Source organism: Ranitomeya imitator, chromosome 7 (genome assembly GCF_032444005.1).
Source record: "Ranitomeya imitator isolate aRanImi1 chromosome 7, aRanImi1.pri, whole genome shotgun sequence".
Classification (NCBI taxonomy): domain Eukaryota; kingdom Metazoa; phylum Chordata; class Amphibia; order Anura; family Dendrobatidae; genus Ranitomeya; species Ranitomeya imitator.
The window spans coordinates 55664371-55905091 of record NC_091288.1 but is presented as its reverse complement, the minus strand read 5'-3'; the positions used below and the strand labels follow the sequence as shown (position 1 = coordinate 55905091).

Sequence of the window (240721 nt, the reverse complement as noted above, 5' to 3'; positions counted from 1 at the left end):
TTCCACCTCCCAGGCAGGCCATATAGCCACTTGAATCTATATATTGTCCCAGTAAACGGTATGTAAAACTCCACCACTGTACTACCACTGTGCCACGACATAGGTCACTCTCTTATACCACTAGTATCCACCCACCATCATTTTCGCCATAGTCATATGCATAGGATGTTGCATATGTTGTATATACTTTGGTTATTTTTGTTCACAGTTTTATTTATGTTTTCCCAATTATGGTTTTTAATTATGCTGTACTGTATGTACATACTTATTTCAGTTACTGATGAAGGTCCAGTTGTGTGACCGAAACGTTTTCTGATTTGGGATAATAAATCTTTCGTTTCTTCACACCACAAAGTTGAGTGCCGGGTTTTGTATTATTTGCTGATTACGGTTTGGGAACCTACCCGTGCACCTCATACGGTTGTGCACACGTGTTTCTAACTACATTGCTAAAGAAGCTGTCTGCTCACAGAGTGCTGTATCCAAGATTATTAATGGAAAGTTGAGTGGAAGGAAAAAGTGTGGTAGAAAAAGGTGCACAAGCAACCGGGATAACCGCAGCCTTGAAAGAATTGTTAAGAAAAGGTCATTCAAAAATTTGGTTGAGATTCACAAGGAGTGAACTGCTGCTGGAGTCATTGCTTCAAGAGCCACCACACACAGACATATCCAGGACATGGGCTACAAGTGTCACTTTTCTTGTGTCAAGCCACTCATGATCAATAGACAATACCAGAAGTGTCTTACCTGGGCCAAGGAGGATAAGAACTGGACTGTGGTCCAAGGTATTGTTTCCAGGTGAAAGTAAATTTTGCATTTCATTTGGAAATCAAAGTCCCAGAGTCTGGAGGAAGAGTGGAGATGCCACAATCCAAGCTGCTGGAGGTCTGGGGTGAAGTTTCCACAATCAGTGATGGTTTGGGGAGCCATGTCATCTGCTGGTGTAGGTCCACTGTGTTTTATCAAGACCAAACTCAGCGCAGCCGTCTACCAGGAAATTTTAGAGCACTTCATGCTTCCCTCTGCCGACAAGCTTTCTGGAGATGGAAATTTCATTCTCTAGCAGGACTTGGCCCCTGTCCACACTGCCACAAGTACCAATACCGGTTTATAAATAACAGTATCACTGTGCTTGATTGGGCCTGAAGGCTGCTATCAAACCACCCTGGGCTTCCATAACCCCTCAGCAGTGCCACAGACTGATCGCCTCCATGCCACGCCGCATTGATGCAGTAATTGATGCAAAAGGAGCCCCGACCAAGTACTGAGTGCATTTACTGAACATACATTTCAGTAGACCAATATTTCAGATTTTAAAATCATTTTTCAAGCTGGTGTTATAAAGTATTCTAATTTACTAAGATAATGACTTTTGGGTTTTCATTGGCTGTAAGCCATAATCATCAACATTAACAGAAATAAACACTTGAAATAGATCACTCTGTAATGACTCTATATAGTATACGAGTTACACTTTTTGTATTGAAGAACTGAAATAAAATAACTTTTTGATGATATTCTAATTTTGTGAGAAGCACCTGTGTGTGTGTGTATATATAATCTTCTTTCTCCTCCTGGACTGATCATTCGTTATCAAATTTCTCAATTCACGGGTAAAACTCTGTATTCAGTGAATACTTTCCCATTAGATGGATAATGACAGTTGGTGCTCATAAGCTTCTATGGAACCTGCAGTGGAATGTCTGTGTCGGCCTTTAGCTCCTGCTCCCTCCATTGAATTCTGTGAGCACCACCTGCCATCTCCTATCAGTAATGGGAAGATCTATCTTCACTAAATGCAGATTTTACAGACTTTACCCTTAAATTGGGAGAGAAAGTTCAGTCCAGGTGGAGAAAGAAGCCGACTTCTCTGATAAGATCTATTGCAATGCTACTATTGATTTAGAAAATAGAAAATAATAGGGCGGTTACTCTTTAAAATATTGAAAATGAAAACAAAAAAGAAGCATGGGCTACTCGGTGACTAAGGCTTCTTTCACACTTCAGTTGTGTGGCGTCAGTTAGGTCCGACATCGTTGCGACCGTTTTTACATCCGTTGTAACCGTTTTTTGACGGATCCGTTTTTTAAAAGGGGAGAATTTCAATGTGATTGGCTACTGGAAAACTATATATAGCGTGTATTTACACCACATCTTTGAAAGGTTGTAGAGAAAGTGGCAGAAATGGAAGGAGTCCTGGCGAACATTGCAAAGATCTATGCGGATTTTACTTTTGAGGCAAATCAGTTGGCAGTCAGCGTTCGAGAGAGGGAGGAACAAAGACTGCGCATCCTACGGCAGCGGCGGAAGAGAAGGCTGTGGATCCATCCCATCACAGCACAACGTATGACCCGTGGTGTTTATTCCACGCTTTACATGGAACTAAGGGAAAACCCTCAAAAGTTCTTCAATTATGTGAGGATGAGAGCTGAAAATTTCGAGTTTTTATTGGGCTATGTGGAAGACTGTATACGGAGACGAGACACCCAGATGCGATTCTCAATATCACCAGCAGAGCGTCTCATGGTGACTATTCGGTAAGTAATTTTTTTTTTAAATGATTCTCATTCATCAGACTTATAACTGTAATGTTTTTTGAATTTTTTTATTAATTATTGTCTTTTCGTTTTGTTAACAGATTCCTTGCAACTGGAGAGTCGTTCTCATCCCTCCATTTCCAATTTTGACTTGGGATATCCACCATCTCGGGGATCATCAGAGATACCTGCCGGGCATTGTGGGAGTGCCTACAAGTGGAATACATTCCAGAGCCATCACAGGAGAGGTGGCTGGAGATCGCCCAAAATTTTCATCAAATTTGCCAGTTTCCAAATTGTGTTGGAGCAGTTGATGGAAAGCACATACGGATCGTCAAACCTTCAGGCTCTGGATCACAGTTTTATAACTATAAGAAGTACTTCTCTATTGTGTTGATGGCTATAGCCGATGCACAATGCAAGTTCATCGCTGTTGATATCGGTGCGTATGGACGCGCAAATGATTCACAAATCTTTAAAAATTCACCAATGGGGCGCCGTTTATATGGAGAGACATTTGATTTTCCGCCCCCTAGACCTCTCCCTGGAACCACTGGTCCACCATTACCATTTGTTTGTGTTGGAGATGATGCCTTCCAGCTTTCCCCACACTTGCTGAAACCCTTTGGAAGTAGTGGACTGACCCAGAGGAAAAAAATTTACAATTACCGCTTAACCAGAGCACGAAGAGTAGTGGAATGTGCTTTTGGCATCTTAACTGCCAAATGGAGAGTCCTGCTAACTGCAATTAAACTGCAGACTGAAACTGTCGATGATGTGGTCAAAGCGTGCGTTGTCCTGCACAATTTTGTTTTATCAAAAGAACAAGTTTCCCTGGAGGATAATGTGTCAGAAAGCACCTTACGGGATTACCACAACCCCACTTTTCGCAGTCCAGTAGCAGTCTCCAGAATGCGGGACAGTTTTGCAGACTACTTCATGTCTCCTGCAGGATCAGTTGACTGGCAGTATGAAATGGTGTAAAAATTTTTTTCTTTTTACACTTGTAAAAATACCATTTTTTGTTTGCTTACAAAATCTTTGTACTTTAATGCAGCATTGTATGTTTTGCAACGGTACCCTTTAAACACTGTTATTGTTACTATTGCCATAACCTTGGTGACTTAAAAACTTACAAAAAAAAAAAAAAGAAAGACAATAAAATTATTTTTAAACCAAAAAACTGTTTATTTATTGACTTTTACAGATTCTCATAGTTTGGGGTGGAGATAGTAGCGGAGGGGCTGACAGGGCGGACCGAGAGTGGGGGACAGGACATCACGGGGAGGAACAGAAGTGGAATGGGTGGTGAAAACATGAGGTTGTGTAGAGAGTTGAGGTGCAGATGTGGTGTGTGGGAGGTATGAAGGTGTTGGTGGGATTGGGAATGGAGAAGTTAAAGGGGAAGAATGGAAGGGGACGGTAAAAACTGGGAAAGACTAAGGGGGGAAGGAACAAATGACGAAGGAGTAGAATGGACGGGAGGAGGACGGACGGGAGGAGGACGGACGGGAGGATAGACGGTGGATTGAGAGGGGAAAGGTGTTGACACATGAAGGGTAGGTGGAGGGGCATGGGACATCGCCTGCGCTAGAGCAGTGTGGCAGCCTTGCATCACATGCATCTGCAGGTCAGGAGTTAGATTTTCCATGTGCCTGAGGACCGACTGAAAAAAACAGTGCCTTGGTGACTGGTTTGCATCTGATTGCATCCTATCAAGACGACTGCTGAGTTCAAGTATGCTTTTGTTAAGCATATTGTACCCAGCAGACGTTTGCTCACTCAAAAGCTTGATGGCACTGTGAAAGGATGCATTCAGCTGCAAAAAGTCAGGCGCATAGCTCCTTTCCTGACCTCTCTGGCGCTGCCGTCCTGACCACAAAGTTGGTCTAGATGTTGCGGCAGTGGCAGAGGGGTGGGGTAAAGGGAACTCTAACTCATCACCTGCAGCTTCAAGTGACGAAGTCCGCCCTGCTGCTCCAGCGCTGGTGGATGAGGCTGAGGGATCAAACGAAAGGGAAGGTGCAGAAACAGAGGGGTCGACGTGGTCCCCGGTGGCGGACTCTTGAGGGATCGCTCCAGAGGGGTGCAACTCTGATGCAGGCTCCCGAGTGCTGCAGAAAGTGCTGTTAAAGAAGAAAAAAAAAATTAGTATCTGGATATTACAATTGCCCTTGCTGCAAAAAAAATTGAAGGTTACACATTTTTACAGTTTGACTGAAAATATGTGGTGTTGAATATTTACCTTGTGCTCAGCAGCGTCGACCGGAGGAACGACAGGGCTCTGGCATGTTTGTATCTGCTCCTGCGTCCTCTAGATCCACTCGGGGCCTGCATCTCCTTATTGAATTCCCTCTTGAAGCGATCCCTGAGTGACCGCCACCGCACGATAATCCTGTTACCTGGAAAGAGAAAGCAAAAATTGGTTACTATACACCACATTAAATCATGCTAACATAAGGTTATGAAGTGTGAATACTTACGCGCTAGATCCTGGGCCCCAGCATCGAGTTCCTCCCAGTTATCCATAACAGCACTGCACACTTCCTCCCATAGCCGTCGGGTGATTAACTGGTCAGCATGGCGGCGGTCCGACATGTTCCACAGCGGCTCCTGACTTTGTACTGCTTCGATGAGGGTGTTCACATCGATGCCCTCCTCTTCATCATCTTGTTCGGGAGCACGCTGTGAAGCCTAACAAAAAGATAAGAATAAAAAGGGAAAGATTACAACACATGAATTTTACATTTTACTAAACACCAAACCAAAAAGGAACTTACTCTTCGGCGACCGCCGCGATTATCATTCCGACGACTATGGGAGGTGCTTTGAGGAACTCTACGTCGAGCCCCGGATTGTGAAGACTAATTTAAAAAAAATAATAAAATTAATAATGTTCTTTGATCGAGGCATATGTATTGTGTGCTGTGCTGAATGTTTGTGTTGGGTGTAGTGCATTGTATGTGAGGATCGGTCTGTTCAAAACTTACACTATGCGCTCCCGCTCCTTGTATTTCTCCACCCTGTCCGTCTCCTTCTGTTAGCCCCTCTGCTTCATATTCCTGTGAATACAGAATAAACACATAAAGGCTTAAAATACAATTGCCATTGTTGCACCAAAATAAAAAATTTATGAAGAAAAAAAATTAACACCTCAGTTTGCTGATGATGTGCTGGGGGGCTCTCAGAAGAAGACATTATGATCTTGCGTCTATCTTGGGTTGGTCGGTCCCTTGCTTGGGTCCACTTGGTCCCTAGAATCTGTAAGCATAAAGGGAGTTCTAAGCTACTATACAAAAGGATAGATAGATAGATGCAGCTTTCAGGACTTTACACTTACATCTGTTTCCAAAACTTGGGGCTTGCGTATAGCTTGGGTCGGTCGGTCCCTTGCTTGGGTCCTCTTGGTCCCTAGAATCTGCAAGTATAAAGAGAGTTCTAAGCTACTATACAAAAGGATAGATGCAGCTGTAGGGACTTTACACTTACAACTTTTTAAAAAAATTGGGGAGCCTGCTTGTGTACGTCTTGGGTCAGTACCTACAGTGCCAACTTATTTTTGATTTCCCCCACCACAAAAGAAAAAAAAAATTCTTAACCGTCAAACTTGATATGCACAAGCTGCCAAACCCTCTACCTCCTGTTTCCCCACAAAGAAAAAACCCCCAAAAAATCCCTTTAAAGCAACACCAAAACTACTTAGAACTTGATATGCGCAATGTGCATGCTGGTAAAACCCACCTAAACAAAGTTTAACCTTATAAAAAATGTTCCTCATTCGAAATTAAAATACCAATCCCCAAAATTGTTAATTATGATTACCCTACAGTTTGTATTTTCTAAAACCAGATAACATATTCTATAGCAAAGATTTGCATTACACATTTATATATATAACCTTTACTGCATGTTTACCCAATATTACATTTATCTTGAAATGAGACTACTGACAGTTTTGTGAAATTTTTATTACTATATTTTTTAAAATTTTCTTTTTTTTAGGGTACAGTAGGAGCTACACTGCTCTTTATTTGAAATACAAGTACATTATGGAAAACAACAAAGATGCAGAACACATCACACATCATTTATACACACACACAAAACACATTTTACACCACAGCTATTCAAAATACCAGCATAGTATGAAAAACATATAAACAGGGCAGGCAGGCACACGCACGCACGCACACACAGCCACCTTCTGTCTGTCCCTCGGCGCTCTGCTTCTCTGCCCTGTGTAAGCACAGCGGCCGGAAAGCAGAGTGGTGACGTCACCGCTGTACTCTGCTTTACGGCTGGATGGCGCTCACAATGCAGAGAAGCACAGCACGGGGACAGACAGCGGAATTTACCTTTTTTTTTTACTTTTACACTGGTAACCAGGGTAAACATCGGGTTACTAAGCGCGGCTCTGCAGTTAGTTACCCGATGTTTACCCTGGTTACCGGCATCGTTGGTCGCTGGAGAGCGGTCTGTGTAACAGCTCTCCAGCAACCAAACAGCGACGCTGCAGTGATCCGAATCGTTGTCGGTATCGCTGCAGCGTGTGACGGTACCTTTAGTAAATACATCAAAAATCAACATTAACCAATATGGCATTGACAAATGCACATGCAACCAACAAGATGCAAACAAACATACCTGCAAGCAGAGTCATAACGCAAGCATAACACATGAAAAGGCATAATATTGACGAAGGCATAATAAGGTGCAGGCACGTAAAAACACATACATACAAAAGCACACAGCAGTACAAAAATACACACACACACACACGGCCATCAGTCCTCCAGCTGGAGCTTGATATATTCACAGTGGCAGGCCTCGGGGTGGATCTGGACTGTAGCAGGGCACTGGCTGTTGCAGGACGACGGCAGGCCTCAGGTTGGATTCAGGTTTTAAAAGCTCTTGTTGTACTCAGTACGTCATACACAAATGCACACACACGCACGCACGCACGCACGCTGGATGGCAGTACTCACATGCCTGTCTCAGGCAGGGTCTGGCTGGCACAGCCTCTCTGGCTGGCTGGCAGGGCCTCTCTGGCTGGCTGGCACGGCCTCTCTGGCTGGCTGGCAGGGCCTCTCTGGCTGGCTGGCAGGGCCTGGCTGGCAAGGTCTTGCTTGCAGGGTCTGGCAGTGTGTCTCTGGCTGGCAGGGCCTCTCTGGCTGGCTGGCAGGGCCTCTCTGGCTGGCTGGCAGGGCCTGGCTGGCAAGGTCTTGCTTGCAGGGTCTGGCAGTGTGTCTCTGGCTGGCAGGGCCTCTCTGGCTAGCTGGCAGGGCCTCTCTGGCTGGCTGGCAAGGTCTTGCTGGCAGGGTCTGGCTGGGTCTCTCTTGCATTGAAGGGTCTCTCTTGCTGGCTGGTACATTTGGGAATGACCTGTCCTCTTCATATAGTTTTTGGGTTGTCTGGGCAAAGTATCCACTTTTTGGAGCATGCTCAATCAAAAAAAGCGGATTGAGGCGACGGATCCGCCAAAAAGCGGATCGCGACGGATCCGTCGCCCATAGGCGCCCATTCTAAAAAAAGGCGGACACGACGGATCCGCCGCGGTCCGCCTTTTCGGCGGCGCCAAAAAACGTTACAAAGTCCGTCAATGTCTAGACAACGTCCGCCAAATATCGATGGATCCGTCGCATGGCGGATGGAACGGACGACCATCCGCCACAATCCGTCTCTAATGCAAGTCAATGGGAAAATAGCGGATCCGCCAAAAAAAAATGGCGGATCCGCCATTTCACGAAAATGGCGGTTTTTGACTGACGCCGAAAGACTGTAGTGTGAAAGAGGCCTAACAGGTGATTGTGAATATATCGTTACAATTACTCAATAATTACTCATAGGAGGGAAAATAATCAGCCAGCAGCTTTGTAACTATTGGAGAATTTCCAACCATGTGAGAATGACCATGAAAAAGGAAAAGCTGCAGCAAAGCTGCTAAGGCTATGTGCACACGTTGCGGATTCTCTGCGGATCGGCAGTGTTTTTTGTGGTGCAGAAACGCTGCAGATCCGCAATTGATTTACAGTACAATGTAAATCAATGAGAAAAAAAAATGCTGTGCACACTTTGCGGAAAATCCGCTGCGGAAACGCTGCGGTTTAAAAGAAGTAGCATGTCACTTCTTTTTTGTGAATCTGCAGCATTTTTGTACCCATTCCATTATAGAAAACCGCAGGGGTAAAAACCGCAGCAAAGCCGCAAGAAAACCGCAGCAAAAACGCACAAAAAACGCTGCGGAACCGCAGGTGCGTTTTCTGCCAGCAGAGGCAGAATCCGCACCAGAAATTCCTACGCCTAACCCGCAACGTGTGCACATTGCCTCAGGCTATGTGCACACGTAGAATGGGCCACTGCTGATTTTTCCGCTGCGGTTTTTAATGCGCATTTATGGCGGATTCTACTGCAGATTCCGCTGCGGTTTTCCATCTGCAGTTTTCTATTGGAGCAGATGGAAAACTGCTGCGGATTCCGCACAAAGAATTGACATACTGCGGAAAATAATCCGCTGCGTTTCCGCGCGGCTTTTTCTGCAGCATGGGCACAGCGTTTTTGGTTTCCCATAAGTTTACATTGTACTGTAAACTCATGGGAAATTGCTGCGGATCCACGGCTGCGGAAACGCTGCAGATCCGCTGCAAAATCCGCATCGTGTGCACATAGCCTTAGTGTGAGCTGGACCAAATGACTTTCTGCAGCAAAGTGCACATCTATAGATGCACCAAAGCTGCCAGCAGGGGGCGCTCCTGTATTGTGTCTGCCAGCAATGTTCCTCTTGTTGCTGCAGGCTTCACTTTTCTGGATTGAGGGTTGTACAGAGCAACCAATGGGACTTAGTGACAGAAGACCCAATGGCAGGCGGTGTAGAATATATAACAGCAATTTGTGCCCACAGACAGAAGCTGACACTGCAGGGATACTGGGCAGCTGTGCTACCCCCTAATCCTCCGCTGCTTCTAGGGGACTGAACACCCATGTGATGCACTCACTTGGAGATGAAATCAAAGGTTTCTCCAAAAACAGACTCAAGAAGCAATGTACGAGAGTGACAACCTTATCCGGGAAGAGAATTATAGAGACTTGGAAAGGTTCTCTAGTGCAAGTGGTGGATGATCCGGATCAGCAGGATGGACCGGCCTGTGGATATGTGCAGGACCTCAGCCTCGACCTGCAGATTGGGCTCATCAAGCCATGGCTTTTACTTGGTGAGTGGACGCACTGTGACTTGTTGTAATATGTTCTCCTTACTGTGTGTTATACAGGGCACAGCACTTCTAGGTGGCTGACAATGTTCTTAATAGTGGAGTGCCGCAATCTTCTGCAGTAATTAGGATAAGGCTGGAGTCACACGACCATAAATTCTCCCATCGGGTTGATTGTGCTAATGACACTCTGATCATAGTTTGATCCGATTCTTTCAGATGAGGAGAAGATGGAAAAAAAATGTCTCCATATTCTCCATTGTATCAGTGAGCGAAAATCAGACTGCACTCAGAGGTCATCCAAGTGCAGTCCGATGTTTTCCACGCACTCGTTGACTTGCATGGCCAAGTGTGAATATCAGATCCAACTCGGACATCCTACAGTTTTTTTTTGTTTTGTTTTTCCCTACGGACTGGCTCAGGACATGTGCACAGACAGCCCCATAGAATAACATTGGTCTGAGTGCGATCGGATGTTTTGTCAGATTACACTCGGACCGATAATATGATGGTGTGAGCGAACCCTAACATACACTGCTACTGAAGATCATCTTTTTAAAGGGGCTTTCTAGTTTTGGAAAACTGTTCTGTGGCTGCAGTTTGTTTGAGTTTCCTGCTGTCTGTTATCGTCTACAGCGCTGACGTCACATCGACAGCACTGCCGCCATTTAGTGAGATGAGCTGCTCTTGATGTCAGCTTGGTCAGAGCCGCTGAGCTCAGTTATTGTTTATAGTGATGTCGGCAGTACTGCAAGCAATCACCCACCGGGAGTAGTTGTGGTGACTTAATGCTGGACCTGGGGAGGGCGAGTGAGGAGAAATTCATTATGTGTTGGGTTTTTAATTAAAACAAATGGCAGCCAGGGACCATTTTTTTCCTGAAACTGCAAAACCTCTTTAAATGGAGAACAAGCACTTGAGGTCAGTTTTTTAGTGGTCGGCACAGGAGAAGATACTTGTTACAAACTTCAAACCCACCACATAAGAGGGAGGAGCAGCACCATGTTTAGCAGAATTTCTGTCTGTATATTCATCATAGAGAAAGCGGCTTTCTTTCTTCATTTGTGGCCAAGGTTTGGTCTACTACTATAGCTCTGACTACTGTAAATGCCTTGGCCAAAATGAAGGGACTTGTTGGTGTCCTTCCCTTGGACAAAATAATACTGCTTGTTGGTGTCCTTCCCTTTGCAAAAATAAAGGGACTTGTTGGCGTCCTTCCAGGTGGACAAAATAAAGGGGCTTGTTGGCATCCTTCCCTTGGCCAAAATAAAAGGTCTTGTTGGTGTCCTTCTCTTGGCCAAACTAAGGAGCTTGTTCGCGTCTCTCCTTTGGCCAAAAAAAAGGAGCTTGTTGGCATCTTTCCCTTGGCCAAAATACAGGATCTTGTTGGTGTTCTTCCCTTGGCCAAAATAAAAGGTCTTGTTGGTGTCCTTCTCTTGGCCAAAATAAAGGGGCTTGTTGGCGTCTTTTCCTTGGCCAAAATAAAGGAGCTTGTTGGCATCTTTCCTTTGGCCAAAATACAGGATCTTGTTGGCGTTCTTCCCTTGGCCAAAATAAAGGGGCTTGTTGGCGTCCTTCCCGTGGACAAAATAAAGTTTCTTGCTGGTGTCCTTCCCATGACCAAAATAAAGGAGCTTGTTGGCATCCTTCCCATGTACAAAATAAATGGGCTTGTTGGTGTCCTTCCCTTGACCAAAATAAAGGAGCTTGTTGGTGTCCTTCCCGTGGACAAAATAAAGGGACTTGTTCGTGTCCTTTCATTGGTCAAAATAAAGGGGCTTGTTAGCGCCCTTTTAGGGGCATGCTCAGTTCCTAACCGAGTGTCTTCAGCGTGCTCAGATAATATGTTCAAGTCCCCTTGCCTAACAATCCCTGCATGTGTAACAGCAGCGAGACATGCAGCCGCGGGGACTCAAACATATTTTTTCAGCACGCCAAAGACACTCGGTTAATAATTCTACCTGTTTAATAGAATCATCCACATGGTAGTGATCATTCAGTAGACACTACGCTACATGGTGTAGTATCGAAATGGCACAAGACCATATTTCCTTCTGTTGCTTTATCAGACAGAAACAGACATATTCAAAGATATGTAGGTGAAACTATATAATCCATCAGTGCTCTATTACTGAATATTGGGTCATGCATGAACAGAGTTGTAGCCAAAAGTTTTCCGACTGACATAGATTTTGTTTTTTGCATTTTTCTGCTTGAGTGATTTAAATCTTATAGACAGATGTTTCTATGGTTACTGAAGTACAATTAAAATAATGTCATAAGTTTTGAAACGTTTATTGACAAACTAGATGGCAGCCCGATTCTAAAGAATCGGGAGTCTAGAATCCATATATACTTTATTTATTCAAATGTAAGAATAATACAATTAATAAATAATAGTAAGAAAGAACAAAAATAATAGGCAGTATATGGAGAAAACACCAAACAAAAGTTCAAAATTGGTGTGAAAATGTCACTGAACCACTTCACAACTAAATATATATAGTTTTGGTAAATGGTATTATCATTTTTTTGACGAAATTCGGCAGGAGCTTGAAGAGCAACGTCACTGGGCCCGCCTCCACGCAGTAGAAACTTGCTGTGAGGTAAAAATTCAAAAATCACACCAAAATGGCGGGCGGAGTGTGTCACAGTATGGCACGTTTCTGATTGGTCGCTCGCAGCAGGCGGCAACCAATCAGACACTGGACACTGTTGACGTCACTTATCTCCGGACATTAGCTCCGGACATTAGCTCCGGACATTAGCTCCGGACATTAGCTCCGGACAAAGCCACGGAAGTTGGCACAAATTGCAGGAAGTAGTATTCTAGGCAATTATATATTAGATACACTAACGAGCAAGGTCTGTCAGTTCTGGCGTGAAAAACACGGCAGTGGAGATGGCTCATATGCATCTTAATAGTGAGATCTCAGACGTCAATACAAGTACCGATACAATCTGGTTCATAGCCATTTTAAGAGATCAACCCCGTTGGGAACTTGGCTTGACCGTAAGACATGTGGGTTTTTTAGATGCGGAGGCTGTGTTAATTGTCGATTTATGAGACCAGGAAAATTTATCCTCAGCTCTTCAACTGGAAAAAAGTTTTACATTCGTGATTTCGCTAATTGTAAAACCAGTGGACTAATCTATATAGCTACATGCAGCTGCCCAAAAGACTATGTGGGTAAAACTTGGAGAGAGTTTAGGAGACGTGTAGGGGAACACATGGGGGATATTAAGCACAGGCGTGATACCCCTATAGTCAGACATATGAATGATTTCCATGGTGGCAGTGTTAACATATCCTTCAGCATCATTGAGGTATATACGCAGAATCCAAGGGGAGGTGATTTTGATAGACTCCTCCTACAGAAGGAGTGCGCATGGATCTATCGCATTAATTGCATAGCCCTACGAGGCCTCAATGAAAACGTCTCCTATGCATGCTTCTTGTAATTATATATATATATATATATATATATATATATATATATATATATATTTGTAATTTTCCACTTGTATTACTTTAAGGTTGGGGTCCCGTGAGATGGGCTTAGTTTGATTTGCGGTTGCCGGCTATGGAAATCTGTTGCTAACCATGCTACTATTTTATCCTCTATATGTTAAGGGGAAACACAGTATTAGCTGTGGCTATCTGAGACATCAACTTTTGTTTATATCAATAAGGTTCTAAGAATATTCTATACTGCACTATATACATGTGATCAGCCTACATGCTATGCTAATAGGTTTATAATAATATGTAATACTAGATGGCAGCCCGATTCTAAAGAATCGGGAGTCTAGAATCCATATATACTTTATTTATTCAAATGTAAGAATAATACAATTAATAAATAATAGTAAGAAAGAACAAAAAATGGCTGCACTCACCAGCTCTTGACAATTCTTGTTATTTAAGGTACAGTTACACAGGATCCATGAACATGCTTATGAGGGGAGGGATGAAAGACATCAGACGACAACTTTGCGTGTTGTGGCAAATGCCACAACAACGGTTCTTTGCTTAAGAACAATAATGTAAATAATAAATAATATGTATCAATAACTATGTATATTGGTATGTTCTATGACATTTTAAAATATTTCATTATTATGTGGAAAGGCTCTTAGTACCCATACTGGCGCATACTTGTGTGCCCATCAGGTATTAAATAGGCAGTTTATATTGCAGAGAAATTGCTGGGCAATAATGGACAATGTCCTTATGTGGCAAATAATAGAGCAATATACCCAATGTGGCAAAGAAGAGGTTAATAAACGGCAGTCTCTCAGTATAACAGTCAGTGAATAATAGGCAGTATATGGAGAAAACACCAAACAAAAGTTCAAAATTGGTGTGAAAATGTCACTGAACCACTTCACAACTAAATATATATAGTTTTGGTAAATGGTATTATCATTTTTTTGACGAAATTCGGCAGGAGCTTGAAGAGCAACGTCACTGGGCCCGCCTCCACGCAGTAGAAACTTGCTGTGAGGTAAAAATTCAAAAATCACACCAAAATGGCGGGCGGAGTGTGTCACAGTACGGCACGTTTCTGATTGGTCGCTCGCAGCAGGCGGCAACCAATCAGACACTGGACACTGTTGACGTCACTTATCTCCGGACATTAGCTCCGGACATTAGCTCCGGACATTAGCTCCGGACATTAGCTCCGGACAGGAAGTTGGCACAAATTGCAGGAAGTAGTATTCTAGGCAATTATATATTAGATATATTTATTGTGGTTCCTAGCCAAATCTGGTATAATGAATCGTATAGTTATCATGGCCCACGGTAAATTTTATTCATTGATTTGTTAGTATATCACCAAACATATTAGTTTCTTTCCGTATCAAATACTGCTATAACTGATAACCTATAAATTATCTTAATGAGGGCGCACGCTCCCTTCTGTAGTCACACCACTTTTGTTTCCTGCGCTGGTATAGGCACCAATTAGTACTACGCTGTATCTAGGTTAGCAGCATAGTTTGCGCAAGCGCAGTGTTGTGCGGTTCAGCTGACACGCATATCGATATCATCTCTTGTAGCGACTGTGCGCACTGTGACATCCGGACATGCGCAGATCCTGTGTGGTTCAGGTTTCACGAACACTGTATCTAGGTTAGCAGCATAGTTTGCGCAAGCGCAGTGTGGTGCGGTTCAGCTGACACGCATATCGATGTCATCTCCTGTAGAGGCTGTGCGTACTGTTACATCCGGACATGCGCAGATTCTGTGCGGTTCAGATGACACGCACGCCGAGAGAACACGCATGCGCAAAACTCGCCATGCGCAAAACTTGCTGCACACAACTTGCTACACTAACCTGTCACATTCAACTCGACACACAAAAAGTTGCTACACACATGTCGCCACACAAAACTCATCTCACAAAAGTCGCTACATGCATGTCGCCACACGCAACTCAACACACACAACTTGACACACGAAACTCGCCCTAAAACACACACAAGTCTGGTATTATCCCTCAAAAATAAAAATCTGATTAATAAGCAGACAAACTACAAGAGCAACAAATGTACCATATAGGACATACGCCAGCTGTCAGTCACGACCTGTCTATTATGTGTATGTGTGAGCTAATATATACTGCCAGGGGGGAGGGCTTCCTGTTGGCTCGGGATTTATCAGGCTGCCAATTTAGCTTACAAATACTGAGGTAAAAATACTGACCAAATAACGTGTGAACGAGGTCTAATACAGGAGGAGATGACATACAGATATATACTATGTACAGGGGAGATAACACACAGGTATATACTATATACAGGAGAGATGACACACAGGTATATACTATATAGAGGAGGAGATGACATACAGGTACATACTATATACAGGAAAAGATGACATACAGGTATATACTATAAACAGGAGGAGATGACACACAGGTATATACTATATACAGGAGCAGATGACCTACAGGTATATACTATATACAGGAGGAGATGACATACAGGTATATGCTATATTGTTGTGAAAGGTAATTCAGTACCACAATGGACATAGAGGTCAGCGCACATACAGTGACCTGGCAATAACCCAAAAAACAAGAACGAGCTCTGAGACGTGGGAACTCTGTTGACCGCAATCCCTAATCCTCTCCAACCACACTAAAGGCAGCCGTGGATTGCGCCTAACGCTGCCTATGCAACTCGGCACGGCCTGAGAAACTAGCTAGCCTGAAGATAGAAAATAAGCCTACCTTGCCTCAGAGAAATACCCCAAAGGAAAAGGCAGCCCCCACATATAATGACTGTGAGTTAAGATGAAAAGACAAACGTAGAGATGAAATAGATTTAGCAAAGTGAGGCCCAACTTTCTGAACAGAGCGAGGATAGGAAAGGTAACTTTGCGGTCAACACAAAACCCTACAAAAACCACGCAAAGGGGGCAAAAAGACCCTTCGTACCGAACTAACGGCACGGAGGTACACCCTCTGCGTCCCAGAGCTTCCAGCAAGCAGAAAAAAACAAATAGACAAGCTGGACAGAAAAAAACAGCAAACAAATAGCAAAGAGGAACTTAGCTATGCAGAGCAGCAGGCCACAGGAACGATCCAGGAGGAAACAGGTCCAATACTAGAACATTGACTGGAAGCCAGGATCAAAGCACTAGGTGGCGTTAAATAGAGAAGCACCTAACGACTTCACCACATCACCTGAGGAAGGAAACTCAGAAGCCGCAGTACCACTTTCCTCCACCAACAGAAGCTCACAGAGAGAACCAGCCGAAGTACCACTTGTGACCACAGGAGGGAGCTCTGCCACAGAATTCACAACACTATATATAGGAGGAGATGACATACAGGTATATACTATATACAGGAGGAGATGACACACAGATATATACTATATACAGGGGAGATGACATATAGGTATATACTATATACATGAGATGACATACAGGTGTATACTATCTATAAGGGAGATGACAAACATGTATATACTGAGGTGAAAATGAGAGGTGTGAGTGCAAAATGAGAGGAGTGAGGGAAAATAGTGGAGTGATCGGAAAATGACAGATGTGAGGTCGAAATGACAAGTGTTAGGGGGGAATGAGAGGAGTGAGGGAAAATAGTGATCGGAAAATGACAGATGTGAGGTCGAAATGACAAGTGTTAGGGGGGAATGAGAGGAGTGAGGGGGAAAATAAGAGGAGTGAGAGGGAAAATGAGAGGTGTGAGGGAGAAAATGAGAGATGTGAGAGGGAAAATGAAAGATGTGATGGGGAAAATGAGAGGCGTGATGGGAAAATAAGAGAAGTGAGGTGCTATAACTAACCACAGATATTTACTATGCCCAGGCAACGCCGGACTCTTCAGCTAGTTATGTATAAAAATATTCTATCCTGTCCTGTACATTGATGTTTTACTCTTCTTTTGCCAGGGTCGCAAGATGTTGCCCAGGACCATGATACACTGAAAAAGTACCAGGTAAAACAAATGTCCCCGATAGCAAGGTGAATGGTGAAGAAACGTAATGGGCATGGGGAATGAAACTTCATCTACAGCCTTCTATCTACACGTTTGGTGCTCTCATTTATTATTTAGGATGTCCTGTAGATAGATAATCTGCACTTTTTAAATGGTGAAGGATACAATTCAGGTAGTTTTACTTCAACCAGACAATCACGTTTCATTCTTGCAACAAAATTTTTCCTGGGTTTAGTAAAAGGGAAAATTATCCCAAATAAATGGAGGCTTATTATTATAAGGAACTGGCAAGGCTACTGATATCAGATACCAATATTCTGTCATAAATGTAGCCTGCAGCACAAGTGGGATCAGATTTTCCATGTAGATTTATACACATACACAGATGTTGACATAGATGTGTCATAAGCAGGAAAAATGAGCAGACATAGATCTGAGAAGGGCTAGATTGCGATGGCTGGATAACTGGGTCAGAGCATCTCCAAAACAGCAGGTCTTGTAGAGCGTTACCAGTATCCAGTAGCTAGCACATTCCAGAAGTGGTCCAAGAATGGACGACTGCGATCTGACATCATGGTCACAGGGGCCTAAATCTCATTAATGTGGGAAACAAAGGCTAGTCTTCTGGTCTGGTCCCATAGATGAGTTTGTCTGAGCTCCTTTGATGTGATTTATGACCAAGATCACATCAAAGTTGAGTTAAACTTTGATGTTATCATAAATCGGATTCAAAGTGGTAAGAAAAAGATAGGTAAAGCTAGTAAAAACTGTCCCATCAGAATAAAGCCAAACGGTGGAACATTTTTAATATATACCGTATAAAGTTGTCTGTATCTAAAGTTCATCAAAAAGTTTGTAGGACCCCGGTCCAGTGGCCACGTCAGTGGTTTATCTTCAGTGACGTTATGGCCAGACTACTAATCGGAAGAAGTGCCGAAAATGCTGAAAGGTAGGGGAGGTTTGCAAGGCTCCGGTCCGCTGGTATCAACATGGCGGCTCGACAAGGGTCCTGTGAATCTTTCTGCTCAACTTTATCCTTTCATTTCAGAGCTTAGTTCCATGTGGTCTTTTCTGTCTAGGTCACACATATCTTGAATGTCGCATATGGAGTAGAAAATGTTTTTCCAGATGAATTCACCTATAAGAAACTTTCCATCCTTGATCTGCCAGAGACGGACCTATCTTCTCATTTCCCGGAATGCTTTGCTTTCATAGAGGAGGCAAGGCTGCAGGTAGTCATTTTATTACGTTCCATATCCTAGTACTTTTTAACATGATGTCTGTTTTTTCCATCACAGATAGGAAAGCATGATCACACACAAGACTGCTCTGATGTAAAGAGAATTTGTTACTTAGGATGGGTTCACATTTATACAGTGGAGCACTACATCGGGGTTTTGGATGTGCTTAATAAAGAGCATTGTATAAATGTGAACCCAGACTAAGTCATATCTCTTTATGTTAGGACTAGTGGCGAATGTGCTTGGATTAGGTGTTATCCGAGCATTGTTAGGTGCTAAGGCTAGCTTCAGATTGCGTTAGTGCAATCCGTTTAGCACCTAGCGCTAGCGGATTGCGCTAACGCAATGTGATATAAAGGGGTCGCATTAAACGTCCCCGCTCTCGCAGATCTCCGATCTGCGAGAGCGGGGAACGGACCGCGGGCGCGCCTCGGACGCTGCAAGCAGCGTCCGCGGCGCGCCACAAAACACCGGCACGTCGCTAGCGATGCGCGTCCCCATTGCTGTTAATGGGCGCGCTAACGGACGCGTTGCACAGCGTTAATTTTGCCGTGCAACGCTGTCCGTTAGCGCGGTCCCATTAACGCAATGGGAACCTAGCCTCTTCGGCTTGCTCAAATAATGCGTTTGAGTCCCCGCGGCTGCATGTCTCGTGGCTGTTCGACAGATGCAACACATGCAGCCACGAGACATGCAGCTGCACGCCGAATAATACATGCTCAGATAACACCTTATCCCAGCACGTTCACTCATCACTACGTAGGACAGCTATCGTGAACATTTGGGCACCATACCACCCCCAGAATGACCCAAGGGCTATCAGTAAATGCACCTTGCATGTAAAACTGTTTACCATCATGCTACCTTCACAGTTCTTTTCATCAAAAATGTATTATAGCGCAAGTCTGCAAATCGGCTGTGGGTGATGCTGTTTTCTATACAGTGCGTACACGTGTTTGATCCATTCACTGGGTCTAGACAGAGACATAACTTGAAGCTCCTAGATCTGTAACCGGTCTCCTTAATCTAGCATGTGCAGCTTATAGTAATGGTGTCCTAAACTTCCTTTGGGCATCACAGCCTGTATGCAACTGCTATCTATGCCCCTGCTACACATATGCCCTAGGGCTTAGAATAATTTGATCGATGACCTAAAGGCAGCAATAGTCATTAGATAAATGTAGGCTGAACCTGATTATTTTGTCAAGTCCGCCAACCATCTCATTTGTATGGAAGTGCCCCAACTCTTCCGTCACCGAAGCTGGGTGTTATTGTTCTCACCTGAGTTGAGCTGGCATCAGAAAACGCGTTTCATTAATTGACAAAAATGCAGGTAAGGGCTTGTACAGACGACCGTAATTATTGGATGAGTGCTCTCTGTCGTTTTGATGGAAAGCACTCGTCTTTTTTTTATTATACGGAGCCATGCACGTCTGTCTTTTTTTTTTTTCACGGACAGAGTTGATCCGAGGACAAAATCGCAGCTCGTCCAAGTTGATCCAATATTTGGATTTCACTGGGCCGTGCATGACAGTCTGAAAGACTGTACTCGGATGACATCTGAGTGCTGTGCGATTTCTGCAGCCTCACACAATGGAGAAGATGGACATTTTTTTGTCTCCATCTTCTCCTCAGTGTGCTCCAATACTCTCATTCGAGAACATCGGATCACACTGTGATCACATTCTGATTAGAGTGCAATTTACATAATCTTCCCGATTCTCTAGGGTGAGAGAAACTACTGCCATTTGCACCTAGCCGAACCCAAACTTTTTTCAACCCAACAACATAAGAAAATGGAGGAAATTATTTTAAAGGATTATAATCTATGTACGGTAAATTATACTTAAAGGATTTTTCCTCAGACTAAATTATGTTGTTAGAGGGGAACCTATCAGGTGACTTATGCTGCTTTAACCACGGGTTGAATCTTTATATATAGTATTCTCTGATGTGCTCCAGCATTTCAGAGGAAATATAATTGAGGATCCAGTAGGAAACTATAGGCACAGACAAGACGAATCTGACTCTGCCCTGGCCGGCTCCTACCAGAGCTGCAGCAGGTGATTGACACTTTTGTTCCTCTGTACACGCAAGGGAGAGACCTGTCAATCATCTGGAGCGGCTCTCAAAAGTGCCAGCTGGGGGCGGTACTGGACTACGCTCATCGCCGGCTATAGTCCCCGTATCTTCTAACTATAATTTCTCTGAAATGCTGGAACTTTTTATAGAAAAATATACTTTTCTGCAGTCATGCAGCCAGGCTGCCTTCGACTAATGCTGCCTGTGGTTTGGGCAGCATGGATCATCTGACATGTTGACATGTGACTGGACCCCCATAGTTCTTCACCCCTCTAGCCTGAACCACCCACATAATTCATGTTCCTTCCCCCCCGAGTGAAGTCTAGATCAATACAAATTAATTCACGAATTAACCTGACAGGCGGCCGGTGCCTTCCACATGCAGCAGTGATCTCTGTGTCCCCCCCTTTTATTCTTCGCAGGGGCTCAATCTTATTCACTACAGTCTGTCAAGACATCCCTGCTGAAAGGGGGTTGGAGGAAGCCATAAAGAAACGGAGCTGGTCTATTTTGAGGGCATTGTAGCCTTTCCCGACTCCAAAACTTGTATAGTCTATGTACGAGTGACCTCTGGTCTTTTGTCCCCACCATTTTTTCAAAAAAAACAGTCCTACTGTGGACAGGTAGAGATGTGAGTGACCACAATCATGTGGCATATGTTGGTGCCATATAATGAGTGGAATATTAATGTATTAATTTACTGTTATGATGCTCAAGGGACTAGAGGTTGGGAGTATGGCTGACACTTGTGTATTCTTTCAGCTTCTAACCCTCCAAAGACCTCTGAGTAATTCCAGGTATTCATTACCAAACATTATGGGTTCCCGGCTTTTTATTGGATTAACTTCTCATCAGATCTAATGTGGATTATTTATCATAGATTACCATCTTGGGAGATTAGATTGCACTGCTCTTTGTTATGTGCGGTGTTCTCTTTCCCTGTGAAGAATACTTTACAGGACATCTGAATCCCACTTTGCATAACGACCTCACTCGGGTTACATACCATCGCTGACACGTAGAAGTTTTCCGTTTTGTATACATGTGTGGACACACCGAAAAGCCTTCAGTGATTCCATCACTCAGTACGGTGTGAAAGGGAACTTTCCAATTACAAAAGCCGTTATACAATTTTGTGAAGTGTAGAAAGAATGAATATTTAATCAGCTATTATCCAATTAACTCATGAATTTGTTACATAATGCATGAAAAACTATTGCCTTAAGATCCCCACAAACATGACTTTAATAACTAAATTACTTATTATTTTCAAATTCCAAACGAATATGCATTAAGTATGTAATCGGCGGGCGTCCAACTGCTGAGAATTCCTCTAATCCTTGGTGTGTGTGTGTGTGTGTGTGTGTGTGTGTGTGTGTGTGTGTGTGTGTGTGTGTGTGTGTGTGTGTGGTTTTAGGAATTCCATTAGTCATCAATGCACAATTTGGAAAAAAACTTTTAGGCTGTGTGCACACGTTCAGGATTTTTTGTGTTTTTTCGACGGTTTGCTGCTATAAAAACGCAATAAAAGCGAAAAAAAACGCATACATTAAGCATCCTATTATTAGAATGCAATCTGCACTTTTTGTGCACATGTTGCGTTTTTTTCTGCGGCGGAATCGCATTCCGGAAAAAAAACGCAGCATGTTCATTCTTTGTGCGGAATCGTGGGGATTCCGCACACGTAGGAATGCATTGATTGGCTTACTTTCCGCATGTGGCTATGCCCAACATGCGGGAAGTAAGCAGATCATGTGCGGTTGGTACCCAGGGTGGAGGAGAGGAGACTCTGCTCCAGGCCCTGGGAACCATATACTTGTAGAAAAAAAAAGAATTAAAAATCGTGATATTCTCACCTTCCGGCGGCCCCGGCAGCCTTCCCGCTCCTCGCAATGCTCCAGTTCCCAGTAATACCTCATGGCAATGACCTGTGGTGACGTAAGGTCTCGCGTGATGCTACGTCATCTGGGGTCATTGCCATGAGGCATTACTGGGAACGGGACCATTGCGAGGAGCGGGAAGGCTGCAGGGGCCGCCGGAAGGTGAGAATATCACGATTTTTTATTTTTAACATTAGATATTTTACTATTGATGCTACATAGGCAGCATCAATAGTAAAAAGTTGGTCACACTTGTCAAACACTATGTTTGACAAGTGTGACCAACCTGTCAATCAGTTTTCCAAGCGATGCTACAGATTGCTTGTAAAATGCTAGCATTCTGCAAGCTAATTACGCTTGCAAAAAGTTAGTGTTTAGCAGGAAAACGCATGCCAATTCCGCATGCATCTTACCCGCGGTAGGAGTTGCGGAATTGCCGTGGAAATTTTTGCGGCAATTCCGGATGTGTGCACATAGCCTAAAAAGTGAAGATTTGATTAGTATTTTGTGCCCCCTCCCCCCAAAAAAAACTCTCCAATGGTGCCAACTCCACAGTCACGTGCAGGGAACTAGAAATTTGTCAGTATTCCAAAAAAGAACTACAGTGGCTGCCTAATCATAACTAGTACTAATAGTTCATGCCAAGACTTTCATGGCCCTTCACTCACCCAACCATCGTTCAATCACTGTATACAATTAGCATAGTTTACATATGGGGCCTAGTCAGGTATAGGCCGGGTTTAAATCGCTGTGTTTCATGGTCTGTATACGGATCCAAATACCAAACTGATTTGCGCTATTTAAATGGTGCTGTCAGAGATTGACAGTGGCATTTACATAGTTAAACAGTGATGGCAGCTAGCGCAGATCACTTCTGTTACATGCAGATGCCAGCTATGAATTACAGCCAGCCTCTGCCAAGTATGGAGAGGGCACAGCGCCTGAGCCCATTCCATACATACACGGGTGCACGATGGGGTGAAGAGTCTGACGAGACTCCACAACACAATTAAATGTAAGGTGTAGAAAAAAAAGAACTAATGCTTACTGTCCCCTGTACGGTTCTGGCCTCCTGCATGGAGTGAACTGCAAAAAAAGTCAATGATTCTCAGGGTGATCTGCTGTGAAGACACTGAGCTTGAACTGCGGTGACCTCATCATTGGCATTTTCCCACGGTCCTGAGGTCACCGCAGTTCAGCCCGGCTGGGAACCTCGATGATGTCACCGCTGGTCAATGATGCTGCGCTCACACACGGTCCGTGGAAACACACTGACATGTACCCATTCATTTGAATTGGTCTACCTGTGTAAGTGTCTCTGGTACGTGTGAAAACTGTCACCACGTGTACCGGACACACTGACGTGTGAAAGAGCCCTATAGAGGGACCTGCTTCATGGAGGCACCATCAAGAAGAACACAGAGCCATGCATGTGTCTGTAATATGATCGTTGGCAACATGCATTTTGTGATACAGGCTCCTTGTACTCGTAGATGTGGACATACATGTACCAATCATTGTTTTCATGCAACTTTTTTTTTTTTTTTACAGAATGGAGTGGTGCTAGTCCACTGCAATGCAGGAGTGTCCCGCGCACCAGCAATAGTCATTGGTTATTTGATGTACACGGAGAAGCTTAATTTTGCCAGAGCATTTTCAGTTGTAAAAAATGCAAGACCAGCGGTGTGTCCAAATCCTGGATTTATGGAACAGCTCCACAAGTATCAAGACTACAGTAAAAAACTAACAGATACTATCCATGAAAAAACAGATTGACTGGACTTTAACTTCCTCTTTGTGTTTGTGTCCTAATTGTTGTGTTGTTGTTGTTTTTTTTAAAATAAAGACGTGTGTTCTACAGGTTTTTTTGGAAAACCAGAGATCATGGTTTTTCTTTACCCAAAATAAGTGAATTACACAAACATATACGGTACATTTTTCCCAAAAGTGATGCTAAAGCAGAAGCAGGACCTGCAATGGCCTTTTACCTCCTCACCCCCACACTAAACAAAAAAATCATTGGTTAAGAAATCCACACACAAATGCAATGTCAAATTGTTATGTTAAAAATTAAATTGGGCATCATTATTGGCTGTGTACATACAGTATCTCACAAAAGTTAGTACACCTCTCGCATTTTTGTAAATATTTTATTATATCTGTTCATGGGACACTTTGATACAATGTAAAGTAGTCCGTGGACAACTTGTACAACAGTGTAAATTTGGTGTGCCCACATGCTCGCTGTGCCCCCTTATTTTTTGCTCCCTGAGCTGACATTTTTACTGATACCATTTTGGGACAGATGCGATGTTTTAATCTCATCTTATTGCATTTTATTCCAACGTTGTGCCGGCATTTCTGGCATTTTGCTATTTTTTCTCGTTACGCTGTTTACCAATCGGATTAATTTATTTTATATTTTGATAGATTGGACTTTTCTGAATGCAGCGATACCTAAATATGTGTATTTTTTTTTTAATTGTTTTCATTTTAATGTAAAAAAAAATGGGATGATTTGAATTTTTATTTATTTTTATATTTTTAAAAACTTTCTGTCTTACTTTAGACTCACTTCAATAGTCCCCTGAGGAGACTTAATTGATCGTCGGATCACCTGTGCTATACATAACGGTGCTTCAGTATCAGGTGCGGGGAAAGATGTGGGTTTGGCGTGTGGACCACATCAAAGGCAGGAACGCTACCTTTGGCGGAAATATACGTCAAAGGTCATGAAGGGGTTAAAGTCTTTACTGGTAGCCAAGCAGTGGAACCTTCGATTCTGCGATGGAGCAATGTCCTGTATAAAAATCATGGTTCTCTTGAAAAATGCAGACTTTCCTCTTCCAGTGATTGAAGAAAGTGTCTGCTAAAACTGGCAGGAGGTTTGGGAGTTGACTTTGTGTCCATCTTCAATTTAAAATGGTCCAACTAGCTCATAGCAGTACCCCATCTCCATCGTGCTGGCATCTCAGTCGAAGTGGAGGTCTTTGCCCATTGAACCAGCCACATGCCCATCCATCTATGATGAGTCACACTTATCTCTTCAGTTCTTAAAACCTTAGAAAGTCTGTCTTCGGATATTTCTTGGCCCAGTCTTGTGTGTTTCCAGTTCTGTGTCTTATTCAGTGGTGGTCGGGGTTCAGCCTCCTTACCTTGGCCGTGTCTCTGAGCACTGAACACCTTGTACTTTGCCCTCCATAGAGGCTGCAGTTCTGGAATACGACAGTACTGGAGGATAATAGCATTTTGGTTGCTTCACGTTTTATTTCTTTCAAATCTTTGGCAGATAATGTGAGTTTTTTGAGACCCTGTTTACTATTTGCAACAAAACTTGAGATGGTTCTGTAATTGCCCTAATAACTTCGCAATCTCAAGAATGTTGCCTCCTTCTGTGACACTTGTAACAATCTTCAACATTTTTTATGTCAGTTAATTCTTTTTTTGGTCAATTTTTCCTGAGGAAAACAAGATGCCTAATAATTCTGCATTTTGACATTTTGATAAAGGGTGTTGTGTCCTGAGGCTATGTGCACACGTGGCGGATTTGGCTGCTGATCCGCTGCGGATTCGCAGCAGTTTTCCATGCGTTGTACAGTAGCATGTAAGCCTATGATAACCAAATCCACAGTGCCCATGCTGCGGAAAATACAGCGCAGAAACGCTGCGGTTTATTTTCCGCAGCATGTCAATTCTTTGTGCAGATTCCGCAGTGTTTTACACCTGATCCATAATTGGAATCCGCAGGTGTGAAAACGCAAGTGAAAGCCGCACATAAACCGCGGTAAATCTGCAGGTAAAACGCCCTGCATTTTACCTGCGGATTTTTAAGATTCCGAGCGGAAAAATACGCACACGAATCCGTAACATGTGCACATACCCTTAAGGCCCCTTCACATTAAGCGACGCTGCAGCGATACCGACAACGATCCGGATCGCTGCAGCGTCGCTGTTTGGTCGCTGGAGAGCTGTCACACAGACCGCTCTCCAGCGACCAACGATGCCGGTAACCAGGGTAAACATCGGGTAACTAAGCGCAGGGCCGCGCTTAGTAACCCGATGTTTACCCTGGTTACCATGCTAAAAGTAAAAAAAAACAAACACTACATACTTACCTAACGCTGTCTGTCCTCCAGCGCTGCGCTCTGCTTCTCTGGTCTCCTCTTGTACTGTCTGGGAGCCAGAAAGCAGAGCGGTGACGTCACCGCTCTGCTTTCCGGCTCACAGCCAGTACAGGAGGAGTGCAGAGCGCAGCGCTGGAGGACAGACAGCGTTAGGTAAGTATGTAGTGTTTGTTTTTTTTTACTTTTAGCATGGTAACCAGGGTAAACATCGGGTTACTAAGCGCGGCCCTGCGCTTAGTTACCCGATGTTTACCCTGGTTACCAGTGAAGACATCGCTGGATCGGTGTCACACACGCCGATCCAGCGATGTCAGCAGGAGTCCAGCGACGAAATAAAGTTCTGGACTTTATTCAGCGACCAACGATCTCCCAGCAGGGGCCTGATCGTTGGTCGCTGTCACACATAACGATTTCATTAACGATATCGTTGCTACGTCACAAATAGCAACGATATCGTTAACAATATCGTTATGTGTGAAGGTACCTTTAGACCTCTCCACTGTCTAAACACAAATACACATCACCTGACTGCTTCATTATTATTATTTATTTATATAGCACCATTAACCCCTTAATTCCATATGACGTACTATCCCGTCAAGGTGACCTGGGACTTAATTCCCAGTGATGGGATAGTACGTCATAGCGATCGGCCGCGCTCACTGGAGCGCGGCCAGGTGTCAGCTGACTATCGCACTATGTGCCAGGAGCTGTCACGGACCGCTCCCGGCACATTAACACCCGGCACACTGCGATCAAACATGATCGCAGTGTTCCGGCGGTACAGGGAAGCATCGCGCAGGGAGGGGGCTCCCTGCGTGCTTCCCTGAGACGATCGGTACAAGGCGATGTGCTCACCTTGTACCGAGCGTCTCCTCCCTGCCCCGGATCCAAAATGGCCACGCGGCTACTTCCGGGTCCTGCAGGGAGGTGGCTTACCAAGTGCCTGCTCAGAGCAGGCGCCGGGAAGCCTCACTGCTGTGCACGTCAGATCGCTGATCTGACACTTTGCAGAGCACTGTGATGCCCCCCTGGGACAAAGTAAAAAAGTTAAAAAAAAAATTTTAAATGTGTAAAAAAAAAAAAAATAAATGAAGAAAAAAAAATATTGTTCCCATAAATACATTTCTTTAAATAATAATAAAAAACAATAAAGTACACATATTTAGTATCGCCGCGTCCGTAACGACCCGACCTATAAAACTGGCCCACTAGTTAACCCCTTCAGTGAACACTGTAAAAAAAAAAACGAGGCAAAAAACAATGCTTTATTATCATACCGCCGAACAAAAAGTGGAATAACACGCGATCAAAAAGATGGATATAAATAACCATGGTACCCCTGAAAACATCATCTTGTCCCGCAAAAAACGAGCCTCCATACAGCATCATCAGCAAAAAAATAAAAAAGTTATAGCTCTCAGAAAAAAGCGATGCAAAAACAATTATTTTTTCTCTAAAATAGTTTTTATCGTATAAAAGCGCCAAAACATTAAAAAATAATCTAAATGAGGTATCGCTGTAATCGTACTGACCCGAAGAATAAAACTGCTTTATCCATTTTACCAAACGTGGAACGGTATAAACGCCCCCCCAAAAAGAAATTCATGAATAGCTGGTTTTTGGTCATTCTGCCTCACAAAAATCGGAATAAAAAGCGATCAAAAAATGTCACATGCCCAAAAATGGTACCAATAAAAACGTCAACTCGTCCCGCAAAAAACAAGACCTAACATGATTATGTGGACCAAAAGATGGAAAAATTATAGGTCTCAAAATGTGGTAACGCAAAAAAAATATTTTTTGCAATAAAAAGCGTCTTTCAGTGTGTGATGGCTGCCAAACAAAAAATCCGCTAAAAAACCTGCTATAAAAGTAAATCAAACCCCTCTTCATCACCCCCTTAGCTAGGGAAACATAAAAAAATAAAAATGTATTTCCATTTTCCCATTAGGGCTAGGGTTGGGGCTAGGGTTAGGGTTGGGGCAAGGGTTAGGGCTACAGTTAGGGTTAGGGCTAAAGTTAGGGCTGGGGCTAAAGTTAGGGTTGGGGCTAAAGTTACGGTTAGGGTTGGGGCTAAAGTTAGGGTTTGGATTACATTTACGGTTGGGATTAGGGTTAGGGGTGTGGTTAGGGTTATGGTTGGGATTAGGGTTAGGGGTGTGTTTGGGATAGGATTTCAGTTAGAATTGGGGGGTTTCCACTGTTTAGGCACATCAGGGCTCTCCAAACGAGACATGGCGTCCGATCTCAATTCCAGCCAATTCTGCGTTGAAAAAGTAAAACAGTGCTCCTTCCCTTCCGAGCTCTCCCGTGCGCCAAAACAGGGGTTTACCCCAACATATGGGGTATCAGCATACTCAGGACAAATTGGACAACAACTATTGGGGTCCAATTTCTCTTGTTACCCTTGGGAAAATAAAAATTTGGGGGGCTAAAAAAACATTTTTGTGGGAAAAAAATTAATTTTTATTTTCACGACGCTGCGTTCAAAGTTCTCACAACACATCTAGATAACTTCCTTGAGGGGTCTAGTTTCCAATATGGGGTCACTTGTGGGGGATTTCTACTGTTTAGGTGCATCAGGGGCTCTGCAAATGCAACGTGACGCCTGCAGACAAATCCATCTAAGTCTACATTCCAAATGGTGCTCCTTCCCTTCCGAGCTCTGCCGTGCACCCAAACAGTGGTTCCCCCCACATATGGGGTATCAGCGTACTCAGGACAAATTGGACAACAACTTTTGGGGTCCAATTTCTCCTGTTACCCTTGGAAAAATACAAAACAGGCTAAAGTATAATTTTTGTGGAAAAAAATGATGTTTTTATTTTCACGGCTCTGCGTTATAAACTGTAGTGAAACACTCGGGGGTTCAAAGTTCTCACAACACATCTAGATAAGTTCCTTGGGGGGTCTAGTTTCCAAAATGGTGTCACTTGTAGGGGGTTTCTACTGTTTAGGTGCATCAGGGGCTCTGCAAATGCAAGGTGATGCCTGCAGATCAATCCATCTAAGTCTACATTCCAAATGGCGCTCCTTCCCTTCCGAGCTCTGCCGTGCACCCAAAAGGTGGTTCCCCCCACATATGGGGTAACAGCGGACTCAGGACAAATTGGACAACAACTTTTGGAGTCCAATTTCTCCTGTTACCCTTGGGAAAATACAAAACTGGGGGCTAAAGAATTGTTGTGGAAAAATTTTTTTTTTATTTTCACGGCTCTGCGTTATAAACTGTAGTGAAACACTTGGTGGTTCAAAGCTGTCAAAACACATCTAGATATGTTCCTTAGGGGGTCTACTTTCCAAAATGATGTCACTTTTGAGGGGTTTCAATGTTTAGGCACATCAGGGGCTCTCCAAACGTGACATGGTGTCCCATCTCAATTCCAGTCAATTTTGCATTGAAAAGTCAAATGGCGCTCCTTCCCTTCCTAGCTCTGCCATGCACCCAAACAGTGGTTTACCCCCACATATGGGGTATCGGCGTACTCAGGACAAATGGCACAAAAACTTTTGGAGTCCAATTTCTTCTCTTACCATTGGGAGAATAAAAAATTGGGGGCGAAAAGATCATATTTGTGAAAAAATATTATTTTTTATTTTGACACCTCTGCATTATAAACTTCTGTGAAGCACTTGGTGGGGTCGAGTTAGGGGTCGAGTTCCCGCCTCTGCACAGGGGGAATCTCGGGCCATCTCCGCTGCAGTCTCCCATTCTTCTCCTGCCGCAGTGGAGCCTGCTCAGCGGAGACGTCGGTCCCAGAGTCTCGCTCAGTCTGACTCTGTACAAAGAGTTACTGCTGCTTTTCCTGCTTCTGCCATTGAAGCCAGTGCTGGGCAGCGGTGAGCAGACGCTTCTAGGACTAAGTCCTGCTTTTCTCGTTCTGAGCATGCCCAGAGTAAGATCTCTCAGTGGAGATCGAGGGTCACATGTTCAGATACTGCAGCTAAATCCATTGGTCCTCCAGGAAGGTCCTGTAGGTGCTCAGGCTCTGTAGCAGCCTCTCAGTGGTCCTTCTAGGAAGGTCCTGTACGTGCTGCAACTATTTAAGGTTTGCATGGCCGCACGGCCATGCACTAGTAGCTTTCTAAGTTATGTGCTTTCCGCCAGTGTGGTCATGTAAGTTTGTGTTTAGGGACCCGGCTGAAATAAGCCCCTAGAATGCTGGCACCTCCGGCGAGGAGATTGTGTGTTTGTATGTATTCAGGGACCTGGCTGAAATAAGCCCCTAGAATGCTGGCACCTCCGGCGAGGAGTTTTGTGTGCATGCATGACCACTGACTGACTGCTCTCTGTTGGGCAGTTAGCCTGTGCCTCTGTGAAGTCTAACAGGGCACAGTGCATTGCTTTCACAGCTACTCTGTGAAATAACAGAGCTAGTTCATACCGCCATATAGTGCCGCCATTGCTAGCAGCAGGTTCTCCTGCACGGTGGACCCTGGGCTGCGAACGCATCAATTATAATAAAACATCTATATTTACTCGGTGCGTTCCGCTAGCCCTAACAGAATACTAGCGCCAGGGTCTGGCTAGTAAATGGCAGACATTCAGCAATCCTTGCGGTATATCCAGCAGCTGGAGGGTAGGTTGGCGGCTCTCGAGAGCACAACCTCAGCTGTGGATGTTACTGCAGTTGCTATACAGGCTGCTAGCGTGGCTGCAGCAACCTTGTCTGTTATGATCTGGTGGTTTAGGAGCAACATGGGACGAGCTCTGAAGGAAGTGGTACCTGTACTGACCGCAGTCCCTAAGCTCAACACAACACTAGAAGTAGCCGTGGGATGCTCCTGACACTCCCTAGGCACCTCGTCACAGCCTGAGAACTAACTACCCCTAAAGATAGAAACAGGAAAACTATCTTGCCTCAGAGAAAATCCCCAAAGGATAGATAGCCCCCACAAGTAATGACTGTGAGTGGAGAGGGAAAAGACATACACAGAATGAAACCAGGATGAGCACAGGAGGCCAGTCTAGCTAGATAGATAGGACCGAATGGAATACTGTGCGGTCAGTATAAAACACTACAAAAAATCCACACAGAGTTTACAAAAATCTCCACACCTGACTAAAGGTGTGGAGGGTAAATCTGCTTCCCAGAGCTTCCAGCTACACAGAATTAATTCATACTGACAAGCTGGATAAACATAGAAAGCACAGAACGGATAAGTCCACAACCTGTGGACAGAAAAGAGCAAGCAAGGACTTAGCTTTGCTGAACTGGTCAGGATAACAGGGAAATCCAAAGAGATGTGAATCCAACCAGGAACCATTGACAAGTGGCACAAGCTGAAGGAAAGAGCCAGGCTAAATAGCCGAGCAGAAGAGACAATCAGTGGAAGCAGCTGCTGACTGCTAAATCCAAGGAGCAGCAATTTCACTTAAAACCACCGGAGGGAGCCCAAGAGCAGAACTCACAAAAGTGCCACTTACAACCACCGGAGGGAGCCCAAGAGTGGAATTCACAACAGTACCCCCCCCTTGAGGAGGGGTCACCAAACCCTCACCAGAGCCCCCAGGCCGATCAGGACGAGCCAAGTGAAAAGCACGAACCAAATCGGTGGCATGGACATCGGAGGCAACAACCCAAGAATTATCCTCCTGGCCATAACCCTTCCACTTGACAAGATACTGAAGCCTCCGCCTCGAAACACGAGAATCCAAAATTTTCTCAACCTCATATTCCAACTCTCCCTCAACCAACACCGGGGCAGGAGGATCAACTGAGGGAACAACGGGCACCACATATCTCCGCAACAAAGATCTATGGAAAACATTATGAATGGCAAAAGAGGCTGGAAGAGCCAAACGAAAAGACACCGGATTGATAATTTCAGAAATCTTATAAGGACCAATAAACCGAGGCTTAAACTTAGGGGAAGAAACCTACATAGGAACATGACGAGAAGACAACCAAACCAAATCCCCCACAAGAAGCCGGGGACCAACACACCGACGGCGGTTAGCAAAAGGTTGAGCCCTTTCCTGAGACAACGTCAAATTGTCCACCACATGAGTCCAAATCTGCTGCAGCCTGTCCACCACAGAATCAACACCAGGACAATCAGAAGGCTCAACCTGCCCAGAAGAAAAACGAGGATGAAAACCAAAATTACAAAAAAAAGGCTAAACCAAAGTAGCCGAACTAGCCTGATTATTAAGGGCAAACTCGGCCAATGGCAAAAAAGCCACCCAATCATCCTGATCAGCAGACACAAAGCATCTCAAATAGGTCTCCAAGGTCTGATTAGTTCGCTCAGTCTGGCCATTTGTCTGAGGATGAAATGCAGAAGAAAAAGACAAATCAATGCCCAGCTTGGCACAAAAGGCCCGCCAAAACCTAGAAACAAACTGGGAACCTCTGTCGGACACAATATTCTCCGGAATACCATGCAAACGTACCACATGCTGAAAAAACAACAGAACCAAATCAGAAGAAGAAGGCAATTTAGGCAAAGGCACCAAATGAACCATCTTAGAAAATCGGTCACAGACAACCCAGATAACCGACATTCTTTGGGAAACAGGAAGATCGGAAATAAAATCCATAGAAATATGTGTCCAGGGCCTCTCGGGGACCGGTAATGGCAAAAGCAACCCACTAGCGCGGGAACAGCAAGGCTTAGCCCGCGCACAAATCCCACAGGACTGCACAAAAGAACGCACATCCCGCGACAAAGAAGGCCACCAAAAGGACCTACCAACTAAATCTCTGGTACCAAAAATCCCAGGATGGCCAGCAAACACAGAACAATGAACCTCAGAAATCACTTTACTAGTCCATCTATCAGGAACAAACAGTTTCCCCACTGGACAGCGGTCATCTTTATTAGCCTGAAATTCCTGAAGAACGCGTCGTAAATCAGGGGAGATGGCAGAAAGAATCACCCCTTCCTTCAGAATGCCGACCGGCTCAAGAACCCCAGGGGAATCAGGAAAAAACTCCTAGAGAGGGCATCGGGAGAAAAACAGGGACCATCGAGCCTGTCTAGGATTCAGCCGTTTGGCAGACTCGAGGTAAATCAGATTCTTATGATCGGTCAGGACCACAATACGGTGCTTGGCCCCCTCAAGCCAATGTCGCCACTCCTCAAATGCCCACTTCATAGCCAACAATTCCCGATTGCCGACATCATAATTGCGTTCCGCAGGCGAAAACTTCCGAGAAAAGAAGGCACACAGTTTCATCAAAGAACCATCAGAATTCCTCTGAGACAAAACGGCCCCTGCCCCAATCTCAGACGCGTCAACCTCAACCTGAAATGGAAGAGAAACATCTGGCTGACGCAACACAGGGGCAGAAGTAAATCGGCGTTTAAGCTCCTGAAAGGCAGAAACAGCCGCGGAGGACCAATTCGTCACATCAGCGCCTTTCTTTGTCAAATCGGTCAGAGGTTTAACCACACTGGAGAAGTTGGCAATGAAACAACGATAAAAATTAGCAAAGCCCAAGAATTTCTGAAGGCTCTTCACAGATGTGGGCTGAATCCAATCATGAATGGCCTGAACCTTAACCGGATCAATTTCTATAGATGAGGGAGAAAAAATGAAACCCAAAATAGAAACCTTCTGCACTCCAAAGAGGCACTTTGACACTTTCACAAATAAAGCATTATTACGGAGGATCTGAAATACCATCCTGACCTGTTTCACATGAGACTCCCAATCATTGGAAAAAATCAAAATATCATCCAAATATACAACCATGAATTTATCAAGATAACTCCGAAAGATATCATGCATGAAGGACTGGAACACAGATGGAGCATTAGAGAGTCCGAATGGCATCACAAGGTATTCAAAATGGCCTTCGGGCGTATTAAATGCAGTTTTCCATTCGTCACCCTGCTTAATACGAATAAGATTATATGCCCCTTGAAGGTCAATCTTAGTAAACCAGCTAGCCCCCTTAATCCTAGCAAACAAATCAGTAAGCAAAGGCAAAGGGTATTGAAATTTGACTGTGATCTTATTCAAGAGGCGATAATCAATACAGGGTCTCAAGGAGCCATCCTTCTTGGCAACAAAAAAGAACCCCGCTCCCAACGGTGAAGAAGATGGCCGAATATGCCCCTTCTCCAAAGACTCCTTAATATAGCTCCGCATGGCGGAATATTCTGGCACAGACAGGTTGAAAAGTCGGCCCTTAGGGAACTTACAACCTGGAATCAAGTCAATAGCACAATCACAGTCCCTATGCGGTGGAAGGGAACTGGATTTGGGCTCATCGAATACATCCTGGAAGTCTGACAAAAACTCAGGAATTTCAGAAGAGGGGGAAGAGGAAATTGACATCAAAGGAACATGATCATGAACCCCTTGACAACCCCAACTAGTCACAGACATGGATTTCAAATCTAACACCGGATTATGTAGCTGCAACCATGGAAAACCGAGCACAATATCATCATGCAAATTATGCAACACCAGAAAACGACAATCTTCCTGATGGGCTGGCGCCATGCGCATGGTCAGCTGTGTCCAAAACTGAGGTTTATTTTTAGCCAACGGTGTAGCATCAATGCCCCTCAAAGGAATAGGGTTCTGCAAAGGCTGCAAGGGGAAACCACAACGTCTGGCAAATTCTAAGTCCATTAAGTTCAGAGCGGTGCCTGAATCCACAAATGCCATGACAGAAAATGATGATAATGAGCAGATCAAGGTCACAGATAACAGAAATTTAGGTTGTATAGTACTGATGGTAACAGAACTAGCGATTCTCTTTGTACGCTTAAGGCAATCAGAAATAACATGAGCAGAATCACCGCAGTAAAAACACAACCTATTCTGACGCCTGAATCTTTGACGTTCAGCTCTAGACAAAATCCTATCACACTGCATAGGCTCAGGGCTCCGCTCAGAGGACAACGCCACAGTGTGCACAACTCTGCGCTCGCGCAAGCACCGATCAATCTGAATGGCCAGAGACATAGAATCACTCAGACCAGCAGGCGTGGGGAACCAGACCATAACATCTTTAACGGACTCAGAAAGACCCTTTCTGAAAATTGCCGCCAAGGCATCCTCATTCCATTTAGTCAGTACAGACCATTTTCTAAATTTCTGGCAATACGATTCTGCCGCTTCTTGACCTTGACACAGGGCCAACAAGATTTTCTCAGCCTGATCCACAGAATTAGGCTCATCATACAACAACCCCAATGCCTGAAAGAAAGAATCAACATCAAGCAAAGCAGGATTGCCAGTTTCCAGGGAAAATGCCCAATCCTGTGGGTCTCCACGCAGCAGAGATATGATGATTTTAACCTGCTGAATAGGATCACCAGAAGACCGGGGTCTTAATGCAAAAAACAGTTTACAGTTATTTTTGAAACTCAAAAATTTGGATCTGTCACCAAAGAATAAATCAGGAGTGGGAATCTTAGGTTCTAAGGCAGGAGTCTGAACAATATAATCTGAAATACCCTGTACCCTAACAGCAAGCTGATCCACCCGAGAAACTAACTCCTGAACATTCATGTTAATACTAGATTCCGTAGCCACCCAGAGATTAAGAGGGAGGAACAGGCTAAGGAAAAAAAATGGCTCAAAATCTTCCCTCCCTTCTTCTGAGATACAATTAACTCATTGTTGGCCAGTTGTACTGTTATGATCTGGTGGCCTAGGAGCAGCATGAGACAGACTCTGGAGAAGGTGATCCCTGTACTGACCGCAAACCCTGAACCTAGCAGCGCAACTAGAAGTAGCCGTGGGGGGTACCTAACACTCCCTAGACCCCTCGACACAGCCCAAGATCTAACTTCCCCTAAAGACAGAAACAGGAAACCTATCTTGCCTCAGAGAAAATCCCCAAAGGATAGATAGCCCCCCACAAATATTGACTGTGAGAGGAGAGGGAAATAACATACGCTGATATGAAATCAGATTTTAGCATAGGAGGCCATACTAGCTAAAAAGAAAGCATAGAACAGAGTACTATGCGGTCAGTATTAAAACACTAGAAAATATCCACCACAGAAAATACAAATCACCACATCTGACTAAAGACATGGAGGGTATATCTGCATCTCCAGAGACATAGCTTGGCTGCAAAAAATCCTTCACAGACAAAGCTGGACAAGACAAAACATGAAAAATGCACAGAACTATAAGGTCCACAGCAGGTGGACAGCAAAAACAAAGCCAGGACTTATCTTTGTAGAAAAGCACAGCAAACTGGAGAGACCAGCAGGGAAGTGAATCCTCCAAAAACAATGGACAACTGGCAGGGACTAAAGAGTCCTGCAAAGCTATATACCCCAGTCAGTTTTGCAATTAGTAGATACACCTGTCCAATCCTGCAGTCCAGGCACAACTGCATTACCACCTACAACCACCGGAGGGAGCCCAAAAGCTGAATTCACAACACTTAAGCCCGTATACATGTCCCGGTTTTCTGAGTCATCTGCCGGGACATTGGGTTCGTCTACGGACGATTACGAGGTGAACGCTATTTTGGGGTGCAAGGTGGTACGTGGCAAAAAAATTTATTTGGTGGACTGGAAGGGTTATGGTCCTGAGGACAGGTCCTGGGAGCCTGCTGAGCACATTCAGGCTCCGCAGCTCATTGCTGCCTTCGAGTGTAGAGAGGCCCAAGGAGGGGGGGCTTAGGACGGGGGGTGATGTTAGGGGTCGAGTTCCCGCCTCTGCACAGGGGGAATCTCGGCCATCTCCGCTGCGGTCTCCCATTATTCTCCTGCTGCAGTGGAGCCTGCTCAGTGGAGGCGTCAGTCCCAGCGTCTTGCTCAGTCTGACTCTGTACAAAGAGTTACTGCTGCTTTTCCTGCTTCTGCCATTGAAGCCAGTGCTGGGCAGCGGCGAGCAGACGCTTCTAGGACTAAGTCCTGCTTTTCTCGTTCTGAGTAAGATCTCTCAGTGGAGATCGAGGGTCACATGTTCAGACACTGCAGCTAAATCCATTGGTCCTCCAGGAAGGTCCTGTAGGTGCTCAGGCTCTGTAGCAGCCTCTCATTGGTCCTTCTAGGAAGGTCCTGTACGTGCTGCAACTATTTAAGGCTCGCATGGCCGCACAGCCATGCGCTAGTATCTTTCTAAGTTATGTGCTTTGCGCCAGTGTGGTCATGTAAGTTTGTGTTCAGGGACCCGGCTGAAATAAGCCCCTAGAATGCTGGCACCTCCGGCGAGGAGATTGTGTGTTTGTATGTATTCAGGGACCTGGCTGAAATAAGCCCCTAGAATGCTGGCACCTCCGGCGAGGAGTTGTGTGTGCATGCATGACCACTGACTGACTGCTCTCTGTTGGGCAGTTAGCCTGTGCCTCTGTGAAGTCTAACAGGGCGCAGTGCTTTGCTTTCACAGCTACTCTGTGAAATAACAGAGCTAGTTCATACCGCCATATAGTGCCGCCATTGCTAGCAGCATGTTCTCCTGCACGGTGGACCCCGGGCTGCGAACGCATCAATTATAATAAAACATCTATATTTACTCGGTGCTTTCCGCTAGCCCTAACAGTGGGTCAAAGTGCTCACCACACATCTAGATAAGTTCCTTAGGGGGTCTACTTTCCAAAATGGTGTCACTTGTTGGGGGTTTCAATGTTTAGGCACATCAGGGGCTCTCCAAACGCAACATGGCGTCCCATCTCAATTCCAGTCAATTTTGCATTGAAAAGTCAAATGGCGCTCCTTCACTTCCGAGCTCTGCCATGCGCCCAAACAGTGGTTTACCCTCACATATGGGGTATCGGCGTACTCAGAACAAATGGCACAACAACTTTTGGGGTCCAATTTCTTCTCTTACCCTTGGGAAAATAAAAAATTGGGGGCGAAAAGATCATATTTGTGAAAAAATATGATTTTTTATTTTGACGGCTCTGCATTATAAACTTCTGTGAAGCACTAGGTGGGTCAAAGTGCTCACCACACATCTAGATAAGTTCCTTAGGGGGTCTACTTTCCAAAATGTTGTCACTTGTTGGGGGTTTCAATGTTTAGGCACATCAGGGGCTCTCCAAACGCAACATGGCGTCCCATCTCAATTCCAGTCAATTTTGCATTGAAAAGTCAAACGGCGCTCCTTCCCTTCCGAGCTCTGCCATGCACCCAGTGGTTTACCCCCACATATGGGGTATCAGCATACTCAGAACAAATTGTACAACAACTTTTGGGGTCCATTTTCTCCTGTTACCCTTGCTAAAATAAAACAAATTGGAGCTGAAGTAAATTTTTTGTGAAAAAAAGTTAAATGTTCATTTTTTTTAAACATTCCAAAAATTCCTGTAAAACACCTGAAGGGTTAATAAACTTCTTGAATGTGGTTTTGAGCACCTTGAGGGGTGCAGTTTTTAGAATGGTGTCACACTTGGTTATTTTCTATCATATAGACCCCTGAAAATGACTTCAAATGTGATGTGGTCCCTAAAAAATATTGGTGTTGTAAAAATGAGAAATTGCTGATCAACTTTTAACCCTTATCACTCTCTAACAAAAAAAAATTTTGGTTCCAAAATTGTGCTGATATAAAGTAGAGATGTGGGAGATGTTACTTATTCATTATTTTGTGTGACATATCTCTGTGATTTAAGGGCTGAAAAATTCAAAGTTGGAAAATTGCAAAATTTTCGCCAAATTTCCATTTTTTCACAAATAAACGCACATTATATCTAAGAAATTTTACCACTATCATGAAGTACAATATGTCACGAGAAAATAGTGTCAGAATCGCCAAGATCCGTTGAAGTGTTCCAGAGCTATAACCTCATAAAGGGACAGTGGTCAGAATTGTAAAAATTGGCCCGGTCATTAACGTGCAAACCACCCTTGGGGCTTAAGGGGTTAATTCAATGGTGCTGTGCATGAGAAGGGGTTTGTCACGCCGCTGCTTCTCTCACTGTCCCCCCCCTCGACTCCCGCTATACTCACCATTCCGCGGCGTCCCTGTGCGCTCCTGCTCGTCCCCCGGCGTCTGCTGCTCTGCTCGCGCGGCTGGCTTCTACTCCCCGTCGGATGCGCGTACACTGGCTTCAGCGGCGCACGCGCACACTTCCCGTCCTGATCTCGGCCGCTCCTTCCTGCTTCCTCTATGCTCCTGGAGGACCCCGACCTGGAAGGTACTTCGCTGCACTGTTTATCTGCCCGCCTCTTCCTCCTGACAGTGCCTGACTGTCATTTGTATTTTTCAAGTGATTTTGGCTCCACGTCTCTCTGCGGTCTCTTTGCTCAACTTGTCGGCTCTGCCCTTTGACCCATGCTACTCTGCCCATTGTCCTTAACATTGTCCTTCTCTTTGCTCTCTTTTAGTGCCTTCCTGTGTCTCCAGCCTGTCCGTGTTCTCGTTACCCTGTCGTTCCAGCCTGTCAGTGTCTCCTACAGTACTTCTCCGTGTCCCAGCCATAACTGTCTGCCTCGCAATCTTCTCCGTTTTCCCATGCTCATTCCGTGTCATTCTACCCTCCTGTCTTTCCTTGCTTCCGCTCTCATTCCGGCTCCCTGTCCCTGGGTACCAGCTGCCGTGGCAGTAGTCTCCCCTGGGCCTGTCCCTAATGCTCCCTGTATAGGGGGTGGTCCAGAAGGTCTACTCGCCCTAGGGAGGTTCGCTGTGGCAGTCCAGTGGGTTCACCTGTGGAGTTCCTCCAGCCCTTACAGGGTTACATCGCAATACAAATATCACTTACAGTAAACAAAACTAACAATGACAGACTGGTAGAGAGGGAATAGGACCCTGCCCTTGCGGGCTTACATTCTACAGGATTATGAGGAAGGAGACAGTAGGTCGGGGGTCGCAGTAGCTCCGATGGTGTTGAGGTGGCCTTGTCATTACAGGTTGTAAGCTTTCTTGTAGAGGTGGGTTTTCAGCTTCCGTTTGAAAGATCCAAATAAGTCTTCAAGTTTATACAGCATGGAATTGGAAAATCTGCATAAAAATTATGATAGTCATGGTGGAATATGTTGGCACCCTTGAAATTGTTCCAGAAAATGAAGTATTTCTCCCAGAAAATTATTGCAATTTCACATGTTTTGCTACACATGTTTTTCCTTTCGTGTGTTGTATCAAAACAAAAAAAAAACAGAGATAAAAAGGCAGATTGGACATAATTTCACACAAACCCCCCAAAATGAGCTGGGTAACGTTGTTAGCACGCTCAACTTAATATTTGGCTGCACACCCTTTGGAATAAATAACTGCAATCAATCGCATCCTATAACCATCAACAAGCCTCTTACATCTCTCAGTTCGAATTTTGGACCACTCTTTACCAAACTGCTCCAGGTCTCTCATATTTGAAGGCACCTTCTCACAATAGCAATTTTAAGATCTCTCCACAGGTGTTCAATGGGATTTAGATCCGGACTCATTGCTGGCCACTACACACTTTGTTTCGATCCATTTTTGGGTGGTTCTTGAAGCATGTTTGGGGTCATTGTCCTGCTAAAAGACCCATGACCTAGGATGCAAACCCACCTTTCTGACATTGGGCACTACATTGACACTAAAAATCCTTTGGTAATCTATAGATTTCATGATGCCTTGCAAACAGTCAAGGCACCCAGTGCCAGAGGCAGCAAAACAACCCCAAAACATCTTTGAATCTCCACCATATTTGACTGTAGGTACTAGTTCTTTTCTTTGTAGGCCTCATTCTTTTTTTGATAAACAGTAAAATTATGTTTTTTTACTAAATCATGATGTACAATAACAAATTATATTGTGGTACCCTGTTAGCCTGATTTCCTTGACTATCTTTGGAGGCATCACACCTCCCACCTCAAGAACAAATGTCCTACTGTAGTATCCCTGAAATGTTGTGTTTTTTTTTATTAATCTATTTGTAATATTGCCCGAAGAAGGAGCCACTGTGCTCTGAAAGCTTGCAAACATATATTATTTTCTGGTTAGCCAATAAAGGTATCACTCCGAGAATACTTTTGTCATCATTGGGCAGAAAAGTATTCACATCGTTTTTTACTAAATAGGTCTATCTTGGTCTTATCCGTTCACAAGACGCTTTCGCGTGCATTTTGGCAAACTGCAGCCTAGCTTTTTTATGTCTCTGTGTCAGCAGTGGGGTCCTCCTGGGTCTCCTGCCATAGCATTTTGTTTCATTCAAATGTCGACGGATAGTTCACACAGACACTGGTGCACCCTGAGCCTGCAGGACAGCTTGAATTTCTTTGGAACTTGATTAGGGCTACTTATTCACTGTCCGGACTACCCTGTGCTGCAAACTTTCATCATTTTTTCTCTGCTGACCACATCCAGGAAGATAAGCTACAATGCCATGGGTTGTAAACTTTCTTGATTATGTTGGGCACCATGGACAAAGGCATATCAAGATCTATAGAGATGGACTTGTGACCTTGAGATTGTGGATATTTTTTAACAATTTTGGTTAAGTCCCCAGCCTTGATGAAGACAGTTGTCTTCTCGTCTTTCTGTTCTCTATGCTTAGTATGGCACGCAGACACACAATGCAAAGGTTGAGTCAACTGCTCCTCTTTTTACTTGTTTTCAGGTGTGATTTTCATGTTGCCCACACCTGTTACTTGCCACAAATGAGTTTGTATGAGAATCACATGCTTGAAACGATGTTGTTCACTCACAATTTTGGAAATATGCCAACAATTTTGTCCAGCCCATTTTGGGGATTTTGTGTGAAATGTCCAATTTGCCTTTCTTTCTAAATTCTTTTTGTTGTTCCAATACACACGCAGGAAATAAAGTGTATTTATCAGCCTGTGGCACCGCTGAGGTGTTATGGAAACCCAGATCGCTTCCATGCCATGCCGTATTGCTGCAGTAATTGATGCAAAAGGAGCCCCGACCAAGTATTGAGTGCATTTACTGAACATACATTAAAGTAGGCCAACATTTCGGATTTTAAAATCATTTTTCAAGCTGGTGTTATAAAGTATTCTAATTTACTGAGATAAAGACTTTTGGGTTTTCATTGGCTGTAAGCCATAATCATCAACATTAACAGAAATAAACAATTGAAATAGATCAATTTATTTGTAATGACTCTATCTAATATACGAGTTTCACTTTTTGTATTGAAGAACAGAAATAAATTAACCTTTTGATGATATTCTAGTTTTGTGAGAGACATCTGTATATAATTGTAGGAAATAGACATGATAATTTATGATGTCCTCCCCAAAATCTAGGTTATATGCATGTGAATATTCCCCAGTAAACTACCAGCACAATCAATGATACAAAAAAAAGCATCTGTAAGAAAAAGATACCATACTGGAAAATCCAGAGAATGAATATAGGACAGTAGGGGTGATCCTCCATGCGTATCGCCGATACCAATGCGGTTTTATCAGTGGCAGGTGTAGCAGTGTTGTATACAGCTTATGCACCTTATATATCAATAGGCACTATCTGGTATAAAAATAAGCTGAGGGCGGCCGTCCCCAACCTCATGCACACATGGTGCTCGATCAAATCACGTGCCCGAAAATGGAAGATGCCAATCTGCACATATGCTGCCTCCAGCAGCCCACGGCTTCAGGTAATTGGCCACCGGGAAAGCCATGCACTGTGATCTGCCTCACCGCCGACACCGGGCCCGCAGCATCGTGCCACTTTTGCTGCCGCCGGCTGAGGTCCCCACCCCTGATACTGGAGGAAACTAATTCAAGGCCCATGACCCTAATCCAGTAGCGTAGCTACCGGGGCGGGGGCAGAGGGTGCGGGCGCCCCAGGCCCGGTGCTCTGAGGGGGCCTATCCGGAGCTACGCGTAGTGCACCGATACAGTTACATTCTGCGGCAGAGCAGGGAGAATCGATCTCCCTGCTCTGCCGCTATGGGGCCCTTGAGCAGGCAGGAGGGGGGCCCGGTGCCAGCAGTGGGCCCCCCGCCGTCATCGGAAGATCAGCTGTACCGGCATTAAGCCGATACAGCTGACCGCAATGATGAGGGAAGGAGCGCTGCGCTCCTTCTCCCGTCATCCCCCTGTCAGTGTCGGCGTCTGACGTCACCGACACTGACAGCGGGCGCAATGACGTCACTGCCTGGCGCCCGCTGTCAGGATATCAGTGGGAGCAGCACAGGAACCAGGAAGAAGAGAGGTGATTATTTTTTATGGGTGCTGCTGCCTTATTACAGGGTCTGACTATGGGGGTGCTGCCTTATTACAGGGTCTGACTATGGGGGTGCTGCCTTATTACAGGGTCTGACTATGGGTGCTGCCTTATTACAGGGTCTGACTATGGGGGCTGCCTCATTACAGGGTCTGCCTATGGGGGTGCTGCCTTATTACAGGGTCTGACTATGGGGGCTGCCTCATTACAGGGTCTGCCTATGGGGGTGCTGCCTTATTACAGGGTCTGACTATGGGGGCTGCCTCATTACAGGGTCTGACTATGGGGGTGCTGCCTTATTACAGGGTCTTCCTATGGGGGTGCTGCCTTATTACAGGGTCTGACTATGGGGGCTGCCTTAATACAGGGTCTGACTATGGGGGCTGCCTCACTACAGGGTCTGACTATGGGGGTGCTGCCTTATTACAGGGTCTGACTATAGGGGTGCTGCCTTATTACAGGGTCTGACTATGAGGGTGCTGCCTTATTATAGGGTCTGACTGTAGGGGTGCTGCCTTATTACAGGGTCTGACTATGGGGGTGCTGCCTTATTACAGGGTCTGACTATGGGGGCTGCCTTATTACAGGCTCTGCCTATAGGGGTGCTGCCTTATTACAGGGTCTGACTATGGGGGGGCTGCCTTATTACAGGGTCTGACTATGGGGGCTGCCTCATTACAGGGTCTGACTATAGGAGTGCTGCCTTATTACAGGGTCTGCCTATAATAATAATAATAATTTTTATTTATATAGCGCCAACAAATTCCGCAGCACTTTACAATTAAGCGGGGACATGTACAGACAATAAATTCAGTACAAGTTAAGACAATTTAAACAGTGACATTAGGAGTGAGGTCCCTGCTCGCAAGCTTACAATCTACAAGGAAATGGGGGGGACACAATAGGTGAAAAGTGCTTGTTATTTCAGGTCTGGCAATTATAATAAATAGGGATTTTCATATAAAGCTGCATGATCCGGTCATCAGCCCGTGTGTTTAAGTGCAATAGTCAAGTATCAAGTGCAGTTACCGTGTGCATGGAGGGTGTGGAGACAGATGAATAGTAGGGTGCAGATTCACATGCAGATAATATTTGGAAGGAGGGAACAGGACAAAGTTAGTTTACTGAGTAGTTGATTTGGTAGGCTTGTTTGAAGAGATGGGTTTTTAAAGCGCGCTTGAATGGGTCGGGGCTAGGTATCAGTCTGATCGTCTGGGGAAGTGCATTCCAGAGAGCTGTCGCAGCACGAGAGAAGTCTTGAAGACGGAGGTGCGAGGTTCGGATTACGGGGGATGTTAGGGTACCGTCACACAGTGGCATTTTGATCGCTACGACGGCACGATCCGTGACGCTCCAGCATCGTAACAATATCGCTCCAGCGTCGTAGACTGCTGTCACACTTTGCAATGTACGACGCTGGAGCGATAAATTTCATGACGTATGTGCGATGTAGAAGCCGTTGGTTACTATGCGCACATCGTATACAATATCGTGCACACCTTTGTTACACCATGCGATCATGCCGCCACAGCGGGACACTAGACGACGAAAGAAAGTTTCAAACGATCTGCTATGACGTACGATTCTCAGCGGGGTCCCTGATCGCAGGAGTGTGTCAGACACAGCGAGATCGCTGGAACGTCACGGATATATCGCTGGAACGTCACAAATCGTGCCGTCGTAGCGATCAAAATGCCACTGTGTGACGGTACCCTAAGTCTTAGGTCATTTGTAGAACGGAGGGCACGTGTAGGGTGATAGACAGAGATGAGAGAGGAGATATAAGGCGGTGCAGAACTGTGGAGAGCTTTGTGGGTGAGAGAGATGAGTTTATACTGGACCCTGTAGTGAATGGGTAGCCAGTGTAATGACTGGCACAAGATGGAGGCATCAGTGAAGCGGCTGGACAGAAATATGACCCTGGCTGCCGCATTTAAGATGGATTGGAGAGGAGAAAGTTTGGAAAGAGGGAGACCGACCAGAAGAGAGTTGCAGTAGTCCAGACGAGAATGAATAAGAGCGACAGTAAGAGTCTTAGCAGTTTCAAAGGTGAGAAAACGTCGGATTCTGGAGATGTTTTAAAGATGCAGGTGACAGGAGCGAGTGAGTGATCGGATATAGGGAGTAAAGGAAAGTTCGGTGTCGAATATGACCCCAATACAGCAGGCATGCTGCTTGGGAGTTATGGTTGAACCCTCCAGGGTAATTTCGATGTTGGGTAGAGTGAGGTTAGTAGAAGGGAGAAACACAAGTAGTTCAGTTTTGGAGAGATTTAGTTTCAGATAGAGGGAGGACATGATGTTAGAGACAGCAGACAGACAATCCTTGGTATTTTGAATTAGGGTAGGGGTGATGTCGGGGGAAGAAGTGTATAATTGGGTGTCGTCAGCATAGAGATGGTACTGGAACCTAAATCTGCTGATTGTCCAATAGGGGCAGTGTATAGAGAGAAGAGGAGGGGGCCTAGGACCGAGCCCTGCGGAACCCCGATAGTAAGGGGACCAGGAGAGGAAGAGGAGCCGGCAAAAGATACAGTGAAGGAGCGGTCAGAGAGGTAGGAGGGGAACCAGGAGAGGGCTGTGTCCTTGAGGCCTATAGAGCGGAGCATAGTGAGGAGGAGCTGGTGATCCACAGTGTCAAATGCGGCAGATAGATCCAGGAGAATCAGCAGAGAGCAATGACCTTTGGATTTAGCTGTTATTAGATCATCAGAGACTTTAGTGAGGGCAGTTTCAGTGGAGTGTAAAGAGCGGAAACCAGATTGTAAGGGGTCAAGAAGAGAGTTATCCGAGAGATAGCGGATTAGACGGGAGTGGACCAAGCGTTCCAGGAGTTTAGAGATGAAGGAAAGGTTAGAGACAGGTCTGTAGTTAGCAGTGCAGTTCTGGTACAGGCATGGCTTTTTAAGTAAAGGGGTAATGATGGCATGTTTAAATGAGGAGGGAAAGATACCTGAAGAGAGAGAGGTTAAATATTTTAGTCAGGTGAGTGGTGACCACTGGTGAGAGAGACTGCAGGAGAGGTGAAGGAATGGGGTCACTGTTGCAGGTTGTAGGCCGAGCAGAAGTGAGGAGCTTGGAAACTTCTTCTGAAACAGGCTCAAAGATGTCTAGTGAGCTTGAGGTGCGGCAGGGAAAGGGATCCAGGCACTGAGGAGATTGGGTTAAGATACCCTGATGGATGTGGTTGATTTTTTTCTAGGAAATAAGTGGCCAGATCCTCACCACTGAGATTGGAGATGGGGGCCTGTACTTTAGGTTTCAGGAGGGAGTTTAAGGTTTCAAAAAGTTGTTTTGGGTTGTTGGATAGTGAGGTGATGAGGGTGGTGAAGTAGGATTGTTTGGCCAGAGAAAGGGCAGAGTTATAGGTTTTGAGCATGAACTTATAGTGGATGAAGTCTTCTGCTAAGAGAGATTTTCTCCACTGCCGCTCTGCACACCTTGAGCAACGCTGAAGAAAGCATGTTTGCATAGTGTGCTAGGTCTGCCGTTGTCTGTGTCGGGTCTTTCTGCGTGTAGAAGGTGCTGCTTCATCCAGGGCATTCTTCAGTGTAATATTGAAGTGTGACAATGCTAAGTCTGGACAGGAGAGGGAGGAGATGGGGGCTAAAGATGTGTGAAGGTTGTCCATAAGCTGCTGGGTATTAATGGTACGTGTATTCCGATAAGTGTGGTAAGTGGGGGTATCCCGGGTGAGGAGACAATTCTTGACAGAGAAGGAAAGAAGGTTGTGGTCCGAGAGCGGGAGAGGGGACAGGTGAGCGGTGGGTCTAGGACAGACAAGGGGGGATCTAGGACAGGTGAGCGGTGGGCCTAGGACAGATGAGGGGCGGGTCTAGGACAGATGAGGGGCGGGTCTAGGACAGGTGAGGCGCGGGTCTAGGACAGATGAGGGGCGGGTCTAGGACAGGTGAGGCGCGGGTCTAGGACAGGTGAGGCGCGGGTCTAGGACAGATGAGGGGTGTGTCTAGGACAGGTGAGGCGCGGGTCTAGGACAGATGAGGGGTGTGTCTAGGACAGGTGAGGCGCGGGTCTAGGACAGATGAGGGGCGGGTCTAGGACAGGTGAGGCGCGGGTCTAGGACAGGTGAGGCGCGGGTCTAGGACAAATGAGGGGTGTGTCTAGGACAGGTGAGGCGCGGGTCTAGGACAGATGAGGGGCGGGTCTAGGACAGATGAGCAGCGGGTCTAGAATAGATTGGGAAGGAGCTAGGACAGGGGAGGGTCAGGTGTAAGGCTACTTTCACACTGGCGTTTTTTGCAATACGTCGCAATGCGTCATTTAGGGGAAAAAACGCATCCTGCAAAGTGTTTTGCAGGATGCGTTTTTGCCCCATAGATTAACATTATCGACGCATTGCGACGCATTGACACACGTTGCAACCATCGTGCGATGGTTGCGCCGTGTTGTGGCGGACCGCCGGGAGCAAAAAACTTTACATGTAACGACGCTAGTGTGAAAGTAGCCTAAGACAGGTGCATCTGCTTTATATTTTAACCCCTTCCCAGCCCTCTAATTATGCTTTGTGGTCTGGAGAAAACTAAAATCCAATCTGCCACAGATTTGAGGAAATCTGTCAGAAATCATTTCAGGAGATTGGCTCAGCTTTAGTTCTCTGGACTGATAAGTACAATTGTGGCTACTGCATTGCAGGGAGCTCTCAGGAGCACTATCTATTTCGACAGCATTAGCTATCACTACAGAACTATCTATATATCCTGGCAGCACTATCTATATATCTTGGCAGCACTATGCATCTCGGCAGCGCTATCTATTTATCTTGGCACCACTATGTATTTCAGCAGCACTATCTATATATCTTGGCAGCACTATGTATTTCGGCAGCATTATCTATATATCTTGGCAGCACTATGCATCTCGGCAGCACTATCTATATATCTTGGCAGCACTATGTATTTCGGCAGCACTATCTATATATCTTGGCAGCACTATGTATTTCAGCAGCACTATCTATATATCTTGGCACCACTATGTATTTCGGCAGCACTATCTATATATCTTGGCAGGACTATGTATTTCGGCAGCACTATCTATATATCTTGGCAGCACTATGTATTTCGGCAGCATTATCTATATATCGTGGCAGGACTATGTATTTCGGCAGCACTATCTATATATCTTGGCAGCACTATGTATTTCGGCAGCACTATCTACATATCTTGGCAGCACTGTGTATTTCGGCAGCACTATCTATATATCGTGGCAGGACTATGTATTTCGGCAGCACTATCTATATATCTTGGCAGCACTATGTATTTCGGCAGCACTATCTATATATCTTGGCAGAACTATGTATTTCGGCAGCACTATCTATATATCGTGGCAGGACTATGTATTTCGGCAGCACTATCTATATATCTTGGCAGCACTATGTATTTCGGCAGCACTATCTATATATCGTGGCAGCACTATGTATTTTGGCAGCACTATATATATATATCTTGGCAGCACTATGTATTTCGGCAGCACTATCTATATATCGTGGCAGGACTATGTATTTCGGCAGCACTATCTATATATCTTGGCAGCACTATGTATTTCGGCAGCTTTATCTATATATCTTGGCAGCACTATGCATCTCGGCAGCACTATCTATATATCTTGGCAGCACTATGTATTTCGGCAGCACTATCTATATATCTTGGCAGCACTATGTATTTCAGCAGCACTATCTATATATCTTGGTACCACTATGTATTTCGGCAGCACTATCTATATATCTTGGCAGGACTATGTATTTCGGCAGCACTATATATATATCGTGGCAGGACTATGTATTTCGGCAGCACTATCTATATATCTCGGCAGCACTATATATTTCGGCAGCACTATGTATATATCTTGGCAGCACTATGTATTTCGGCAGCACTATCTATATATCGTGGCAGGACTATGTATTTCGGCAGCACTATCTATATATCTTGGCAGCACTATGTATTTCGGCAGCATTATCTATATATCTTGGCAGCACTATGCATCTCGGCAGCACTATCTATATATCTTGGCAGCACTATGTATTTCGGCAGCACTATCTATATATCTTGGCAGCACTATGTATTTCAGCAGCACTATCTATATATCTTGGCACCACTATGTATTTCGGCAGCACTATCTATATATCTTGGCAGGACTATGTATTTCGGCAGCACTATCTATATATCTTGGCAGCACTATGTATTTCGGCAGCATTATCTATATATCGTGGCAGGACTATGTATTTCGGCAGCACTATCTACATATCTTGGCAGCACTGTGTATTTCGGCAGCACTATCTATATATCGTGGCAGGACTATGTATTTCGGCAGCACTATCTATATATCTTGGCAGCACTATGTATTTCGGCAGCACTATCTATATATCTTGGCAGCACTATGTATTTCGGCAGCACTATCTATATATCGTGGCAGGACTATGTATTTCGGCAGCACTATCTATATGTCTTGGCAGCACTATGTATTTCGGCAGCACTATCTACAGGTCCTTCTAAAAAAATTAGCATATAGTGTTAAATTTCATTATTTACCATAATGTAATGATTACAATTAAACTTTCATATATTATAGATTCATTATCCACCAACTGAAATTTGTCAGGTCTTTTATTGTTTTAATACTGATGATTTTGGCATACAACTCCTGATAACCCAAAAAACCTGTCTCAATAAATTAGCATATTTCACCCATCCAATCAAATAAAAGTGTTTTTTAATAACAAACAAAAAAACCATCAAATAATAATGTTCAGTTATGCACTCAATACTTGGTCGGGAATCCTTTGGCAGAAATGACTGCTTCAATGCGGCGTGGCATGGAGGCAATCAGCCTGTGACACTGCTGAGATGTTATGGAGGCCCAGGATGCTTCAATAGCGGCCTTAAGCTCATCCAGAGTGTTGGGTCTTGCGTCTCTCAACTTTCTCTTCACAATATCCCACAGATTCTCTATGGGGTTCAGGTCAGGAGAGTTGGCAGGCCAATTGAGCACAGTAATACCATGGTCAGTAAACCATTTACCAGTGGTTTTGGCACTGTGAGCAGGTGCCAGGTCGTGCTGAAAAATGAAATCTTCATCTCCATAAAGCATTTCAGCCGATGGAAGCATGAAGTGCTCCAAAATCTCCTGATAGCTAGCTGCATTGACCCTGCCCTTGATGAAACACAGTGGACCAACACCAGCAGCTGACATGGCACCCCACACCATCACTGACTGTGGGTACTTGACACTGGACTTCAGGCATTTTGGCATTTCCTTCTCCCCAGTCTTCCTCCAGACTCTGGCACCTTGATTTCCGAATGACATGCAAAATTTGCTTTCATCAGAAAAAAGTACTTGGGACCACTTAGCAACAGTCCAGTGCTGCTTCTCTGTAGCCCAGGTCAGGCGCCTCTGCCGCTGTTTATGGTTCAAAAGTGGCTTTACCTGGGGAATGCGGCACCTGTAGCCCATTTCCTGCACACGCCTGTGCACGGTGGCTCTGGATGTTTCCACACCAGACTCAGTCCACTGCTTCTTCAGGTTCCCCAAGGTCTGGAATCGGTCCTTCTCCACAATCTTCCTCAGGGTCCGGTCTCCTCTTCTCGTTGTACAGCGTTTTCTGCCACATTGTTTCCTTCCAACAGACTTACCATTGAGGTGCCTTGATACAGCACTCTGGGAACAGCCTATTTGTTGAGAAATTTCTTTCTGGGTCTTACCCTCTTGCTTGAGGGTGTCAATGATGGCCTTCTTGACATCTGTCAGGTCGCTAGTCTTACCCATGATGGGGGTTTTGAGTAATGAACCAGGCAGGGAGTTTATAAAAGCCTCAGGTATCTTTTGCATGTGTTTAGAGTTAATTAGTTGATTCAGAAGATTAGGGTAATAGGTCGTTTAGAGAACCTTTTCTTGATATGCTAATTTATTGAGACAGGTTTTTTGGGTTATCAGGAGTTGTATGCCAAAATCATCAGTATTAAAACAATAAAAGACCTGACAAATTTCAGTTGGTGGATAATGAATCTATAATATATGAAAGTTTAATTGTAATCATTACATTATGGTAAATAATGAAATTTAACACTATATGCTAATTTTTTGAGAAGGACCTGTATATATCTTGGCAGCACTATCTATATATCGTGGCAGGACTATGTATATATCTTGGCAGCACTATGCATCTCGGCAGCGCTATCTATTTATCTTGGCACCACTATGTATTTCAGCAGCACTATCTATATATCTTGGCAGCACTATGTATTTCGGCAGCATTATCTATATATCTTGGCAGCACTATGCATCTCGGCAGCACTATCTATATATCTTGGCAGCACTATGTATTTCGGCAGCACTATCTATATATCTTGGCAGCACTATGTATTTCAGCAGCACTATCTATATATCTTGGCACCACTATGTATTTCGGCAGCACTATCTATATATCTTGGCAGGACTATGTATTTCGGCAGCACTATCTATATATCTTGGCAGCACTATGTATTTCGGCAGCATTATCTATATATCGTGGCAGGACTATGTATTTCGGCAGCACTATCTATATATCTTGGCAGCACTATGTATTTCGGCAGCACTATCTACATATCTTGGCAGCACTGTGTATTTCGGCAGCACTATCTATATATCGTGGCAGGACTATGTATTTCGGCAGCACTATCTATATATCTTGGCAGCACTATGTATTTCGGCAGCACTATCTATATATCTTGGCAGAACTATGTATTTCGGCAGCACTATCTATATATCGTGGCAGGACTATGTATTTCGGCAGCACTATCTATATATCTTGGCAGCACTATGTATTTCGGCAGCACTATCTATATATCGTGGCAGCACTATGTATTTTGGCAGCACTATATATATATATCTTGGCAGCACTATGTATTTCGGCAGCACTATCTATATATCGTGGCAGGACTATGTATTTCGGCAGCACTATCTATATATCTTGGCAGCACTATGTATTTCGGCAGCTTTATCTATATATCTTGGCAGCACTATGCATCTCGGCAGCACTATCTATATATCTTGGCAGCACTATGTATTTCGGCAGCACTATCTATATATCTTGGCAGCACTATGTATTTCAGCAGCACTATCTATATATCTTGGTACCACTATGTATTTCGGCAGCACTATCTATATATCTTGGCAGGACTATGTATTTCGGCAGCACTATATATATATCGTGGCAGGACTATGTATTTCGGCAGCACTATCTATATATCTCGGCAGCACTATATATTTCGGCAGCACTATGTATATATCTTGGCAGCACTATGTATTTCGGCAGCACTATCTATATATCGTGGCAGGACTATGTATTTCGGCAGCACTATCTATATATCTTGGCAGCACTATGTATTTCGGCAGCATTATCTATATATCTTGGCAGCACTATGCATCTCGGCAGCACTATCTATATATCTTGGCAGCACTATGTATTTCGGCAGCACTATCTATATATCTTGGCAGCACTATGTATTTCAGCAGCACTATCTATATATCTTGGCACCACTATGTATTTCGGCAGCACTATCTATATATCTTGGCAGGACTATGTATTTCGGCAGCACTATCTATATATCTTGGCAGCACTATGTATTTCGGCAGCATTATCTATATATCGTGGCAGGACTATGTATTTCGGCAGCACTATCTACATATCTTGGCAGCACTGTGTATTTCGGCAGCACTATCTATATATCGTGGCAGGACTATGTATTTCGGCAGCACTATCTATATATCTTGGCAGCACTATGTATTTCGGCAGCACTATCTATATATCTTGGCAGCACTATGTATTTCGGCAGCACTATCTATATATCGTGGCAGGACTATGTATTTCGGCAGCACTATCTATATGTCTTGGCAGCACTATGTATTTCGGCAGCACTATCTACAGGTCCTTCTAAAAAAATTAGCATATAGTGTTAAATTTCATTATTTACCATAATGTAATGATTACAATTAAACTTTCATATATTATAGATTCATTATCCACCAACTGAAATTTGTCAGGTCTTTTATTGTTTTAATACTGATGATTTTGGCATACAACTCCTGATAACCCAAAAAACCTGTCTCAATAAATTAGCATATTTCACCCATCCAATCAAATAAAAGTGTTTTTTAATAACAAACAAAAAAACCATCAAATAATAATGTTCAGTTATGCACTCAATACTTGGTCGGGAATCCTTTGGCAGAAATGACTGCTTCAATGCGGCGTGGCATGGAGGCAATCAGCCTGTGACACTGCTGAGATGTTATGGAGGCCCAGGATGCTTCAATAGCGGCCTTAAGCTCATCCAGAGTGTTGGGTCTTGCGTCTCTCAACTTTCTCTTCACAATATCCCACAGATTCTCTATGGGGTTCAGGTCAGGAGAGTTGGCAGGCCAATTGAGCACAGTAATACCATGGTCAGTAAACCATTTACCAGTGGTTTTGGCACTGTGAGCAGGTGCCAGGTCGTGCTGAAAAAATGAAATCTTCATCTCCATAAAGCATTTCAGCCGATGGAAGCATGAAGTGCTCCAAAATCTCCTGATAGCTAGCTGCATTGACCCTGCCCTTGATGAAACACAGTGGACCAACACCAGCAGCTGACATGGCACCCCACACCATCACTGACTGTGGGTACTTGACACTGGACTTCAGGCATTTTGGCATTTCCTTCTCCCCAGTCTTCCTCCAGACTCTGGCACCTTGATTTCCGAATGACATGCAAAATTTGCTTTCATCAGAAAAAAGTACTTGGGACCACTTAGCAACAGTCCAGTGCTGCTTCTCTGTAGCCCAGGTCAGGCGCCTCTGCCGCTGTTTATGGTTCAAAAGTGGCTTTACCTGGGGAATGCGGCACCTGTAGCCCATTTCCTGCACACGCCTGTGCACGGTGGCTCTGGATGTTTCCACACCAGACTCAGTCCACTGCTTCCTCAGGTTCCCCAAGGTCTGGAATCGGTCCTTCTCCACAATCTTCCTCAGGGTCCGGTCTCCTCTTCTCGTTGTACAGCGTTTTCTGCCACATTGTTTCCTTCCAACAGACTTACCATTGAGGTGCCTTGATACAGCACTCTGGGAACAGCCTATTTGTTGAGAAATTTCTTTCTGGGTCTTACCCTCTTGCTTGAGGGTGTCAATGATGGCCTTCTTGACATCTGTCAGGTCGCTAGTCTTACCCATGATGGGGGTTTTGAGTAATGAACCAGGCAGGGAGTTTATAAAAGCCTCAGGTATCTTTTGCATGTGTTTAGAGTTAATTAGTTGATTCAGAAGATTAGGGTAATAGGTCGTTTAGAGAACCTTTTCTTGATATGCTAATTTATTGAGACAGGTTTTTTGGGTTATCAGGAGTTGTATGCCAAAATCATCAGTATTAAAACAATAAAAGACCTGACAAATTTCAGTTGGTGGATAATGAATCTATAATATATGAAAGTTTAATTGTAATCATTACATTATGGTAAATAATGAAATTTAACACTATATGCTAATTTTTTGAGAAGGACCTGTATATATCTTGGCAGCACTATCTATATATCGTGGCAGGACTATGTATTTCGGCAGCACTATCTATATATCTTGGCAGCACTATGTATTTCGGCAGCTTTATCTATATATCTTGGCAGCACTATGCATCTCGGCAGCTTTATCTATATATCTTGGCAGCACTATGTATTTCGGCAGCTTTATCTATATATCTTGGCAGCACTATGTATTTCAGCAGCACTATCTATATATCTTGGCAGCACTATGTATTTCGGCAGCACTATCTATATATCTTGGCACCACTATGTATTTCGGCAGCACTATCTATATATCTTGGCAGGACTATGTATTTCGGCAGCACTATATATATATCGTGGCAGGACTATGTATTTCGGCAGCACTATCTATATATCTCGGCAGCACTATGTATTTCGGCAGCACTATGTATATATCTTGGCAGCACTATGTATTTCGGCAGCACTATCTATATATCGTGGCAGGACTATGTATTTCGGCAGCACTATCTATATATCTTGGCAGCACTATGTATTTCGGCAGCACTATCTATATATGTCGTGGCAGCAATATGTATTTTGGCGGCACTATATATATATATCTTGGCAGCACTATGTATTTCTGCAGCACTATCTATATATCTTGGCAGCACTATGTATTTCGGCAGCACTATCTATATATCGTGGCAGCACTATGTATTTCGGCAGCACTATCTATATATCTTGGCAGCACTATGTATCTTGGCAGCACTATCTATATAGCGTGGCAGCACTATGTATTTCGACAGCACTATCTCTATATCTTGGCAGCACTATGTATTTTGACAGCACTATCTCTATAGCTTGGCACCACTATGTATTTCGGCAGCACTATCTATATATCTTGGCAGCACTATGTATTTCGGCAGCACTATGCACATATCTTGGCAGCACTATATATCTCGGCAGCACTATCTACTTATCTTGGCAGCACTATATATCTCGGCAGCACTATCTACTTATCTTGGCAGCACTATATATCTCGGCAGCACTATCTACTTATCTTGGCAGCACTATATATCTCGGCAGCACTATCTACTTATCTTGGCAGCACTATATATCTTGGCAGCACTATGTATTTCGGCAGCACTATGTACATATCTTGGCAGCACTATGTATTTCGGCCTGGCAGCACTATGTATTTCGGCAGCACTATGCACATGTCTTGGCAGCACTATGTATCTCGGCAGCACTACCTACTTATCTTGGCAGCACTATATATCTCGGCAGCACTATGTATTTCGGCAGCACTATCTATATATCTTGGCAGCACTATGTATTTCGGCAGCACTATGCACATATCTTGGCAGCACTATATATCTCGGCAGCACTATCTACTTATCTTGGCAGCACTATATATCTCAGCAGCACTATCTACTTATCTTGGCAGCACTATATATTTCGGCAGCACTATCTATATATCTCGGCAGCACTATGTATTTCGGCAGTACTATCTATATATCTTGGCAGCACTATGTATTTCGGCAGCACTATGCACATATCTTGGCAGCACTATATATCTCGGCAGCACTATCTACTTATCTCGGCAGCACTATATATCTCGGCAGCACTATCTACTTATCTTGGCAGCACTATATATCTCGGCAGCACTATCTACTTATCTCGGCAGCACTATGTATGCATCTCGTCAGCACAGTACACAGCGGACGTAGCAATTCGTAGCCAGTACAGCCGCAGACTCAGTGGCAGAGACGCGCATGCGCAGGATCCCGATTCCTTCTCCATGGGTGATGTGACAGGGGCGTGGCTCTGGTTGGTGCCGCCCACATTCGGCAGGAAGGGTGGTGCTGGACGGCGGCTGCCAGGCAGGCGTGTCATCGCGGTAACCTGCGGGGCATGGGATGTGTGTGAGGGTCCCCCCTCCATAACAACAGCCCCCCCGCCTATCGGCCCTGAAGAACGACAGCGCCGCTTCTCCCTCCGTGCGAGGCCTGGGACCGCTCCGGTGCTAGGAGGAGCGAGGCAGCATGTCGCGGTCCGTGCTGCAGCCCAGTCAGCAGAAGCTGGCCGAGAAGCTGACCATCCTCAATGACCGGGGCATCGGCATGCTCACCCGGCTCTACAACATCAAGAAGGTAAAAGGAGGAGGCGGAGTGCGGGCGGTACGTGCGGCCTGCGGCTCCCCGCACACCGGGCTGCGCCAGGGCCGGACACCGGGGGTCCCGCACAGAGCAGGGGGCGATGGCCGGTGCGAGGAGGATGGGGTCAGCCCTGTACTGATGTGTGGGGGTGAGGAGGAGGACAGGGCGGTGCAGGATGAGGGATCCCAGCTGCAGGGAGGAGGAGGAGGAAATCCTCCATGATTGCAGGAAGAAATCTGTGCGGACATTCCCGTGTAATGTGTGATCACACTCCTGTGTCACCGGGAGAGAAGGACCAGCATCCGTGTGCGATCTACACGGAGATCCCTGCTGTGTGTGCGCGATCTATAGGGAGATCCCTGCTGTGTGATCGTATAGATCCCTGCTGTGTGTACTCTATACGGAGATCCCTGCTGTGTGTGCGCGATCTATACGGAGATCTCTGCTGTGTGTGCGATCTACACAGAGATCCCTGCTGTGTGTGCGCGATCTACACGGAGATCCCTGCCGTGTGCGATCTACACGGAGATCCCTGCCGTGTGCGATCTACACGGAGATCCCTGCCGTGTGCGATCTACACGGAGATCCCTGCCGTGTGCGATCTACACGGAGATCCCTGCCGTGTGCGATCTACGCGGAGATCCCTGCCGTGTGCGATCTACGCGGAGATCCCTGCCGTGTGCGATCTACGCGGAGATCCCTGCCGTGTGCGATCTACGCGGAGATCCCTGCCGTGTGCGATCTACGCGGAGATCCCTGCCGTGTGCGATCTACGCGGAGATCCCTGCCGTGTGCGATCTACGCGGAGATCCCTGCCGTGTGCGATCTACGCGGAGATCCCTGCCGTGTGCGATCTACGCGGAGATCCCTGCCGTGTGCGATCTACGCGGAGATCCCTGCCGTGTGCGATCTACGCGGAGATCCCTGCCGTGTGCGATCTACGCGGAGATCCCTGCCGTGTGCGATCTACGCGGAGATCCCTGCCGTGTGCGATCTACGCGGAGATCCCTGCCGTGTGCGATCTACGCGGAGATCCCTGCCGTGTGCGATCTACGCGGAGATCCCTGCCGTGTGCGATCTACGCGGAGATCCCTGCCGTGTGCGATCTACGCGGAGATCCCTGCCGTGTGCGATCTACGCGGAGATCCCTGCCGTGTGCGATCTACGCGGAGATCCCTGCCGTGTGCGATCTACGCGGAGATCCCTGCCGTGTGCGCGCGATCTACGCGGAGATCCCTGCCGTGTGCGCGCGATCTACGCGGAGATCCCTGCCGTGTGCGCGCGATCTACGCGGAGATCCCTGCCGTGTGCGCGCGATCTACGCGGAGATCCCTGCCGTGTGCGCGCGATCTACGCGGAGATCCCTGCCGTGTGCGCGCGATCTACGCGGAGATCCCTGCCGTGTGCGCGCGATCTACGCGGAGATCCCTGCCGTGTGCGCGCGATCTACGCGGAGATCCCTGCCGTGTGCGCGCGATCTACGCGGAGATCCCTGCCGTGTGCGCGCGATCTACGCGGAGATCCCTGCCGTGTGCGCGCGATCTACGCGGAGATCCCTGCCGTGTGCGCGCGATCTACGCGGAGATCCCTGCCGTGTGCGCGCGATCTACGCGGAGATCCCTGCCGTGTGCGCGCGATCTACGCGGAGATCCCTGCCGTGTGCGCGCGATCTACGCGGAGATCCCTGCCGTGTGCGCGCGATCTACGCGGAGATCCCTGCCGTGTGCGCGCGATCTACGCGGAGATCCCTGCCGTGTGCGCGCGATCTACGCGGAGATCCCTGCCGTGTGCGCGCGATCTACGCGGAGATCCCTGCCGTGTGCGCGCGATCTACGCGGAGATCCCTGCCGTGTGCGCGCGATCTACGCGGAGATCCCTGCCGTGTGCGCGCGATCTACGCGGAGATCCCTGCCGTGTGCGCGCGATCTACGCGGAGATCCCTGCCGTGTGCGCGCGATCTACGCGGAGATCCCTGCCGTGTGCGCGCGATCTACGCGGAGATCCCTGCCGTGTGCGCGCGATCTACGCGGAGATCCCTGCCGTGTGCGCGCGATCTACGCGGAGATCCCTGCCGTGTGCGCGCGATCTACGCGGAGATCCCTGCCGTGTGCGCGCGATCTACGCGGAGATCCCTGCCGTGTGCGCGCGATCTACGCGGAGATCCCTGCCGTGTGCGCGCGATCTGTGCGGAGATCCCTGCCGTGTGCGCATTATGTGTGGTAGGAGGTCAGAGTTGCGCCCACATGGAGGGTATACAGCAGTGTAGCACCGAACAGAGGGTGCAGTAAGCGGCATTATTCCATCCTGTGGCGTCCTGACTAATAACAATCTTTTACTGATGCACATGATTTGTGATATTATTCTGTGGGGGGCGGCGTCCCCCATTACTCCGGCCTTTATCGCTTACATTGACAATGTTTGCCTGGTGTATACTATAATTGGGGACAGAGACCTGAACACGGACTTGTTATTTCCTGATTGTTTATATCGTACTATGACATCCCCGATTTTAGGCCTCCGTACACATTAATGACCTCCGATCCTTCTGAGTGTCCCGGGATCGGTCGTCTATCTAATGTGTATGTGGGGGGCCTTCTGATGATCCCTGACATATGATGTGGGGGGACGACTTGGGGATCGGGTGAGTATATATTATTTACTTTTATTTTTTTTAACTGTATTGCTGCCTGGTTTCTGCCATCTTGGAGCACCTCTGGTTTCTAGGATAAAAGGCCTCTGTAGTGGGCTCGGACCCCTCTGGCACTGCTCGGAGATTTGTTATGATAAATCCAGCACTGTCTCAGCAGACTATTGATTTGAATGGTCGCACGCTGGGAATGCTCTTTACGGTTTAGTAGCAGAAATCTCGGTGGTAACGTCCCCTTTCTTTCTGGAAACAGGAACTGGTGCTGGACATGACCGATATCATCGTCACATGTATCTGTTATACCATAAATTGAAGTGAAGGACGGCATCCAATCCAGGTGAAAGAAAGTATTCTTTATTGTGCCAAATGCGACGTTTCGACCATTAAGGTCTAAGACCTTAAATGCGACGTTTCGACCATTGGCACAATAAAGAATACTTTCTTTCACCTGGATTGGATGCCGTCCTTCACTTCAATTTCTGGTATGTACTCCTCCACTTGGGTCCAGTGGAATTAGGACGGGCATCCTCTTGCCAGTTGTGCTGTCATCTAACCTCTTATTTTTGGAATGTATCTGTTATACATCAGATAATATGACCAAGGTGAGGGGCCAGATGTGCTCACATGTCCAAACATACTTTTATTCAGTCTCATCCTTGGGGTCCAGTGTGGTAGAGGGGCTTCCATGTTTTGGACACTGGGTAGATCTGTGAACACTTATGAATGAGGGACATACAGTGAGGAAACTGCGGTTTTCTATAGGAGCAGCTGTAAAACCGCTGTGGAATCCGCAGAAAGTGACATGCTGCAGAATGTAAACGGCTGCGTTTCCGCACATTTTTTTTCTGCAGCATGTGCACAGCGTTTTTTGTTTCCCATAGGTTTACATTGTGATGTAAACTCATGGGAAACTGCTGCGGATCCGCAGCTGAGGTTCCGCAACGTTTTCCGCATCGTGTGCACATACCCTGAGAGACAGAATCTAAAAATAAAAACCAGAAAATCACATTTTATGATTTTTAAATGATTAAACTGACTTTTATTGCATGAAATAAGTATTTGATCATCTACCAACCGGCAGGGATTCTGGCTCTCACAGACCTCTTAGTTTTTCTTTAACCCCTTCCCGACCTGTGACACAGCGTATGCGTCATGAAAGTCGGTGCCAATCCGACCTGTGACGCATATGCTGTGTCACAGAAAGATCGCGTCCCTGCAGGCCGGGTGAAAGGGTTAACTCCCATTTCACCCGATCTGCAGGGACAGGGGGAGTGGTAGTTTAGCCCAGGGGGGGTGGCTTCACCCCCTCGTGGCTACGATCGCTCTGATTGGCTGTTGAAAGTGAAACTGCCAATCAGAGCGATTTGTAATATTTCACCTAAAAAAATGGTGAAATATTACAATCCAGCCATGGCCGATGCTGCAATATCATCGGCCATGGCTGGAAATACTAATGTGCCCCCACCCCACCCCTCCGATCGCCCCCCCAGCCCCCCGATCTGTGGCCCGCTCCCCTCCGTCCTGTGCTCCGCTCCGCCGTCCTCCTGCCCGCTCCCCCCGTGCTCCAATCACACCCCCCCGTGCTCCAATCAAACCCCCCCGCACTCCGATCCCCCCCCGTGCTCCGAACCACCCCCCCTGCACACCGATCCACCCCCCCTGCACACCGATCCACCCGCCCGCACACCGATCACTCTCCCCCATGCTCCGATCCCTCCCCCCCCGTGCTCCGACGCCCCCCCGTGCCCTGATCTCCCCCCCCTGTGCCCTGATCTCCCCCCCTTATACTTACCGATCCTGGCGGGGTCCCGTCCGTCTTCTTCCCCGAGCGCCGCCATGTTCCAAAATGGCGGGCGCATGCGCAGTGCGCCCGCCGAATCTGCCGGCCGGCAGATTCGTTCCAATGTGAATTTTGATCACTGTGATATAATCTATCACAGTGGTCAAAATAAAAAAACAGTAAATGACCCCCCCCATTTGTCCCCCATAGATAGGGACAATAATAAAATAAAGAATTTTTTTTTTTTTTCACTAAGGTTGGAGTTAGAACTAGGGGTAGGGTTAGGGGTAGGGTTAGGGGTAGGGTTAGGGGTAGGGTTAGGGTTAGGGTTAGGGGTAGGGGTAGGGGTAGGGGTAGGGGTAGGGGTAGGGTTTCGGTATGTGCACACGTATTCTGGTCCTCTGCGGATTTTTCCGCAGCGGATTTGATAAATCCGCAGTGCTAAACCGCTGCGGATTTATGGCAGATTTACCGCGGTTTTTCTGCGCATTTCACTGCGGTTTTACAACTGCGATTTTCTATTGGAGCAGTTGTAAAACCGCTGTGGAATCCGCAGAAAGAAGCGACATGCTGCGGAATGTAAACCGCTGCGTTTCCGTGCAGTTTTTCCGCAGCATGTGTACAGCGATTTTTGTTTCCCATAGGTTTACATTGAAATGTAAACTCATGGGAAACTGCTGCGGATCCGCAGCGTGTGCACATACCTTTAGAATTAGGCTATGTGCACACGGTGCGGATTTGGCTGCGGATCCGCAGCGGATTGGCCGCTGCGGATCCGCAGCAGTGTTCCATCAGGTTTACAGTACCATGTAAACCTATGGAAAACCAAATCCGCTGTGCCCATGGTGCGGAAAATACCGCACGGAAACGCTGCGTTGTATTTTCCGCAGCATGTCAATTCTTTGTGCGGATTCCGCAGCGTTTTACACCTATTCCTCAATAGGAATCCGCAGGTGAAATCCGCAGTAAATCCGCAGGTAAAACGCAGTGCCTTTTACCCGCGGATTTTTCAAAAATGGTGCGGAAAAATCTCACACGAATCCGCAACGTGGGTACATAGCCTTAGGGTTAGGGTTGGGTTGGAATTAGGGTTGTGGTTAGGGTTAGGGGTGTGTTGGGGTTAGGGTTGTGGTTAGGGGTGTGTTGCGGTTAGGGTTGTGGTTAGGGTTACGGCTACAGTTGGGATAAGGGTTAGGGGTGTGTTGGCGTTAGAATTGAGGGGTTTCCACTGTTTAGGCACATCAGGGGTCTCCAAACGCAACATGGCGCCACCATTGATTCCAGCCAATCTTTCATTCAAAAAGTCAAATGGTGCTCCTTCCCTTCCGAGCCCCGACGTGTGCCCAAACAGTGGTTTACCCCCACATATGGGGTATCAGTGTACTCAGGACAAACTGGGCAACAATTACTGGGGTCCAATTTCTCCTGTTACCCTTGAGAAAATAAAAAATTGCTTGCTAAAACATCATTTTTGAGGAAAGTAAAATGATTTTTTATTTTCACGGCTCTGCGTTGTAAACGTCTGTGAAGCACTTGGGGGTTCAAAGTGCTCACCACATATCTAGATAAGTTCCTTGGGGGGTCTAGTTTCCAAAATGGGGTCACTTGTGGGGGGTTTCTACTGTTTAGGCACACCAGGGGCTCTGCAAACGCAACGTGACGCCCGCAGACCATTCCATCAAAGTCTGCATTTCAAAAGTCACTACTTCCCTTCTGAGCCCCGACGTGTGCCCAAACAGTGGTTTACCCCCACATATGGGGTATCAGCGTACTCAGGAGAAACTGGACAACAACTTTTGGGGTCCAATTTCTCCTGTAACCCTTGGGAAAATAAAAAATTCTGGGCTAAAAAATTATTTTTGAGGAAAGAAAACGTATTTATTATTTTCACTGCTCTGTGTTATAAACTTCTGTGAAGCACTTGGGGGTTCAAAGTGCTCACCTCACATCTAGATAAGTTCCTTTCGGGGTCTAGTTTCTAAAATGGGGTCACTTGTGGGGGGTTTCTACTGTTTAGCCACATCAGGGGCTCTGCAAACGCAACGTAACGCCCGCAGAGCATTCCATCAAAGTCTGCATTTCAAAATGTCACTACTTGACTTCCGAGCCCCGACATGTGCCCAAACTGTGGTTTACCCCCACATATGGGGTATCAGCGTACTCAGGAGAAACTGTACAACAACTTTTGGGGTCAAATTTCTCCTTTTACCCTTGGGAAAATAATAAATTGCAGGCTAAAAAATCATTTTAGAGAAAATAAAATTTTTATTTTATTTTCATGGCTCTGCGTTATAAACTTCTGTGAAGCACTTGGAAGTTCAAAGTCCTCACCACACATCTAGATTAGTTCCTTTAGGGGTCTAGTTTCCAAAATGGGGTCATATGTGGGGGATCTCCAATGTTTAGGCACACAGGGGCTCTCCAAACGTGACATGGTGTCCGCTAATGATTGGAGCTAATTTTCCATTTAAAAAGCCAATTGGCGTGCCTTCCCTTCCGAGCCCTGCCGTGCGCCCAAACAGTGGTTTACCCCCACATATGGGGTATCAGCGTACTCAGGACAAACTGGACAACAACATTTGCGGTCCAATTTCTCCTATTACCCTTGGCAAAATAGGAAATTCCAGGCTAAAAATCATTTTTGAGGAAAGAAAAATTATTTTTTATTTTCATGGCTCTGCATTATAAACTTCTGTGAAGCACCTGGGGGTTTAAAGTGCTCAATATGCATCTAGATAAGTTCCTTGGGGGGTCTAGTTTCCAAAATGGGGTCACTTGTGGGGGAGCTCCAATGCATAGGCACACAGGGGCTCTCTAAACGCGACATGGTGTCCGCTAACAATTGGAGCTAATTTTCCATTCAAAAAGTCAAATGGCGCGCCTTCCCTTCCGAGCCCTGCCGTGTGCCCAAACAGTGGTTTACCCCCACATATGAGGTATCGGCGTACTCGGGAGAAATTGCCCAACAAATTTTAGGATTCATTTTATCCTATTGCCCATGTGAAAATGAAAAACTGAGGCGAAAAGAATTTTTTTGTGAAAAAAAAGTACTTTTTCATTTTTACAGATCAATTTGTGAAGCACCTGAGGGTTTAAAGTGCTCAATATGCATCTAGATAAGTTCCTTGGGGGGTCTAGTTTCCAAAATGGGGTCATTTGTGGGGGAGCTCCAATGTTTAGGCACACGGGGGCTCTCCAAACACGACATGGTGTCCGCTAACGATGGAGATAATTTTTCATTCAAAAAGTCAAATGGCGCTCCTTCCCTTCCGAACCTTACCATGTGCCCAAACAGTGGTTTACCCCCACATGTGAGGTATCGGCGTACTCATGAGAAATTGCCCAACAAATTTTAGGATCCATTTTATCCTGTTACCCATGTGCAAATGAAAAAAATTGAGGCTAAAAGAATTTTTTTGTGAAAAAAAAGTACTTTTTCATTTTTACGGATCAATTTGTGAAGCCCCCGGGGGTTCAAAGTTCTCACTATGCATCTAGATAAGTTCCTTGGGGCGTCTAGTTTCCAAAATGGGGTCACGTGTGGGGGAGCTCCAATTTTTAGGCACACGGGGGCTCTCCAAACGTGACATGGTGTCCGCTAAAGAGTGGAGCCAATTTTTCATTCAAAAAGTCAAATGGCGCTCCTTCCCTTCCAAGCCCTGCCGTGCGCCCAAACAGTGGTTTACCACCACATATGAGGTATCAGCGTACTCAGGACAAATTGGACAAGAACTTTCGTGGTTCAGTTTCTCCTTGTACCATTGGGAAAATAAAAAAAATGTTGCTAAAAGATAATTTTTGTGACTAAAAAGTTAAATGTTCATTTTTTCCTTCCATGTTGCTTCTGCTGCTGTGAAGCACCTGAAGGGTTAAAAAACTTCTTGAATGTGGTTTTGTGCACCTTGAGGGGTGCATTTTTTAGAATGGTGTCACTTTTGGGTATTTTCAGCCATATAGACCCCTCAAACTGACTTCAAATGTGAGGTGGTCCCTAAAAAAAATGGTTTTGTAAATTTCGTTGTAAAAATGAGAAATCGCTGGTCAAATTTTAACTCTTATAACTTCCTAGCAAAAAAAAATTTTGTTTCCAAAATTGTGCTGGTGTAAAGTAGACATGTGGGAAATGTTATTTATTAACTATTTTGTGTCACATAACTCTCTGGTTTAACAGAATAAAAATTCAAAATGTGAAAATTGCGAAATTTTCAAAATTTTCGCCAAATTTCCGTTTTTATCACAAATAAACGCAGAATTTATTGACCTAAATTTACCACTAACATGAAGCCCAATATGTCACGAAAAAACAATCTCAGAACCGCTAGGATCCGTTGAAGCGTTCCTGAGTTATTACCTCATAAAGGGACACTGGTCAGAATTGCAAAAAACGGCCAGGTCATTAAGGTCAAAATAGGCTGGGTCATGAAGGGGTTAAGAAGTCTCCTACTCTGCACTCATTACCTGTACTAATTTCACCTGTTTGAACTCATTACCTGTATAATAGACACCTGTCCACACTCTCAATCAATCACGCTCCAACCTCTCCACCATGGCCAAGACCAATGAGCTACAAGGACACCATGGCAAAATTGTAGACCTGCACAAGGCTGGGATGGGCTACAGGACAGTAGGCAAGCAGCTTGGTGAGAAGGCAACAACTGTTGGCACAATTATTAGAAAATCCAAGGATCACAAGATTACTGTCAATCTTCCTCGGTCCATGCAAGATCTCATATTGTGGGATAATGATCGGTCTGAGAAGGGTTAAGATTCAGCCCAGAACTTCACGAGAAAACCTGTTCAATGACCTGAAGAGAGCTGGAACCACAGTCTCAAGCATTACCGTAACACACTACGCCGTCATGGATTAACATCCTGCAGGGCACGCAAAGTCCCCCTGCTCACGCCAGAATGTGTCCAGGCCCATTTGAATTTCACCAATGACCATTTGGATAATCCAGAGGAGGCATGGGAGAAGGTCATTGGTATCATCTGGTCACAAATAGAGCTTTTTGATAACCACTTCATTCGCCGTATTTGGAGGAAGAAGATGAGTACAACCTCAAGAACACCATCCCAACCATGAAGCATGGTGGAGGAATAATCACTTCCAGCAATGCAGTGACCCGAAACACACAGCCAGGGTCATTAAGGAGTAGCTCTGTAAGAAGCATTTCAAGTTCCTGCAGTGGCCTAGAGCAGGGGTCCCCAACTCCAGTCCTCAATGCCCACCAACAGGTCATGTTTTCAGGATTTCCTTAGTATTGCCCAGGTGATAATTGCATTACCTGTGCAAAACAAAGGAAAACCTGAAAACATGATCTGTTGGTGGGCCTTGAGGACTGGAGTTGGGGAACACTGGCCTAGAGGGTACTGAAACTCAATGTTGCCCAGCGACAGCCCCGAAATGGAGAAGATCTGTATGGAGGAGTGGGCCAAAATCTCTGGTGCAGTGTGTGCGCAAACTTGGTCAAGAGCTTCAGGAAATGTCTGACCTCTGTAATTGCAAACAAAGGTTTCTGTACCAAAGATTAAGTTCTGTTTTTCTACTGTTTCAAATACTTATTTCATGCAATAAAAGGCAAATTAATTGTGTGATTTTTACACAATGTGATTTTCTGGTTTTTATATTTAGATTCTGTCCTTCCCAGTTGAAGTGTACCTACAATAAACATGCAGTTCTTATTTCACTGTTAAAATCACTGACACTACAAATAACCTAGACAGACCCCATCATAAGTCTTTGGGGTCCTTTCTGCTCAGTTGACGTCTTTCAGGGGATGATCCAGCCCGCTGTAATTTTTAAGTTTTCTGCACAGAACAGTAAACCAGATGTGACTGAACCGGAAACGTTGCTGGTGCATGTGAAAATTCACATGGTGGAAGTACTGTAATTCTTTTTTTTGTTTGTTTTTTTTTTATTTGGGAAAATTGGTTTGAAGAGAACCTGACATAACGATTGAAGCCGTTAAAGTAAAGGTATGGCCAAAATGGTGCTGTTATACTGATTTAATGGATGCCTGTAGTGAAAAAATCCATACCCTGGTTCTTGTTTAATTCACCTTTTAGAAGTTTTGGTGCAATAGCCTCTTTGAGGATCGGGGCGAGACTGTGGTTAAGGTCTTCAGCCCCTCAGTGTTTGTGTAAGCCTACTTTTTCAAATTTCATATTGACCTTTGCCTTGCGCACATTTGTGTCCCAGTGTTTTCCAGCAAAATGTTACCGGAGGCGACGCATGCTCAGATTATCCTCCTGTGGTCTCCAGCAAATTGGCGCCGGTGGTTGCGCATGCGCCAATTGGGATCTTGGCTCAATGACGAGCCGAGATCTCTATCTGAGCATGCAGCGCCATTTTGCTGGAGACGGTAACGTTAATTTGACCATGCGCCGCCTCTGGCACCGTTTTGGTGAAGAGTGCTGGAACATGAATGTGCAAAAGCACTGCTGGTGGTAAGGGCAGTGCTAGCGTGAAATTTAAGGAGGCTCCTACAAATGCAGATGTGCCACGGCAGAGCCGCAGTCGCACCCCGATGCATAAAGAGGCTATCACACCAAAACTTCTAAGGTGAATGAAACGAACCAGGCTATGGATATTTTCACTAGAGCTTTGTTAGAACAGGGCCATTATGGCCATACCTTTACAGGTTACGGTAAATCATGATGACAGGTTCAATTTAAAAAAGTTAAAAAAAAAGAATTATGGCCTTAATAGAAGTCAAATACATCTGTCAGGGTTCTTGTAATACTTGAATCAGTGATATAGGTGTGAATGGAGCCTTCAGGCTTCTGCACAGGTGATTTTACCGTTTGTCATGCTCTGAGGTGTATGAAGCTATCGCATGGCAGCCATATTAGTTTCTGCTCACTTTGGTAACTATGTATGGAGATTTTATGTGGGATTTATGCTCGATAGGAGAGAATACACTGTTCTGTTCCATGACATATGTCTTCCGTATTCGTAAGCCAAAAGGAGAATGAATGGCTCCCAGAACCGAGGCTCCAAGGAAACATTCACAAAGAAACCTGTGTGGTCATGATGCAGAGACCTCATCTTGGCTGATGCCGGTCATTCCTGGTGGGTGGAAGCTCTACATCGGTGTGTACAGACTGGCCCATCATGGCTGCCCACTGTGCGTGGCCACAAATGGACTTAAAACGCCGTTTTGTCCCTGGCAACCAGTAGAAAGCTAGTTGTCTCTTACTAGTAAAGATTAGTAACTGGAAGCCATGCTCTGCTGTGTTGCTGTGGTAACGAGGCCTAGACACATGCAGAGACCCAGGTAGTCAGCGAGGCGGTCATCAGCCGGGATGTTTTCTGTCATAATTGCACAAAATTAATGGACCATCCCTCGTCGTAATTCTCTTCATGTCCTAAATGGCTGCTGTAGAGGCGTGGAAAGTCTGAACTTCGCCTCTGTGCATTTCCATTGGTGCGGGACGGACCAGTGCCAGTAATAATGTGTCCACGTTAGGGCCTGGGTCTGACTTTGCACTGCGGCCATTTTGGACATGAGGAGAATGGAGCACCAGTTGCAGCGGGGGAGGCCATTATGTATGATGACTATGGGAGTGGACGGTCACATTAATACACCATACATGCCGCTATTTCCAAATTTTGCTTAGTAGCCGGACTGTATTGCTCGGAGCTTTAAGTAAATGCAGGACATGCTGACGTAAAATGCCATGTTGTTTACCTGTGTTGCTTCATTAGCGTTTTACCCCAATGTGCTCTAGTTTATTTTCTACTTTATAATAATATATTGAACCAACAAAAAGATTCCTGTCCTTAAGAACTTGCAATCCAAACAGAACTGCCATGTGTTTAGAGCTGTGGTGATTGTAGAAGGGCCCGACTGTAATATTATGAGCTGCCACTTTCTCTTGGAGGTGTTGTTTTTGTCATTATTGGTCAAATGTATTTATTTATTTTTTTGCATTATAAGGCCGTCCAGAATGAAAATTGCTGCTGTTATATGCATATCTACAGCTTAAATGGAACCTGTCACATCCATGAATGCTATTGACCTGAGATATAGGGGATATCTACACGTAAATGTCATTTACATCCTGTGCATCTGACTTTCTGGAGTTGCGGCTACAGGGAGAAAATGAAGTTTTATACTCCCTGTCCGCTCTCTTCCAGTCATAGGAGCGGTTACCATCACCACTCGTTATACAGTGAGCTGTATTCACTCCCCGACACATTGATTGCTCTTCAGCGGATGTATGGGAGCGATTGCAGGTAGAATAAAATATTGTTTTCTCCCTTAACCTGCTCCAGTAAGCTGGATACATAGAAGGACTGTCAACTGTAATTCCTGGACATTCCGTAAAAATAAGGCGTTTTTTTACCCTGTGCGTAAAAAATCAATTTGTGTCCCATGATTATTTTTTTTTTTTTTGAAGTTCGAGAAACATCTAAAGCTTGTTGTGGCTGTAGTTATTATTATTTTCCAGTTCCCAGTGAATGTAGTTTAGTGTTTTAATCTACATTATGGAGTGTAGACATACATAATTTATAATAATGGTTTACCATAGTTTTACAATGTGTACGTAAAACAAATATTGACTGTCATTTTTTGCTTAGCTGTCCAGAAATGGTAAAAGATCAAGTCTGCGTATCTTCTACACAAGATTTAAGCACCATTTTCCTGCAGATTACACCTATGTCTAAATAGGTAAATAGCATTTCAGGATGGGACAGATTGTCCTTTTAAGATTGGTTTCCAAATGATCCCCATGTCCACCTTATTAGTCCACAGCTCGTTAGACCCAGTGGATGCTAAATGCACGGTCTTGAGACATCAGCTGGCCATATATATGTTTATATACCTCTTGTAAAAGGAAAATATCACTCTACTGCACAAAATAAAATGTATGCCATGCAGTATTATTATTATTATTTATTGTTATAGCGCCATTTATTCCATGGCGCTTTACATGTGAGGAGGGGTATACATAATAAAAACAAGTACAATAATCTTAAACAATACAACTCATAACTGGTACAGGAGGAGAGAGGACCCTGCCCACGAAGGCTCACAATCTACAAGGGATGGGTGAGAATACAGTAGGTGAGGGTAGAGCTGGTCATGCAGCGGTTTGGTCGATCGGTGGTTACTGCAAGTTGTAGGCTTGTCGGAAGAGGTGGGTCTTCAGGTTCTTTTTGAAGGTTTCGATGGTAGGCGAGAGTCTGATGTGTTGTGGTAGAGGGTTCCAGAGTATGGGGTGATACGCGAGAGAAATCTTGTATACGATTGTGGGAAGAGGAGATAAGAGGGGAGTAGAGAAGGAGATCTTGTGAGGATCAGAGGTTGCGTGTAGGTAAGTACCGGGAGACGAGGTCACAGATGTATGGAGGAGACAGGTTGTGGATGGCTTTGTACGTCATGGTTAGGGTTTTGTATTGGAGTCTCTGGGCAATGGGGAGCCAGTGAAGGGATTGACAGAGGGGAGAAGCCGGGGAATAGTGGGGGGACAGGTGAATTAGTTGGGCAGCAGAGTTTAGAATAGATTGGAGGGGTGCGAGAGTGTTATAGGGGAGGCCACAGAGCAGGAGGTTGCAGTATTCAAGGCGAGAGATGATGAGGGCATGGACTAGGGTTTTTACAGATTCTTGGTTGAGGAATGAATGGATTCGTGAAATATTTTTGAGTTGAAGTGGGCAGGAAGTGGAAAAGGCTTGGATATGTGGTTTGAAGGAGAGATCGGCGTCAAGGATTACCCCAAGGCAGCGAGCTTGTGGGACTGGGGAGAGTGGGCAGCCATTTACTGTAATGGATAGGTTCGTTGGGGGGGTCACGTGAGATGGGAGAAAGATGATGAATTCTGTTTTGTCCATGTTAAGTTTCAGAAATCTAGCGGAGAAGAAGGATGAAATAGTGGACAGACATTGAGGGATTCTGGTTAGTAGGGAGGTGATATCTGGTCCAGAGATGTAGATCTGTGTGTCGTCAGCATAGAGATGATACTGAAAGCCGTGAGATTCTATGAGCTGTCCCAGGCCAAAGGTGTAAATGGAGAAGAGCAGGGGTCCTAGGACTGAATCTTGTGGGACTCCGACAGATAGGGGGTGAGGTGAGGAGGTAGTGTGTGAATGGGAGACGCTGAGTATGAGTATGGGGCTTCTATTACGATGGTGCCAATGGATGATGTGCACCACAATATGGATCCTGAATCTTCAGAAGACATGTAAGGCTATGTGCCCACATTGTAGAATTGAAGCAGAATTTTCTGCTTCGAATCCGCACACCCTTGGCAGGAAAAAATATGTTTTTTTTATGTGACTTATACGCATTATTGATGTGTTTTTCTTGCGTTTTCCATGTGTTTTTCATATACATGTCTATGGATGCGGAATTGCCGCCATTCCGCAAAAAAGAATGTATTTCCGCGGCGGAAAAAAACGCAGCATGGGCACAGCAATTGCAGAATTCAATTGAAGTGAAGGGGATGCGTTTTGTAAGCGGTTTTTAAGAGTTTCCGCCGTGGAAAAAATGCAATGTGGGCACATAGCCTAAGTACCCAGCAGTGCGCAGGATTTCTGTATTGCTACAATCACGGATCCTATCCGGGAACCTGTAAACTATATGATAGTTATTCATATTCTCAGATTTTTTTTTTTATAGGTTCTATGATGGGATTTGTGGTTCGTGCAATGTAGAAATCCTGTGCACTGCTGCGTCCTCACAGCACTTACTGAAGAAGATTCAGGCTTGCTCGGGTGCTTTCTTGGAAGCTACGTATAAAATTTTGCTTTACTTTGCGGGTGTTCTGGATCCTGGGAATAGACCGCACAGATGCAGTGGTGTGTGTGTGTGTGTGGGGGGGGGGGTTCTTTTTTGAAGGCAATTGTTTGATCATGCTCCACAAGGTGAGCCGTAATTACTGTGCTTCTACGAAACCAGGTCTGAGGAATGACACCAGGAAGCTCTATTTCTTCTTCTTTTAGTAGCACAGTATGGCACACAAGGCATAAATTAGGGCTCATTGTTTTCCCCCTCGGTCTATGCGCAGAACATCGCCCCCACCATGATGTGATCAGAGGCTGAAATCAGAGAGAAGTGGCTGCCAGACACATCTTGAGTAAAAACGTATAAAAAGCACACGACAAGGTGAAGTATAGAAATACATGTACTGCGTACAGGGTATATGTATTTCACTCATTGCTGTCTATTGTTCTCCTTTTTATCCCTCATAGATTATATATCTGCAATTTCATTTACTACATTGATCTTATAATTTGTCCAGACTGATGAGTTTTTTGATCTTCATTTGATCTATTAAGACGGTTGTCTTACGGTAAATTTGTATTTTATGGACTGAGAGAAAAACAGGAATGTCTTTTTGGTTAAATCTGGAGATGGACATTACAAGAACCATTAAAGGGGTTGTCCAGAGTTGAGGCTCCAATCTGCAATCACTGTAACCTCAGACTTGTGAATCCTCACAGTGCGCACGGTCAGGAGTCGCCAGGAGCGGGCGATCATACAACTGCAAGTATGCAATGTGCATTCTCCCGGCCACAGCCTGACTAGACTTGTATTAAGCAAGGCCTCGCACGTCTAGTTGGCAAGTGACCGCATGTATGCAAGTCTCATACTTGTTGTCACGCTCTCATCCGCTCTTGGTGTCGACTTTGGGATTACTGACACACACTGCGCACAGCTATGACTGCTATGCACAATGGCTTCGGTTTTCTTTTTCTGTAGTTTTTACTCTTGACATCAAGATCTGCCATGGACTCTCTTCATAGCTTTTAGTTACTACTTCTCCAAGTGCCAGTGCCAATTACAAGATGGACTTTGTGGCCCCTTTCAAATTGTGTGATTTTTACAGGTATTCGCTTTGATTTACCGCCTAACCGTGCACTATATTGTAGATGATGTAACCTAATGGCAGTACACCACTATTTCTCAATGTCTGTGCGTTATTCTGAGACCTGCACAGTCGCACACGAATAACGCGGTTCTCGATGGCAGCCACATGGGTTTTATAAATGACCATAAGGTGCTTTCTCTGACGGGAGCACATTACGCCATGTAACGCTTGGTTTACTAAAACTGTTCTGGTGTCAGGGTCAGAGGCCTCATGACTTGTTGCCACGAGCCTTTATTTATGTGTGATTATTAGTCACCATGTAGAGCACTGACTTATCAGCTGTCTGTTTTCTTGGTCTACCAGCAATCAGATGCTAGCAACTTCCTCTACTGAAGGCAATGCAAAACTACTGATCTGAACCATTGTGGTTTTGTGGTCAGATTCCACTTTGCACTCTGGTTAAAGCAATGGGAAATTGATATGTACAGTGACTTAACACAAGTTTCAGCTACAAAAATAAATAAATATTTAAAAAAAAATCCTTTAAAAGAGTGGTTACAGTCTTTCCCACTACTTGGATAGACATTAATATTAAGGCTGAAAATTGACAATCAACATTCACTTTACATCCTGCAATCACTGTGAATGTGCAAACTGCATTGGGGTGAACAATTGTTACCTCCTTTTTTTCTTCCACTTTTCAGTTTGCTTTATCGTCATCTGTTTACACATAATGATGTACCCCAATAGTTTGGCGCACCGTCTGACCTAACTCTGCTATTCTCGCCTGCCCCTAATCCAGTGCTGCCTCTCCTCTGCTGCGCTGTTCCTTTTTGACAGGTTGCAAAGGCGACATCATGACTGCAACCCTCGTGATTGGCTGCAGTGGTCTTGTGCCCTGTAGTTATGCGATCACTGCTGCAACCTGTCGACAAAGGCCAGAGAAGGAGTTGGCGAGTTATTTTTCTAGAGCTTGAACTTTTTGGAATAAGATCAATTTACCCCGGACAACCCCTTTAATGAAATCTGTGAACTTGATAATTGGTTCCTTATAGAAGCTGCTTTCACCTGGGGTTCTTTACTGCAAAAATAATTTGCACTTTGTACAAACTACATAGTTTTTGCTGTAACTTCACTAAAATCAATGCAAAATCCAGTGTTTCCAATCAGTGGCCACTGTTTGACTGCAGCTTTCACATTTCCATTCTATAAGAAGACACATTATAGAATTGACATGCCATGGAGTGAAAGGGAACCTGTCGGGCAATCCGTACTGCCCAAACGCTCTGGGGTTTCAGGGAAAAATCTACTTTGAAGTTGGCCGACTCTTCCCAGTGCTGCTGCAGATGATTTGCCATCATTGTCGGCAGCACAGCTGCCTGTGTAAACATAATCTGCGCTGCCGAGAGCAGTGGCGGCCTGTGAACACAGAACAATATAGCGCAGATCGTGCAGGGTAAGTGAACCCGAACACTGGTGATTTTCTGAATGACAAGCCTCTGAAAACCTGATTACATTCATCGTCAGCAAGCAGAGTTCTGAGAACATGGAGGAAATGGGAAACAATATATTACGGTACATAAGACAACATGTCTCCTTTAAAGCTATGTGCACACGTTCAGGAATTCATGCAGAAAATTCCTGTGGAAATCTGGACATTTCTGCCAGATTTCCGCATGAAATCCGCATGCGTTTTTTTGCGCGTTTTTTCCCAGACATTTCCCAATGCATTAGACAGTGGGAAATCCGCAAAAAAATAATGAACAGGTTCATTATTTTTCCGCAATGCGTTTTTCATGCGGAAAAACGCACGTCATGTGCACAGAAATTGCGGATTCCATTATAAATGATGGGATGCTTAATGTATGCCGATTATTTGCGGTTTTATAGCGTTTTTATAGCGCAAAAATGCTAAAAAAACGCAAATAATCTGCAACGTGTGCACATAGCCTAAAAGTCTTTTCCCCAAATTTAAGTCCCTTTTTGTTCTTTACCCCAGAGGGGTCTGAATAGTCAGATTTTTAGTGGATTGCGTTTCTTGACATATCAATTAAAACTCTGCTGAGCCGCCTCTGAGCAATCCAGGGTTGTGTAGGAGGGAAACAGTGCGGCTGACATTCATCATGGCTGCTGAATAGCTATGTCGTGTATACAGATCATTTTTCCAGCAAGTCGTGAATTTGCAGAAACCCTTAAAAATGAAATGATGACATTGAGCACAGAATTCAGATGTTCCAAAAACAAAAAAAAGTCAGTCATGCTTACCGACACCAGGTCACAATACTAATGTCCTGCAGGATGCAGCAGCCCCCCGGTGATGAAGACGGGGGAAGCATTGATGCAAAATACTGATTTAAACAACCACTCGCACACCGACCATTCATGGAGGGGGCGGCTGCATTTTTAATGCACATGGATGAGGCTTGTGTAGGGCGCCACTCACACAGATGTAATGCACAGTGTCCGTTACAGACTATTAATGACGCCCATACTGCTAGATCAGTGGAGCTGCCCCCACCGCAGTGACGGCACCGAAAGCCGGCCTGTTACACCCTGCAAAAGATAAAATGTACAAAAAAAGATTTCAGCCACCTTAGAAATTTGGTGTTGATGTGAGAAGAGGAACTGAAATTTGGTTTCCCATTGAAGATTTATTTTAAAGGGATATTTCCATCTAACACTTACAGAATCTCTAAGATTTGCTGTCCTTTCACATAATATTTCTCAAATGGTCTTGCTGACTTTATCCCCAACAGCAAATTAAAATTGCTTTCAGTGCACATACTAGTCTGATTTATTCCAATTCTCAGGCTATGTATCTTGCCTTTCACTCTTTTGTAGTAGGTAGGTTTTCAGCAGCATTCTGCTAGTACAATAGGAGCTGGAACTCTCATTGCCCTCGCTTCTGAGCTTTCATTGCGCCTGTCTCCGATCTAAAAGTCTGCATCAAAGGCAGGAGCGGAGGCCTACAGACCTGCCCCACTTACTGTAATGCATCTCTACAGATAATACTTGACAGCAGGCAGCTGGTCAGACAGAAGTAAGCACTTAGTGGCCGCCACTTTGTAGTGCTTTTTCAGGATCAGTAAAACTTTTTTTTTTTATTTTAAAGCAAATAATTTGGAAATCACTTTCTCATTATAATATTTATCTATACAACCCCAATTCCAAAAAAGTTGGGACATTTGGTAAAGTGTAAAGAAACCAAGGAGGCAATGATTTAGAAATCCATTATTGCCATATTTTGTTCACGGCAGAACATGGAACTAAGAAAAAAATGAGCTAATTTAGAAACTGATGGCTGCAACACATCTCAAAAAAGTTGGGACAGGACCGTGTCTTCCATTGTGTAGCATCATCTCTACTTTTTCGAACTGGGAAGTGATAAGACCCAATTGCTGGAGTATTGAGAGAGGAACGTTCTCCTATTCTTTTCTGTAGGGTTCTCGCTGCTCCACAGTCCGGGGTCTTTGATGGATTTTTCGTTTCATAATGTGACAAATGTTTAATTTTAACGAATGGTCCTAGACTGCAGGCGGCCGATTCATCCCCTAAACCCTTCATTTGTGAAGCTGTGCTGCTGTGATGGGTGCAGTACCTCCCCTGAAACAGGCGCTGTCTGGATGGGAGCATATGTTGTCCTGAAACCTCTATATAATGCTCTTCACTGATCGCGTCTTTCAAGATGTGTAAGCTGCTCCGGCCATAGGCAGTAATGCAGCCCCTACCGTCAGAGATGCAGGAACTGGGCGCTGATAACAAGCTGGAGGGTCGGCAAACTGTGCTTAGGCAATGATTTCTGGAAGTATTCCTGAGCCCATGCGGTGCCACCTGAGGGCCCGTAGACCGTGAGCATCCATAATTGACTCATGATTTTTCTGATATTATGTACAATAGATGGCGGGAGATTCAAAACCTTTGCAATTTTACCTTGAACATTTTTCTGAAATTGTTCCATCATTTTTAGACGGCAGTTCAAATTGGTGAACATCTGACCTTGTTTGCTTCTGAGAGACTCTGCCTCTCTAATATGCTTATTATACACAGTTCTGTGACTTAGTTGAAATTTGACCCTCCAGCTGTTTTTTTTTCATTAATATATCACTTACTTTTCCTGCCTTTTCTAAACCTTGTCTCCAGTTTTTGTTTGTTTTTTTTAGATGTTTTGCTGCCACCTATTTTCTAAATGAGTTAATTTTGTTCAAATCAAATGGGAAAAGTGCCCGGCTGTCTATCAGCAAGACATCGGCAGTCATGCCCCCTCAACAGAGCGGAGCAGAAGAGAACCCGCACCTCTGTCGATGTGACATCCCCCAAATGTGACTGCAGAGATCGGCGCTGGGCACAACAGTCAGTAGGTAGCAACTACTTGCTTGTTAGTTGTCAGGCCCATATTAAAGAATATAAAATCCTGGATAATCCCTTTACCTTGGTAGAAACCTTTTAAGTGAAGATGTATTCAATTAAGGAAATGGATTCAGCAAAGATTCCTACTATGAAGCTGATCATTCCTTTCACTTACAGAAAAGAGTGACCCTTTCTTATGGTCATCCGCTGGCCCCCGCAGAGGTCTCTGCTGGGACAGAAAGCAATGACGCCCAGTTCTGTTGGCTGCAGCGGTCAGGTGATTGGAACGGGACACCGTCTGAGGCATATCCGGGTGACTGGCTGCAGCGGTCAAGTGACTGGAACGTGCAATCAGAGTTGAGTGACCAAAAAACAGGATAAATATATATACAAGAAGGGGTGCACTAATTTGGAAAAATGAATGAAAAGAAGGGGGGGGTGCTCTACCTAGTCTATACATGACAAATACGGTACATAAACAAGAGAAAAAGATAGACCAATTGGGGTGGGCACAACCACAAGTATGTAAATATCAAGAAAATCCTTTATTATCACCTCACAAAATTACATAAAAACATTTAAAATGCATGACAAAGCAAGAGATCACACCCACTCATGGGTTAAAGTCAAACCCTGAGCCCAAAAACAATTGGCATAACGATGTAAATGAATAAAAGAGAGAAAATAGCATATGGACAGCACTGCCCCAACTAAATCCATAATCTTCAGGAAAGCCGGTACTAAAAAGCTATATCATGTCAGCAACAGCCATGGCAAAAAAGATATCGGGTGCAAAACCATGAAATAACATACGTGTCCCAGGTAGCAACAGAAAAAAAGCAGGATGCACTCACCAATCTTCAAAGTAGCAAATTTTATTGAGTCTTCACAATTAAAACTTCATGGCCGGGGGAGAAGAAAAGGAGCTCATGCGAGCAGGGGAGACGACGGCCGTTTCGCGCGGTCCTTGCGCTTCAACGGGTCTACATGTTTTTTTTCTTTTGCTACCTGTAACGCTGTAAATAACATGAACAATATTGTATATGCAGTTACATACTAGACCCCATGTGCACCATGGGTCCCTCACACCCCCCCTCTTTCCAGGGCTATCATACCCGGCTTTCCCCTTTGGGAACTTTATTTTCTTGAGCCTTATATTGGGCCGTTTCGGTGCACGCCTATGGATTGTTTGGCTCATTCAGTGGCCATAAGTACACGGGACTCTGGACCATGATTTTGCTATCCGGCAACATTCAGGTTGTATTCTGCTGGACCATATTGTTGAGTCTTTGCTATCTACTCCACAGGTCCTTCTCAAAAAATTAGCATATAGTGTTAAATTTCATTATTTACCATAATGTAATGATTACAATTAAACTTTCATATATTATAGATTCATTATCCACCAACTGAAATTTGTCAGGTCTTTTATTGTTTTAATACTGATGATTTTGGCATACAACTCCTGATAACCCAAAAAACCTGTCTCAATAAATTAGCATATCAAGAAAAGGTTCTCTAAACGACCTATTACCCTAATCTTCTGAATCAACTAATTAACTCTAAACACATGCAAAAGCTACCTGAGGCTTTTATAAACTCCCTACCTGGTTCATTACTCAAAACCCCCATCATGGGTAAGACTAGCGACCTGACAGATGTCAAGAAGGCCATCATTGACACCCTCAAGCAAGAGGGTAAGACCCAGAAAGAAATTTCTCAACAAATAGGCTGTTCCCAGAGTGCTGTATCAAGGCACCTCAATGGTAAGTCTGTTGGAAGGAAACAATGTGGCAGAAAACGCTGTACAACGAGAAGAGGAGACCGGACCCTGAGGAAGATTGTGGAGAAGGACCAATTCCAGACCTTGGGGAACCTGAGGAAGCAGTGGACTGAGTCTGGTGTGGAAACATCCAGAGCCACCGTGCACAGGCGTGTGCAGGAAATGGGCTACAGGTGCCGCATTCCCCAGGTAAAGCCACTTTTGAGCTACAGAGAAGCAGCACTGGACTGTTGCTAAGTGGTCCCAAGTACTTTTTTCTGATGAAAGCAAATTTTGCATGTCATTCGGAAATCAAGGTGCCAGAGTCTGGAGGAAGACTGGGGAGAAGGAAATGCCAAAATGCCTGAAGTCCAGTGTCAAGTACCCACAGTCAGTGATGGTGTGGGGTGCCATGTCAGCTGCTGGTGTTGGTCCACTGTGTTTCATCAAGGGCAGGGTCAATGCAGCTATCAGGAGATTTTGGAGCACTTCATGCTTCCATCGGCTGAAATGCTTTATGGAGATGAAGATTTCATTTTTCAGCACGACCTGGCACCTGCTCACAGTGCCAAAACCACTGGTAAATGGTTTACTGACCATGGTATTACTGTGCTCAATTGGCCTGCCAACTCTCCTGACCTGAACCCCATAGAGAATCTGTGGGATATTGTGAAGAGAAAGTTGAGAGATGCAAGACCCAACACTCTGGATGAGCTTAAGGCCGCTATTGAAGCATCCTGGGCCTCCATAACATCTCAGCAGTGTCACAGGCTGATTGCCTCCATGCCACGCCGCATTGAAGCAGTCATTTCTGCCAAAGGATTCCCGACCAAGTATTGAGTGCATAACTGAACATTATTATTTGTTGGTTTTTTTGTTTTATTAAAAAACACTTTTATTTGATTGGATGGGTGAAATATGCTAATTTATTGAGACAGGTTTTTTGGGTTATCAGGAGTTGTATGCCAAAATCATCAGTATTAAAACAATAAAAGACCTGACAAATTTCAGTTGGTGGATAATGAATCTATAATATATGAAAGTTTAATTGTAATCATTACATTATGGTAAATAATGAAATTTAACACTATATGCTAATTTTTTGAGAAGGACCTGTATATCATATTTTTGATATGTCCAGAGTGCCCCCCCCCTCTTCTTAATAAGTAGGGTTATTCAATTTCTATGGGCCGCTGACATATAAGCCTCTGCCTGGGCAGAATATTGACATTATTTGGATTGATATGTTGATTCACATGGCGTCTAGTATGTAACTGCATATACAATATTGTTCATGTTATTTATATCGTTACTCCGTTTTTGGGCTATCTTTTTCTCTTGTTTATATACCAATAAACAGGACATCATTGCTTCCTTCCCTGTGGTGCTCAGGTCCTGGATCCACAAGGGTTAAGTGGAGGAAGATTACCCGGACAAATATTTTAAGCCGTAACGTAGCGCATTATTCGGATGCTACATTCGTAATTTAGTTATGTTTATCACCTCGGAGGAACATGATTCCAGTTTTACCGGGTGCTGTGTGGGCCGATGTCAGACTCGGGGGAAGGGAGTGTCTGTATTTCTACAGGAGAAGCAGTTCCTCGGCATTGATGGGTGTTACATGAAATATCTGATGCATGGACTATTGGATGTGAGCGCAGAGCAGGAAATGTTGTCATCGACACAGCTGCTCTGTGGGTCAGTACAGTAACATGTTTCCTAACCTGTCTAGTTGGAGAAAGGTCACTTGTCCCTGCCGATGATAACATTGATGTCTCCTCGATATACATTAACCAGCCGCTGCACCAAGGAATTCTCCATAGGTCATCTATCTACATATAGCTATTCTTTCTTTCTTGCTATGGTCAATATCTCCACAGTCCAGAAATATTGGGCCTAAAATTATCAGCCTGTCAGACAAAAAGCTATCCCGCCGTCATAGCAGTCAGTCACATGGCTGGTTCATTTTTTGGAATTGCATCGTAAAATGACCACTGGATTCTGATTCTCTGCCAAAATCAGCATTCCCGATAAATAGCTTTGGGCAGACTGTGCATACCAAGCTAGTGAAGGGTTCTTTGAACAATCCCAATTCTTTAGAAGGGTACATTGAGAATAAGTTAATCACAAGCTGTCTCCATCCTGCCAGCTACAATGATCAGCTGTAATCGGTGGGAAAACTGCCAAAAAGTCTTCAGTTTTTTCCTACTGCAGAACCTCAAGCGAAATGAAATACTGCCGTGTGAACATGGCCTTAGTGGTTTATTAAGTTGGGTTCTCAAAAGTGGACAACCCCTTTGATTTAAAAAATCTGCCACAGATTTCCCTCCATGTTACGGGGAAGACTCATAAAGCAGTTCTGCAGTGTGAGGATATCAGCCTTATGGTGGCCATACACATTAGATGGCAGTGTGAGAATATCAGCCTTATGGTGGCCATACACATTAGATGGCAGTGTGAGGATATTAGCCTTATGGTGGCCATACACATTAGATGGCAGTGTGAGGATATCAGCCTTATGGAGGCCATACACATTAGATGGTAGTGTGAGGATATCAGCCCTATGGTGGCCATACATATTAGATGGCAGTGTGAGGATATCAGTCTTATGGTGGCCATACATATTAGATGGCAGAGTGAGGATATCAGCCTTATGGTGGCCATACACATTAGATGGCTATTCAGCTGAAGGCCATCTTGGCTGTCTCTCCCATACATAGGAGTGCTCGTTCCTCCGAGCACTCCTGTACTCTGTGAGATTGTCAAGTTGGCCGACGTCTTATCTCACAGAGAACAATGCGATCAGCAATCAGACATGCCCAATTGACCTCACTCCTGACCATCACTGGTCGGCTCTCGCACACATTGAACCATTGGCCAAACCAGTCGTGATCTGCAGGCTTGGTGGACATAGGCCATATGTGTACGGCCGGCTTTACAGCTAAGCTTCCCAGACCGTTGTGTGTATGACGTTGCGATGGGGGTGGTTGTTGGAGATGATTGTGGTCAGGCCTGAGACTTTAGGATTTATTTTTAGGCTTTGTGTGTATTTTGGTATACAGGTGAGAATCCGCTTGGGCAGTGGGTGGGGAAGATATATATTTTTCTCATCTACATGTAAGGCTATAATACCTTTATTAAGTATTTGATGAACCTGCTGTAGATACTGTACATGTATTATGTTATTTCTAATACCCCTCGTATTTTCAGGAAATAATGACACACAGGGTGCAGGAGATGACACTTGTAGGACTCATTATGTCTGCTTGTTATGTTTATTGTGTAGTTTTTGACTACCGTAACTTGATTGTATTATTTTTGTGTTGTGGGAGGGAATTGTATTAGAAAACTGTTTTGTTCCTATTTCTGCTGTAGTGTATCCACCATAAAGGCACTCTAACCCAGATATGCAGTAATCATCCTGATAATATTCTGTGTATTTTGTAACTGGTGATTTATAACCTGACTTTCTGCACTGTCTCTTCTTTTTGTTCTTTTCTGTCAACATCACAAGTACATTGAGACCTCCAAAATTAGGACTGGGCTAATACAATTCCCCGGAATATTCTGCTGGCATCGGACCTCAGCAGATCGTCACTGATGGCCTTTGTGGAACGCGTCTGCGTGCCTGGTGACTAATGTGCACACTATTCACAAGTACACTGAATACAATCGGATGGGGGAATGAAAAAATGGATGTTATGTACTGTGAAGAGTAGAGGTTCCATCGGACCAGGATTTTTTTTCCCAAGCCTTTTTCCTCGATTTGTTAATCACTGCCTTTATCAAATGCCTGGATGTTTACTGGGGGATCCGCTGCCTAAATCCAAGGCTGACCCTCTGAGCCATGCTGCGGCTGTGCCGTGGATCTGCATGCAGATTAGCCCCATTGTCATTCAGTGCGGCTAATACACAGCTTTTTCATGAAAACAGTCATCATCCTCATGGGGGCAACGTCTTGCATAGCAGTTCATCTGTGGCCATAAACATGGTCGCCACGCTGTTTGGTGCGTTTTTCAATATTTTGGTTGGTAGTTTTGATTTATGCTGTATCCACACATCCATAGTACACATCCTAGTGCTGTCCCTTTTTTTTTTTTCTCTGGCGCAATGACTGTAGAGCTTCATTGATCCATATACACATCCGTGTCATGAGATTCAGAGCGTGTCCTGTTCTCTACAGATGAGCGGTTCAGGTTGTGGGACTCCAGATCAGTGTCCAGTGACGTAGTCCCTGGCAGATAGGCGTGAGTCCGTGGACATTTTCACCTCCCCATCATGGCTGTTGGTTAGCCGGGACTAGTGCAACTCATCTATGTGTCACATTGCACTAATTAGACCTCTTTCACACTTGCGTCGTTTGGCATCCGTCGTTTTGGGAAAAAAGCGGATCCTGCAAATGTGCCCGCAGAATTCGTTTTTTTTCCCATAGACTTGTATTGCCGACGGACGGCCACACGCCACGTCCGTCGTGCACTGGATCCGTCGTGTTTTGGCGGACCGTTGCCACAAAAAAGTTCAATGTAACGTTTCGTCGCATCCGCCATTTCCTACCGCGCACGTGCGGCCGGAACGCCGCCCCCTCCGCCCCGGGACTTTACAATGGGCAGTGGATGCGTTGAAAAACTGCATCCGCTGCCCATGTCGTGCATTATTTTCACAACGTGCGTCGGTACGTGGCGCGGACGCATTACGACGACCCCGTACCGACGCAAGTGTGAAAGTAGCCTTACGTTGCTTCAGTCCAAATCAAATTATGTCCCGGGAACATTGGAAGGTAAGAGATGTGCAGGACTGCTGTCTAGCTACCAGGTACCAGTGACCTGGATGCCGGATAAGTCATGCGTACCGATCCACTCAGCTATACTGTATTCATCTGTTTTGTGGATCTTACTCTGCCATTAAAGGCTATGAGGAGTTGTATAAAGGTTCATACAGACAAACAACGTATAAATCGGATGTGAGCTGTCCGACTGATCAGATATCACACGGACAACGCACTGACCCATGTTATTAGTTTCTTCTGAGTATCTGATGGGAATAGCCCATTCAAGTCTATGGGTGTGTGTGTGTGTTTTTTTTTTGTTTTTTGTTTTTTTTTTCCCATGCAGAATATCCGAGTGGCATCTTGATCATGTTCACTTTTTATGTACATCCATGGAAACGGACTTTAGATATGTTCACACCGATCACCGACGAAACGTAAGAAATAGACACACAGATCACACACGTAACGTAAGAAATGGACGCACAGATCACACACGTAACGTAAGAAATGGACGCACAGATCACACACGTAACGTAAGAAATGGACGCACGGATGGTACACACATGAAAATCGTCAAGAGTTTTCTGGCTGAAACTCGGATGATCTTTCATACTCTCGTCTGCAGCCCACCTAAAACAAATGAAATGGCAACATGTTATATACTTCAGTGCTTGCTCCATCTGTGTTATCCACTCTGTCAATGGATAAAAAAAAAAGGTTAGTCCAAAAACGAGAAAAAGGTGGCATTCACCATCCGGTATACATTCTTTTATTTAGTGTCCATGACAGCGGGAGAGGAGCGTATACCTTCTGTGGATGATGGCCGTTTCGTGCTAGCTGTGCTTCCACGGTTCCTATGCTGTCTTCCACAGAAGGTATCCACTCCTCTCCCGCTGTTCCCGTGTCATTGACTAAATAAAGGCATGTTTACCGGATGGTGAGTGCCACCTTTTTCTCTGTTTTTGGACTATAAGGGATTTTTTTTTTTTGGTGTGCACCCGGATTCCCTCAGTTGTCTGGTGTCCAGCCTTCACCCAGGTAGATAACCACAGAAGTAAGTGCTGGCAATACACCTCTTTTTAAACAAAAAAAAAGTTCAGTTTACCTACTTCAGTATTTTATAAATGGATGGGTGAAAGAAAATCTTTTACGTGGGTGTAAAAATGAATATGGATTTATGATAGTCGTATTAAACTTGTATTTACCCCCCAAAACATGTAACAAATCACGAGTAGACCTTTAATGGCCATTCATCATCTATAATGGCTTGAAAACTGCGCCATGCAGCACGTCGGTGTGGATTGTGTCCGTGTCTTGGCCACAGCCAATATGTGGGGCTATAACCTCTCTCGCACAAAAATCCACTCTGATTTTTTTTTCCCGCAGCTCGTGATTTGGGTTGATTACACCCCTCCATGGGAGGTAGATGTGATGGATTCCCTGTGGAAATCGGTCATGTTGTAAACTTGGTGATCCATCTCTGGTTGTGCCAAGACCCTGCTGCACTATTCTTTTTTCCTCCTCTGTACTGGCCATGTGGATGGTTGCATTGTCAGGGTTAGAGTGCCTTTATGTGATGTTTTCTGTGTGCTCCTCGTTGTTCCGATATTGCATGTTTCGCTTGCTATACAATGTCTCTATGTAATTCTCTCTCTCTTTATTTAAATGCTTTCCCAGCAAGGACAAGTTTGGAAGGTTTGCATTGCTTTTCACCTTCCCTTTGCCTTTTTTAGAAACAGTTTCTTACACCTTGACTTTTCTTTCTGTAATCTTTACAGCATGGCCCAAAAGATCAATGAGAAAAATAGTTACGGTATTAGCATTTCTTCCTAGGACGGCTGCCCTGTGCCACGGAGCATGCAGAGACCGGTGGCATATACTGTAGCGCCTCTTTATAGCGTTTTTTTTTTTATTAGTGATGCCTGTAGACCAGATATTTTGCAACCCTTGTTCCTCACTTTTCAGATATACGTGATGAACTTTCCCAGCATGCCTAAACACAATTCTACCGTTTTGGTGCATATGAATACCGTAATATGCGCTAATCTGCACAGTCCCTTCCCCTGCTACCTCCCACACTTCCTTGCTTACCGTTCCCCCAATTACGGAAGTGCCTTTTTGGAATACTGTTCCCCATGCTGCTAAGACCTCCAGATAAAGAGACCCTAGTCTTGTGACGATTTAGACCGTTGTGTCGGGCCACTCATGGTGAGTTCCAGTGGTACTAGGACCGTGGTTTTGGTGGCCTGTAGCTAAACTTGAAAAATTCAGGTAAGGGAATAAGGAAAAAAAGAGGAAGATGATCCATTTCTCAAATGACAATATTACGGTACCTTTTAGGATGTACTGCTTTACCTCTAAAAAACGTCATTAATAAAACCTAACCCTAGTTTATAATGAGATGACTATTTCTGCTGCCTTATCGGAAGTGTAGCCATAAAAGGATCGGTCGACTGGTATAGATATAGCAGTGTGAATTCATTATCACAAAGCATTACAGTAGCCTACAGCTTTAAAGGGAGCCTGTCGCCCCAAAACTCAAATTTAGACATTCACATCAGGGACTTGGCTCTATAAAAATCATACTTGTGTTGTAGATTTTAGTAATTTTGTACTGTATAAAAAAGCTGAAGGGAAATTGAAGGGGCTTTAGTTCACCTTTGTCGTAACCCATGGCTTAGTACACCATTCCGCTCCCTCAATTACCATTCTCTGTTCTTCTTATGGTGATTAATGTCACTCACATGTCATCACTGCCTGATCTAAATACTCAGCCGGGCGCACACTGACACTGCAGGGATCGAGAACGCACACTGTCGGTGAGTTCAGACGCACTCTAATCTCTTCTGTGTATAGCGGCCGATTGCTGCACACAGGAGCACAAAGCAGTAGGTGGCCGTTGGTGACAGGAGAGGGCAATGAGACCTTTCTGACTTGCAGGGAGCGAGCACTTGCACACAGTGTCAGCGTGCGTGCGTGCACTTTCTCATCTCCCTTTCCTGTCGGCATCAGCCGCCCGCCGCTTAGTGATCATGTGTGTAGCTACTGGCTGCCCCACACTATGGGGATGAGAACGCACCTGCACACACAACGACACTGTGTATGAGCTCTTGCCTCCTTCGGAGTCAGTATGTTGAAGACTGGGGATTTATATCTGGCAAATCTCCAAAGTGACCGCAGTCAATCACCATGATAGGAGATGCAGAGGATGGTAATTGAGGGGATGAAATGATGCACCAAAGCCTCCTCATTTACATATCTCATAAAACTATTTCTATAAAGCAAAATGAGTAAAATGTAGAGTACAAGAATTTATATAGGGGCAGAGTCCTTGATATGAATGTCTGGGGTGACAGCTCTGTTCAGTTCCTTTCACACTAGCGTCGGTACGGGGCCGTCGCCATGCGTCGGCCCGACGTACCGACGCAAAATGCGAAAAAAACCAACGTGGGCAGCGGATGCAGTTTTACAACGCATCCGCTGCCCCATTGTAAGGTCCGGGGAGGAGAGGGCGGAGTTCCGGCAGCGCATGCACGGTCGGAAATGGCGGACTTGACGCACCAAAAAACATTACATGGAATGTTTTTTTGTGCCTACGGTCCGCCAAAACACGACGCATCCGTCGTATGACGGATGCGACGTGTGGCCATACGTCGCAATGCGTCGCTAATGAAAGTCTATGGAGAAAAAACACATCCTGCGGGCAAATTTGCAGGATGCGTTTTTACTCTAAAACGACGCATTGCGACGGACGTCAAAAAACGCTAGTGTGAAAGTAGCCTTTAAGGCCTCCGTTATATGGACGGATTTCCACATATACCAGTTTTGCCCACAAAAGGACCACATTCTGCTAGTCAGGAAGAGGGATAATTGTTCAATAAATAGAACAGTGGGTCTGGTTCTCTGAACATATGAGAGTATAATGGTGGAATATACTTCTAATCGAGCCTGCGTAGCCCAGGCAGGCCTACATTTGGTTCCTTGATTCTTACACATTGATTAAAAAGCCTCCCCCTCCGCACCGTACATGTCTATAATGTATGGGCCGGGGTTACACCGAGCAGTTGACTAGCTGCCTCGCGCCTTCTAGTCCTGTAGTGATAACGCTGATATTATTGAAACGGCACACAGTTTAGTAAGTGACACCCCCCCTTCCTGTAATCAGGCTCTCTGCCCCCACATCATGCAGCTTTCAGATTACATGGCAAAAGCCTCCTGACAGATTCTTTATAAAAATCCAGCTAGAAGTGCTAGGCGGTCATCTTGTACGTTGCTTATGTTTGCTGCAAGTCTGCATGTAAAAACAACAAAAAACAATTGTCAAGTGTACAGATCTGTTACTGCTTGTCTTTCCCATTATGCATGGGGCAAAAAGTGGCAGAAGAGCTGCATGGAACAGTTAGTGATGAGCGAACGTGCTCCGATAAGGAGTTATCCGGGTGCTCGAAAATTGTTGACTCCCCGCGCCTCCATGTCTCACCGCTGTTTGACGGCTGCAACACAGGCAGGGATTGCCTAACAAACAGGTAATCAATCCCTGCATGTGAGGCGGCTGTCAGACAGCGGTGAGACATGGAGGCGTGGGGACTCAAATATATTATCTGAGCACGCCGAAGACCCTCTGTTAGCACCCGAGCATGCCCAGATAACGCCTCATCCAGCACGTTCACTCATCACTAGCTGTTATGCAATTTTCTCAAAACATTTCGATTAACATTAAATGATTCGATTGATTTCATTCAGTTGTATAAATTTAGTTGCTACAGGAGAATGCAATAAATAAGCCCCCCCGGGGGGATAAGATACAATAAGTCTCATGAGGGGAAAAACAAAAATCACTCCAAACGTAAAATTTCATGGTAATTTACCAACAACATGGAAATCCAAAAACTAGAAGAAAGGAAAGCATCCAAATCCTGTCTCATGTAAAATAACCCATAGCTCTAAACTTTTGGGCTAAAAAGTTCTAACTTCTAACCTGAGAGGATGTCCTTATCAATATGGCTACGCGTCTTAAGACGGATCTTCATACAGATTATTATCCAGTATATTTATACAAAGTATTGCCCCCAAACAACTCTCAAACTCTAAACTTTCTCCATGATGTAACCCATCCATCATTAGGTAGGTTAATATTTTGAGACCCCAATTTAGGAGCCAAATTTCTTCCCTATCATTAAGAATCACCCCCAAAAAGTTAGTCATCAGTAACCAGTATTGACCCACGTGGATTTTAGCCCTTGATATCTAAGGAAGTTCTTCTTGAGGTCCTCCTGGTCTCAAGGATTTTTCCACCATTGATGGTGTTTCACGACTCTTTGGAGAACCAAGCCATCTTTTGATCAATAAGGATTTTTTTTCCAGAGTTCTTTTTATTGAAACCTTGGAGAACTTAATATTTAATATTTCTGTATTCACAATGCTTTGAGGAACTTTTTTCTTAACTTGCATGTCAAAAAGATGAGAGGCGAGGCCGGTGACTCCTCCGGATGAGTAGCTTGGCCCAGTGGCTGGAGTTCTTCTTTAAGGCAGCAGAAATGGATATTTTCATCTCTTATTATAACCTAAGTGATCGGTGACAAACATCTCGGCATCTTCATGTCTTGTGCATCATGCAATCGTCCATGTTTGTTTTTTGTTTGTTTTTTTTCCTTTAGATTATTACATACTGTTGATAAAAACTTTTGCCTTAGTTTTTATTACAGTCTTCTGATAACACAATCATTGCCAGAGAAGTTTAGTTAATTTCTAGCAAAGCAAACCATTCTTTTCTCCTTTTATCACCCATCGACCAGTTTTGTTATAGCTGTTGATCTCTCTACCTCAATATTTTTTTTCTTTTCTTATTTTGTAGATCTATATTTTAATTTGCTTTTTAGGTTTTGAGCTTTCCACGCCGCTTTAAACATTCCATACATTTGTACCTTATTCTTTTCTTTAGGAGTTTTTTTTTTATTATTTCTTTTTTACTTTTGTTCATTCTTGTTTCCAGCTCTGACAACTTTTTTTTTTTTCTCATTTCACTCTGAAACAAAAAAACTTTCCGAAAATCATGCAGTTTAATGAAAGGGGAAAAAAAACAAACATTTTTCTAATTTGTTTTTAATTAATTTTTCGCTAGGCATGTGGCGATCCCAAAGCAAAGCCTTCATACCTGATCGACAAAAACTTAGAATCTGCCGTCAAGTTTATTGTTCGGAAGTTTCCTGCAGTTGAAACCCGCAATAACAATGTAAGTAAATTTGACTCTAATACGTTTTGCAATGCATTCACAAAGTTCTATTTACCAAGTAATTCTGTCTGGAAATATTATTGGTGGGGGTCCCGAGAACTTGGTGATCAAATCCAGTTTTCAGTTTTGGGAAAAATGAAGAACACACTCTGCTTCCACACGATCCATTGTCTATGTGACTGCTGGAGAAAGACGAGTACAACGCTCGACTATTTCTCACCGTGCCGTAGACGATGAATGAAGCGGAGGTCTAGCATGCGCATCTCCACTCTGTGGATCCGTTCTTGGAGTTCCTCAGCCCAATTCTCTGTGTCGTTGGTGGTCCCAATGGTCAGACCTCCAGCGATCAGCAAGTTATTCCCTATCCTCAGGACTTGTTAGTTTTCTGGAAAAAAAAAAACCCTTTAAGAACTGGTAGTTTATAAACTCCCAGCACTGGGGCGTTAATTTGAGGTGAGTTTCCCTCTTTAGCATAGTGAAAGCTTTAGAATGCATACATCACAACCTAGACGTGCAGAATGGGTGCCTTCTGGTTATAGGGGTCTTCAAGAGTACCGGTCAGCAGATTTCACATTCCATAATACATAGATTTCCTAGGTCTTATTATTGAAATAAATATTAAAATGGCAGAATACTCCTTTTTTAATGTTTGTTCATCTGATATTAAAATTTAGCATTTTCTAAGACCAATTCGAGCTGCCCCCCTACTAGTCATTCTGCCTCGCTTTCTCAAAGTCAGTTCAACTGTCTCATCAGGTCTAAGAAATCTAATAATGTGTAATTTGTATTGTGAGATCTGGTCTTTTTTTTTTGTGGCAAAGGCTGAGATTACATCACTTTAAAAACCTGAATTTAGCCTTTACCCCAGGAAAAGTTCTTGGCACATATATGCCAGATATAGTTATAAAACCCGACAGGCCAAAACCTTGTCCTTTTGACCTCTGAGTCCGGTATATGACTATATGCTTTTATACATTTGTCTTATTTAGTCTTTTTTTCTCTTTTCTTTTCCACCTGTTTAGGGTTTTTCTTTATAAACTGTATGAAATAACTAAAACTGAAAAAAAAAGCCCAGTGAAGAAAAGAAGAATATAAATTGGCCTCCTTTAGGGAGGACCTATTACCAGGTCAAAGCTAACCAGTTTTAGCTGTTCCCGCTGCTCCCCTGAGTATTCCACCTTGGTTTTTTAGTATCCGCTGTCCGGTTCCAGAGATGTGAGCACGTGTTATGTAGTGGCGACTTTTATGGTCTTTAAGCGGGGGCGGTGCTACTGGATTCTTTGGGGGCGTGTCAATCCCATTATGCATAATTACCCTGTGAGACACGCCCTCTTGCCAAAGACCATAAAAGGTCTATATTCTCCAAATCCATTCGATTGATTTAAAGTAAATGTAAAAAGTGTGGGAGCAGCAGGGCTAAAATAAGTGGCCCATTTTTGACCCGCTCACAGTTCCTCTTTATAACAAGTGTTTTTAGAAGCCATATTTTTAATTAGTGCCTGGTTTGCTGAAATGATCCCGTTGTATTAGATGAACTTTCCTATGTAAGTGCCGAGTCCTTCACACATCATTCCTAGGATAGCCCGACAAGATCGTACAAGTCTTGCCTAAGAAAGGAAGGTAGATCTGCCAGCATGGATGACTCTTCATGAATTGTATCCCACCGGAGACTGCTCAGACTCTTTCATAGGTTCTTATTTGGACAGAGAAATTGGGACGACTTATTGCATTCTAGTCCTTTCATGCCACACCGCAGCGTTCTTACCTATGGTAGCCATTCAGTGCAGATTAATGGCCCAACACACAGGGATGAGTCACAGGCTGAGGATTACGGGAGCCGCACAGCTGGTTAGACCTGTTATTTGGGGCCATACCTGCCCAGGTACGTTAATGTAAGACTGCTATCCAGGAAGCGGCCGGCTACGCGCTGCCGCAGTGCACACTCGGGTGTGGTGTTTGCCTTACTTATCAGGAGGCTTGTTGAGCAGCGGACACGTGAAATCTGCATTGTGTGCGCCCATGTTATGTGCAGGCCTCGTCCTATGATGAGCACTACGTCTGGAGCTGGATAGAAGGAAGTGTATTTTATGGATCAAAGGTGGACGCTGTTCCGGCAGAAATATTCTAAATACTCTTAGAATCTCAACGCTCTCCACCGGTCTGTTTTAAGAATTAGTCCCAAAGAAATGAAAATTCTGAGATTTGTTTTTGTACCCTTCCTTCTATAATGTATACCTAAATTGACAACTGGGAGTTCCCATCCTCCCCTTGTGCCCTTACAGTTTAGTACTGCCAGCCCTGATTGGACAATGTCAGACTGTGCAGGGGCACACCCAAGACTGGTAACACCCAGTTGTCAGTTTATTCATACATTTCTAATGTGGGAAAACAGAGGACTAGAAGAACCCAAAGTTGTAAGAAAAGATACCTTTTTCTTGACTAACTGAAAAAAAACTGTATCAGCCATGAAGTACAGTAGCTCAAGTTTTATTATTTTTTACGTCCTCTTTAAGGCATTTTTTTCCCCAGTTCATAAATTGGGACTTATTCTTTGAATTGCTCAGATTTTCCGATGCGTTTCTTCTACCATAATCTATTTCCATTTCTCACCATTCTCTTTGGGGTTCATAAAAAAATTAGGTGACAGGGGCCCAAAAATGGGGATTATCTAATGTTGGCGCTGCGCTAAATGACTTCTATTTGTAGTCTGTTACCATGTATAGAGTTCAGCAAATTGATTTCCAGGGGCCGTTTCTGCCGGACGAGAACATTGAGCGTCCCACGATCTGTGACATCCCTGGTGCCTTTTCTGATTGGTTGGATATGTTTAACGTAGGGTTTTTGCAAAGTTGCTTAATTTTTTTTAAGCTTGGGTTGATTAACACAGCGAACGATTTAAGTCAAGCATTCAATGACCATAAATTGATTCTCGTTACTCAGTTTACTAGCCTAAAGGATGATTTCATCTCTGCAAATGATCACCAATCTGTATCGTAGATAATAACTTGCTGAGCATCATCAGGGGCCCCCCATCTCCTGATGTGCCCAGGATTGATGGCCGTCCATGCGTGCAAATATATTCTATGGGACTGATTCCTTTGAATTGGCACATTTATAATGCTTCCTTCTTTTTCTTATGCCTATGTGCCTTGAAACTAGATTTACAGATGGCCAAACTTGTATCTGAGGCTGGCATCTGAATGAGGAGATGACTATTGCCCCATTCATTGCCGCCTGTCCCAGCGGTCGGCCGGTGACTAGCGATGAGGAGCGGCTCCAGCCTTGCCTGACAATACTTCTGTGTTTTAGTTCAGTTACTATCGAGCGCCGGGGGATTTTGCCTAATTACACAGCTCACTTAAGAAACAGATAGCACATATATTAGATGTCTGGGTCTTTTGGAATATAGAACCCCAAGAACATGAAAATGAAACAATTGGTAAATCTTAAGTAGGATTGTAGCTGCTCGACAGTCTTGGGTCGTCTTTGGTAGATTTTTTTCTTTTCAGCGGTGACCTAATGTTGACAGTGTACATCATGGCTGCAGCTAATCATTGATCACAGTAGTTTGTGCTATCTACCACCTCCAAGCCGCAAACCTTTTATTGATTGGCTGCAGCGTTGATGTGAGCTGTCAGTGACATCACTGCTGCAGCCAAAACACTGACTTTAGCAGAGTAGCATTCAGCCCGCGCTAGACAGGTAACAGGTTTTCTAGTCCTCTAGTGATGACCTCCTGCTGATAAAACAGTTATTCTATGCACACTGCCCAGTAAGTGACACATGGCTGGAATAAGGGGCTCTGCCCCCTCATCTTGATTAGGTGGCAAAAAACACGTGACAGATTCCTTTCAAAGGCTACGTTCAGATTAGTGTTGCGCGCCGCTGCGTCGGCGACGCAACGCACGACGCACGAAAAAACGCATGCAAACGCACGCAAAAGCGCTGCGTTTTGCGACGCGTGCGTCGTTTTTTAAACGAAATCGGACGCAAGAAAAATGCAACTTGTTGCATTTTCTTGCGTCCGACGCTAGCGTCAAAAACGACGCACGTGTCGGAAAACGCAACAAGAAAAACGCATGCGTCCCCCATGTAAAACATAGGGGCGCATGACGCGTGCGTCGCCGCTGCGTTTCCCGACGCAGCGTCGGGAAACGCTAATCTGAACGTAGCCAAAGAGAGGAATTCTTTCCTACAGATGATGTAAGTTTATGGTCTATTTCCCACCAGTGCTAACATTGCATACAATCCAGATCCGCTCCATCCATTACTTTCATGAAGAATCTTCCTGCTTTGCTTTACTGTCCATGGCCTCATTGTGTGTTCACATTTCCTGTGTAGATGAATCTTAACTCTCTAATATCTCTCTATGCTTTTCTCATTATTCTCTCGTGTCTAACAAGTGTTTTGCTTTTTTTTTTTTTCTCTTGATTTTTGTTGCTTTTGTCATATTGTGATGATCTAGTTCTAGATCCTTTTACTGTATTTTATGTTTGTATCTGCATTTATTTTGCATGCGTAACGTGGCTTTGCCTGGATATTCTGTTTGGTAAGTTCAGAATTTTACGTGTCTTTTGCTTCTACCTCTCAGGATGCTTTGCTCTATCTCTCTAGTGACTCAGCTTTGTCCTTTTTAAGACCGTTCCTTTTTTTTGTTTCTTCCATTCTCTGCATTGAACACACTACCTAACAGTCTCTAATTAAACATATAAGCCTTGTATGTCCCTAGTTGGTTGGTGAGTATGGTATCGGACTTCTAGGGTTTACCAAGCTGCGAGTCGGAGGCTGTCTGATTAGGATGTCTCATTGTGATGTCATGCCGCGAATATCAGATATAGACTGAATATTTGTATTCCGAATTTTACAGCAACAGCTTGCACAACTCCAAAAAGAGAAGTCTGAGATTCTGAAAAATTTGGCACTTTACTACTTCACTTTTGTGGATGTTATGGAATTTAAGGTAAGTGTCGCCTTCGTCTCCTACTTAATAGCAGTGTCTCTTGTTATGGATCCTATTATCAGATGTGGGGTAATCTAGTTCCCTGAATCAAAGGAAATTTGCCACCAGAAAGTGACCTATTGTTCAACCCAAAAGCGACCCAAAGCTGTACATTTACAGCACTTGATCCTGGGCTTTAGCCCCATCCCATTGTAAATTTACAGAATAGAGTTTATAGGGAATCTGTAAGCAGGTTTTTGCTATGTAATCTGAAGACAGCAGGAGATAGAGGCTAAAACACAGAATTCAGGGATGTGTCACTTGTCAAAGTGTGTGCTGTTGTTTACTAACTGTGAAGGATTTATCACTAAGAGGTTAATATTGCCGGACTACGCACCATCCTGTGATAAGCACCTCCTTGTCTATGGATTTTGTACACAGCCTTGTGTGGGTGGGGTTAACTTTCTCATCTACGCCCCATCCTGTGATAAGCAGCTCACTGTCTATGCACTATGTACATAGAGCCTGCTGTGGGCGGGGTTAGCTTTCTCAGCTACGCCCCATCCTGTGATAAGCAGCTCACTGTCTATGCACTATGTACACAGAGTGCCTGGTGTGGGCGGGGTTAGCTTTCTCAGCTACACCCTATCCTGTGATAAGCACCTCACTGTCTATATACTATGTACACAGAGAGCCTGGTGTGGGCGGGGGTTAGCTTTTTCAGCTATGCCCCATCCTGTGATAAGCACCTTACTGTCTATGCACTATGTACATAGAGCCTGATGTGGGCGGGGTTAGCTTTCTCAGCTACGCCCCATCCTATGATAAGCAGCTTACTGTCTATGCACTATGTACATAGAGAGCCTGGTGTGGGTTGTGTTATCTTTCTCAGCTCTGCTTTATTCTAAATCTAAAAGCTGTGATTGTGTCAGAACGGCTGCACCCAGTAATCTAAGCGATACGTCCTTGGATACAGTTCCTCTTTGCCTACATTACGCTGCTCTCAGATGAGAAGGCAAAAACCTGCTGACAGATTCCCTTTAAACTCCTGCATCATTACAGGAGTAGGTCCGTACTCAGCTGGGGACCACCAAGGAGAAGATAGAAGTGTTTTGTTTTTTTTTGTTTTATTTTGTACTTTCTCTTTTGCCGGCCACGAAGCGCTCTGCAAATGCTGTCCAACAAACAGCTTTGCATGGCTGATGCTTCTGAAAGAACCTGGCGATCATATGATTGCCAGCCAGGTCTCTGCTTGGCATGAGGGTATGTTCACACGTAGAAAGATCCTCTGTGGATTTTTCCGCAGCGGATTTGATAAATCCGCAGTACAAAACCGCTGTGGTTTTTCCTGCGGATTTATCGCGTTTTCTATTGCGGATTCCGCTGCGGTTTTACATCTGCAGTTTTCTATTAAAGCAGGTGTAAAAAACGCTGCGGATTCTTCTCAAAGAATTGACATGCTGCGGAAAATAAAACGTTGCGTTTCCGCGCGTTTTTTTCCGCAGCATGGGCACAGCGTTTTTTGTTTCCCATAGGTTTACATTGTACTGTAAATTCATGGGGAACTGCTGCGAATCCGCAGCTGCGGAAACTCTGCGGATCCGCAGCAAAATCCGCAACGTGTGCACATACCCTAACAGACCTGCTGGGTAATAGAAAGCCCAGATCTCCACTGACTTCTCTCATCTGTACTGAGCTGTTCTCCATGGATGCTCATATTATATTTGAAAAAGTGAGCAATAAATAGTAAACCTTTTTCCAGAGAATTTTTTATGATCTTTTATGAGAAATACAAATTAAAAAAATCTTTTGAAGAGGGTATGCAGTACTGTGCAAAAGTTGTAGGCTGGTGTGAAAAAAATGGTGCAAAGTAAAAATGCTTTAAAAAAATAGAAGTGTTAATAGTTTATTTTGAGCAATTAACAAAATGCAAAATGAATGAACCAAAGAGAAATCAGATCAATATTCATCCTTTGAGTGAAAAACAACATAATTTCTTCTAATTAACACTCGCTCACAGTTTTTGAAGGAACTCTGAAGGGAGGTTGTTCCAAACATCTTGGCGCACTAACCACATATCTTCTGTGCATGTCACTTATGCAAATCCTTCTGCTTGTTCATGTAATCCCCCACAGACTCAATGATGCTGATATCGGGGCTCTGTGGGCGCCATATCATCACTTCCAGGACTCTTTTTGTTCTACTTTATTCTGAAGATAGTTCTTACTAATATTGGCTGCATGTTTGAGGTTGTTGTTTTGCTGCAAATTTGGAGCAAATGATATGCCCCTCTGATAGTATTGTATGATAGATAAGTATCTACCTGCAGTTCTCAGCAGTGAGGACTCCATTTATTCTTAACCAAATCCCCAATTCCTTTTGCTTAAATGCAGTCCCAAACTTGCAAGTAACCTCCACCATGCTTCACTGTTGCCTGCAGACTCTCATTACTGTACTGCTGTCCAAATCCTTGGCTAATATATTGCCTTCTGTTACAGCCACATTTGAAATTTTGACTGATCAGTAGTAATGAGCGAGTGCACTCGTTGCTCGGGTTTTCCCAAACACGCTTGGGGGGTCTCCGAGTATTTGTCAGTGCTCAGAGATTTAGTTTTTGTTGAGGCAGCTTAATGATTTACGGCTGCTTAGCAGCCTGAGTACATGTGGGGGTTGCTAGGGAATCCCCACATGTATTCAAGCTGTCTAACAGCCTCAAATCATGCAGCGGCAACGAAAACTAAATCTCAGCGCACTCACAAATACTTGGAGATCACCCGAGCGTGCTCGGGGAAAAACCGAGCAACGAGTACACTCGCTCATCACTACTGATCAGTTGAGCAGAGCATCTTGAAACCCCAGTCTGCTTTCAAAATCTTTGCCTGGTAGAGACCTTGCTGATGCAGTATAACTACCTTGTGTCTTGTTGCTTTGCTCAGCCTTGCCATGATGTAACACCTGTGACATGACTGTCTTCCACAACCTCACCTTTGCAGCAGAGTTTGGCTGTTCCTCACACTTTTTTAAAGGGAGCCTGTCAGTTCAAACCAGGCACAGGTGCTCTGAAAACCCTTTGCTTGGTCAAACATTAAAATGCAGCTTTTCACCTACTTGTTTTTTGGCTGTCTCCACTTCTTCCCCCTCCCTTAACCCTTGTCTTTCTTGATTGACAGTTTTGGGTTTATAGAGCCAGAGAAGGGTGAAGATAGATGGAAAACAAGCAGGTGGGAAGTTGCAGTTAAAGGGACTCTGTCAGCACAGGATGACTGTTCAACTACTTCCCGCCACTCGGTGCTTCATGGCGGGGCCAATCATGTATACACACCTTCCCATCTGCTTGGGTTTCCCCTCTTTCCACCCTCTTCTTTGATTGACAGTTCTGGTTTCATAGGGCTGGAGAAGGGTGAAGGTAGAGGGAAAACAAGCAGGTGGGACGTTGTATGTAAATGATTGGCCCCGCCATGGTGCACCAAGCTCCTGTGCGTTGTTTGAACAGTCATTCTGTGCTGACACTCCCTTTAAATGTTTGGATGATTGCCTTTACTTGGCTTGAACATATCTTTTGCTGCTAACAGACTTCCTTTTCGCCTTTTACACCTCTGAATGCTTCAGTTATTGACTGTTTCACCCTATATATGAAATTGATGATTATTGCCTGTTTGGTCTAATTGGTTACTCATACATCTAACTATATAATCCTTTTTAAAAGTAAATTATTAACACTTCTACGGCTGAAAGCATTCCTACTTTGCATCATTTTATATATACTTTATAATAAACTGTACATTATATGCATTTTGCTGATTCCTACTGGTAAGGTGATATGTTGGGATATGCCTTTTTGTAGCTAATCGACATACTTATTTCTTAATTGAGCATTACAATTAATAGTGAGAACCTTTATCTTCAGCCTGTTGGTTCTGTCCTCCACAACAGTCACAGCCGCTCATGTGACCCTTGGGAAAATAAATTTCCCACCCCTGGTCTAATGCATCCAAAAGTGAAATAACAGAAGAAAATGCGCCTTAATTGGTCTGAAATCTGTGTACAAACCCAGCAGTAAAGCTCAGTATGGTATGGTTGCTGTATGTCTTCGAGCAGCCAGCTCCTGAATAGTCCGCCTCATTTACCTTTTAATCCTTAAAGAAACAATCCTCCCATCAAAGTTTTTATCCTCTTAATTGCTCATTTTGCCTTTCTACCCAGATAATTCTTCCCTTTTTTTCTGTTCTATATAGAAACTGAAATCTCTTGTCTCTGCATTTATCATCCCCATTAACTCCTGACCCAGCTGCTCCCTCCTCCTCCTCCTGCCAAGGACTTTTGCAGTGACTCATGACTCACACAGGGAAAATTGACCTCTTGTTTCTACATAGAGCTTTTGAAAGTTGCACCTAGTCAGTTATTAATCACGTGATGTCATAGACCTAATGGAAAAGAGAGTAATTATCTGGGTAGAAAGGCAAAATGAGCAATTGTAAGTACACAGTGCTATATAATATGATGACGGCGATATATTAAGAGGATAACAACTGATGGGAGGAGGAGAAGGGCTTCGGTAACATGTTGTTTAGTCACTTGTTGCTGTAATTTAGTTGTGTCCGTTTCTGTAGTAGTGATGATTCCAGGTTTCCTACATTTACTGTGGATTGGACTGTAAATGTGTATTGTTAATTTTCAGGATCACGTGTGTGAGCTGCTTAACACTATTGACGTGTGTCAAGTTTTCTTTGATATTGTAAGTATAAATGTTTTTAGATGTTGTGCTACACTGTATGAGCAAGCCTTGCACTCTGTTATTAGCAGAGCTTTGGTGACTTTAAAGCACTACGCACCTTGATAGTGACCCTGCTTTGTAACTTTGTGATCTCCTCTTTGTGATTGTGACTGTGGTTCACTCAATTCTTCCACAATGGTGGAATATTTAGGAGGGAAGAAATGTCCTGAGCTGTGGCAGGACCACACTGGCATCAGTGAGCAAAATAGTTTAACTCCTCAGTGGAGCCATTAGCTTTAGGTGCATGGATTTATCATTACAAACTGAGGCTATGTTCACATGTCGCATTTTTGCTGCATTTTTTTTTTTTTTTTTTTACAATAGTTTTTACTGCAAAAAATGCAGCGCTTTGCTGTCCCAGCAAAGTGATTGGGATTTCTGAAATCTCACGCACATGTTGCAGATTTGAAGCAGTTTCATGTTGTTGTCTTTTTTTGCGTTTTTGCCGCTTTTTCACCCATTCTAATGAATGGGAAAAAGTGGCAAAAACTGATGTGTTTTATGCAGCTTTTTTTCCTGCTATCACATTTGCACCTGATTTCTCTGCAACAAATCCTGAACGTGTGAACATAGCCTAAGATTAGATTTCTCCTGCCTATGTTACTAGGGGTGTATCCGTGTAGTGGATACCCTGCAGTATTCGCCCCCCAGACACCAGGGAACGTTCACACTTATGCATCATGGAGCCCCTCTTTTAGTTTATCTTGGGGTTCATATGGATACTAACTGCTTATATTCCATTTTGCAGACTGTCAACTTTGATTTAACCAAGAACTACTTAGATTTGATCATAACCTACACTACACTAATGATAATGCTGTCTCGGATTGAAGAAAGGAAAGCAATTATAGGACTGTACAACTACTCTCACGAAATGACTCACGGAGCCAGGTAGGTGTGTCTGAGAAGGCCTTTCTTAAGATGTTCTGTATGCTTTGCCCTGTGTATTTAGGGACAAAGTGGAGTCTGTTCTATTTTAAAGGGAACCTGTCACCCCCAAAATCGATGGTGAGGTAAGCTCACAGTCATCGGGCTTATCTACAGCATTCTGTAATGCTGTAGATAAGACGCCGATGTATCCTGAAAGATGAGAAAAAGACGTTAGTTTATACTCACCCAGGGGAGGTCCCGCTCCGATGGGCATCGTGGTCCGGGTCCAGAGCCTTCCATCTTCATTCCATGACGTCCTCTTCTGGTCTTCACGCCGCGGCTCCGGCACAGGCGTACTTTGTCTGACTTGTTGAGGGCAGAGCAAAGTACTGCAGTGCGCAGGCGGAAAGGTCAGAGAGGCCCTGCGCACTGCAGTACTTTGCTCTACCCTCAACAGGACAGACAAAGTACGCCTGCGCCGGAGCTTCGGCGTGAAGACCAGAAGAGGACGTCAGGGAATGAAGATAGGAGGCGCATGAGCGGACCTGAGACACCCATTTAACCAGACCGCAGCGGGACCGCCCCAGGGTGAGTATAATCTAACCTCTATTTCTTCTCTTTCAGGTAACATCGGGGGCTTATCTACAGCATTACAGAATGCTGTAGCTAAGCCCCTGATCACGGTGGGCTTACCTCACCATCGATTTTGGGGGTGACAGGTTCCCTTTAACATTTAATAGGAGCTCTGGTTATAGTTTTTAATGCAGCCATATTTGAGATATCACGCTATATTCTTTTCCGTGTCATCCTTTTTTAGTGATCGAGAATATCCACGACTTGGACAGATGATCGTAGATTATGAAAATCCTCTAAAAAAGATGATGGAAGAATTTGTACCCCACAGTAAGGTTAGTACAATTTGGTTAAACGCTGAATCTTGGCTCTGTGCATTAAAATGTTCTCGTATGCCTGTTAATGCATGTTGCCCATGAACGAATGCCTATCGATAAGGATCGGTGGAACCCCGGCGCAGTCCTGAGACGTGAGGATCATAACTACAGGACAGCGTGGTCTCTACATATTTGAGTAATGTCAGCCGAACCTTGCCATAGCCTAATGTGTATGGGGGCGCCGGCCGACTAATAATTGGGTGAGATTTCAATTAATCATGTCCGATTTCAGATTGCCGATCACATTGTTCTCACGGGTCGAAGCCGCCAGCTGAGATGTCATTTGGTATCTTTCTATTAGAGAGTACCGAGGTGCTCGGTTGAACTAGCGCTCCTGTGTATGGAATAGGTGACGGAGATGGCTCTCGCCTGAAGGATTGGCCGAAGTATCGTTCAGACAACAGCTATCTAATGTGTACGGTCAGCCAAGGAACAAAATGGCAAATGTCACTGGCAAACTGGGAGTGAGACTGTGGTAAAAGACATTAAATGGAATATTTTACCTACAAAAATGTTATTTACCTGCAGGGATTGGGGTAATCTGCAGATAAATAGTATTGAAATCCTATTTAGCCAGCTTACTGGAGCAGCCGCTACAGGGAGAATATGAAGTCTTTTGCTCTCTTCCAGATGTCCGGCAAGCGGCTATAGTCTCCGTTTACTACACAGTGAGTACGCAGTCATTGATTGACAGCTATCTGTGTACATAACGCTGCGCACACATTATATAGAGCTGTCGTGGTGGGGTGTAATCACAGCCCCACTCATTGTAGGGGAAGTAGTGACTGTAACCACTCCCTGCATCACCCCGGTGACTGAAAGCGAGTGGCTGTAGTGAAAACGCAACTTTATTTCTCCCTGTAGCTGCTGCTTAAATTTTCCATTCAAACAGGATGTAAACGCAATGCAACTTCAGATTACCACAATATCTACAGGTATTTCCCAACATTACAGGTTCCCTTTAAACGCATGTTAAAAGCAGTGTCAAGAGGTCTGGGTCCGAGATTCAGACAAGACTGTGAAAACACTGCAAGCTTCTATCTAAGGCGGATGGCAGCGTAATTCCTCCTTGCTTCCTCTGTGAAGCTCCGCCTATTGCCGGCTGCGTCCTGCGTTTCCCTGCGTACCTATGTTTAACATTGGGTACGCAGGGACATGCGTTGTATGCGGATGTGTCCGCATGTGGCGATTTGAGGTGCAAATTTAGCGTTTCCGTGCTGGCGCCGCACACCTCATATCGCCGCATGCGGACACATCCGAATACAACACATGTCCCTGCGTACCCAATGTTAAACATAGGTACGCAGTGAAACGCAGCCGGCAATAGACGGAGCTGCAAGGAGGAAGTACGCTGCCATCCGCAGCGCACAGGAACGCAAGTCTGAAAACCAGCAAGGACTGAGTTGTGACTTATCCACAAGCTGGCATTGAAAATAGGCTCACGTGTACACGCATGCTCACTAAACGTGATTATAGGCCACCATGCACCCAGTTTACAATAAGATTCTATTTTTGGCATATAATGTGCCAGTATTCATTAATACACCATTACTTTAATGCATAGGAAATCTTAGTTTACAACCCTTTCTTGTGCAGAGAGGCAAAATAAAGAAATGTGAACCATGCATCCTTTTTCTCCTTCCTTCCCTTTTCTCCTTCCCTCCTTTTCTCCTTCCTTCCTTTTTTTCTCTTCCTTCCCTTTTTTCCTTCCTTCCATTTTTCCTTTTTTCCTTCCTTCCTCTTTCTCTTTCCTTCCTTTTTCGCTTCCTTTTTTTCCGTTTTCACTTTCCTTCCTTTTTCACCTTCCTTTTTCACCTTCCTTCCTCTTTCTCCTTCCTTCCATTTTTTTCTTCCTTCCATTTTCCTTCCTTTTTTCATTTTTTTTCTTTCCTTCCTTTTTCTTTTTTTTCTTTCTCCTTTTTTCCAATTTTTTTCCTTCCATCCTTTTTCTCTTTCCTTCCTTTTTCTTCCTTCCTTTTCTCCTACCTTCCTCCTTTCTCTTTTCACCTTCCTTCCTCTTTCCCCTTCCTACCTTCCTTCCATTCTTTTTCACCTTCCTTCCTTCCTTCCTCTTTCACCTTCCTTTCTTCCTTTTTCATCTTCCTTCATTCCTTCCTTTTTCTCCTTGCTTCCTTCCTTCCTTTTTCTCCTTGCTTCCTTCCTTCCTTTTTCACCTTCCTTCCTTTCTTTCTTTCACCTTTTTTTCACCTTCTTTCCTTCCTTCCTTTTTCATCTTCCTTTATTCCTTCCTTTTTCACCTTCCTTCATTTTTCACCTTCCTTCCTTTTTCACCTTCCTTCCTCTTTCACCTTCCTTCCTTCTTTTTTCACCTTCCTTCCTTCCTTTTTCACCTTCCTTCCTTCCTTTCTTTTTCACCTTCCTTCCTTCCTTCCTTCCTTCCTTCCTTTTTCACCTTCCTTCCTTTTTCACCTTCCTTCATTTTTCACCTTCCTTCCTTTTTCACCTTCCTTCATTTTTCACCTTCCTTCCTTTTTCACCTTCCTTCCTTTTTCACCTTCCTTCCTTTCACCTTCCTTCCTTTCACCTTCCTTCCTTTTTCACCTTCCTTCCTTTTTCACCTTCCTTCCTCTTTCACCTTCCTTCCTTCCTTTTTCACCTTCCTTCCTTTTTCACCTTCCTTCCTCTTTCACCTTCCTTCCTTCTTTTTTCACCTTCCTTCCTTTTTCACCTTCCTTCCTTCCTTTTCACCTTCCTTCCTTCCTTTTTCACCTTCCTTCCTTCCTTTTCACCGTCCTTCCTTTTTCACCGTCCTTCCTTTTTCACCGTCCTTCCTTTTTCACCGTCCTTCCTTTTTCACCTTCCTTCCTTTTTCACCTTCCTTCCTTCCTTTTTACCCTTCTTTCCTTCCTTCCCTTTTCACCTTCCTTCCTTTTTCACCTTCCTTCCTTCCTTTCTTTTTCACCTTCCTTCCTTTTTCACCTTCCTTCCTTCCTTTCTTTTTCACCTTCCTTCCTTTTTCACCTTCCTTCCCTTTTCACCTTCCTTCCTTTTTCACCTTCCTTCCTTCCTTCCTTCCTTTCTTTTTCACCTTCCTTCCTTTCTTTTTCACCTTCCTTCCTTTTTCACCTTCCTTCCTTCCTTCCTTTTTCACCTTCCTTCCTTCCTTTTTCACCTTCCTTCCTTCCTTCCTTCCTTCCTTTTTCACCTTCCTTCCTTCCTTCCTTTTTCACCTTCCTTCCTTTCTTTTTCACCTTCCTTCCTTCCTTCCTTCATTTTTCACCTTCCTTCTTCCTTCCTTCCTTCATTTTTCACCTTCCTTCTTCCTTCCTTCCTTCCTTCCTTCCCTTTTCACCTTCCTTCATTCATTCCTTCCTTCCTTCCTTTTTCACCTTCCTTCATTCATTCCTTTTTCATTCACCTTCCTTCCTTCCTTCCTTTTTCATTCACCCTCCTTCCTTCCTTTTTCATTCACCTTCCTTCCTTCCTTCCTTTTTCATTCACCTTCCATCCTTCCTTTTTCACCTTCCATCCTTCCTTTTTCACCTTCCTTCCTTCCTTTTTCACCTTCCTTCCTTTTTTTCACCTTCCTTCCTTTTTTTTCACCTTCCTTCCTTTTTCACCTTCCTTCCTTCCTTGCTTTTTCACCTTCCTTCCTTCCTTTTTCACCTTCCTTCCTTCCTTCCTTCCTTCCTTTTTCACCTTCCTTTTTCACCTTCCTTCCTCTTTCACCTTCCTTCCTTCCTCTTTCACCTTCCTTCCTCTGTCACCTTCCTTCCTCTTTCACCTTCCTTCCTTCTTTTCTTTCTTATATTTAAAGAATACAAAAGTAGTCCATGGCTAGCTTTTTGCTATGCCCCTGTACACGCAAAAAAAAGTGAATAAATTATTGAAAGAAAAAAATAAAGGCTAGGGGTCATTATGACCCATTCCGCAATTCTGGTGTTAAAATGCACTGATGCTATATTTGCCCTAATGGGTTTTATTTCATAGTTTTTGATGCCCTTTTCTTGCCAAGAAATGTCCTTGTTTCTTCCATTCTTTTATATTTTGATACATTTCCATCTTGAATATACTTTTGCCTGCAATGAGAAATGCAAAATGAAACTTCATTATGCTCCTTGGATTCCACATCCTTTCTGAAAGGCCGTCACTTCTGCTGTTGATGAGCTTCCTCCTCGCAGATAGTGCAGATCATAATGTAACCGTGGATTTTTTTTTTCTCAGCAGATCAGCTTCTCATTAGCTTTGCAGTACAGCGAACAATTTAACAGCTTCCAAAATGCCGATCTTGGCGCTGTCGGTCCGTTATTAGATGCCATTATTATAATGGAGCCTATTTATCAGCGCTATTATTGCCGAATGATTAATTCGGTCATTGTTCTGTAATGCAGAGATTTACATTTTCTTGTTTTTTTTTTCCCCTCAGTCTTTGTCAGATGCTCTAATTTCACTTCAGATGGTTTACCCCCGAAGAAACCTTTCAGCCGAACAGTGGAGGAATGCTCAACTTCTCAGCCTCATCAGTGCCCCGAGTACAATGCTGAACCCCGCACAGTCCGATACGGTACACAACCTTGTGTCTTTTATTCGAGCTCCAATCTTCTGAATATCTCCCGTTTCTTACATGGCGCCAACATGGCTGACTTGGACAGTCCAACTATTTGGGATCCACAGGGCTGATAAGGTTCAATATGGAGGAATGTAAAGTTAGGCACCTGGGCAGCAATAATATGTGGGCACCATATGTTCTAGGTGGAGTAAGGCTAGGAGAGTCACTTAAAGAGAAGGATCTCGGTGTACATGGAGATCATAGACTAAATAACAGCATCCATGTCAGTCTTGGGCTTCTAAGGCCATGTATTAAAAGAAGTATGAGCTCAGGACAGGGACACAATGCTACTACTTTACAGTTGAGTTCTGGGCACCAGTTCAGAGAAAGGTTATTCTGGAGTTCGAAAAAAAAAAAGGTACAAAGAAGAGACACACAACTGCTGACACATGGAGGATCTTGGTTATGGGGAGAAAATAAAATAAAATTAAAGCACCACTCCAGCATATTTTTTTTTATTGCAGCGCTGGAGTGGGGCAACTAATCGAAGTTCCCTGCCCCTAGTCTTACACTTACCAGCCGCGCCGCACTGGTTGGTCTTCTGCCGGTCGTGATTTGCTGGGTGATCCGGAAGTCACTACTCAGCGTAAATCTATGAAAGCCAGAACAAGACAAGAACACTGTTCTCATAGACTTACACTGAGAGCTTGTGTCCATTCCCTCTGACTTCCCATGAGGCAGAACTTGGTGTCACAATATGGCAGGTGCGGAACCAGAGCGACGCCAGGAAGAGCTGAAGACGGCGGCTGGGGAGTATAATACTAGAAGTAAGGAGTGTGCAGAGGCTTTTTAACCCCAAAATAACAAATTATCCACTATCTGGGGCCCCCAGCTATCTTGAGAACAAACCAGTGAATGGGTCAGTGGTCGAACATGCGCAACTCTGATCCATTTTAGAAGGGCTGTCAGAACCCCGGTGTTGAGATCTCTGGTGGTCCGAGCAATCTAACCCCAAGAAATCAACAAGGTATTCCCTATCCCATAGTTGGGAAATGGCTATATTGTTATTTTAGGAATAATCTTTTCAGAGAGTCATCACTTCCATCAGTTATATACTTTGTATAGTAATCTAATTTCTGACATTATTACAGCTAAGGCGACCAGGCCTCCTTTGAGCACTTTTAGTGAATTTTCCATAGCCTCTTCCTCTGGCAGATCATTTCTCTGGACATAAAGGGTGCCTCCTTGTTATACGTGCAGTCCTGGATATAAATAATTATGTGAGGCATCTCCAACCTTCAATATATTTCATTAGATCTTAGATCCACACTCGGCTGTGTTTTTTCCAAATTATGTCACTTTACTATGAAGTGACAACTTACTTGACTGCACAAGTGAAAATAGATTACAGGGGTTGTCCACTACTCGGACAACCTCTTCTCAATCCGTGTGTTTGCCCCCCGTAAAATAATACCGCTTATACTCGCTTCTAGCGCCGTTCCAGTGGTGTCATCACTGACCCGGTATTCGCTTGTGATTATTACATCACGTAATCCCTGTGGCCCTTCAGCCGCTTCTTCTCTCTACCCGCCTTCAGACAAACCGCGCACATCCAGAAGAAGTGAGAACTTTTGCGCTCTCATCCTTCTGATGTATGTGATGTGTCCGAAGGAGAGCAGAGTGGAGCGCCCACAGATTGACCCCACGGATCGCATGACATAACAAATGTCAAGCGATCACTGGGAGAGTCAGTGCTGACACCAGAGGGGAGTAGAAGTGTTATTTCACTGGGGGGGCAAACGTATGTATTGAGACTGAATAGTGGATAACCCCTTTTAATGGATAAAACTGTTTTAGTTGGCCCTCATATATTTCTATTACAATTAGTTTCTTCTCCTTGCAGATGCCCTGTGAATATCTTTCACTCGATGCAATGGAAAAATGGATAATTTGTAAGTACATAACTTTTTCTTGCGGTTTCTTGATTATAGGACTCTGCTCTGTAATGTATTTTATATGCCAACTGGCTTTCTACATCGCCACATTTTAATAATATAATAATAATAATCTATATTTTTATATAGCGCTAACATATTCTGCAGCGCTTTACAGTTTTGCACACGTTTTATCATCGCTGTCCCCGATGGGGCTCACAGTCTAAATTCCCTATCAGTATGTCGTGGCTGGAATCCAGAGTACCCGGAAGAAACCCAAACAAACGCGGGGAGAACATACAAACTCCTTGCAGATGTTGTCCTTGGTGGGATTTGAACCCAGGACCCCAGCGCTGCAAGGCTGCTGCGCTATCCACTGAGACGCCATGCTGCACTATACATATTACAGTGCTAACCACTGAGCCACCATGCTGCACTATACATACTACAGTGCTAACCACTGAGCCACCATGCTGCACTTTACATACTACAGTGCTAACCACTGAGCCGCCATGCTGCACTATACATACTACAGTGCTATCCACTGAGCCGCCATGCTGCACTATACATACTACAGTGCTAACCACTGAGCCACCATGCTGCACTATACATACTACAGTGCTAACCACTGAGCCGCCATGCTGCACTATACATACTGCAGTGCTAACCACTGAGCCGCCATGCTGCACTATACATACTACAGTGCTAACCACTGAGCCGCCATGCTGCACTATACATACTACAGTGCTAACCACTGAGCCGCCATGCTGCACTATACATACTACAGTGCTAACCACTGAGCCGCCATGCTGCACTATACATACTACAGTGCTAACCACTGAGCCGCCATGCTGCACTATACATACTACAGTGCTAACCACTGAGCCGCCATGCTGCACTATACATACTACAGTGCTAACCACTGAGCCGCCATGCTGCACTATACATACTACAGTGCTAACCACTGAGCCGCCATGCTGCACTATACATACTACAGTGCTAACCACTGAGCCGCCATGCTGCACTATACATACTACAGTGCTAACCACTGAGCCGCCATGCTGCACTATACATACTACAGTGCTAACCACTGAGCCGCCATGCTGCACTATACATACTACAGTGCTATCCACTGAGCCGCCATGCTGCACTATACATACTACAGTGCTAACCACTGAGCCGCCATGCTGCACTATACATACTACAGTGCTAACCACTGAGCCGCCATGCTGCACTATACATACTACAGTGCTAACCACTGAGCCGCCATGCTGCACTATACATACTACAGTGCTATCCACTGAGCCGCCATGCTGCACTATACATACTACAGTGCTATCCACTGAGCCGCCATTCTGCACTATACATACTACAGTGCTAACCACTGAGCCGCCATGCTGCACTATACATACTACAGTGCTAACCACTGAGCCGCCATGCTGCACTATACATACTACAGTGCTATCCACTGAGCCGCCATGCTGCACTATGCATACTACAGTGCTAACCACTGAGCCGCCATGCTGCACTATACATACTACAGTGCTATCCACTGAGCCGCCATTCTGCACTATACATACTACAGTGCTAACCACTGAGCCGCCATGCTGCACTATACATACTACAGTGCTATCCACTGAGCCACCATGCTGCTCCATTTTCCAGTCATATAGAAACGTTTAATGCATAGTGAATCTGTGTTCATATTCTTCTGCAGCATAGTATGACGACTGGTGTTTTCCATTATTAGCAAAAAGAACTAAGCCTTTTGGGCTGGTAGAGCCACTATTTTCAAGACTGAGGATATCCCCCCTTATGGCTTATGGATGACCTTTATGTGCATGTATACTTGATGTCTAGTAAATGGGGTTTTCTCCGGTGCAAAAGTGGGTAAAATTGCTAAGTTCTTGTCAAAAAAACAAGTTTGAAAAATTGTAAATCCTATAGTTTAGTGCCGGTTGTCAAGACTACCCGCCACCTTATAAATGGCCGGTTTCCTAGGCAAGGAGCGAGCAGCTGTTTGCAGTACAGCTGGCCAGATTACTGTAGTCCCGCTGCGCTCCTCCAGTGCTGCAGAAGCCGAGCGGCCTCCTCCAGCAGCATCTGAGCGCGCGCTGTTCCAACATGCTGCTAGTCCGAGCTCACACTCATCAGGATCACACCGCCCCTGGCATGTCAGGAGGCAGAGGAGCAGGGACATCCTGAAGATTGAACCTCATTACTCATTGCTTAAAGGGGCTGGATAACACTCCATTCATGTATACATCCTAATGTTCTTAACTAGTGATGAGCAAACATGGTTGGATAAGGTGTTATCTGAGCATGCTCAGGTGCTAACAAGTATCTTCGGCGCCCTTGAAAAGTATGTTTGAGTCCCAATGGCTGTTCGACAGTCGAAGTACATGCAGGGATTGTCTAACAAATAGGCATTCTTCATGTGTTGTGGTTGTTGAACAGCTGTGAGATATGCAGCCGAGGGGACGGGAACATCTTATTAGAGCACACCGAAGTCACTCAGTTAGCACCAGAGCATGCTCAGATAACACCTTATCCAACTACATTCGCTCATCACTATTCTTAACCCAAACGGCATAACAAAGTGATGGTGCCTGTTTGGTGAACAGTAGAATGGACCTGTCCTTGCCCTGCACTGTCCTGCTTTAATCTGGCATCAGCGATGTGTGACAAGTGCTACATTATAATTGAGGACTAGGTAAATGAATGGGCTAATGGAATGATATCCATTTCTCCTTCGCCTCATTGGGGGACACAGCATGGTCCGGTGTCCCCCAACGACTGGCTCGGAGAAAAGGATTTTACGGTGAGTACACAAAAATCCCTGTTTCTGCATGTGGTCTGTAAAGGCCTTGTGGTCTCTTGCTTTCACTGTGATCGGCAAAATTGTGCTCTCACATTGATGTCCTCATCCTGCACTGTTATAGGGAACTGAAATGGTAACTAAAAAATCTGCACACCGTTCTTTTATTAAATACGATGGTCCCGAATGCAGAAGTACACTACTTCTTTCCTTAAGGGATCAGGACCCCCGTGATGTCCATAAAGGCCTTATGTACATGTAGAGAAGGGGTGATATGTATATTACAGACATACACAGAATATACAGATCACCAGTACACTGATTTAAAGGGAATCTGTCACCAGGTTTTTATCTCATTTGAGAGCAGCATAATGTGGGGACAGAGACCCTGATTTCAGCAATGTATCACTTGTCTGTTTGCTGCCGTTTTGAAAAAAAAATCCTTTTTATCTGCTGCGGATCTACAGTATGAGTTCTCGGAATGCTGAGCTCTGTATAACCCCGCCGCTGATTGTGCATAGGCAGAAAGCTGCCAATCAGTGGCGGGGATGGGGTTATACAGAGCTCATGAATATGGAGAATGTCATAGCTTCAGGTTTTAGTCCTCTAGTGATAATTTTCTACTGATGAAACTGATTTTATAATAAACTACTGCAAGTGGCCCAATAAGTGACACATCGCTGGAATCCGAGTCTCTGCCATAATATAATGCTGCTCACAGATTAGGTGGCAAAAACCTGGTAACATTTCCCTTTAATGCTCTGTCATATATGATGACGGCATAGTCAGGCGCTTAGGCCTTAAAGGGGCAGTCTGGCTTCACTTCCACATTGTGATGTGAGCGGTGCTGGTGACATCACGTCTACAGATGTCTGTATGTGTGAATGCCGCATTACCCTTTAATACATTGCTGTCACACAATGTACGTTACCCCTGAAATAAAATGAGTGCCCCGGTCCATGAATTTTAGCATGTTCTTCCCCAACCTTTCGGCATTTGCTCGTCACCTAGAGCGCCCCGTTCCTGGATGATTTTTATCCATGTATAGAGGCCGTGTCTAGAGAGAGGGAAATCCTTTTACAACTAAAATCTGGTATTCTGCGTGGTATATTAACGTCATTCATTTAAAAAAAAAAATGTCCACATCTCACATTGATAAGCAGAAGAAAATCAGAGGATGAATTTCTGGGGTAAATAATAATCTTTGAGTAAACAGAACATGAAAATTTCACCTCTAGAATTTAGCATAGCAAAAAAGTGTAACGTGACTCTGGGTGAAAGCGCCTAAGATACCCGCTGTCATGAAAGAGTTAAGTGGAATGTAATAAGTTCATTTTCATTGTGTTTTGGGTTTTATTTTTTTGCACTTTTTTTCCTCCCTCAGTTGGCTTTATACTGTGCCATGGAATACTGAATACGGATGCGACGGCACTGAATCTGTGGAAGCTCGCCCTGCAGAGCAGCTCTTGTCTGTCACTTTACCGAGATGAAGTTTTCCATATCCATAAGGCAGCCGAAGACCTTTTTGTCAACATCAGAGGGTTTGTCCACGACTTAAAAGATTTGCTTCACCCTAAATACGCGTCACCAATATCATGCGCGGGCAAATGTTAGATCCTGATTGGTGATAAGCGAACGTGCTGGGGTAAGGTGTTATCTAAGCATGCTCGGGTGCTAACTGAAAGTCTCCTGCGTGCTGGAATAATGTTTGAGTCCCCGCTGTTGCCTGTCTCTTGGCTGTTCGACAGCCACAACACATGCAGGGATTACCTGTTTTGTTCGCTGTCAAACAGCCGCGAGACCTGTAGCCGCAGGGTCTCGAACATATTATTCGAACACGCCTAAGACACTCTTAGCACCCGAGCATGCTTAGATAACACCTGATGATCTGGTAGTATTCGGAGTTCAGCGGAGTAGATCCTGATGTTGGATCACTTTGCTCCTTGCTGCAATAAAGGATGGAGAAAGCTGCCTCCTCATGGGTCCTGTAGCCTCTGCTAGTGAAAGCACTGGGTAATTAATAAGCATCTGGAAAAAGAGCGAATGGCACATTTGACGCTGTGTCCTGTGCACACAGAAGTGCCTGCTTTTGTGGTAGATCACGTGACTGTACTTACTATCAGTGCAGCCTCCATCGGTCTCTTCATTTTTGCTCTAGACATTACACTACATATTACCCCGAGCTGTGCTAGGGAAGGAAGAGAAGAACAATTTAGTTTTGTCTGAATCCACTTTGTCTGCAGTACTCGGCAGCAGCTGATTCCTGTACAGCGGTTTTGCTTTGTTTTTCTTTTCCCCAAAAATTATTTTATGTTTACAGGAAAAGATTTTGTTGTCTTTAAAAAGAATCTGTCAGTAAGATCAGCCCCAAATCACCTAGAATTGGAATGCATTTATATCTTCTATCTGTTGCTGCATCTAAAAGTAAATAGCTTTATAATTTGAATAACAATTAATCCTTAAGTGCTCTGGGAGTGTTGGAGCACTTCCTGAACCTTTGCCTCCTGACCTTGTTTCCTTTCCCATCGCCAGCCTCTTCATTGCCTGGCTTCCTTGCCTTAGGTCACACAGATGGGGAGCTATCAATCAAGCTGGGCAAGGAAACCTGGGATGGCAGTGGCTTGGTAAATGCTCTGGGCGTGACAAAGCGCAACGATCACATTATTTTCATATGATTTCTCGGGAACACATTGAAATTTAAGTCCATCGATACCTTTATTATGCTTTGCTTGTATAGTGCCATTATAATGTGCAGCACTTTCCAGGCATTATCATCACTGTCCCCATTGGGGCTCACAATGTAGATTCCCTATCAGTATGTCGAGTGTGGGAGGAAACTGGAGACCCCGGAAGAAACCCACGCAAACACTGTGCAGATGTTGTCCTTGGTGGGATTTGCTGTAAAGCAATAGTGCTAACCACTGAGCCACCGTGCTGTCCGTCTTTGCTCCTAAGACCGGCCTGTCCATTTATGCGGGTTGAGAAGGGGTTGACCTTACTGACAAATTCCCTTTTAACGAGCATTTATATTTTTTCAAGGGGTTTCAAGAATTCTATTAACATATTTGTGTTTCCACTTCTTAGGTACAATAAGAGAATTAATGACATCAGAGAATGCAAGGAGGCTGCAATATCTCATGCGTAAGTATTGGTTAATATGAAACCAGCTCTGCTATTCTATAAACCAGCTCTTTTAAAGGGCATCTGTCAGAAGGTTTTTGCTGCCCCATCTGAGAGCAGCAAGATCTATGGACAGAGAGCCTGATTCCAGCGATGGGTCACTTACTGGGCTGCTTGCTGCAGTTGTGATGGAATTCCTGTTTTCACTGCTGTGCTCAGAATGCAGAGTTCTGTAACTCCGCCCACACACCTGATTGGCAGCTTCCTGTGTACGTTGTCAACAAGCTGCTAATCAGTGGTGGGGGCGGGGTTACTCAGTTTAGCTGGACTCTGGCACAGGACACCTAGTCCTACAGTGATAATATCCTGCTGATAAAACACTGATTGCATTGAAACTACAGCACACAGCCTAGTAAGTGACACGTCCCTGGAATCAGGCTCTCTGCCCCAACATTATGCTGCTCTCCGATAAAATGCATTCCGCTACTGACACATTTTTTCTCGTAATATTGTTGTACCCTTCATTTGCTATTCCTCCTGAATATTTCTAAATAAATTGAAAACTATTTTAGTATGTTCTCTGTAACAGGGGTGTATTCATTCAGTCAGATAGCGCCTGCATTGATTGGGGTAGCTTTAGATTCTGTAGAGATGACCCCCAACTGGTAACGCCAGTACATTTCTAAGAGGAATAACACAGGAATGGCAGACTTTTGTTTTTTGAGAAAAAAGGAACTCAAGAAAAGCTTATGTCAGCACTGGCTACTTGGTGATACCTGGCAGTTCTTATTTTTATTAATTCCTAACGGCTTTTTTTCATTAGCCGGAGCCAGTGGAAGATAATAACTGCTGATTTGCTGACTGTGATCCACTCCCCATTACATCCGTGACATGTTATGGGGAGAAAGTGACACTTTTCAAGCTATTTATTCAGTAAGGAAATGTCAGATGCCTTACAACTCTTAATAAAATATACAAGGTCAAGCTTCCACGGGTCAAGTAAAAATGTTTCACGGTTTGACTAATGTACACTGTGTTCCAGATTATTGTGCACAAAGAGTTTAGGAGTGATAAGGTTTGAATTTTTTTGTTTGTCATTTAAACTCATTGATGGTGATCTGTGTCGGGGCTCTTTATATCACTGAAAGCAATTGCAGATACCTGTGCAAATTAGTTTGGCCGGTGTGTCCAAATAAAGGCAAGACTACTTAAGAAGGCTGTTCCACATTATTAAGCAGCCTACATTTTGGGCCAAAATGGGAAAGAAAAAGGATGTCGGCTGCTGAGAAGCAACAAATTGTGGAGTGTTTAGGTCAAGGCATGACTACAATCAACATTGCCAAGACACTTCATCATGATCATCACACAATCAAGAAGTATGTGGCTGATTCCCAGCACGCGTGTGCGTGCTAAGGAAAAATTGAGGACTCTTTCCAACAGGCAATTGTGTAAGGTTAAAAGAGCAGCTGCAAAAATGCCTTGTCATAGCAGCAGACAAGTTTTTGAAGCTGCTGGTGCCTCCAACGTCCCCAGAACAACAAGATGCAGGGTCCTTCAGAGGTTTGCAGCTGTGCGTAAGCCATCCTGTCGACCACCTCTATCCACTGCACACAAGCAGAAACGACTCCAGTGGGCCAAACGATACGTGAAGACTGACTTCCAAACTGTTTTTTTCACCGATGAGTGCCGTGCAACGCTCGATGGTCCAGATGGATGGAGTGGAGGATGGCTGGTTGATGGACACCCCATGAAAACATGGCTAAGGCGCCGACAAGGAGAAGGTGGAGTAATGTTTTGGGTTGGAATCATGGGGAGAGAGATTGTCGGCACCTTTATGATCCCTTAATTGGGTAAAGATGAACTCCATAATCTATGTGGAGTTTCCAGAACAACACTTCCTGCCATGGTTCAAGAGGAAGAACCGTGCTTTCCGCAGCAAGATCATTTTCATGCATGATAATGCACCGTCTCATGCTGCAAAAAACACATCTGGATCTCTGGCTGCTATGGGCATAAAAGAGGACAAACTTATGGTGCGGCCACCATCTTCCCCTGACCTCAACCCCATTGAGAACCTCTGGAACATCATCAAAAGGAGTGTCTATAATGGCGGGAGTCAGTTCACATCTAAGCAACAGCTCTGGGAAGGTATTCTGTCCACATGCCAAACAATTGAAGCAGAAACCATCCAAAAACTGACAAATTCAATGGACGAGAGAGTTCAGAAGCTTCTTTCGAACAAGGGGTCCTATGTGCAAATGTAACATCACCTACAATAAAGATTTCACTTGAAAACTGTTTGATTTCATTTTGTAATAAGCTGATAATGCTTATAACTTCACAATTGACCATTTTTATGTTCAAAATTAAAAATAAAAAAGGTTGAAAACTCTGTTGTGCATAATAATATGGAACATGCATTTTGAGTGTTTATTTTTTTTAAAAAAAAGATACTGTTTTCATAGGCAGTTTGTTCCAAAACATTGCAATTATACTAGAATAGTAGATGACTGGAAAATAACAATGACTGCAATTCAGATAGGTAATTTAGAGAAAATATGAGGAAATATTATTTGCATAATAATTTGGAACACAGTGTATATGTGAAATCTCATAATGTCCACTTATAAATGTTTATTATAGTGATGCTTTGCTTCTTATTTAGCGGTGCAACACACCGAGAAAGGCGCAAATTCTTAAGGTCTGCACTCAAGGAACTGGCCACTGTCCTTTCCGACCAGCCTGGTTTATTGGGGCCAAAGGTACGTGAATAGCTTTTCATATTGAATCTGACTAAGTAGCATAGCCCAACTGGGGCTTTTACAACAAAACTGGCCATGTTGCCCTTAAAGGTTATGGACACCTTTGCATTTTATTTTCTTAAGCGGATATGTTTTATGTGGAATTAAACTTATGTGCTATTTGTGATTACTGCTGTTTTTGTTGTGTAGCATGCATATATTATAATACACCGCAAGCTGCTCATTTCCATTCACTCTCCTCTTGAAAACTGATTCCTTGTCTCCAGCTTCCTTTGTCAATGGGGATTTAAGCTTTAAGGGAACCTGTCAGCAGGATTGTGCACAGTATCTTACATACAGTTTCAGGTCGACGCTGTTATACTGATTAAAAATCACCGGCCTGATCCCTGTTGAGGGCAGACAAAGTACTGCAGTGCGCAGGCGCCGGAAAGGTCAGAGGCCCGGCGCCTGCGCACTGCAGTACTTTGTCTGCCCTCAGCAGGGCAGAGCAAAGTACGCCTGCGCCGGAGCCGTGGCTGAAGATCAGAAGAGGACGTCTTGTAATGAAGATGGGAGGCGCCGCAGCGGACCGGAGACGCCCATCCGACCTGACCAGCAGCGGGACCGCCCCTGGGTGAGTATAATATAACGTCTTTTTCTCCTCTTTCAGGTAACATCGGGGGCTTTTCTTTATCGCCTCTCATTGGGGGACACAGGAACCATGGGTGTATGCTGCTGCCACTAGGAGGCTGACACTATGCAAATAAAAAAATTAGCTCCTCCTCTGCAGTGTACACCCCACCGACTGGCATTAAACTCTTCAGTTTAGCTTAGTGTCAGTAGGAGGTGGACACGGGTCTTTCATTAGACCCTTATCTACCTCAATGTGCGTCGTTTCTTTTCAGGTTTTCTTCCAGAGGGATACAGGGTGAGCAGTCACGCCTGTAGTCCCACAATACGGACTATGAGTACGGCGTGTACTGCCACCCCGTATCCTCATAGATCCCTCTCCAGGACCAAGATCCTAGCACAGAAGCGTGCTCAGAAGTCCGGTCCTGGCTCCGTCCCCCACCCACTCGCCTACCAGAGCCTGTCGGTCGGAGGAGACGAGGACGTCCATCACAGCTCCGTGGACGTCTCATTCCCCTCAGGTTAGTAACGGCGTGGGATGTTTAGGTGAGTATTTCCCCCTGGCGGGCTCTCCATTCCCCCGGGATCTTTTCTCCAGATGTCCCCCGGTCCTCCCTCATGGCGTTTGTTTTGGGGGGATCCCAGGGACAGCCACGGGGGCTGTGGCTCATTTTCCTCCGGGGCTCTCCTTCATTGGCGGCCGCACAGCCACGGTGTCTCCCTTGTGGAGTCTCGGCCTGGCGGGCTGCCGCGCCGCTCCCCCTTGCGGTCTCGCTTCTCGGCGGCCGCGGTGTGTCCTGTGTCTGCACGGCGTCCTTGGCAGGGTGCCGTGCCGCTTGCTTTCTGCGGCGCTCCGACGCCGCCACTCTCCAGCGGCGCTCCGGCGCCGCTATTCTCAGGCGGCGCTCCGGCGCCGCGATCCTCTGGCGACGCTCCGGCGCCGCGATTTTCCGGCGGCGCCGGCCTCTAGTTTGGGTCCCGGCTTCTGCCGGGGCCTGCCTCTGGCGCCGCGGCCCCGCCGGTTCCGTTCGGGCAGCCTTGGCGGACTGCCGCTCTTCTCGGACTCTGCGGCGCGCTGCTCCGGCACCGCGGTTCCCTTCTCCGGCGGCGCCGGTCTCTAATTTAGGTCCCGGCTTACGCCGGGGCCTACTTCCGGTTTCTCGGCTCCTCACTTCCGATTCTGCGGGCGGGCTTCTTTCCCGCCCGACATACTGCGCCCTGCCCACCGGCGCCTCTGCGTCTGGCTCCACCCCCTTCCTCGTGGGTCCCTCGGCCGGTGTGCACCGCTTCTCACAGCAGCAGCACTCGCATCTTCTGTGGCTCAGCATCGCAGAATCAGCACCTCAGGGAAGTTCTCCGCCGAGGACAAGTGGGACATCTTCCAGGACCGGGTCCGTGAGTAGCTGCACTGCAGACTGACACCCCCCTCTGCCCACTGTCCCCTAACCCACTGGCATCTTCAGGGTCCCTAAAAATGTCTACCTCTAAAGGGGGCCGCTCTCGTCCCCCTACCTCTTCATCTTCTGCCTTAGTCACGTACTTTGCATGTTCGTCCTGTAACAGCAAACTTCCCTCAGGTCAGTCCTCCCCGCTGTGTCAGTCCTGCAGCAACCCGATTGTTCCCACCGCCCAGGATCCCCCGACTGTTCCGCCCGAGAGTGATCCCCCCATCCCAGGCTGGGCCGCTTCTCTGTCACAATCGGTGGCCGATTTAACACGGGTGTCTCAAACCCTGGTGTCCGCGCTGGATCGGTTACCCCTGCAGACCCCTGCAGTGGCCAGCGGGTCGCAGGAACCGCCGCCCGAGCCCTCCTTGATTAGCCACAAAAGGTCCAGACAGCAACGTCGGTCTGAGTCCTCTTCGCGTTCCATCTCGCCGCACGGCCCTCCCCCGCGGTTGGTGTCGCACCGTTCCTCCTCCCCTGAGTCAGGCGAGGCTTTATCTGATGCGCCCTCAGAGGAGATGTCGGAGTTGGATCCTAGCCAAATCGCCACCATGAGTGAGTCGGTCCAGAACCTCATTCGGGCTATAAACCAAACCTGCGGCATTAAGGATCCCTCTACGGAACCCGCAGATCAGGCGGTTTCGTTTAGACGGGCCAAACCACCTTCAAGATTTTTTGCCCCTCATCCTGAATTCGAGGAAATCCTGACCAGAGAGAGAGAGAATCCGACCAGACGTTTTCAGAGGGGAAAACGCCTGGGGGTGTTATATCCTTTTTCACCAGATCTTACCGCCAATTGGACGGTCTCTCCCTCGGTGGATCCACCTGTGTCCAGGCTGTCCACCAACACGGTGCTCCCACTGTCCGGCGGAGCGTCTCTGAAGGACTCTAACGACAGAGTTATAGAATCCTTCGCAAAATCTGCCTTCGAAGCGGCTTCAGCAGCGCTATGCCCGGCCTTTGCTTCCACTTGGGCCTCAAAATCCATCTCAAAATGGGCCAAGGATCTGCGGCGAGGTATCCTGGACGGGGCTCCTCCCGCGCAATTAGCGGAACTTGCCAACCAGATTTCCCACGCTGGTGAATACCTGGTTTCCGCCTCCCTGGATGTCGCGTCTTGTGCGGCTCAGGCTTCCAGCAATGCCGTTGCCATCCGCCGGACCGTTTGGCTCAAGGCCTGGCAGGCGGACTTGTCCTCCAAAAAGTCCCTCACTAGTCTGCCCTTCCAGGGCTCTCGTCTCTTTGGTTCCCAGCTGGACCAGATCATTAAGGACGCCACTGGGGGCACAAGTTCCCTTCTCCCCCAGGCTAAACCTCGTCGCCCTCCTCCTAGACGGCAGTTTCGCTCGTTCCGGCCTTTTCGTCGCTTCGCTGCGTCAAACTCCTTTTCCCAGCAGCAACAGAGGCCACAGGCACGTCAAGAGAAGAAGGCGGTGTCCTTCAGGCCCACTCCGTCCTGGCGTCCTCGCTATTCCCAGGGTAGATCGTCCAGGCCCAGGACTGGAAGATCCACTTCCGCATGACTCTCGGCAAGACTCCAGCCCAACTCCCAGGTTGGGGGGCCGTCTTCTCCGTTTCAGGGACGTCTGGATTTCCGCAGTAGAGGATGCATGGGTCAGGGAAGTTGTGTCTTCGGGATACAAAATAGAGTTCGCCTCCCGACCCAGAGATCGTTTCTTCCAATCTCGTCCTCCAAAAGATCCCGCTTTGGTTCCGGGCTTCTTCGCAGCCATCGCTTCTCTGCTCAAATCCGGGGTAATCGTTCCCGTCCCAGAAAAGGAACGGTACACGGGTTTCTACTCGAACCTCTTTGTGGTACCGAAAAAAGACGGCAAGGTTCGTCCCATTCTGGACCTCAAATTGTTGAACAGGAGGGTTCGCCTGAGACACTTCAGGATGGAATCCCTTCGTTCAGTAATTGCTTCCATGGAGGCTCAGGAATTTCTATGCTCTATAGATATCCAGGACGCCTACCTACATCTTCCAATATTTCCCGGACATCACCGTTTCCTGCGCTTCGCAGTGCAACAAGATCATTTTCAGTTCGTCGCCCTGCCGTTCGGTCTCGCAACCGCGCCAAGGGTGTTCACGAAAATCATGGCGGCGCTGATGGCCATTTTGAGAGTCAGAGGCTTGGTTCTGTTTCCATACCTCGACGACATCCTCATCAAGGCTCCGTCCTTTGCTCAGGCCCACGAAAGCTTGTCCATTGTTCTCGACACCTTATCCCGTTTCGGATGGCTGGTCAACCGGAAGAAGTCCTGCCTTATTCCTTCTCAGCGCATCATCTTTCTGGGCATGCTCTTCGACACTCGTCAGTCCAGAGTCTTCCTTCCCAAGGACAAGAGATCCACCCTTTGTCGGGACATTCTCTTGCTCCAGGGTCCTCGGCCTCCCTCCCTCCGATCGGCCATGAAGGTTCTGGGGAGGATGGTAGCTACCTTGGAAGCGATTCCCTTCGCCCAATTCCATTCTCGACCCCTTCAGCAAGCCATTCTGTCTCAGTGGGACAGGTCGGTCTTCTCCCTGGATCGGCCGATCAGACTCTCCTTTCGGGTCAAGCGGTCTCTCAACTGGTGGCTGACGTCTCCTCTCATCTCCCAGGGCAGGTCCTTCCTTCCGGTTCACTGGCAGGTGGTGACAACGGATGCCAGCCTGATCGGCTGGGGTGCGGTTTTTCGCCACCTGACGGTTCAGGGCCGTTGGTCGCTACAGGAGTCCGCGCTGCCGATCAACGTCCTCGAAATTCGGGCCATCTTTCTGTCCCTCCGCCATTGGGAAAGGATTCTCAGGGGCCTTCCAGTCCGGATCCAGACGGACAATGCCACGGCTGTGGCATATGTCAACCATCAGGGGGGGACTCGGAGCTCCTTGGCCCTTGCCGAGGTGTCCAAGATCCTCCTTTGGGCAGAGGCAACGGTTCCGGTGATATCCGCGGTGCATATCCCCGGCGTAGAAAACTGGGCCGCCGACTTCCTCAGCCGCGAGGGTCTCGCGGCGGGGGAATGGTCCCTGCATCCGGAGGTCTTCCATCAGATTTGTCTTCGATGGGGAACTCCGGATGTGGATCTCACGGCGTCTCGGATCAACAGGAAGGTTCCACAATTCGTCTCCAGGTCACGCGATCCTCTCGCAGTGGGCGTCGATGCTCTGGCCATTCCTTGGTCACAGTTCGAGATGCCCTATCTGTTCCCACCCCTTCCATTACTTCCCAAACTGTTGAAGAAGATCAAAGCGGAAGGGGTGCCGGTCATCCTGATCGCCCCGGATTGGCCCAGGAGAGCTTGGTTCGCGGAGCTCGTCAACCTTCTCGCGGACGCTCCCTGGCGCCTTCCAGACAGGCCCGATCTGCTGTCCCAGGGTCCTATCTGCCACCCGAATTCTCGGTCGCTCAGTTTAACGGCGTGGCTGTTGAGACCGCGGTTCTAAGAGCGTCCGGCCTTTCGGACCGGGTCATTCACACCATGATTCAGGCTCGGAAGCCTTCGTCTTCCAGGATCTACTACCGCACCTGGAAGGCCTACTTCCGTTGGTGCGAGTCCAACCGCGTGCCGCCTATGGTTTTTTCCCTGCCTTCTCTTTTGGCCTTCCTTCAGGCAGGACTGGATTCGGGCCTGGCTCTTAGTTCCCTGAAGGGTCAGGTCTCTGCGCTTTCCATCCTCTTTCAGAAGACCTTGGCCTCTCGGCCACAGGTTAAGACCTTCTTTCAGGGGGTAGCCCACGCCGTCCCGCCGTACAGGGCCCCTGTGGAGGCATGGGACCTAAACCTGGTACTGGACGTTCTGAAGGTTTCTCCCTTTGAACCTCTTAGGGAGATTCCTCTATCAGTTTTATCTTGGAAGGTGGCCTTTCTTGTGGCCATCACGTCCATTCGCCGCGTTTCCGAGCTGGCGGCACTGTCTTGCCGCCCTCCGTTTTTGGTCATTCACCAGGACAAGGTGGTCTTCCGACCTCCACCTTCTTTTCTTCCTAAGGTGGTTTCCACCTTCCACCTCAACGAGGACATCGTTCTACCTTCCTTTTGTCCAGCTCCGACTCATCCTCTGGAGCGATCGTTGAACAAGCTGGACCTAGTCAGGGCAGTGAGGATTTATCTGGATAGAACATCCTCTTTCCGGAAGACGGATTCATTTTTCGTCATTCCTGATGGCACGCGCAGAGGCCAGCCGGCTTCTAAAGCGACTATTGCTCGCTGGATCAGAACGGCAATTTTGGAGGCTTACCGGGTCAAGAACAGAGTGCCCCCTCCTGGGATTAAGGCTCACTCTACCCGGGCAGTCGGCGCCTCCTGGGCGGTGCACCACAGGGCTTCCGCCCTACAGCTTTGCAAAGCGGCAACTTGGTCTTCCATCCACACGTTCGCCAAATTTTACAAGGTCCATACCTACGCATCGGCGGACGCCAGCCTAGGCAGAAGGATCCTGCAGGCGGCAGTGGTGAGTCCTCTGACCTGATGGAAGTCTGTTTTCCCGCCCTTGGGACTGCTTTGGGACGTCCCATGGTTCCTGTGTCCCCCAATGAGAGGCGATAAAGAAAACAGGATTTTTGGTTGCTTACCGTAAAATCTGTTTCTTGGAGCCTCCATTGGGGGACACAGCACCCTCCCAATGTTTTTGTTATATGTTCTCTGACTGTTCTCACGTTTACAGTTCTCAAGTTTGTGGTTATGGTTTTTCAACCTTGTTCTTTCTCCTACTGCTTTCTCACTAACTGAAGAGTTTAATGCCAGTCGGTGGGGTGTACACTGCAGAGGAGGAGCTAATTTTTTTATTTGCATAGTGTCAGCCTCCTAGTGGCAGCAGCATACACCCATGGTTCCTGTGTCCCCCAATGGAGGCTCCAAGAAACAGATTTTACGGTAAGCAACCAAAAATCCTGTTATCTACAGCATTACAGAATGCTGCAGATAAGCCCCTGATGCCGGTGGTCTTACCTCACCCGCGATTTTCGGGGTGACAGGTTCCCTTTAATTTTTTTTATTCGATGGAATGCATGAATTCATTTTAAAAAGTCTGTCTCAAATTGGCGCCGTGTGTGTAGTAGCAGCGATCCGATCGCTGCGGCTGCGCCATCTTGCTAGAGAAGAAAAAATGGCCTCCTCCAAGATCGCCGATAGATGCTACTTCGCAGACACGGCCGGCGCCATCTTTTTTTTTTTTTTCTCAAGCAAGATGGCGACGCCTACCCAGTAGCATCTATCGGCTATCGGTTAGCTGCCAATGCACAGGCGAGGCCGGCATCGTTTTGAGACTTTTTTTTTTTTCATGAATTTATGTATACCATCAAATAGAATAATTAAATACACATTGTAGATGTGATCAGGCTGCAGTGCATGATCCTTTATAGGGAACCTGTCACCCCCTGGACGCTTTTAAGTTATTACTATGGGCATACAGGGGAAAGAATTGCTTAAATGGTCCCACCTGTATGCCTCATAGCTGAGGTCTTGTTGCTGAGAAATAGACTTTTAATCTTTTATGTTAATTAGTTCTTCCAGGCTCCGGGGTGTGCGGTGCCTGGGAGAAAACTCTGCCTCCGGTGTTAATTTCTGCACTACCCCCTCGCATGCACGTAGCAGTGACATGCAGCTGCAGCACCGGAACCCTGGGCCTTGCACTCGCGCGATTATGTGTATCTTTTCCTCTTTTCTTTGGGCATTGGCTTCATTGGTCTTCTGTGTTCTTCTTATGTTAAAAAATTAACATAAGAGATTAAACGTCTATTTCTCAGCAACAAGACCGCAGCTATGAGGCATACAGGTAAAACTACCGTATTTTAACCCTCCGTCACATACAATATTCGGACTAACGAGTTCACATACAATGTGCCTGTCAGGCGCCTGCAGGAAAAATACCTATAATATCTAATGTTTGCAATTTCAGTGCTCTAAAAGTGATCAGTGACTTTCATAGGGATGTAATAAGAGACTACACATAATCAGTTGCAAAAAAAAACATTTACTTAACATAAAACTAATAACTATGAAATACAAACTTTTCAAAACTCCCGCCAAATAGTCCCCAGTTCGACTCTCTCAAAAAAATGTACAAAGAAAATTTTTGAACACAAACTTAATTTTAAGGTACCTTAAGTACTATTAAAAACATATTCAATCAGAAGTAGATGCTGAGGTTTCCCCAGAAAAGTCACACTTGCAGAGCAAATAGCAAGAATTACACACCATTTTTGCATGTGTCAGGCAAATTGCTTTATGACATTTGAGACATTCATAATTTGAAAGCCTTCTGGTTCCGCTTTCCGTTTGGCAGGTGGTGCATCTCCTTCTTTTGTGAGGTGGTGCAGATGGTGACTTTTCACCATCATCTTCTGGGCGGAACCTTTTGAGCTGAACTTGAAGGCGAGAGGGGATACCGATTGTTTTCACGCTTCTCCTGCGTAGCTCTCCAAGTACTAGTTCATGGGCCAATTTTTTCAGATACAATCGTCTACGGAGTGGTTCAAGCTTGTTTTCAAGATAAATTACTTGTGAATTTATACCACCCAAATTCAACATAGCAAAAAATATGACCATTGGCCAGCGTTTGATGTTTCTGCTGACGTTGAAAGTGGAGCACATCTGATCTGCTGTATCCACACCCCCTTTGGTGGCATTGTAAAATGTAATTATCTCCGTGTTTTTTTCTGCCCCAGTCCCAGGATCGATGGCAGCATCATCATGAAGTGTTGATAGAAGAAGTACGTTTTTTCTGGAATGGCTTCTTGTTCCATTTAGTATTTTTATCTTTTCCAATATAATATGATCCAACTTCTTCATCCTCACCACTGTCACCATCTTGCTCTGTTTCAGAATCCAGGACACATTCTTCCACCTCATCATGAGAATCAATCTCACTTTCCTCTCCTAAATCCTCATTCAGTGTGAGGTCTCTATCATCTAACAGCATGTTTGTTACTTCCTCAACATCAAGTTGTTTGGATAAATTGTACATTTTCCTCTCCATTTCAGCAGATAATCTGAAGCAAGAGAAGGAATATGTTAGGGAACTACTGTATATGCCTGAGCAGCACACTTTCTTTTATAAAATCTCCCTTATTTCTATGAAATATCCTCACATTTTGTGCTATACATTCATAAAACAAGCTAAATAAACTATTGTGATGAATAAAAACATAAAATACCAACCTTACTGAATGTGACGTATTCACATACAATGAGCCTGAGAGATCTGTGCAGCTATATCCTCTCCCCTGAAGCTCTGAAATCCAACTGTGATATCAGGTTTCACAGACCTTCAAGAGACAGGAGACTACCTGGAGGGAGGGGGTTTCCTCACAATCTGGTGAGGAAGGATAAATGAAAGTAAAAGAGAAGCGCCTGTCAGATCAGTTGTATGTGACGGAGGGTTAACAGTTCTATCACCTGTATGCCCATAGTAGTAGGTTACATACGTCCTGGGGGTGACAGATTCCCTTTAAATGTTTTTTTTTATTAGAGCTTTGATTAGCATTTAGTGGAGAAGAGATCAGGCCTAGAAACGAACCTGTTAAGGAGCGGTCTGCTGAAACTGAATGGCATCGAGCTTCTTGCAGTGTGCTGTAATACATGGAATCTGCAAAAGGAAAATGATAGAAAATTTAGAATTAAAACTGATTGCCGGAATGTTTTAATCCAGATAGCACCAGATATGCTAATACACGGTGACAGTATTTTTTAAGTGGAGACTAGTACAGTACATTTTTCTTGTCCTGATGGCCTGTTGCTTGTATGTACAATCGGAGCAATGCAAATAAACTGTAGTATCAGTTGCCATCTAGTATTTCAGAGTATAGCCTGAGCAACCAGAGTAGAAAGTCTGAAGACCGCAGAGCTGAGCCAACAAGTATCTGTGACCTGGTCAGGTTGCAGATGTGCCAGCCTCATTTACAATGGGAAGTCACATGTAGAGCATTAAAGGGAATCTGTCAGCAGGTTTTTCTACCTAATCTCAGAACATCATAATGTAGGGTAGAGACCTTGATTCCTGCAGTGTTTCGCTCACTTGGCTGCTCGTGGCAGTTTTTACAAAATAATCCGTGCTTTTTTTTTTTTGTTTTGTTTTTTTTTTTTTTAGCAGGAGTTTATAACCAGAGGACTAGTAGTCCAACTCCGCTCACACCACTGAGTGTACGTGGAAATCTGCCAGTGTTGTGGGCGGGGTTATACAGAGCTCAGCATTAGAGAACTGCTAGATCTGTAGCATAGATGACAGTCTGTATGTGGTGTGTGTATGTATGTATATATATATATATATATGTGTGTGTGTGTGTGTGTGTGTATATATATATATATATATATATATATATATATATATATATATATATATATATATATATATATATATATATATAGTTAGGTCCATATATATTTGGACAGAAACAACATTTTTCTAATTTTGGTTATAGACATTACCACAATTAATTTTAAACAAAGCACTACAGATGCAGTTGAGGTTCAGACCTTCAGCTTTCATTTGAGGGTATCCACATTAAAATTGGATGAAGGGTTTAGGAGTTTCAGCTCCTTAACATGTGCCTCCCTGTTTTTAAAGGGACCCAAAGTAATTGGACAGATTCAATAATTTTATATAAAATGTTCATTTTTAGTACTTGATTGAAAACCCTTTGTTGACAATGACTGCCTGAAGTCTTGAGCTCATGGACATCACCAGACGCTGTGTTTCCTCCTTTTTGATGCTCTGCCAGGCCTTCACTGTGGAGGTTTTCAGTTGCTGTTTGTTTGTGGGCCTTTCAGTCTGAAGTTTAGTCTTTAACAAGTGAAATGCTGCTCAATTGGGTTGAGATCAGGTGACTGACTTGGCTATTCAAGAATATTCCACTGCTTTGCTTTAATAAACTCCTGGGTTGCTTTGGCTTTATGTTTTGGGTCATTGTCCATCTGTAGTATGAAACGACGACCAATCAGTTTGGCTGCATTTGGCTGGATCTGAGCACACAGTATGGCTCTGAATACCTCAGAATTCATTCGGCTGCTTCTGTCCTGTGTCACATCATCAATAAACACTAGTGACCCAGTGCCACTGGCAGCCATGCATGCCCAAGCCATCACACTGCCTCCGCCGTGTTTTCTTTATCGCCTCTCATTGGGGGACACAGGAACCATGGGTGTATGCTGCTGCCACTAGGAGGCTGACACTATGCAAATAAAAAAGTTAGCTCCTCCTCTGCAGTGTACACCCCACCGACTGGCATTAAACTCTTCAGTTTAGCTTAGTGTCAGTAGGAGGTGGACACGGGTCTTTCTTTAGACCCTTATCTACCTCAATGTGCGTCGTTTCTTTTCAGGTTTTTTCCGGATGGGATACAGGGTGAGCTGTCACACCTGTAGTCCCTCAAGCGGACTATGAGTACGGCGTGTACTGCCACCCCGTATCCTCATAGATCCCTCAGCAGGACCAAGAGCCTGGCACACAAGCGTGCTCAGAAGTCCGGTCCTGGCCCGTCCCCCACCCACTCGCCCACCAGAGCCTGTCGGTCGGAGGAGACGAGGACGTCCATCAGCAGCTCCTATGGACGTCTGATACCTTCTCAAGGTTAGTAGCAGACGACGGGGGATTTTACTAGGTGAGTATTTCTAAAGGGGTTCCCAGGACTCAGCGCAGGTCATCGCTGCATTTGCAGCACTTTCCCCGTTCCCTGCGCGGTGGCTACCTTTCCATGCCCCACCGCGTTCCTCCAGCGGTCGCCGTTCTTCCTTCAGGCCCTGGCCTCCCGGGGCCTGCTTGCGGCACGCTCCTGCCTGCAGTTTTTCCTTCAGCGGTCGCTGGCTCCTAATTTAGGCCCCGGCCTTTTCCGGGGCCTACTTGCGGCGTACCAGCTTCCCTCAGCGTTCTATGCGGCGGCCTCTCCGGCGGCGCTCACCTCCACAGCCAGCTGGGGCCTACTCCGGCGATTCTTCACCGGCGGCAGCGCTCCCTCTCTTATATGCGGCGGCTGCCGCGCCGCTCTGCCGGGCAGCGTCTGCGCCGCGGGGATCTTCTCTCCGGTCACCGGCTCCTAATTTAGGCCCCGGCTTTTCCGGGGCCTACTCCGGCGACTCTTTTCCGGCGGCAGCGCGCTCTCTCTTTCATGCGGCGGCTTCAGCGCCGCTCTGCGGGGCAGTGTCTGCGCCGCGGGGGTTCTTCTCAGCGGGCACCGGCTTCTAATTTAGGCCCCGCTGTGTCAGTCCTGCAGCAACCCGATTGTTCCCACCGCCCAGGATCCCCCGGCTGTTCCGCCCGAGAGTGATCCCCCCATCCCAGGATGGGCCGCCTCTCTGTCACAATCGGTGGCCGATTTAACACGGGTATCTCAAACCCTGGTGTCCGCGCTGGATCGGTTACCCCTGCAGACCCCGGCCGTAGCCAGCGGGTCACAGGAACCGCCGCCAGAGCTCTCCTTGATAAGCCACAAAAGGTCCAGACAGGAACGTCGGTCTGAGTCCTCTTCGCGCTCCATCTCGCCGCTCGGCCCTCCCCCGCGGTTGGTGTCCCACCGATCCTCCTCCCCTGAGTCAGGCGAGGCATTATCTGACGCGCCTTCGGAGGATACTTCGGAGCTGGATCCTAACCAAATCGCCACCATGAGTGAGACAGTCCAGAACCTCATTGGGGCAATAAACCAAACATGTGGCATCAAGGATCCCTCTACGGAACCCGCAGATCAGGCGGTTTCGTTTAGACGGGCCAAACCACCTTCAAAATTTTTCGCTCTTCATCCTGAATTCGAGGAAATCATGTCCAGAGAGAGAGAGAGAGAACCCCACTAGGCGTTTTCAGAGGGGAAAACGCCTGGGTGTGTTATATCCTTTTCCTCCAGAACTTACCGCCAATTGGACGGCCTCTCCCTCGGTGGACCCCCCTGTTTCCAGGCTGTCCACCAACACGGTGCTTCCTCTGTCCGGCGGAGCATCTCTGAAGGATTCTAACGATAGAGTTATAGAATCCTTCGCGAAATCTGCTTTTGAAGCGGCTTCAGCGGCTCTATGTCCAGCTTTTGCGTCCACTTGGGCTTCAAAATCCATCTCAAAATGGGCCAAGGATCTTCGGCGAGGTATCCTGGATGGGGCGCCTCCCGCGCAATTAGCGGAACTTGCCAACCAGATTTCCCACGCTGGTGAATACCTGGTTTCCGCCTCCCTGGATGTCACGTCTTGTTCGGCTCAAGCTTCCAGCAATGCCGTTGCCATCCGCCGGACCGTTTGGCTCAAGGCCTGGCAGGCGGACTTGTCCTCCAAAAAGTCCCTCACTAGTCTGCCCTTCCAGGGCTCTCGCCTCTTTGGTTCCCAGCTGGACCAAATAATTAAGGACGCCACCGGGGGTACAAGTTCTCTTCTCCCCCAGGCTAAGCCTCGTCGCCCTCCTCCTAGACGACAGTTTCGTTCTTTTCGGCCTTTTCGTCGCTTCGCTGCGTCACACTCCTTTTTCCCAGCAGCAACAGAGGCCACAGACACGTCAAGAGAAGAAGGCGGTGTCCTTTAGGCCCACTCCGTCCTGGCGTCCTCGTTTCTCCCAGGGTAGATCCTCCAGGCCCAGGACTGGAAGATCCGCCTCGGCATGACTCTCGGCAAGACTCCAGCCCAACTCCTAGATTGGGCGGCCGTCTTCTCCTTTTCAGGGACGTCTGGTTTTCCGCAGTAGAGGATGCATGGGTCAGGGAAGTTGTATCCTCGGGATACAAAATAGAATTCGCTTCCCGACCTCGGGATCGTTTCTTCCAATTCCGTCCTCCAAGAGACCCCGCTCTAGTTCCGGGCTTCTTCTCAGCCATCGCTTCTCTGCTCAAATCCGGGGTAATTGTTCCCGTCCCAGAAAAAGAACGCTTCACGGGTTTCTACTCGAATCTTTTTGTGGTACCGAAAAAAGATGGCAAAGTTCGCCCCATTCTGGACCTCAAATTGCTGAACAGGAGAGTTCGCCTGAGACACTTCAGGATGGAATCCCTTCGTTCAGTAATTGCTTCCATGGAGGCTCAGGAGTTTCTATGCTCAATAGATATCCAGGACGCCTACCTCCATGTCCCGATATTTCCCGGACATCACTGTTTCCTGCGCTTCGCAGTGCAACGAGATCATTCTCAGTTCGTCGCTCTGCCGTTCGGTCTCGCAACCGCGCCAAGAGTGTTCACAAAGATCATGGCGGCGCTGATGGCCATCTTGAGAGTCAGAGGCTTGGTCCTATTTCCATATCTCGACGACATCCTCATCAAGGCTCCGTCCTTCGCTCAGGCCCACGAAAGCCTGTCCATTGTTCTCGACACCTTAGCCCGTTTCGGGTGGCTGGTAAACCGGAAGAAGTCCTGCCTTATTCCTTCTCAGCGCATCATCTTTCTGGGCATGCTTTTCGATACTCGTCAGAGCAGAGGCTTCCTTCCCACAGACAAGAGATCCACTCTCTGTCGGGACATACGCTTGCTCCAGGGTCCTCGACCTCCCTCCCTCCGTTCGGCCATGAAGGTTCTGGGGAGGATGGTAGCTACATTGGAAGCGATTCCCTTCGCCCAATTCCATTCGCGACCCCTTCAGCAAGCCATTCTGTCTCAGTGGGACAGGTCGGTCTTCTCCCTGGATCGACCGATCAAACTCTCCTTTCGGGTCAGGCGGTCTCTCAACTGGTGGCTGACGTCACCTCTCATCTCCCAGGGCAGGTCCTTCCTTCCAGTTCACTGGCAGGTGGTGACAACGGACGCCAGCCTGCTCGGCTGGGGTGCGGTTTTTCGCCACCTGACGGTCCAGGGCCGCTGGTCGCTGCAGGAGTCATCTCTGCCGATCAACGTCCTCGAAATTCGGGCCATCTTCCTGTCCCTCCGCCACTGGGAAAGGATCCTCAGGGGCCTTCCAGTCCGGATCCAGACGGACAACGCCACGGCTGTGGCATATGTCAACCATCAGGGGGGGACTCGGAGCTCCTTGGCCCTTGCCGAGGTATCCAAGATCCTCCTTTGGGCAGAGGCAACGGTTCCGGTGATATCCGCGGTGCATATCCCCGGCGTGGAAAACTGGGCCGCCGACTTCCTCAGCCGCGAGGGCCTCGCGGCAGGGGAATGGTCCTTGCATCCGGAGGTCTTCCATCAGATTTGTCTTCGATGGGGAACTCCGGATGTGGATCTCACGGCGTCCCGAGTCAACAGGAAGGTTCCGCAGTTCGTCTCCAGGTCCCGCGATCCTCTCGCAGTGGGCGTCGATGCTCTGGCCATTCCTTGGTCACAGTTCGAGCTGCCCTACCTGTTCCCACCCCTTCCATTACTTCCCAAACTGTTGAAGAAGATCAAAGCGGAAGGGGTGCCGGTCATCCTGATCGCCCCGGATTGGCCCAGGAGAGCTTGGTTCGCGGAGCTCGTCAACCTTCTCGCGGACGCTCCCTGGCGCCTTCCAGACAGGCCCGATCTGCTGTCCCAGGGTCCGATCTGCCACCCGAATTCTCGGTAGCTCAGTTTAACGGCGTGGCTGTTGAGACCGCGGTTCTGAGAGCGTCTGGCCTTTCGGACCGGGTGATTCACACCATGATTCAGGCTCGGAAGCCTTCGTCTTCCAGGATCTACTACCGCACCTGGAAGGCCTACTTCCGGTGGTGCGAGTCCAACCGCGTTCCGCCTATGGTTTTTTCCCTGCCTTCTCTTTTGGCCTTCCTTCAGGCAGGACTGGATTCGGGCCTGGCTCTTAATTCCCTGAAGGGTCAGGTCTCTGCGCTTTCCATCCTCTTTCAGAAGACCTTGGCCTCTCGGCCACAGGTTAAGACCTTCTTTCAGGGGGTAGCCCACGCCGTCCCGCCGTACAGGGCCCCTGTGGAGGCATGGGACCTAAACCTGGTACTGGACGTTCTGAAGGTTTCTCCCTTTGAACCTCTTAGGGAGATTCCTCTATCAGTTTTATCATGGAAGGTAGCCTTTCTTGTGGCCATCGCGTCCATTCGCCGCGTTTCCGAGCTGGCGGCCCTGTCTTGCCGTCCTCCGTTTTTGGTCATTCACCAGGACAAGGTGGTCTTCCGGCCCCCACCTTCTTTTCTTCCTAAGGTGGTTTCCACCTTCCACCTCAACGAGGACATCGTTCTACCATCCTTTTGTCCAGCTCCGACTCATCCTCTGGAGCGATCATTGAACAAGCTGGACCTTGTCAGGGCTGTGAGGATCTATCTGGACAGAACGTCCACTTTCCGGAAGACGGATTCCTTTTTCGTCATTCCTGATGGCACGCGCAGAGGCCAGCCGGCTTCTAAAGCGACTATTGCTCGATGGATCAGAATGGCAATCTTGGAGGCTTACCGGGTCAAGAACAGAGTGCCCCCTCCTGGGATTAAGGCTCACTCTACCCGGGCAGTCGGCGCCTCCTGGGCGGTGCACCACAGGGCTTCCGCCCTACAGCTGTGCAAAGCGGCAACTTGGTCTTCCATCCACACGTTCGCCAAATTTTACAAGGTCTATACCTACGCATCGGCGGACGCCAGCCTAGGCAGAAGGATCCTGCAGGCGGCAGTGGTGAGTCCTCTGACCTGATGGAAGTCTGTTTTTCCCGCCCTTGGGACTGCTTTGGGACGTACCATGGTTCCTGTGTCCCCCAATGAGAGGCGATAAAGAAAACAGGATTTTTGGTTGCTTACCGTAAAATCTGTTTCTTGGAGCCTCCATTGGGGGACACAGCTCCCTCCCAATGTTTTTGTTATATGTTCTCTGACTGTTCTCACGTTTACAGTTCTCAAGTTTGTGGTTATGGTTTTTCAACCTTGTTCTTTCTCCTACTGCTTTCTCACTAACTGAAGAGTTTAATGCCAGTCGGTGCGGTGTACACTGCAGAGGAGGAGCTAACTTTTTTATTTGCATAGTGTCAGCCTCCTAGTGGCAGCAGCATACACCCATGGTTCCTGTGTCCCCCAATGGAGGCTTCAAGAAACAGATTTTACGGTAAGCAACCAAAAATCCTGTTTTACAGATGATGTGGTTTCCTTTGGATCATGAGCTGTACCACGCCTTCACCATACTTTTCTCTTTCCATCATTCTGGTAGAGGTTGATCTTGGTTTCATCTGTCCAAAGAATGTTCTTCCAGAACTGTGCTGGCTTTTTTAGATGTTTTTTTAGCAAAGTCCAGTCTAGCCTTTTTATTCTTGATGCTCATGAGTGGCTTGCACCATGCAGTGAACCCTCTGTATTTACTTTCATGCAGTCTTCTCTTTATGGTAGATTTGGATATTGATATGCCGACCTCCTGGAGAGGGTTGTTCACTTGGTTGGCTGTTGTGAAAGGGTTTCTCTTCACCATGGGGATTATTCTGCGATCATCCACCACTGTTGTCTTCCGTGGGCGCCCAGGTCTTTTTGCATTGATGAGTTCACCAGTGCTTTCTTTCTTTCTCAGGATGTACCAAACTGTAGATTTTGCCACTCCTAATATTGTAGCAATTTCTCGGATGGGTTTTTTCTGTTTTCGCAGCTTAAGGATGGCTTGTTTCACCTGCATGGAGAGCTCCTTTGACCGCATGTTTACTTCAGAGCAAAACCTTCCAAATGCAAACACCACACCTCAAATCAACTCCAGGCCTTTTATCTGCTTTATTGAGAATGACATAACAAAGGGATTGCCCACACCTGTCCATGAAATAGCCTTAGAGTCAATTGTCCAATTACTTTTGGTCCCTTTAAAAACAGGGTGGCACATGTTAAGGAGCTGAAACTCCTAAACCCTTCATCCAATTTTAATGTTAATACCCTCAAATGAAAGCTGAAAATCTGAACTTCAACTGCATCTGAATTGTTTTGTTTAAAATTCATCGTGGTAATGTCTATAACCAAAATTAGAAAAATATTGTCTCTGTCCAAATATATATGGACCTAACTGTATATACATACTTTTTTTTTTTTTTTTTTTTTTACTTTAAGGCAAATAAAAGCTATTAGGAAGAGTGCATTGCTGTAGCAGAGGGTGGGCTTCCCATCCTGCACTTTGACCCCATGCATATAAAGTCAGAAGGTTTGCAAAGGGAAAGATACATTTAATTGTGTTTTTATTTCAAGAATACATATTTTGTAAATAGTAAAAAAAATAAAATCCCTTGTTCCTGTTCTATGTCTTCATGTCTCAACACCTCTGTAATAAATGCTCCAGTAATGACGCAGTGATCTCGCCGCCTGCAGTGTAACCTAATGCATGCTCTTTCTTTTTCTGAAGGCTCTTTTTGTATTTATGGCTTTGTCATTTGCACGAGATGAAATCATTTGGCTGCTTCGACATGCGGATAATATTCCAAAGAAGGTGGCAGACGATTTTATGGATAAGTGAGTCACTTTTATGTTTTCCAGTCCGTTTGCGGCCGCATACACAATAAAGTGGAATGGGGATTTGTTTTTCAGACTGTTGTGGAAACTCATTGTTAGGAAAAAATCAATCACAGCTTAAGTGACTGAAAGAAAAGTGAAATAGCTTTACTGGTAATGAAATGGACATGTCTTTTCCACGTGAAAAGAAGAACAATATTCCTTAGAACCGAGTATGATAGTAAGGAGGGAGAGCGGTTGGGGGGCTTCCGGAGTCCCCAATACAGGGGGTATATCACTAAAGAGAGAGATGATATACCCACGTGATATGACGTCCGTGTCTGATTGATAGGGGGATATACACAGTCACAAGGATGGAGACCCTACTCAGCACTTGGTAGGGAGTAGTGCTGCTTCGGACGCTGGGACTGGGGCAGTGATTTAACACCTGAACCCTTTCGCTCCAGCATATCCGTAGGAGACCCAGTCATCAGGCCATAAAGCCAATCCCAATGTTCTGTTGCTTCTCATAGAAAAATCCATTTTAGTAAAACCTCGTGTTGACCCATATGAAGCGGTGCAAGTGGAAATGAGCGAATCTATTCTCAGGAGCACAGTACCACGGCCACACGGAAGACCTGCGAGCCTCTTCCAACTTCCTGGCATCCCCGAAGGCTCTGCTGGTTGTTACTGCCAGTACCGTGTATTATTAGGCCGGGCCTAGAATTCGTATATAATATCTCACTAGACCCGGCTGAAATATCTAAAGAGGAGCATAGAATTCTGGCAAGTAAGAGACCACTCACAGGGCTCCCATCTTGGTGGTCTGTGTACCAGGGTCCTGCAAAAATGGCTCATCTCTAGGCTAGTTATATTAAGCAGCAAGCTAAAAGTCCGTTCTTGAAGATGATGATTTAGGATATGTTCATACTGCAGCTTTTGTCCAGTAGTCAAAAACTTCTGTTCTAAAGCAGAAGACTCTTCAGGAATCGCCCCTTTTCTCTGAAGATTTGTAATCCTGAAAAGTCTAGCATTTTGGTCATGTCGCCTTTGCTTTGACCTTTTTTTCACTAAGGTTTCTTAGGCATGTGTTTTTTGTTTGTTTTTTTTGGTTTGTATTTTGATGTAGTTTTCCAGACTCTTTTTTTAATGGCAAAAACACATATACAGTGGGGCAAAAAAGTATTTAGTCAGTCAGCAATAGTGCAAGTTCCACCATTTAAAAAGATGAGAGGCGTCTGTAATTTACATCATAGGTAGACCTCAACTATGGGAGACAAACTGAGAAAAAAAATCCAGAAAATCACATTGTCTGTTTTTTTTTAACAATTTATTTGCATATTATGGTGGAAAATAAGTATTTGGTCAGAAACAAACAATCAAGATTTCTGGCTCTCACAGACCTGTAACTTCTTCTTTAAGAGTCTCCTCTTTCCTCCACTCATTACCTGTAGTAATGGCACCTGTTTAAACTTGTTATCAGTATAAAAAGACACCTGTGCACACCCTCAAACAGTCTGACTCCAAACTCCACTATGGGGAAGACCAAAGAGCTGTCAAAGGACACCAGAAACAAAATTGTAGCCCTGCACCAGGCTGGGAAGACTGAATCTGCAATAGCGAACCAGCTTGGAGTGAAGAAATCAACAGTGGGAGCAATAATTAGAAAATGGAAGACATACAAGACCACTGATAATCTCCCTCGATCTGGGGCTCCACGCAAAATCCCACCCCGTGGGGTCAGAATGATCACAAGAACGGTGAGCAAAAATCCCAGAACCACGCGGGGGGACCTAGTGAATGAACTGCAGAGAGCTGGGACCAATGTAACAAGGCCTACCATAAGTAACACACTATGCCACCATGGACTCAGATCCTGCAGTGCCAGACTTGTCCCACTGCTTAAGCCAGTACATGTCCGGGCCAGTCTGAAGTTTGCTAGAGAGCATTTGGATGATCCAGAGGAGTTTTGGGAGAATGTCCTATGGTCTGATGAAACCAAACTGGAACTGTTTGGTAGAAACACAACTTGTCGTGTTTGGAGGAAAAAGAATACTGAGTTGCATCCATCAAACACCATACCTACTGTAAAGCATGGTGGTGGAAACATCATGCTTTGGGGCTGTTTCTCTGCAAAGGTGCCAGGACGACTGATCTGGGTACATGAAAGAATGAATGGGGCCATGTATCGTGAGATTTTGAGTGCAAACCTCCTTCCATCAGCAAGGGCATTGAAGATGAAACGTGGCTGGGTCTTTCAACATGACAATGATCCAAAGCACACCGCCAGGGCAACGAAGGAGTGGCTTCGTAAGAAGCATTTCAAGGTCCTGGAGTGGCCTAGCCAGTCTCCAGATCTCAACCCTATAGAAAACCTTTGGAGGGAGTTGAAAGTCCGTGTTGCCAAGCGAAAAGCCAAAAACATCACTGCTCTAGAGGAGATCTGCATGGAGGAATGGGCCAACATACAAACAACAGTGTGTGGCAACCTTGTGAAGACTTACAGAAAACGTTTGACCTCTGTCATTGCCAACAAAGGATATATTACAAAGTATTGAGATGAAATTTTGTTTCTGACCAAATACTTATTTTCCACCATAATATGCAAATAAAATGTTAAAAAAACAGACAATGTGATTTTCTGGATTTTTTTTTCTCAGTTTGTCTCCCATAGTTGAGGTCTACCTATGATGTAAATTACAGACGCCTCTCATCTTTTTAAGTGGTGGAACTTGCACTATTGCTGACTGACTAAATACTTTTTTGCCCCACTGTAAATGAAAAATTCACCTAAGTGTCTTCCATATGTCTTTTTTGCCCATCTGTTGTAAAGAATTGAGCATCTACATAGTAAGAAAATGTTAGAAGAATGGTCAGGTCACCTTTATTATACACATTATTTCACAATAACTATGGAAAAAGACGTAGTGCGAACATACACCTCGGATCTGAACAGCTTGGAGAAGGGCCACATTTTCATAGCTAGATGACGTCCTTAGAGCCTCTCCAAAAGTACAGGTCATGAGGGCTGAAGCCAATATGTAGGGGTTAGTATCTATCAAAGGTGTCCTAAGGAAGAACCAGCGGTGAACAAGTGATGGGTCACATTGATGTAACGAGGGAGTGAAGGCTAGCTTGTCTGTTCCCATTCCAGGGAAGAGTTACTATGGCACAAATTGCTGAAAACTGTAAAACTACCCATGATGGGAAGGTGTCCGAGCCTGCAGGAGACCACTGCTCCTTCTGTATGGGATTGTGTAGCCTCACACTGGCCAGAGAACCCATGACTGATTATTCCCAATCTATTTGACCCTCTGGATGTGGTGGAAGACATCCACTTCATGGAGATTCCACCTTAGAGGACGTTAAAGATCTTCTGCTAGGCCTTGTTGATCGATGCCAGAGGGCACATTCATAGGCATCGTGGCGCCCTACCCTTGATGAGTCGGAGCTGTTGTGGGGACTCTTGGGGCACCTACACAATATTGTTTTAATATTTTGGCTTTTTAGTGTACGTACTTCATGGGTTATATGTAGATCACATTTTTATATGGACACATATAGTAAGAAAAAGTGAGTAGCTGATGTTTTCTTTTATTTTTTTGCTGGAGAATCAATTTAGCACCAATCCACTGGGTAGGTGATGACATTTTGATTGGTGTTGTCCAACCACTGGGATCAGCACTGAACAGGGAACTTTAAACCCCGCTAGTATGGAGTGGCGGTGCGCTCCATTCGTACCCTATAGGGCTGTTTTAGCATTGCACTCTGCTTTTTCCAGGGAATCAATGGAGCAGCTTTCTGGCGTCCGACCTATTACTCCATTTTGTAACGGGAATACAGATTCCCTGTTCTACAAATTAGTGCTGGTCCGAGGAGTCTGATACCCGCTAATCAGAATGTTATCACCTATTCACGGTGTAGATGATAACTTATTGTACCTGGACAACCTTATTAAGGGAAATTACAGGAACCTCTCAGTCATATCCTCTTTTATGAAGGTATTGATCTATAAATAAGTGATTGATCACGTATCACATTAACCTTTGCCAATCTCCATATTAAACTCTTATTCATGCAGGCACATAGCAGAACTCATCTTTTATATGGAAGAACTGCGAGCACATGTCAGGAAGTATGGGCCAGTGATGCAGAGGTATTATGTGCAGTACCTGTCTGGATTTGATGCAGTGGTCCTGAATGAGCTGGTACAGGTAAGGGACCCTAAATAATGGCCGCCATTTCTTCCGGTAAATGATGTACAGTAGTTGTAAGCCAGGAAATCTCGAGACGCTAGGCTGGGACTTAAGTGTTGTTGTTTTTTTTAATCATTATGAAGCTGCAGATTTATTTTTTTTTTAAAGGTATAGATTGATTTATCTTTGTAACAGCCGCCTGATCAGATGAACCTCCTAATCTGACAGCGGATTCCCTTTAAGAAACTGGGAATTGTAAGGCTAGGTTCACATTACGTTAGTGCAATCCGTTTAGCAGATAAGCTAATGGATTGCGCTAACGCAATGTCCAAAAAGGGATTGCGTTCGGCAATCCCGCTAGCGCAGATGCCCGATCTGCGCTAGCGAGGAACGGACCCTGAACGCTGCAAGCAGTGTTCGAGGTCCGTCCAAAACTAACGGCATATCGCAGACGCATGCCAAAAATGGCATACGTTAGGGATCCGTTGGCACATTGCAGTCAATGGGTGCGCTAACGGATCCGTTACATAGCATTAATTGCGACAATTGCGCCATGTAACGGAGTCCGTTAGCGGACACCCATTAACGCAATGTGAACCTAGCCTAAAACATAAAAATCATTAATAACATAGAAGAATACTTACAAATGCTGGTTTTCTCGTGAGAAGACATTAGGGGGAATTTCTCATGAACCATTTTTTTTTTTTTGTTACCATGTAATCTTTATCTTGAGCCAAATTTATCAACGTCCTGCACAAGTTTCATAAAGTTTTGTCCATCTTTAGATATCACACTTCAGTCGAAGGCCAATTTTCTCTTTCCAGCCCCTTACTGTGAGAGATTTGTGATTTGATTTTTTTTTTTGCTGTTTTCGGAAAAAAAAGTCTCGGCTCCTAAATCTGCCTATGTAGATAGATACCCATGCACACTTTTCTGCAAACATTTCTAGAGTGGCGCAAAAGTAGCAAATGTTTCAACATTTTGACACCAGAAAACTCCCACAAAAGATAAATCCCCTTGTCCACAGCTCATAATGAGACCTGCCAGCACACAGCCTATCTACATCTTGACAATTTCCTTTGCTAACATTTTTTTATTTCAGAATTTAATTGCTTTACAAAATCAAATAAGGTAAAATGCAGAGCGACTTTGTGAATATTCTCGATTTAAACTCCCACCGTTTTGCTGGTTCCACGCCGCCATGGTTAGGCTACAAGGAAATCGCAAAAAGTTTACTTTGTGGTCTGTAAGAAGTGAAAATGCCCAGCATCAAAAACTTAACCTAGGGCTATGTGCACATGTCTTTAACCTAGGGCTATGTGCACATGTCTTTAACCTAGGGCTATGTGCACATGTTTTCATCAGAGCGACTCCACCCAAAGAAGCATGGCAAAAGGGAAGGATAAAATGACCATAATGCACAGCAATGTCAAAACGACCTTGCTGTGCAAGCGAGCCGTCTTATATAGCCCCTTTCAGGGTTCGGCACCCCTGAAGTGTGTAAAAGAAGGGACATGCTCATTCATCACACTATAGGCGCTGGTGGCTGCTAACACCGCGGAAAACTGCTTCAGGAAATTGACCGCTGGCAGTATCCTGAAGCAGCCTTGCATGGGAATAATTGGTGGGCTGTGCTGACATCAAAAAGTTACCGTGTGCACATACCCGTACTCTGGAAAGCCTCCGTTTAATGTCAGAGCTCGATACGCAGAACAGTTTAATTATTTTATTGCAATTTTCTCCAGATTTTATTTTATGCATTCTAAGAATTGAGAACTAGTTTTATTTTCCCTTAAACTGATATCAGACTTCAAGTCTTATGTATGTGTGTGTGTATATATATATATATATATATATATATATATATATATATATATATATATATATATATATATATATATATATATACATATATATATATATATATATATATATATATATATATATATATATGTATGTGTGTATATATATATATATACGAAACGTTGCCCAGACATGTGGGTCTGATTAAACCCTGCACAGTTATTAGGAAAATGGAGTGCTGCCTGCTTTTTTTAACTATATATATATATATCTATATCTATATCGGGTATTCTAGAATATGTATGCGTAGTGTATAGCACAGCCCACGTAGTATATTGCGCAGCCCACGTATTATATTGTGCAGCCCACGTAGTACATTGTGCAGCCCACGTAGTACATTGTGCAGCCCACGTAGTTCATTGTGCAGCCCACGTAGTTCATTGTGCAGCCCACGTAGTTCATTGTGCAGCCCACGTAGTTCATTGTGCAGCCCACGTAGTTCATTGTGCAGCCCACGTAGTTCATTGCGCAGCCCACGTAGTACATTGCGCAGCCCACGTAGTACATTGCGCAGCCCACGTAGTACATTGCGCAGCCCACGTAGTACATTGCGCAGCCCACGTAGTACATTGCGCAGCCCACGTAGTACATTGCGCAGTCCACGTAGTACAATGCGCAGTCCACGTAGTACATTGCGCAGCCCACGCAGTACATTGCGCTGCCCACGTATTATATTGCGCAGCCCACGTAGTACATTGCGCAGCCCACGTAGTACATTGCGCAGCCCACGTAGTACATTGCCGAGCCCACGTAGTACATTGCCGAGCCCACGTAGTACATTGCCGAGCCCACGTAGTACATTGCGCAGTCCACGTAGTACATTGCGCAGCCCACGTAGTACATTGCGCAGCCCACGTAGTACATTGCCCAGCCCACGTAGTACATTGCCCAGCCCACGTAGTACATTGCGCAGTCCACGTAGTACATTGCGCAGCCCACGTAGTACATTGCGCAGTCCACGTAGTATATTGCCCAGCCCACGTAGTACATTGCCCAGCCCACGTAGTACATTGCGCAGCCCACGTAGTACATTGCGCAGCCCACGTAGTACATTGCCCAGCCCACGTAGTACATTGCCCAGCCCACGTAGTACATTGCGCAGTCCACGTAGTATATTGCCCAGCCCACGTAGTACATTGCCCAGCCCACGTAGTACATTGCCCAGCCCACGTAGTACATTGCCCAGCCCACGTAGTACATTGCCCAGCCCACGTAGTACATTGCCCAGCCCACGTAGTACATTGCGCAGTCCACGTAGTACATTGCGCAGTCCACGTAGTACATTGCGCAGCCCACGTAGTACATTGCGCAGTCCACGTAGTACATTGCGCAGTCCACGTAGTACATTGCGCAGCCCACGTAGTACATTGCGCAGTCCACGTAGTACATTGCGCAGTCCACGTAGTACATTGCGCAGTCCACGTAGTACATTGCGCAGTCCACGTAGTACATTGCGCAGCCCACGTAGTACATTGCGCAGTCCACGTAGTACATTGCGCAGTCCACGTAGTACATTGCGCAGCCCACGTAGTATATTGCCCCGCCCACGCAGTCTATAGCAATGTGGGCACCATATCCCTGTTTAAAAAAAAAAAAAAAAAAAGATTTAAAATAAAAAATAGTTACATACTCATCCTCCGTTGGCCCACGGATCGAATTGGTTACCGACGCTTCTCGCGCGCTCCGGTCTGGGGAGTGCATTGCTGTCTCGCGAGGTGATGACGTAGCGGTCTCGCGAGACCGCACGTCGTCATCTCGCGAGACCGCAATGCATGGAGCGGTCACCGGAGCATCGTGAGGAGCGGGGGGCCACCGGAGGGTGAGTATATAACTATTTATTTTTTTTATTATTATTTTTAACATTAGATCTTTTTACTATTCATGCTGCATAGGCAGCATGAATAGTAAAAACTTGGTCACACAGGGTTAATAGCAGCGTTAACCGAGTGCGTTACACCGCGGTCAACGCTGCCATTAACCCTGTGTGAGCGCTGACTGGAGGGGAGTACGGAGCGGGCACTGACTGCGGGGAGGAAGGAGCGGCCATTTTCTTCCGGCCTGTGCCCGTTGCTGATTGGTCGTGGCTGTTTTGCCGCAACCAATCAGCGACTTGGATTTCCATGACAGACAGAGGCCGCGACCAATGAATATCCGTGACAGACAGACGGAAGTGACCCTTAGACAATTATATAGTGTATATATATATCTATAGATATAGATATATATATATATTATATATTTTGTATTGACAATAGATTTTTTTTTTATTCTATTTTAAAAAATAATTTCAGACAGTGTAATAATTATACATCTGGATCATGTGGTGCCATAATCTGCTCCATAATTCATGTTTCCAGGCTCTTTAATGGCTCAGACATTGCGTTACATGGTAGCCCCCTCCAGGTGGCAGTAATGAGCCAGTCGTGCACACTGGTGACTGCGTCTCTAGAAAATAGAATGATTTTTGCGTTCGGCCACTGGATGGCGCTCTTCCACAAGCTAATAATCTCTACACACTGACTTGCACCCTTATTGCGGTGAGCGCGGCCTCCGCAGCTAGTAATGTCCAGGTTGGAGACACTTTAGATGCTTGTTGTCGCTGCGCTTAGTCTGACGTGTGTGTTCTTCTTGCTGTAGAATCTCTCTGTGTGTCCGGAGGATGAATCCATCATCATGTCCTCCTTTGTAAACACGATGACATCCCTAAATGTGAAACAAGGTAAGATATAGTCATGAGAGCTGTCATAAAGGTATATACAAAAAATAGGTTATTCATACATAGACATCAAATATGAACACAAGAAAATCACTAAGATGCATAAGTATTCTATAGGTAGAATTAAATGCGAAGGGCACAGGACAAAAAATGTGGACACACATTCAGCTGAAGTGTTTTGTGGCGCACAGAACTGTTCGGGTACATGCGTGGCAAAACACACTGCCAGCCAATCAGAGGCCAGCAGCTGGCATCCGCATGTGCATGGCCGGGGGCGCATACAAGTGACACCATGCGCTCCCGTCGCTTGTACGCTGTGATCAGTCGCTGGCTCCAGAAGAGAACGCCGCGCAGTGGGGTGGACAGGAAAGGGGAAGTATACATTTTTATTTTTTTTCTATGCATTATAGAATAATAGCAGAACAGGGAACGTATACCAGGATGGGGTTCAGGATGGGGGATATATAAACAAGGATGAGGCCAGGGTGGGGGATAATATATACACGGATGGGGATAATATATACCAGGATGGGGGATAATATATCCCAGGATGAGGCCAGGATGGGGGATAATATATACACGGATGGGGGATAATATATACCCGGATGGGGGATAATATATACACGGATGGGGGATAATATATACCCGGATGGGGGATAATATATACACGGATGGGGATAATATATACCAGGATGGGGGATAATATATCCCAGGATGAGGCCAGGATGGGGGATAATATATACACGGATGGCGGATAATATATACACGGATGGGGGATAATATATACCCGGATGGGGGATAATATATACCCGGATGGCGGATAATATATACACGGATGGGGGATAATATATACACGGATGGGGGATAATATATACACGGATGGGGGATAATATATACACGGATGGGGGATAATATATACACGGATGGGGGATAATATATACACGGATGGGGGATAATATATACACGGATGGGGGATAATATATACACGGATGGGGGATAATATATACCCGGATGGGGGATGATATATACACGGATGGGGGATGATATATACACGGATGGGGGATGATATATACCAGGATGGGGGATATATAAACCAGGATGGGGGATAATATATACCAGGATGGGGGATAATATATACCCGGATGGGGGATGATATATACCCGGATGGGGGATGATATATACCCGGATGGGGGATAATATATACCAGGATGGGCGATAATATATACCAGGGTGGGGGATAATATATACCAGGGTGGGGGATAATATAAACCAGGATGGGGGATAATATATACCAGGGTGGGGGATAATATATACCAGGATGGGGGATAATATATACCAGGGTGGGGCATAATATATACCAGGATGGGGGATATATAAACCAGGATGGCGGATAATATATACACGGATGGGGGATAATATATACACGGATGGGGGATAATATATACACGGATGGGGGATAATATATACCCGGATGGGGGATGATATATACCCGGATGGGGGATGATATATACCCGGATGGGGGATGATATATACCCGGATGGGGGATGATATATACCCGGATGGGGGATGATATATACCCGGATGGGGGATGATATATACACGGATGGGGGATGATATATACACGGATGGGGGATGATATATACACGGATGGGGATATATAAACCAGGATGGGGGATAATATATACCAGGGTAGGGGATAATATATACCAGGATGGGGGATAATATATACCAGGGTGGGGGATAATATAAACCAGGATGGGGGATAATATATACCAGGGTGGGGGATAATATATACCAGGGTGGGGGATAATATATACCAGGGTGGGGCATAATATATACCAGGATGGGGGATATATAAACCAGGATGGGGGATAATATATACCAGGATGGGGGATAATATATACCAGGATGGGGGATAATATATACCAGGATGGGGGATAATATATACCAGGATGGGGGATAATATATATCAGGGTGGGGCATAATATATACCAGGGTGGGGCATAATATATACCAGGATGGGGGATAATATATACCAGGATGGGGGATAATATATACCAGGATGGGGGATAATATATACCAGGATGGGGGATAATATAAACCAGGATGGGGGATATATAAACCAGGATGAGGCCAGGATGGGGGTTAATATATACACGGATGGGGGATAATATATACCAGGGTGGGGCATAATATATACCAGGATGGGGGATAATATATACCAGGATGGGGGATATATAAACCAGGATGAGGCCAGGGTGGGGGTTAATATATACCAGGATGGGGGAAATATATCAGGATGGGGGATAATATATACATGAGGACCACAATAAGGGCGATATATACCAGGATGGGGGATATATTTATTATTATTATACATTTATATAGCGCCATTTATTCCATGGCGCTTTACATGTGAAAAAAGGGGCATACATAGAGAAGTACAATAAACATGAGCAATACAAGGCATACACAAGTACAGGAGGAGGGAGTACACTGCCCGCGAGGGCACAGTCTACAGGATTTATATATATATACACACCAGAATGGGGGTCATTGAGGGACATGTATTCCATGATGGAGGAAAATATTTGTATGTATGTATCTGTATTTATTTGTATATATGTCTGAATATTTTGTATGTATGTAGGCCCAGGCCAAATCTTGCACCAGGGCCCATCAGACTCCAGTCTGACCCCATGAGCGCACACCTTCCCCTGCAGCCCCTGCCCATATGCAGTAGATGTATATGAGCGGGGTGCGTCATCTTTTCTATAAGTGTAAACCTTTTCCTCTGCACGTTCACTCAATGACGTAATATCCTTGTATGTGGATTGAGTTTGAAGCTTTTAATCTATTTTTGTCTCTAGTTGAAGATGGAGAGGTTTTTGACTTCAGAGGGATGAGACTGGATTGGTTCAGATTACAGGTAATTCATGTTGTTTTTTCAGTGACCACTTCCATTGCTTTCTAGCTTCTGTGTAAAAGGGATTGCACTATCCGTGTTACTCACCTGCTGACAGTAGAATATTAAATATATTCTTGCGGTGGGTTTGGCTGCTGAGACCTCACCGATCCTCAAAACAATGCATTGTATACAGTAGGTTGGGAGAACCATACTGGCTTGTTGCAGGTTTGTACCCTGATTTTGCATCAAAGTGTGTAATCACAAATCTCATGCACACATTGTTATTTTTTATCCCCTTTCCCTTACTGAATTGGAAAACTGCTGCCATTTTTTAAAATCTGCAGCTTGTCACTTCTTTTTCATCAGCATTTCTTCACCATAGAAAGCAATGAGGAAGTGCAAAAACACTACAAAAACCACAACCACAACAGCCTTTTTAGTGAATAAAATTAACTTTATTAAACATGTAGTATAGACAAATGATGCATATATTCCGCATCATAAAACACAGCAAAATTACATTTAAAAAAAGCTGCAACAACGCAGCAAAACCTTCTATTGGTAAGCAGGTGCTTTTTGGCAAAGCCGCTTTCTTGCAATGGCATGTTATATTGAAAAGCAGTTTTAAGCCAAAGCATTTAGCATGTGGGACAGGCTCAGGTTGACATTGTGGGCAATATTTAATGTCTCTTTTCTGGCTAATGTATTAGTCAGATTAATGCTTTGCTGGAAAGGGCACGGTTCATTTATATTAGAAGCGTAACAGCAGGGGACTGTTCTGCAGAGCCGCCATCAATTGCCCTTCTGAGCCGCCTCTAAATGATTTGTGGCACAGGAAACCACTTTCCCATAAATTGTGTATAACGTACCATCTGACAATGTGCTTGGTAATGTTTGAGTAATTCATCAGATTTTTTAATGTTGTTTTTGCAAATAAAAATTTCCATTATTAGTGTAAAGATTTTATTTTATTTTTTAAGAAAAAATTTTTTTTCTAGTTTTTCAATCAGGTAAATTAGCTCAAGATCTTTACATTGCTAGACGTATAGTCTACAGCAACATTTTGTCTGTTGCAACAATTGGGGTCTGTGGGCATCACACGCCAGTGTATGGTGTGTGTTGGGAATGTGTCAGGTTACTACATTGGACATAAATGCCAAATGCAAAGGATAAATGTAAATGTGGTCATTAATTTAGACTTTAACCAAGTTAAGGTAAAACACTGCAGTGCTAATGTTCTAATGATTATAAGCCAAATACTGGATAACAAGAGCTTATAAATATATTGGATATAAAAGATCTTGCAGGATTTTTATTGTTTTTTAATGCTCATCTGAAAATGTCCTTTTTAAGGCATCACTCTACTCAAGCTTGTGCTTTGTAATTTAAAGGTGTCATATTTAAAAGTAGGCTGTGGAGTCGGAGTCAGTAGAAACAAAAGACCGACTCCTAAAATATAGAATAAATTGGGTACTGTAGTACAGTGCAGGATGTGCTGTAAATGTTTTCATATTTGGGAACGTTATGAAATGTCCTATAAATGTTCTGTTCTGTTCCTGACCTAAGGAACTGGGCTTTTATTTGAGATGAATCTGTGCTGCACTTTATGTACATGCTCAGTAGTGACCAGTGCTGTGGAGCCATAGTAGAGATGAATCTGTGCTGCACTTTATGTACATGCTCAGTAGTGACCAGTGCTGTGGAGCCATAGTAGAGATGAATCTGTGCTGCACTTTATGTACATGCTCAGTAGTGACCAGTGCTGTGGAGCCATAGTAGAGATGAATCTGTGCTGCACTTTATGTACATGCTCAGTAGTGACCAGTGCTGTGGAGCCATAGTAGAGATGAATCTGTGCTGCACTTTATGTACATGCTCAGTAGTGACCAGTGCTGTGGAGACGTAGTGGAGATGACTCTGTGCTGCACTTTATGTACATGCTCAGTAGTGATCAATGCTGTGGAGCCATAGTGGAGATGAATCTGTGCTGCACTTTTTGTACATGCTCAGTAGTGACCAGTGCTGTGGAGCCATAGTGGAGATGAATCTGTGCTGCACTTTATGTACATGCTCAGTAGTGACCAGTGCTGTGGAGTTGTTGTAGAGATGACTCTGTGCTGCACTTTATGTACATGCTCAGTAGTGACCAGTGCTGTGGAGCCATAGTGGAGATGAATCTGTGCTGCACTTTATGTACATGCTCAGTAGTGACCAGTGCTGTGGAGTTGTTGTAGAGATGACTCTGTGCTGCACTTTATGTACATGCTCAGTAGTGACCAGTGCTGTGGAGCCATAGTGGAGATGAATCTGTGCTGCACTTTATGTACATGCTCAGTAGTGACCAGTGCTGTGGAGTTGTTGTAGAGATGACTCTGTGCTGCACTTTATGTACATGCTCAGTAGTGACCAGTGCTGTGGAGCCATAGTGGAGATGAATCTGTGCTGCACTTTATGTACATGCTCAGTAGTGACCAGTGCTGTGGAGTTGTTGTAGAGATGACTCTGTGCTGCACTTTATGTACATGCTCAGTAGTAATCAGTGCTGTGGAGCCATAGTGGAGATGAATCTGTGCTGCACTTTATGTACATGCTCAGTAGTGACCAGTGCTGTGGAGTTGTTGTAGAGATGAATCTGTGCTGCACTTTATGTACATGCTCAGTAGTGACCAGTGCTGTTGGGTCGTAGTGGAGATGAATCTGTGCTGCACTTTATGTACATGCTCAGTAGTGACCAGTGCTGTGGAGCCATAGTGGAGATGAATCTGTGCTGCACTTTATGTACATGCTCAGTAGTGACCAGTGCTGTGGGGTCGTAGTGGAGATGAATCTGTGCTGCACTTTATGTACATGCTCAGTAGTGACCAGTGCTGTTGGGTCGTAGTGGAGATGAATCTGTGCTGCACTTTATGTACATGCTCAGTAGTGACTGGTGCTGTGGAGCCATAGTGGAGATGAATCTGTGCTGCACTTTATGTACATGCTCAGTAGTGACCAGTGCTGTGGAATCGAAGTCAGGGAGATTGAGGAGTCGGAGGTTTGACTCACCGACTACAGAGTCCTGGTCTGAACAGCACAGCTCTGTTCAATCTGAAGTTATTGGCCGTTGCCAGAAAAGTGCAGCTCTGATCTTATTCCATTCGATACTGCTTCCATCAAACTACAGCTGGAAACACCTGGTCGTGAGGGTGTCGGACCCCATAATCTATTCTTAGAAAGAAAAAACCCTCATGAGTTCCCGATCGGTGGGGGTCCGACACACCAACTAATCAGTGATTTTTGTCTACAGTCTGATGAAAACTGTATTTAGTTAAACAGGAGCTGAGCTGCACTTTCTGACAGTATCATTTATTTATATAGCACCATTGATTCCATGGTGCTGTACATGAGTACCCCCTAACTTCTCAGTGAATGGACCTGTGCTGTCCTGACTCTGTTCACTGTAGCCTACAAACAGCTGATTGGTGGAGGTGTCGGGTGTGGTGTCGGACCCCCATACATCAGATATTGATTAATTATCCTAAGAGTACGTCATCAGTATTATAAGCCTGGGAATTGTTTTATACTTTTTTTTTTTTATCAAAATCCGTAGAGGCCCCACAGGATTAAGAAGAATAGTTTTGTCTTTTTTTTTTTTCTCCATATTCAATTTTCAATATGGCAAAAAGATTACTGCATCAAAATAAAGTGCAAATGATTAGTTTGCACTACTCCTAAAATCAGTATCATTTATCGAAAATGTGGCCGCGGTTTTTGCTCTTTTTAGGTCCGTTCAGTATGTGTATTGATGTATGAATTAGACTTTATTTCTCTATCGCTTCATTGGGGGACACAGGAACCATGGGTCGTAACACTATTACATCTAGCAAAAATACAGCAAAACTGTATTTAAACAGTGGGCTGGATCCATTTTTCATTAGTTTTTGGTCCATGTGGCATGTTTGTGTGTGGTTTGTTTTTTGTTTTTCTTTTTTTATATTGTATGCCAACAATTTGGTTTGAGGTCTCCCAAACTCCTCCACGGAAAGCACATGGTCGCCTTTTTGGTGAATAGCCCCATAATGTTTCAGTGTCCGATCTGTAGAAATAACTGCACACGGGTGACAAGCGCTGTCGTGTAAATAGGTGGTATGCTTTTTTTTTCCCTACTCTTTATCCTGGGGGCAAAAAAGACTCATTGTTAAGATAAAATATCCCTTCACACTTGATATTGCTATCAATTCAACACATTAATTCACAAAGCCCTTTAAAAAAAAACAAAAAAAAAAACTTGATTACCGCATAGTGATGTAACGATGCCCCTTTTGATGGCCGCATAGCGATGTAACGATGCCCCTTTTGATGGCCGCATAGCGATGTAACGATGCCCCTTTTGATGGCCGCATAGCGATGTAACGATGCCCCTTTTGATGGCCGCATAGCGATGTAACGATCCCCCTTTTGATGGCCGCATAGCGATGTAACGATCCCCCTTTTGATGGCCGCATAGCGATGTAACGATGCCCCTTTTGATGGCCGCATAGCGATGTAACGATGCCCCTTTTGATGGCCGCATAGCGATGTAACGATGCCCCTTTTGATGGCCGCATAGTCATGTAACGATGCCCCTTTTGATGGCCACATAGTCATGTAACGATGCCCCTTTTGATGGGTGCATAGTCATGTAACGATGCCCCTTTTGATGGGTGCATAGCGATGTAACAATGTCCCTTTTGATGGCCACATAGCGATGTAACGATGCCCCTTTTGGTGGCCGCATAGTCATGTAACGATGCCCCTTTTGATGGCCACATAGTCATGTAACGATGCCCCTTTTGATGGGTGCATAGTCATGTAACGATGCCCCTTTTGATGGCCGCATAGCGATGTAACGATGCCCCTTTTGATGGCCGCATAGCGATGTAACGATGCCCCTTTTGATGGCCGCATAGCGATGTAACGATGCCCCTTTTGATGGCCGCATAGTCATGTAACGATGCCCCTTTTGATGGCCACATAGTCATGTAACGATGCCCCTTTTGATGGGTGCATAGTCATGTAACGATGCCCCTTTTGATGGGTGCATAGCGATGTAACAATGTCCCTTTTGATGGCCACATAGCGATGTAACGATGCCCCTTTTGGTGGCCGCATAGTCATGTAACGATGCCCCTTTTGATGGCCACATAGTCATGTAACGATGCCCCTTTTGATGGGTGCATAGTCATGTAACGATGCCCCTTTTGATGGCCGCATAGCGATGTAACGATGCCCCTTTTGATGGCCGCATAGTCATGTAACGATGCTCCTTTTGATGGCCACATAGTCATGTAACGATGCCCCTTTTGATGGGTGCATAGTCATGTAACGATGCCCCTTTTGATGGCCGCATAGCGATGTAACGATGCCCCTTTTGATGGCCACATAGCGATGTAACGATGCCCCTTTTGATGGCCACATAGCGATGTAACGATGCCCCTTTTTAATTCAAGTTATAGCAAATAAAAGTAAATTATAGACCTCGATTTGACACACTTCAACGTCTGAACAAAGCATCACATTTTTTATAATGTCAGACATTGTTTTACAAGTAAGACATTAAAGTGACCGTCAGATTTGGAGCCAAAGATGTGTTGGCTGAAGAGTGAATGTAAGAAGCGCACAAACATCTGTGCAACAGTAGCTGAATAGCACTTTGTCTCGTCTGACCTGAGAACGCTTTGATGATTGCAGAATGCCTTCCGCTTGTATTATTTTTGGCCTAGAAGCCAGGAGGCTGTGCATCAAAATGCAGAATGGTTTCTACAAAAACAGGCTGCCCTTTTCTCAGTCGCCTTTCAAGGAGGGAAAAAAAAAGAAAGAAACCACTTTAAAGTCAAGCTATCTGGGCATTTTGTCTTTGTATTGAGATAATGGTGAAACCATGCTTCAAAAGATGTGCTGACAAACCCTAACATCCCACTTTGAGTCATGGAAATCCAGAGAGAGCGTTTTAACAGATTCATAGCAGCTCGAAATGAAATACAGAGGAACTTAGAGCGGAGGAATTTTCATCAGAAGTGTCTGCCAAACTTCTCTTTAAGCTGCTTTGAAAGAAAAAAAAGTATCACAAAATCTGAGCTTTATCCTTTCAACAATGGCACGTTAATCCTCCAGAATACGAACCCTAAGGCTTTTATACAGTGTGCTGGTGGCCGGTTCTGAAAATCTGGAGAGACCCACAGCGGAGGTAGATCAGGTACACTTGTTGATATGGGGCGTCGGTGCCATAGTTAATATGGTCATAAACATATGAGCAAAGCATTTTTTTTTTTTTATGAAAAATGGGTGATTTATATCCTCTCCCATTTCTTTGCCATCAGACCATCAATTGCTAGGGTGGATATTTTCCCTAGCTGCATATGTCTAGGTCTCTCTACTGGATAATTCATATTATTTTTCATTAGCAAAAAAGCCTTGGCAAATAAAATATGCTATTTACCGGTATGTTATATTCCACCATTGCAGCTTTAGAGGTGATTGATAGTATTTGTAAAACCAACCCTCTTCTGTTGCAGTAGACCACTTATAAAGGACCTATCACCTCCTCAGAAACCTCAGAAACTAAAAGAAAGACCAAATATAAATCTTTCCCAAATATATATTATTGGGGAAAATTTAAGAAAAAAAAACTTACTAATTTACTGATGAAAGTTCTGACCCTTTAAGAAAAGGAGACTGAAGTTGGCTCGTGTTGGGACTCTCCATTAACTCAATATTTTGATAGCTGTGTGAGGCCTCTGAACAGGGAGGTTTGTGTGTGCGGGGGTGGCCTGGGATAGTGCAGCGTCTTAACTATATATATATATATATATATATATATATATATATATATATATATATATATATATATATATATATATATATATATATACATACATATATATATATATTTAAAAAAAATTCTGAAAGAATGATATATGTACGGTATATTGCTGAGGAGGATAGAAGCTGCAGTACTTGTAAATGCTAAATCCTTCTCTGTGTGATTTTTGGCTGCTGCTGTCTCTATATAGTATGTAATAAGATACTCAGATTAGTCCTTTATATGCAGCTGTGTTCTCTTTTGAGCAGCTTAACCTTTTAGAAGCAGCTATGTCCTCTTACTTTAGGTGGTCTGTAGAGTACTCAGAGACCTATTTATTATTTTTGTCTGATCTGCATTTCACTGATTCTCTTCTTATTTAGAATGCATTAGTGAAATGATTTTAGATGTTTGTTAATCCATTTAGGTAATTTCATGAGAAGAATAGGTTGATTTATCCTCCCATTGGATTCTATGGGGTTGTGATTTGATAAAACAGGCGAATTGATGCTTCCATCCAAGGCATTCCACATACTATTCGAATTTTATGTAGGATCAGCTTATCCTTTCCAGTTGGTACATTTCAGAAAATGGAGCTTTTGTAAAGTGTGAATCTCTATAATACTGCGAGAAATGTAAAGTGGGTCTGTCAGGGGTCACCTCACAGCACTTAAATGGCTACCACAGACTTGGCATACTGCACTATGTTTACCAGATCCCAGGGGTTGCTATGAGCATCGCTCTTTAACCCCTGTAAAGGGATCTTGAGTGGGTCCACAGAGTCGGCTGCTGGACGGTGGTGCAGGCTGGCAGACAGAATTGTCCACGGCTAGGTTAGAACCAGGAGGTCAGTGCATATATAAAATTCAAAGGCAGGACAGTAGTCAAAAAATGATCTGAGGTCAAAATCGAGAATGTCCACTGGGAATACAAGCACACACCAGTTCAATGAAGCTACCCCAGTTATAACTGGTAGTGGACTGAAGGATTTCACCTGTCACCATGCAGTATTTTATGGTTGGGCCTGCTGCAGATGGCTAGAGTTGATCTACCCTCAAGCAACACGTCTCCTTTTTACCGTTATTTCTGTTGGGGTTCGCTGGTGTGAAATGTTGAGGAATTAACAAAAAATAAAATGTTTCTAAAAAAGGCATTTACTTTTATAAATTATATTTGTTATTGGTATTACGGGGATTGATGACTTTACCAGTTGTGATCTGATTGTGTGAGATCCACTGGCCTCGGGGATTTTGCTCTTGATCTCAATCGGACTGGTTGATTTTCGGTCATGCTAGCATACGCTGCTTAGGATGAGAGTTGTTACTTATGTGCTATTTCTGTGCAATAGTTTTGAAATGCTAGTCTTATTAATGTCCTGTTATCTCCACGTCTCATCCCTTGAAGGCCTACACCAGTGTTTCTAAAGCATCGTTGAGTCTCGGTGACCACAGGGAGCTTGGAAAGATGATGAACACTATAATATTCCATACGAAGATGGTGGATTCCTTAGTTGAAATGCTGGTGGAAACCTCTGATCTCTCCATATTTTGGTAAGCGCCCTTCTGGAAGTTTATATTGAATATTGAAGTATTGTCAGTTCCAAAGCTGGAATAATTCTAAGTTAGTATAAGCAAATCTTAGAAGAATTTGTAATAAATCTTATTGGAAAAATCGTCTTCTTACTCCACTTAGGAGCCACTTCATCCCAACTTCCTGAACTAATTATTCATTCTGTTGCAATCCATCTTGGTCAAAATGATCCTGCCAAAAGGGCTCACATTACAGCAATCTATTGAAGTCTATAAAGAACGAAGTTTGAAGAATCAGAGAGATCATTCTGCAGATTTCTAGCAAGTGTCTTCTCATCCTGGAGCTGAATTCACAGCTAGACTGCTCAGTACTGCTGTAATATGTCCTCCATGCTGCTGCTGCTTTTGAGCCTATGGTGCATAGAGACCGGAGAGCAGGAATCACTCATGTCTGTGTGTACTGTGTGTGGGAGACATCATAGCCGTTAGTCTCCACTCACTAGCTCAGAGACAACTGAAAATTACATATGGATCTTTCAGAAGGCAAAACTAATGATGTAAGATACAATATAAGATATAAGATACAATAGAACAATATAATGGCCAGAAACAGTGTTATTCCTTGAGTACATGCACAACAGGTTTTTCTGAACAGTTGTGAAACTGGTATTTTTGAGATTTCCTTGCATTAATTCCACAAATGTATGTACCGCGTTGTTACACTTGGATAAAAGAAACAGATTTTTTTCCTCCCTCCGCATCCATTTGTATACTGCTCATAAAAATGTAAAAATGATGTTAAAATGAGCCCCAGCCTCTCTAGTGCCCGTGTTTTCAGCACAGAAGGTGCTGACGGTCACATTCCAATTGCAACGTCTGTGCTTATTTTTCCTTTGTATTTTAGCTTTTACAGTCGAGCATTTGAGAAGATGTTTCAGCAGTGTCTGGAGCTGCCATCACAATCAAGATACTCAATCTCATTCCCCCTCATCTGCACTCATTTTATGAGCTGCACTCATGAACTTTGCCCTGAAGAGGTAAGAATGTGTAGGCTTTTTGCTTTTTCTGTATTATTATATTTGCACCATTGATATATATATGTATGATAAATACAAGGTTAATTGTGCTGGTTAATGAGTAAGTCATTTTATTTATTGAGAAATTAAAAGTACATGTGAGAATAAGAACATTTAAGTTACAGTCTAATCTGAGAAATCTGCTTTTCTCTCCTCATTCATTCTCAAAATGTTCAATTCACATGTAAAATTTGTTTTCACTGAATACAGATCTTCCCATTACTGAGATAGGAGATGCCAGTTGGTGCTCATGAAGTTCTATGGAGAATTGTAACTGTTGTTTCTGGAGACCTGGCAGCAGAATGTCTGTCTGCCTCTAGCTCATCCCTCACCTTTTCTCCTCCATAGAATTGTATAAGCACAAACTGTCATCTAATCTCTGTAATGGGAAGTCTGTCTTCACCGAATAGAGAATGAATGGTCAGTCACATATATATATCTACTGTATAATTGTCTAAGGGTCACATCCGTCTTTCTGTCTGTCCTTCTGTCATGTGACCGCGACGTCATCACAGGGCCTGCGTGAGAAGGACCTGCCATGACGTCGCGGTCATGTGACCGAACTACAAGGGGCCCTCGGAAGGTAAGTATATGTTTATTTTTTAACCTGTGACATACGAGGCTGGGCAATATACTATGTAGCTGGGCAATATACTACGTGGCTCTGTGCTGTATTCTACATCGCTGTGCAATATACTACGTGGCTCTGTGCTGTATACTAAATCACTGGGCAATATACTACGTGGACATGCATATTCTAGAATACCCGATGCGTTAGAATCGGGCCACCATCTAGTGTATGTATATGTGTATATATATATGTATGTATATCTGTACACAGTACAGAACAAAAGTTTGGACACACCTTCTCATTGAAAGATTTTTCTGTATTTTCATGACTATGAAAATTGTACATTGACACTGAAGGCATCAAAACTATGAATTAACACATGTGGAATTATATACTTAACAAAAAAGTGTGAAACAACTGAAAATATGTCTTATATTCTAGGTTCTTCAAAGTAGCCACCTTTTGCTTTGATGACTGCTTTGCACACTCTTGGCATTCTCTTGATGAGCGTCAAGAGGTAGTCACCGGAAATGGTCTTCCAACAATCTTGAAGGAGTTCTTAGAGATGCTTAGCACTTGTTCGCCATTTTGCTTTCACTTTGCGGTCCAGCTCACTCCAGACCATCTCGATTGGGTTCAGGTCGGTGACTGTGGAGGCCAGGGCATCTGGCGTAGCACCTCATCACTCTCCTTCTTGGAAAAAATAGCCCTTACACAGCCTGTAGGTGTGTTTGGGGTCATTGTCCTGTTGAAAAATAAATGATGGTCCAACTAAACGCAAACCGGATGGAATAGCATGCTGCTGCAAGATGCTGTGGTAGCCATGCTGGTTCAGTATGCCTTCAAATTTGAATAAATCCCCAACCGTGTCACCAGCAAAGCACTCCCACACCATCACACCTCCTCCTCCATGCTTCACGGTGGGAACCAGGCATGTAGAGTCCATCCGTTCACCTTTTCTACGTCGCACAAAGACACGGTGGTTGGAACCAAAGATCTCAAATTTGGACTCATCAGACCAAAGCACAGATTTCCACTGGTCTAATGTCCATTCCTTGTGTTCTTTAGCCCAAACAAGTCTCTTCTGCTTGTTTCCTGTCCTTAGCAGTAGTTTCCTAGCAGCTATTTTACCATGAAGGCCTGCTGCACAAAGTCTCCTCTTAACAGTTGTTGTAGAGATATGTCTGCTGCTAGAACTCTGTGTGGCATTGACCTGGTCTCTAATCTGAGCTGCTGTTAACCTGCGATTTCTGAGGCTGGTGACTCGGATAAACTTATCCTCAGAAGCAGAGGTGACTCTTGGTCTTCCTTTCCTGGGGCGGTCCTCATGTGAGCCAGTTTCTTTGTAGAGCTTGATGGTTTTTGCAACTGCACTTGGGGACATTTTCAAAGTTTTCCCAATTTTTCAGACTGACTGACCGTCATTTCTTAAAGTAATGATGGCACTCATTTTTCTTTACTTAGCTGCTTTTTTCTTGCCATAATACAAATTCTAACAGTCTATTCAGTAGGACTATCAGCTGTGTATCCACCAGACTTCAGCACAACACAACTGATGGTCCCAACGCCATTTATAAGGCAAGAAATCCCACTTATTAAACCTGACAGGGCACACCTGTGAAGTGAAAACCATTCCCGGTGACTACCTCTTGAAGCTCATCAAGAGAATGCCAAGAGTGTGCAATGCAGTCATCAAAGCAAAAGGTGGCTACTTTGAAGAACCTAGAATATAAGACATAATTTCAGTTGTTTCACACTTTTTTGTTAAGTATATAATTCCACGTGTTAATTCATAGTTTTGATGCCTTCAGTGTGAATGTATGATTTTCGTAGTCCTGAAAATACAGAAAAATCTTTAAATGAGGTGTGTCCAAACTTTTGGTCTGTACTGTCTGTCTGTGTGTGTGTATGTATATATATATATATATATATATATATATATATATATATATATATATATATATACATATATATATACATATATATATATATTATAATCTTTTTCTGGTTTCTGCAAGTTTTCCCACCTACAAAGAATGTAGTGATCTGTCATTTTTATAGTACGTAAACTTCAACTCTGAGGGATACTTAAAGTCCCAAAAATCACATTGTACAATTTTTACATAATTAAATTTAATTTTATTGCTTGAAATAAGTACTTGATCACCTACTTGCCGGTAACAGTTCTGGTTCTCACAGACCTGTTGGTTGTTCTTTAGGAAGCCCCCCCTATTCTGCATTCATTACCTGTATTCATTGCACCTGTTTGAACTCGTTAAAATACACCTCTCTACACAATCAATCACACTCCAACCTCTCCACCATGGCCAAGACCAAAGAGCTGTCTAAGCACACCAGGGACAAAATTGCAGATTTGTACAAGGCTGGGATGGGCTACAGGACAATAGGCAAGCAGCTTGGTGAGAAGGCAACAACTGCTGGCACAATTATTAGAGAAGGGAAGAAACACAAGATGACTGACAATCTTCCTCGATCTGGGGCTTCATGCAAGATCTCACCTCGTGGGGTAAGGATGATTCTGAGAAAGGTCAGGAATCATCCCCAAACTACACCTGGTCAATGACCTGAAGAGACCTGGGACCACTTTCTCAAACATTACCTTTAGTAACACTACATCAACATGGATTAAAATTTGACAGGGCATACAAGGTCCCCCTGCTCACACCAGCACATATCCAGGCCCGTTTGATGTTTGCCAGTGATTATCTGAATGATCCAAAGGAGGCATGGGAGAAGGTCATGTTTTCAGATGAGACCAAAATAGAACTTTTTGGTATCAGTTCCACTCGCTGTGTTTGGAGGAAGAAGGATGAGTACAACCCCAAGAACATCGTCCCAACTATGAAGCATGGTGGGGGAAACATGAAACTTTGGGGATCGTTTTCTGCAAAGGGGACAGGATGACTGCCCCGTATTGAAGGGAGGATGGATGGGATCCTGTATCGTGAGATTTTCGCCAACAACCTCCTAGTCTCAGTAAGAGCATTGAAGATGGGTCGTGGCTGGGTCTTCTAGCATGACAATTACCAGAAACACACAGCCGAGGCAACGAAGGAGTAATTCCTTAAGAAGGATTTCAAGGTCCTGCAGTCTCCAAGCCTGAACCCAATAGCAAATCTTTGGAAGGAGCTAAAACTCAATGTTGCCCTGCAACCTAAAAGCTGCTGGGAAGATCTGTATGGAGGAGGGGGCCAAAATCCCTGCTGCAGTGTGTGCAAACTTAGTGAAGAACTACAGGAAACGTCTGACCTCTGTAATTGCAAGCAAAGGTTTCTGTACCGAATATTAAGTTCTGTTTTTCTATTGTATAAAATACTTATTCCATGCAATAAAATGCAAATTATTTATGTAAAAATCACACAATGTGATTTTATGTTTTTTATGTTTAGATTCTGTCTCTCACAGTTGAAGTGTACCTATGATAAAAATTACAGATCTCTCCATTCTTTGTAGGGGGGAAACTAGAAAAATCGGCAGTGTATCAAATACTTATTTCCCCCACTGTATGTGGGTTGTGAAGTCCTAACATAGAATTATGAGCACAATTATTCAATCTTTTGCTTGCGCGTGGTCAGCTGTGAGTAGTATCAGAAAATCTGCAAAATTAAGGTTAATAAAAGCATCCAAATGGTATGTTGGGTTCAGTTATTCCGAATAAAAAGCAAAATGCTCCTGACATTTCTGGGTTGGTTCAGCACAGTGGTTCAATGTATTTTTTTTTTTTGGAGAGCCATTTGCAGTCATTCTTCCTTTTTGAGGCATTATAGATATAAGCTGTACAGAGCAGGGTAAAGAATAATCTTTTGGAAGCTTTTACATATATACTTTAATAAGATTAATTGCACATTTATTTTATGCATGTATAGGTGTTTTTACTATAGTAGATAAGACGGCCCATATAAAGTCTGGACCCATTTACCACATTGTTCGGCTGTTTCTGTGCTCCATAGGCGATGGATTGGCGGCAGCACATGTGCCCACCATTACAACCTTCAGTTTCACCGCAGTTTTGTGGTGGGGGCTGAGGTCTCACGTTTCGGCTGATTCGTGCAGCCCCTGTGATTAAATTTTACATATTTATCCCTGTGGATAGATGATAAATGTTGTTTCTGGGAAAACCCCTTTAAGTGACAACAATGGATTTTCTTTGTCTTCTGTCAGTAATAATTTCTTAATTCAATGCAGATGGCAGCTAACCGTGTCCTGTCACATTTCAGAGACATCACATTGGAGATCGGAGTCTGTCTCTATGTAATATGTTCTTGGATGAAATGGCGAAACAAGCCCGGAATCTCATCACAGACATCTGCACAGAACAGTGCACCCTGAGTGATCAGGTAATAAACTTTTTTCTTTTTTTTTTGTATTCTTAATCATTTTTATAATTCTGAGGGTGCTGCAAGTGCGGCCATGAACGAATAAGCTATTTTGCCACTAATTGTCGAAGTATTTGCCTTCAGTCCACAAAGACATTATTATTTAAAGATGACTTTACACTAATTTTTTAGTGTTGAACACATGATATAATAGTGGCAGCAGAGTAGAATAAATTAAAGTATTTGGCACCTGAAGTCCTAACTGGGCATTACCAGGAAGATTTCACTGGGGGCGTGTACTTCTTCTTCTCTTTGGAGCTGACCAATCATAAGCAGGTAGCAGCACACTGGGGAAAGAACATGCTGCCACAATAGCTAAAGCAGGCTCAGTGTGAGACATGTACTGACAGTCTGCTCTCCTCACTGCAGAGTGATGAAATGTGCTGGAGCACAGCAGACCTGGGTGTGCGTGACTGGCAGCTTTCATCTCTTCTGACAGTGTGGGCTCATGACCAATTTATTTACTTATTTTAGTTATTAATTTTATTCACTTATCTAAGGCCATAATTCCACAGTGCTTTACAGACATTATAATCACTGTCCCCATTAGGGCTCACAATATAAATTCCCTATCAGTATGTCTTTGGAATGTAGGAGGAAACCCACACAAGAACGGGGAGAACATTCAAACTCCTTGTAGATGTTGTGCTTGGTGGGATTTGAACCCTAGTACTGCAAGGCTGCAGTGCTAACCACTGAGCCACCATGAAACAAATTTCCAAGTTCTCTTTTCAACACTTAATTTAAAAGAACTTTACAAGTTTTGTATCGCTGTAATCATACCGAACTGGAGAATTATGTTACTAAGTCAATTTCACCCCACTGTGAACATTTTTAAAAATATGGCAGAGTTGGGTGTGTGTGTTTTATTTTACAATTTCACTGCACTTCAAACTTTTTGCCCATTTTCCAGTACATTGTATGGGTAAATTAATAGTGTCATTTAAAATCTATGACTCTTACTACAAAAAGAAAGCCCTTTATAATCTAAATGTTTCTCAACTTTCCATTAATATGGTTGCATTCAGCACTCTGAACAGCCAGCTTCTTTAGCAATGACCTTTTGTAACTTACCCTTCTTGTGGATTGTGTCAATGACTGCCTTCTGGACATCTGTCAAGACAGCAGTCTTCCCCATGATTGTGGAGCTACTGAAACAGACTAAGGGACCTTATTAAATGCTTAGGAAGCCTTTGCAGGTGTTTTTTGTTAATTATTCTAATTTTCTGGGATAATGACTTTTGGGTTTTCATTTGCTGTAAGCCGTAATCATCAACATTAACAGAAATAAACACTTGAAATAGATCACCCTTTTTGTAATGACTCTATATAATATGACTTTCACTTTTTGTATTGAAGAACTGGAATAAATTAACTTTTTGATGATTTTCTAATTTACTGAGAAGCACTTGTACATCCATCTCTCACTTGCCCACTTTGTTTCAGGATTTTATCTTGCTACTTGTTTCTCTTACGACCTAGAAAGGCGAATGTTGGAATAGAATTACCCAACTTGGTAGAAGCTATTATGAACTGCTTGGCTTTCAAGAATTTTTTTTTTTTTTCTTCCTCACTCTCTTTAGCTACTGCCAAAACACTGTGCCAAAACAATCAGTCAAGCAGTGAACAAAAAGTCAAAAAAGCAGACCGGAAAGAAAGGAGAACCCGAGCGAGAAAAACCCGGGGTTGAAAGCATGAGAAAAAATAGACTTGTGGTTACAAAGTAAGAGTTTATTTGTGGTTTTTTTTTTGCAATTAAAGGTTTTGACTTTCTTAATTAATTTCCATTATGAGAAGAATAACGACATAAATGAGTTTTTCAATCAATGTTAAAAAAAATAAATATTTTTTTTTTTTTACATATATTAGGCCTTAAAACCAAGCAATTTTCAGCTACTTTTTTTTTTTGTTACTTGTGATAAAACGGTATAGTTGCTTTTGTATTTGTTTGTTTTTAATTCCATTTTGATTGTAAATTAAGGTACCGTATATACTCGAGTATAAGCTGACCCGAGTATAAGCCGACCACCCTAATTTTACAACAAAAAACTGGGAAAACTTATTGACTCGAGTATAAGCCTAGGGTGGAAAATGCAGCAGCTACTGGTAAATTTCAAAAATAAAAATAGATACCAATAAAAGTAAAATTAATTGAGACATCAGTAGGTTAAGTGTTTTTGAATATCCATATTGAATCAGGAGCCCCATATAATGCTCCATACAGTTCATGATGGGCCCCATATAATGCTCCATACAAAATACGCCCTTTCTAATGCTCCATACAGTTTGATGGGCCCCATAAGATGCTCCATATTAAAATATGCCCCATATAATGCTGCACAAATGCTGATTATGGCCCCATAAGATGCTCCATATAAAAATGTGCCACATATAATGTTTCATACAGTTCATTATGGCCCATAAGATGCTCCATATAACAATGTGCACATGTAATGCTCCATACAGTTCATTATGGCCCCATAAGATGCTCCATATAAAAATGTGCCACATATAATGCTCCATACAGTTCATTATGGCCCCATAAGATGCTCCATATAACAATGTGCCACATGTAATGCTCCATACAGTTCATTATGGCCCCATAAGATGCTCCATATAACAATGTGCCACATGTAATGCTCCATACAGTTCATTATGGCCCCATAAGATGCTCCATATAACAATGTGCCACATGTAATGCTCCATACAGTTCATTATGGCCCCATAGATGCTCCATATAACAATGTGCCACATGTAATGCTCCATACAGTTCATTATGGCCCCATAGATGCTCCATATAACAATGTGCCACATGTAATGCTCCATACAGTTCATTAAGGCCCTATAAGATGCTCCATATAACAATGTGCCCCATATAATGCTGCTGCAATAAAAAAAAAAAACATACCTCTCGTCGCTGCCCGCTGCTCCTCAGCGTCCCGTCTCTCCGCACTGACTGTTCAGGCAGAGGGCGGCGCGCGCACTAATACGTCATCGCGCCCTCTGACCTGAACAGTCAGTGCAGAAGACACGGAAGACGGGGCGGCGGTGGAACGAGGACAGGTGAATATGAAATACTCACCTGCTCCCGGCGCGGTCGCTGGCAGCTTCTCCTGGACAGATGGTCTCCGCCACCGGCAGCTTCTTCCTCTGTTCAGCGGTTACTGGTACCACTCATTACAGTAATGAATATGCAGCTCCACCTCTATGGGAGTGGAGTCCATATTCATTACTTTAATGAGCGGTACCACATGACCGCTGAACAGAGGAAGAAGCTGCCGGCACCGGAGACCATGGGATATGCAGGGACCACGTCAGGAGCGCCAGGAGCAGGTGTGTATGTGACTGTCGTCACTCCCCCTCACCCGCCGACCATGACTCGAGTATAAGCTGAGAGGGGGCACTTTCAGCTCATTTGTTTAGGCTGAAAATCTCGGCTTATACTCGAGTATATACGGTAATTTATTTTTATTTTTTTAGAGCTTTTTCATATTTACACAAGTAAAATAGTGAATTTTTCAGTATTAATGTTTTCATTTATATTAACGTTTATTTTGATATTTAACATGATCTAGTAGGTAGAATTGTCGGGACTAGTATTTTTCTCAGTTTACGCTATATATAACTAGACTGTGTGCTGATATAGAAAATATGGCTATGAATAAATCACATTTTTTACATAATCGTAATTATTTAATGCTTTCATGTTTTTCCCTTCCAGTTTAGATAAGCTACATACTGCACTTTCAGAACTCTGCTTCTCTATTAACTATGCCCCTAATATGGCTGTTTGGGAGCACACGTTCACTCCGAGAGAATATCTGACCTCACACTTGGAAATTCGTTTCACCAAGTAAGTGTCGGACACCTGGTATGCTGTTCAATTTTTTTTTTTTTTTAATAACTACTCAAAAAGTAGATTTGCAGATCCATCAGATGTGTCACTTTCTCAAAAATATGAAATGTGGAGTTCAGCGGCCGTCTCCTGTCTGTTCTATATGGAGCAGAGAGATGCTTGAGGCTGAGAATGGAATGTGAGCAGAAGGCGAAGGAAAAAGCCGCCATTAAACAGCAAGAAAACACAAACTGTTCTTGCACTAATGAAATGCAGTGTCTTATTGTTTTTTTCACAAGAATTCTGCATCACCCATCAATGTGCAAATATGGAGAGAGAGCCTACAAATATAAGTCTTATTTTCACCTTTTTGGAAAGTAATTGTGTATCATGTATTGTCAATCAGGCTTCATTAACTGTGCATAAAGAGAATATAGCGTTAAAAAATGACCTGATTAAAATCAGATAATTTTTATTAACAATATTCAAATTGACAACTACACACAATTGTCAGCAAAGGAGAATAAACAGGTTTACAAACATTTTGAAACAATTCCCCACCCTCCCTCCCTCCTCCCTTAAAGCCTTTATAAACAAGAATAGGACAATAGCATACATTGCTTATATAATAATACAACATCCCACTGGAATCTGTTCCTCTCCATCCAAGGTTTCCAAAGTGTTTCAAAAGTTTTCATACTTTTCCTTAGTTCATAAATACCCTTTTCCATATTAATAACCATATCAGACTGTCTATAAAATTCCTGCAGAGTCGGCGGTACCTCACTCAACCAGTGCCTGGCAATTAGCTTTCGCGGAACATACAATAATCTCATTATGGCCACTTTATGATGATTTGGAACTCTGATCTCTTCCACATATCCCAAAATACTGTGTTCCAAATTATTATGCAAATTGGATTTAAGTGTCATAAAGATTTGTTTTGTTTTTCAAATAAACTCATGGATGGTATTGTGTCTCAGGACTCAATAGATAACTGAAATCAATCTTAAGGTACCGTCACACTCAGCGACGCTGCAGTGATATAGACAACGAGCCGATTGCTGGAGCGTCACTGTTTAGGTTGCTGTAGAGACGTCAAACACAATAACTCCAGAACGATGCAGGAGCGATCCAGTGACGTCATGGCGACTCACTTATCGTTCTCGCTGGTTGTTGGCATCGTTGCTTTTTATGTCAAACATGACGATACACGCCAACCTGACGACGAAATAAAGTTCTGGACTTCTATCTCCGACCAGCGATGGCACAGCGGGATCCTGATCACTGCTGCGTGTCAAACACAACGAGATCGCTATCCAGGACGCTGCAACATCACGGATCGTTGTCGTTCTCGCTGCAAAGTTGCTGAGTGTGAAGGTACCTTCAAACACGTGATAATTAGTTTTCCGGGTGATTCTAATTAAAGGAAAACTACTTAAAAATGATGATCCACATTATTAAGCAGGCCAAAGGTTTCAAGCAATATGAGAAATTAAAAGGATCTCTCTGCTGCTGAAAAGCGTTAAATAGTGCAATGCCTTGGACAAGGTATGAAAAAATTAGATGCTTCACAAAAACTTTGATCATCATGCTGTGAAGAGATTTGTCACTGAAACATAGCCCAGACAGATAAAGGCATAATGAGGAAGGTTTCTGCCAGACAAATTCATGGGATTAAGAGAGCAGATGCCAAAATACCATTACAAAGCAGCAAACAGTTATTTGAAGCTGCTGGTGCCTCTGGAGTCCCTCGAACTTCAAGGTGTATGATCCTTCAAAGGCTTGCTTTGGTTCATAGACCTACTATTCGGCCACCCCTAAACAGTGTTCATGAGCAGAAACGGTTGCAGCGGGCCCAGACATACATGAAGACTAATTTTCAAACAGTCTTGTTTACTGATGAGTGTCGAGCAACCCTGGATGGTCCAGATGGATGGAGTAGTGGATGGTTGGTGGATGGCCACCATGTCGCAACAAGGCTGCGACTTCAGTAAGGAGGTGGACAAATCATGTTTTGGGCTGGAATCATGGGGAAACAGCTGGTAAGGCCCTTTAAGGTTCCTGAAGGTGTGAAAATGACCTCTGTAAAGTAAATAGCGTTTCTGACTAACAACTTTCGTCCATGGTCTATAAGCAGAAACGTGCCTTCAGGAGCAAAATTATCTTCATGCTGACAATGCACCATCTCATGCTGCAAATAATACCTCTGAGTCATTGGCTGCTATGGGCATAAAAGGAGATAAACTCATGGTGTGGCCACCATCTTCCCTTCACCTCAACCCTATAGAGAACCTTTGGAGTATCATCCAGCACAAGATCTATGAGGGTGGGAGGCAGTTCACATCAACACAACAGCTCTGGGAGTCTATTCTGACTTCATGTAAAGAAATACAAGCAGAAACTCTCCAAAAACTCAAGAATGCAAGAATTGTGAAGGTGATATCAAAGAAGGGTTCCTATGTTAACATGTAACTTGGCCTGTTAGGAGCTTTTTTTGTTCAGTGAATGTGACCTCCTAATGCTGCAAATTCCACAAATGAGCATTTTCAGTTCTTTAAAACATATCAAATGTTTAGAAATTCTACTGTGCCTAATAAATTGGAACAGTGCATTTTGAGTTTTTATTCATTTTGGAGATTATACTGTTATCATTGGGAGGTTTCTTCAATAAAATTCGATGTATACTCTAACAGGTGATGACTTTTATTAGACTGACTGTCATTTGCACCGACCATTTAGGAAAATCCGAGAAAAATGTCATCTACACCATAATTTGGAACACAGTGTATATATCACAGGATCACTTGCGATTGTACATCCATACGATTTCCCAATTGCTTCTCCCACCTCCAACCAATATGAATTCAATCTCGTATATTGCCATAACATGTGTAGAATCCCTGCCCCCTCGGGCTGGCACCTAGGACACTTGGAAGTCTGTCTCAGCCATGCCTTATACAGCCTATCTGGAGTTCTATATACTCTGTGAAGCACATATATTTACGAAAGTCTACCCGGCTCACTTAATTATAATTGGGGAATATATTCCATGATATCCTCCCATTTATCTTCCTCCCATTTCTCTTTTGCCTTAATAGGGAATCTATTAAGAAAGGTATATAACAAATCCGTATAAATATCCGAGACTACCCCTTTCATTTCTCCCGTCGCACATACATAGTCTACCAGAATGTCTCTATAAATTCACATATCCATCGTTTTACTCTGCGCAAGAAAGGCATGTCTCAGCTGTCCATCTTGAAACCTACAGGTCTCCTGCAACCCGTAACTCTCCTGCAGTGCCTCAAAGGATAACAGTCCTTGTGCGTCCTGAATCTAAACCATATATTGAATACCCAATGCTTTCCACCATTTTTTTAATTCCCCCATATTAATAAATTCAGGTAATATTTTATTATGCCATATTGGGGAGAGATTTGTTAAAAGTCCCACTTCTCTTGTCTTTTTAATTGCCTCCCAGACTTTTGAACCAGTATCAAAGTAGGATAGGTTGTTCCAAACCTCCCAAATCCCCCTGTCTCCAATCCCTGAACCAATGGGTCCTTTCCCACCAACCAAACCAAAATCTGCCTAACCGAGCCCAGTCCATTCACCTCTCTCCAGCCTCTCATCTACTCACCCTGCGCTGCCAAAAAGTAGATCCAGGGATTCGGAAGGGCCAGCCTTCCCCCCCCTTCCTTCATCTTTAGGCCTCTAAAGCAATTCCAGCCTAATTCTTGGCTGTTTATTCCCCCAAACAAGGTCTCGAAATAAAGAGTTAATGATATGAAACCACTTTTGGGGCAACCAAACGGGGGAATTATGCAATGTATACAATAATTGGGGCATAGGAATCATTTTAATTAAGTTTATCCTTCCCACCACTGAGAGATATAACTTGCACCACGCCCCTATTTTCCTAAATATTCCTAAACCTGTCCAACAATGGGGACAAATTCAGGTCCACATAGCTCGAGAGAGGAAAAGACACTTGAACACCTAAATATCTGAACTGAGAAACCACTGTCAGCTTACTACCTTCCCCTGATATTGGGATGTCAACGCCCCCTTTATCCACTATCAAGATATTTGACTTCACCCAATTGATTTCAAGACCCGATATATCACCAAATGGCCTAAGAATATGCACCAAGGCCTCTCCAGAATTTTCTAAAAAGAGTAACATGTCATCTGCATTCAATGAGACTACAACTCTATTACCCTCGTTATCCGACGGCAGCAGCAAGTTCAGGAATAATCTACGTAAGTTTATAGCTGTAGACCTATTCGGCATAAAACCAGATTGATCAGAATGGGACCAGATTCTGGACCACACTTGCCAACCGGTTTGCCACTACTTTAGCCAAAATCTTAACATCCGCCGTCAGCAACGAAATTGGCCTATAGGATTCCGCCAATTCCGGGTCCTTACCTTTCTTTAAAATAACTACAACTGTCGCCTCTCATATGGACGCCGGTAGCTCTCCCTCCCTTAGCGCCTCATCAAAAACCATCTTTAATTTAGCCACTGAAATATCCAATAAATTCTTATATATCTCAACCGAGAGTCCATCAGCTCCAGGGGCCTTGTTGTTAGTCACTGACATGACAGCAAGTCTAATCTCCTCCTCCGTTATAGGTACATCCAACCTCTTCCTATCACAATCCCCAATACTAGGAAGTTTTGCCTCACCCAGGAAGTTTACAATGTCCCCCAATGTAGCCCTCAACACAGATGAATACAACTGTTCATAAAAATTTCTAAACTCACCCAAAATATCCACTACATCTGTCAACACATTCCCTTCATCTGTCCTTAGTTTGTACACATACGATGATTCTTTCTGTGCCGCTGTTGCCACCGAGAGCAAGTGCCCCACTCTTTTTCTCCTTCCTCAAAAAACTGATTTCTGAAAAGCTCTTCTTCTCTCCGCTTTTTTCATATACAACTTATCAACCGCTTCCTGGGCTTCCCTTAGTCTACATTGAGATATCTCTGATGGGTCCGACACCATATCCCTTTCTGCTCTTTCTAATTTCTCAATGATATCTTTATCTTCCATCCTAGTCTTGGATTTACATCTAGAAATCTCCCTAAAAAGAAGGCCCCTCAGAAAAGCTTTCATTGCGTCCCAAACTACCCGCGCTATCTTCATTAAACTGCCAGTACTCTGTGATCTCCTTCTTAATGTTGTCCATATTATGTTCAAGCCACAAGGGGTGAAATTTCCACTCACCTCCCCGTCCAGTCCTCCCACCTGTCCGTCTAATCAAGAGCTATAGGCTTGTGGTCCGAAATCACTCTCGGGAGATATTCTATCCCACAGACCATGCACGTCATTAAATCATTTCCCAGTGCTAGGTCAATCCTGGAAAGGGAACCGTGGGTTGCAGAATAACAGGAGTAACAGACTACATTCTCATTCCTCACTCTCCAGAGGTTCGCCATCCTCAATTCTGTCATATAATTCCCGAATGTCGACCGTTTTTCAGTGCCTTTGCGTAAACCTTTCTTATCTGTCCCACCCTTCATCCATCACAATATTGATATCCCCAATAATTAACATTGGTAATCCCATACCCCGTTTATACAATTCAAATATTTCTTGTACCTTTTTCCCAGAATATGGGGTGGGAAGTAAATAGCCGCTAGACATAATGGTTGACCATAAATTTTGCAGAATAACAGAACATATTGCCCATCTCTATCTACATGGCTCTCAATTTCTTCAAAAGGCGTGGACGCCCCAATCAGTACCAAGACCCCCCTAGCATATGAAGAATACGTAGAGTGATAAGACCTCCCTGTCCACCTCCTTTTTAACACTTCTACCTTTTCTGCAAGTAAATGTGTCTTCTGGAGACAAATGACATCCGGGCCCTGTTTTCTCACATATTCCATAATTGCCGTAACCCCTTGAAATAGGATGCTGCTCCCAGTAAGCTATAAGTCCCAATTTCCAGCAATGGTTCTCACCCCTCCTCCATCCCCAATATTCATTAACACAATAACCCATAACTAATCTGCTGTTGTTTTCACCTCTCTTACCAGAGAGTAGGTAGTCCAGCGTCTAGCTACCCTTCTCTCAGTACCTGTAATCCGCTGTAACTAGAACACCTCCCCGACGCCTCCGCATATAAAACAACATTATGACAATAAATCCTCTGAAAACCGCAATAAATTATTAAACCAAAGTCCGGAGATAACAGTAAGGCAGCATCATCCTCATCTCCAGAATCTTCTTTTCACTTCCCTCCTTCTTTGTTAGCTGTGAGCTTCTGCTTATTTAAGTCCAGGCACTTAGTGGCTTCTTCTGGTGTTGGGGAAAAAAGTGAACTGCTCCCAGGGCTACAACCCTTAATTTCGCCGGATAGAGAGTAGAATAAATCAATTTCAAGTCTCTCAATCTCCTTTTAACTGCTCCATAACTCATCCTCTGTTTTTGCACCTCAGCCGAGTAGTCAGGGTAAATTGAGATCTTCTGGCCATTAATGCACATGTCCTCAGCTGCACGAGCACTCGTCAATATGGCATCTCGGTCCCTATAGTTCAGAATCCTAGCAAGGATAGTACGAGGGGGGGACGCTGGCGGGAGAGGTTGCATAGAAACGCAGTGCGCCCTTTCCACCGCAAATTCCTTAGACAGGTTATCCGCGCCTATCTTGTCCTGGATCCATTTTTCAATAAATTTTGTAGGGTCATTTCCTTCAGTCTTCTCAGTGGTACCCACTAGTCTCACATTATTCCTCCGTGAGAGATTCTCCTGATCATCATTCTTATTAATCAAAGCAGCACATTTTTGCAGACACGGAGTGTGGGACCTCTGCATTTTAGAGAGTTGATTTTCCAGCACACTTAGGCTACTTTCACACTAGCGTTTTCTGCAATCCGTCACAATGCGTCATTTTGCAGAAAAACCGCATCCTGCAAAAGTGCTTGCAGGATGCGTTTTTTTCCCCATAGACTTGTATTGACGACGCATTTGCGACGGATTGCCACACGTCGCATCCGTCGAGCGACGGATGCGTCGTGCTTTGGCGGACTGTCGGGAGCAAAAAAACGCTACATGTAACGTTTTTTGCTCCTGACGGACCGCTTTTTCCGACCGCGCATGCGCGGCCGGAACTCCGCCCCCACCTCCCCGCACCTTACAATGGGGCAGCGGATGTGCCGGAGAAATGCATCCGCTGCCTCCATTGTGCAGTACGTTAAACGCTAGCGTCGGAATCTCTCCCTGACACATTGCGACGGGGAGATTCCGACGCTAGTGTGAAAGAAGCCTAACTCTCTCCTCCACCTCACCCACTCTCTCTTATCCATTTTAGTCATGGCTGCCTTTATTGTGTTAACTTCTGCTATAGTCCCATCCACTCTGTGAGTGAGAGTTATCACAGTTTTGCATGATCTGATCAGATCATAAATGTCTCGCAAAGTGGGTTCCCATATTATAAGCTCCACCACAGCTTCTTGCTCCACACCATCATTTTCCTGCCTTCCTTCCTCCCCCTCAGGCCCCCCCTGTACCGTGTCATCCTCTGAAACTTTTCCTTGCACTTTCATCTTCTCCTCCAGTCTGTTCCTCCTCCTCTTCAGCCAGCTCTTTCCCTGCTCAGTCCACCCTGGCATACTTTTCAAGCTTAGCAGCCACTTCTAGCCTCTTTGCATATGAGGCATTTGCAGAGTCTGCTCTCTCAGCTCTCTCCACACTGTCGGCACCATCTTGGTTCCGGGTCACTGCTCCTGCCTTGGCGTTCTGCTGCCTTTCCCCGGACCATATCTGCAGCTCTACACAGCTTCACACATCGGGGCTGACCTCCGGTGACCTCCCTCAGCCACACAACGAGTTAGGCTACTTTCATACTTGCGTTTTCTGGTTTCCGTTGTCATGCAGTGAAATGACGTATCAACGAACGTAGTGAAAAATGTGTGCGACGGATCCTGTGAAATGACGGATGTGTTGCTTGTAGAGAGAGAGACAGAGACAGACTTCTTCCTGGGCTTGAAAAATCCTTCCGGGCATGCTCAGAAGGGAAAAACTGGATCCGTCGCTGGATTCCTGTGTGTGACGGTCAGCGATGGATCCTGCGTCCATAGGCTTCCATTGTAGCCGACGACAGGCAGCGCAGGATGCGTCGCTGACCGATTTTCCGACATGCAAAAAAAACGTTCCTATGAACGTTTTCTCTGCACGACGGACCGCTATTTTACGATGGATGAAACGGATGGCCATCCGTCACAATCTGTCGCTAATACAAGTCTGTGGGAAAATGCAGGATCCTGCAAATGTTTTTGCAGGATCCTGCATTCACAAAAAACGACGGATTGTGACAGATTCAAAAAACCGCAAGTGTGAAAGTAGCCTTATCAGCTCCCAGACAGATCTTATCTTCAGGATAAATGCAGGGTCACAGCGGAGGAGCTCCAGAAGCCGACCGCTCACATCAGGTGCTAGGCCACGCCCCTCAAAAAAATGAACTGATTAAATCAGGCTTTTATGATATATATATATATATATATATATATATATATATATATATATATATATATATATATATATATATAGGGTTTATTTCTGCATTTTTCAAGTCACTTTTTGTATTAAGCAAAAAATAAAATAAATCCTGAAATCTTGCCGTTTTCACTCTGACCAGTGGCACAGCTCACCTCTTCCCCTCCCTGCACAATGACCTCTGCACAGTTCACAGAGCTTGCACTCTCCACTGTTCCATTGGAAGTCAGTGGGAGAGATTAATTAAAGAGGATTTCCCACAAAGTTAATTACTCCATTTACATGGGGCTCTTCAGAACCCCGGTTCTCTGGATCGGTGGAGTCCTCTGCTGTAGGATTCTCAGCTATCAGGAAGTCATACCCTGTCCTATGGTTAGAGAATAATGTTAAAACTTGTTACAACCACAAGAGACATTTTTGTGCTTACATCTTGACATTCCTCCTGCAGAGATTTAGCTAATATTTTTGTATCCTTACAGGTCTATTGTTGGCATGACCATGTACAATCAGGCCACACAAGAGATTGCGAAGCCCTCGGAGTTATTAACTAGTGTAAGGGCCTACATGACCGTGCTCCAGTCAATAGAAAACTATGTGCAGATTGACATCACGAGGGTTTTCAACAATGTCCTGCTTCAACAAACACAACATCTTGACAGCCATGGAGAGCCAACAATCACCAGTCTGTACACGAATTGGTAAGTTCTTATGAAATAACAGTAAGGCGGATATGAAGAGAATCTGTCATCTTGTCACATGTAACTTAAATGGGTCTGTGCATTGAGAAAGGCCAGGGGTAGCGATGGCCTTACTATCGATGGAAATCGGGTCTCCATTTATCCAGACTACTCTGCTGTAGTACAAAAACTCAGAATGCAGTTTGGGGAGGTCAAGAAGCGACTGAGAGAACTGGACCTGAGATACTCCATGATCTACCCAGCTAAAGTTAGGGTGGTGGCCTTGGACCGGGTGCATTTCTTTCAAAATCCGGAGTAGGCCATGAAGTGGTTAGACCTTAATGCTAAACGTATTCGAGCTGAGCGGACCCGGTGAAGAGGGTTGGGAGGGTCTCCAGAATTGATGGGTGTTCCTGAAGTATTTTCACATTTTTCTATGGTGGTCAAGTCTGATCTGCTATATTTAACATTTCTTGTGTTCGGCGGTGCTAATGTTCAGCTCATGTTGACTCACGTGGGAGGGATGGAGATAGGAGGAAACTGGTTATAGTTTATAGTTCTAGGCTGTAAAAGAGAGCTCTCTGGTCTCGAATAGAGAAAGTTAGTTTGACTTATTTCTACAGGGATTCATATAGTTCCTATTGGGGTGGGGGTGAGTTACTAGTGGGTTATTTTGGTTGGGATTAATGGGATGGGTAGAGTTTGGCTGTTACAGGGGAGGGGGAGGGGGGGGGAGAAGGCAAAATTAGTGACCTGGGGGAGCCTGATGGTATTTTCAGATATTTAAGTCATTCTGGGGGATAATGTTAACATTTTAAGTTGGAATGTCAGGGGTTTCGCAAATGCAACCAAGCGTGCAGCGATATTTCAATATGTTCTGAAACAGAGGCCTTCGGTGATATGCCTACAGGAAACTCACCTACTGGAGGATAAAGTTGCTCTGTTACAAAAGAGATGGGTGAGGAAGGCGTATCATTCGACGTTCTCAACTTATGCTAGAGGAGTGTCCGTATTGATTCATACTAGTACCCCGTTCGAAGAGATTGAGGTCAAAACTGATGGGGAAGGACAATTTGTGTTTTTAATATGTAAGATTTTTAATAGATTACTTTGTATTGTTTCATTATATATTCCACCACCCTATTCCGGGAAAACGATTCGGGAGATTCTGGAGCTCATGGGTAATTGGGAAGGGGTCCCTTTTCTAGTTGTGGGAGATGTAAATAACATATTTAATGATCACTGGGATACGAGTAAGCATGCATTGTTGAGAAGGGATGATAATTCTACTTCCTTTGGTAACTACCTAGGATAGTTAGGATGGATAGACTTATGGTGGGTACGTAATGTTGATAAATATTCTTATTCATGTTATTCGACGACATATGGCTCTGTCTCGCATTGACGTCGCTTTAGGTAATGAAGGAATGAATAACTTAATACACGAGGTTGAATATAGACCCAGAGTATTATCAGATCACTGCCCGGTTTTGGTTTCCCTTAACCCCTTAGTGACAGAGCCAATTTGGTACTTAATGACCGGGCCAATTTTTGCAATTCTGACCACTGTCACTTTATGAGGTTATAACTCTGGAACGCTTCAATGGATCCCGCTGATTCTGAGATTGTTTTTTCGTGACATATTGTACTTCATGTTAGTGGTAACATTTCTTCGATATTACTTGCGATTATTTATGAAAAAAACGGAAATATGGCGAAAATTTTTAAAATTTTGCAATTTTCAAACTTTGTATTTTTATGCCCTTAAATCAGAGAGATATGTCACGAAAAATAGTTAATAAATAACATTTCCCACATGTCTACTTTACATCAGCACAATTTTGGAAACAAAATTTTTTTTTGTTAGGGAGTTATAAGGGTTAAAAGTTGACCAGCAATTTCTCATTTTTACAACACCATTTTTTTTTAGGGACCACATCACATTTGAAGTCATTTTGAGGGGTCTATATGATAGAAAATAACGAAGTGTGACACCATTCTAAAAACTACACCCCTCAAGGTTCTCAAAACCACATTCAAGAAGTTTATTAACCCTTTACGTGCTTCACAGGAACTGAAACAATGTGGAAGGAAAAAATGAACATTTAACTTTTTTTTGCAAACATCTTAATTCAGAACCATTTTTTTTATTTTCACAAGTGTAAAAACAGAAATGTAACCATAAATTTTGTTATGCAATTTCTCCTGAATACGCCAATACCCCATATGTGGGGGTAAACCACTTTTTGGGCGCACCGCAGAACTTAGAAGTGAAGGAGCGCCGTTTGACTTTTTCAATGCAGAATTGGCTGGAATTGAGATCGGACACCATGTCACGTTTAGAGAGCCCCTGATGTGCCTAAACAGTGGAAACCCCCCACAAGTGACACCATTTTGGAAACTAGACCCCTTAAGGAACTTATCTAGATGTGTGGTGAGCACTTTGAACCCCCAAGTGCTTCACAGAAGTTTATAACGTAGAGCCGTGAAAATAAAAAATCACTTTTGTTTACACAAAAATGATCTTTTTGCCCACAAATTTTTATTTTCACAAGGGTAACAGTAGAAATTAGACCACAAAAGTTGTTGTGCAATTTCTCCTGAGTACGCTGATACCCAATATGTGGGGGTAAACCACTGTTTGGGCGCACCGCAGAGCTTGGAAGAGGAGGAGTGCCGTTTTACTTTTTCAATGTAGAATTGGCTGGAATTGAGATTGGACGCCATGTTGCGTTTGGAGAGCCCCTGATGTGCCTAAACAGTAGAAATCCCCCACAAGTGACCCCATTTTGGAAACTAGACCCCTTAAGGAACTTAATTAGATGTGTGGTGAGCACTTTGAACCCCCATGTGCTTCACAGAAGTTTATAATGTAGAGCCGTGAAAAAAAAAATCGCATTTTTTCTACAAAAATGATCTTTTTGCCCACAAATTTTTATTTTCACAAGGGTAACAGGAGAAATTAGACCACAAAAGTTGTTGTGCAATTTCTCCTGAGTACGCTGATACGCAATATGTTGGGGTAAACCACTGTTTGGGTGCACCGCAGAGCTTGGAAGAGAAGGAGTGCCGTTTTACTTTTTCAATGTAGAATTGGCTGGAATTGAGATTGGACGCCATGTCGCGTTTGGAGAGCCCCTGATGTGCCTAAACAGTAGAAATCCCCCACAAGTGACCCCATTTTGGAAACTAGACCCCCCATGGAACTTATCTAGATGTGTGGTGAGAACTTTGAATGCCCAAGTGCTTCACAGAAGTTTATAATGCAGAGTCGTGAAAATAAAAAATATTATTTTTTTCCACAAAAAAGATTTTAAAGCCCCCAAGTTTTTATTTTCACAAGGGTAACAGGAGAAACTGGACCACTAAAGTTGTTGTCCAATTTATCCTGAGTATGCTGATGCCCCATATGTGGGGGTAAACCACTGTTGGGGCGCACGGCAGAGCTCGGAAGGGAAGGAGCGCCGTTTTGGAATGCAGACTTACGGTAGATAGAATGGTCTGTGGGTGTTATGTTGCGTTTGCAGAGCCCCTGATGTACCTAAACAGTAGTAACCCCCCACAAGTGACCCTGTTTTGGAAACTAGACCCCCCAAGGAACTTATATAGATGTGTGGTGAGAACTTTGAATGCCCAAGTGCTTCACAGAAGTTTATAATGCAGAGTCATAAAAAAAATATATATTTTTCCACAAAAAGGATTTTGTAGCCCCCAAGTTTTTATTTTCACAAGGGTAACAAGAGAAATTGGACCCCAGAAGTTGTTGTCCAATTTATCCCGAGTATGCTGATGCCAAATATGTGGGGGTAACCCACTGTTTGGGCGCACGGCAGAGCTCAGAAGGGAGGGAGCACCATTTGACTTTTTGAGCGCAAAATTGGCTGTCGTGTTTGGAGACCCCCTGATGTACCTAAACAGTGGAAACCCCCCAATTCTAGCTCCAACCCAACTCCAACACACCCCTAACCCTAATCCCAACCCGATCCATAATCCTAATCACTAACCCTAACGATAATCCCAACCCTCACCCCAAAACAACCCTAATGTCAACCCTAACCATAACCCTAATCAAAACCCTAAATCCAACACACCCCTAATCCTAATCTCAACCCTAACCTCAAACCTAACCCTAATCCCAATATACCCCTAATCACAACCCTAAATTTAACCCTAATCCCAAACCTAACCCTAATCCCAAGCGTAACCCTAATGCCAACCCTAATCCATACCCTAACCCTAATCCCAACTCTAACCCTAACTTTAGCCCCAACCCTAGCCCTAACTTTAGCCCCAACCCTAACCCTAGCCCTAAGACTACTTTCACACTTGCGTCGTTTGGCATCCGTCGCAATCCGTCATTTTGGACAAGAAACGGATCCTGCAAATGTGCCCGCAGGATGCGTTTTTTGCCCATAGACTTGTATTGCCGACGGATCGTGACGGATGGCCACACGTCGCGTCCGTAGTGCACTGGATCAGTGTTTTGGCGGACCGTCAGCACAAAAAAAGTTCAATGTAATGTTTTTTTGTACGTCGCATCCGCCATTTCTGACCGCGCATGCGTGGCCGTAACTCCGCCCCCTCCTCCCCAGGACATAGATTGGGCAGCGGATGCGTTGAAAAACTACATCCGCTGCCCACGTTGTGCACAATTTTCACAACGTGCGTCGGTATGTCGGGCCGATGCATTGCGACGGCCCCGTACCGACGTAAGTGTGAAAGAAGCCTAACCCTAAATTTAGCGCCAACCCCAACTCTAAATTTAGCCCCAACCCTAACCCTAAATTTAGCCCTAACCCTAGCCCTACCCCTAACCCTACCCCTAACTCTAACCCTAGCCCTAACTCTAACCCTAACCCTAGCCCTAACCCTACCCCTAACCCTACCCCTAGCCCTAACCCTACCCCTAACCCTACCCCTAACCCTAATTTTAGCCCCAACAGCTGTTCTCCTGCCGGCCGGCAGATGGAGACAGATGGCGGGCGCACTGCACATGCGCTCGCCATTTTCTTTTGCCCAGAAGATGCCGGCGGCCAGGAGGAGCAGCAGGAGGATCCAGGGACACAGGTGAGTATTGTAGGGTCCCCGAATCCCCCTATTTCTCTGTCCTCTGATGTGCGATCACATCAGAGGACAGAGAATTACACTTTGCTTTTTTTTTTTTTGCGGTCGCCGGTAAACAGTTAATTACCGGCGATCGCAAAACAGGGGTCGCTAAAACCGACCCCCGATCATGCTCTTTGGGGTCTCGGCTACCCCCGGCAGCCGAGACCCCAAAGATTCTTGCGGGGCCGGCCGGCGGGCGCACTGCGCATGCGCCCGCCGTTTTCAAGATGGCGGCGCCCACCGGGAGCCACGAGGAGCATCGGGGGAGATAGGTAAGTATTGGGGGGCTACCTGGGACCCCTTTTCTCTATCCTCCGATGTGCGATCACATCGGAGGATAGAGAAATTAAAAAGAGATCGCGTTTTTTTTTTTTTGTGATCGCCGGTAAACGGTTAATTACCGGCGATCGCAAATGCGGGGTGGGTTAAAAAAAAACCCGAATCATGTTCTCTGGGGTCTCGGCTACCCTCGGCAGCCGAGACCCCGGAGAAAATCCGACTCTGGGGGGCGCTATTTACTTTTTCCACAGCGCCGTTAATTAACGGCGCTGTGGTTTAAGTACCCTTAGCGGCCGCCGTTAAAAGGCGTATCGGCGGTCGCTAAGGGGTTAAGTTAGTAGAACAGGACAGATCTAGCACAGTGTCTGCTTGAGCTGGATGCTGGGATTGACATCTCTGCTGAGCAGGCTCCACTGTGGCTGGAGGAGAATGGGAGACCGCACTGGACATGGTTTGAGATTCCCCCTGTGCAGTGGTGGGAAATCGATGCCTAACAGACATGGTAAAAATTATATTGATTAACTATTTTATTACTATCAATTATTAGGTTCTGTAGAAGGACGTAGATCTGGGTATTTATTATGATGGAATATAGGCTGAACTGGATGGACAAATGTCTTTTTTCGGCCTTACTAACTATGTTACTATGTTACTATGTTACTATCTAGGGGATTGGGATGGAAATTGTATCTTTCTTGGCTAAAGATTTTCGATATGGAGAAGGTGGGGGCTGAATTGGTGGAGTTTTTTAGGATTAACGAGGGTAGCGCTGAGTGTCATGTTATATGGGACACTATGAAGGCGTTCCTGAGAGGTATCTTATTTCGAGATATCTCTAGACATAAGACTAGGTCTAAAATCCAGGATATGGCGGTGTTGGAGGAATTGAAGGCAGCGGAGGAAGCACTGGGTATCCAATGTACAAGGGACACGCAAAAACGTATGAGGGTGGCTCAGACAGAGGTTAACCAGCTATATTTGTGTAAGGCTGATAGGATGAGAGAATTCCAAAAAGAAACATTTTATATGGAAGGGGAAAAGGCGGGACATTTACTATCAGTGGCGGCGTCTGCGCAGCGGGATTCTTCCCATTTTTACTCTATAAAAACTGAGGAAGGGAAAGTGGTTACCCAGAGAGGGCAAATATTAGAAGTTTTTCGAAAATTCTACAGTGAGTTATATTCCTCTAGGGTGGCAAAGGGAAAAGAGGAAATGACTAGCTACTTGAATGGGGTTGATTTGCCAAGGCTAAGTACGGAAGATTATGAGTGGATGGACAAACCGCTTGGGGAAGAAGAGTTAAGGGCGACTCTGTCAGGTATGGCGGGGGGTAGAGCTCCGGGGTCTGACGGCATTCCGACTGAGGTCTATAAAATTCTTCAAGATGAATTAGTGCCTAGATTGGAAGGGGTATTCAATAAATCGTTGGGAGAGGGGGGTGTTACCTCCATCTATGAGTGAAGCTATTGTGGTGGTTATCCCTAAAGCTGATAAAGACGCACTGTTGCCGGAGTCTTACAGACCTATTTCACTTTTAATGGCTGATATTAAGATTTTGGCTAAAGCTGTGGCAAACAGGCTGACCCAAGTGATTGATAAACTGATTCATTCAGACCAGTCAGGCTTCATGCCCAACAAATCAACGTCACTCAATTTGAGAAGGTTATATTTAAATATGCAAATTCCTTCTGATAATGCTGGTAAGAGGGCTGTGGTGTCTTAAGATGCCCATAAGGCCTTTGACTGTGTAGAATGGAATTACTTGTGGTCGGTGCTGGAACGGTTGGGTTTTGGTCCCAAGTTTATTTCTTGGGTAAGGTTGCTGTACTCTGATCCAACGGCAAAAATTAGAGTTAACAATAATTTGTCGAAGAGTTTCTCCCTGTTTAGAGGTACTAGGCAGGGGTGTTCGCTGTCCCCGTTGCTTTTCGCTCTTGCTGTGGAGCCGCTGGCAGCCAAAATAAGAGGTACTCAAGAGGTGAGAGGTTTTATATATGGTTTAAAAGAGGATAAAGTGGCCCTGTATGCCGATGACATTTTGTTGTTCCTGGAGGACTCGGAGGGGACCCTTCACAATGCGGTGGCTAGTAATGAGGAATTTGGGAGGTATTCAGGTCTCAGGATCAATTGGGACAAATCTTGTATGATGTTGATTGATGGGGATAATGTAGGTGGTGATGGGGGGAATCCACTTTCCAGGTTAAAGGTTGTTCATAAATTCAAATATCAGATTGCTCTCCCTTTAACTAGTTTTGAGGAACTGAATTTAAGTCCGCTTCTACAGAAGATTCGCACCAAAATTTTGGCATGGGAAAAAACTACATTTGTCGGTAGTGGGTAGGGTGAAACTTATAAAGATGATTGTAATGCCACAGCTTCTTTATGTGATACATAATTCTCCCAACTGGATTCCGCAGTGTAGATTTCGCAAGATTAGGTCTTTGTTTGGTGATTTTATTTGTGGGGGTAAGTGTCCTAGGTTTAAACTGGTTATACTTGCTAGCGGCACAGTGCCAACATTTTAGGGAATGGGGGGAAGATTCGGGGAGGAAGCATATACCTAATTGCTTGAGTTCTTTATTTAACGTGAGGGTACTGAGTGAGGGTTTGGAAGGGGGTCACTTTGAGAAATTGGGTTTTCAATATTGTACCATCAGATTAATCCATAAGGTATGGGTAACTGTTAAGAATATTAGGGGTGTGGGGAATCTTACTAGATATTCACCGATTTGGGGTATGGTAATTTGTATCAACCAGAATTTGGGCAATTGAAGGGGTTCCGATCTTGGACCGGGGCTGGCATTAGTAGGATTGGGCAGCTGCAGTCTCAGGGTAAACTTAAGACTTTTGAGGCACTTCAGGAAGAATTTCAGTTACCACGGTCTGAATTATATCAATATAGCTGCATCTCTCACGCATATTTGGCACAAAGTAAAAGGAGTCCCATAGTGTTGCAAGTGGATCTTATGCTGGACTTTATCCTTCAAAACAGTGGTTTGAAGGGTGCGATTTCGGGGATATGAGTATCTCCTTTTTTCTTTTCTTGATAAGCACCCTATTAAGGCTAGAGGTAAATGGGAGGCAGAATTGGGAGAAATTGATCAAGATAAATGGGAATCAATTTTAGAGTACGTGCCTAGGCTTTCTCTGGGTGAACCGGGGAGGTTGTCACAATTATTCGTAATTCATACGGCCTATAGAACGCCCGATTTATTATTCAAAGCTGGAATGAGGCCTGACTCGCAATGTCCTAGGTGCTCACAATCTGAGGGAGGTATTCTTCATATGATGTGGATATGCACTAGATTATCCTCCTTTTGGATAGTGGTATTAAATAGAGTTGAATTGGTATATAATTGCACTGTTCCCAGGCATCCCCTGGTTTGTATATTGGGGTATGTGGAGGAGATTGTAATTGACAATACACTTAAAATTGTCATTGCTAGGTTGTTGTTTATTACAAGGAAATTGATCGCTAAATTTTGGATTAGGGAAGAGCCTCCGACGAGGAGAGATTTTTTTTGGTGCAGGTGGACCACATTCTCTCATTGGAGAGGAGTATATACACCAAAAGACAGAAGCGGGACCTTTTTTTTCAAGCTGTGGCAACGATGGATTGACTTGAGTTAAGGGGTTGGGCCCGACCTTGTGAGCTCTAGGGTATATTGGGTGGGTTTTAGGATTCTTGCTCTCTATGTATGGGATGTTGGAAATCAGTTGGCTCTTGATGGGTCTTTATGGGTGGAAGGGAGGGGGGGAGGTTGGGGTTAAGTTGTTATAAGAAAAATATTACTGGAGTTGTATACAAACTGTAATGAATACTATTTGTATTATTTTGATTGCTTAATAAAAATGTATCTGATTAAAAAAAAAAAAAAATGGGTCTGTGCATACAACGGAAAAACCTTTCCCTCATCATAAACTTTAGGTTTGGGGGTGAATGTAGGATATGTTCAATTTGTAGCGCAAAGGGCCTACTGATGTCTGAAAAAGGTAATGGTGGTTCCTATGATCTATAAGGTTAGAGATACTCTCCTTCCTATTCATGACTCTGTTATTGGTGGAGTTCTTCACCGGTGAGAGCCATGAATGAAGAGGTTTATGACCAGCACCTTGCAGTCATCAAATTAGCCAGAATTCGAGGAGCCAAGATACTGTGGTTGTCCAGGGGTCTGTGGTTTCTGATTTTTTTTTTTTTTTTTTTTTTTTTTACTGTGACCTCAAAATGGGGAATAATTTGGGTTCGCTGCTGAGACATTAGGAGAGAAGGGGGGAAGCTTTGATACACTAGTGTGATATTACAATTGGTTTCAATCTGGCGAGACCAGGGGCAGATATCAGGAGCTCATATACTGTTCATGCCCGGGGTTCCGCAGTCATTGGTGTTCAGCCATACAGGAGTAATTGTATGCCACTACAGCCATAGACCTTCTCTGTCATTTGTTTTTGGCTGTTCAAAACTGCTGCAGGTCAGATCCTGTTAGCTTCAATAGTACCTGAGCCTTGTTACTTGAGAACGGTGACTGCAGTGTCTGCAGGTGTGATGTCCTCGGTTCATACGCTCTGCTCTTAGAATGGTCACTGCCGTGTCTGCAGGTGTGATGTCCTCGGTTCATACGCTCTGCACTTATAGTGGTCACTGCAGTGTCTGCAGGTGTGATGTCCTCGGTTCATACGCTCTGCTCTTAGAACGGTGACTGCAGTGTCTGCAGGTGTGATGTCCTCGGTTCATACGCTCTGCTCTTAGAACGGTGACTGCAGTGTCTGCAGGTGTGATGTCCTCGGTTCATACGCTCTGCACTTAGAATGGTCACTGCAGTGTCTGCAGGTGTGATGTCCTCGGTTCATACGCTCTGCTCTTAGAACGGTGACTGCAGTGTCTGCAGGTGTGATGTCCTCGGTTCATACGCTCTGCTCTTAGAACGGTGACTGCAGTGTCTGCAGGTGTGATGTCCTCGGTTCATACGCTCTGCTCTTAGAACGGTGACTGCAGTGTCTGCAGGTGTGATGTCCTCGGTTCATACGCTCTGCTCTTAGAACGGTGACTGCAGTGTCTGCAGGTGTGATGTCCTCGGTTCATACGCTCTGCTCTTAGAACGGTGACTGCAGTGTCTGCAGGTGTGATGTCCTCGGTTCATACGCTCTGCTCTTAGAACGGTGACTGCAGTGTCTGCAGGTGTGATGTCCTCGGTTCATACGCTCTGCTCTTAGAACGGTAACTGCAGTGTCTGCAGGTGTGATGTCCTCGGTTCATACGCTCTGCACTTAGAACGGTGACTGCAGTGTCTGCAGGTGTGATGTCCTCGGTTCATACGCTCTGCTCTTAGAACGGTAACTGCAGTGTCTGCAGGTGTGATGTCCTCGGTTCATACGCTCTGCTCTTAGAACGGTGACTGCAGTGTCTGCAGGTGTGATGTCCTCGGTTCATACGCTCTGCTCTTAGAACGGTAACTGCAGTGTCTGCAGGTGTGATGTCCTCGGTTCATACGCTCTGCACTTAGAATGGTAACTGCAGTGTCTGCAGGTGTGATGTCCTCGGTTCATACGCTCTGCTCTTAGAATGGTGACTGCAGTGTCTGCAGGTGTGATGTCCTCGGTTCATACGCTCTGCTCTTAGAATGGTCACTGCAGTGTCTGCGGGTGTGATGTCCTCGGTTCATACGCTCTGCTCTTAGAACGGTGACTGCAGTGTCTGCAGGTGTGATGTCCTCGGTTCATACGCTCTGCTCTTAGAACGGTGACTGCAGTGTCTGCAGGTGTGATGTCCTCGGTTCATACGCTCTGCTCTTAGAACGGTGACTGCAGTGTCTGCAGGTGTGATGTCCTAGGTTCATACGCTCTGCTCTTAGAACGGTGACTGCAGTGTCTGCAGGTGTGATGTCCTCGGTTCATACGCTCTGCTCTTAGAACGGTAACTGCAGTGTCTGCAGGTGTGATGTCCTCGGTTCATACGCTCTGCACTTAGAATGGTAACTGCAGTGTCTGCAGGTGTGATGTCCTTGGTTCATACGCTCTGCTCTTAAAATGGTCACTGCAGTGTCTGCAGGTGTGATGTCCTCGGTTCATACGCTCTGCTCTTAGAATGGTGACTGCAGTGTCTGCAGGTGTGATGTCCTCTGTTCATACGCTCTGCCCTTAGAACGGTCACTACAGTGTCTGCAGGTGTGATGTCCTCGGTTCATACGCTCTGCTCTTAGAATGGTGACTGCAGTGTCTGCAGGTGTGATGTCCTCGGTTCATACGCTCTGCACTTAGGCTACGTTCACATTTGCGTTGTGCGCCGCTGCGTCAGCGACACAACGCAAGCAAAAACGCAACAAAACGCACGCAAAAACGCTGCGTTTTGCGACACATGCGTCGTTTTATGCCAAAATTTGGACGCAAGAAAAATGCAACTTGTTGCATTTTCTTGGCCCGACGCTTGCGGAAAAAAAACCGCATGCGTCGCACAACGCATCACAAAAAGACGCATGTGTCCCCCATGTTAAATATAGGGGCGCATGACGCATGCGTCGCCGCTGCGTCGCCCGACGCAAACCAGATGCAAACATGCATAACGCTAATGTGAACGTAGCCTTAGAACGGTGACTGCAGTGTCTGCAGGTGTGATGTCCTCGGTTCATACGCTCTGCCGTTAGAATGGTCACTACAGTGTCTGCAGGTGTGATGTCCTCGGTTCATACGCTCTGCCCTTAGAATGGTCACTGCAGTGTCTGCAGGTGTGATGTCCTCGGTTCATACGCTCTGCCCTTAGAACGGTGACTGCAGTGTCTGCAGGTGTGATGTCCTCGGTTCATACGCTCTGCACTTAGAATGGTGACTGCAGTGTCTGCAGGTGTGATGTCCTCGGTTCATACGCTCTGCCCTTAGAACGGTGACTGCAGTGTCTGCAGGTGTGATGTCCTCGGTTCATACGCTCTGCTCTTAGAACGGTGACTGCAGTGTCTGCAGGTGTGATGTCCTCGGTTCATACGCTCTGCTCTTAGAATGGTGACTGCAGTGTCTGCAGGTGTGATGTCCTTGGTTCATACGCTCTGCCCTTAGAACGTCACTGCAGTGTCTGCAGGTGTGATGTCCTCGGTTCATACGCTCTGCCCTTAGAATGGTCACTGCAGTGTCTGCAGGTGTGAGGTCCTCGGTTCATACGCTCTGCCCTTAGAAAGGTCACTACAGTGTCTGCAGGTGTGATGTCCTCGGTTCATACGCTCTGCACTTAGAACGGTGACTGCAGTGTCTGCGGGTGTGATGTCCTCGGTTCATACGCTCTGCTCTTAGAACGGTGACTGCAGTGTCTGCAGGTGTGATGTCCTCGGTTCATACGCTCTGCACTTAGAATGGTGACTACAGTGTCTGCAGGTGTGATGTCCTCGGTTCATACGCTCTGCACTTAGAATGGTGACTACAGTGTCTGCAGGTGTGATGTCCTCGGTTCATACGCTCTGCACTTAGAATGGTGACTACAGTGTCTGCAGGTGTGATGTCCTCGGTTCATACGCTCTGCACTTAGAATGGTGACTACAGTGTCTGCAGGTGTGATGTCCTCGGTTCATACGCTCTGCACTTAGAATGGTGACTACAGTGTCTGCAGGTGTGCTGTCCTCGGTTCATACGCTCTGCCCTTAGAATGGCCACTGCAGTGTCTGCAGGTGTGATGTCCTCGGTTCATACGCTCTGCCCTTAGAACGGTCACTGCAGTGTCTGCAGGTGTGATGTCCTCGGTTCATACGCTCTGCACTTAGAACGGTGACTGCAGTGTCTGCAGGTGTGATGTCCTCGGTTCATACGCTCTGCACTTAGAATGGTCACTGCAGTGTCTGCAGGTGTGATGTCCTCGGTTCATACGCTCTGCACTTAGAACGGTGACTGCAGTGTCTGCAGGTGTGATGTCCTCGGTTCATACGCTCTGCACTTCGAATGGTCACTGCAGTGTCTGCAGGTGTGATGTCCTCGGTTCATACGCTCTGCACTTAGAACGGTGACTGCAGTGTCTGCGGGTGTGATGTCCTCGGTTCATACGCTCTGCACTTAGAATGGTCACTGCAGTGTCTGCTGGTGTGATGTCCTCGGTTCATACGCTCTGCCCTTAGAACGGTCACTGCAGTGTCTGCAGGTGTGATGTCCTCGGTTCATACGCTCTGCACTTAGAATGGTCACTGCAGTGTCTGCTGGTGTGATGTCCTCGGTTCATACGCTCTGCTCTTAGAATGGTCACTGCAGTGTCTGCGGGTGTGATGTCCTCGGTTCATACGCTCTGCACTTAGAATGGTCACTGCAGTGTCTGCTGGTGTGATGTCCTCGGTTCATACGCTCTGCCCTTAGAACGGTCACTGCAGTGTCTGCAGGTGTGATGTCCTCGGTTCATACGCTCTGCACTTAGAATGGTGACTGCAGTGTCTGCGGGTGTGATGTCCTCGGTTCATACGCTCTGCACTTATAGTGGTCACTGCAGTGTCTGCGGGTGTGATGTCCTCGGTTCATACGCTCTGCACTTAGTGGTCACTGCAGTGTCTGCAGGTGTGATGTCCTCGGTTCATACGCTCTGCACTTATAGTGGTCACTGCAGTGTCTGCAGGTGTGATGTCCTCGGTTCATACGCTCTGCACTTAGAATGGTCACTGCAGTGTCTGCTGGTGTGATGTCCTCGGTTCATACGCTCTGCACTTATAGTGGTCACTGCAGTGTCTGCTGGTGTGATGTCCTCGGTTCATACGCTCTGCACTTATAGTGGTCACTGCAGTGTCTGCGGGTGTGATGTCCTCGGTTCATACGCTCTGCACTTAGAATGGTCACTGCAGTGTCTGCTGGTGTGATGTCCTCGGTTCATACGCTCTGCCCTTAGAACGGTCACTGCAGTGTCTGCAGGTGTGATGTCCTCGGTTCATACGCTCTGCACTTAGAACGGTCACTGCAGTGTCTGCGGGTGTGATGTCCTCGGTTCATACGCTCTGCACTTAGAACGGTCACTGCAGTGTCTGCTGGTGTGATGTCCTCGGTTCATACGCTCTGCTCTTAGAACGGTGACTGCAGTGTCTGCAAGTGTGATGTCCTCGGTTCATACGCTCTGCTCTTAGAACGGTCACTGCAGTGTCTGCAGGTGTGATGTCCTCGGTTCATACGCTCTGCTCTTAGAATGGTCACTACAGTGTCTGCAGGTGTGATGTCCTCTGTTCATACGCTCTGCTCTTAGAATGGTCACTGCAGTGTCTGCGGGTGTGATGTCCTCGGTTCATACGCTCTGCACTTAGAATGGTCACTACAGTGTCTGCAGGTGTGATGTCCTCGGTTCATACGCTCTGCACTTATAGTGGTCACTGCAGTGTCTGCAGGTGTGATGTCCTTGGTTCATACGCTCTGCCCTTAGAACGGTCACTGCAGTGTCTGCAGGTGTGATGTCCTCGGTTCATACGCTCTGCCCTTAGAACGGTCACTGCAGTGTCTGCAGGTGTGATGTCCTCGGTTCATACGCTCTGCACTTATAGTGGTCACTGCAGTGTCTGCAGGTGTGATGTCCTTGGTTCATACGCTCTGCCCTTAGAACGGTCACTACAGTGTCTGCAGGTGTGATGTCCTCGGTTCATACGCTCTGCCCTTAGAATGGTGACTGCAGTGTCTGCGGGTGTGATGTCCTCGGTTCATACGCTCTGCACTTATAGTGGTCACTGCAGTGTCTGCAGGTGTGATGTCCTCGGTTCATACGCTCTGCACTTATAGTGGTCACTGCAGTGTCTGCGGGTGTGATGTCCTCGGTTCATACGCTCTGCACTTAGAATGGTCACTGCAGTGTCTGCTGGTGTGATGTCCTCGGTTCATACGCTCTGCCCTTAGAACGGTCACTGCAGTGTCTGCAGGTGTGATGTCCTCGGTTCATACGCTCTGCACTTAGAACGGTCACTGCAGTGTCTGCTGGTGTGATGTCCTCGGTTCATACGCTCTGCTCTTAGAACGGTGACTGCAGTGTCTGCAAGTGTGATGTCCTCGGTTCATACGCTCTGCTCTTAGAACGGTCACTGCAGTGTCTGCAGGTGTGATGTCCTCGGTTCATACGCTCTGCTCTTAGAATGGTCACTACAGTGTCTGCAGGTGTGATGTCCTCTGTTCATACGCTCTGCTCTTAGAATGGTCACTGCAGTGTCTGCGGGTGTGATGTCCTCGGTTCATACGCTCTGCACTTAGAATGGTCACTACAGTGTCTGCAGGTGTGATGTCCTCGGTTCATACGCTCTGCACTTAGAACGGTCACTGCAGTGTCTGCTGGTGTGATGTCCTCGGTTCATACGCTCTGCTCTTAGAACGGTGACTGCAGTGTCTGCAAGTGTGATGTCCTCGGTTCATACGCTCTGCTCTTAGAACGGTCACTGCAGTGTCTGCAGGTGTGATGTCCTCGGTTCATACGCTCTGCTCTTAGAATGGTCACTACAGTGTCTGCAGGTGTGATGTCCTCTGTTCATACGCTCTGCTCTTAGAATGGTCACTGCAGTGTCTGCGGGTGTGATGTCCTCGGTTCATACGCTCTGCACTTAGAATGGTCACTACAGTGTCTGCAGGTGTGATGTCCTCGGTTCATACGCTCTGCACTTATAGTGGTCACTGCAGTGTCTGCAGGTGTGATGTCCTTGGTTCATACGCTCTGCCCTTAGAACGGTCACTGCAGTGTCTGCAGGTGTGATGTCCTCGGTTCATACGCTCTGCCCTTAGAACGGTCACTGCAGTGTCTGCAGGTGTGATGTCCTCGGTTCATACGCTCTGCCCTTAGAACGGTCACTGCAGTGTCTGCAGGTGTGATGTCCTCGGTTCATACGCTCTGCACTTATAGTGGTCACTGCAGTGTCTGCAGGTGTGATGTCCTTGGTTCATACGCTCTGCCCTTAGAACGGTCACTACAGTGTCTGCAGGTGTGATGTCCTCGGTTCATACGCTCTGCCCTTAGAATGGTGACTGCAGTGTCTGCGGGTGTGATGTCCTCGGTTCATACGCTCTGCCCTTAGAACGGTCACTGCAGTGTCTGCAGGTGTGATGTCCTCGGTTCATACGCTCTGCACTTAGAATGGTCACTGCAGTGTCTGCGGGTGTGATGTCCTCGGTTCATACGCTCTGCACTTAGAATGGTCACTGCAGTGTCTGCGGGTGTGATGTCCTCGGTTCATACGCTCTGCACTTAGAATGGTCACTACAGGGTCTGCAGGTGTGATGTCCTCGGTTCATACGCTCTGCCCTTGCAGCCTACGTGACCTGTACACAGCTGATCATTGAACTATTTGTATAACCACTTAAGAAGCAGCTTTTTGCATTTGGTTCCTTATATCTCTTCTTCCTGGTTTTAAAATGTCATCCAGTTTTTCTACCAATAAATGATTTAGATGATAATAAACAGCTCACTTTCTATATAAAATGTAACCTTGGTTGTATCCTTCTAGGTATTTGGAAACACTATTGAGGCAAGTTAGCAATGGTCACATAGCTTATTTTCCAGCAATGAAAGCCTTCGTAAACCTGCCCACCGAGAATGAGCTGACCTTCAATGCTGAAGAATACTCTGACATATCCGGTGAGTGAGAGAAGCTGCACGATCAGTGGGGGGCCGATGGCACCCTGAATAATGTGAGGGATGGGCTTGGATGAAGACCATTCTTGTCTCACTTGGGGAGCATATGGGCAGCTGTGGCACCACTGTTCTCCAAACGAAACCATCATATTAGATAAATCTATCCTGTTCCTATATTTCCCTACAGTTTGCCAGTGCCTGTCCAGTGCCATCCACATTGGACTAAGGATCTATTACACCAGTTGTCCTTTACCTTACTTTTTCCACTCTTGTGAGGTCTTAAGCTGTATTTTCTGACCATAACCCTGTTTGTACAATTCACAGAAATGAGGGCTCTCTCCGAGCTGCTGGGACCATATGGCATGAAGTTCCTCAGTGAAAGTCTAATGTGGCACATTTCTTCCCAGGTGGCTGAACTGAAGGTATTGCACCCAGAGTGACACAGTGGTATAAGTTGCTATAAGTGTCGGAGAGGAGTTTATATTTGAAGATTGTTATGGTGACAGATTCCATTCAATTTTCTGAAGCTCATGAATGATATACATAATGATTATCTGTGAGGGTGCAGTCAACGATCGTATTATTTGGAGCAAGATCAGAGCGCAGTGCGCAGACTGGCCGGCAGCTCTCCCGGCACGGATTGTGACAGCTGCATAAAAATACAAGAAGCTGCAATGTTCGGGTAGGAATCCGCCGGCCGGTCCATGCATTGCGTTCTGATCTCGCGCTGAATTATACGGCTGTCTGAATGTGTCCTTAAATGCAATAGTAATTCTATAAACCTATTGTGTGCAGATCTGGTCGCTGGAAAAAAAAGTCTTCACTTAGGCCTCGTTCAGATGTCTGATTTTTGCGTACAAGTGCTTCCTGTGGTTTTCATGGATGGGACTCATCTATGGGACCATTCACATGTCCGTGACTTTTCTATGACAGAGTGGTCTGCAGAAATTCACAAACAATGTCCAGTTTTGATCCGAGCATTGGATCAAAATCGTCAATGCAAATCTGTGGATCCGTGAAAAAATCTAACTGCACTTGGATGACTATCACAGACGGTCACATAGAAGAAGGTGGAGAAAGTTTTGTTTTTTTTTCCTTCCTCCTCCATGTATTAGAAAAACTGATGACACTCGGCTCAAAATAATCTGTTATCGTATGTGAGGAAAAACTGATGTCTGAATGAGGTTTGATGCTGATAGACCCACATTCTCTCCAGTCTCCATCCCTGCCATGTTTATGCTTACTCTTGTATCATCGTGGCCCTTCAACAGTGAATTTGGACTGGTGAGTTACAATATTCACTGTGAATAGGCAGAACATCTCACCAATGTTTAGGAAAGATGGAGAGTATCCCTAAGGTAATTTGGTACAGTAGTGTCCTGGTTTATTTTATTATTTAACCCTTTAATTCCTTCACGACATATGTCATGTCCTCGACTTTGATGCGTGCTCTGGCTCGGAGTCCGCATCTTTCCCCACACATGACAGCTGATTTAATCAGTGGTTATGTGCTTTTAACAGCCGCGGGTGGATCAGAGTCCACCCACGGCTGTTAACCAGTTAAATACATCTCTGACAGAGAGATCTAACATGCTAGTCACAAATCTATCTGCACCTGTCACGTGGTGGTGGGGCACCGATGGGTTGTCACCCAACCCACCACCGTGCCTGCCATTGTGTATCTCTTGTGAAAGCAGTCTTGTGGTGGCTTACTTGGGTGGGAGATCATGATTTTTGCTATACAAAGCTATGTATATCACAGGCGATTGGACGATCGCTGCTTCAAGTCTCCTGAGCGACTATTAAAGTTTAAAAAAAAATGTTTTTTAAAAATCTGGAGAAAAAAAAATACAAAAAAAGCACAAGTTAAAACTGACAGCTGATGTCGCAGTTTTTTAGTCTCGGATGCTGCAAAGCTGTGATTGGCAGCATCTGGGAGGAAGAGATGAAAGAGCATGCCCCCAGAAAAGACTCTGAAGAAATGCCCAGTTGGTCTGCAAAGCAGATTTCACATATTGTGCTTCAAAAGAGACAAGCCGTGTTGACACTGATGTCCTAAAGGATCAGTCGTCTTTTCATATTGCTTTTAGTGAACAGGTCTGTTAAACAATTTATTCTTTTTACTTTGCAGAAACTTGTGGTGGAAAATGTTGAAGTGTTAACACAAATGAGGACAAGTTTCGACAAACCAGAACAAATGGCGGCACTTTTCAAAAGACTGTCCTGTAAGTTATCACAAAGAAAAGCAGAGAATTAATATTCTAGTCCTTACGGATTTAATTTCCAGAGTACCCTTGTACATAAATGTTTCAAGCTCAGAACGAGCTATAATGTAGTTGAACTACTAACAGAAAGTCTAGAAAAATATGACCCCACAGTCGCAACTATATAGCACAGCCACGTAGTATATAGCACAGCCACGTAGTATATAGCACAGCCACGTAGTATATAGCACAGCCACGTAGTATATAGCACAGCCACGTAGTATATAGCACAGCCACGTAGTATATAGCACAGCCACGTAGTATATAGCACAGCCACGTAGTATATAGCACAGCCACGTAGTATATAGCACAGCCACGTAGTATATAGCACAGCCACGTAGTATATAGCACAGCCACGTAGTATATAGCACAGCCACGTAGTATGTGTGTATATATATATATATATATATATATATATATATATATATATATATATGTATGTATATATGTATGTATATATATATATATATATATATATATATATATATATATCTATCTAAGTTCATTTATCTACTTTAGGATGTAGACTTAGACAAGGCATCCAGTACTTCTCCAATTGGTATTTGTATTGTTAGATTGTAATTGGGGATGAGCGGACCCATGAAAGTTCCGGTTCGGCCTAAATTGAGAAAAAAGTTTGGTTCAGAAACCAGAGCTTGACCCTGGATCCGATCGCCATATAAGTCAATGGGTAAAATGGTCGTAGTAAGGGCTAGGGGCTGCAAAATGGGGGTAAGAGCAGCACAATTGCCCTGCAAACAAATATGGATAGGAAAATGACTTAAAATAAAACAAATAAAAAAATAATAATCTTGAACTAGGAGGTGGAACTCCAAGTGGAGGAATGGAGCAGGGCCTTGTATGTGTATTTTACTTTACTTAATAACTTAAGTACTCTTAATAAATGGAAACATTTTTATAACCAGCTGTGAGCTGTTTTTATTATGCTGGGAAGGGACCAATATCCATGGACCTTCCAGCTTTTTAATATCGGCTCACAGCTGTCTTTGCCTTTGCTAGCTATTAAAAACAGAGGGACCCTAAAAAAATGACTTGGGGGGGGGGGGGGGGGTCCCCCATATTTTTAATAATCTGCTAAGGCAAAGCAGACGGCTGCGGGCTCGTACTAATAGACTGAGAAGGGCCAGCCTAATAAGACCACCCCTCAGCCACCTCAGAAATGGTGCATCCATTAGATGCTGCAATTCTGGCGCTTAGCCTCAGCTTTTCCTGATTGTGCTCCTGCGATGGCAGACAGGGTAATGATTTTGGGATTGATGTGAGCTGTTTTACCCATTTATTATCTAAAAAAAAAAAATAATCCACAGGGGTCTTGCGCAATCCAAATGGAGGTCACACGACTAATCCTGTCTTCTTTGTCCAGTGTATGGCGCTCCATTCGGAGAACAAAGCTCCATACACTGGAGCAGTAGCTACTGCCGGGGCTCTCGCTATACTATGCGAAACCCGGTCACTGTGAACTGTGATCACATCAGAAAAGTTAGCTCAGTTCACCGCCACCAGGTCTTCCAGCAGCTGTGAGGCTCGGAAACCTTATGGGATACTTTAAGGTTACTGGAGTTTCCAGCTGCTGGGACATCAAGAGGCTGTTAAACTAAGGTTACCAGAGTTAATAGTTTCCAGGTGTTACAGCAGCTGGGAACTCCAGTAACGTTAAAGGTTCCCTTAAGGTTTCCAGGCCTCACAATCACTGGGTCACACAAAGCGCAGTCCCCATGACCCGATGGGATCGCTATAGTACGTCGGACTGCTCTCTGCGTGACATGGTGTCAGCACAGTCTGACGTACTCCAGCATTTCCGCCATGTCACACAAGTCATTTTTTTTTTTTTAGACGCCCCCCATTTTTTATAATCAGCTATGGCTGATATTAATAAGCTGGGAACTGGCATGAATATTGAACTTTTTCCAGCATAATAAGACCAGCTCACAACTGTCTGCTTTTCCTTGGCTGGTTATAAAATTAGGAAGGGGCGCACATTTTTTTTTTATTTTCTCACTTCATTTTCATTTGCGCTTCTTTAAAACTTTAAAGAAGGCCCAAAACAAAAGAATATTTTGTGTTTTCTTGTTTTTATGTATTTTTTTTAGTCTTTGTGGGCAGGGATTAATTCACAATTATGACTTTTTAGACTTTATGAAACATAACATTTTTACAGAAATATACTCCAGTCACTCTTGGAGAGATTTAATGTGCTCCAAAATTTAATTTTTTTTTTAAATGTATTTGTGCAAATTTTTGCTATATTTTAGCAACGCTTTCAACTTTTTGATCTAAAAAATCGGAAAAAAGTTACACAAGACGAAAGAGCCATATACTTGGCACAAAATTCATGAAGTGCTTTGAAGAATTTTGCACAAAAAAAGTTGAATAATGTCACAAGACAAAAAAAATGCAAATAAATTGGGCCCTATTTTTATTTTTTTTTTTAAGTAACAGAACCTACAGGTCCTTCTCAAAAAATTAGCATATAGTGTTAAATTTCATTATTTACCATAATGTAATGATTACAATTAAACTTTCATATATTATAGATTCATTATCCACCAACTGAAATTTGTCAGGTCTTTTATTGTTTTAATACTGATGATTTTGGCATACAACTCCTGATAACCCAAAAAACCTGTCTCAATAAATTAGCATATTTCACCCATCCAATCAAATAAAAGTGTTTTTTAATAACAAACAAAAAAACCATCAAATAATAATGTTCAGTTATGCACTCAATACTTGGTCGGGAATTCTTTGGCAGAAATGACTGCTTCAATGCGGCGTGGCATGGAGGCAATCAGCCTGTGACACTGCTGAGATGTTATGGAGGCCCAGGATGCTTCAATAGCGGCCTTAAGCTCATCCAGAGTGTTGGGTCTTGCGTCTCTCAACTTTCTCTTCACAATATCCCACAGATTCTCTATGGGGTTCAGGTCAGGAGAGTTGGCAGGCCAATTGAGCACAGTAATACCATGGTCAGTAAACCATTTACCAGTGGTTTTGGCACTGTGAGCAGGTGCCAGGTCGTGCTGAAAAATGAAATCTTCATCTCCATAAAGCATTTCAGCCGATGGAAGCATGAAGTGCTCCAAAATCTCCTGATAGCTAGCTGCATTGACCCTGCCCTTGATGAAACACAGTGGACCAACACCAGCAGCTGACATGGCACCCCACACCATCACTGACTGTGGGTACTTGACACTGGACTTCAGGCATTTTGGCATTTCCTTCTCCCCAGTCTTCCTCCAGACTCTGGCACCTTGATTTCCGAATGACATGCAAAATTTGCTTTCATCAGAAAAAAGTACTTGGGACCACTTAGCAACAGTCCAGTGCTGCTTCTCTGTAGCCCAGGTCAGGCGCCTCTGCCGCTGTTTATGGTTCAAAAGTGGCTTTACCTTGGGAATGCGGCACCTGTAGCCCATTTCCTGCACACGCCGGTGCACGGTGGCTCTGGATGTTTCCACACCAGACTCAGTCCACTGCTTCCTCAGGTTCCCCAAGGTCTGGAATCGGTCCTTCTCCACAATCTTCCTCAGGGTCCGGTCTCCTGTTCTCGTTGTACAGCGTTTTCTGCCACATTGTTTCCTTCCAACAGACTTACCATTGAGGTGCCTTGATACAGCACTCTGGGAACAGCCTATTTGTTGAGAAATTTCTTTCTGGGTCTTACCCTCTTGCTTGAGGGTGTCAATGATGGCCTTCTTGACATCTGTCAGGTCGCTAGTCTTACCCATGATGGGGGTTTTGAGTAATGAACCAGGCAGGGAGTTTATAAAAGCCTCAGGTATCTTTTGCATGTGTTTAGAGTTAATTAGTTGATTCAGAAGATTAGGGTAATAGGTCGTTTAGAGAACCTTTTCTTGATATGCTAATTTATTGAGACAGGTTTTTTGGGTTATCAGGAGTTGTATGCCAAAATCATCAGTATTAAAACAATAAAAGACCTGACAAATTTCAGTTGGTGGATAATGAATCTATAATATATGAAAGTTTAATTGTAATCATTACATTATGGTAAATAATGAAATTTAACACTATATGCTAATTTTTTGAGAAGGACCTGTATTTTATAAACAGAGTACCAGCAGAGTTTCCCCAATCCTATACTTCTATGGTGAGAATCGTAACCATATGGAAAAAAAACACCGGTAATGCATTATAATGTATTTTCATGTGTCTATTGCCTATCGGCGAGGGTAGAATTGAGCAAAGAAAACACAACAAATCCGCAAGAGAAAATCACATTAAATTTGTCTACCTGAGCTCAGTGTGATCTTCTTTTTCTTTGTAGCTGTTGACAGTGTCTTGAAGAGGATGACCATCATTGGAGTTATATTGTCCTTCCGCTCACTCGCACAGGAAGCCCTCAGAGATGTAAGAAGTCAATATTACGCTGTCCTTGTCATTATGGCTTTTAGATGCTTTTAGTTTTAAATTCTCTAGTTTGAGACCAGTCCTAAAACAATTTTTAAATGGGGGTCCTACTTTCAGGATCCTCACCTCTGCCAAGAATGTGCGTGTGCAGGGTGGGGTTGACGCAATGTAGCACTTTTATAGAAACTGGTTCACATTTTGTTCGTTTTATCATTTTTCATTCTTTGTAAATGGGCAATGGGACCCCATGCAGTAGCTCATCATGGGGGCATCTGTTATGTGGACTTAGGTGGAAGCTTTAGGAAACTTGTATGGAAGCAAACACTGAGTCATTCTTATAAGGAGTGTTACATTACAGATGTTACATTGCTACCTGGAGTGCTTAGATTGAGGGCTAGTGATTTTTTTTTTTTTTTTTGCCAAAGACATATATTGCCTGTCCATATGTATAACCTTGATGGTCCCTAACTGAACAGGCACGGTCAGGTGGTGTCAGTGTCTGTCCTACAATGGACCTGATGCAGGGTTGTGGCTTTCACTAGTAACGTGCGGAGACCTAGAACCCTCGTTTATGAGGTGCTCGTCAGTTTAGCATATTCAGTCCTTCCTTTGTGTTCATTGAAGGTAGATACGGTGCTGGTGATGTAAGATTTAGACTTTTCGATACGGCCAGGTGTATAATTATGTGCAGCATGAGCCTCTGTTTTCTCACATATATCAAGCGCAGAACAGACGCCTCTTGATGCCTCAGCTGTTCTGATTTGACTCGTCCTCTTAAATATAACAGCCTGTGAAGTGTGAAAAGGAATGCCTGTGATAATGTTTCATGCTCAGATGCCATTGTTCTGCTTCTTCAAGACTTCATGGTGTCATGTGATTACATTGGATGTTGTAGTCAAATCAGATCCATTAAGAATTGGTTAAACTTTCATTACAAGAACAGAAGGCATAAACACTTCTTAAAGAGTTTGTCCAGTCATTCATGTACAGCTTGATTAAGAAACCATAAAACATGCTTCCCTTTCCTAATAATATTGTCTGCCACCAAAGACCACGACTGGAGTGAATGTGGTTGAACTCTAAAACCAAATTCCTGGACAACGTGTTTAACTCTTACAAATTTTCAATAAAATTAAGTGTGTGTCTATGAAAAAAGCAAACAAAAAGTAATTGGACTTTTATCTCAAAGCTCTCTTTAATGGGCTACATTGGCTTTTCCTCATTAATCCATCACTTAAACAGGCAAAAGGTCTGGAGATGATTCCAGGTGTGGTATTTGCATTTGGAAGCTGTTGCAGTGAAACCAACAATATGCTCTCAATGGAAGAGAAACAGGCCATCATTAGCCTGAAGAAAGAAAAAAAAGAAATCTATCAGATAGATGGAGTAAATGTTAGGAGTGGCCAAATCTACAGGTTGGTACATTCTGCACTTGGGAACTTGCAAAGACGTGGACATCCATGGAAGACAGCAGTGGTGGATGATCAAAGAAATCCTTTCAATGGTGAAGAAAAACCTCTTTACAATATCCATCCAAGTGAAGAACACTCTCCAGGAAGTAGGTGTTTCAGTATATAATTCTACCAGAACTAGAATACTTCATGAGAGCAAATGCGGAGGGATCACCACAATGTACAAATCATTTATCAGCCTTAAAAATAGAAAGACTAGATTAGACTTTACCAAAAACATCTAATGAGGCCAGCCTAGTTCTCGAAAACCATTCTTTGGACCATAGGTCCCCAACTCCAGGCCTCGAGGGCCGCCAACAGTGCAGGTTTTCAGGATTTCCTTAGTATTGAACAGGGGTTGGAATCATCACCTGTGCAGATGATCACATTACCACCGATGCAATACTAAAGAAATCCTGAAAACCTGCACTGTTGGCGGCCCTCGAGGCCTGGAGTTGGGGACCCCTGCTTTGGACAGATTAAACTTAGATCTGCCTGTGCTAGAATGATGGGAAGAAGAAAGTATGGAGAAGGCTTGGAATAGCCTATGATCCAAAGAATACCACATCCTATGTAAAACATGGTGGAGGCAGTGTGATTTCGCGGGCATGCATGGCTTCCAATGGCACTGGATTACTGGTATTTATTGATGATGTGACTGAAGACAGAAGCAATTGGATTAATTCTGAAGAGTACAGGGCGATACTTTCTGCTCAGATTCAACCAAATGCAGTCACTTTGAATGGCTCTTCACAATACAGATGGACAATGACCCAAAACATACTGCAAAAGCAACTCAGGAGTTTAAGGCAAAGAGGAGGAATATTCTGCAATGGCCAAGTCAGTCACCAAATCTTAACCCCATTGAGCTGCATTTCACGTGCTGAAGACAAAATTTTAAGCCAGAAAGACCCACAAACAAGCGACAACTGAAGTCAACTTCAGTGAAGACCAGCAAAGCATCACAAAGGAGGAAACCCAGCGTTTGGTGATGTCCATGGCTTCCAGACTCAGACATTGCCTGCAATGGATTCTCTGCAAAGTGTAAAAATGAACATTTTAGTTATGATAAAGTAAATTTATCCAATTACTTTTGCGCCCCTGAAATGAGGAGGCTTTGTAGAAAAATGTTTGCAATTCCTAAACGTTTCACAGGATATTTTTATTCAACCCATTCATATAATCCTGAAAGTCTACACTTCAATTACATCTCAGTTCTTTTTAAATCCAGAATAGTGGCCTGCAACGCTGAAATCATGGAGATTCATTCACTTTAGATACACACCATATATTTTCGCTCCCCACTTGGTCTTTGCTCACTCATGATAACTAGTGATGGGCGAGTATACTCGCTACTCGAGATTTCCCGAGCACGCTCGGGGATCCTCCGAGTATTTTTTAGTGCTCGGAGATTTAGTTTTCATCGCCGCAGCTGAATCATTTACATCTCTTAGACAGCTTGATTACATGTGAGGATTCCCTAGCAATCACGCAACCCCCACATGTACTTATGCTGGCTAACAGCTGTAAATTATGCAGCTGCGTCAACAAAAACTAAATCTCCGAGCGCTAAAAAATACTCGGAGACCCCCCGAGCGTGCTCGGGAAATCTCGAGTAACGAGTATACTCGCTCATCACTAATGATAACCATTGCGTGTGGCATCTTGTGAATGAGTCATTGGCTCAACTGAGAAACTGTTGGAAAGAGGAAAAGATGATGCATCGGAAATGTAATGTTTCCCAGCGTTGCAGAATGCTTTCATCTTCCTTCAGTCTGTGATGTGCACTATGAAAACCTCAGACTGTCTTGTAGATCACGTCTGGTATGTTAGCTGATCATTGCAATTACCTGCTTATTAAATGCATAGTACAATGTCTTATCTGCTGATGCCTGGCATGCTGACATGTCTTCAATTCCTTTCTCAGGTCTTATCTTACCACATTCCTTTCCTTGTAAGTTCTGTTGAAGACTTCAAGGATCACATTCCAAGGGAGACGGACATGAAGGTAAAAATTCTCTAGCATAAAATGTCCTACACCGGGCGCTACTAGTTGTTGCTGCTGTATGTTACACTGCAACCTTTCCTCAGTCGTATTCACATACAGACGTGTGGCATTGCTCCTGCTTTCTTAGTACCATCCTTGTGCAAACTCCCCCTACCAACTTTTTTTTTTTTTTTTTAATAGGTTGCAATGAATGTGTACGAATTGTCATCAGCAGCCGGGTTACCATGTGAAATAGACCCAGCCCTGGTTGTGGCACTGTCATCTCAAAAATCTGGTATGTCGTGTGCAATGCTGTACTTATCGATGCCTTTAATGTCACTACAGTAACATAATAATTGTTAGAAGACAGACTGATTCAGTTGTCACTTGGCTTTAGCCTGTAATTGTTTCATTAAAGAGAACCTGACAGAGTCCATACTGCTGAACTAGGAGCAGCATGAATCGGAGGCCAAAAATGACCAATCTGTGGTCTGTGAATGTGCACATGAGTTTACAAAACAGTCAAGTGTTGCTTGCAGATTTGTGTGCTTGCTCACACCCACGGGTGGCCATGACTATTGGTTTCACATATTAGCTCAGTGTGTGAATGCAACCTTAAGGCTGTGTGCACACGTTGCGTTTTTTTTGCGTTTTTTCCCGATAAAAACGCTATAAAACCGGGAAAAAAATCCGCATACAATAAGCATTTTAGAATGAATTCCGCATGTTTTGTGCACATGATGCGTTTTTTTCCACGAAAAAAACGCATCGCGGTAAAAAAACCGCAGCATGTTCATTAATTTTGCGGGTATTTTGCGGATTTCCCACTATAAAATGCATTGGGAAGTGTCCGGAAAAAAACGCGGCAAAAACGCATGCAGTTTTCTTGCGGATTTCTTGCAGAAAATGTCCCGTTTTTCTCAGGAAAAAATCAGGAGAAATCCTGAACGTGTGCACATAGCCTAGCTAGAAAAGTTTTCATCTGCCTAAAGATCTAAATGGTAGGCATGGTCCCCCTCATCCCTATCCTGGTAGGCATGGTCCCCCTCATCTCTGTTCTGGTAGGTATGGCCCCCAATCGAAAAATGTAAATATATATATATATATATATATATATATATATATATATATATATATATATATATATATATATATATATACACGCACGCACGCACGCACACACATATATATATATATATATATATATATATATATATATATATAGGGATATATATATATATATATATATATATGTATATGTGTGTGTGTGTATATATATATATACATACATATATATAAACCATTCTATGTTTTTTCCCTGCGCGAATACTGTGCCCACTATTAAACATCACTGAATATTCACTGCTCTCCTCTCCCATGGGCATGGAGAGCAGTGACTATTCTCTTTAATAGCAGGCACACGTGATCACCCGGCAGCTGCAGGAAGCCGGGTGCTGCGGCTAATACCATGTTCGCTGTTAAGGAGAAATAAATATTCACTGCTCTCCACTCCCATGGGCATGGAGAGCAATGAATATGCATTTCTCTTTAGCAGCGGGCACATGAGTTAACCAGCCGACTCCTGCCTCCTGTGACTTGCCCCTGCCGCTCACCCACCTCCCCATCCACAGCCAGAACAGAGACATCAGGACTATAAGACGCACCGCCCATTTTCCTCCACATTTTTGGAGGAAAATAGTGTGTCTTATAGTCTGAAAAATACGGTATGTACTAGTGCAATATGCCTGTATAGAATAATAATGCTACTTAGATCTTTAGGCAGAAAACATTTTCTTATATGTAGCACTGCTAACGTTTCTGGCTGCCATGGTAGAAGTTGTGAATTTAAAGAAAAGTGAATACATGAAGGCATCTACTAAAACCTCTATTGCCCTGAGTCAGAGGATGGAGTAAGAAAACAGAACGAACATAGAAGTGGTCTTGAATTTGTGTTCAAATATACTCACATAGTGAAAATTACACCTCTGAAAACTTAATTAATAATAAATAAAAAGTTTAACACCTAAAATAGTCATGCTGCTCTAGAAAATTGCACATTGTTTAAAACGATAGCCGTCAGTTTTTATTTTAAAAAGTCAATGTACGTTGTCCGCTCACATGAAAAGCTCTCATCATAGTTATTATGGTGATCCTCTATTTCCTCCTATTCCTCTTAATAGGAATTTATAATGTGCTAGACGTGGCATCGTGCTTGCAGAACAGCAGATCTTTGAAATAGTTTCCTATTAATTCCCTCCAGAAACGATCAGTCCAGAGGAGGAATACAAGATTGCCTGTCTTCTCATGGTGTTTGTGGCAGTGTCTTTGCCAACCTTGGCTAGTAACGTCATGTCACAATACAGCCCGGCCATAGAAGGTATTGTAATGTTATCTCGCTGAGATCCAGTAATCCTGCAGACCGCGCTTGAATACCTCCCAGCTGTACACAGTCTTACCAGCTTGGTTTTGGTTCTTAGGTCACTGCAATAACATCCATTGCCTGGCAAAGGCCATCAACCAGATTGCCGCAGCCTTGTTTACTATTCATAAAGGGAGCATTGAAGATCGTCTTAAAGAATTCCTGGCTGTATGTATATTTTGTCCTTTTTTTTTCAGTACAATTTGAGTTTCTTGTAATCAGTTGTTTGAGACCTCGCCGTTCTATATAACTGCTATGACATTCTAGTAAGAGGTCTTCTGCATTTAGGGCTTTTTGTGTCTTCATGACCACACACTGCCTTGGGCTCATTGCATTCTCATGGGGTTATGTAATGGAGTAATGGATTATCTGGTGAATATTAGGCATGTTATCTGCTTTTGACGGTGTAGGATTCTGAGGACATCATCTTTTTATTCTGTCAATTTCTCACAGCTTGCATCATCCAGCTTGCTGAAAATCGGCCAAGAGACAGATAAAACGACTACAAGGAACAGAGAATCTGTTTATCTGCTGCTAGATATGGTAAGTTGAGACATAAAGAGACACCGCATAACATTCGTGCTGTAACCTGGTCCATAATGTTAGGTAATGTACTCTGAGAAGTTATTGTACCAAGGCAGATTTCTTGTCCGTTCACATATTTAAACAATATTGTTAACACCTCAGGGAATAATATCTATATAACAATAAATGGATTATTTTACTACTTATAATCAGAAGATGATAAACTGTCCCCAGCGTAACAAGAAAAAAGTGGAAATCGCTCAATATCAGAGAAAAAAAAAACCACCAGAACTATGGAGCAAACCATAAAAATAGGATATAAGATTTAAAATATATCTTCTTTATTCACAACAGTTTCACTAAAAGATAAAATGTGTGCACATATCAGGACAAAAAATAATAAAATATAAATGGGTATAAATGATGGACAAAAACAGAGGCTGCAAAGAGGCACCAGAAAAGTATATTGAAGATCTCCAACAATTATGTGAGAATGTGCATGATTTAAAAATCCACAAGTGATCCCATTACTATATGGGTAAGCGGGAGAAAAACATATATCCTTAATGATATCATTGTGCAGTAGTGGCTAAAAATAATTCGGCAATCAAAAAACTCCATGTAGCAACAATGTGCAATGTGCAAAAAATGATATCAATATATTGGAGATCCGTACCTTTAAGGTGCCTCCTGGTCCCAATAATGCGCACACCCCGACGCACATTTCGGATTGAAAATCCTTTGTCAGGGGGTGAAGTAATGGGATCACTTGGATTTTTAAATCATGCACATTCTCACATAATTGTTGGAGTTCTTCAATATCCTTTATTCGGACTCCCATGACAGCACTACGAGAGAGGGGATCCGCCCTTCAGGAACAGGAAACCTACAGATACAAAAGGGCGGCACCTCTCCCCATGCATCAGTTGGTTTCCTGTTCCTGGAGGGACAGGATCCTACAGATTTCATCTCGTAAGGAGCCCAGGCCGGCCGGTCGAATCTGGTAGCGGGGGGGTCTCCTACCTCGACCGGTGCGGAAAGTCCTGGAGACGCCACGGTGGTCCAGGCTGGACTGCACGTCAGTGGCGTTGGCAGCAGGGAGCAGGGTCCGGAGGATTCCTTGTCTCCGGAAGCCGGCGTTGGTAAGTTTCATTCCCCCCCCCCCTGAGCAGACGGCGGCAGTGAGGTGCGGTGGTGTGGTTGCGGCGTCGGAAGTGGAGCGCCGTCCAGAGCACTGCTGGGCATTCCCGGCGTCCTGCATCGCTCACTGAGCGTTTCCGGAACGCTGGGGCGCCGGGGGTGGAGCCGGCAGGCGCTTCCGGTTTGCGGGTTGACTGCGCATGCGCGGTCTTTCCAAAATGGCGGCGCCCATGGTCCGGTCGCCGGTTCTTCTGTACTACCACCGCTAACCTCCCAGCTGCAGCCTGATCATCAGGAACCAATGGGGAACACGCCAGGTGGCCTGCTGACCGGAATACAGGGGGATATAAGCAGGTGTTGGCGATAGAACCCTGCTTTTGGCCACAGCTTCATCATGGCAGATGATGGTGAGCAGCAGCCTCAACTTCTGGATAAAGTACGGCAGGAAGCCGTGGGAAAGGAGCATATCAGAAGTGACCAGTCCAGCCGTAAAAGCTCGTCCAGGCAAGGATCTAGAGCTTCGACTGGCAAGGAGCCCCCTCGTGTTCCGGTACCTTTCTCTTTGGCGTACACTGGTAAGTGATCTACGTGAATGTTCACTCAGTGACGCGGGCCCCTTATACTTTGTCATTCTAGGGGAAGAGAAGTGCAAAGTCGAAACATAAGGAGTGTGCCCTATGTGAAGTTCCCTTACCAGATTCCTACCCTAAAAAATTGTGTGCCTCCTGTATACAACAGACGGTGAGGTTTACAGGAGTGGAGGGGTTGAGTGACATCAGGCTAGATAGATGGTATCACCCTTATTGTCCTCCCCTAGGTAGCGGAAGAATCTGCTTCTACGGCTAATCTGCGTGAGATGATCCGTACAGAAGTAAGGGAATCCCTGCGGTCTATGTCCCAGGCGGGAAGTTCAAAACAGAGAGCCTCGGTGATCTCTGATTCGTCAGAGGAAGATAAAGAGGAAGGTTCTTATCGCTCAAATCTCTCTTCCTCGTCATCAGAAGAGGAATCTGGCCGATTCTGTCTGCCTCTGGACCGGGTGGATAAGTTAGTCAAGTCGGTCAGAGGTACGATGGGCCTAGAAGAGCCTAAGACTCAGCTTTCCCGTCAGGAGCTAATGTTCAGCGGCTTGGAACACAAGAAACGCAGATCCTTCCCGGTGATTGATAAGATTCAAGACCTGATTCTCCGGGAATGGAAAAAACCGGAGAAGAAAGGTTCTTTGCCACCGGCTTTAAAGCGCAGGTATCCCTTTGAAGATACGGATGTGGATACCTGGGACAAGGCCCCTAAATTAGATGCGGCGGTGGCGAAGGCATCTAAGAAAGCAGCTTTACCTTTCGAGGACATGGGGTCCCTTAAAGACCCTCTTGACAGGAAGGCGGAGATCTTCCTTAAGGGTACGTGGGAGATGGCAGCCGGATCCTTGAGGCCAGCAGTGGCTGCGACTTGTACAGCCAGATCCCTAATGGTCTGGTTGGAACAGTTGGAATCCCAGCTTAAAGAAGGCGCCTCCAGGAATTCTATTCTAGGTGCGCTTCCAGTGATTCAGGATGCTGCGGCTTTCTTGTCGGACGCGTCGGTGGACTCGGTCAGAATGGCGGCCAGAGCAGCAGGACTCTCCAACGCGGCTCGTAGAGCCTTATGGTTGAAGTGTTGGTCGGGGGATATCCAGTCAAGATCCAAATTATGCGCTATCCCATGTAAAGGGGAATATCTCTTTGGGCCAACCTTGGATGAGCTGCTCGAAAAGGCTGGAGATGATAAGAAGAAATTTCCTAATTTGTCATCAGCTTCTTACCGGCGTCCATTTAACAGAAGGAGATTTGGTCGTGGAAGGAAGCGCGCATCCTCACCCTCTAGAGAAAATTTTAGATGGGAGGATAGACGCAGGAGAGGTACGGGTTACATGTTTCGCCGTTCCTCAAAAGAACGTAAGAAACCAGACCAATGACTAGCAATCCCCGTGGGAGGGAGATTGTCAACCTTCTCTTCCGCATGGACTAACATCACGAATAGTGTCTGGGTCCGAGGTATTGTATCGGAAGGCCTAAAATTGGAATTTGTTCATTGGCCTCGTGATAAGTTTATGCTAACCCCCTTGCGTTCCTCCACTATTGAGCAGACGGCCTTAGAGTCAGAGGTCATGACTTTATGCCGTAAAAATGTACTGATTGAGGTTCCGGAGTCAGAGAGAGGAAGAGGATTCTACTCTCCTCTTTTTTTTGATTCAAAAACCAGACAAGTCGTTCAGGACTATTATCAATCTTAAATCCCTTAATGAATACCTGGTTAATACCACGTTTAAAATGGAGTCAATCAGTTCTGCAATAAAGATGTTGTTTAAACACTGCTTCATGGTAGTTGTGGACTTAAAGGATGCATACTATCATGTTCCTATCCACGAAAACTTCCAGAAGTTTCTACGTGTGGCGGTGTCTATGGGAGGTATTGTTCGCCGTTTTCAATTTAGAGCCCTTCCCTTCGGCCTCTCAACGTCTCCCCGGGTATTTACTAAAGTAGTTGCAGAGGTTATGGCGCACTTACGTGAATCCGATATTCTCATTGTTCCTTATCTGGATGATTTCCTAATAGTGGGGAACTCAGTAGACCATTGCCTGGCTCAGGTTAAAACAGCTATATTTAAACTGGAAAATCTGGGCTGGATCATAAATTATGATAAATCCCGATTGCAACCCCTAAAGACCCAGAGGTTCCTAGGGCTGCTGTTAAATTCCGAGTCCCAACAATGCTGTCTTCCGCCTGATAAATTACTTCATATCCAACAACAGGTGTTAAAAGCAATTAATAAACCATCCATGACCCTTAGACAGGCTATGTCTTTGTTAGGTTCCCTAACTTCCTGTATCCCCGCCGTCCGTTGGGCCCAGTTCCACTCCAGGCCTTTACAGTTTGACGTACTACATTATGATAGGGTCTTACAGGGTTCCTTGCAGGGTCAGATGACATTGAGTCCAGGGGTTCTTACATCTCTTAGATGGTGGCTAGAGGAAGACAATCTGTCAGCAGGAGTTTCCTGGGTGACTCAGGTGACTCGGGTAATCACAACAGACGCCAGCCCCACGGGGTGGGGGGCTCACATGGGTGACGTGGTAGTCCAGGGTCTATGGGACCCCCAAACATCAGCCTCTTCCAATCAGAAGGAGTTGATGGCAATTGAATTCTCAATTAAGGAACTCCTCGTGTATCTACAGGGTCACCATGTCAAAATCCTCTCCGACAACCAGGTGGCAGTGGCCTACGTGAATCACCAAGGTGGAACACGCTCCGAGTTCCTGATGGAAATAGCGGACCGCCTGCTCCGGATAGCGGAAAACCATTTTCTATCTTTAACAGCAGTGCATATAAAAGGGAAGGAAAATATAAGGGCGGACTTTCTAAGTCGAAACACCTTAAGACAAGGAGAATGGTCTCTGAACTCAAAAATCTTCAACCAGATTGTCCGCAGGTGGGGTCATCCAGAGGTGGACTTATTTGCCAGCAAGGACAACAGAAAAACGAAAAAATTCTGTTCCTTGAATCCCAGGGAATATCCGCTGGCAGTGGATGCCTTCCTGATCAGATGGGATTTCCGGTTGGCTTATGCGTTCCCCCCGCTAAACCTGTTGCCTCTGGTGGTCAGAAAGATAAGGGAGGATCAAGCGAGAATCATACTGATCGCTCCGTTCTGGCCCCGAAGAGCTTGGTTCTCCTGGCTCAGGACCATGTCGGTGGAAGACCCCTGGGTACTGCCGGACATCCCGGACCTACTTCATCAAGGTCCGATCAACCATCCACAAGTGAAGGGTCTCCATTTGACGGCATGGTCTTTGAGAGGTCACTGTTAAAAAACAGAGGATTTTCTCCAAATCTCATTGATACCCTTATGAAGAGTAGAAAACCCATAACAACTAAGATCTACTCTAGAACTTGGAGGAAGTTTCTGGCCTCTTCAAATTTTAATATCGAAGAGGGTTTACCAATTAACCAGATTCTAGAATTCCTGCAGAGAGGGCTAGAGCTAAATCTATCCACGAGTACGCTAAAAGTACAAGTCTCAGCCCTAGGGGCCCTATTTTCTTGTAACATTGCTGGTAATTATTGGGTATCAAGGTTCATCAAAGCAGCTAGTAGGTCCAGACCTATACACAGGAATAGGTCAATGCCTTGGGATCTCAATCTAGTCCTCTCTGCTTTGACTAAAGAACCGTTTGAGCCTTTACATTCAGCCTCACTTAAATTACTATCCCTCAAAACAGCATTTTTGGTGGCAATTACATCTGCTCGTAGGGTAGGAGACATACAGGCTCTTTCTAGGCTCTCCCCCTATACAGAGTTTCTACAGGACAGAGTAGTCCTCAGACCAGATCCAGCTTATTTACCGAAAGTGGCCTCAGATTTTCATAGATCTCAGGAGATAGTTCTACCATCATTTCTCCCTAATCCTTCTAATTCCAAAGAAGAGTTACTCCATACGTTAGATGTTAGGAGATGTCTCTTAGAATATATATCAGTCACTGATGCTTGGAAGAGAGAGGAGGCGTTGTTTCTATCCTTCCAAGGTCCCAGGAAAGGTCTTAGAGTGTCAAAGTGCACGTTAGCGAAGTGGATTAGGGAGGCTATCTCTCTGGCTTATACTGCAGGTGGAAGTCCTGTTCCGCAGAATCTGAGGGCACATTCCACCCGGCCATGGCCACATCCTGGGCTGAAAGATCTGGAGTTTCCATCGACCAGATATGTAAGGCGGCTACGTGGTCATCCCCTTCCACCTTTTTCAAGCACTATAGGTTGGACTTGGGGTTCTCTTCTGATCTCACCTTCGGGTTAAGGGTGCTACAGGCTATAGTCCCTCCCTAAGGTAGTTTACATCTCTGTAATTCTCTCGTAGTGCTGTCATGGGAGTCCGAATAAAGCATTAAGCTACTTACTGGTAGCAGCATTTTTCGGAGGCCCATGACAGCACCCTTAGTTCCCTCCCTATTCACGTGGGGGTTGCACTTCCTATAAGTATATATAATGAGATAGATAGATCTCACGTGTGGTATATAGTTCAATATGATGGATTATTTTTGTACATAAACTGTATATAATGTATGTTTGTGTGCTACTAACCGCGGTAGTCCTCTCAGGCTCTAATATACAACTGATGCATGGGGAGAGGTGCCGCCCTTTTGTATCTGTAGGCTTCCTGTTCCTGAAGGGCGGATCCCCTCTCTCGTAGTGCTGTCATGGGCCTCCGAAAAATGCTGCTACCAGTAAGTAGCTTAATGCTTTTCTGGTGCTTCTTTGTTTTATTTGGGCCCTAATAACATTGTTGATTTTATATATTCTTTGGTCCATCATTTATACCCATTTATATTTTATTATTTTTTGTCCTGATATGTGCACACATTTTATCTTTTACTAAAACTGTTGTGAATAAAGAAGATATATTTTAAATCTTATATCCTTGTTCGTATTTTTATGGTTTGCTCCATAGTTCTGGTGGTTGTTTTTTTTCTCCGTTCGCATCTTTACATACAGAACATTTCGGAGGACCTTCCCAACTGCATGTTTTGCTTCCATCTCCACCCTCCTCTTCCTCCTGACCTTGATTGACCACTCTGGCTTTACAGGAGCTAGAGAATAACGGAGATATGTGGAAAGACGCACTGAAGTGCTTTGATTGAACAGTTAGTCTGTGCTGCCAGACTCCTTTTAAATGTGGCACTTGACACTTCCATTATTGCCGCTACATAAGATTTCATTTTGGACCTTCAGTTGTTCTTAAGGTACCGTCACACATAACGATATCGTTAACGATATCGTTGCTTTTTGTGACGTAGCAACGATATCGTTAACAAAATCGTTATGTGTGACAGCGACCAACGATCAGGCCCCTGCTGGGAGATCGTTGGTCGCTGGGGAAAGTCCAGGACTTTATTTCGTCGCTGGATCACCCGCTGACATCGCTGAATCAGCGTGTGTGATGCCGATTCAGCGATGTTTTCACTGGTAACCAGGGGAAATATCGGGTTACTAAGCACAGGGCCGCGCTTAGTAACCCGATGTTTACCCTGGTTACCATTGTAAATGTAAAAAAAACAAACACTACATACTTACATTCTGGTGTCTGGTCACGTCCCTCGCCTTCAGTTTCCCACACTGACTGTAAGCACCGGCCGTAAAGCAGAGCACAGCGGTGTCGTCACCGCTGTGCTTTACGGCCGGCGCTCAGTCAGTGCGGGAAGCTGAAGACAAGGGACGTGACCAGACACCGGAATGTAAGTATGTAGTGTTTGTTTGTTTTTTATCATTTACAATGGTAACCAGGGTAAACATCGGGTTACTAAGCGCGGCCCTGCGCTTAGTAACCCGATGTTTACCCTGGTTACCCGGGGACTTCGGGATCGTTGGTCGCTGGAGAGCTGTCTGTGTGACAGCTCTCCAGCGACCAAACAGCGACGCTGCAGCGATTGGCATCGTTGTCTAGATCGCTGCAGCATCGCTAAATGTGACGTTACCTTTAGTAGCTCAGGGCTAATTCATCTCAATGATGAAAACAGAAGCAGCTAAAAAATCCAAAACCATAGTTCAGGACAATGGCAGATTAATGTTAGTTTACACAGTAGTTAGAAGGAACTTGATGGTTGGATAACTACTGAGTGAACGATCATACGGTGAGCAGTTGTTGGATCGTCACAGCCACACACATTTTAGTCCATGTTGGTCGCTACAGGCACTGGCCATAGATGATCAATGACATTGGGCAAAGATGAATCCTCTTTCTTGGAACATTCTAGGATGTTCTTTCAGGAAGGATTTTTTTTCTCGAGTTGAACGACAATTGGTCCATAATCTTAAACAACTTCTCTGTAGATGATGACGGTGTGCGATTGGTCGGCTAAAATGATGGTTCATTGTTGTCCTGTTTGGGTTAGAAGACCCACGGTTGTTACGCACGTCACGGTGAAACATGAATGTCTCATATTGCCATAACTCAGGATTTTAAGGCCACCATATACATTGGATTTACATCGGCCAAACCCACCGATATTGACCGCTTTGGCAGACAGTCAAAATGCCAGGGCCCCAATACAAATTAATGTTGGAGAAAATAAGGATTTTGCACATCTGATTTCGGACCACTGATGATTTTGTTCTCAATGACATAACCCGCAAATAGGGAATTCTGATATTGGATTATAGAGAGTCAGGTAATAGTTTGGTGTGAGTGTGGTGTTCAACGATGTTCTTTGGAATTAGGGCAGCACAGTGGCTTAGTGATTAGCACTGCAGCATTGTATCTCCGGGGGTCCTGGGTTCAAATCCCACCAAGGACAACATCTGCAAGGAGTTTGTAAGTTCTCCCCATATTTGCGTCGGTTTCCTCCCACGTTCCAAAGACATACTGATAGGGAATCTAGATTGTGAGCCCCATCGGGGACAGCGCTGAAAATGTAAGTATAATAAATAATTTGTTTTCCTTTCATATTGACCTATTTGTATTCCCTAACAGATTGTGCAAGAGTCGCCATTCCTGACCATGGACTTGCTGGAGTCTTGTTTCCCATACGTCTTACTGAGAAACGCCTACCATGCAGTTTACAAGCAAAGTGTCACGTCCTCTGCATAAATATTGGCTCTATGAAAACATGGCCCGAGTATGCATCGGCTCATCACCTTCTGAAAACTGTGGAGTACTTTTGCTTAATGGTTTGGAAAAGAAAATACAAAAAAAAGCAAAAAAACGGTTTTATGACTTAAAACTCTTTCCCCATTCCATTGTATTTTTGACCAGTGGTTTCTTTATGCAGTTGTACTACCAGATAAGCTTGGTTGGTTGCACTTCACTACAATATTGAAAAAAATAAAAATAAATAAAATCAGCAAAAAAAAAAAATTAAATAAATAAATATATATATATATATATAATAAAAATGAAAAAGTTTTTGTTTCTGGACAGTTACTTGCAAAGAATGAAAACTAGAGGGAAAAAGACACAAACACTACTTTTTGGCTGTTTTGATATTTGATCATGCAAAATATTGCTTGTTTATTTCAAAAATGTATTTAGTGATTATTTTAGATGGTGGTATAGGTGACATACATCTGTGTGTAAATTATTTCATATAGGGAGAATTATTATCTGTACCTTTTATGTTCTTATCGATAATGGATTGGACAGGTGATTCTGTGATTTCTGTGAAGTAATTGCATCATTTGTTTTTTCCCTCCTTCCCTGCGCCCCAAAAGCAATCTCCCTTCATATCCGAACAAAGCTAAGGAACATTTCTCGATGAGACAGATCTCCTTCCTGGTATTTTAAGCAGCAAAAAATGTTGTTTGTAAAAAGCATAGTATAACTTTTTTTAGACTAATTTCCACAATGCTACGTTGGCATTAACATTACCATTGTACCCTGCTATATGGTATGAGAAGACATTCTTATGCATTTATCAAATGTTGATACATTGTTTTTCCCCTTAACCACTTTTATATGTTTTAACTTTTTGAAATTCAAGTGTACCTTCCATAACATACAATAAACACTAGACTGTATCGAAACAGCGTCTGCTCGGTGAATAGTCGTTACTCGATTTGTTTTCTTTTTTGAGCTTATGGGTGTAAAATAAGAGGCTACTGACTCTGAGGGGGCGTTTTTTTTAGTTTTGTGCCTGATTGAAACCTGTTGATTACAACACCAAGTATTTTAATATTAATTTCAATGTGCCTATGAGAATGATCTTAAAGGGAACCTGTTTACAGGTTTTACTTATAAAATCCATTGCCACTTTGACACAATCCCTCTAAAAGTCTGCACAACATACACCCTAGCTTCCGTAAACCGCCACCATGTCTACACTGCACGCTTTCCTGCATTCTAATGAGCCGTATTTTACTGATTAGCAATTGCTGAAGAAATGTAAAATTATCCTTAATTTTTATCCTAAAATTGTTTATATTATGTAATTCAGTGGTGTTGATTTCCCTGTACTAATCCTCCCTCTCATCATTTTTACAGTCCCCTATAGGTGTGAGTGAGATGACTTGTAAGAGCGACATCACCAATGGTTCTTTGCAAAACTCTCAGCTTCCCCGGGCATATACAATGTGCAGATAAACCTGGGGACTTCATTGCACATTTGCCAGCGGAAGCAAAGCAGCCCCAGTTCATTACGGAGTCACCATCATGCTTCACTGTAGGCATGTTGTTCTTTAAATTGTGTGTATGTGTATGTATATGTATATATGTATATATATATATATATATGTGTATATATATATATATATATATATATATATATATATATATATATACATATATATATATATATATATATATTCTTTTGTCTAAGTTTTTTAGTTTATCACAGCACAGAACAGAATCCAAAATCTTCTGCAACTTATTTATATAGTTTGAGCTAACTTTTCTCATGTTAGTGGAGGTATATAGCTTGATGATTCTGGTATTGAAGCCACCAGCGTATAGTATGCACTTTACTGTAAAAATTGAAAACACAGTCCCTGCAATTAATTATGCTGTAGGCATTTTGCAGTCTCTCAAATGTTTTTGACCACTTTTCTCTTCAGGAAACTGGTATAACCGGTGACCACCTCCTAATTCGGCTGCATAGTCGTGCAGCCAGTGTTCCTACTTTGAACTTCCAAACTCTGCTTTCTGCTGTATCTGTAGGAAAATTTGATGCCTTTTGAATATACACTGCTCAAAAAATTAAAGGGAACACTCAAATAACACATCCTAGATCTGAATGAATGAAATATTCTCATTGAATACTTTGTTCTGTACAAAGTTGAATGTGCTGACAACAAAATCGCGCAAAAATAATCAATGGAAATCAAATTTATTAACCAATGGAGGCCTTGATTTGGAGTCACACATAAAATTAAAGTGGAATGTAATGTCCTTAAAACAAGTCAAAATGATGCTCAGTAGTTCATGTGGCCTCCATGTGCCTGTATGACCTCCCTACAACGCCTCAGCATGCTCCTGATGAGGCTGCGGATGGTCTCCTGAGGGATCTCCTCCCAGACCTGGACTAAAGCATCCGCCAATTTCTGGACAGTCTTTGGTGCAACGTGACATTGGTGGATGGAGCGAGACATGATGTCCCAGATGTGTTCAGTCGGATTCAGGTCTGGGGAACGGGCGGGCCAGTCCATAGCTTCAATGCCTTCATCTTGCAGGAACTGCTGACACACTCCAGCCACATGAGGTCTGGCATTGTCCTGCACTAGGAGGAACCCAGGGCTAACCGCACCAGCATATGGTCTCACAAGGGGTCTGAGGATCTCATCTTGGTACCTAATGGCAGTTAGGCTACCTCTGGTGAGCACATGGAGGGTTGTGCGGCCCTCCAAAGAAATGCCACCCCATACCATTACTGACCCATTGCCAAAACCGGTCATGCTGAAGGATGTTACAGTAATAATGTTGTAGTTGGCGCACAGCAAATAGAATAACCTCAAGGTAACATTGGGGGTGCAAACAAAGTGGACAAAAATTGGAACATGGCAAAAGGGAAGAAAAAGAAGGATGTTACAGGCAGCAGATCGCTCTCCACAGCATCTCCAGTCTCTGTCACGTCTGTCACATGTGCTCAGTGTGAACCTGCTTTCATCTGTGAAGAGCACAGGGCGCCAGTGGCGAATTTGCCAATCTTGATGTTCTGTGGCAAATACCAGGCATCCTGCAAGGTGTTGGACTGTGAGCACAACCCCCATCTGTGGACGCCGGGCACTCAGACCATCCTCATGGAGTCGGTTTCTAACCATTTGTGCAGACACATACACATTTGTGGCCTGCTGGAGGTCATTTTGCAGGGCTCTGGCAGTGTTCCTCCTGTTCCTCCTTGCACAAAGGCAGAGGTAGCGGTCGTGCTGCTGGGTTTTTGCCCTCCTACGGCCCCCACCACGTCTCCTGGTGTACTGGCCTGTCTCTTGGTAGCGCCTCCAGCCTCTGGACATTATGCTGACAGATGCAACAATCCTTGCCACAGCTCGCATTGATGTGCCATCCTAGATGAGCTGCACTACCTGAACCACTTGTGTGGGTTGGAGAGTCCGTCTCATGCTACCATGGGTGTAAAAGCACAACCAACATTCAAAAGTGACCAAATCATAAGCCAGAAAGCATTGGTACTGAGATGTGGTCTGTGGTCCCCACCTGCAGAACCACTCCTTTATTGAGGGTGTCTTGTAATTGCGCAATGCAATGATCTCTTAAATTTTGTTGAACCACTCTTTTGGCAACCCAAGACTATTCGTGAACTGGAGTCCAATGACAATGGGGATTGTGCTAAGATTCCTCTTGTTGTCCGGTTATGCGTCACGATTGCAGCAGGTCATAACAGCTAAAGGGGCTCTACGAAGTTCTAAAGACTCTTGTCATGACTGGGTTGAATAATTTTCTGAGACTGCCACTGCCATAGTCATTGAGCTATTTCAAGGAGTCGTCCTGGACTTTTACATTGATGGCCTATCCTTAGGTTAGGTCATGAATACCAGATTTGGGGAGGTGCGACACCCGCCGATGAATTGGTGCCTACGATGGCTAGAAGTCCTCAGTTGTGGAGCAGCACAGTTCTGTCCAATGTATACTTATCGGGTACTACAAGTCTCCCCCTATTGATTTGAATATGGGGGAGGTTTGGCAGTACCTGGCCGCGACAGAGCACTTTCTGTGCTCTCTGATCAACAGGTGATCAATCAGATATTGATGACCTATCCAAAGGTTAGTCCCGGATAGCCCCTTTATAAGTTATTATTGTTTATAGGTTTATTAAAATGTATGAATCCAAAGGGGTTGACTCATGATTGCAACTATATATACACCAAAATGTTATATGAGTGTGAATAGGTGTCCTAGTAATTCCTAGTCTCATGTAGAGCACACCAACTACTTGATGTTACTTTAATTAAAAAAAAAATAGTTATCAGTTCTGACAGACGGTGGCAAAGTTAAATGCATTAACAATTAGTCTTTTCTGCGCTTTTTCGTTTTGCTGCTTTTGGAACACTTCTTTGTTTTAACCGAGCGGAGAAGTGTAGTTGGTTCATTACATCTGAAAGCTGACGAGATGGATTATTCTTTGATCGCAACCATTAAAACTCTGCCCCTGGACGGCTCCCAGTCTGGACATTATACTGCGTTCCTCCGTGAATTTTATGTAAACACTTAACAGGGTTTTTATGATGAAAGAAAAGCAGCTCTGTGCTCATCCATTATAATAGCTTCTTGTGTTCAAGAATGAGGGAGGGAAAAAAATCTCTGTGGGGTGAGATGGAAGTAATACAGGGTTACAAATTGCTTTGATATTGCCCTTTGTCTAATACATCAAACTATGGCTCCAGTTCAGTGCAAGACAAAACATTTGCCAGCTGATTAAAAAGAAGATTGGAACAGTACAGAGTTGGCTTTAAAGGAAGGGACTCTGAGTAAAGCAGATCCATGGTGTCATGGGGGATTTCATCAGTAATTTATGCCTTTGTTTTGCTTCCAGTGCTCCAGGTGCGTGTGGTATTGTTTACTACTGTTACAGCTTTTCTCCATGTTGAGGTTTGTATGAAATTTTATATACATTTTATATTGCAGCCAAGTAGCCACAGTGCTAGGTAATCTTCCAACTTACAAGGAAATGATGGATTTGCACAATAGAAAATACAGGAAAGATACCGTATATATCTTGGTACCATGTTAGCCCGTGGATAGAAAAATATTTAGAATTGAGTCCTCAGTGGTTGATACCTTTTAATCGCATTAAAAGGTATCAACCACTGAGGACTCTCAATTCTAAATATTTCACAATAGAAAATGCAGTCAATATTTTTAGACTGTAAGAGCTTGTTCATACGCTGCCTTTTTGCATAGGTTTGTTTTTTTTTCCAAGCCTCTTTGAAGCATAAGCATTTGTGAAATTTCATGCTGCTTAGTTTTTCCTTGAGGACTGGAAGCATCAAAGCGTTAGTTTGTTTTTTCTCCCATATGTGCAGCATGTCAATTCTTTTAGTGGTTTTTGCATTGTTTTTCACCCTTTCGAATGAAAGACAAATAAATGCATGTAAGAACGTATCACAAAAAGCGTTAAAAAAAAATCATGCCAACTGTTTTTTTTGAGCCAAAAATATGCTGTATACATCAGATTTGTAGTGAAAAACTATTTAAAAAGTCGGAATCTTTCTCCTATGCCTCATTGGGGGGGACACAGGACCATGAGGTGTTATGCTGCTGCCTCTAGGACACAAGTGAACACATAAAAAAATGAACTCTCCTGCAGTATACACCCTCTCTCTGGCTAAGATTGAACCAGTTCTTGCTTAGTGTCTGTAGGAGGCACTTGGGTCTGGTTTATACCTCCCCGTACCTTCTCCTGTGACGACCGGGTCACGCCTAAACTTCCTTGGAGAGACGTTCCTTTATGGTCCCGATCGCCACACTCCTGAAAGACGGCGAGCACATGCAGGTTCCCCCTTCATGTTCCTCTTCAGGGCCGAAGAAAACACACAGCTGGATGCAGAGGCCCCCACCTAACGGCGTTACAACAGCTCCACGATCGCTGGCGGAAGGAGGGTTCTCTCCATCCCCCGCTATAGGGAGGATGGATTGAGCTCATACCCTCAGGATATCATCAGCAGCCTCTGTGAATATGAGCCCCCGCGCTTCCCTGCGAAGGATGGTCCTGGTCCATGTGGTGAGGAACTGCTGGCTTGGCTCTTGCGGCAGTTCGTCCGGTGATCATCGCGGCCCCTTCTTTATCAGTCGGCAGGCCCCAAAAATTTAGTCCCCGGTTTTCAACCAGACTAGGCTGCAATTAGCATGGCGCCTCCCACCGCCGGAGCTCCGCCCACATACCTGGTGCTTCTCGTCCTGAACGAGAGGCGCCACTTATAGTCTCGGGGGCCATATTTTCCGGCATCCGTGGTGGGATCACGCTATCTGAGCCTCTCAACGCTACAGGACCGCCGAACTCCCTTCTGCGGTCTCCAGACACCGACTCCTTCCCTGGGGACACAGACACAGGACCCTGGGTAAGCTGCTTCAGCCTCTGAAAGAAAGCTTAACCCCTTCTCTGCACCTATAGCACACACTCTGCTTTAACTCTGTCACACTATGTCTCAATCTAAGGAGACCAAACGGGTTAATAAAAAACACTGTTTCTTACCTCATGTGCCACTTGCAATACTACTTTGCCACGTGCCCACAGTACCCCTTTATGCACGAATTGTGACCCGGCCTGTGTGCAGCTGCCTCCCGCCAATGTCGCCACTGGCTCTGCTGAGAATAGCCCTCCTGAGTGGGCCACTTCCCTTTCACGATCTATCGCTTCCCTGGCCAAGGCAATAGACTCTCCGGGGTCCCTGCATAAGTCAGAACACCCCTCTGCTGACCGTGGTGAACTCTGGTGCCGGTATGGAACAGACTACAGGGGGCGTACTCAGTTACAGGGGGCTCAGGGTTCTAGAAAGAGGACCTATGTCGCATCCCCCGATCACGCTTGTGCTTCGGCATCTGCAAGCTCCATTTCTCGCTCCCCTTCTCCTGAGGGTCGCAGCGCATATGACTAAATATGAGTCTGATGTGTCTTTAATCCAGGACTCCTCGACCTGTCAAGAGACGCTTGGTTCCCTCATTGAGGCGGTCAACAAGACCCTGATGGTGGACGAGGAATCCATTTCCACTCCGGAACACGTGGTGTCTTTTAAGAAGGCTAAACGCGTCCAAAAAATATTTGCTATTCATCCTGAGATTAAGGACATTGTCCAGGAACACAGGGACCACCCAGATAAACGGTTCACGGGTCAAAAACCTATTGAGTCCAAATATCCTTTTGCTCCAGATCTAATGAAGGATTTGCTGCTCTCTGCTTCAGTGGATCCTGCTGTATCGCGTCTCGCATCCAAAACACTCCTATCTTTGTCCGACGGTTCTTCAGTCAAAAACTCTACTGACTGTCAAATTGACTACCTGGCTTGCTCAGTCTTTGAGGTTTCAGGAGCAGCTCTCTTCCCATCCTTCGCCATGACTTGGGTGGCCAAGGCAATGGTCGCTTGGGCAGAGGTGTTAACCACAACCATCCTCAATAGCAATCTTCCCCCAGAGGCGGCAAAACTCGCTAGCCAAATAACTCAAGCCAGGGACTACGTAGTTAACACCTCTATAGATGCGGCCAATTGCGCTGCACAGGCAGCCGCAAACACAGTGTCCATCAGAAGAGCCCTGTGGCTCCGAGATTGGCGAGCAGATTCTCCTTCCAAAAAATCATTGACCTCTCTGCCTTACCAAGCTGGTTAATTATTTGGAGAAAAACAAGACCAAATTATTTCCGACGCTACCGGAGGAAAGAGTAAATTTCCTCAGCAAAGACCTGCCTGGCCCTTCCGGAATCAACAACAGCCTCGGTTCCGGCCTTTTCGCAACAACTCCAGTTGGTCCTCCATAACCTTCTCTTCGGGTTCAGGACGAGCTTCGCGTGGAGACAGAGGTTCCCAGGTCTCATACAGACCTAACCGTACCGGGAAACCCAGACCGAGGTAATCCAGCTCTAAGGGACCCAGATCCCTTAGACTTTCCACACAATGACTTGTCGCTACATCCGGCAGACACCGACAAAGTAGGCGGTCGCTTACTTTTGTTCCATCAAGCCTGGCTCTCGGTCGTTCATGACGAGTGCGTCAGAGAGCTGGTGTCCTTCGGATACAAAATCGAGTTTTCTTCCCCTCCCCCAACACATTTTTTTCCAGTCTTCTCCCAAAACAAAAACATCATCCTTTCTTCAGGCCATACAGGCGCTCTGAAAAGACGGAGTCATTATTCTGGTCCCCAGGACCAAAGGTTCAGGGGGGTTTACTCAAACCTATTTGTGGTCCCAAAGAAGGACGGTTTATTACAACCCATACTAGACCTAAAGCTGTTAAACAACTGTGTCAAGGTCCGACGCTTCAGAATGGACTCTCTAAGTTCTGTTGTCGTGTCACTGGAAAGAGGAGAGTTCCTAGCATCCATAGACATCAAGGATGCTTACCTACACATCCCAATTTTTCCCTTTCATCAACAGTTCCTGTCCTTCGCATTCCGTGATGAACACTTCCATTTTGTGGCTTTGCCACTGCCCCCAGGGTTTTCACCAAGGTCATGGCAGCTGTCATGGTCATTCTTCACACTCGGGAAGTGGTGGTACTTCCATATCTGGACGACCTACTGATCAAAGGCCCGTCCTATCCAGCCTGCGAGGAGTCCATCGGTATCACAGTGGATACTCTTTCTCGTCTGGGCTGGAAAATAAACTTTGAGAAGTCATCTCATTCCAACTCAGCGAATTTCCTTCTTGGGCATGATCCTGGACTCTTCCCGCGGGTTGGTCATTCTCCCTCCAGAAAAGGTCTTGGCCTTACAACAGGGAGCATGCAGTCTTTCCCGCCCAGTTCCTCACTCCGTTCGTTTCAGCATGCGCATCCTCGGGGAAATGGTAGCAATGGAAGCCGTTCCATTCGCACAGTTCCATCTCCGTCCCTTGCAACATGCGCTGCTATTGGCCTGGGGCAGGAGCCAATTCTCACTCGACCGTCGATTGTCTGCCTCCGCCAATCAGGCAAACCCTCAGGTGGTCGATGCGGAAGTCCTCCTTGAACCAAAGAATGTCATTTCTCCCAGTAAGCTGGTTAGTGGTGACCACCGACGCCAGCCTCTTGGGCTGGGGGGCAGTTTTCAGCCGCCACACGGCACAAGGTCATTGGTCCACTCGAGATCAACTGTAAAGGGGAACCCGCAGCACGACGGCCATGCACAAAGTGAGTCGTCCTCCGTTGGGCCGAGAGCAACCACTCACCCATCTCAGCAATCCACATCCCGGGTGTGGAGAATTGGGCGGCGGACTTTCTCAGTCGCCAGGGCCTCGCCTCGGGAGAGTGGTCTCTCCATCTGGAAGTCTTCCAGCAAATTTGCCATCGCTGGGGGACTCCGGATGTGGACCTCATGGCCTCAAAGCTAAACAACAAGGTTCCCCAGTTCATTGCCCAATCACTGGATCCACGTGCCGTCGGAGCAGATGCCTTGGTGCTGCCGTGGCATCAGTCCCGGCTCCCGTACATCCCTCCCCCTGCTCCCTAGGGTCATCAAGAAAATCAGAGCAGAGGGGGGTACCAGTGATCCTAGTCGCGCCAGACTGGCCATGCCGGGCATGGTACGCCGAACTCATCCAACTGGTCTCCGACGTCCCCTGGAGGCTACCAGATCGCATGGTTCTCTCACAGGGCCCGATTTACCACCAGAACTCTGGGGCCCTGTCTTTGATGGAGTGGCTGTTGAATCCTGGATTTTAACCCAAGCTGGATTCTCTCCTGGGGTGTCCTCCACCATCATTAGTGCTAGGAAGCCCGTATCCATGCGCATTTATCATCGCACCTGACAAATTTTGTTTTCATGGTGCAACGCCCATGGACGTTTTCTAATGTTCTCCATTCCTTCCATATTGGAATTCCTCCAATCAGGATTAGATTCGGGTTTCGCTGTAAGCTCGCTCAAACGATAAGTGTCAGCTTTGTCAGTTCTATTCTAACGCAAAATTGCCACCAGACTACCGGTTAAGACGTTCATTCAGGTAGTTGCCCGCATGGCTCCTCCCTATAAAATGCAGCTGGATTCATAGGATCTTAATCTTGTTCTCGGAGTCCTTCAAGAGGCTCCATTCGAACCACTGCAGAACGTCTCTCTAACTTTTCTTTCCTGGAAAGTGATCTTTCTAGTAGCGATTACGTCAATCAGACGAGATTCGGAGTTGGCAGCTCTCTCCTGCCGACCCCTGTTCTTGATCTTTCATCCAAATAAAGCAGTTTTGAGGACTTGCCCCTCTTTCCTACCCAAAGTTGTTTCCTCTTTCACCTCATCGAGGAGATTGTTTTGCCTTCATTCTGTCCGGCACCAGTCCATCGTATTGAGAAAGCTCTCCACACTCTCGATGTGGTTAGGGCTCTTCGACGGTACATCTCTCAGATAGCTCCCTTCCGCAAGTTAGATGTCCTGTTCGTGCTTCCAGAGGGACCTAGGAAGGGTCTACCCGCTTCAAAGGCCACACTAGCCAAGTGGATCCGCTCTGCTATTCAAGAATCCTACTGTGTCTGGAACTCTCCTATCCCAGCAGGGATTAAGGCGCATTCGACTCGGTCAGTGGGCGCCTCATGGGCCATTGTGCGCCAGGCATCAGCGCAACAGGTCTGCAAAGCTGCAACCTGGTCCAGTTTGCATACTTTTACAAAACACTACCATATTCATTCTCAATCCTCGGCAGATGCTGCCCTTGGCAGGCGCATTCTGCAATCAGCAGTACACAGCTATAAGCTAGCGGTACATGGGGTATTAGCAGTTGTGTTATTTCCCACCCAGGGACTGCTTTAGGATGTCCCATGGTCCTGTGTCCCCCAATGAGGCATAGGAGAAATAGGGATTTTTGTGTACTCGCCGTTAAATCCTTTTCTCCGAGCCAATCATTGGGGGACACAGCACCCACCCTGTTAGCCTATTGGCTTGTTGTTAGTTCTTCGGTTTTTACATAGTTTATTGTCTTTTGTTTAATGCTTCTACTGCTTTGCTACCGAACTGGTTCAATCTTTGCCAGAGAGAGGGTGTATACTGCAGAGGAGGAGTTAATTTTTTTATGTGTTCACTTAGTGTCCTCCTAGTGGCAGCAGCATAGCACCCCATGGTCCTGTGTCCCCCAATGATTGGCTTGGAGAAAGGGATTTTCCGGTGAGTACACACAAATCCCTATTTTTGCACAACGCAAGATTGCGCAAAAAAAAAGACCATTCTCACCCCAGCTACAGGTGGAAGTCCTGACGGAGCCGCTGTCATGTGACAAAAACGTGACACGAACACGGCCTAAAACAAAGTTTCCTAATTCTTCTGGTATTAATCGTGCAGATCTCATGATGACTGTTATCAAACATATCTCCAGCATTCAGAATTGTACATACAGTTGTGGCCAAAAGTATTGACACCCCTGCAATTCTGTCAGATAATACTCAGTTTCTTCCTGAAAATGATTGCAATCACAAATTCTTTGGTTTTATTATCTTCATTTAATTTGTCTTAAATGAAAAAAACACAAAAGAGAATGAAGCAAAAAGCAAAACATTGATCATTTCACACAAAACTCCAAAAATGGGCCAGACAAAAGTATTTGCACCCGCAGCCTAATTCATGGTTGCACAACCTTTAGCGAAAATAACTGCGACCAACCGCATCCGGTAACCATCAATGAGTTTCTTACAATGCTCTGCTGGAATTTTAGACCATTCTTCTTTGGCAAACTGCTCCAGGTCCCTGATATTTGAAGGGTGGCTTCTCCAAACTGCCATTTTTAGATCTCTCCACAGGTGTTCTATGGGATTCAGCTCTGGACTCATTGCTGGCCACCTTAGAAGTCTCCAGTGCTTTCTCTCAAACAATTTTCTAGTGCTTTTTGAAGTGTTTTGGGTCATTGTCCTGCTGGAAGACCCATGACCTCTGAGGGAGACCCAGCTTTCTCACACTGGGCCCTACATTATGCTGCAAAATTTGTTGGTAGTCTTCAGACTTCATAATGCCATGCATACGGTCAAGCAGTCCAGTGCCAGAGGCAGCAAAGCAACCCCAAAACATCAGGGAACCTCCGCCATGTTTGACCTTAGGGACCGTGTTCTTTTCTTTGAATGCCTCTTTTTTTTCTCCTGTAAACTCTATGGTGATGCCTTTGCCCAAAAAGCTCTACTTTTGTCTCAACTGACCAGAGGACATTCTTCCAAAACGTTTTAATCCTTTTCAGGTAAGTTTTGGCAAACTCCAGCCTGGCTTTTTTATGTCTCGGGGTAAGAAGTGGGGTCTTCCTGGGTCTGGTGCGCTCTGACTGTATGACCCCTCTCCCCCTGGTTTAAAGATGACTACAGGTAATTATGATCGTTGAGATAGTCTTCATGATTACATGGTAACCGTCGATAGTGCTCACCCTGACATTTGTTCAGGCACAGATTGTCACATATCCTGTATGTCAGCCTTATCATCGGTACAATGAGGGACGTTTAGCATATAGTTTCCACCGGTACCATATATATGCTTTTTCTTGGGGAGTCTCATCAGTCTTCGGCTTCTGTTATGACCTTGTACTTGTTCATTATAATAGCTCACCTGTTTGTTACATTGTTTGTACTGGTTTTAACTTTTTGTAATAAAATTCATGGTTTTATTGATTAGATTTGTGATCCAGCCTCTTCATAGTTCTCTATTGGTATCTACATGGTTGTTTATGAAGGGATCTTGCTACTTAATATGAGGGTATGTTTTCTTGTATCTTCCTGAGTCTCCTACCTGTTAGGGCTAGCGGAACGCACCAAATAATAAGATAGGTAGAATAAGGTGTGTTCGCAGCCTGGGGTCCACCGTGCAGAGATGGAACCTGCTGCCAAGTAATGATGGACTGTATAGCGGTACAATGTGAATACACACACGGGTTAACTTCACCCTGTGTGAAGGAAGCGAACCCTGTTAAGTCACAGGGCCGCGGTACCGCACACGAGCACAAGCAAGGAGTCTCCGATCTCAGTCCTAAGACTTGGGATCTGAGTCTGTGTAGACTACTTGCGGTCGACACCGCTACTGGGGTGTCAGCGTAACCAAAATAATAACAAAAGAATGCACGCACTGGCGGACGCCACTAACCACCCAGGCTTGGGTCAGGAAAGCGCTGTGAAAGCGCTAAGTTCAGTGCGATCGACAATATTGAAGTAGTCCAAAGCTTGTTTCCTGGCCTCTTCAAGGTAGGTGCACACATTCAGTAATTGTCAACGCTTTGGACGCAGCACATGTCCGCTGGATCCAAGGCACTTCTGTCTATTGAACGCAGGTGAATCTATATGTGATTTCTGAACCGTGCAGATTCATCGCGTCCAATACTTTGCATAGGTGAAATTTGTCTTGCGGAGACTCGCATCTCAGCAAGATAAATAGACATGCTGCGGTCTGGAGAGATGCGCCAGATGTCCATCTCCACAGGTGAGCTGCGAGTGTCTGTGCACGCATAGAGGACATGGGATTTCTTGAAATCCCATCCACTATGCTCTAACACCTGGACGCAGCGTTCAACCCGCATCGTTTACTAAGCATGTGCAGATACCCTTACTCCGGCTGAGGAAGAATGATTGGTACAGATAGTCCTCAATATACTATAATGCAGGTCCCATATAGTAAAATGCACTCCCCACGGTCCTTGATACAGTATACTGCAGCCCCCCTCAGAGTATACTGCAACTCCCAGAATATAATGCAGCCCACCACACACAGTATAATTCAGCGCCCCCCCCATAAACAGTATAACACCGTCCCCACACACACACACACAGTATAGTGCAGTTCCCACACACACCGTATCATGCATCAGACACACATACATACACAAACAATACTTGCCTCTCCTCCCTGTCCTGCTGCTCTAGCTTCTGCAGTGCGTCTCATCTGCTGGCACACACTGAGGCAGAGGATGAGAGTGATGGGAGAAGGAGCATCACATGATGCTCTCTCCTCCATCACTGCTTTCAACTGGGGGCCCTTGGAGGAGTGGGGGTCCCTAGGCGGCTGCCTTGTCTGCCTGCCCCTAACGCCGACCCTGGCTGCACTTTCTAAAAGTTGTAGTTTTATATAACGTAGGTAAATTTAGCGAAAATCCATAATTGGAGGAAGAGATTTTCCTCTGACAGATTCTGCAATTAATTATTAGTGCAAAATGTTGCTTTTTTATTGGTTAAGTGAGAAGACCCGTGAATTCTAATGCAAAAATGGATATTAATGATACAAGGACATATGTAAACAAGGCTTTGGCCATTAGATTAAATAGGAATGGTTTCTTGTAAAGAAAGGAATAATGATATTGGGGGTTAACTATTGATCTGTGTACGTATATATATCCCATTTACACTCCTGTTACCCAAAATAAACCTGCAGCATCCTGCTTTTATGTGACAGGGAATCTGCCACCAGGTTTTTGCTACCCCATCTTGTAGCAACATGATGTAGGAGCACAAACCCTGACTCCAGCAATGAATCACTCACTTTACTGATTGCGGCAATTCTGATTAAAACAATTTTATCTGCTGCAGATATAGCAGTTCTCTGAATGCTGAGCTCTGTATAATACCACCCGCACCACTGATTGGCATTTTTCTGTGTACACTGTGCATAGAAAGCTGCCAATTGGGGATAGGATTAGAGCTCATGAATATGGAGGACTAACTGACTGTAGGTTTACTAGTCCTCTAGTGTTGATCTGCTGCTAAAACTACATCAAGCAGCCCAGATTAGGTAGCAAAAACCTGCTGTCAGATTGTCTATAAATTTTAGGCTGCCATAACTGGCAATTGGGCAGCGAATAAGCCTTTAATTGTTCATCTACTATACAGGCCAGTGATTGGGAACAAGCATTCTTACAGGCTCTCATTTGGCCGATTGTCAGCCTGTGTAAAAGGGATTTGGAAAGTACACACATATATTGGACATTGATTATTCTTTGGGCATATAACATTCAATTGCACAAAACTTTCTCTGGGCAGCCACCACTTCTGATGCAATTCTCTCAACTCTGGCGAGCTGGCTCTGAAGACATAAAAGTATTAACAAGTTCTAGATGAAAGTTAGAGAAAAATTATAGCAAATTCCTGATGGGAGATTTTGAGATGAGATTTATGTCCCTGAATTCAAAACATTATCTTTCTCATTGGCTACAAACCTGAGATATTCAGAGATGGAAGCTTCTCTGTCATGTTCAAAGGCAGCATCGGAGCACTTTGGCAATGAAGAGAGGCTATTTCAACATACGTGATTGCCAAGCTGCTTTACAAGAATTCAACACGCATCTATGTCATGGCCAACAGCTAATTTGATTAGTGTGGTTCACATTTGGGAACAAGGGGTAGAGTAAATTTGCCGTATGTATTTTCTAAACCAAAATGGAGAGAGAATCAGAAACTAAGAAGCCGTTTGAAGCTTTCCTTTAAAGTTTCCTATTTTCTAAAGATCAATTCACCATCACTTCTGCAAAAAGGACTTTAGCAGTCCTAACTTCTGATTTATTATTATAAGGTTAATCAGCGCTGCCACCATTAATTTCAGGGCCCCATAATGGCAACATTTTTGGGCTCCCTTGAGACTCCATCTTCACCCCTCAAACCTTCCACTGTTCCACCACAAACTCTTGGAAGAGCTCAATTTCTGCACTCACCAATCACACAACAACAGTTGCCAATGAACACCAGATCACATACATAGCCAACAGCTTTTGTTGTGGCCAAAAGTTGTTTTTTTTAAGCTGCCACCATGACAAGGTAGTCTCTTTTGGCCCTAATCTACTCTAAACTATTAAACATTTGTTAAAATATCCAATACTCTTTTTAGGTATATATTTATGTTTCAAATTTTTAAAATGACCAATAATATCATATACAAGGGACAAATACCGCCAAACCACATATTACCACCACATAGTGACTTAATACAACAGACAAGGGACAAATACCACTACACCATGGCCGAACCACATATTACCACCACCTAGTGACTTAATACCACATACAAGGGACAAATACCACCACACCATGGCCAAACCACATATTACCATCACATAGTGACTTAATAATACCACATACAAGGGACAAATACCATCACACCATGGCCAGACAACATATTACCACCACATAGTGACCGAATAAAGCCACATACTTAGAAAAATTACCACCACATGGAAGAAACAAATACTGCCACACCATGACCAGACCACATTACCACAAAGTGACCGAATACTACAATACTGATCATTAATTTAAAATAAACAATACTAATATTACCATAAGTGCCATTATACATAGGAGCTCTGTACATAGTATACAGTGCCAGTGTACAGGTAATACAGTGATGACCAGTGACATTATACACAAAATCTCTGTATAGGGTACAGGTAATAAAGTGAACACCAGTGAAATTACATTTCGGAGCTCGTTATATACTACTAGATGGTGGCCCGATTCTAACGCATCGGGTATTCTACAATATGCATGTCCACGTAGTATATTGCCCAGTCACGTAGTATATTGCCCAGCCACGTATTATATTTCCCAGTCACGTACTATATTGCCCAGCTACGTAATATATTTCCCAGTGACGTAGTATATTGCCCAGCCACGTAGTATATTGCACAGCGACGTAGTATACAGCACAGAGCCACGTAGTATACTGCCCAGTCACGTACTATATTGGCCAGTCATGTAGTATATTGCCCAGCCACGTATGTAACAGGCTAAAAAAGACTTAAAATAAAAAATAAACATACTCACCTTCCGAAGGCCCCTTGTAGTCCTGGCGCCTGTGTGCGGTGCACGCGGCAGCTTCCGGTCCCAGGGTTGGTATGAGCGCAGGACCTATGATGACGTTGCGGTCACATGACCGTGACGTCATGGCAGGTCCTTCTCGCATAGCATCCTTGGCACCGGAACCTGCCGCTTGCACTGCCGAGGACAGGGCGCGACGTCGGAGGGTGAGATTAACGGGCTTTTTTTATTATTATTATTTGTAACATTAGATCTTTTTACAATTGATGCTGCATACGCAGCATCAATAGTAAAAAGTTGGTCACACAGGGTTAATAGCTGCGTAACCGGAGTGCGTTACACCGTGGTCCATTAACGCTGGCATTAACCCTGTGTGAGGGCTGACTGGAGGGTAGTATGGAGCGGGCACTGACTGCGGAGAGGAAGGAGCGACCATTTTGCTGGCGGATTGTGCCCGTCGCTGATTGGTCGTGGCAATGGTCGTGGGCGTTTTGCCACGACCAATCAGCGACTTGGATTTCTATGACAAACAGAGGCCACGACCAATGAATATCCGTGACAGACAGACAGAAGGACAGACAGGAAGACGGAAGTGACCCTTAGACAATTACGGTATATAGTAGATGTAGTGTATAGGTAACACATTGACTCTAATTAAAGTCCTTCATCTTTCTTCTTCATCCAATTCAGACGACCATCACTTCTTCCAGCCATTACTCGTCTCTGCAGAAACTAACAGAGTTATTTAGAGCAGTGATTGTGGAGCACATTACTTAATTTTTTCACAACTTCTACACTACGAAGGAACAACAAAGGTGAAAAAAAAAACAGTAATTAATACATTAGTATGGATATTCACTAAAGCAAAATCTGTATAGGGAAAATAATAGGGAAGTGTTTTCCTTATTACTTTTATTTAGTCACTATATCCTTCATTAATATTTCTGTGTAAGTCGTCTCCTCATATTTTGTTGTTTGCTTTCCCTCCATCTGGTTTTAATTGTTTCTTACATTTTAAAATTATGACTTAATAAAATTACATTTTTTATATACTTTCTTGATTTGGTTTAGTCACTGTTTTGGAGTAGGTACAGTACAGACCAAAAGTTTGGACACACCTTCTCATTTAAAGATTTTTCTGTATTTTCATGACTATGAAAATTGTACATTCACACTGAAGGCGTCAAAACTATGAATTAACACATGTGGAATTATATACTTAAAAAAAAGTGTGAAACAACTGAAATTATGTCTTATATTATAGGTTCTTCAAATTAGCCACCTTTTGCTTTGATGACTGCTTTGCACACTCTTGGCATTCTCTTGATGAGTTTCAAGAGGTAGTCACCGGGAATGGTCTTCTAACAATCTTGAAGGAGTTCCCAGAGATGCTTAGCACTTGTTGGCTCTTTTGCCTTCACTCTGCGGTCCAGCTCACCCCAAACCATCTCGATTGGGTTCAGGTCTGGTGACTGCGGAGGCCAGGTCATCTGGCGTAGCACCCCATCACTCTCCTTCTTGGTCAAATAGCCCTTACACAGCCTGGAGGTGTGTTTGGAGTCATTGTCCTGTTGAAAAAGAAATGATGGTCCAACTAAAAGCACACTGGATGGAATAGCATGCCGCTGCAAGATGCTGTGGTAGCCATGCTGGTTCAGTATGCCTTCAATTTTGAATAAATCCCCAATAGTGTCACCAGCAAAGCACCCCCACACCATCACACCTCCTCCTCCATGCTTCATGGTGGAACCAGGCATGTAGAGTCCATCCGTTCACCTTCTTTGCGTCGCAGAAAGACACGGTGGTTGGAACCAGAGATCTCAAATTTGGACTCATCAGACCAAAGCACAGATTTCCACTGGTCTAATGTCCACTCCTTGTGTTTTTTAGCCCAAACAAGTCTCTTCTGCTTGTTGCTTGTTGCCTGTCCTTGACAGTGGTTTCCTAGCAGCTATTTTACCATGAAGGCCTGCTGTTAAGAGGAGGTCTCCTCTTAACAGTTTTGTAGAGATGTGTCTACTGCTAGAACTCTGTGTGGCATTGACCTGGTCTCTAATTTGAGCTGCTGGTAACCTGCAATTTCTGAGGCTGGTGACTCGGATAAACGTATCCTCAGAAGCAGAGGTGACTCTTGGTCTAACTTTCCTGGGGTGGTCCTCATGTGAGCCAGTTTCTTTGTAGCGCTTGATGGTTTTTGCCACTGCACTTGGGGACACTTTCAAAGTTTGCCCAATTTTTCGGACTGACTGACCTTCATTTCTTAAAATAATGATGGCCACTCGTTTTTCTTTACTTAGCTGCTTTTTTCTTGCCATAATACAAATTCTAACAGTCTATTCAGTAGGACTATCAGCTGTGTATCCGCCAGACTTCAGCACAACACAACTGATGGTCCCAACCCCATTTATAAGGCAAGAATTCCCACTTATTAAACCTGACAGGGCACACCTGTGAAGTGAAAACCATTCCCGGTGACTACCTCTTGAAGCTCATCAAGAGAATGCCAAGAGTGTGCAAAGCAGTCATCAAAGCAAAAGGGGGCTACTTTGAAGAACCTAGAATATAAGACATAATTTCAGTTGTTTCACACTTTTTTGTTAAGTATATAATTCCACATGTGTTAATAGTTTTGATGCCTTCAGTGTGAATGTACAATTTTCATAATAATGAAAATACAGAAAAATCTTTAAATGAGGTGTCCAAACTTTTGGTCTGTACTGTATATAAACTTCTACACTACACCAGATAAATTTAAAAAAGGTCGACCTAGTGCCACCTTGCACAGCCCCCCCACATTGAAAACATTATCCTCAAAAATAAAATGCATCACTGCAGTAATAATATCCCCCATCCTGGCACCATTGTGTCTCATTCCTGGCTCCATGTGTCTCCATTTTATCCCATGTAACGTCCCATCCTGCGCCGCCTCTCTCCATTGTGCCCCATATGATCTCCCATCTGATGTCTTCATTCTGCCCCATGATCCTGTCCCATGATTCTGCCCCAAGTGTCCCATGAACCTGCCTCATCTCTCCCATGATCCTGCCCCATATCTCTCGTGATTCTCTCCCATTTGTCCTATGATCCTGACCCATCTCTTCCATGATCCTGCCTCGTCTCTTCCATGATCCTGCCTCATCTCTCCCATGATCCTGCCCCATTTCTCCCATGATCCCGCCCCATCTCTCCCATGATCCCGCCCCATCTCTCCCATGATTCTGCCTCATCTCTCCCATGATCCTGCCCCATCTCTCCCATGATCCTGCTCTATCTCTCCCATGATCCTGCTCCATCTCTCCCATGATCCTGCCCCATCTCTCCCATGATCCTGCCCCATCTCTCCCATGATCCTGCCCCATCTCTCCCATGATCCTGCTCCATCTCTCCCATGATCCTGCTCCATCTCTCCCATGATCCTGCCCCATCTCTCCCATGATCCTGCTCCATCTCTCCCATGATCCTGCTCCATCTCTCCCATGATCCTGCTCCATCTCTCCCATGATTCTGTCCCATGATCCTGTCCCATGATTCTGCCCCATGTGTCCCATGATCCTGCCCCATGTGTCCCATGATCCTGTCCCATCTCTCCCATGATCCTGCTCCATCTCTCCCATGATCCTGCTCCATCTCTCCCATGATTCTGTCCCATGATCCTGTCCCATGATTCTGCCCCATGTGTCCCATGATCCTGCCCCATGTGTCCCATGATCCTGTCCCATCTCTCCCATGATCCTGCCCCATCTCTCCCATGATTCTGCCTAATCTCTCCCATGATCCTGCCCCATCTTTCCCATAATCCTGCCCCATCTCTCCCATGATTCTACCCCATCTCTTCCATGATCCTGCCCATCTCTTCCATGATCCTGCCTCATCTCTCCCATGATCCTGCCCCATCTCTCCCATGATTCTGACCCATCTGTCTCACGATCCTGCCCCATGTGTCCCATGATGCTGCGACTGCCCCATTTGTCTCCATCCTGCCCTATGTGTCCCTTGATTCTGCCCAATGGGTCTATATATTGCTGCTTGCTGCTTTCAGTTAAAAACAAAACCAAAGAAAAAAACGTTCTCTTTACCTGGCCATGGTCCAGCAGCGTAGTCTCTTCTATCCATTTGAGGTGCAGACTCGCCAGCGCATGACAGTGACGTTATACGTGGGCAATGTGCACGCTGATGTCAGCGGCTGGCCAGTAATTGCCATGTGAGCCTGCACAGCAATAGATTTCAACTGAACGTGCGTCCAAAAATGCACGTTCAGTTACTTAATCGGGCAGTACGTGCCCCCTCTCCTCAACAGGCCGCATACTCTAGTAAGGGCAGTAATGCCCTGATGGTGGCCATGTGGTTAATTACGGTATATGTTTTGGGTAAAAATATGTTTTTCAGTCATTAAACAACTAAAAACTTTCAAAATTCATCAGCTACCATAGCAACAGTGAGAACAGGCAATGTTCTCCTCCAAGGAGATCATTGAACTTGAAATATCTTAGAGTTTTCAAAACATATGCAATTCTAGGAGTTATCACTTGGTGGGAACTTGAAATTTTGCCATACATTTTTTAAATCATTAATTTAACACCACTAAACCCTTTCTCTCTGCTCCTCCAGATCATTTCGCTGTGAGATTCTCTTTAAAATATTTCATAATTTTATAACACATAAAAAAAATCATCACATTGTATATGAATGTAGGGTTTTTGACATCCGGTGCCTCAGACAGCTGTTTTCCATAGTTATATGTACATGATGTACTATTCAGTATGGAATTTATCAGGACTCTCCAGGGTCAGTCCTTAATAAAGCAATAAATCTCTGAAATATAAGGACATGGAGATCAGATGGGGATATTCAAACTTTAAAAACATTGAAAGTCTCAAATATTATATCTGCTTGAAGAGTTTTGGGTTGGAAATTCATCTTACAAAGGAACATGGTAGAGCACTAAGTCCATATGGTGGCACACTGGGTCCCTATGGTTTTATACTACTGAAAGATAATTACTTGATGGATGAATGATCTGGAGGAACCTCGACCTTGAGCAAGACTAGATAGATCCTCTAAGGTCTTCTCAGTATCCATCGTGTTGCTGGTCTTCCTCTTTACCTTGTTCTTTCTATTCGTCTGACCATGATTCCTTTTGTACTGATTTCTCTCTTCGTATGATATGTCCAAAGTAGGACAGTCATGGCTTGGTGATAACTGCTTCAAGTGACATACTGTATCTGGTTTGATTTGTTGTTCTTTTTATCCAGGATATTGATAACATTCTTCTTCAGCACCAAATTTCATAGGCATCTACTTTGTGCTCAGCATAAATGAGTGCACCCCAACAGATTTGTTAGAAAATCTTTAGTTTCCGTTCAGAATCAACATTTTCTATAGAATACCATGCTACAAAATTTTAGCCAGAAATGTGGGCTATTGATTGCAAACAGGATTTTGTTATATTGCACATCTAAAAAAAAAAGTTATTTTCCTAACAAATTAATTTAAGGCCATGTTGTAAAAATGCATACTCACCAATAAAAGTCTTAAGAGCAAAACTAAAGCTTACACTGTAAAGTTGTTATTAATAAGAATTCAACTGCAGGTAAGTGTAATTATTCATTAAATAGGTGTCCAGAAGACAGTTGACTACAAAAGAACGTTACTGAACAAAGAAAACCTCTCCTCTTCTCATGCTGTCAGCAATGGCACCACATGGAAGAGAAATGTCAAAAGAAACTGAGAAAGAAAATAATTTCTTTACACAATAAATGTGAAGGCTGAAAGAAGATCAGCAAATGTTACTTATTGGTCAGACTACTGTAGCAAAAGTGATATATAAAAATAAAACAAAGATGGAATTGGCAGGCCACAGAAGGTAATACCTAAATGGGAGCATCTTCTGATGAGAAGGGTTGAAGAAAATAGACGTGCAAATTCATTGCAGTTCATTAAAGAAAAGTAAAAAGTCAAACCACGGTGTTTCCCAAGACACAATACGGCGTACACTGCAGAAGAATAGCATAAGTGTTGTCCATGAAGTGAGCCTTTCCTAAAGGCCATGCACAAAAAAGCCCATATACAATTTACCAGGGTCCATAATGAAGAATATGAAAAGTACTTGGATGCTATACTCTGGAGCGAGTGAGGAGACCAAGATAGAAATTTGTGGAACTGATGGCTTCAAAACTGTATGGTGTTGCAAATGTGAGGAGTACAACGAAAAAATACATGGTGCCTACAGTGAAATGGGGTGGCAGTGTCCTTACGTGGGGCTGCATGAGTGCTGCTGGTGTCATGGAGCTACATATCATTGATGGTATCATGAATTTGCAGACGTACTGCTCTATATTGAAAAAGAAGATGCCCCCATTACTCTATGCCCTTGGTAAACGTGCCCTGTTTCAACATTACGATGATCCAAAACACACATTGCATTTCTGAAGAATAGAGTGAAAGTAATTAATTGGCCATGTTTGTCTTCTGATCCCAATGGAATACTTGTGGGGAATTCTGAAAGTTGAGCATCACTTTCCAACCAGAATCCAGACTCTAAAAAATGTAATTATTGAAGAATGGAAAAGCCAACTTTTTCATTTCATGCCTAAAAGATTTGGTGCTGTCCCTAAAAATCACGAAGATCATACAAAATACTAGATGTAAAAATACATCTAAACAAACCAGCTGTCACGCCGTTTATGGCGATAAAGGGGCAGGACGTCGTACTGGGACCCGCACCTGTCCCTGCCACTATAAAGGGCCCCTGGCTTTCCCTTATCTCAGGGGTACCTATAATGGTTAGGAGGCCTGAACCGCCAGCGTATCCCTGTCTCCTGTGCAGGCCCTATCATTGGCCCCCTCTCCCCCCAGGGAGGAGGACTGCACCAGTGTATTAATATGACAAGTAAACGGTATGCAGACAAGGTAACTAAAATCTCAAACTCACCAAATGCTCCCACAGCCACAGAGGAAACACAGAGAAGGGAAGAGGGGGGAAAAAACTAGGAAGGAAAACAGGTTTAACATGCAAGCAAAACAGCAGACAACAATCTCTGTAGATAAACCTCCAAGCTCCAAACACCACGCTCCTTCCACTTCAAGCCAGGCAGCAGAACTGATCACTGACAACAGTTGTAGTCAAAGCAGAGTCTATATAGGAGAGGAGATTGGAAAAACCAATTCAGCTGAGAGACCAAGCTCTCAGCAACAAAGTTTAACTCCTGCCCTACTGGCACAAGACAGCCAGGTCAGAATTCAGGAGAAGAGCTTCTGTTCATCGTGTGTGAATGAGGCCCAGAGGGCTGCGGTTCTCTGGAACCTCTCTGTCGCGGTAGCCTCATGACAGCAGCCTTTCTTACTGACACCAGATCACAATACCAAAAAACTATAGAAAGCAACAGACCCCCATGATAAAGGCGGGAGCAGCACAGGTGCAAAATACTGATGCAACAACCACTAACAAACCTACCATTCATGCACACAGACGAGGCTTGCACAGGGCGACAGTCACACAGATATGTGTGTTTGGCTTACAACTTATTCATGATGCCCATACTAGTAAATCAGGCAGGTTGATCAGCACTATAGGGTATGTGCACACGATGCGGATTTGTTGCGGATCCGCAGCGGATTTTACCGGTCAGAAACGCTGCAGATCCGCACTCTGATGTACAGTAAAATGTTAGGTAATGGAGAAAAAAAAAAGATGTGCAGAAGGTGTGGAAAAATCAGGGTGGAATTGCTGAGGATTTCAAAGAAGTGTATGTCACTTCTTTTGTGCGGATCTGCAACGTTTCTGCACCTCTCCATGTTAAAAATCCACAGTGGCAAAATCCGCAAAAAATCCGCACAAAATCCGCAGCAATTCTGCATAAAAACTGCACAAAATCCGCATAAAAACTGCGGCAAATCCGCAGCTGCGGATTCTGCCAGGAGATACGGATTTTGTGCAGAAGATTCTGCACCTCTTTTCCTACGTGTGCACACAGCCTATAAGTTCACCCCAAAAGAGAGACTTCACAATGTACCCAGCTAGCATTAAAGGGCCTGGTTGCACATTGCATATAATGCAAAATGTGCTAAAAAGGTATATAAACTACATGATATATTGGTCGATATTTAGGCCAAAATACTCAAGCTCACAACGCGAGTCAAGAGTCCTCATTGTTTTGCAAATCCCTACATAAAATTAAAAAACAATTCATAGTAAAGGATAAAAAAAAAAAACATCACACAAGCACTATCAGATGCAGCAGACCCCCATTTTAGTGAAGTGAATGTTGCAGCATGGTGGCTCGGTGGTTAGCACTGCAGCCTTGCAGCACTGGGGTCCTGGGTTCAAATCCCACCAAGAACGACATCTGCAAGGAGTTTGTATGTTCTCCCCGTGTTTGTCTGGGTGTTTTCCGATTTCGTTCCACACTCCAAAGACATACTGATAGGGAATCTAGATTGTGAGCTCCAATAGGGTCAGTCCTGATAATGTCTGTAAAGTACTGTGGGTTTAATGGCCCAGGCTCTATTCCCTTCCCCTATGGCCACTGCCCTTCCTCTGTGCTCCACATCAGAGTTTACAAGTTGCCCATAGTGATGAGCGATCGTGCTCGAGTGCTAATGGAGCGCCCTCGTTAGGGCAGTGGGGTACTCAGCACCGGGCCCTTCGGTTCTCAAGGGGGATGTCACGGTGGCTGACCCGGTTCATGGCCCTAGGGACGTCCGTTGTAAATGGGGGAAAGGTCTTTAAAGGGGAAATGTTCGTGACGCCACCTGTGGTACTCGGTCAGGGTGACCGACGCTGGTTAGGGGTCCGCTGGGGTGATGTGATGGCAGCTAGATGGTATATCTTACCACAGGTGAAGTATGTCCCCAGGGCTTCCCAGAGTGTAGATTGTGGATGGTGTGAGGCGCAGTGAAGAACGAGGACACAAGGGTGCAGTCTCCTTACCTTTTTACTGAAGGCTTCAGCATCCACAGTCCAGAGCACCAGATCACAGGGCAGGCAGAGTCTGGCCGGTCTGAAGGCAAATCCAGAGTCCCCTTATCCAGATGGAAATCAGTAGCCTTCCTCCAGCGCCTAGATGTTGTAGTACCTTACTTCTGAGCTTCTCCTAAGGTCCTCACAACTGTTATTGGTGTTCTAGATGTTATGTCTTTCTCTCTGTCCCCCAGATGGATTGGAACAACCCGTATGACTGATGGCCTGGGGCTTTATACAGGAGCTCTTGGATACCCCAGCCCCCACAGTTGCCACCGTGCCTCCTAGGTAAGGGCGGGCAACTAATGTGAAATTAGCTGTCCTGCCGGTCTCTGGAGCCAGGCTTGGAGACGATGACTCCCTCGGTGTTCCGGCTACTGGCTTCTGCGCCTCAGAAGGAGGCAGCCTTTTACAGGGCAGAACTCCTTCTGGTTTCCTTTCCTTTTGCTATGACTTCGTTTCTCACACTCTGCAACGCAATTCCCTTCAATGTCTCTTTCTTAGGATGCTGCCGCACATCGGGCCGACGCAGCTCCGTGGCCTTCTGTCTAGGCCTCTGACAGGATCCTGCCTCTGTGAGGGACCCTCCTGTCTGCAGCTGCTAGATGTTCCTCCTTTTCCCACTGGCTGCCTGACAGGTGCTGCCTGGGCGAAACCCAGTCAGCTTCTCACTCACTTCCTAGCCAGACCACTAGCTTTACCTAATTGTGAAGAGTGCCCTACTAAATAGGAGCATAGCTCTCCCTGGTGGACTGGAGTGTGAAGTGTGTTGTGTGGTTTGTGATACCTGGTAAAGTGATCTCCTTTATTGCCTTCAGACGTAACATCACTCCCCCCGGTGGAAGAATGACATTACTGCAACGACCAGGACGCTGCACTAATAAATTATCTTCAGCGTTCTCTAATACTAAGTTGGAGCCACCGTGCCTGCATGTCTCGTGGCTGTTCGACAGCTGCAACACATGCATTGGGATTGCCTAACAAACAGGTAATCCTCACATGAGTCGCTGCTGACGAACAGTTGAGAGTCATGCAGCCATTAGGGTATGTGCCCACGGGCCGGATGACATCCGAATTAGCTGCGGATTGAACGCTGCGTACAACCGCAGCGTTCAACCCGCAACGTCCAGATGTTACAGCATAGTGGATTTTATGAAATCCCGTCTCCACTATGCGTGCGAACACGCACCCAGGGGCCCTGCGTTTACAGACATGCGGAGCGTCATTTTAGATTGCAGCATGTCTGTTTACCTTGCGGTGATGCTCCGTCGCCGCAAGGTAAATCACAGGGTCCTATGTATGGGGTGCGGAGATTCCGGATGTATGCAATGAACACATCCGGAATCACCGCGCATACAGAAGGGGGCGGCGCTTTGGGCGGAGAGATTTTCCGCTCCGTCCAAAGCTCATTACGGATGGTGGACACATACCCTTAGAGCATGCCGGAGATAATTTATGAGCACTTGAGCATGCTCGCTCATCACTGTTTGCTCAGAAAATCTCAATAATATCATCTCCCTAGACCTTTTAAAGGCCCAGTTTGACACACGTGTCTTTATCTTGAGACTCTTGTTTTTGGTTGTTGTTTGTCATGCTCTGCAATCAGTTTACACTGTGCATTCATTCATCTTGGCAAAACTGCTGTAA

The 240721-nt window shown here is 44.7% G+C and overlaps 2 protein-coding genes across 3 annotated transcripts; both read left to right on the top strand.

Moving 5' to 3' along the window:
• Positions 1-9405: 9405 nt before the first annotated feature.
• On the top strand, positions 9406-24277 carry DUSP19 (dual specificity phosphatase 19). Its single transcript, XM_069733243.1, has 4 exons — positions 9406-9745; positions 17165-17211; positions 18291-18443; positions 23966-24277. The coding sequence occupies exons 1-4, from the start codon at positions 9520-9522 to the stop codon at positions 24188-24190; spliced, it is 651 nt and encodes a 216-aa protein (XP_069589344.1). The 5' UTR covers positions 9406-9519; the 3' UTR covers positions 24191-24277.
• Positions 24278-56909: 32632 nt separating this feature from the next.
• NCKAP1 (NCK associated protein 1) lies at positions 56910-213668 on the top strand. Of its 2 annotated transcripts, XM_069733249.1 has the most exons (32): positions 56991-57239; positions 86044-86061; positions 90488-90598; positions 95466-95558; positions 100216-100272; positions 101060-101202; positions 101999-102089; positions 106519-106656; positions 108545-108593; positions 112778-112934; positions 114478-114534; positions 117179-117275; positions 135485-135591; positions 139652-139784; positions 144267-144348; positions 147216-147274; positions 155478-155623; positions 156507-156639; positions 161488-161607; positions 163230-163369; positions 165368-165499; positions 174474-174692; positions 191471-191601; positions 191923-192020; positions 193730-193823; positions 198169-198251; positions 201630-201710; positions 201891-201984; positions 203950-204066; positions 204167-204276; positions 204562-204651; positions 213272-213668. In XM_069733249.1, exons 1-32 carry the CDS (start codon positions 57132-57134, stop codon positions 213386-213388), a joined length of 3405 nt encoding a protein of 1134 aa, XP_069589350.1. In that variant the 5' UTR covers positions 56991-57131; the 3' UTR covers positions 213389-213668. The 2 variants fall into 2 exon arrangements, with proteins under 2 accessions (XP_069589351.1, XP_069589350.1); XM_069733250.1 differs by lacking the exon at positions 86044-86061 and having other exon boundaries at positions 56910-57239.
• The last annotated feature ends 27053 nt before the right edge of the window (positions 213669-240721 follow it).

Bases quoted from the DNA above. Each gene is read 5' to 3' on its own strand.
- NCKAP1 (XM_069733249.1), top strand. From the start codon at position 57,132: ATGTCGCGGTCCGTGCTGCAGCCCAGTCAGCAGAAGCTGGCCGAGAAG. The intron at 90,599-95,465 runs GTAAGTAAATTT...CGAATTTTACAG, and splicing joins TTGAAACCCGCAATAACAAT to CAACAGCTTGCACAACTCCA. The intron at 174,693-191,470 runs GTAAGTTCTTAT...GTATCCTTCTAG, and splicing joins ACCAGTCTGTACACGAATTG to GTATTTGGAAACACTATTGA.
- DUSP19 (XM_069733243.1), top strand. From the start codon at position 9,520: ATGCACTCACTTGGAGATGAAATCAAAGGTTTCTCCAAAAACAGACTC. The intron at 17,212-18,290 runs GTAAAACAAATG...TTTTCTGTCTAG, and splicing joins ATACACTGAAAAAGTACCAG to GTCACACATATCTTGAATGT. The intron at 18,444-23,965 runs GTAGTCATTTTA...TTTTTTTTACAG, and splicing joins TAGAGGAGGCAAGGCTGCAG to AATGGAGTGGTGCTAGTCCA.